Below are 235,421 nucleotides of genomic sequence, written 5' to 3'. Positions count from 1 at the left end.
AGAGTGTGCTGGCCTGCATGGAATACTTCAGGTTTTTTAAAGATCTTCCCAAAATTCATAATGTAGTTACTATATAAATCTACTTCACAGGAGAAAAAAATGAGGCTCTGAGGCAAAAATGACAACCAACAAAGAGTTGGTGGACACAGCCAGAAAAAGTATAAGCCCTGTGCTGCCACCCTTCCCTGTGCTCTCAGGAGTTCAAGGCAGTAATATCTAATTGATGCTTTTTTAAAATTGTGGGTTTCGCCGGGCGGTGGTGGCGCACGCCTTTAATCCCAGCACTCGGGAGGCAGAGCCAGGTGGATCTCTGTGAGTTCGAGGCCAGCCTGGGCTACCAAGTGAGTCCCAGGAAAGGCGCAAAGCTACACAGAGAAACCCTGTCTCGAAAAATCAAAAAAAAATAAAAAATAAAAAAAAATAAAAAAAAAATAAAATTGTGGGTTTCATTCATATGGGGTCCTGTGACTCAATGTGGGGGTTACCAAAAAGCTGGCAATAGTAATAATAGGTTTCTGAATATTCAGTGACCAAAATTAATTCAAAATCAAAGGCAGTGACCCAAGGTGTCTCAGGCCACACTTGGCCATGTTGAGCTAAGCTACCATTGTAGCATTGGTTCTTTGCTTGCTTTTGATTTTTGGCAGGGTCTCAATTTGTGTGTGTGCGTGTGTGAATGCAGGCACTTGCATACCATACCACACATGTGGAGGACAGTGGACAACTTTTAGGACTCAATTAACTCCTTCCACCCTGAGGTATAATTTAGTTCCTCAGGCTTTTGAAACAATACTTCTGCCCACCATGCCATCTTACCAGCCCTAGCCTTGGTTCTGAACACAAAATATGGATACTGCTAAATAAACACTGCCTAAGCTGGGCGGTGGTGGTACTTGCCTTTAGTCCCAGAACTTGGAAAGCAGAGGCAGGCAGTTCTCTGTGAGTTTGAGGCCAGCCTGGTCTCAGAGTGAGTTCCAAGAAAGACAAGGCTACACTGAGAGACCTTGTCTTGAAAAACCAAAACCAAAATAAATAAATAAATTAATTAATTAAAAAAAATACTTGCCAGGCTGTGGTGGCACACGCCTTTGATTCCAGCACTCTGGGATGCAGAGGCAGGTGGATCTCTGTGAGTTTGAGGCCGGCCTGGTCTACAGAGTAAGTTCCAGGACAGGCTCTGAAGCTACACAGAGAAACCCTGTCTCAAAAAACCAAAAAACCAAAAAAAAAAAAAAGCAAGCAAAAAAGAAAGAAATACAAAACTTTCTCAAGTTTGAGACTATACTGTATGTTGTGTTTTCATTATGTGTACAAAGTTTTCTGCTTTGGTAGAAACACCAATGTCTTGGCATGTTAAACAGAGGCCTTTAAAAGTTTAAAAATTTTTAATTTTTATTATTTCAAATTATTTTTAGGTATGTGTGTCTGCATGTGCATGAGAGTGCAGGTGCCCAAGGAGGCCAGAGGCATGGGATTCCTGGAGCTCCAGTTACAGTTGGTTATGGGTCCCTTTTCTGCACTGTGAATATGTATTACACTCATTGGTTAATAAAAAAGCTGATTGGCCTATAGCAAGGCAGGATAAAGTTAGGCGAGACAATCCAATTGAGGACTCAGATAAAGAAAGGCAGAGTCAGAGAGACGTGAGCCAGCCAACCAAGAAACAAGATCCTAGAGGACAAGTAAAGCCATGAGCCACGTGGCAGTAAATAGATGAATAGAAATGGGTTAATTTAAATGTAAGAGCTAGCCGGGCGGTGGTGGCGCACGCCTTTAATCCCAGCACTCGGGAGGCAGAGCCAGGCGGATCTCTGTGAGTTCGAGGCCAGCCTGGGCTACCAAGTGAGTCCCAGGAAAGGCGCAAAGCTACACAGAGAAACCCTGTCTCGAAAAACCAAAAAAAAAAAAAAAAAATGTAAGAGCTAGTTAATAATAAGCTTGAGCTATTGGCAGAGACAATTGACAACTTTGAACCTTTTTATATCATTCTCCAGTGCATAGCAAATTAGTGTACCTTTGGTTATAATTGTGTTAGAAGTCTTGATTTTAAAAATTGCTCTTTGGGGGATGGATACATGGGTGAGAGAGTAAGATCACTGCCTGCTCTTCCAGAGGGCCCAGGTTCAGTTCCCAGCACCCACATGGTGGCTCACAACCACCTGTAACTCCAGTTCCTGGGGATCTGGTGCCCTCAGAGGTCAGAAGAAAGTACTGAATCCTATATATCCAGGGATATATAATTAGACCCTGTGCTCAGAGATGGAGTACATACTGACTGCTTTACAAGAGCTCTGAGAAACCTCTTCATTCACAATTACTTAGCATATAGCATCCACAAAGCTGTCAAAACCTCTTCATTTACGATTACCTAACATATAGTATTCACAATGCTGTCAAAGCCTTAGACAATCACCATGCCCATTTTTGTGTACTTACATCCAACCATGATGAAGGCCCTTTGTGCTGAGCACAAAATGAAACTAAATTAAGGTTGATGACAACAAGAAAGTAGGTAAAAGGGTAAGCCTCTGTGTAGCAGGCTTTCTTGGACCACCAGCCCCAAAATCATGATGCAGAGACTTATTATTAATTATGAAAGCTTGGCCTTAGCTAAGGCTTGTTTCTAATTATCTCATAATTTAAATTAACCCATTTCTCTTAATCTACGTGCTGCCATGTGGCTTGTGGCTTTTACCTCTCCTCCTGTATGTCCTGCTTCCTCTTGTCTCCTCTGGCGTCTCCCCTGTGCCTAGATTCAGCTCTTCTTCTCTCTGCCTGGAGTCCTGCCTACCTCTTCCTGCCTAGCTAGTGGCCATTCAGTTCTTCATTAAAGCAATTAGAAGGCGCCTTTGCAAGAAGACACTTCTTCACAGTGAACCAAAAGTTTATTACACTACACCTCTGGAGCAGGCTTTCTTGAAACACCAGCCCCCAAATCATGAAATGGAGACATTAATTATGAAAGCTCAGTCTTGTCTTATCCTTGCCCCACTAGCTCTTATAACTTAATTTAACCTGTTTCTCTTCATCTACGTTTTGCCTCAGGACTTTTTACCTTTCTTTCCTTCTGTATGTCCTACTTTCCTGCTTCCTCTGTGTCTGTCTGTCTGTCTGTCGGCTGCCTGGCTAGCTGGCCCCAGGCATCTTCCTCTTTTTCTCCCTTGTCCCTCAAATCTATATTCCTCTTCCTATTTACTCTCTCTGCCCACCAGCCCTGCCTATCCCTACTCTGCCTAGCTACTGGCTATTACTATGTAATATAATATTAGCTATTCAGCTTTTATTAGACCAATCAGGTGCTTAGGCAGGCAAGGTAAAACAGCAACATATCTTTACCTAGTTAAACAAATACAGCATAAACAAAAGTAACACATCTTTACATAGTTAAACATTCTATTCCACAACATTTCCCCCTTTTTCTCTAAAAGGAAAGGTTTTAACTTTAACATAGTAAAACTATATACAATGAGAACAATTATCAAGTAAGAATTGTATTCGGGCTGGAGAGATGGCTCAGCGGTTAAAAGCACTGGCTGTTCTTCCGGAGGTCCTGAGTTCAATTCCCAGCAACCACATGGTGGCTCACAACCATCTGTAATGAGATCTGGCGCCCTCTTCTGGCCTGCAGGCATACATGCAGGCAGAACATTGTATACATAATAAATAAATAAATCCTTAAAAAAATAAAAAAAAAAAAAAAAAAAGAATTGTATTCACAATATCCAGTCCATTTGCATTTGACAAGTTCAGAGAAAATACTCCCTTATCTAGCCTATCTTGGTGAGTCCAAAGTTTTGTACCTAATTTACCTTCTATCATTACTAAGGAAAATTATAACTATAACTATATATTATAATATAATATAGTATAATATTACCTTAGTAAACAGGAGTTTTGTACCTAATTTACCTTCTATCATAACTAAGGAGAATTATAACTCTAACTGTCTACTCTTCAACTCTATCAAAGCCCTCAGAAGGGTATAATATTACCTGAGTAAACAGGAGTTTTGTACCTAATTTACCTTCTATCATAACTAAGGAGAATTATAACTCTAACTGTCTACTCTTCAACTCTATCAAAGCCCTCAGAAGGGTATAATATTACCTGAGTAAACAGGAGGTGCAGCACGCGCAAGCCACTTCCAAAACTGTAGAAACGACAGAGACATCTGGCTGCCTGGACAGTCACCCAAGATTTCTCTGCAACGTTGGGGCGTCCATCTTCAGCCTAGAGGCCTGGACTATCTGGCGGGCTGTCCCACCTTGCCTTGACAAAGTCTAGCAGTCACTTTCCTTTGTGTTCTGCATGTCCGGTTTAGACAGTAACTGTCAACAGTTGGGGCAAGGACAGTTTCTTTTCTTTTTCTTTTTTTCTTTCTTTTTTTTTTTTTTTTTTTTTTGGAGACAGGGTTTCTCCGTGTAGTTTTTGGTGCCTGTCCTGGATCTCGCTCTGTAGACCAGACTGGCCTCGAACTCACAGAGATCTGCTTGGCTCTGCTTCCTGAGTGCTGGGATTAAAGGTGTGCACCACCACCACTGCCCGGCAAGGACAGTTTCTTACCCATATAGCTAGCTTTGCAACACTGAAAGCAAACTCCATGTGGAGGTTCTTCGATCCTCATCATCATTTTGTGAAGTAGATTGATGCTTCTAGGAGCAGACATGTCTCACTGTCATGACAAGCCTTAGGTTATTAAACATCTTAAATGCCATAATCTGTAGATCTCTGAAGTGTTTGAAGATCACCTATCTATCTAAAATATATCTAATTAACCTTGAAAACATAACTATAATGATTATTATATATGGCTAACTACTAACCTGTATTTTGTTTGTTTGTTTTCTTTTTGTTTTTCAAGACAGGGTTTCTCCATGTTGTTTTGGTTCCTGTCCTGGAATTCATTCTGTAGACCAGGCTGGCCTTGAACTCCCAGAGATCCATCTAGCTCTGCCTCCCAAGTGCGCCGCCACCGCCTCATCTGTATTTCTTAATTATACATTTTTTTTTTCTGAGATAGGGTTTCTCTGTGTAGCTTTGTTAATTATACATTTTTAAATGAACTGCATAAGGACAATACCCCAAACAAGAGTAGAAACACATACAGTATAACAAAAATAACTTTAAATTTGTATCAATGTAGGCAGATTATATACCACAATTCATACCAATGTAAAATATTTGAGGTTAAAAGTTGTCTTTTTATCCTATATTCCTATATCCCCTCTAAATGATGACAAACATCCATAACCCACTGAATGACCAAAAAACCACCCCACTTCTTGGGAATGTGGGCGTTGTATTCTCTAGACTGCTTCCTATTGTTTGTTGGTGACAGTATCTCCAGGAGACCCTGAGAAAATTGAGACAATGGTCAAGTCCTGGGAAAACTAATTGTAACATTTATTGTCCAGTCTCAGAACTGTTCCCATGCAGAGGGATCAGTATATACATCACCGTCTTGTAGTTTTTCCTTAGTTTATTTCTTTATGTCTGTAGTCAAGATATTCAGGGGGTCTCCCCAGATCAAACCTGATCTCTATTAACCTTGAAGGAATCCATGGCCTTTTGTTTCCTGTGAAAACAAAAGCATAACCTCTCCCAAGTGCTGGGAATAAAAGCATATGCCACCACCACCCAGCTGGTATCAATAATTTAGGTGTGGATCATGCCTTGGACTTTTTTCCTAGTGTAGGAATAGAACCCAGAACCTCATGCTTTTTAGGCAAGAACTCTGTCACTATAGGACATCCCCAGTTCTAAGACACTCTGATAAGTAATGTTCATCAACATTGTCTGAGCCTGTTACACATCATTTTTAGTCCTCCCCAATTCCAACCCTATAGCCAAATCCCGTATTCAAGATTCATTAGTTTAGGCCCCCTTTCTCCTCAGTTCAAAATAACTTCTTTCCCCCTAAGGCTTATGTTAGTTTTTTTCTTCTGTGACAGGGTCTCACTATGTAACCCTGGCTGACCTAGATCACTCTATGTGGACCACCAGACTGGATTGGAATCCACAGAGATCCACTAGAGCCCTTGCCATCCCAGGGCTGGGATCAAAAGTCTGCTACCATACCTGATTTTTCTTTAAAAAGTGTTAGTATAGTTTCTGTGTACTAGAGCACATGAGTGGAGGTCAGAGGACAACTTTAAGGACTTGGTTCTTGCCTTCCACCTTACCTGAGGCAGGCTCTTTTTTGCTGCTAGGTTGCATGCTAGCTGGTCTAGAGCTTCTGGGTAATCCTCCTGTCTCTGCTTTCCATCCTGCTGTAGTAGTGCTGGGTTTAGATGTACATTACCACATTCAACTTTTTAAAAACTTTTCATTTCATTTTATTTGTATAGGTGTTTTTTTCTGCATGTGTGTCTCTGTACCATTTGCATGCTTCGTGACCACAGAATAGGGCTTCAGATCCCCTGGAACTGGAGTTACAGATGGTTGTGAGGCTTCATATGGTGCTGGGAATGTGGGTGGGGTCATTTAGAAGAGCTTAACCACTAAGCCATCTCTCGAGCCCCCCAGATCCAGTTTCTTTTGTGGTTTCTAGGATTGAATGTGGGTCCTTAAACTTTCCTGGTTAGCACTTTTTTTTTTTTTTTTTTTTTTTTGAGACAGGGTTTCTCTGTGTAGTTTTGGTGCCTGTCCTGGATCTCACTCTGTAGACCAGGCTGGCCTCGAACTCACAGTGATCCGCCTACCTCTGCCTCCAGAGTGCTGGGATTAAAGGCATGAGCCACCACTGCCCGGCTGCTGGTTAGCACTCTTATTTACTGCACCATATCCCTGGTTCCTATTTTACTTCTTTTTAAGTAAAATATATAAAATATAAAAATATTTTGTTTGTTTCACTGTGTAGCCCTGGCTGGCCTGGAACTCACTGTGTAGATTAGGCAGGCCTCAAACTCATAAAGATCTATCTGCCTCTGTCTCCTGAAATACTTTTTTTCCCATGTGTGCACAAGTGTGCAAGTCTACAGAGACCAGAAGAGGCCCTGGATCCACTGGAGCTGAGGTTGTGCACCACCTGACATGGTTGCTGAGAACTGAACTTGGGAATCTCTGGAAAGCAGCAAGTGCTCCTCCACTTCCTTTCTAGTCCTTTATTTTACTGTGCTGAGGCCCAGTCTCCTGTATCCAAAGCTGACCTGATCCAAAGCTCACTAAGTAGCTGAGAACGGCTTTGAACTTTTGACCCCTTTTTGATCCCTGCTTCAACCTCTTGAGTGCTAGGACAATAGGCATACCCATTATATTTTGTTTATGCAGTGCTGAGGAGGAACCCCAGGGCTTCACATATGTAAGCAAGCACTCTACCAATTGAGATACATCCCCAGCCCTACTTAATTTTTATTTTTTCTATGTGTGCATGCATGTAGAAGCCAGAGGTTGACCTCAGGTGTTGTTCCTCAGATGCTGTCTTTGTTTTTGAGATAGAGTTTCACTTTGTAGCTCTGGCTGGTCTGGAACTCAAGATTCTCCTTGGTCAGCCTCCTAAATGCTGGAATTATAAATGTGCATTTGGGCTAGGTGGTGGTGGCACATGCTTTTAATCCCAGCACTAAGGAGGGAGAGGTGGGTGGAACTCTATGAGTTCGAGGTCAGCCTGGTCTACAGAGCTAGTTCTAGGACAGCCAGGGCTACACAGAGAAACCCTGTTTCAAAAGGAAAAATGTGCATTTGAGGGTGGTATGGGCTACACAGTGAGACTCTGTCAAAACTTCCAGAAGAAGGATGTATCTCAACCCCTAGAGGGCATGCACAAATCCCTGAGTTCCATTCCAAGCAACAAGTGTGTTAACCATAAAGCAGGAGGCATCAAGCGTATGAGTCAGTGGCACAGGACAGGAGGGAGAGTCGATCACAGATCTGTCAAGATCACTCTGAACTTCGGTATCCTCTAGAGGGACCTACACCAGCAATACTTAGTTTTGTACACTGCCTGGGGGATGGGGTGGAGCCCCAACTTCTTGACCTCAAGTGTCCCTCACTTCTGAATTTCTCTCACGGAGAAGGAAGCACTCCATTTTTGTAAGGATTCCCTGGGCCCAGTCATAAACCGTCCCAGCGTTCCCATTTCCTCAGTTTAGAAACACCTCCCATCCCCCACTCCCCACAGGTGCGGTCCTTCCTCCTACAGCAGGCAGGGATCTGGCCATGGCCACATGACTTGAGCCAGAGAACTCAAGATCCAAGGGTCCTGCTTATCAGCCTAGGACTCTTATCACCATAGCCATCTGTGTCCTTTTTTCCTCCTCAAACGGCACCCCTTGCCTCCGCCCGTAGCCGTTTAATTGCAAAAGCCAAGTCGTTTGTGGGAGACCACAAAGAAGTGACCCCTCTCATTTCCCAGCTCAGAGTGAAAAAAGATAACCCGGCACCTCTCACCCGAGGAAACACGCTTACGGCCACACCTCTGAGACCTCTGTGTTTCCTGCCCTTAAACCGTGGATAGCCCTAAAAGGTTTAAAAGCATTTCTGCCAGATAGCTCAGGGTCACCCCTCTTGGCCTGTTATTTCAGAGAGGCAAAGCGACTTGCATCATGTCACACAGTAGTAGTCTGACAGGCTGCTGCGGGACCGAAGGAGGAGAAAGCTGGCCTTTTCTACTGGCCTGAACAGCTGTGACACTCACTCGAATGCAGTGAAACCCCAGGCACTTGCCCTTATCCTCCACAGGAAAAGCGCTCCATCGGGTGGGCGTTCCCTAAGTGCAGGACAGACAGAAAGTGGGGAGGAGACCTTGCTTCGTCCCTCTGTCCAGAGAGGGTGGAAAATGGGCGACGCTGAGCCCGGGGCTTGGTCCCTCACGGTTAACACCTGGGCTGGCTCGCGCGGATTCTTTAAACGACACGAAGGAAAGCCAGGGACTCGCACCAGCAAGGGCGGGGTTGGGCTGAAGCCCGGTCACGTGACTGCGCCCGAGGGGGCTGGCGGCCCCCACCCCACCAGGGGGCGTCCCCCACAACGCGTGGTCGACCCTCATTGGTCCGTGGTGGGACCAATAGAAATCGGCCATCTGGGATCCCAGCGATCCGAGCCACAGCCTAACCTGCTGAGCCGCCGGGGATGCAATGAGAAGGGACAGCCGTGGGTCTCAGCCAGTCAAAAGGGCCGAGGGGCGGGCTCAGCGGTCGTGTCAGGTTGGTGTGAGAGGTGAGTGCATATAAATCGGGGCCGCGGCGGCCGCGTCCGTCAGTACCGCAGAGCCGCTGCCTGACGATCGTTTTAAAGGGCCCGTGCGCCGCCGCCCCCTCGGCCCGCCATGCTCCTTTCGGTGCCGCTCCTGCTCGGCCTCCTCGGCCTGGCCGCCGCAGAGCCTGCCGTCTATTTCAAAGAGCAGTTCTTGGACGGAGGTAAGGTCTGGGCCCGCCTCGAGGCCGCCTCAGCCTCGACGGCCGGGCCCCGAGCCCGGGGCTGCCTCGTCGCGTGTCAATGCAATTACGGTTCAGAGGGCCAACACTGTGGCCCCGGGGGACTAGAGCCGCGGGCGGTTCCTGATGTGCGTCCTTGGGGGACGCGGAAGGCACAGCGGCTTCCCGCGCCCGGAGTTAGGGTTCGTCCAAGGACCTGAAGCCGCTCGAGGTGTCAAGTTCGAGGTTGGGATGGGAATCCCCCTCCCCGCCCCCACCTGCTTGAGATTCCTGACAGACGTTGGGTATGGGGGCGGGGGTCAGCCGGCCAGCTGATCTGACTGTGCCGCCCCCCCACCAGATGACTGGACCAACCGCTGGGTCGAATCTAAACACAAGTCCGATTTTGGCAAATTTATCCTCAGTTCTGGCAAATTCTACGGGGACCAGGAGAAGGATAAAGGTAAGAGGCAGGGAGTGGGTGTTCAGATCAGGACGATTTCCTGGAGGAAGCTGTAGTCAGCATTCAGAGCTTGGGCTTTTCCCAGGAACCCGGGAGCCAAGGATAGGTGGGGGAAGGAAGGGGAGGTCATCGGAGCCCTTCGAGGGCTAGGGTCCTCGGGTCCCCCTGACGGCACACTCCCATCCCATCACAGGGCTGCAGACAAGTCAAGATGCCCGGTTTTACGCGCTGTCCGCTAGATTCGAACCCTTCAGCAACAAGGGCCAGACACTGGTGGTACAGTTCACGGTGAAGCATGAGCAGAATATCGACTGTGGGGGCGGTTATGTGAAGCTGTTTCCGGGTAGTTTGGACCAGAAGGACATGCACGGAGACTCGGAATACAACATCATGTTTGGTGAGGGGGGACCCCAGCCAGTGCTGACCTCTGCCCGTTGGATAGTGGGCACAGACTGAACTCTTTATATTCAGAAAGCTGATCCTCACAACCATAGAAAGCACTGGAATGATGGAGATTTTTGTCCTGAAGGGACAAAACCTTAAGGGTTTTACTATATTGGTTTACTGTTAGTTGGTTTACTGTGTTAGTTGTCAGTTTATATTGTTCATTTGTATGATCATTTCTAGATGTTTCCTAATTTTAGAAATGAAGCCAATGACCGAATCTAAGTCACTGGAAAACCTTTTGAGTGCGTGCATATGTATGTATGTATATATGTATGTATGTGTGAGCTTGCTAGTGTGAAGGTCAGAGGACAACTTCAGAAATCTGTTTTGTCATCTGGATTCTGGGATTGAATTTGGGTTGTCAGGCTTGGTGGAAAGCACCTGATTTAACTCTGAGCCACTTGCTGGCCCCAGAATGGTAATCTTTTCAGATTTGTCCTGAGTTTAAAATCAGGTCTTTGAGCCTGACATGGTAGCACATGCCTTTAATCCTAGTGCTGGGTGCAGTGAAAGCAGGTGCATCTTTGTGGGTTCCAGGACAGTCAGAGATTACATATATGAGAACCTGTCTCAAAAAAAAAAAAAAAAAAAAATCAGGTCTTTATTCCTGGCTAGGTATAGTGGTGCACACATGTAATTCCAGCATTTAGACCACTGAAGACTGACGTAGATTATAGTTTAAGGCCAGCCTCAGTTATATATATCAGTGTCCGTCCTCTGCCAGAAACAAAGTAGGGGCTGGAGAGATGATTCAGTGGTTCCAGAGAACACAGGTTCAGCTCCCAGCACGCAGATGGTAGGTAGCATCAGAATCCTTTATCTTGTTGGGTGGCATAAGATCCAGTGCCCACTTCTGACCTCTGCAGGCTCCTCTACATGCATGGTACAGATACACATGAAAGTTGAAGTTAGGTCTTTCATGAAGAGGGATAGAGCCTGCCTTAGTAGACAGCCTGGATATGCTTCTTACATAGGTCCGGACATCTGCGGTCCTGGCACCAAGAAGGTTCATGTCATCTTTAACTACAAGGGCAAGAATGTGCTGATCAACAAGGATATCCGGTGTAAGGTGTGCCTGGGGTAGTCATTTAAGTGGCTGTCATGGGAGGCCCAGGCAGTAGCCTGGTGGAGGGGCTGCTCACCACCTTCCCTCTTCAGGATGATGAATTCACACACCTGTACACGCTGATTGTGCGGCCAGACAACACCTATGAGGTGAAAATTGACAACAGCCAGGTGGAGTCAGGCTCCTTGGAGGATGATTGGGACTTTCTGCCACCCAAGAAGATAAAGGATCCTAATGCTGCCAAGCCGGAAGACTGGGATGAACGAGCCAAGATTGATGACCCCACAGATTCTAAACCTGAGGTTGGTGCTTGGACGGTGGCTCCACCGCCATCACAGAGTGGAGGACACCTGAGTTCACTCTGATCTCCATGTGTACTCCTAGGACTGGGACAAGCCTGAGCACATCCCTGACCCTGATGCTAAGAAGCCTGAGGACTGGGATGAAGAGATGGATGGGGAGTGGGAACCACCAGTCATTCAGAATCCTGAGTACAAGGTAAGCCGAGTGGTGGGGCGTGGCTCACTGGAGGGATGCTTGCCTGTGGCTGTCCTTAAAATTGCATTGCAGAAACAAAAACAAGATGGGCTTTGGGGGTCTAGGCAGGGTTGTTGTTGGTACTGAGGAATATGTCCACCTCTGCTCATCTGGTTCTCTTCTGCAGGGCGAGTGGAAGCCACGTCAGATTGACAACCCAGATTACAAGGGTACCTGGATACACCCAGAAATTGACAACCCTGAGTACTCCCCGGATGCCAACATCTATGCCTATGATAATTTTGCTGTACTAGGTCTAGATCTCTGGCAGGTGAGGCACAGGAAAGACAAGGATCCCTGGGAAACCTCAAGTTGGAGGATCATACTGGTAGATCTGGAGGGAAGAACAGGCACAGGCAGCAACCTCAAGGGGTCCAGACTCCAAAACAGTACATTTTAGGAGGCATTTCCTGTTTTATCTCCTTTTTCTTCACAGCAGAAGAGAAAGTTAGGGGTGTTTGGAGGTAGGGGTTGGGTTTCGAGACAGGGTTTCTCTGTGTAGCCCTGGCTGTCCTGGAACTCACTCTGTAGACCAAGGCTTGGCTTCAAACTCAGATCTGCCTGCCCCTGCCTCCCGAGTGCTGTGATTGAAGGTGTGCACCACCACCTGGTGAGAAAGTTGGTTTTATTCTTAATACATTGTTACTTATTTTGCATTTATGTGACTACACATACAGAGGTCATGAAAACTAAGAGAAGTTGGTTCTCTTCATCATGTGTGTCCTAGGTATCAACTCTGGCAGCAAGTGCCTTTATTTGGCCCCACTGAGCACCTTTCTGCAGGGCTACTTTGTTGAAGTACGTGTGCAAAATCTGCTCAAATCGCCCCAGTTAGAACTCTGACCACCCTGGCCACATAATGAAACAAGACTAAAAAAAGAAAAACCCCACTGGTACTGAATTTTTGTCACTGGTATGTTTTCTGTGCCCAGGACTATTCTTGGCATGTGTTAAAGTTAAGTTGGTACCTGAAAAAGTAAGTCCCCAGTGTGCCTGTTTTTACAGAGGAAGGAGTTGTGTGAAAAGTGAAGTCAATAGCACAGGTCACTAGGACAGAGGTTTCAGTCCTGAAAGCATAGCTTTTGAACTGCAGTATCCCCAGTGTCATACTCTTTTTTTTTTTTTAAGATTTATTTATTTATTATGTATACAGTACTCTATCTGCATGTACACCTGCAGACCAGAAGAGGGCATCATTACAGATGGTTGTGAGCCACCATGTGGGTGCTGGGAATTGAACTCAGGACCTCTGGAAGAACAAGCAGTGCTCTTAATCGCTGAGCCATCCCTCCAGCCCCGTCATACCATTATTATTATTATTATTATTATTATTATTATTAAAGATTTTTGTGGCAGGCTGGTCTTCATATATATCCTCAGCTGTCTTGGAATTCACCTTGTAGCCCAATCTGGCCTGGAATTCTTTCCTCCTTGCCTTCCCACTGCACAACCTCCCCCCCCTTTTTGGGGGTGGGGGAAATGACAAGGTTTCACTATGTAAACTGGCTGGCTTAGAACTCTATAAGTAGTCTGGCCTCTGCCTCCTTAGTGCTAGGATTAAAGGCATGTCCTACTACATACACCTGCTACCCCACAGGGTGGAAATAGAGCCCTTTTCAGAGCCAAGGCTGTCAGAAGTCACTGCTGACCATCTGTCTTTCCATTCTTCCCCAGGTCAAGTCCGGCACAATCTTTGACAACTTTCTCATCACTAACGATGAGGCCTATGCAGAGGAGTTTGGCAATGAGACATGGGGTGTCACCAAGGTGAGCCAGGGTTCTTGTCTTCCTAGGGGTCAGCTGGAGGGGACTGACAATCAGGTGAGAGCCAGGTACTAAACCGGTGTGGTCCGTCCCCACAGGCTTCTGAAAAGCAGATGAAGGACAAGCAGGATGAGGAGCAGAGGCTGAAGGAAGAAGAAGAAGACAAGAAGCGTAAAGAGGAGGAAGAGGCTGAGGACAAAGAGGATGAAGATGACAGAGATGAAGATGAAGATGATGAGGATGAGAAGGAGGAAGATGAGGATGCCACTGGCCAGGCCAAGGATGAGCTGTAGAGGCCATACCACCTGCCTCCAGGGCTGGACTGAGGCCTGAACACCCCGCTGCAGAGCTGGCTGCTCCCAATAATGTCTCTATGAGACTCAGGAACTTTTCATTTTTTTCCAGGCAGGTTCAGATCTGGGGTGGATTCTGATTCTGTTCCCCCCTCCCCCCATTTTTTTTTTTACTGGTGTTTGTCTTAATTCTCCTTCAGCCCTCACCTCCTGGCTTCTCATTTGAATCAACATCTTTTCCTTGTGTCCCTTTATCTCTCAACCCGTGGTCACTACCCTCCAACTCCACGAACAGGGGTGTGGAGGAAAAGTCCTAGGCTTGATATTTCAATCTGCTCTCCTTCCTGGATCTCAGAGGAGGGCAGGAGAAAGGGGTGGTGTCCCCCCCACCCCCAGCACTGAGGAAGAATGGGGGTCTTCTCATCCCCTTTCTCCCTTGCCCCCAGGACTGGGCCACTTGTGGGGCAGCCAGTTCTGCATAGCTCACACTGAGAGTGTAAGAACTACCAACAAAATTTCTATTAAATTAAGTTTTGTGTCTTCCCTACCGTGTCTCCTTCTCTGGGAGGATGTACGTCAGGGAATCAAAAGTGGCCTTTCGGGGTGCTTGTGGCTCATGTTTGAGCTATTAGAGTTGGCAGAGTCCCACAAAATGACATGGGTGTGTGTGTGTGTGTATCCTGTAATTTCAAGCGGGAGAGCAGCTGTCAGGTTTTGATGCCCGAACTCCCTATAGTAAGTAATTCCCTTGTCCTGGCAACAGACGTGATTGACAGGCTGGCTGCTGGCTAGAGCTTAGTGACTACTGGGGCAAATATATGAAATGAGCCTTAATCCTAACAGTATTGTTACAGTGGGGTGGATCTCTTGGTCTGCTTTCTGAGACTACTGCATAGGATAGTTGTGCAATTTCAAACCTCACATTAGTGGGGTGAATGCTGGTAGCTCATTTTACAGTCAAGGAAGTAAATTCAGAGTGACTGGCTTAACCCAAGGGCCCATGTTTCTAGGACTGAGCTGATAGAAAAGGGATTGGTCCAAGGACTGGGTTATGTTCAGTTGGAGAGGGCTTACCTAGCATGCCCTGGCTTCTAGCCATACCACGAGAAAGAAATGGGTTTCAGGGGACTGTGCTTCACTGTTGAGTCACAAGGTTGTCATTTAAACTCCAGTTGGAAAGTAGGCAGAAGGCCTGTGTTCTTAGAAGGAAATTGATCTAGCCCTTTGCCAGAACCTTGCCAATTCTGAAGAAGTCTAGGCTGCTCTGGTGACCCGAGGGAGGCAGGTCTTTGGTGACTGACTGTTCACTGGTGTGGCTAGAAACATTCAGCAAAGCAAGCTGTAAAGTAGTGAGTTGTTAAGTGGTCCGTTTGGCATAAGAGGATGTTGATGCTTTTCACGTACTGTTTACTGAGCGCTTAAGCATAGCTTCACTTTAGCCCCTAAATCACCCTGGATGAGCTGCCACAGCCTTCCAAGTCTGACGTTTTCATTACCTTTTAGTATGTGATGGTGGCCTAAGGCTTCTTAAAATAGCCTTTATCTTCTGGAAAAATGAGGGTGCAAGCAAGGGAAATCTATGGAGGGAAGAATTGTTGTAAGGAGCCTTGAAAATGTTAAATATTTTTAAGGTGTTTAATGAACGGTCAGTCATTGGAGATTACGAAGAGGTAGGGGACCCATGAACTAGAAGTGAGTCTATCCCAAAAGTTAATAAGGTAGTCCTTGAAAATGGAGTCACATAAGTTACCCTGTTTCTACCTTTGAGATTTATGGTAACTTCCCTTGTTTCTAGGCTTGAGGGAGTAATTTAGCAGTGCTCTGCGGGGTTCCTTTGGTCAGATCCGAATTAGGTCACTATGTATATAACCAATACCATAAAAACTTGGAGCTGGGGGGGGGGCGCTAGGGGCCATACTGCGGGCAGATGACATCACTATTGACAGGCATGACGTCATCCAGACGACGTGATGTCTGTCCACTGCAAAGCTCAAAGCTGAATTGTTTGCGCATGTCTAAGGTAAGGAAGTGCTACCGCGCATGCTCTAGAGGTCAGGGAGTGGTTACAGGCGGGTCACACAAGCTGACGATATACGCGCGCTTCCCACTTGCCCCGGAAGTGCTTGGAGCACAGCGCAGCTGGGCGCTAAGATGGCCGCGGCGTGAGTTGCATGTTGTACGAGGATCCCGGGCTGCCGCATTGCTCCGGCCCCGCCATGGCTGTCACCATCACACTTAAAACGTTGCAGCAGCAGACCTTCAAGATACGCATGGAGCCTGAGGAGACGGTGCGGGCCGGAGCCCAGGGGCGGGAGCAACCGGGTGCCAGAGTGGGTGGGGGCAGGGAGGCCCGGATCCAACGGGAGGGGCGGGGAGGACGTGCGGCCGGACCCTGCTCCCCTTCCCCAGCTGCCCGACCTCCTCGGATCCCCCCGATCGAGTCTGCCCTGCCCCGGCGACTCGGGCACCATTCCCGGGCTGGCCCCAGGGCGAGTCCCCAGGCCCGCTCTGGTGTCAGCCGCCGGCTCCGCGTTCCCAGCCTGCAAGCTGCTCGGATGGCCCAGGTTGGCATCAGTGGCTAAGAGGTGCCAACTGGTGACAACAGTGTTGATGATAATAAATGGTCTTAATAGTTTTGGTAGTCCGTGTTTGTTGGCCGTTTATTCTTTACCGGTGTCATCTTGCTGAATCTGCAAAATAGTGTTGTCCTTTGGGGACTCCTGACGTTCCCCGTTTGACAACCTCAGAGTTAAGGAACTTTACCATGGTCACAGCAAGTATTGGCAGAGATAGGGTTAAAATTCTTTCAGTTTCATCTAACAGACAGCAGCCTAAACATGCTGGGTGAACTTTTGTTTGCTTTTGCTTTTTGAGCGTGGGGTCTTGTTATCCAATGTGGCTTTGAACTTCTGGGCTCAAGTGATCTGTATTGCCTTAGCCTCCCAAGTAGGTGGTAGTACTGACTTGGGCCGTCTCCCCTGAATCTTCTATAATATGAAGCCACTTGTATACCTCCAGTGAAGGCTAGGCATGATGGTCATGTATATAAACCCTGAACACTGAGGCTAAGACAGGGGGATTGTTTTTAGTTCCAGGCCAGCCTGAGCTACAGAATAAGACCCTATTACAAAAAACGGAGTGAAAAAGGATGTCCTCAATAAGTACAGAACAGTTGGAGGCCAGCGGTGGGTAGACCCTTCATTTCCTTACTGCGCTTTCCCTTCTCAACCACATGGCATCTGAAATACAAGTTTGCTTTTCTTCTCCAGGAGAACAGTGGCTGACTTGAGTTCTGTTCTGCTCCACAAGCTGTTGTAAAAGAGGGTTTGGGGATGGAGCTCTTGTAGAACACTTAGTATATACAGGCCCTGGGTCCATCCCTAAACCGCCGCCACCACCACCACGCACATGCACGCACACACACACAACGTGAGCAGCTTCAGTGTCTGGCCTGTAATCGATTGCTGTCAGCTGGCCAGATTGAATAGGAATCTCATGATGAGAGCAAAGCTTTTTCCCTAAAGTAAAAGGGTCGGGAAAGGAGTCTTTATTTTATTTGAGACAGTTTCACTGTCTATCCCTGGCTAGCCTGGAACTCAAAGTGATCCACTTGTCTCTCCCAAGTGCTGGGATTAAGTGTGTGCACAACCTTTCCTAGACTTCACTGAGGGTATCTTAGAGTGCTATTTGTGCTATTTGTGAACACACACCGCACACTATTAAAGTCTTGTTTTAATGCCTGTATTCCTTATTCCAGGTGAGGGCACTGAAGGAGAAGATAGAAGCTGAGAAGGGCAGAGACGCTTTCCCTGTGGCTGGACAGAAACTCATCTATGCTGGCAAGATCTTGAGTGATGATGTCCCCATCAAGGAATACCATATAGATGAGAAGAACTTTGTGGTTGTCATGGTGACCAAGGTGGGTAGATTAGCTGGGATGCTGGCAGAGACCTTGTGTGCCTAGGAGAGATTAGCCATAGGCAGGGTGGGGCTGTGGTGGGGCAGGATGTTGAGGCTTGATAGGGATGCTGCTGCCTGACCCCTTTTTCTTGCTGTCACAGGCCAAGGCTGGCCAAGGTACTCCAGCACCCCCAGAGGTCTCACCCACTGCTGCCCCGGAGTCCTCTACACCCTTCCCTCCAGCTCCGGCATCAGGCATGTCCCATCCTCCACCTACCAGCAGAGAGGACAAGAGCCCATCAGAGGATTCAGCCACCCCAACATCTCCAGAGTCCATTTCTGGGTAAGGAAGAACAGTAGCCTTACCTGTGCCCTCTTCTGTTCCTTCCAGTGTGGTCCCATGCACTTGCGGGGAGGGCAAGCCACCAGAAGCCAGGGTCCGATTTCTCTCTCTTGAATTTGCAGCTCTGTTCCCTCTTCAGGTAGCAGCGGGCGAGAGGAAGACGCAGCTTCCACATTAGGTGGGTGGGTGGTCCTCAGGGCAGAGGTGACTGGGAGCCCCAGCTATCAGCCTTTGACAGTCTTGTCTGGGTATGGGAGGGTCTGGGAGCTGCCCTTCTGTGCTCCTGGTGACCCAGGCCCTGCTGCTCCCTCCACAGTGACTGGCTCTGAGTATGAGACGATGCTGACTGAGATCATGTCCATGGGCTACGAGCGGGAGCGGGTTGTGGCCGCATTGAGGGCCAGCTACAACAACCCCCACAGAGCTGTGGAGTACTTGCTCACGGTGAGGGGGTCTCCAGGTTGTGGTGCCTCAACAGGCAGTGGAGGTAGATCCTACCCCATAGGATCTTGGGTATCGTGTGTTGCCACTAAAGGCTTCCAAAAGAGCCTGGACAGAGAGCATGGAGAGCAGAGATGAGGCCTTCCAGTCTCCTGTCAGGCTGGTCACTTGGGAGGGGGAAGTGGGTCTGTTGGAGAGAATTAAAAAGCAGGATCCTTGACAGGGAATTCCCGGAAGCCCCGAACTAGAACATGGTTCTGTCCAGGAGAGCCAGGTACCCGAACAGCCGGCCACAGAAGCAGGTGAGCAGGATGGGTGATGTACATGTGGGCATCTACAGTCTAGACTCAGGAGCCCCTGCAGGGGTCTCACCACACCTTCCTGTCACTAGCAGGGGAAAACCCCCTGGAGTTCCTGCGGGACCAGCCCCAGTTCCAGAACATGCGGCAAGTGATTCAGCAGAACCCAGCGCTGCTCCCTGCACTCCTCCAGCAGCTGGGCCAGGAGAACCCTCAGCTCTTACAGGTGCGGCCCAGGGTGAGGGAACTGAGACAGACGCCTTTTCTAGTTCCTTAGGGGGTCACCCAGGGACTAGCTCTGCTCTAAGAAAGCAGAACTAGCACAGACCCAGTCCCTTGCTCCCTGAAGACCTACGGGGTTATATGTAATCGGACTCCCACAAGGTGTGGGTGCTGTTGACATCCCCTTGCTGAAGAGGTCAGGCCCAGAGCAGGCTGCCATATGTCTGGGTCCTGGACTCTAACCATAGCGCTCTCCTGAGTTCTTGCTGTACCTGTAGATCCTCTTCCTGCTTCTCATTCCTGGCCTTCTTCCTGATCTGACCGTCACCTTGACCCTCTGTGTGCTGACTCGAACCTGTGTCATCACACCAGAAGCCTTGGAACACTCATCTGAGCTATGAGAGGACTTCCTGGACCTCTTGGGTTTTCAGGCCCACTTGTTTCTGCCCTGAGCCTCTGGCAGCCTCCTGGGAACTGTCTCTGCTTCTACCCCATTGGCAGCACGTCTCCCACCTAGTGTCTTGGCATCCCCCTCTCATGTCTCCTCATTCTACACAGTGCCCCTGTGAACTGTCCAAGAGGCCAGATTGCTGGAAAGGTCATTTTTAATGTGAAAATAGTCAGATGTGTGCAGAAGCAGAGGGCTGCATCAGAACCTCTAGGTTTCTAAGTAGAGTATTTCATAGGTTTCAGGGCTGAGTGTGTAGTGCAAACCTGTAAGGCCAGCACTAGGAGGCTGAGGTAGGAGGATCACTGACCTTGAAGCCAGCTCATTCTGTTAGTGAGATCATCTCAAAAAAGGAAGAAAGAAGATAAAGGTTGCACAGGATAAGACTGTGGCTCAGTAGTGGAGTGCTTGTGCTTAGGTTGAGGCCTGGGTTCACTTGCACCACCACAAAGAGAAGTAGGTACTGTCTGTCTGCCACTGTGGCTTCCCACTGCCCCAGGAGAAAGGTCTCCCCAGGCCTTCCGTGCTGTTGGTGCTACAGAGCTCTTCTGAGCCTTGCCCAGGAGATCCACCCCAGGGCACTTCCACTTGGTGCTGGTTTTAGCCAGAGGCAAGCTCCCCTCTTCCTGCAAGACGTTGGTCCCTCCCACAAAGCCTCAGTGACTTAACTAGCGTATCTGCAGTTACTTGATTTGAACTTTTTTCTTTAGTCTCACTATATAGGTTAGACCGGCTTCAAACTCATGGTGATCCTCCTGCTTCAGCTTCCCAAGTGTTGAGATTACCGGTATGAACCACCATGCCTAGCTTTGGTACATTTATTTACTTTTTTGTTTGTCTTATTGAAACATGTAATTGAGACAAAACATAGCCCTGGCTAGCTTGAAACTCCTCTGTAGACCAGGCTGGCCTCAAACTTATATCCACCTGCCTCTGCCTCCCCAGTGCTGGGATTAAAGGCGTGCACCATCATGCCCATCTCCCCAGCTTAGCCATGGCTACATGGCTGTTTGGCCAGAGCAGGTACCTTCAGTGTTAGCCAGTGTTTAAGCAAGGGCTGTAATGGGATCTAGGCATCCATGTCAATGACTGTGGGTTGTCATCCTTCTCCTTTTTCTCACAGCAAATTAGCCGTCACCAGGAGCAGTTCATCCAGATGTTGAATGAGCCCCCTGGAGAGCTGGCGGACATCTCTGATGTAGAGGGGGAGGTTGGTGCCATAGGTGAGGAGGCCCCACAGATGAACTATATCCAGGTGACACCACAGGAAAAGGAAGCTATAGAAAGGGTAAGAGGCCTGGCTGAAGGGCCACTCATGGTGGGTAGCCCCGTGCCTCCCTCCTCCTTACCCCTGCCCATCTTCCCACAGCTGAAGGCGCTGGGCTTTCCAGAGAGCCTGGTGATCCAGGCCTACTTCGCGTGTGAAAAAAATGAGAACTTGGCTGCCAACTTCCTCCTGAGTCAGAACTTTGATGATGAGTGATGCTGGGAGGCTAGAATGCCCCCACCCCACTCCACAAAAGTTTTATAAAAGAAGAAAGTGTGTGTGTATGTGTGTATATATATATATACATATATATATATATACACACATACACACACATACATATATATATATATTCATGTTTATTTAAGAGGAAGAAAAAAATCAAAAACAATTTAAAAAAAAAAAAAAAGAGAAGAAAAAACACCTAGCCCAGATTCCTACCTTCCTGAAGTGGCCCCTATTCCCATCTCAGTCCGACAAGACCTGGGCCAGACAGCTGCCCCATCCTCTTAACAGAGCCCAGCCTGCTCAAAGTTGCTGGCAAGACCAGGAGGCGACAGATGGGCCCCTTTTGGCCTCTGTCCCAGCTCCCTGCAGCCAGATGGAGAGGCGTCTGCCTGCTTCCCCATCCCCTGAAGCATCCCTAAGGACAACCCACCTCCCTCCTCCATGATGAGGGGAAGCTGGAGCCCTAAACTTTATCCTCCATTGGAGTGGCCCAAATCTTTCCATCTGGAGTGAGTTCATTAGAAGCCCAAGGCCTTCTAGCCTGGCCTTCAGCCTGGAGAGAGGAGGTAACATCAGTTCTGAAGGCCAAGGCCACCCCTACCCCAGGACAGAACCACATCTCTGATAAAGGTTTTGAAGTGAATAAAGTTTTAAAAATGAGCCCTAATAATGGTGCATGCCTGCTGGAGCTTCTCACACCAGCTTCACTTCTGTGAGCTGCTGGGGCACAGGTGACATGGCCGTGCTGAGAAGTGGGACGAGGCCTTTGAGCCTCCCATGAGGGCCCCAGCATCTCCGCCCTCTGGAACCTTGGGCCCCGCCCCAGCTCAGCCCTAGCCGGGCTGCCGCTCCCTCTATCATACAGGCTGGCCGGCTGTACTCCCCCTTGGTAACTGGCTAATTACTGGAGATTAATGTTGGTAAACAGAAGCCTTCCTCTCCACTGCCATCTGCTCCTTCATTATTTGCTCATCCAGTCCCTCTGCTCTATCCCTGAAGCCCAAGTTCATGGCATGGTCTAGTGTCCAGGTGTGAACACAGCCCAGGTGTTGGGGAACGAGCCAGGGGACCCAGGAAAGTCACAACCTGAGGGAGAATGTAGAATAGGGGTTGTCAGCAGCAGGCTTTATTGGGAAAGGGGCTTTCAGGAGCTGGGTTCCCCAGACACTGCTGGGTCCTGGGCTTCAGCAGAAGCCATGGCAGCAGCCTGTGCCTCCTTCTTCTGCCGCTGTCTCTCCTCCTTGAGGCGCTTGCGCTGCTGCTTGTCTAGGTCCTGTACTAGTTCCTGGAAGCGGGCACTCCTTGGGTCCACGTGGTAACCCAGGCGCTCCTGGGCCTCAGCCTGTAGCCGGGCCCTGCGCTCCTTGTCAGCCTGAGCTTTCTCCCAGCGTTCCCGCTTCTGCAGTCGCCAGTCTTCAATCATCTGTGGCATCTTGGCCATGCACTCTGCAATGTGCTGCTCCCTGCGGAGGAAAGCGGACAGTGAGGGGCAGACCAAGGCATCCCTGTTCACCCAGCTGTCTACTAAACCATCCTCATGCCTGTGTCGTGGCTGCCCTCCCTGACTGCACATGCTGTGTCTGCCAGGTCCACATGTAGGCACAGAGACAACGGGATATTTTCTTCCAGTCCTGAGAATTAGTAGGTCCACTCATCTCAGTCTTGAGACAGGAAAACTGAAGGAATCAAGCCTTATAGCAGGACAGGGCCATCCAGCTGGGGTGGGACAGATGGGGGACCAGCTCCATTCTTCACTGCCAGCATGACTCTGGACAGCCGACGTGGCTTCTCCAGGCCTCAGTTTAATCTGTGAAAAGGGTGATCTTGTCCTTTCAGAGTTGTTGAGAGGGCAAGGTTAAATACCAGGAGCACATTTCACCTGCCCTGCACCCTGCACCGTCAGGGCATCGTCCAAACGTCTGTGTGGCTTGCCTTCTTCGTTCACAGGTTCCTCCTTCACAGATGTCTGCCCTGGACTTCAGAACTCAGCACTACTGGCATCAGCCACACTGGCCTAGTGCTTCAGGGCACACTCCTACATAGTTTTTAAAATCAACTTTCTTTAAGACAGGCTTTCTCTGTGTAGTCCCGGCTGCCCTGGAACTCTGTAAAGGCTGGCCTTGATCTCACTCACAGAGAACGGCCACCAGGGTGCTGGGTGCACCATCACCAATTGCCTGACCTTTTTTTAAAGACAGAGTCTTACTCAGTGATCCACCTGCCTCTGGCTCCAGATGGCTAGGATTAAAGGTGTACGCCCATCATGACTAGTTTACTTAGGATAAAAGGTCTCACTGAATAGCTGTGAGGATCGTCCTCAAACTCAGATGCCCCTTTGCCTCTGAGCCATGTCTTCTCCAAAGTTACAGGCATGTGCCACTAGGCTTGGCTCAACCTCAGTAAATGCACCACCTGTACCCGCTACTGGGAACTCTTTCCTTGAGATTTTTCCAGTAAATATAACTGGTTATATGAGGCTTTGCTTAAACATCATAAGGAGGGGCAAACTGATGTGTCCTCCTGCGTGGGCTCCCTGCCCCCTTTTTTTGTGTTTGAGACAGGGTCTCTCTGTATCCAGGAAATGGCTCGGCAGACCAGGCTGGCCTCGAACTCACAGAGATCCGCCTTCCCCTGCCTCCTGAGTGCTGGATTAAAGGCGCGTACCACCACCGCCCGGCCCCAGCATGCACTCTTAACCGTGTTTTGTCTTCCCAAGGGTCCCTTGTCATCTTGAAATTCCTGCACAGAATATTCAGTAAAGATAAAACAGTTGAGACTGGGCCTGGTACAGGCCTGTAATCTCAGATAATTGGAAGGTAAAGACAGATGGATTCTAGATTCAAGGCCAGCCTGGGCAACATGAATTATGGTTAATAGTGAGACCTTGTTAATACAGCTCAGTGGTAAGGGAAGAGGAAAAGTAAAAAACACAAAAACTGCAATTGAGTGACTACAAGAATTTACCTAGAAGTTTGTTTTTCAGCCAAGTGACCCTGTATGTCACCCCACGCCACGAGGCCTCCGCACGCCTCTTCTGGAGGGTTCGTGGTTTCGGGGCCGTGGGTTACCTGCCCCTATACACGCACCTGGCACGACGCCTTGCCTCCTCGGCCTGCTGCTTCGCGCGCAGCGACTCTTGCATGGTCGCTAAGCTCGGGTACCATTCCCGCTCCTCCGCCTCCACCTCGCGCAGCTGCTCCGGGGACGGCCACAGGGAGGCGGGGGTCACCCCCGAGGCGGCGCCGTGCCGCGCGAACTGCTTGGCCGCATAGCGCGGCCCTAGCTGCCATCGCGGGGTCAGCAGGTTCTCCGGGTCTGGCCACTGGGGTCCGGGGCGGCGGCGCGGGGGTGGCGGCGCATGGTAGTTGGAGGACCTGGGACCCAGAGCCGCCGAGAGCCGCAGGAGGCCGCGCGTCGGCGTCGCGGCTGCCGCCATCTTGGCTGTGGGTCCTCGCGGCGGCGGGCTGGCTAGGGCGCTGCCTGCGCGGCGGCAACGTCGGGGTGGGGGCTGGGGAGCTCAGGTCCCGGAGCCGAGGAGCCGAGGAGCTCGACCATAGTCGATGCAGCGTGGGTGAACATTTAATGCAGGGAGCGGCAGTTTGTTAAAATAATGTATGGCCAGGCGTGGTGGCGCCGTCTGTAATCTCAACGGTCGGGAGGCAGAGGCAGGCAGATCTCGGTGAGTTCAAGGCCAGCCTGGTCTACAGAGTGAGATCCAGGACAGCCAGGGCTACACAGAGAAACCCTGTCTCGAAAAATGATAGATAGATAGATAGATAGATAGATAGATAGATAGATAGATAGATAGATAGATAGATAGACAGAGAGATACACATACATACATACATACATACATACATACATACATACATACATGTATTGGAGGAGGGGCGTGTGGGTGATTAAGTGGAGGTCAGAGGACGACTTGGGGAAGTCGGTCCTTTCCTTCCACCATGCAGGTTATGGAGATAGAACTGCCCTCGCCCCACCTGGTGGCACATGCACCGAGTCTCCTCACGGGTTCTCATTTGGGGATTTTTGGAATAAGATACCACTCTGTAGTCGGGTCAACCTGGAACTTCTTGCAGGACTCAGGATGGCACCGAGGTTGTGGCAGCCCTCGTAGGGCAGGCAGCCTGGCCAGTGCTGGAATGACCGGGAAGGGGCCCGTTTAAAATAAAACTTAAAACTGGCTTGCTAGTAATATTTAAATTCATATATGTAACATTTTAATTTTTAGTTTTGAAATCTTGATGTTTTAAATATTTCCATTTTATTTATATTTTATATCCTCCACCTATTAATGCCTTTTAATCTCTCTAATATATTAAATATTTCCATTTTAGTATCTAGCCTCATGTTGCGTTGCCTTTTAAATCTTTTTTTTTTTTTTTTTTTTTTTTTTTGGTTTTTCGAGACAGAGTTTCTCTGTGTAGCTGTGGCTATGCTGAAACTCGGTCTACATGTAGACCAGGTTGGCTTCGAACTCGGAGATCCCCCTGCCTCTGCCTCCTGAGTGCTGGGACTAAAGCCATGAGCCACCACTGCCCAGGCGCCTTTTAAATCTTTTTCTAAAAGACTTTTTCGTTTTCCATTTGTGTGTGTGTGTGTGTGTGTGTGTGTGTGTGTGTGTGTGCATGTGCATGCCACGTGTGTGGGTACCAGTGGAGGCCAAATTAATTCTCTGGAGCTGGGCTTACCGCTGTTGTCAAAGGGCATGGGTACCGAACCGAACTCAGGACCTCTGGAAGAGCAGGAAGTGCTTTTAACCCTTGAGCCATCCTCCAGCTCCTTGCATTCCATCCGGTTTTTTTTTTTTTTTTTTTTTTTTTTTTTAAGTCTTACTAAGTGGTGCTGACTGGCCTGGAACTCACTGTGGACTAGCCTGGCCTCCAACCCACCGGATTCTGTCTGCCTCTGCCTCTGCAGTTCTGAAATTAAAGACCTGAGACCCCCATGTCCATTTTTGCCTTGTATCTTTTAAACATTTCAGATCTACTTTATGGGATTTGGTTATATGACTCAGTTGATAATGTGCTTGTCTGACAAGCACACAGCCCTGAGTTTTATCCTTGCTGGATAAGCTAAGCATGGTGGTGCATGCCTGTTAATCCTGACACTGGAGAGAGATGGAGTCAAGAGGATCAGAAATTTAACATCGGGGCTGGAGGGATGGCTCAGAGGTTAAGCTAGGGCTGCTCTTCCAGAGGTGCTGAGTTTAATTCCCAGCAACCACATGGTGGCTCACAACCATCTACAGCGAGCTCTGGTGCCCCCTTCTGGCTTGCAGCCATACATGCAGGCAGAACTGTATACATAATAAATACATCTTAAAAAAAAAAAAAAATTTTAAGCCGGGCGGTATTGGCGCTCACCTTTGATCCCAGCACTCGAGAGGCAGAGGCAGGCAGATCTCTGTGAGTTTGAAGCCAGCCTGGTCTACAGAGCAAGATCCAGGAAAGCCAGGGCTACACAGAGAAACCCTGTCTCGGAAAAAAAAAAAACCAATTATTTATATATCTATATCTATATCATCTCTATATCTATATCTATATCTATATCATATCTATTTCTATATCTATATATATTTAAGGTCATCCTGGGCTACATAGGTTTGTATTTTCCATTCTTCCCCTTACATTTTACTAAGCTAGCTCAGCCTAGGCTTGAATTCCTAGCTTCCTGCTTCTATCTTTCAAGTGCTAGGATTACAGGCATGCTTCACTACATCTAGCAAGATCTACTTTAGGACTAGGATTCTTTGTTCTGTTGCTTTTTGGAATTTTGAGACAGAGGCTCGTGTATCCCAGGTTGACTTCAAGTTTACTGTCTATCTGAGGCTGGTCTGAAACTCTGGCCCTCTTGCTTGTCCCTTTCAAGTTCTGAGAGTAGAAGCATGTAACACCATGCCCACTTTAATCTTACTTTAAACACTTTGAATGGGTCTACTCTTTTAAATTTGGTTTTAAAATAAATATTTTTAAATGTTTTAAAAATAAAAATATATAAATATAAACATATATTATAAATATACAATATATAATATGTATATATGGAACTGGAGTTATAGGAAGCTGTGACCTGCCTGCCATTGCTGGGAACTGAACTCAGGTCTTCTGGAAGAGCAGTGAGCACTCTTTTTTTTTTTTTTTTTTTTTTTTCAAAAGATTTATTTATTATATATAGAGTGTTCTGCTTGCATGTATGCCTGCATGCCAGAAGAGGGCACCAGATCTCATTATAGATAGTTGTGAGCCATCATGTAGTTGCTGGGAATTGAACTCTGGACCTCTGGAAGAGCAGCCTGTGCTCTTAACCTCTGAGCCATCTCTCCAGCCCGCAGTGAGCACTCTTAACCTCTGTCTACACATGGGATTGAGTTAATTATTACAAGGAAACGCCTAAATAACCTGTTCCGTGTCAGACTTTTTTTGGTTTTTTGAGACAGGGTTTCTCTGTGTAGCTTTGCGCCTCTCCTGGATCACTTGGTAGCCCAGGCTGGCCTCGAACTCACAGAGATCCGCCTGGCTCTGCCTCCCGAGTGCTGGGATTAAAGGCGTGCGCCGCCGCCGCCGCCGCCGCCGCCGCCACCACCACCACCACCACCACCACCCGGCCCCGTGTCAGACTCTTGGAGTGTGAACCAGCACACGCTGCTGAGTCCCGTTGGACTGGAATTACTTCGTGCTTCGCTGGGGTTGTTACTCTGTTGGCCCTAGTGTGTGCAGAGACCCCCACATGTATGCATGAGCCTGTCTGTTTGAATGTGTATGGCTTCCCTCAGAGGCCAGAAGAGGGCATCAGATCCCTGGAGCTGGAGTTTCAGAATCACCAGCACCACAGAAACTGGACATAATGACTCGGACCTGTAATCCCAGCGTTCAGGAGGTGGATGGGGATAGGAAGTAAAGGTCATCCTGAGCTACATAGTGTTTAAAGCCAGCCTGGAGTATGTGAGATTCTATCTCAAAAAAAAAAAAAAAAAAAAAAAAAAGGTTTCAAGGTGGGTGTATTGGTGCACAACTTTAATCCCAGCAGTAGGGAGGCAGAGGCAGGCAGAGCTCTTAAATTCAAAGCTAGCCAAAGCTAGCTAGTGAAAACCTGTCTTGTCAAAACCAACAAAAATAGGGTTTCAAGTAGCCCATGCTGACTAAGTAGCCAAAATTGACCTTGAATGTCTGGTCTTGCTCCACCTCCCAGCTGCTTGGATTTGTGTCACCAAACAGCTCTTCTTTTGCTTTACTTCTGTGTTGGGACAGAATGGGGACACGTGCTAGGCAAGTCTTCTACCGTTGTTCTAGATCGTCAGACCTACAACGTGTATGTATGTGTGTACGTGTGCTGTGGACTTGTCTGTATGCATATATGTTCACACCTGAGCATGTGGAAGTCATACCTCAGGCACCATCCACCTCAGTTTTGGAGATGGGGGTCTCTAATTGACCTGGGACTGACTAAGTGGGTTCGGCTGGCTGGCTGGTGGGCCCCAGGAATCTGCCTGTCTCAGCTCCCCAGTGACAGGATTACAAGTGCGAACTATCATACCTGCCTTCTTTTTTTTTTTTTTTAATAATTTTAAGGATTTTTAAAAAAATTTGCGTGTATGTGTGTTTGCTTGCGTGAGTGTTTGTATTCCAAGTTCATTCAGGAGCCCACAGAGGCCAGAAAAGGACATCAGATCCCCTGGAACTGGAATTCCAGGTGTTTGTGAACAGCCATATGGGGAGCTGAACTTAGGTTCTCTGCAATAGCTATGACTGTTCTTAACTTCTGGCCAATCTCCCATGTATATCCACATCGATAGATAGATAGATAGATAGATAGATAGATAGATAGATAGATAGTCAGTCTTAACCTCTGGGCAACTCATATATATATATATATATATATATATATATATATATAAGATAGATAGATAGATAGATAGATAGATAGATAGATAGATAGATAGTCAGTCTTAACCTCTGGGCAACTCCTATATATATATATATAGATAGATAGATAGATAATTGATAGATAGATAGATAGATAGATAGATAGTCTTAACCTCAGATAGATGATTGATAGATGATATAGATAGATGATTGATAGATAGATAGATAGATAGATAGATGATATTTTTCTGTCAGCTTATCAGCTGCACATGAATCTGTGAATCTACTGATACTTTAATTTTCGTCTGTGGCCCCATGGACCTATCGGTCACTCAGGCCTTGGCCTGGAGGGCCTTCAAGTCCTGCAGCCCCAACATGTAGGTTTAAACTAAGTCTCTATTGTTCTATTTACCAACAAAGACTTGGAAGTCAGATGTGGGAGTGAAAACCTGCTAGATCAGAGAAGCCGAGAAGCAACCAGCTGACTTTACTTTGTGGCTGGAGACCCAGCAAGAGACATGTCTCTTCATCATCCCAAAACCAAAAAGAAGTGCCAAACTCAAGTCCCCGCCCCTTCCTTCCTGTGCATCTTCTCTATTCAAATCGCTGGCTTCTCTATGGCCAATTCTGGCTAGCTAGTCACTAGTTCTGTCCTCTGATTCAAGGTAAACTTTATTTAACAGTCTAGGGAGTGTCACAGTGTGATCAAAATTCCCACAACAGGTAGAGGGTAGCCCTGACTGGCCTCAAACTCACTATGAAACTGAGGCTGGCCTTGAATTCCTGACCATCCTGCTTCCACCCATTGGGATGACAGGTATTTGCCACCCATTTGGCAAAAATTTTAAATTATATCCCTCCACCCATCTATCTATAGACAGGACTCACTATGTAACCCTGGGTGGCATGGAGCTTGCTTGTCAGACTGGCTTTAAACACACAGATCCTCCTGCTTCTGCCTCCCAAGTGCTGGGATTAAAGGCCTGCGCCCCCATGCCTGATTTACAAAATTTTTATTTAGGGGACTGGAGAGATGACTCAGCTGTTAAGAGATTGTATTGTGCTTTGAGAACATATGAATTAAATTTCCACCACTCATGTTGGGCAGCTGAGCTGTCCATAACTACAGCTCCAGGGGATCAGTCTGATGTTTCTGGATCTTATGGGCACCCACACATGGCACACATGCACACAGACACACAGATACACAAATAGACATGAATAAAATGAAATTAAAATTTAGCCAGGCGGTGGTGGCGCACACCTTTAATCCCAGCCCTCAGGAGGCAGAGGCAGGCGGATCTCTGTGAGTTTGAGGCTAGCCTGGTCTACAAAGCAAGTTCCAGGAAAGGCGCAAAGCTACACAGAGAAACCCTGTCTCGAAAAAACAAAAAAAAACAAACAAAAAAAAACAAAAAAAAAAAAATTTAAATAAAAACTAAAAAAAAAAAGGGGGGGCGGGGCTGGAGAGATGGCTCAGAGGTTAAGAGCACCGGCTGCTCTTCCAGAGGTTCTTCCAGAGGTCCTGAGTTCAATTCCCCGCAACCACATGGTGGCTCACAACATCTATAATGAGATCTGGCGCCCTCTTCTGGCCTGCAGACATACATGCAGACAGAACACTGTATATATAATAAATAAATAAAATTTAAAAAAAAAAAAAAAAAGCGCCAAGTGGTGGAGGTGGCACAGGCCTTTAATCCCAGCGCTTGGGAGGCAGAGCCAGGCAGATCTCTGAGTTCGAGGCCAGCCTGATCTACAGAGTGAGTTCCAGGACAACCAGGGCAACACAGAGAAACCCTGTCTCAAACAAACAAACAAATTCTGGGCCTGGGGAGATGGCTCATCAATTGAGAGCACTGACTGCTCTTCCGGAGGACGCTGATTGGTTCCCAGCACCCATAGGGCAGCTCACACCTGTTTGTTACTCCAGTCTCTTCTGGTCTCTGCTGGTACTGTACACACATGGTGCACAAACTACCCATATACATAAAAAAATGAATAAATTTTAAAATACTTTGGGAAAGATGAGATGGCTGTATTAAGTCACTTTCTGCCAAGCCTGAGTTCAGTCCCTAGGGCACATGTTGGGAGGAGAGAAAAAGTCCTGCATGTTGACATCTGACCTCCACACATGCACCTCAGAACAACAACATGCCCATACACACACGTAATAAACAATAAATAAATAAATTTAATTCCTTTGAGTGAAACCCCTATTTATATTTATTTGTTTTTATTTATATTTTACTTTAATAATTTTTTATGTGGGGCTGGAGAGATGGCTTAACAATTAAAAGCAAGGGCTGCTCTTCTAGAGGTCCCTGAGTTCAATTCCCAGCAACCACATAGTGGCTCACAACCATCCGAAATGAGCTCTGGTGCCCTCTTCTGGCATGCAGGCATACATGCAGACAGAACACTATACATAATCTTTAAAATGTTCTTTTTTATACATAATAAATAAATCCTTTTTTAAAATTCTTTTTTTTTTAAAAAAAGATTTATTTATTTTGTATGCAGTGATCTGCCTGCATGTATGCCTGCAGGCCAGAAGAGGGCACCAGATCTCATTACAAATGGTTGTGAGCTACATGTGGTTGCTGGGAATTGAACTCAGGACTATTTGGAAGAGCAGCCAGTGCTCTTAACCTATGAGCCCTCTCTCCAGCCCTCCCCCTCCCCTCAAAAAGAATTTTTTGTGTGTATGAGTATTTTGTCAGCATGTATGTGTGCGTAGCATATTGCACCTGGTGCCTGCAGGTGACATTGTACACCTGAAAGTGGAGTCATAGACAGTTGTGACCCCCATGTGGACATGGGAATTGAACCTAGGACATCTAGAAGAGTAGTGTGAGTGCCCTTAACCACTGAGTCATCTCTCCAGCCTTATGTGTGTATGGATGTGTGTGTGTGTGTGTGTCGTGCAGTTTTTTATGAGGTTGTGTGTGTGCATGTATGTGCAGGTGAATGTAAAGGTCAAGGTTTTGTTTTTTTGTTTTGGTTTTTTTTTTTTTTTTTTTTTTTGAGACAGAGTTTCTCTGTGTGTAGCCTGGCTGTCTTGGAACTTACTCTGTAGACCATGCTGGCCTTGAACTCACCTGCCTCTGCTTCTGAGTGCTGGGATTAAAAGTGTGCGCCACTACTCGGCTTACATTGTTATTTTTTAGACTTACTTATTTTATGTGTATGAGTGCTTTGCCTGCATGTATGTATGTATGTATATGTATGTGCATAGTGTGTGTACCTGGTGCCTGAAAAGGCCAGAAGAGGGCATAGGATTCCCTTGCACTGGAGTTAGGGATGGTTTGAAGCCACCATGTGGATGCAGGGAACTGAACCCTGGTTCTCTGCAAGACCAACAAATGCTCTTAACTTTTGAGTCATCTGTCTAGCCCCCTCTGCATTATTATTATTATTATTATTATTATTATTATTATTATTATTTATTTATTTTGAGACAGGATCGCTCTATGTAGCTCTGGCTGTCATGGAGCTTGATATGTAGACCAGGCAGCCTGCCTCTGCCTCCTGAGTGCACCACCACCCCTGGCTTCCTCTGACTTATTTTTGAGGTTGGGTCTCTCATTGAACCTAGAGCTCCCAAATCGTCTAAATTGACTGACATGCAGCTCCAGACTTGTGACTGAAACACTTTACCTACTGAGCCATCTCCCCAGCACTGCGTGTGTGTGCCTCAGCCACTAGAGTGTTTCGATTACAGACCTGTACCACAGTATCTAGCAAAAATACTTGAGATTTTCCTTCTCTCTCTCTCTCTCTCTCTCTCTCTCTCTCTCTCTCTCTCTCTCTCCTCCCCTCCCTCCCTTCCTCCTTTTCTTCCTTCCTTCCTTTCTTTCGACAGAATCTCACTATATAGCTCTAGCTGGCCTGGAACTTGATATATAGACCAGGCTGGCCTCAAACTCAAGAGATTGACCAGGCTTTGCCTCCTGAGTGCCAGAACTAAAGGTGTCTGCAACCATGCCCAGCAAATATATGTTGTTGTTGTTGTTGTTGTTGTTGTTGTTGTTTTCCAAGACAGGATTTCTCTGTGTAGTTTTGGTGCCTGTCCTGGATCTCGCCCTGTAGACCAGGGTGGCCTCAAACTCACAGAGATCTGCCTGGCTCTGCCTCCCGAGTGCTGGGATTAAAGGCATGCGCCACCACTGCCCAGCTCAAATACATGATTTTTAAATGAAAAAGAAAAGAAAAAGCTCCTGTGAACCCCCCTTTCCATAGTAGTATAGCAGAAAATAAACTTAGAATAGATGAAACTCAGCTCATTGATTTCTTGAATAGTAATCCTTCCAGTGATTCCCAGTGAGGGAGATACACAAGACAAAAATCAACAAGGATGGGCTGCAGAGACAGCTCATTGGTTAAGAATGTGGTGTGTTTCCAGAGCTCAGTCTCCAGCAACCACGTAAAGTCTCGGGACACATAACTCCAGCTCCAGGGGTCCAGTGACCTTCTCTGGTCTTCTGGCCTTTGAGGGTGACTGCATACATGTGGCAGGCATGTGCTAATAAATAAAAATAAATCTTCAAAGGTTGTTTTAACCTCGATCTTTTGTTGTTGTTGTTGGAGGTCTGTGCTTGAGTAGTGGGCATATTTAAGGCTACAACTGTTTTGTTTATGTGAATGAATGTCTCATACCGCAGAACACTGAAAGCTTCAGATTCATGTCTAGAAACATGCTTTTTTTAAAACTCAGATATAGGAGCCATGTCTATGATTCAAAAGTGATAGCATGTTGGTTAATTACAGCATTTTGGTTTAACCCGCTGTAAAACATGTGAGTGTACACTTTCTAAGCAGAACTGTGACCATTTTGAAATATAAGAGCAATGCTTTGAGAGTTTGATCTTTGACCCCAGCCAATGAGGAAAAGACACAGTTACCACCTGAGCGAGAATAAAAACTAAGTGCACTTCCTATCTCTCTGTTTGCTCTTCTGAATGCACCCTCTTGGAAGAGAGTAAGTTTTGCCTTGTCCCAGACACTTCCAAAAAAGAAAAGAAAAAAAAAAAAAAGGAGTTTGATCTTGGGCCCACTGTGGTGGTACACACCTTAAATCTCAGCCCTAAGGGAGTCAGAAGTCTTGAGGCAAACCTGGTCTACATATCAAGTTCCATGCCAGCCAGGGATTCAAAGTGAGACCATGTCAAAATGAATAAATCCATTAAAATCAAAATGGGAAAAATATGTACAATATGAAAGTCTCCCCCCCCCCCCCTTTAGACAGGGTTTCTCTGTGTAGCCCTGGCTGTCCTGGAACTCACTTTGTAGACTAAGCTCACCTCGAACTCACAGAGACCCACCTGCCTCTGCCTCCCAAGTGCTAGAATTAAAGGGAACACCACCACCATCTTAAAAACTATTACATTTATTTCTTGTGTGTCCACAACCCTCAGTGCAGATGTGGCAATCAGGAGGGGATTTGGGGGACTCCGTTCTCTCTTCTCACCATGTGTGTATTGGGTATTGAACTCGGGTCGTCAGGCTTAGTGGCAAGTGTTTTGACCCTCTGGGCCATCTCAGGGGCCTTCCCCAGGGTGACAATGTGTCTGGGATGGTTTTGCAATTTGTCTTCACTTAGCTGAATGCTTATAATAGTTCACGTAAAAATCAAGGGGCAGGGCCAGCAACATGGCTCAGCAGAGTCTGACAGCTGGAGTTTGATCCCCAGAATCCACATGGTGGAAGGAGAGAATGGACTCCCACAAGTTGTCCTCAGATGCTCTGTAGCTCTGGTTCCAGGGGAGATAGTGACTCTGCCCCTTAGGGCACCAGGTATGTACACAGTGCACAAACCTAAACAAAGGCAGAACATTCACACACATTAAAGTAACATTTTTAAAAATTGAAAAATTCATTAGGTATGTGTCTGTGTGTGCATGTGTGTGTATGTGGGTGTGCATGCCACACACATCTGTAAGAGGACAATTTTGTGGGGTCAGTGCATTACTTCCAGGGGTGTAACTCAGGTTGCCAGGCTCGAATGGCAAGCACACCTACCCACTGAGACATCTTGACCTGGGATTTGTTCTTAAAAGCAAGGATTCTTGAGGGTTTGAGTGCAGGTGAGTGGTAGAACATTTGCTTAAAATGTTCTACATCTAGAATGTGTACATCTATGTGTGGTTATGTGCATGAGTGCGGTTCCCCTGGAGGCTCAAAGGGTGTGGGATCCCATGGAGCTGTAGTTACTTGGTGCTGGGAACTGAACTGAAGTCCTCTGCAAGAGTTCTTAACTGCTCAGGCTTCTCTCTAGGACTCCCAGTCTTACTCTAGTCCTCTACTGTGCGGCGTGGCTTCCTGGTGCCTTGTGGATTCCAAAGTGCTAGGTCAGTGGTTCTCAACCTTCCTAACGCTTCGACCCTTTAATACAGTTCCTCATGTTGATCTGATATGCAGGATATCTGATATGTGACCTCCCCTCCAAAGGGGTCTTGATCCACAGTTTGAGAATAGCTGCCCTAGGTGCTCAAGCCTCTTATAAAGTCCAGAGTGAAAGTGCAAGCTTTTAATCCCAGCATGCAGAAGGCAGAAGTGAGAAGTGGGACGGAGACGGCAGAGAGAGGGTCAAGGCCGCCCTGACATTTGGCGCTTCGGTCTCTGGCAGGATGGAACTGGCCTTGGCTGGAGGACAGCAGAAAGGATGGGTTGGGGTAAGAGTCCGCGTGGAGGCGGGTGTCGGGGCACGGCGACCACGCAGTCCCGGGGGCTGCCGCCAGATGGCGAGCGGGCCCCGGGAAAGACCCAGGCCGCAGCTTCTCACGCTCCTGCGGCCTGGCCTTGCCCCTCTTCACCTGGGTGTGAGATGCATGCCTTTGAGGTGCTAGGGCTGGACCCCCCAGGCGCCTCGAGGCCCCCAGAGCCTGGGGCACAATCTCACATCCTTTGTGTACTTCCCACCACTCTGTTCCCATGCCTGCATCAGCATCTCAGCTCTCTGCAAAAGTGTCACCTTCTCCGGGGGTCTTCCCTGACTGCCCTGGGATCAGAAACCCATACCCTGACCCCTGTAAAGCTCGTTCCATTCATTTTTTTCCCTTTGAAACAGAATCACTCTTTAGCCCAGGCTGCCCTTAAACTTCTGATCCCCCTGCCTCAGCCTCTCATGTGCTGGGATGACAGATATGAAAGTTGTGGCCCATACCTCTAATCTCTGCACTCAAGAGAATGAGGCGGAAGAAGCCCAAGGTTATAGCCAGTCTGGGCTGGGAAGTCCTGTCTCGACCCTCTCACCCAAAAAGACAATAATAGCAGTCATGTTAACTCATTATTGTTTGGGCGCAGGGGTGTCTCAGAGAGCTCCCAGCTTATCATTCCTAAGGGTTCCCTCCTCAGAACAGGAAGAAAAAAACATAATGGGCTTATGCGACCAGTGTGTGTCAACACCTGGTCTTTCAGGTCTTTCTGAGTCCTCTCTCCAGTCTCTGAGGGAGAGATGTTACCAGCATCATACTCCAGAAGAGGGAGCTGAAGCCCAGAGTGGTTAATGGCCTTGCATGAGGGTGCACAGCCAAGAAACTGCAGGGCAGAGCATAGAACCTCCAAGTCACTGAAGGGTGTGATGTCACTAAGTGGATAAATGGGGGTCTCAGGATTCAAAAGACTCCTAAGCCTCTGTCCCCTAGACCTGCCTTCCTTGATTCTCATGGTCCCCATGGAGCAGGCTCAGCCCCCACTGAGACTCGCAGCAGGCTGGGAGGAGCTGTGGGATTGGACAGGTCAGCTTGCCTTCCTTCCCTGCTGGGAGCTCCCAGAACCACCTCTGGGCTGCCGGGAGGAGACAGTGGTGAAAAGCAGACCTCTGAGGACCCAGACTCACACTCTGGACAGCAGGGTCCATTGCCCAGGACCCTGAGCCCACTCCAAGACTGACTGACAACCGCACAGCTAAGTGATGCTCCGTGGCCAGTTAACCACGCTGCTGGGTTTGTTCAGTGGGGCGTGGCTACCCACAGGCTCAGGGAGGCCTAGGGTTCCATCTACCCCTACTCAGGCCTGGGCTGCTGCCAATCAGAGCTGGACTCTGGATCCTCTGGTACCAGCCTCTGCCCTGGGTAGCTGGAAGGCCTTCTTGAGCCTACAAGACAAACAGCAAGGAGCAGGTGGGCTGCAGGGAGGGCAGAGAGAGGCTGCTGGTGTGTCTTTGCCCTTGGTCCCCCAGGAAGTGCTCCAGGAGACATGTAAAGCTGTGGCCTTTATTCAGGTGAGGTGGTGGTGGTGGTGGTGGTGGTGGTGGTGGTGGTGGTGGTGGTGGTGGAGGACACCCTCTGCCTCGTACAGAGCACAGGTTATCAGGTTATGTGGCCTCAGGAAGATCTGCAGTCAAGTCTCAAGTCCTGAATCTTCCGTTTAAATACCTATGAACTTCAGGTTACTCCATCTTCATCAAATCTATTTCCTTTTCCCCTCTCCATTTGTTGTTGTTGAGACATTGGCTCCTGTAACCCAGGCTGACCTCTGTGTAGCTAAAATGAGCTTGAGGCTGGGTTTATGTAGCCCAGGCTGACTTCTGTGTAGCCAAATGATCTGAAGACCCCACTTCTGACTTCACCTCACGTGTGCTGGTTTGCAGGCATATGCAACCACATCTAGGTTCAGGAACCAGGGCCTCATGCATGGGAGGCCAACTGCACCACCTGAGCCACGTCTGCAACTGCTGAATTCATTTTCCTACTTAGCAGCCAGGAAGAGGCTGTTGACAAATATATGTCCCTTGTTCCCCTCCAAACCCTCATGGCTCTCTCCTTTCTCTGAACAAAAGCCCAGGTTCTCAGAGCTCACAAGGTTCTACATTCTTTGACTTCCCTGACTTTGGCTACTCCATTCTCCTCACTCCGCTCCTGACCCATGATACACACTCTGTGTGTGTGTGTGTGTGTGTGTGTGTGTGTGTGTGTGTGTGTGTGTAAGTAGGGTTTTGCTAAGTATTGCAGACTGCCCTGTAGCTCAGTGATCCTTCTGCTAGGATCATAGGTGTGAGTGACCACATCCATCTCAGAGCAGACAGAGGCTTTGTTGTTTTAGCCCAAGTCTTATGTAGCTTGGGGCTAGCTGTAAACGTCTATCCTCCTGCCTCTGCCTCCTGTATGCTGGGATTACAGGTGTGCACCACAGCCCAGTTTGTGTGGTGCTGGAGGTGGAACCCAGTACCTCAAAAATGCTAGGTAAGTACTCTACCTGTTTGTTTGTTTGTTTGTTGTTTGGTTTTTCGAGACAGGGTTTCTCTGTGTAGCTTTGGAGCCTGTCCTGGAATTCTCTCTGTAGACCAGGCTGGCCTCGAACTCACAGAGGTCTGCCTGCCTCTGCCTCCCCAGTGCTGGGATTAAAGACATGTGCCACCACCGCCCGGCAGTACTCTACCTATTGAGCTACATCCCCCAACTCAGGGCAGAGGTTATTTGATTTTGTTCTTTTCAATATACCTGTCCTCATGCCCTACAACAGGGCCAGGCAAACAGTGGACACTCGATGTTTGTTGAATGAATGAATGAATGAATGACTAGTAGCACATGCCTTTCTGGGCTGTGGAGCAGCTGAACAAGAAACAATCTCATATCTGCATTCAGTTGGTGTTCCAGAAGGGCTTTAGGATTTCTCATTCTTTCTTTCTTTCTTTTTTTTTTTTTAAGATTTATTTATTATGTATACAGGTGCCTGCAGGCCAGAAGAGGGCACCAGATCTCGTTACAGATGGTTGTGAGCTACCATGTGGTTGCTGGGAATTGAACTCAGGACCTCTGGAAGAGCAGTCAGTGCTCTTAACCTCTGAGCCATCTCTCTAGTCCCTGGGGATTTCTCATTCTATGCCGAGTTCAAATCCTGCTTCACTGTTGGTGTCTGTAGCTTGCCTTCTCCCTTTCGCACTCCCATTTAACAGAGGCAATGACCTCAGGTGTAGAGTTCCGCTGGCTATGCTCGGTAGGGAACCACTTCCCCAAACCCCCTGGCTTGGTATTTGCCTATTGAACCTTGGAATTCAGAAGACCTCGATTAATCTGTTTTGCCCCAAATCTATTTTTTCCTTTCAAGATAGGTCTCACCAAATAGTCCAGGCTGGCCTGGAACTTGTGACCCCATGTTTCTGAGTCCTGGGGTTACACACATCACCATGCCCACTCCACATTCTGCATCTGCTGCCTACCAGCCAATGGCTGCACCTCTGCTGAGCCCAGAGGGGCACCTGCCCCCGATGGCACAGGACACTTAGGTTGGCAGCCTTCCCTGCGGCTGTGTGGTCTCGGACAGCTCCGAGCCTGAGTTTCCCCATTTGGAAATAGGGACGTATCATCATTGGTCTCAGCGTCAAGTCTGGGTTTAGTGGGGGCCAGCAAGGGGGTGGGCAAGGATTATCTCTTCTTTTTCTTCCAGTGCTGGGAGTGGAACCCAGGGCCTTGGGCATGTATTAGTGGAACACTTGGGAGGCTGAGGCAAAAGGTTAAGAAGTTCAAGGCCAACCTCCACTAAATAGTGAGTTTGAGGCCAGCCTGGGGTACATGAGACCTATCTCAAAAACAAACAATAAACAAAATTTTAAAAAGGTTTCAAGTAGTTTCTTCTTTTCCTTTTTAAAATTTTCTGAGCATGGTGTTGTATGCCTTTAATCCCAGCCCTTGGGAAGCAGAAGCAGGTGGTTCTCTGGGAATTCCAGGCCAGCCTGGTCTATGCAGCAAGTTCCTAGCTAGCTAGGGTAATGTAGTGAGCTCCTGTCTCAAAAAATGTAATTATACTTATTTTGTGGGTACACATATGTGTATGTGTGCATGGGTGTTCCATGACCCAAGTGTAGAGGGCAGAGGACAACTTGTGGGAACTGGTTCCCTTCATTGTGTGGGTCACAGGAATTGAATTCAGGTTATCAGATTTGCAGTGGCCTTGCCCATTGAGCCATCTTGCTGACCGCTATGGTGTGTGTGTGTGTGTGTGTGTGTGTGTGTGTGTGTGTGTGTGTTTAGTATCTCAGAGGGTAGAGAAATGGTCCAGCAGGTAAGGGCACTGTCAGCAAACCTGACTATCTGAATTTGATTCCTGGGACCCATACGATGGAAGAAAGGAACTGATTCCTACAATCTGTCCTTGACTTCCACATGGGCACCATGGCACGTGAACCCTACCACCCTTCACCCTGACAAAATAAATTTAATTTTAAGCAATAAAAAAGACAGGGTTTCACACTGCAGCCCAGGCTGGCACAGAACTCACTGAGCAGCCAGGGTTGGTCTCAAACTCATGGCAGCATTCCTTCAGCCTCCCAAGTTCTTGGATTACAGGGATGAGTCACCGAACCCAGCTTGATTTAAAAAAAAAAAAAAAAAAAAAGATTTGATGTGTATATTTTACCTCCTATCAGTATGTACACCATGGGTGTGCCTCACGCCTATAGAAGCCTGACAGTGATGTCAGACCCCCCAGAACTGGAGTTACGGGTGACTGTGAGCCACAGTGTGGGAAGAGAGTCACCAGTGCTCTGATGGGTCATCTCTAGCCGCGCCCCACCTTGACTTTTCTTTTTCTGTGGTACTGGGGATGGAACCCAAGTCTTGTTCATGTTAGCTAAGTGCTCTACACCTGAGCTACGCCCCAGTTTTGTTTTTCTATTTATTTTGACACAGGGTCTCAGTAAGTTTCCCAAATGGGCCTTGATCTTGAGATCCCCAGTCTTGGCCCCCACAAAGTCTGTGATGTGCGTGTCTGCACCACCAGGCCCAGCTTTCCAGTTTAATTTGGATGGCTTTCGTATGGGAGTGTGTGTGAGGGCACACATGTGTGCAAAGGACAGGGGTTGATGTCAGGGTCCTTAACTGCTTTGTTCCTTAAAAAAAATTTTAATTTTAATTTTATGAGTGTTTTGCCTGCACATATATCTGTGTGCTATCAGCATGCTTGGTGCCCAGAAGAGGGTGTTACACCCCTGGAGAAGTTGTGAGTTGCCATATGGGTGCTGGGAATTGAACCTAGGTCTTGTAGAAGAGTAGTCAGTGCTCTTAACCACTGAGCCGCCTCTCCAGCTCCCTCATGCCTTATCTGACAAGCACTCTCATTGACCCAGGAGCTCACCAATTCGGCTAGGCTGGGCTGGCCAGCAAGCCCAGGGCTGTCTTCCTTTCCTAGTGCTGAGATTCCAGCCTGAGTCCTAGTTTATGTGGGTGCTGGGGATCTGAACTCGGGTCCTCGTGCTTGCACCACATCATTTTACTGACTCTCCCCAGGCCTTGATTCGAATGATTTTATCCAAGAAAGAGGCTTGGAACGGTTGAATAACTTCCTGCAGGCCACGCAGCCAGAAGGAAGATTCAGAATTTAAATCCAGGCCATCTGCCTTCAGCACCCACACCTTTCTGTCGGGGTAGAAGTGGATGGTAATTATTTTCATCCCTCTGGCCATAGACTGCACAGTGCTGACTGTCCCCCTGTCTCTGCTTGCAGGTGCTCTCCAGGCCTGGTTGCACAGCCGCCAGGGTCCTTAATCATCTGTGTTTCGGACATTGTTCCTCCTTCTACATTCCCAGCTCGGATCCCACCCCGGTCGTCCTCTGCAACAGCTGTGTGCCAGCTCAAAAGCGCTGGACATCGGTGGTGCTGTGGTGTGGGGCTGGCCATGCAGCCTCCCCTCGGCGAGTGAGGATGACTGTCACCCTAGTGCAGAAGTGCCAGTGTGGTCCGAAGCTGTGAGCTGAGTGTCGTGGAGGATCGGAAAGAAACAGGAGATGCCATAGAAAGACGTGACCTGAATTATGTACATCAGGTCAAGAGAGCAGGGTTAGAAGGACAGACAGACAGGTCCACAAGGTCCTCATCTTGCTCCAGGAACATGAGACACGGTTCCCCAGTCATGGGTTTAGACCACTAATAGTCATAGCATGTGGGGCTGGGGTGTAACTCAGCGGGAAAGGGCTTGCCTACCATATATGAAGGCCTGGGTTCCATTCTTAGCACGGGGATATGTGGAGGGAAAAAGTAAAAATTAGCTGTAGTGTGTGATTCACAGGGCCCTGTGAGGGAGGGACTATTCCTTCCCCAAGCACTAACTCACATATCCTCAAGAGTCAATCGTCAGCAGTCCTGCAGGGTAGGACTTCAGCACAGGTCATTTTGCAGATGAGGAAACCGAAGCAGCCCTTGAGGCACTGTCACTGTTTTGGGGGTGGGGGTCGAGACACAGGCCTTGCACACGCAACACAGCTCCCCGCTGAGCCCCTCCCCAGCCTGCGGTTCCGCTGCTGACCACGAGGTGGCACTGCGTCTCTCTGTCCGAGCCAGACACTCCTAACTCCTAGGATGACAGCATCACCCAAACACGGACACTCAGCAAAGATGACCCCGTTCTAGGGACACCAGAAAAACAGCAGCAGCAGCAGCAGCAGCAGCAACAACAACAACAAAAAACCATGGCAGGCAAGCGGGAAGCAGCTGCTTGGAAAACCTGGCCCCAGCCAGAGGCGACCCCGAGTGTGCGCAGCAGCCTCTCTCATTGACAGAGGCTGGGGTTTCCCTTATTGCCCCACCCGAGTCCCCGCAGCAGCCCAGCCCCAGCTTGGCATTCCACGGGAATCATAAAGGTTGGCCAAGTCCAGCTGTGCGTGCGTCCCTCTGACTGGGTTTCCTGGGTAGGGGGCTCCCTCCTCAGCTAGGGGGCAGGGTGTGCGGCAGCCAGGCGGCCTAGCTTTGGGCGGCTGGAACCAGGGCTCTGGCAGATGGGGCCGTTTGGCAGAGACTCAGAGACATGTGGCAGCGTCGCCTCCAAATGCCCCCACCCCCAGTGCAGGGTGGAGGGAGCTGGTCAAGCGCCCCCCCTCCCGCCCTTCTTCCTGCCTCAGGAAGGAAGGCTCCAGGTGAGGGGAACAGGAGGGCCCCCCACAAGGAAACAGATGGGACAGCACAGCGTGGGAGCTGCGACCCTTGACCTCACAGGCCTGAACAGAGGGGTGGGAACCTGCCTGACTGCCAGCTCCCAAGAGCGTCCTAGAGGGAGGGTCATGGAGCCCTGGGGGTGGGGGGCGCCCTCCTGCCTGTCCCTAGAGCTTGGTGGCCAACCTCATGCAGTGTCTGAGCTGGCAGTTCAGCCCTGGCACCCCTTTTCTGGCGGGCACAAGATGCCTGCATCCCTCCACCTCAGCTGTGCCCACCTCCTGCCAGCCTGGAGAGCCAGCTGGGAACCTTGGTGCCAGGGGGGCCCAGAGTCACTGCGCCCTCCCAGGCAGTGCCAGTCGGCCCCCGCTGCTGCCCCCCAGGCCCAGTAATGGGTGGGTAATGAGTGCTGGGGGAGCGGGGGGAGGGGCGGGGAGGCAGGTGCCACAGGCTCTGGCACCGAGGGCCGCTAATCAGGTTTGCCAACGCCATCTGTCATCGTGCGAGCATCTGGGGCTCAAGGTGACCCTGTCACCCTCAGTTACAATTATGAGTTTGGCATCTGTATTAAAGCCCGCCAGCCGGCCAGGCAGGGGAGGGCTGGGGTGGGTAAGGGGGTGCACGGTGAGCCCCATCCCTGGGGTCTGGTTCCCAGGGGTTGTCTAGCTGCCAAGGCGTGAAGCTTCTCTGCACTCTGTGTGTGTGCTCACACAATATGAGTACACACACACCCATCCTAGCCTCCTTAGCTGTTCTCCCCTAGTGTGTCTGGCACAGGACTGGGGATCTCAGGGTTTGTTCTGAGTGGTGGCTGTGTGTCTGAGGGTTTGGTAGGGTGGGAGGAGGGGAATGGCTATGACACTGTGCCGGTGCCTAGGTAAGCAGGAATGTGGGTGTGCTAAAAGAGAAGTGGTGGAGACTTAATCTGCCTTTGGATGATGGTGTGTGTTAGGGTGTAAGTGCTTGGAGTGTGTGTGATTGTGGGTGTGCTCTTACAGTTACAGACTGTGTGGTGGGGGTATGGATTTTTGTGTGAGATCCTTTCAGAGTGATGTGTGTGTGCGTGAGTGCGCGTGCCTGCGTGTGTGTGTGTGTGTGTGTGTGTGTGTGTGTGTAAGAAGCGGCAGCAGCTGGCAGAGGCTGTGGACATTCACCCCAGATTCTCTTCTGCCCCTCAGTCTGTTCCTGCCCTCGACAGTCGGTCTCTGATCCAGAGAGTTCTGACAAAGACCCAGGGCTCTGGATAGTGCGGGCCTGGTTGTGGTTTCTCTGTTCTTGGAACTGTGTTCTCAGTTCAAGATTCCAGTTCTAAACAATGGGGATCTAGACTTTTTTCCCTTCAAGACAGGGCTTCTCTGTGTAATAGCCGTGGCTGTCCTGGAACTCACTCTGTAGACCAGGCTGGCCTCGAACTCACAGAGATCCACCTGCCTCTGCCTCCTGAGTGCTGGGATTAAAGGTGTGTACCACCACTGTCTGACAGATCTAGAATTTTGGATTCTGGATTCTAGAACGTGAATCTGGTTTTAGATCGTTGGTCCTACATTTTGGATCTGCTTTCCTACATCTCAGAATTATTGGGGTCTAGAGTCTCTTCTTTCGGATTCTGGAGATACCTGCACATACTTGTCCCCAGAATCTCATTGGAGGATTCTAAGCAGGTGCTTTACTGCTCAGCCACACCCCTGACCCCCGTAACCTAGACCGTGATTATGAATTCTAGGACATGGATTACCTAGGCTGAGTTCTGGGTCTGGACTCTTATCTCTGTGTGCTCATCCTGGACTTCCTTGTCTCTCTGCCTGGGGTTCTATAATTAAGCCTTCAATCACAGCCCCTAAAGATCAGTGTAGAGACAACATTTGACCACCAGGGGCCGCCCTTGGTCTAGATTTGGGCTAGACTGACCTAGCTGTGGGGCCACAAGGACCGGCATGACCCAATTTTTTGAGGGAGACTGGGAGTGACTTCCTTATTCTCCCCTTCCACCTCAAATCTCATGTGAGGACTCATGCCTTTCAGCTCCCACCACTCAAATCTGAATAGTTTGCCCAGTGCCCCCTCAGTCCTACAAAAGTGTTTCTTGGACAGGTTGTGGGCTGTTGAAGAACATCTGAGGAGGAGATGGTGGCCCCTTGTGACAGCAGTACCGTTAACCTGTAAAGGGGTGGTTTTTTTTTTCTTGAGACAGAGTCTCCTCTATTCTGTGTGTAGGCCTAGCTGTCTTTGAACTCACTCTGTAGACCAGGCTGGCCTTGAACTCACGGAGATCTACCTGTTTCTGCCTCCAGAGTCCTGGGATTAAAGATATGTGTCGCCATGCCTTGGCTCCAAGGTGTGTGATGTTAGCTGATCACAGGATGATTGCAATGAAGTCTGGTGTGTTCTGTGTCTCTGAGGTGTGGTAGGAGTCCCTGTCACATGCCACATGTCTATGATTATGTCAAGTGGTTGCTATGGGTGTGCCTGTACGCACTGTAAGGACTACAGTGTGTCCCTGGGGGAAGGTATTCCGGAGTGTCAGGAGCAGTATCCGGAAGGCTGTGTCTCTGTGTGAATGATGCCTTATTAGCAGGATGAGGTGGACATTCTGGGAGTGTCCAGTTGTGCCAGTGAGTGGGGAAGGGCATCAGAGATGAATCTCTAGGCCTCCTCGGGACATTCGCTGTGTCTGGACACATCTGGTCCTTCCTCTGTCAACCCATGAGCAGACCCACCAGTCTCTCTGAACGCAGACTCCTCTCACTTGGGGTCCCATCCCTGCCTGGTCCTATTGCGAGGCACACCAAGAGGTGCAGTGAAGCTCCTGAGTCTCGTGCCCTCCTGCTCAAATCTGTTCTCTTCCATCTTGCTCGCTGGCTCGGCTTCTGCTTGTCCTTCTCCCTCTGTTCTTCCCCGTTTCCCTCTCTCCAGAAGTCACCCTCATCTCCCCAGCTCTTCCTCTTGGATTTTAAACGTTACTTTTTCCTTGTCTCTCTCCCACCTGCCCCTTTCTCTAACATACACATGTGCTTGTGTGTGTGTGTGTGTGTGTGTGTGTGTGTGTGTGTGCGCGTGTGCACCGCGTACACACACACGCCTATGGAGGCCAGAGGATGACCTTAATTGTGTTCCTCAAGTTTCCTCACTCTTTTCCTTCTCAGACCGGGTGTCACTATGTAGCCTTGTCTGGCCTGAAACTCACCATATTGACGGCGCTGGCCTGGAATTCACAGAACTCTGCCTGCCTGTGCTGGGACTGAAGGTACTCACCACCACACCCGCTTTCCATCTCAATTTTTTCGACGCAGGGTCTTTTGCTGAATCTGGAAGGCTAGATGGCCAGCGTCCCCTGGAATCCACCTGCCTCTGCCTTCCCAGGCTTACAGGCCTGTGCTCCCATCCTGCCTGGTTTTTTCACATGAGTGATGGGGAGCCGAACTCAGGTTCTCGTGATCGCTCTTTGCCAACCGAGCCATCTCCTCAGCTGCTCCTCGCTGCCTCACCACCCACCCCCTCCCAGCACAAGAGACATTGGCCTGGAACCCATGAGCCTCGACTGCCCCCGTAGGATTTACACTTGTGTGTCACTGTGTTGGTCTGTCCCCTTTCTCCTCCTTATAAGACCTATTTCTCTCACTCCGCCCTCTCTTTCCGTGTCTCCAAGCCCTGAATCTTGTTGCGCTCTGTCCACCTCTTCCTTCCTATCTTCTCCGCATTTCTCCCTATCACTGTCTCTCCATATTCGTTGCACTCCATCTCTGCCAGCCCGGGTGGGTCCGGGTGGGTCCGGGACAGCCCAACCGGGGCGCCGCGGTGAACAATGCGGCATTCAGGAGGCCGGCCGGCGCCATGGCAACGCGCCCGCCCCGCCCTCCCCGCGCGGGCCGCGCGTGCCAAGAGGGTGCCATGGTTACATCGGGCGCGTGCCCACCCCGCGCGCCGCCGCGGCCCCGCACGCCCTTGCAGGGCCGGGCCAGAAGGGGGCGCCCGGTCTTAGCCTCTGCCTGGGGTCCGGAGGCGCTTCCATCTTCAAACTCCCTTCAGCCCTCAGTGCCCTGGTTTTCCCATCTATGAAGTTCAAGTTCGGGGTGGGGGAGGGGGGAGAGGCGTGGGAGGAGGAAGGAGAGTGGGGCAGAGGGAGGCAAGGAGGGAGGGGAAGAGTGTAGGGCACTGGAGGACAGTTCTGTATCTGTGCTTTTGTGTTTGATGGTCGGTGGACCTGTATGTATATACTTGTGCAAATTTGTGCCCCAATGTTTGGACGCCTGTGTGTTTTACAAGATGTCGTTGGGAGGACACTAGGTGAAGAAGAACCCACTTCCACGAGTTGTCCTCTGATCTCCACAGGCTTGTGACCACAAGCAAATGCCTACACACATGCATACGCAGAAATAACAAATAAGTGCAACAAAATATAAAAAGAAGTTGAGTGGGGGTGTGGTCAACGTACAGCGCTTGCTTAGTGTGCTTGAGGTTCCGTCTCGGCACCACACTGTTGGTGGTTACTGTCAGGTCACTGGTTTGTAAGTTTGGAAATGTGTATGTGTGTTGCATTTCTGCCTGTGATGGCGAGTGTTGGAGACATTGTAATGCTGTGTCTGTGTGTTTGTGGTCATGTGACTGGGTGCCCATGTGGCATGGCTGTATATGTGGTAGGTGTCTGTAGTAGGGGTGTTGTTGTGAGTTCACATTGCCTATTGCTAGGCTTGGTGTGTACTGATGGATAGCTGTGTGTTAAATCGGGTGTGATTTGGAGTTTGTATGTCGGGGGTCTGTGTTCTCAAACCCTTATCTCATATATACTTAGGTGTGGAAATGGGTGTGGGTTCCAAGGACTACAGAGTTCTGGCAGAGCCCCCCTCACCTGAGGGCCTCCTGGCACAGAAGGGGGTACCCAGCTGCCTGGGACCTTGGACTCCCTACAGGTTCAGGAGAGCCCCAGCTGATGAATATTCATGAGGGGGGGCTGGCACCTACCGACAACAGCTGCGCCTCTATTAGTCGCTCCCTACTCAGCTTGCTCCCAGTAGAAGGGAGAGGATTTCAGCCTGTCTGTCCCAGGCTCCAAGACTCAGGTCTGGGGAGTCCTGAGGACAATCACGGCTGGCCATGTCAGCATGTTAACAAACATCTCAACAGCTTCTTGGGATGGCTAAGAGGCTGTCTAAATGTTGTGACAGGCTATGGGAAGGGCGATTGTTGTATGACAGGATGTCCTTGTAGCTGTGGTGTGACATTACCCTGTTTCATTGTAGCTCTGTCCAGACTGTGGGCATGGAGTGATGCTGTGAGTGAAATGGGCAACTGCCACTTGCAACAGGACTGACCAGTGTGGCCTGGAACTCCCTGGCTGCCAGCGCCAGGACGCTGTGACTGCAAGGCCACCTTGTGTCATCAGGGCCACCTTGATCTGAGGACAGCTGTGTGCCTCGCCCTGGGAGTGCAGGGACTGGACCCACTCCTCTTGACTAGGACTGATGGGGCAGTGACTGTGTGGCCACATGGTTAGGACAGCTGCGGGGACATGCAGACTGAGCATGTGAGAGTGACATTGATACAGTGTGGGGTCAGACTGTCAGGGCAACCGAGAGGATGAGCGAGATCGTGGGGCTGATCACACATCCCTGGAGTCGCTGGGTGCAGTGGCATTTCCGTGTGTGATCGTGTGGCTGAGGGTGACAGGCAGGGTGGCTGTGCAGGTGACGACACTGTGGTGACTATAGCTATGAGGAGCTGAAAGTATGACAGTGATTGTACTTGAAAACATGAAACGGGAGGGTACGGCTGCCCAGATCCTGCCTTCAGCCTGCACAAGGAACCAAGGAGGTTCCTTTCACGGGGCAAACTGGGGATTCACGCTGACGTTTCCTGAGATGTGGACATAGGCTGGGGGCATAGGATTCCTTTGTCTCCTCTTCCCCGGCTGGTTTGGGGAGAAGCTTCTAGAAGCAACAGAGGTGAAGTAGGATTCCAGCTGCAGTTTTGGCCCCAGAGGCCTCAGATCCAACATATGTGACTCAGTCAGTGTGGCCTTACCTCCTCTGACTTCTCACACTCTGGCCCAATCGAGAGCTGCTGCTGGCTGCCCCAAGGCAGCACAGAGGCTCTATTCAGGACCAGGGACCAGGTTACCAGGGTGGGCGGGTCTCCGACCAGCTGTAAATGAAACATTTCCCTAACCCTACATGAGCAGTGGTTCCAGGAGGCGCTGGCCAGGCTGCACCGTAGACAAGTATGGATGTGTCTGTTGCATCCTGGGAAGCTGTGGTGGTAGGGTGTGGGTCTCCTTCTGTGATTCAGGGATGTCTGTGTCTGTGTATGTGACCAGAAGTGATGTTCCTGCAGGTTTTTTTTTTTTTTTTTTTTGTATGTGTGGGTATGTGCCCATGTGGTGTACTGTGTGCCCCCCTATGGGGGTCAGAGGTCAACTTTGTCCCTCAGGTCTCGTTCACTTGGTTTTGTTTTTTATAGTTATGTATTGTGTGTGCGTGTATATATGCAGCTGGGCACATGTGCCATAGCATGTGTGTGGGAGTCAGAAGACAACTTGGAAGGAGGTGGCTTTCTCTTTCCGTCCTGTGGTTCCAAGGATTGGATTCAGGTTGTCAAGTACCTTTACCCACTGAGCCATCTTGCTGGCCCTCTCTTTTAAATAATCATACCTACTTATTTTGTGTGGGGAGGACACATGTATGACATAGCACACACGTGGAGGTGGTGCCTAGTGCCCTTAAATAATGAGCCATCCTGCCCCTCTTCCTTCCTTCCTTCCCTCCTTCCTTCAAGGATTTACTTATTTTATGTGTATGAGTATTTTGCTTGTATGTATCTATGTACACCATGTACGTGCCTGGTGCCTTCAGAGGTCGGAAGAGGCACCAGATCCCCGGGAACTAGAGTTATGGATGGCTGTGAGCTGCCATGTGGGTGCTGGGAAACAAGCCCAGGTCCTCTGCAGAGCAGCCAGTGCTCCGGACATTGAGCCATCTCCCTAGTCCCCTTTGGTCTTCTGAGACCTGGAGTTGGTCAAGTAGACCAGGCTGGCCTGGCCAGTGAGCCTCAGGGACCTGTCTGTCTTGTCTCCCTGGTGCTGGGATTACAAGTGTGCACCACCATGTCCAGCTTTTCTTTCTTATTTTTTTTGATGTGGATTCTGGGGGTTCAACTCAGTTCCTTAAGCTTGAAGAGAAGGTTTTACCCAATGACATTTTGGCAGAGATCCCTTCCTCCACTTTTTGTTTGTTTGTTTTTCCGAGACAGGGTTTCTCTGTGCGGCCCTGGCTGTCCTGGAATTCTCTCTGTAGACCAGGCTGGCCTTGAACTCACAGAGATCCGCCTGTCTCTGCCTCCCAAGTGCTGGGATTAAAGGCATGCACCACCATCACTTAGCGCCCACTCTCTAAAGATGTGTTCTCCCTAGGTTATCCGGTCTGGCCTCAAAGTCCTCCCTTCTGCTTCACTTCTGTGTGTTGTGATTACAGACATGTGCCTCTATGACTGATGACCATCACGGTGTGAGTGTGTAATTTTTTTAAAACTTTTTTTTTAGACAGTGTCTTGCCATGCTGCCTAAATTTAACTTAAAGATCCTTAGGCCAGGTGTGGTAATGCACACCTTTCGTTCCATCATTTGGGAGGCGGAGGCAGACAGATCTCAGTGAGATCAAGACCAGGGTGATCTATATAGCAAATTCCAGGACAGCTAAAGCTATATAGTGAGACCTTGTCTCAAACAGAACAACACAGACTGGAACTCACGATCCTCCTGGTGAGTGCTAGGATTACAGATGTGTGTCACTATGCCTGATTCTTGTGTGGTTCTAGTCTATCCTGCTTCATGAGACAGTTTGCTGCAGCCAAGTCTGGCTTCACATCTGCAATGTAGCCAAGAATGATCTTGAATTTCTGCTCCTCCTGCATTATACAAGGGCCTTCACATCCAATTTATGAAGTGCTTGGGAGTGAACCTAGGGCTTCCACCTGTCTTACATGCCCTGTCTTGTCCCCCGCCCCCCACTTTTGACATTTAAAATGTTTTTTTTTAAATGTGTGTGTGTCTGTATTATGTAGTCTTGTGTGTGCAGTACTCACAGAGGCCAGAAGAGGGCATGGGATCCATCGGAACTGGTGGTAAGGGTGGTTGTAAACTTCATGATGTGGGGGCTAGGAACTCAGGTCCTTCAGAAGAGCAGCGGCCCTCTTAACCGCTGAGCCATCTCCAGGCCCTGTTCTGTTTTTGTTTTCAATTTTATTTATTCATGTGTATATATGTGTGCTTGCATGTGTGGAGGTAAGATGAGAACCTGCTGGAGTCAGTTCTCTCTTCCCAACACGTGAGTCTCAGGGATGTAACTCAGGTCATTGGGTTTGATGGCAAGCAATTTTACCCACTGGACCATCCTGCTGGCCTCTGATACAGGGTCTCAAGTAGCCCAAGGAGGGCTCAAGTTCATTATGTAGTGGAGGATGACCTTGAATTCCTGATCCTCCAACTTCCACTTCCATGGTGCTGAGTTGATAAAATAAGCTCCACGCCTGTTTCATGTGGTGCTGAGAATGGAACCCAGGGCTTCATGTACGCTAGCCAAGCCCTTTATCAACTGAGCTATGTCCCATGTCCATCTGTATTTTTACGTTTGGCTATGCCTGTGTGTTTCTATGGTCCTATGTGAGTGTGACGGTGAGACTCCAGACAGGTCAACAACATGTTCTGCTGACAGGTCTTCAGCTATGTCTCAAAAGTGGGGAATTCATGATTCCTCACACTCAGCCACAACTCAGGGACCGGAGGTGGCCCTGCCTGCCAGGCTGGCCATAGGATTAGATTGGGAAGAGGGGACCCCTGTCTTTCCAGAAGGAACTAGAGCACCCCTTTCTCTTTCCTGGCAGCACCCACAGTTGAGATCTTGGCTTATCTTCTTGCTGGGTGTGTACTTACTTTCCCAAGAGGCCCACCCAGCTGCCAAGCAGCTCTGGAGCCCAGTGTTGCCCAGCCCCACCTTCCGTGGCCCAGGATGTGGCTGATGAAGCCCAGATGTTTAAGCCTGCCCTCCCCCACTGCTGCCAGCATCCTGGCAGGCAGTGCCATGAGCTTGCTTCTCGCTCTCCAACACCTGCATGGGAAGAACACACCTGCTGCCAGCTGTAGCCAGGTAGGCAGCTGGGAAGGAGGAATGTGGGGGATTCCAGCTGTGACACCCCAGCTGTGCCCAGCCCCCTGGTAGTGCTCCCTCCTTCTCAATTTCTTCAGGGCCAGGTGTGCCCTCAGATCTGGGCTCTGGGAGACAGGAGGGCTGGGTTACTCTGCTGCCCTGTGAGAAACACCTCCTCCAGCTGGCAGCTGTGAAGACTCAGAACATGGCAACTCTGTATCTGTGTGTGCTGGGGGGGTGCACTCGGTATCAAAGATGGGGTCTGAGTGTGGGGTAGGATGAGTGCAAATATGTGTGAATGTAAGGGCAAGAGCTTGGGTTCTGTGGGTGTAGATGGACATAGTGAATGTGTGAACCTAAGGAAAAGTATGTATATGTGAACACAGGGAGGTGTTACAGTGTGAGTGTCAGTGTACGGATGGAAATAGGGATGTTGTGTATGTGTAAATGTAAGGATGGACCGTGTGTGCATGAAGATGGGAGAGAGAGAGAGAGAGAGAGAGAGAGAGAGAGAGGAGAGAGACAGAACAATGAATGTCATGTGTCTAGACGAAAAGGTGTATGTTACGGGTGTGTGTGTGTGTAAGGTTTTATGTGCATAATGGAGTGGTCTGTGTGTATGTGACAGAGGGAGAGTGGATCGATGGATGTTGTGGAGGGGGTGTATGAGACTGCAGAATGGCTGTGTGTGAATACAGCATTGGTGTGTGAGTGGAAGCTGGGAACTATGTGAGTACAAAATGGGTGTTGTGTGCAAATGAGGACTAGTGTGTGTGTGTAAATGAACAAAAAGGCTGTTATGTGCAAATGGTGACTAGAGTGTGTGTGTGCAAATGAAAAGATGTATGAATGAAGGGTTAACGTGTGGTGTCTGTATGGGGGTTGTTGTGTGGGGTGTAGGTGTAAAAGGATATTGTGGATTGTGTGTGAAGAGTTCATGTTATATACAGTGTGTGTGTGTGTGTGTGTGTGTGTATGTGTGTGTAGGGTTGATATTATCTGGTGTATATGCAGGATGGATGATGTGTCATATGTGTCTGAATGGTCGATGTGCATGTATGTTTGTGTGACATGTTGTCCAGTGTATGTGTTTGCAGAGTTGATATTGATTAGTATGTGTGTGTAAAGGGCTGATGTTGTCTGCTGTGTGTGTGTGTATGTGTGTGTGAGGGGTTGATATTGTCGTGTGTATTTGTGTGCAGGGTTGATATTGTGCAGCATATATGTGTAAAGAGTTGATATTGTCCTCTGTGTGTGTGTGTGTGAGTTGATATTGTCTTGTGTGTTGTGTATGTGTGTGTGTGAAGGGTTGATGTCTTGTGTGTATATGTGTGTGTGAAGGGTCGATATTGTCTTGTGTGTGTGTGTGTGTGTGAAGGGTTGGTGTTGTTTAGTAAGTGAGGAAAGTGTTAATGTTGTGTGGCGTGTGTGTAGGGCTCATGTTATTATTTATTGTGTGCTTGTGAAAGGTTGATATTGTGTAATGTGTGTGTGAATAGTTGACACTGTGTTGTATTGTGTGTAGAATTGTTGTCTTCTGTGTGTGAAGGAGGAGTTGACCCCACACACACCAAAAAAAGCCTTACATCTCTGTCTCTTCTCCCAGTCATCCAGGTCCTGGATCTCCTCATCCTGGCCCAGCCTGGGTCCATCTGTCTGTCAGCACAGCCTCTCTGGATTCCCCTTTCTGGAGCTATCCTTCTCTCCCAGTCTCTTTAGTCCCCAAACCCCCTCTTCCTCCAGCAGTCCCTCCCAGCCCCCAGTCCTCACTGCACCCCCCGCCCCACATAGCCCCCTCACTTTCAGCCCCCTCTTGCCTTGGAGGCCCTCCCCCTCCCCTGTGGCAGCCCTGAAACTTTAACCGGGTGTTAAAAGTTTCTGTTTACGAGAAGCCCTTGAATTTTTAAGGACATATCAATTCCCTCCCTCTGCCAGGGCCTTGCGTCCTCGCCTCACAGGCAGCCACTGGAGTACAGGGGCAGGCCTGGATCAACAGAGAGGATCCCAGGGGCCATGGCCCTCGGCAGGAATGACAGGCGCACTACATCCCCAGACAGCTTCAGGCACAGAGACCCTGCTTCCTGACACACAGGCACACATGTCCACCTAGTAACACAGATGACTACGGCTGATGTTTTTAGGCAAGCATATCCACCACACACAGATAGCCCTTCCCTTGTGAGTGCATGTGCATATGTATATATGTACACCATTTTGGCTTTTGAGATAGGGTCTTATGTAGCCCAGGCTGGCCTCCAACTGGCTGTGTAGACAAGAATGACCTTGAACTTCCAATCCTGCTGCCTTTGTCTCCAGAGTGTTGGGATGATAAGTGTATGCCATCATGACTGGCTTATGTAGACCTGGGGACTGAAGCCAGGGCTCCATGCTAGGAAGGCACTTTATCAACCACATCCCAGTCCTACACATCTTTCGCATGCATGCACACAAGCACAAGTATGTCCTCCCTGGTACACACACACACACACACACACACACACACACACACACCACAGTGCCACACACTGACAGTGACCACACACATTGCTATGGGCTGTGTAGACAGGATGACCTTGAGCTCGAACACATGGATATATTCATACTGACATGGGCTAACACATACGCACATGCCTGACAAAGACATCCAATGCCTGGTGCACACATAGATACACTCAGATCCAGTCCGGCATGTTAGCATGAAACACACACTGATGTGGTCTTACACACACTTACTGGCACAGGCTGACCCACTCTGGTACATCAGGAGGGAAACATGCACAGAACATCTGCTCACAAGCAGTCCCTCTGGGACACTTGGACACTCACACTCTGGGACATATATGGAAACAATGTGACAGATATCCAAGGTGGCCACACTGACATGTTTGATCAGTGCTGACACACTCACCCAGGTGTCCTGTGGCCTCGCCTCCTGTTACACTAAGATTTCCATCAATGTCCGGTGCTCCCTGTCCCGCTATGTCCCAGTGCTTGGCATAGAGAGTGGAAGGCACCTTTGCTGACTCACAGACACCTCCGTGAGTACAGCCACACCCATGTCACTACTCAGAATACACTGAGCACAAAAAAATTGGCCTTGCTCGAACCCACACCAGACATCCCAGGCACATCTCCTCCGTGCTATCTCAGAGGTTTTGGGACAAGGGGCACAGCGTTCAGGGACATTTATATGTACACATCCTCATGCCTGCTAGCCCCTACACACCCACCCACGCACACCTGGGCACCTATACCACCCCCAGCAGACAATGCATTGCTGAGAATTGCCACAGCTTCTTGGCCCAGGAGGCTGACAAAGTGCTGGTTGCACCTGGAGGTAGGAAGGAGTTCTGCCTTGACAGGAGCTGCCTGGGGACTGCAGGCAGAGCCTCCCCACCCAGCCTGGGGTCACCCAAGGGTTCTTGGTGCCCCACTCCAGGGTTTCCAGTACCTACTTACCCCTCTTGCCTCCTTCTCCCTTCCCTCTCTCCCTGTGAAGGTTTCTTTCTCCCTCTGTGGTTTGCTTGTTTGGTTTTTGAAACAGGGTCTCTCACTAGACAGGCCAAGCCAGCCTCGAACTATGTAGCCCAGGGGTTGGTCTACAGTTCACTCATGATCTTTCTGTTGTGGCTTCTGAGTGCAGGGATTACAGACATGTGCCAACCTACCCACCTCATACCCATCTGCAGTGGAAGGGGGAGTCCCCGGGCCCGCAACAGGGGCAGCTTCTTCACAATACAGCTAATGCCCCTCAGTCCCAGGACATGTGCAAAGGTATGGGAGACGTGTGTGTGTGTGTGTGTGTGTGTGTGTGTGTGTGTGTGTGAGAGAGAGAGAGAGAGAGAGAGAGAGAGAGAGAGAGAGAGGGACTTGGAAGAGTCTCTAAGGTTTGGCTATCAGGATTGTAGATCAGCGTGTCCTAGGCCTGGGGTATATCTGGGCAACACAATGTGTGATGTGTGTGTCCCTGTACAGTGACACTTTGTGTCCTTTGTATGGGGTTCCAATGTGTCAGTGCATCCTTTCCATCAGTATCACCCTGTGTCTGGGTGGATTGCCACAGCTGCCTGCCAAGATATTTTGGCTTGGCTGTGTGTTGGTGTGTCACTGTGTGTCGAGTGTGACAAGGTATGGTTGTGTGATCGTACATGTATCAGTCTGCAGGAACATGTGTGGCACGTGTATGTACGTTAGTGTGGCTCTCAGCGTTGTTCTGCATTGGGACGACATGTGACAGTAGGTGGTGTGTGGATCTTGGTTGTGTCTGTGCCCGGTGTGCACCACCGTCTGGTGTGACTCCATGAGGAATAGGCCCTACGTTCCTCCGTGACATTCGTGCCCGTCCAAGCCCTGCTGCGTGTCAGCGTGTGTCGGCGCCCGAACGCCGGCCAGCACGTGTCAGGGCGGCCGCGTCGGTGTGCGTCCCCGCGTGTGTGTGTGTGTGTGTGTGTGTGTGTGTGTGGTGTGTGCGCGCGTGTGTGCATGTGTGTGCGCGCCGGCCGCGCTCACCCGCCCCGCCCGCCCCTCCCCGCGCCCCTCCTCCCGCCCGCGCCGCCCGCCCGCTCCCTCTCCCCGGAGTGCGCCGCTTCCAAACTTTGTCTAAACTTTCACTTTCACAGCGCGGCGGCTGCGGCGGCGGCGGCGGTGGCGGGCGAGGGCGACCGGCCGAGCGGCGGCGGCATGGAGTAGACGCGCGGCGGCGGCGGCGGCGGACGCGAGAGGCAGCGGCGAGCGCGGCGGCGGCCCGGAGCCCGCGGGGCCGAGCCTGTGAGCGCGGAGCGGCGGTGGGCCGAGCGGGGCCGCGGGCCGGGCGGGCGCCGCGCGGCGGAGGCCGGAGCAGCGGAGCCGGAGCCCGAGTGCCAGCCAGCGCGACGCCGCCTGCCGGGCCTGCCCTCGCCGCGGCCGGCCTCCGCGCTCGCGCCCGGGCGCCCAGCGATGTACTCCCCGTACTGCCTCACCCAGGTACCGGCCGCCGCCCCCGCGCCCCGGCAGGGCCGGGCCGGGGTCCCGCAGGCGCGCGGGCTGCGGGCGGGGCGCGGGGCGCTGCCCTGGGGCGCGCGGCGGGAGTGCGTGGAGAGTGGGCGAGGGGGGCGAGTGCGCGCGGCGGGGCGCGGCGGACAGCGGACCCCTGCTGCTGCGCGGCGGTGCGGCGTGGTGGCAGGCGCGGGCGGGCAGGGTGACACGGCGGCAGGAGGCAGAGTGGCCCCGGGGCGCCGGGGAGCGCGGGCGGGCGGGCGGGCGGCGTTCCCTGAGCGCGGCGCGGCGCGGCGGCTCCCGGGGTGGCAGTGGCGGGCGTGCGGGCGGCCGCTCTGCGCGCGGCTGGGGTGCCCCGAGCGGCCCGGGCGTCTCCCCAAAGTCTTTGTTCAGGCCTCGCATGGGAGCGGGGCTGAGAAAATGGCGGGGCTCCCAAATTTCGGAGGGGCAGGGGAGGGGAGGGAGGGACGGGCGTGCTGCCAGCCCGGGCCGCGCCTCTCTGCGGATCCTGGACGTTTGCAGACGCGGCTCCCCGGCCCCAAACTTTCCTCCGTGCAAACTTTCTGGTCTCGGAGACCTGGACCGCCGCGGTGTGGACCTGGAAGCGCCCCAGGGAATCCCGGCCCGCCACCCGCAGGCGGGAAGGGCGGGAGCAGCGGTGGACACCGCAGGCCGACCCCGTTGGGATCAGCCGTCGGGTCAGCCTCTGGCACAGCAGCGCCGACCTTGGCGTGCTGCGGGAGCGCGAGCGCGAGAACGCGTCCCGCCTCCAGCGAAGTTCCCTGCGCAGTGTGTAGCGGAGGCCGAGGCCTGGAGCATGCCTAGTCTGCCACCCCACTCTTTTCCAGCCATGACTCCAAGCCCTGAGAGGGTACATGCTAGCCCAGCCCAGACCTAGAGGGATCCTCAGCGCTACCTGCAGGACCAGGCCAGGGCAGGTGACGGATTCGGCAAGCAGAGGGGATTTGTGGAGGTTGATTAGCCTTGCCTGCCGGCAAGGCCTGTCTTTGGAAGCTCTCTAGGCCAGCCCTGAATCTCTAACGGCCCACTCTGCTAAGCCAGAGCCCTATCAGACAAGTGCTAAATGTGCCCTACCTTAGAGTGGGAGCACATGCCCATGGTGCGTATATATGGCCAGGTATGTGGGGAGCATGCCAGGATGTTTGGAAGGGCAAAGAAGTAAATGCAGGTCCGTTGCAGTTCCGCCGACCCAGCACTCTGGTGTTCCCAGGCACTAGTGTGTGTTTGTGAGTCTTATGTGTGGCCCCTGTGGGTCAGTGGTGGCCAGGCTGCGTGGCACAAACACAGATGACCCGGAGAGATGGCCTGTCTTCCAGTACAAGTCACATGCAAGCGTGTGTCAGCGGAGGAGCCCATGCATGCCTGCCCCACACATGCGGGTGTCAACAGGCAGTTTGATGGACACCGTGTGGGTCCGTACCTCCAAGTTGTCAACTACCTTATGTTTGGGTCCCCCACAGGAGAACCTTGTCAGGTATCTAGATCTGAGCCGTGGCTACCTTCAGATGTGCTGGTCTTTGTGGCTGGTGTTTGAGGCCTAGTGGGACAAAAACCCTGTACTCCAGCTGCCACCTTGTCTACCGGGCTGCTAGCCGGCCTCCAAGACAGGCTTGCCAGACATCTGGGCTTGCCCCCTCCCCACCCCGTGGGTCAAGCGAAGAACCCACTCCTGGAGAGGAAATGCCAGCTGATATGGTGGCAAGGCTACGAAGGGACTGGGATGGCCCCCAGAATTGGGGTGATGGCCTTGGCTTGGTTCTGTGGCACTCCAGAAGGGAATATGGGCTCCAATCTGTGCGAGTTACATCTTGCACGCGCCAGGCTGCCTGGGAGGGGAGTGGGCACAGTCTCATCAGTCTGCCAGCCCTGCGTGGTGGGCAGGGAAACCCCTTTGCTTAGGGTCCTTGGCAGCCTTCGGTCAGCAGGGTCTGGCTGTCCCTGCCTTTCAGCCACATCCCTTTCCACAGACCTTCCTACTGCCATAGTGCGCCTCCCATCCTTGCTTTTCCAGCAGCCTCTTTCGCTGGCTGCCTTTTTTTTTTTTTTTTTTTTTTTTTTGTATGTTTCTCCATCTCTGCTCTTTGTCTGTTCCTTGCCGTCTCTGTCCTTCTGATCATCTAGCTGTCCCTCTGGCTCTGGCTCTGGTGTCTCTGTCCTCCACCTCTGCCTTCCCAACTTCACTCTCAGCCTCTCTCTCTCTTCCCCCCCTCCCCCCTTTTTTTTTCAAATCAGAATTGGCTTCAATTTTAAAGTCAATAAATGATTGAGTAGTTGGAGCAGCAGGGCCCTTGGGAGGCAAGGGGAAGGGTAGGGGGAGTCTCCTTCTAGAAAAGAGAAACGCTGATCCATCAGTTGGTGAGGCAGTTGCCGGAGCTGCTGAGGGCCTTTATAGCCGCTTTATAGTCTCAGGTGGATATCGGAAATGGGATGGACTCAGTGGACCCCTCAACAAACGAAGACACATACAAGTACTATCATCACCAAGGGGAGGTCATAAACATTGTATTCACATTGACATCCAGACACACAACTCTTAACATACACCTCAACACGCAAGTGCCCCTAGAGATGGGATATGTGTATCCATGTTCAATCAGACATGGGAACTTCCCGGTCACATAGCCATCAAGGCCAAACCACGTGCCTGTATTCATGACCACCAACACCTACACACACACATCACCCCCAAGACAGGCTGTGTGTGGACATGTCACAGAAACAGTGGTCGCTCCCAGAGTCATGGATCCTTCAGCGCAAACTGGGCCACAGCAGATATAAATGTGCACACAAAGCCAAGGACAGGTGAGCCGTGGACATCCATCTTTACACAGAGACATAATGTCCTTGGTTTTCAAGTTGTGGGCAGAGGCTCTGTAATATCTGTATAGATACACACCCATGTCTTCCCACTCCTGGCCACAAGAACACATATGCTAACATGCAGATAATTGTGAACACACACAAAGGCACACATGGATGTACACAGATAGGCTCACCCTCGGACAGGCACGCTCCGTTGTGGTCACAGAACCTTGGGTCTTGCACAGACACACACACACTTGAAGGCGAGCCAGAGCTGCATCGTGTCTCCCACCTCTGTGGCTTTCCCTGGCTCCCTGCGGCCACTCTTCTGTCCCTATAAACTGTGGACTGCTCTTTGTTCTTGAATGAACTGGTACTCACATTCTGTTTTTTCATTTGTTTCTTGAGGTGGATGCCTTGCCATGTAGCCCAGGCTGGCCTTGAACTTGCAGCGGTCATTTTTCTTCCGCCCAGTGCTGGGACGACAGGGTTGAACCACTATGTCCTATCTTGGTAGTCTCGCTTTTTTTTTTTTTTTTTTTTATTATTATTTGATTGTTTGAGACAGGATGTCATGTAGCCCAGGCTGCCTTGAAGTAGCTTTGTAGCAGAGGATAACCTTAAACTCCTGATCCTCCTGTCTCCACCTCCCAAGAGCCGGGACCACAGTCGTGAACCGCCATGCTGGGACGTGCTGGCTTGTCTCTCCGGCTCTGGCTCCACACACCTTCTACCCCTAAGAGAACAATGAAACAAGCACAAGTCAGGTGATTTGGGGGCCACACTGGGGTCCTGGGAGATGCTCCAGTGGTGGACCTGGCTGGGCTCAGAGCCACGGCTCCGCTGGGTTAATGCATCCCCAGAAGGAGCCTGGGTTCTTGACCTAGACATGAATGTCTCCTGTAGTTTCCATGGCTCCCAGATGGAGGCTGTGAGGACAGAGGTCGGCAGTGGGTTTGAGCTCCCTCTGCATCTCTCAGTCCTGGAACTCGAAGTCCTGGGCTTTCCTGGTCTGCGAAGTGCATATCTGTCTTTTGGCTCTGTGATGTAACCCACCGCCATGCTGGGCCAATGACACGAGCTTGAGAAGTGCCCCGTTATTATATTGATTGTCACCATCCGGGCCCTCACAGTGTAGAGGAGGAGGATGTGAAGGCAGGAACACAGAGTGGAGACCCTTGCCACCATGGCAATCTCAGTTTACGGCCTCGAGGAGGAAGGACAAGGCTCAGCTCTTTTCCTATTATTGGGGTCCTGTAGGCAGACTTCACAGTAGTGTGAGGAGACTGCATGAGATGAGGAAATGACCTTCCCTGTCCAGTGGAAGCCGGTGTCTCTTAGTAGAGTCTGTGGGCGCACGTGGGTCTGTGTGGGAGTGGGACAAAGCATAGAGACGTGGCTCATCCTGGTAGTGACTTAGAGATGTCCCCACTGCTCCAGAGCCACGTCTCAGTCTGCATATGGGCATTGGTTGAGATGGGGACTCTCTGTAGAGCAGGACCCTATGTGAGGACTTGACTGAAACAAGCAGGCTTTGTGGGTGGATGCGAGGCTGTGGGAAAATCCTGAGGTGAGCCTGGTCGGACTGCAGACCTCCGCTGTTTTGAACTGCTTGTATTCTCTGTCCCCAAGGAATGGGGCTGGGATTTGGGGTGTTGTGGTAGTCTCCCTCCAGTTGCATCAAGGCAGGCAGAGGAGACCCCCCATCTGCTTTCTCTTACTTGGTACTGGCGATGCAGCTTCTGTCCCTGGAAGCTGGTCCCACAGGAGGGGTGTCTCCACTGTCCTGTTTCCAAAGCCCTGGATGTGGAATCCGGAGGTTGAAGGGATGTCTATGATAGGCTGCCGGGTTCTCAAGATTCCAGTGTCTTGATCGGCATGCCGGGTGGTTTTACAGCCACCATGTCCTCATGGACATGGATGACCATGTGTGCTCCTCTCCACTTGTTTCTGAGGGTCTGTTGATGGGTAAGGACTGTCACTCATTCTCTCTCTTAGGTATTTAGTGACAGTGTCACTGGGGTGTGCATTACCACTCATGCTCATGCCTCTGTGGCATGGCCTTGTCCAGCTCTTGGATAGCACTGTACCTGCTACTGTCGCTAACAACTCTTTGGGCTGTGCTTCAGAGGGGAGTGACTGTGTCATTGTGACATATAGATGCCACCTGTGACAATGAATTGGCCTGTGTTTTTCTGGAAGGACAGCGGTCACAGCTAAGTGTGTATTCATAGCTCACACACGTGTTAGCATATATGTGTCAACTCGCACTCACTCACATATATGCCAGCATGTGTCTGTCTGTGTGTGCCAGCCTCCAACCCCATGTCATTGTGCATCCCGGGCTTGTCCCTGTGACTGTGTGTTACCACATGGCCCTTCTCTCAGGCATCCCTTGGCTTCTAGGCATCATGCATGATGTCCATGATGTCCCCCGGCTGAGCAGCTGGAAGCAGGCTGGGCTCTTGTCCCTTCCCATGAGGTTGTGTGGCCATGGTTGCCCCGCTGAGCCTCTGCCTGTTGTGGACAGGAGCTCATTGTGCGGGCAAGGTGCGGTGTGCTGGAGCAGCCATAGACCTCCCTCGGTCTGCTCAGTGCACATTGATTTTGGCTTCTGCCTGTGGCTGCCCTGGCCTGGCCAGCTGGGTGTACGACTGTGTCTGTGGGCCTGAGCCCGCTGTCCCCGTAGTCCTCAGCATCCCCATTGCCAGGCTTGCCCTGAGGTCCATACCCCAGAGCCAATCGATATCCCTGGGAGGCCTCTGAGGGTTCGGATTTGGAAACTGAGGTCCCCTTTCCTCCCCCCTTTCTGTAGCTCTTTCCTCTCTCCCTCCTCCTCCTCCCCCTCCCGCTCCCTCTCTCCCTCTCTCTCCTGCCAAACGCGTCTTGGCTCTCTCTGAATATCTCTCCTCCTCGATTTTTGGCTCCAGCTCTGGGCTCACTCACTAAAGGAAGAAGGGCTAGCTCCCCACCCCCACCCCTTCCTCAACACCTCCCCCTCCTCAGGAGCCCCTCTGAGGGCGGGAGCAGCCTCTAGCAGGGGCCTGGGCCCCAGAGTAGGCTTGGCCAAGGGGGGCCCAGGCCCAGAGGGTGAAGGGATGAGGGGGATTGGGCCTGGCAGCCTTAGGGGACAGTGGGCAGGGTGACTATGCTGCCAGGCTGAGCAGGCGGGCAGGGAGGGGTCGGGGGCACAGAGCTGGGGTGTCTGGCTTCTGGTGGGGCTGGCAGGCCTCTGTGAGGCGCAGCTGTGCCCAGAACTCAGAGTTGCATTTGCCACCACTACCGATGTGGCTGCGCCAGCCAGAGAGGGGAGGTGGGTACCGGGCACTGCGGCTCTACACAGCCAATCAGAAGCTGGGTTGCACTGGGGAGCTTTCTACCCACTAAACCCCACCCTGAGGGAGGCTGAGGGGGTAGTGGCCAGCAGTGGGCAGGGGTCAGTGCCCACCTCCGTTGCCGGGACCCAGCTCCGTCTGCTGAGGTGGATGCCAGCATTCCTAGCATGGGTCGGACTAGAGCGGGGTGTGTGTGTGTGTGTGTGTGTGTGTGTGTGTGTGTGTGTGTGTCTATCAGTCCCCACCTGAATCTGTAAGCCAAGCTGGAGGAAAGGAACAGTTCTGAGGTGCATTCAGCGACATGCCTTGAGAGGTGACTTTCAGTCTGAAGAGCAGGGCAGAGGGGCACAGATCATCCAGGTGGGTCCAGGGAACTATCAGTCTCGATGCAGTCATCTGGTGGGGGAGTTTATTCTGGGTCCCTCTCACACAAAGTCATACACTCGCTGGCACAGGCGGGCACAGAGAATCACATTGGCAATCCAAACCTCCCTCCATCAGGCATAAACATGTGTGCACACGCACACACAAGACGTGTACATACAAAGAGACTCCCCCCCTCAGACACCTACAGATACCCAGCCGCACCCCAGCATATCAATGCGCATGACAGGCAGGGAGCCACGTGTGGGTGGAGATGCACAGGGACTCACAGTCACACAACCACATGCCATGAATCACAGTCCAGACCACTGCCACCCAACACACAGGAACACATGGAACCCACAAACACACGCACACAGCGACACTGAACACATGAGAACACCCCCCGCCCCCTGCACCAAACACAGGAACATGCAATAGCATAGCCTTGGACACACGGGCACGGATATATCTCTCCGCCCAGTACATCCAGAGTGATTTTTACCCACCAGGAGATGTCTGGAAACATACTCGATTGGCACACACGAAGGGGCGTCACAGGCAATGAGTGGGTGGAAGCCAGGGATACTGCACAGGTCACCCCACTACAAAGAACAACCCAGTCCCAGCAGTGCTAAGGTCTGAAACACCACCTTGCGAGTACAGTCAGTAACAAACTACATGGGCATGGCTAACGCCTGGCATCCACCGTACACCTGTACATACGCATGTAAGACAAAAGGCTGGCTAGCACAGGGTCACACACAGATCTGGACATTGTCCCATGTGCTGCCAACACACGTGAACCCAGGCAGAGTGACATCGTATATTAGTTAGTACTCAGCCACAGCTGGGCCAGGTTGGAACTAAGAATGCCCTTACTGGAGCTGACTGAGTCACTTGGGTAACCCTGTCCTGTCCTGACAGAATTTGGAGCCCTGGTTCTCCGGCCTGGCTTGTGGGATATGTCTCTCTGTGCCCAGGACTCTGCTGGTTTTCTGGACCCAGCAGCTGAGGTCCCTCCCCTCACCGCCCAGCAACTATAGAGAACAGGAAAGGAGACAAAGCTAAATTCTGAGACCTTGTCTTTGTGGGGCTATAACCTTTGGCCTTTATTCCTTTGCAGTGCGGGACTAGAACCCGGGCCTCACGAATGCTCCTGCTGAGCACTTTGGCTCTGGGTTCTTCACCTTTGACCCTGGGAAGAAAGAAGAGCCATAAGTGGCTGAATAGTAGTGAGAGGGAGCCTTTTGTAGAGCGGCATGGAAATGAGTATTTGTCCTAAAAAATCATAGTTGACGTTTGATGTGTAGAGGACTCACTATGCTGGGTCGTGAGCTGGGTGCCCCTGGCGCATCTCCTCGTGTTAGCAGAGAGCTGTAGAGCCCGCTCTCTAGGTTTGAATCCCGGCTCGGCTCGGCTCTCACTAGCTAAGTGACCTCAGACAGATCACTCAGACTTTCTGGGCTTTATTCAGAAAACAGGGTTGTGGCCAGCATGGGTGAACCCCCTGCCTTGTAAAAATATTTATTTTATTTTATGTATATGAGTGTTTCGCCTGCATGTACGCTTGTGTACCACATGTGTACCTGATGCCTGAAGAGGTCGTAGGTTAGAAGGTGTTGGTTCGCCTGGCACTGGAATTGGGCGTGGATGTAAACCACCATGTGGGTGCTGGGAGCTGAACCTGGGTTTTCTGCCAGAGCAGTCATTAAGCCAACTCTCCAGCCCATGGAGGTGAACCCCTTTAATCCTAGTACTTGGGAGGCTGAGGCAGAAGGATCAAGAGTTCCGGACCAGCTTCGTTTAAATAGCCCAGCCCTGTCTCAAGAATAATTTTTTTTTTAACTGAGCATGGTAGCGTGCCTTTAATCCCAGCACTTCAGAGGCAGAGGCAGGAAGATCTCAGCCCGATCATCTTAGGATAGTGTGTACATGGGGATTTCCAGGCTAGTCAAGGTTACATAATGAGCTTTTGTCTCAAAAACCTGTAGTAATAATAATAAAACAGAAAAAAAATTGAAAAAGAAAAGGAAAAGCAGAGCTGTTGCAGAAAATGCTCTAAAATTGTACGGGAATGTGGACATGTGCACTTGATTTTATATACAACAAAACAAGATCCAGAGAAGCCTTATGTAGTACCAGGGTCAAGGGCAGGAGGCCATGTGGTCTCTGCTGGGTTCCTGATCACTACTCCCTTGAGTCCTGGGGATGAGGCAGCATGGTAACCATTTCCTTGGCCGTTCCCTAATTCCTGCAGTCACAGCATGATTTAAAGTGTGCCTCAGTCTCAGTCCTGGTTGTACCCTCCTCTTTATTCTGACGTTTAAGATCTTCTGTTTAGTGCTCATAATAAGGGTGGTCTTCTAAGCTTGCACCCCACTCATCAGGCCCCTCAGCATAGCAGGCCCACTGCCCTCTCCCACACCTTGCTGGGCACCCAGCCGGAGCCTGTGTGTTAGGGGTGCAGCCGGGGGGCCTTTGCATTCCTTGACAAATATTTACCAGGCACCTCCTGGGTGCCAGGCCCTGTTCTAAGCCCTGGGGGCTCGGCATGGTGCAAAGCCAGCAAAGATGCCAGCCCCAGTGGGAAGGCAGACAGCGAGTCCGATAAACAAGGGTGTGTCCTGTCCTTGGGACTGTGCTAGGTGCTGTGGGAAAGAGCTCAGCAGGGCCCTCAGAGTGTAGGCAGCTGCAGGATTAGCAGAGGGGGCCTGGGTACCCATTTCCACTACCCTCGGTCACCCCTGCTTTCTCAAACTGGAAGCCTGGAGGGAAAGGGTGTGGGGCTCAGTGTGGGGCCCAACATCTGTCCAGAACCCAAGCCCGACTGTCTCTCCGTCTGTAGGCATTCTCTCTGCATCTGTGTGGTACAGCATAGGGTGTCCACCTAAGACCTGGGAATATAATGACTGGGTCCTCTCTGTACAGACTCTGAGCCTGGACAGGCATTGAAATTCTTGACTGTGGCACTCTGAGCCAGGGGGCAGGGTGGGGGCAACTGGTAGCCCAGAGACGCACTTCCACCTGGAGCCCTAGATTTAGCTCCTGGGGGTGGGCCTGGTTTATTTTTACCTCGGCCTGTCACCCTGGCAGCACCAGGCTACACCATCTTTGCAGAGTCTTGGGGTCCTGCCATACTTTTTGGGGGGACCTGGCTTTGCATGCTTGGCCTCCAACTCTTACTGGGCCACCAGACCCCCTGTATCCATAAAGTTCCTGAATCAAGGACTCTAGGCTGGGGGCCTAGGACAGGATCAGTGCTACAGGCTGGCAACTACCAGCCTGGTGGCATTTGGTTTGGCCCCCTGCCTGCCCCCACCCCCACCCTGTGCCTGGGCAGAGCCGAGCGGCTGCTAGTGCCAGTCTCCATTTCGGAGTTTGCAGTGGGGGGGGGGGGCACCTCCAGTCCCTGGCCTGTCCCGTGCAGCCTGAGGCCGGCTCCCCCCATGCCTGCCCCCCATGCCTACCCCCCCATGCCTACTCCTTGGAAGGGCTTGGGGCTGCTTTGCCGCTGCCCCTTTGCAGCCTGGAGCTTGGCGAGGGTGCCCGCCTGGCTTCCATCTTTCCCTAGTGCTCCTTCTCGCTCTCCATCCTTCTCCGCCTGCCATGGCTCACCATTCCTGGCACCACGTCCCTTCCCCCTCCCGTAGGCGCCAACCTCACTTCCAACCCTGCCATTGTTGGCTCTCCCAGCCTTCTCTGCCGCCTAGGGCTGGGACCAAAAATGGGGGGTTGGGAGGTGTGGGCCTGTGGGCATCAGGGGCTTGCTGGTTGCTTATCTGCATGTCTGGAATGGGCATGTTCTCTAAGCCAGTTGGCTGACCTGCCTCTTCATTTAGCCTCAAGGTGGGCAGAGCTAGGCTTCAGCAGAAGCAGGGATCCTTCCATTTCTGAAAGCCCCCTAGGCTTGTGCTGGCCTCTGGACATCCGGGAGACCAGAGTGGCTGTTATCTGCATGCCAGGTGTCCAGGCGAAAGCGAGTCTTCATGGATGGGGTATCCACACACTTCCCCTCAAATTCCTCCCGGAAGTACTGGGTTCCTGCTGCTCTTCTTCAGAGCTGCTATGGGGCTGACCAAACCTAGTACTGGGTGCTTGTGCCCCCAGAGGGACAGGGGACTTTGGAGGAACCGGTTTACTGCCCCCCCTCCCCCAAGCCTGCCGCCTGAGTCTCTCTGCACTAAACAAAGTTTGCTAAGTAACTTCAAATGTTATTTGAGGACGGCCTGGCCTCAGCCCAAGGCGGCCCTGTGGAAACTTGTTTTTCGCTGCCGCCGAGGCTGCAAGTATCAAAGACACACTTTCGGATGAGGGGGGTGTGCTTCCATGCCTCTCCCCCTCTGTAGCAGGGGCTGGCCCTGAGTGGACACTCAGAACAGACACACTCGGGACACACATATCTTCCTGGGTCATGCACACCAGAGACAGCAACAAGCCAGCCATAACATGCAACACACACACTGATGGAGGCCTGGAACGTGTGTCTTGTATGTGACACAGGGTAGCGCCACTAGCCCGTGTCCCCAGAATCCTTCCAGCGGGTGAGGTTTTGCTCCTTTGTGCTTGTCACACAGTTCAGATGCTCAGAGTAATTTTTTGTTTGGGGTTCCTGGGCGTACTTGGATAAGCCCCCAGCCTCAGTTTCCCTACCAGTAGAGGGGAGCTGGATAGTGGGAGAAGCCGAGTCCCACACTGATTAGAATCCCTGGGTTGTAGCTAGAGTTCCTTGGCCTGGCTGCTTTCTGGCTGTGGTTGGCTGCCTGGTCTCTCCTGAAGGGTTGAGTCCCGAGCTCAGCTCTGAGCATGGGGCCTGTTCTATGAGTGCCCGCTTATAGGAAGTGCTGGCATAAATACCGTCCTGAAGGTGTGACTGACTGACTGTGTGACATGGTGCATACCTGGAGGCTCTAAGGCCACGGTAGACCCATGCCTTCCATGTCCCCCCTGGAGTGACCTGCATCCACCCTGCTGACTTGATCCCTCTGGACTTCCCTTCTCTTTGGCTTTCTTTCTTTTTTCCCTTTCTCTTTCTTCCCATTTTTTTCCAGTGCTGGAGGATTTAATCCAGGGCCTTGAGCAGGCTGGACGAGTGCTGCACCAGCTCTTCTTCATTCTGTCCCAGTCTGTCCCCTTTCCTCAAACCCCCTTTCTTTCTTCTCCAGGTCTCCATGCCTTCTGCTGGGAGTCAGAGAGAAATGGTTACAGGGCACTTACCCCTCACTGAAGCCAGCCAGGCCTCAGGTCCTCCATCCCCTGAGGTCTCCAGTCACTGTCCTGGGGCTACGCTCACCCAAATCCCAACAAGGACTGAGCTCTTGAGCTGACACAGTGGGGAGGCTTTGTCACATGATCTCTGTTGTGTCTCTGAGGGTTGCAAACCATGGACCCCTGGAACATGACGGAAAAGCCACAATTTGACGGGACAATGGGATGCCACCTCCCACCACGAGCGCTCCCCACCCCCACTGTCAAGTATATCCTCACTGAGGTGGGTTTGTAGGGTATCCCAGCCCCAGCCCCACACACTGCTCATCTCCACTCACAGTCAATGCCCGCAACACCCGCCACCCGCAGTCTGTCGCGGTGACAGCCTGTCACAGGCACTGCCGCACACCGGCACAATCTGTCGTCCACGCATAGTCTCACACACAACCTGTCACACACACACACACACACACACACACACACAGCGGCACAGTCACACAGCAAGCCTCATGCGATCACACCAAGCGTCACAGCTTGTCACAGACATAGATTCCTCACAATCAAAATAACAGCTACAGACCCATCTCCAGAGCAGTTACACAGGGTGGGTAGGCAGAGGCACCTGTGACCTGCCACCTTCCTGACACGGGGCAGCTATGAATAACCTGTTTACAGAAGAGAAAATAGAGGCCAACAGGCCAGGTACCCCATGGGGTGAGCTGGGTCACCTCACCTGTCTGCCCCCCCCCCCCCCCCCCCCGCATCTATCCCCCAGATTCAACTCCTAGGAATTTCAGGTGGGGAGAAAATGAGCTTCCCGAAGCCCAGCTATGAAGCCTGGCCCGTGGCTCTTGCTTAAGGGTCATCAAAACCATCCATAGCTGGGCAAATTAAAGTGCACCTCTGCCCCAGATGCTCTCTGGTTCCAGATGGTGCTCTGGTGGGCACTGGAACCCTATGGGGTTCTGCACAGGGTGGTGTGTGCCTGTGATCCCAACACTCAGGAGGCAGAGGCTGAGGCAGAAGGATTGCCACAAGTTTGAGGCCAGCCTGGTATCCACAGTTCCAGACCAGGCTGAACTAGAGTGAGACCCTGTCTGAAAAAACCAAAACCAAAATCCAAACCAAGAAACCCAACCAATCACCCCCAACTGAGAAAAAAAAAAACAAACAAAACATAGCAACACAAAAAGCCACGGGGCAATATGGGGCTATCGGAGGCTGCTGTGTGACCATGGGCACTGAGTTGAGGGTCTGATGTGTGTATGCATAACGGTAAGGCTGGGGTGGACATGTGGTCTGCAGTGGTGGAAGTCTGTGGTCTTGTGGGGATCCGCTGGTAGACTCAGGTCTGGCAGCAAGAAGTCTGTGCCTGCCCTGTACACGTGGCTGGAGTGCACTGTAGCGTCTAGGTCTTACCACCGTGCCAGGCCAGGCCCCAGCATCTCCAGGCATCTGCACCTCCACCCCTGGGGCCCTCTGCGTTCCGGGGCTCCATCTCCTTTCAGCCGCCTCCCTAGGTTCCCTGCTTTGTTCCACCCCCGCCGGCTCTCGGGGCTTCCCCGTTGGAGTTGCCTCGGCCAAAACCAACACTGCTCCAACGACAGCCCTCCGAAGCCTGCAGGGTGAGGGCCCTGCCCCTTGGCCCACTCGGAGCCCAGATCCCAGCTCCTCTGGGTCGCAACAGCAACCGGGGTACACGTGGCCGCGGCTAAGGAGTAGGCCGTCCGGGGGAGCCGCCTGCAAACCAGGCTCGGGAATACCTCAGTACGGCTTTGGGGAAGTGCACACACCTAAACCGGCTCCAGCTGTGACGCTCCCAGCGGAGTCCCCAGTCACCTTGGGTCAGGATCTGCGCACATCTAGGCCCACCACCCCAGAAAGGCTGCCGGGGCGCACATACTCCCAAGGAAAGGCCTTTGGGCCTGGAGCCCCGACACTCTCAATCCCTCCCCTAAGCGCAGAGATGAGGGAATCCGAGCACGTGTACTACAGTGCGCCGCCGTTCATGGAGGTTCCTGACTCAGGTGGTCTGTGTGCTTGCAAGATCCTCTAGTGCCCACGCTTATGGCTCCAAGCGCACTGGCACGCATATCCTCAGCCTGCACACGCGTGTGTTTCACGTGAACCACACACCTGCCAGACCGCCCAGGGCACCTGGCTCCAAATCCTTATTCCGGCTGTTGGGGGTAGGGGCCAGTAGGGGAGGCCTAATTCCACCCTCTCCCTTTCTTTTAGAACATCCGCTCCGTCACACGCCCCTGGGGGCACAGGTGAGATGCCTCAACGGCTGCTGCCCAGTGGCGCTTCTGCCTGTGCAGTATTTATATTTCAATTTTATATATTAAATATATATTATATATATTTCTGTAAGAACTGCTCCCCTCGCCCTTCTCGCTCCCTTTGTGCTGGGACTTTCCACTCCCACTAGGCTCTGAACCAAACCTCCAAACCTGCAAAACCTTTTTTTTTTTTTTTTTCCTGCCTGGCAGGGACGTTAAAGCGGGATGAACTCCCCTCTCTATTAAGGACGCCCCACGTTTTTAAAGGCCGAGGACCTTTTTAAAAGACCGAGGTCGGATTGGGCTGCACGGTTGGATCCTTCAGCCCTTTCCAAACATAATCCCTGTAGTAGGTGCTGGAGGCCAGAGGAAGGGTGTTCTCTCTCTCTCTCTCTCTCTCTCTCTCTCTCTCTCTCTCTCTCTCTCTCTCTCTCCACAAAGAGGCCATTTAATGTCCCCAACACCCACCCTAGGCTAAATTGCCACTAGCAAGCAGAGTCCAGTGTGGCCGCTGGGGCTGCGTGCTTCCAAAGGCTGCGGTTGAGTCAGGCCGGCCGGGAGTGCTCAGCCTGCAGCCGGACTGCTGAGACCCTGCGGGAGTGGCTCCGACCGAGGCAGTGAGGACTCCCCAGAGAGCCCCGACGCCGGGTCACTGCTGCCTTTTGTGATCTTAAGTCCGCTCTCCAGTCCGATGGACACCATCACGTGCCTGCACGCAGCCCCAGCTCTGTGCTTCCCATGGGTGCCCGCCACCCGCCCACGGGTGCCTTCCGTAGTAGCCCCCGGGTGTTCTCTTGCATGGCAGTGTGTGGCATTCCCTCGGACCCGCTGCTACTACTGGCTCAAGACCCAGCAGGGGACAAGTGTGGGTGGGGATGGTGATGAGGTCTCCCGAGGACCCAGGCAGGAGGTGGAACAGCAGCGCTAACTGACTGTCGCCCCTTGCACCGTCCTAATTGCACCGCGGATCTGCTGGAGGGACGGCGGGGTCGCGCGGGCCGCAGCGAGCGCTGCGCACCGAGGCAAAAAGGCGGGAGTGGGCGTCGAGGCCCCGTAGAGCAGCGCGCCTGTGGCACTGAGGCCGCGGGGGACTGGAGTGGGTCTTGCCGACACCCATCTCGCGGGCGGCGAAGGGGACTAGTGTGAAAGGGACCACGGGCACCCAGACCGGACCGTTTACACCCGCTGAGCCCTCGCTGGGGTTGGCGCAGCGAGCCTTCCGTGGAGCCTCGGGTGCGCAGGCGTGTCCCGGCTCCCGACTCAGGAACTACCCACGCGACCCCATGTCGGGTGCCTGGAGGGTCCCTTCCAGGGTGCGGGGTGCTGTCCAGGGCTGCTTTGCCTCAGTTTCTCCGCTCGCGTTGAGCCTAGGGAGCCGGGTTGCGGCTGAGGCGCCCTGGACCAGCGCGGCGCCTGCCGCTGGGGTGTTTTTCCTAAGAGGTTCAAAAGCCCAAGTCCTGGGGGCCACCGCGACATCAGTCCCGCCCACAGTCCTGCGGGCCCCGAAGCCGGGCGACCCTCCCGAAGCCGCCGCTTTGTAGGGAGCCTTGGAGGGGAATTATCCGGGGAGATTTTTGTTCCGAGGCTTGGCTGGGGTTGGGGCGTTTGGCCTGCGAGGAGCGAGGAGCGAGGGGAAGAAATGTGATCAAGTGGCAGAAAATGCGCTTCCACCTCTCCTTTGCTTTCGGGCTGCAGGGATCGAGTTCCCTTGTCCAGCCTGGCTTCTGTTGTTCTTTGTTTTGTTTAAAGAAAAAAAATTAACAAAAATCACCCTAATTTTACATTTTTATTTTGTCCCTATGATCAACATGGTTTTGTCTCTTGGGGCTGACTTCTTAAATTTGGGGCGCCAAAGCCTACCCTACCTATTGCTACCAGTTCTGTCGGAGGGACTTCCACGTCAGGACCGGAAGAGGGAAAAGTGGGGAAAAGGTGGGAAAAGAACCTGTACGCTGAACCTGTTGGAGAAGGTAGCTGGTGTAAGCTGACATCCATCAGCCAGAGAGACCCCCCCAGGTGTTCCACGAAATTCAGTCGCCTGCGGAACTCCTGGTCGCCTCTGGAGCAGTCCTCTGAAATGCTTAAATGCGCCTTAATGGTGGGTTCATTTCGGTCCCCAGTTGAATGGGACTCAACTCGCTCCCAGTTGCTCACTGGGGAGGTGACCCTGGGCAGTGACTAACACCTAGACTTGCACCATGGACTCTGGACCCCAAGACGACTCATCTGAGTTGCAAACGTCCCTCCCACTCCGCTTGAAGCACCCCAACCACACTTAGCGCCTTATTATTGCTCAGGTTCCCTCCCACCGCACTTAAATTTTTTCCATTTAAAGTTTTATTACTACTTTTTTAAAGTGTGCAAGACTGAGGCTGAATGGTAGAAACAGAAAGAAAGGAAGGAAGCAAAGGAAAAATACATGAAAAATGCGGGTGACACTTGACTTTGGGGCTGGAGACTATCAACCACCCTACAGGGACACTTTCAGTGGCTGATCTCCCTGGTAGAGCCGAGCATGAGGCACCTGGGATGCCCTCCGCTGAAAAGGCGCTATAGAAATGCAAGGCATTATTTTGATTTTAATAAAAAACTGTGTCTCATTCAGGAGTGCACTTTTGTGCTGCCCTGTAGACAGAGCCCGGGTTTGCCACGGCGGAGTCTGTAATCAGAGAAAAATACCAGCTTTGTTGGGGGTTAGAATATATCATTGGCTAATGTAGTGGTTTTAAAAAAAATAATGCTAAGCATTGGAATAATTAAAGAGCGAGGAATAACTCATGTCTTCTCTCTCCTCTCCATTCGGCATTGTCTTATTTAAAGACCAAAAGAGCACTTTTCGGCAACCTGGTTAGTTTTAATTCCCGCTTTTTCCCTCCTTCCCCTTAACTCTATCTATTCTGATTTGAAAACTCCCAGACTGGGAAAGTTGCTGCCGGAGGCAGTTCTCCCGGAGCTGGAGACGACTTTCCCCGCCCCTGGGCCCTGACTGCTGCCTGCAGTAAGTGGAGCAATTTTAAAAAGAAAGGAAGAAAGGAGCAGGGCTCTGGTACCCCATGCCAATGAGGGCACCTTTCCCAGGCTGCTGGCCGGCTTAGGGAGAGGCAACCCGGGTGTAGGGAAGTAGCTTCAGCTGTGTTTTGTTTTGTTTTGATTGAGACAGGGTCTCACCATGTGGCTCTGGCTGGCCTGGAACTCACTATATAGACCAGGCTGGCCTCGAACACTCAGAGATGTGCCCACCTCTGCCTACACTGTTTATCCAGCAGCCCTCACCCCCAAAAGGATGTTTTAAATTACCCTAGGGGAAGGCTTATTTCAAGTTAAGCTACACAGTTCTTCAGCAGCCCATGTGCAATAAGGAAAGTGTGGTTATGGAGAGCTGCCTCGGCAGTCCTGTGCCCTTGGAGGTCCGGTGACCCGGGTAGGGGAGGTATCTGTCTGCTTGGGCTGGACCTGGCATCTTGTCTTTGGGCGGCACAAATGCTGTTACCCGCAGGCCTGGATTCCAGAGGAAGAATGGGCAGGGGCTAGGCACTGCCTGAGAGATGTGGGAATTGGGGATGGGGTAGTAAATGGGGCTGTGGAGGTTTGCCTTGGGCCTTAGGCCTTCCCCCAGGGGTGTGGAGGGCCACTGAGAAGGAAAGGGCCCTCAGTGTACTGGGGAGGACATGGTTCCCTGTGAGAAAGGAAGGAAAGTGGGCAGGAAGAGATGACGGGGACCCATCCCACAGAGTGCCTGCGAGCAGCAGTGGAGTTATTTATTATTTACTTATTTGCTTCAGGTGTCGTTAATTAAATGTGTTTCTCTCGTTTTCCTGGTTATTTGCTGCTCAGACTTTTCAGTGATCCCTTGCATCCATCTTTTTACATAAGCAGAAACTTTTTTTTTCCTCCTTGGAGAGATATCGTGGGAGGTATTTTGCCTTCAGTTCTTTCTCTTTCCTGGTTTTTTTTTTAAATTTTAATTTTAAAATTATAAAGTAAATTTAGTGCTAGTGAAAGTAGAGGGGGAGCCAGCTGGGGCTAGTGAAGGGGTAAGCAGACATCCAGAGTTCAGCCTTCCTCATCAGGGGCAGCCTAGTCCCAGAACCCCACGTTAGCCTGCAGCTGCCGGTTCCTCCTCCGGCCTCTTCTCTTGCCCTGGCCCCTTCATCTCCTGGCAGGGATCTGGTGGGCAGCGATGGGCACTGATTGCCCAGAGAGTGTTCATTCACACCTAGGAGCTTCCTGACCTACATACAGAAGCTCCCCAGTCCCTGCCTGTGCTGGCAGGCAGGGTAAGAGGAGGGGCCTGTGCTCCCATGTCACTAAGGATGTTGGCTTTTGGCTCCGTGGGTCCTGTCCTGTCCTCATCCCCCCACCCCTGTCCTGCTAGTTTGCTGAACTGCTGCACAGTCGGATGCCCTGTTGATGGGATCAGTGTTGGACAGGCACAGAGGAAGACTCTCTCCCCTGCATCATTGAGGAGAGGGGCTTCTATTGACCATACATTTCTGTCATCACAGGAGTACACACTTGTCTCTGGTCTCCAAGGTGTGTGCACACACAAATGTTCACAATTGAGGCCTTTGGTATTTGCAGAACTATTCTTAAGGATTCCTAAATTATGGAAACTCTATAGCTTAAATTTTTAGGGCTTGTTTAGTAATACTGAAAATGTTTCTTAATCTGGGTGGAGTTGCTTGGGTGTGTTCTCTTTGTGGAAATATATGGAGTACTGTACTCACAATGTGAGCATTCTTTATATACAACTGCTTCTACTAAAAAGTTTGTTTTTAAAAAAGAAAGAAAAGAAAAAAAAAAGGAAAGAAATCCTGGGCCCCAAAGGTAAAGGAAAGGCTGCCCATTACAAATTTAAATTTAAATAAAAAATGTATTCCAGCTTGCTTTACTCAGTTTTTCCTGCTAGGAATGGTGGGAAGACTTGTAAAAATTAGTGGGCTGATAAAACAGAAAACAAAAAACACCCAAAACCAAAACTCATGTGGTCAGAACAGCTTCCTGACCCATCCACACTGAGGAGGGCCTGCTGGTTGCCTGAAGACTTAGGTGTAGAAGTGGGATTTAGTCTCAGAACCAGAGGGTGAAAAGTAGTACAGAGTACCTTCCTTGCCAATTACATTTTGCTGTCAACATCTGGAAAGCAAAATTACAGCTGTTCTCCCTGCCCCCTCCATTACCACTTCTTTTTTCCCTGTACTGAAATTTTTGCATGCCTGCCATGAATCTATACTTCAGTGTTCTGTAGTGTAAAAACATTTTCACGGCTGTGTTCAAATTGAATTTTTAGATTTGGACTTTTTAAAAACGTGCATCTTTTAGTCTGACAGTATAATTTTTGGAGCAGTGTGTTTGAACAGGCCAATGACAGTCGCTGCCGTCCTTTGCATCCTCTCTCTGCTGTCAGCTCTGGCCGTCCTCCTGGCGGAGGACGCCTAGCAGCCCTGGACCAGCTCCCTCTTTTGGCCTCTATGCTTCTTGGGCAGGTAGCGGCTGCGTCGCCCTCCACCCCCCACAGCCCTTCTGCGGTGTTTTTGTTTTCTCTTTGCCCCCCAAAAATATTTGAACCAAAAAGCCTCTCTTTTTTTTCCTCCACCCACAGCAAACTGAAAGGACTAGTGAACCGTGATTCAACAGAGCGAGAGCGCCTCTTTTCTTCCTTAGCATTAATTAACTCAAGTTCGTTAGGACGTTGGGTCTGTCGCCCACAGTTTTCTCTTGTGTGTGCTGAATCGGGTCATAGAGGGAGACTTCCCGTGCAAACAGTTTGTGTTGGAGCTGGAGGACGCAGAGGGGGAGAGAGGGTGAGAAAGAAAGGGAGCCCGGGAGGGAATGAGCGGCGGCAGAGGGTGGGCACCGTCCGAAGTCCTCCAGGCCCTGGTGCCAGCCTTTCTCTGCAGGGGCTAGGCACCAGGGAAATGAGGGATCTAGGGTTTCCTTGGCAGTGATCCTGGTCATAAAATAATTGGGGAGCAGTATATTTTGAGGAATTGGAAAATATCTGAAACTGAACGTTTGGGGTAAGCTGTTTGCCCAGGCAGGGCCGGCCCAGCTTTCCCAGAACCCTTGAGCAGTGAAAACCCCAGAGCTCCAGCTCTGTCTGTTGCTGCAGCAACAGGAGAAAGGCTCCCTTAGGCCCAGGGTGCCACGCTGCAGGCTGGCTGGGCACAGGGATCTGGAGAAGCCTGGCCTCTGCAGAGAAGAGACACGGGGTGGGGGTGGATCCTGACAGAGCTCTTGGGGGCCAGGGGGTCAGATTGTGTCCTTGAACTTAGGAGGGGACTTGCTGTGCAGCACCTCCAGGCAGTTCCAGCGGCTGCCCTTGCCCTCAGCCTCCCTTACACTGCAGATGTTTTCTTGTTCTGGACGCAGGGACCTCACCTAGGACAGCCCTTTTTTCCTTCACTCACCCCGTTTGCCAGTCTTTCTATTCTTTAGGGAAAGTTGTGAAGCTGGTCTGTGTGGTTCCTCCCTCTTCCTGGGCCCTGGGCCACTGTGGAGTGAGGCTTTCAAAGCCAACCAGGAGGGTAAGGCACCCACTGCTTTGCCCCCTGAAGCCTTTGGCCGCCACCTGCCCTGCGGTTCTTTGAAGGGCCCCATCCCCACTCAGCCCATTGACTAGAGGAGAGCGTTTTGGCCTTCCCAGCATTGACTTGTATTTGGTGACATGGAAGTTTCAAGCTAAATAATGAATTAAAGACTAGGGTTTTTGTCTCCTGTTTCCCACAGAAGACAAGATGAAAGTAAACAATTTCCAGAGGCGCTGCGGAGAATAGATCATCTCCTCTAACACCCCCATCCCTACCCTAGCGTACTCTGTGCCAAGAGGGTGAGGGGAGATGTGCCTGGAGCAGGGGAGCGTTTCCAGCCAGGAGCGAGGCTGCTTGTTGGCCCGGTCCCAGGCCACAGCTCGGGATTTGTAGAAAGGAGCAGAAGAGGCAGTGCGTGGGGGTGCCCGGGTGCCCAGGGGCATTTTACAGGAGTGTTATGTGGCCTGGTTCTGAGACAGACCCCAAGAGAAACCCAGCTCGGGTGTGGGCAAATCCATCCTCTAGCCCAAGGATGTTTTTTCATACAAGCCCGGCGGCTGCTGTTCCTGAACAGAGGCCCAGATCAGCCAAAACCCGCTTTGTCCAAATTACCGGGAGCCTCCTCGGAAAGTGCTTTTTCCCCGGCTTCCGTCCCTAGCATTTCCAGACTCTAGGATAGTTTCACTGAGTGGCGGAGCCTCTTCTTGCCTCCCCCAGAGAGGGAGGCCCCACCCACCCCTAGGACAAGCAGCCGGTCTCTTCCTTTGCTGTGGCCAGAGCCCTGTTCAGTGTCTGCCCATGGCCTCTCCTAGCCTTCTGAGGGAGGAGTACAGATCTGACAAGATGGGAGGTGTGTGTGTGTGTGTGTGTGTGTGTGTGTGTGTGTGTGTGTGGTGGTGGTGGTGATTATGTGTAAAGCTGTCTTCTTTCAGTCCAGACCCAGGCAGAATTATAATGCCAGGAATTAGGCAAACTCATGGGGCTCTATTTGTGGCCTAATTTCCTATGTCTTTCCTTATGTACTCTACAGATCCTGGAATATTTGGTGCTTTCTACTTAGAGCACAGCCATGTGCTTAAACTGTGGGTGCTTATCCAAATCAGTATGGGCCATGGTGCCCAGGATCTGAAAGAATATATCTAGGCCCAGAAGCCAGCGGCTTGGGGACAAATACGATTTTGTTTTTAAAGATAAAGAGACCTACCCTTGGCTGGTGTTTAAAACAAGGCCTCCCGTGCTTCTTAGCTGTCTGTCTCTCTATCGGGAGGCAAAGGCCAGGTACAAAATCTATATCAGTTTTGGGAAATTATTTTGTTTCCTGGAAGAATTTTTAATATTGTACATGTAAGTGAAGGACTGGGTGTGTTCTCTATTTTCCTCAAATAATCCACAAGGCCTCAGTTCACAGGACTGCTTTGAAAGCACATGGTTTTCACCATTGGAAGTCGCCATTTTTCTTAGCTTCTTTTCTTTTCCTTTTCTCCTTCTTGTCTTGAAGTCCTTTTCTCTTTTCCTCTCCTGCTTTCTTTGTCTTCATCTCTGTCTTTTTTGCAGCTTGTGTTCCGGGCTTGCCCTCTGCCTCTCTTTCTTCCCCAGTCTGCATTTCTGTTTCTGTGGCCTGCTTAATCTTTGGGGATAGGGACATATCCCTCTGTGATGGCTGACCCGTATCAGAGTCTATCCAAGCAGCATTTCAGTAGAAACACTTGCTGTTTTCACTAAATTCTATCTTCTCAAAAATAAGAGAGGCCTTTCTTTCATGAAGTTAAAAATTCCTCTTCCAAAAACTAAAAATCCGTGTCAATTTCAAAAGTATTATTTCTGGCTTCTTGACTGTCCTTGCAAATGGAGAAAGCACTTTTCAGACTTTGTCTTCTCTGCCCTTCCCTGTTGACTTTCCATTTCTCCTGTTGCCCTAAGCATACCCATCCTCCTTTCCCTTTGGTTGATTTTTTTTCCTTTCATTTTCTCCCTCTTCCTTTCTTCTCTTCCTCAGCAATCTGTAGGTTCCCACATTTGCTCTTTCCAACCCCCCCACAACCATCATTTCTGTTTGAACTCAGACCTGGAAGCATCTTGAATCATCAACAATTTTCCAGTCTTGGTTTGGGTCTGAGTGCATCAGGATACAGGAGTGTGACCTCCAGAAGGCAGATGGGACAGGAAAGGAAGGAGTTGGGGACAGGGACGGGTAAGCTTCCAAAGGGTGCCCAGATTGTCATCTCAAAAAAAAAAGGAGATAGTTCTCTTTTGTTTGGGGGTCTAGACACACACACACACACACACACACACACACACACACACACACACTCACACATTCACAAAAAGAGCTGTTTTCTCTATTGGGGAGGCCTGCTTATATGAAGTCAGTAGGTTCTGCTGGCTAAGGCACACCAAGGCACGCAGGAGACATGCCCAACGACCTTCTGCTTGTCTTCAAGGCTATAGTCCCCAGCTAAGAGGACAGTTGACAATTGTTCTCCCTTCCAGATTCATGAGGAAGGGCCTTTTGCTGTCCTGCCAGTCTCCGAGGCTTCCTGCACATACTCCCGGGTCCCCCACTTCTCTGATCAGCTGACTCCCCGGGGACCTTTGACTCTTACCTTCCACAGTTCTCGGGGACTGCCTCTCATGCTGTCCCTAACTTCCGTGGATTCCCTCCTACTCATGGAACTGTCGCTCCCCAAGCCAGACCTTCAACTGGGTTGTTCTACCACACTGTATTCATGAAAAGGAACAAGCCAGGATTTGCCATGGAGCAATATTGGCCATTTTCTCTTTAATGTTTAAAGCATAATCAGAATAGCAACAGCATCCCCACCACCCTCCGGACTGCCAAATACAAACCCACTTGCAGCTTTTATGACCTCACCTTGACTTCAGAAAGTGAAATTGCTTCCTCAAGGTGGAGAAGGCCTTGTTCATTCGGTACCTTATGTCACTAGGCACTAAGCTAGCATCCTTGGCTGGTTGGACCAAAGCCTGCTATTCACAGGACGTAAATTATTGAACACCACCCTAAGAGGCCTGTCAGTGATGGCACCTGCCTCCCGCACTGTTCCCTCTAACTGTGTTTCTCAGTCAGCCATGAGCTCACTCCACTGGAGTTGGCCATTTAGGGTATGGGGTCCCAGGTGCTGGTGGCACCTCCCATTGTCAGGGGGTGGATCAGAGGGTGGATCTTTTGTTTTGGCACACTCCAGGAGCCTCTTTGCCATTGAACAGAAAGGCCACAGAGCACAGGGTTTCAGCTGGTGAGGACAGGGGCAGGAGTGAGCAGTGACCTTTTTTCCTTTGCCAGCTTAGGGTTCAGCCTACAGAGAGGGTGGCTGTGGGGACTGTGAGCACTGGTCACTGGGCACAGTCTGTTGATGTCCTACCCCCTGCTCTTCCTCTCATTTCCTGTCTTCCTGCTGCCTTCCTGGAGGCCTAAGGCAGCTTCTCTGAGGAGAGTCCTCCTGGAGGTGAGGCTCCCCTGAGGAAGTGCCTAGCTAGGGACCTGGAGAAGGGACTTCTGTGGCGGCACCTCTCATGTCTCTGGCTCCTGAAGGCCCTTGGCTTTCTTTTTAGCCCTGTCTTTTCTCAAGTCTCCTCTTCATCCAGGCTTCTCGCTTTATGCTTTTGCCCTTTGCATTTTAGTCTGATTTGAGGGACAGGTAAGAAACCCAGGGTGAGTAGCCAGGGCAGATCTGGAGGAGGAATTGCACAGAGTGGGAGGTGGTGGTGGTGAGGGGAAGTAGTGTCGGGCTCTCAGCCTCTGTCCCTTCTCCCAGAGGCTGGCTGCTGTTTGTAGCTGCGTGTAGTGCTTGCCAGAGGAGCCTGTGACAGGAGGCTATTTTAATAAACTTGCAGTTTCACGAGCTGAGCTGCATTGCGTTGGCATCTCTCGTCACCACTAATGGAGTGTGCATGGCTGGGTGTGGGCCGAGGAAGGCTGTGAGCCTACTGGGGGCTGAGGAGAAGGCAAGGAGGTGCAGGGTTCGGGGCCCCTTGTTTGGGAGTGCTCCGGAGTCCTGCAGGCAGCAGGGGCTGAGGGGCCAAGAGGTGGCTACCCACGGAGTCAGCATTCTGGGCCCTGACAGTGCTGTGCTGCTGGCGTGGACACTTTCTGCTATTCATAGTTCGTAGGCTGGTGCACAGAGTGGAGAAGAAAATGTCCACTCACCCCACTGTGCTCAAAAAAAAAAAAAAAATCTAGAACCAGAGAGTGTGCAGGCCTGAGAGAAAGACTGAAAAGCAGAACACAGAGAGAAGGCGCAGCTGCTTCCCCAAGGCCTTCTGGGGCTCCCGCCCAGCCGCCAGCCCGCCAGGAGTCAGGCCTTTATTTATTTATTTTCTGGCTTAAAAAAAAAAGTCCACGTCTTCCTCAATGCTAGTGTTCCCACCCCCCAAGTTTGCTGGGTGACTGCTGCCTAACAGACCCAAGTGGACGCCTGGGATGAAAAATTCATAACTGCTGGACTTTGCTTTTGCTCGTTCATTAGACGTGAACTTGTCGATTGGGCAAATTGTTTTGGTCTCCAACTGCCGGGGGTGGGGGCTCTCCCCACCCTCTCAGCTAGCCCAGCTCCCTCCTCCCCTTGGACTCAGCCATTGGCTGCGTGAGGATGCCTCTCTGCCAAATAGGTGGATCCCCCCCCTTGCTCTCTCTCTCTCTCTCTCTCTCTCTCTCTCTCCCTCCCTCCCTCTCTCACTGTCTCTCTCTCTAGCTCTCTCTCTCTGTCTCTCTCTGTCTCTCTCTCTAGCTCTCTCACTTGCTCGTGCCCCCTTTCTCTCTCGCTCATGCCCCCCCTTTCTCTCTCCCTCTCCCTCTTTCTCTCTCCTTTCCTCTGGCTCTCTCCCTCTCCCTCTTTTACTGACTTGGCACACACAAATGGATGGGGATTGAGCATGAACGGGGAGGGGGAGTTGGAGAGAAAAAGAAGCCACTACCGCCCCCCCACCCTAGCGGTGCTGGTGCACACACACCCTCTCCCGCGCACACATTCACATGCGCACCATCGCACACCCCATCCCATCCCCGTCTTCCTGAGATCCTCGCTCTCTCCCTCCCCCTCTTCCTTCCCTCCCTCCCTGGCTCCCTCTCTCCCTTTTGCTGCGTCTGCCAGCAACGGTCTGCAGCCGGTCAGAACTCGTCCTCTTCCCCGAGAATCTGCGAGCTCCCCCTCTTCCTCTGGTCGGGTGGAGGGAGCTGCTCGAAGTTTACACCCTTGTGCCGCTGCCAAAGACGAAAGCCTTTTCTTCAGCTGCTGCTTTTCCCCTCCTGGTTTTTGTTTTTGTTTTTCGGGGGTGGGGGGTGGGGTAGGGTACGTTGTTGTGGGTGAACGTGGGGTGGTGGTAGGGGGCTGGTTTTGATCTTTAATTTTGCATAATTTTTTTGCTCTTTTATTTTAAACGGCAAGAGGATGCACAGGGGAAGAAATTGAAACAATTTGTTGGCTTTTGTTTACCTGGTGTGTGTAAGAAGCCACCTCGCTCCCTCTCTGCTCGCCATCTCTGACCTTTCTTTTTACTCCTTAAAAAAATTAATTTCCCCCTCTGTGCAATGGAGCGTGGGGGGTGGAGGGGGAAGGGTTTGAGAATCCACCCAAGCCCGGCCCCTATTCCCCAGAACACCAATAATAACCCCCTTTAAAACATTTACCTTCCTCCCTGCTCCTCCTCCTCCCCTCGTCCCACCGCCCCTAACTCATAACTCTGTTGAGTCCAGAATCTCAGAATCAGGCGTTGGCTTTGCCGGGTGCTTCAGATCAATGGTAATTATTTGATTTTTTCCAGCTTTATTTTTGTAAAAAGAAATCAATTATTATTTAAACTTCAAACAAGCAAACAAGCAAAAAAACAAAAACAAAAACAAAACAAAAGGAAAAAAAACCTGAGACAGCCCAGCCCTCTGTCACCTGATTGAGGGTGAAGGGGTTGTGGGGGATTGGGGAAGGGGCCGCAAGTCGACCCTTGTAGCTTTTAACCCTAATGTGGCTGAGAAAACCACCTTATTTGGGCTAACAAGAAGTGTTTTGTTCATTATTACTGTGATTAACATTAGTATCGGTGCCGATAACAAAGCTGAAACCACATATTTAGGATTTAGATCTGATTTAAAAAAAAAATGCTGGGGTGGATGTTCCAACTGGATCTGGAGAAAAGAAAATGAAAACAGCCTGGGTGAGAGGGGACCCAGAGCCGCTTCCTCCATCTCAGATGGCATTCTCTGTCTTCTCAGGAGGGGCAGCCAAACATTGGCCAGTCCGGACAGGACAGAAGGCGGCAAGGCAGCTCTTGCTTGCCCTTCCCTGCACCCTCAGGCAGCGGGACACTGCTGGGACCAGCTGACCCTAGTTCACAGCTGCCGTAGAACATGGAGATGTCATGGGTGCGACAGAACCTTGGGGGGGGGGGTGTACCAGCAAGCCCGTAGTGTGTGTAGCAACATTGTCTGTGTGCGTGCACGTGTGTGTGTATGTGTGTGTGTGTGTGTGTGTGTGTGTGTGTGTGTGTGTGAGAGAGAGAGAGAGAGAGAGAGAGAGAGAGAGAGAGAGAGAGAGAGAGAGAGAGAATAGGTGTATGGACAGGCTCCTGTGCCTCTGTTTGGTTGCTGAGGCTGAGATGGGAGCAAGTGGCTGGCGAAGCTGTTGGTGGCTTCAAACCACACTTCAGTAGAACAATCTCCAGAGAAAATTGTTGGGGGGAGGGAGAAGGAGGAGAAGGCGGTTTTCCTAGTGCCCCCTTCTAACGCTGCGTTTCTCCTTCTCTCTTTCCCCCTCCTCCCGTCCTCCCTCGCCCCGCATGCTCCCGGCTTGCCGCCTGCAGGATGAGTTCCACCCGTTCATCGAGGCGCTGCTGCCTCACGTCCGAGCCTTCTCCTACACCTGGTTCAACCTGCAGGCGCGGAAGCGCAAGTACTTCAAGAAGCACGAGAAGCGGATGTCGAAGGACGAGGAGCGCGCGGTGAAGGACGAGCTGCTGGGCGAGAAGCCTGAGATCAAGCAGAAGTGGGCATCCCGGCTGTTGGCCAAGCTGCGCAAAGACATCCGGCCCGAGTTCCGAGAGGACTTTGTCCTGACCATCACGGGCAAGAAGCCCCCCTGCTGTGTGCTCTCCAACCCCGACCAGAAGGGCAAGATCCGGCGGATTGACTGCCTGCGCCAGGCTGACAAGGTGTGGCGGCTGGACCTGGTCATGGTGATTTTGTTTAAGGGGATCCCCTTGGAAAGTACTGATGGGGAGCGGCTCTACAAGTCACCCCAGTGCTCGAACCCCGGCTTGTGCGTCCAGCCACATCACATTGGAGTCACAATCAAAGAACTGGACCTTTATCTGGCTTACTTTGTCCACACTCCGGGTAGGTTGTTTTCAACACTCCCTCCCCAATTTTATTTCGCTTGCTGGTGTTTGTTCTTCCTGTTTCTGAACAGTACTGCTTACAGGCCTCACTGGTGGCTTGTCCTGCTGACCTCCCTCTGCTTCACGTGTGGAGCCCTCTCACTTGTGCATCTTCTTCCTGTCTGCCCCACCCCTTTGCTCTCTCTCCTCTCTTGCTATGACAGTTTGGGCATCTCCTTCTTTCCTGTAGTGAAGATGCTGTCAGTTTTAGGACAGGGCCAGGATGTCTCATAGTTACCCACAATGGTAAGAGTTTGAGACAGACAACATCAACACTAACCGCTGCTGATGTAGAAGATGAGACAGAAGTGCTGGGGACTAGGGAGAAGGTGCAGGCTTCATTCCAGGAAAAGCTGGGTTTGGTAGAAGGGGGGGGGGCTGTCAGCAAGCCCAGGAGAGAGGGGCGTGTGCACCTGGCGTATGGGACCGAATGACCTGGGAAGAGGCGAGCCGCGGTGGGATGGTTCTGGGGTCGGAGCTGCTGTGGCTGGGATTTGTTTTTTAGAGAGAGTACACAGTGAGATTCCTTGAGCTCCCTGCTCCAGGACGCATACACACTGTGGTGCCAGTGGCCCTGGGTCCCTCTGGAGCAGAGGGGCTTTGTGGGGAGCAGGCCTTCCAGGAAACAGCTTGCTATAGAGGAAGTCTTAAAGAAAACCTGTGAAAACCTTCCCCCTTTGTGCCCTAAGTGTTCCCTAGTCTCCTCTGCTCTTCTGGTGCTGCCCTGTGTCGGGCCTGGGCTAGTTTAGCACTGTGGCCTTGTCTCCCCCCCCACACCCCCATTTCTCTTTTTCTTTTCATAATTTCTTTCCACTTTTGTTTTCTTACAAATTGAAACAGAGATGGCTGGTTAATTTTTAGCCTCCACTCAGCTACGCCCAATTTACCGCCGCCTTTGAAACCTAAACGGGCCGGTACTCTGTGATTAAGCAAGGCAGAAGTGTGTTTACATTGTACCCAACCAACTTGTAATGAGAGGCTACCAAACCTTGTGTGTGTGTGTGTGTGTGTGTGTGTGTTTTCCTCTCCACTGTTTCAGCATTTTCCCATTTCCCTTCCTCCTCTTCTTTGTGCGAGTGTGAGAGAATGTGGCTTTACTTAAGCTCTGGAAAATTGAAAACCTGTCCTTCCTGAGACAGTGCCTCTGTGTCTTCCTTTGTATTCATTCATAAAAAAGAAAGGCAGCTCATGCCACCGTGGTCAGCCCCTTGCCTGTTGGAAAGTTGGGAGGAAGAGGTGTGAGTGGATCCAGGCTCACAGCTGGGAGATGCTTCCAGGAGGCCGTCTTTCTCACAGAGAACAAGTGTTGAGTGTATGTTGGAGTGAGCCGAAGTGAATTCAAGGTCCCTCTTCTTGCCCATTCCCTCGCCATCTGGTTGGAGGCTGTGGGCACTGCCGTGGACCCTCCTACTCCATAGACCTTTCCAGGCCTGCATGTGGCCTTAAGTGACCCTCGTTTAGAAAGGTCAGTTTCCTGTCCTTCCCTCTCTCCCTGCACCTTGGATTTTCTCTTATCTTTTTTAATTTTTTTTTATTTTATTATTTTGGGGAAAGAAGCTGAAAGAGAAAAAGTTATCCCTCATTCTCTGTCTGAACAGGAAACCAGGTTATGGAGGGTGAGAGCCTGTCAGTGTTGGGGATGCTGGGGACTGCTTGGAGCAGGACCCTGTTAATACATCTATTCCAGAGCTCCTTCACTCAGGCAGTCTGAATCTTCCACTCCTAGAGCTTGGAACCCAAGATTATCTGTAAGGAAAATTAACATCCGTCTTCCTCCTAGACTCCCTCCTTCTTCTCCTCTTCCCCTCTTCTGCTGCGTAGACCCTGGTAGTTGCATTGTTTCCCTGGCCTTTTATTATTTTATATTTGTCAAGGTCTTACTATGTAACTCTGACTGGCCTCGAACTTGGTACATAGACCAGGCTGGCCTTGAACTCATTAGAGATCCACCTGCCTTTGCATCTGAGTGCTGGAATTAAAGACGGGACCAACCAGCCCTAGGCCACATTCTTGACTACTACCAGTGTGGGGCTGAGATGGGATGGTGTGTAAAGGAAGGAAGCCATTTCCCAGCCAGCCTCCTGGCTTCTGCACTGATCTGGCAGGTGGAAGGGGTAAGGGGAAGGAACAGGGCTTCCTATCCCCAGCTAATGAGATCATTCGCCCAGGAATATGAGTGAATTCATAGTACATTGCATGTTGCCAAGGCCATTTCTGGCCAGGCTAACGCTGAGTCTCCGTAGCGGATACATGATACATAACTGAGAACATATTTGCAATTCAGGCACAGACTTTAGACAGTAACTATGAATGTTCAGGATTTCTTGTTGAAATGGCTAGAATTTCAGGGTACCTTTCTGGAGGAAATTTGGGTATTGGTAAGGCCAGGACCACTCAGGGCCTCGGTGCTTGTTCCTTCCTGAGCCGTTCTGGTGTGATTGAAAATGTCCTGTGACAGGTGTTGATTCTGTGACATTACCTTCTCCATTTTCTTCCCTCCCAACATACCCAATGAGCCACAGTATAAGAAACCAGGCCTGGGGTTGGGGGCTGGAGAGATGGTCCCATGGTTAAGAATACTTGTTCTTCCAGAGGACCTGGGTTCTGTTTCTAGCACCCACAACACATTACAACCATTTTTAACTCCAGTTCCAGAGAATCTGACCACCTCTTCTGACCACTGCAGGCACAGACATGTAGGCAAGACACTCATACACATAAAAATAAATGAATCTCTAAGAATAAAAGCTGGGTTGAAGAGCTGGGTCGGGCTGACCTGGCGGTGCCAGCTTTTGTGACCACACTCCAGCTAGCAGGAGGCTTTGCATCTAGGTACCACTGTCACCGCGGCCGACACGGTGGTGAGGGATAGAGGATACGTATGGGTGACGCTAGAGTTTGGGTCTGGAAGGCTGCCACAAAGCCACCTAACTGCTGTGAAGGAATGTCACCACATGTCTGTCAGCATTCAGCCGGGGAAACTGAGGCAGGGCTGAAGCAGAAAGCCCTGTCATGGACAGGAGGATGTTCATTTCCTTGGGATGTCCAGAAAGGGTGTCCCAGAGCAGGTGATGTGGCAGAGACAGCAGGAATGGGGGGTAGGAGAGCTCTGCGGTGTGGAGTGTGAGCTGCCAAGTAGGCCTAGCAGCCTTGCCGACTATCTGCAAAACCCAGGAGCGCTCTGGAGTGAGAGGCTACCATGGTTAAGTCCTCAAACCTTGGTTTCAGTCCTAGCAAAGAAAACAGAATTCAAAACTATAAAGAATTCTTTACCTGTTGATAGGCACCCACCTCCTGCCCCCATCACAGGACCCACAGTTCTTGACTCGGGCTAGGCTTGAATCATGTATTGACCCATTGCCCACCAGTACTGAATATCACAGCCTGCCCTCGTGAACATTCTGTGTCATCTCTTGAAAAGCTGAGCCAGATGCTATTGTTATTACCCCGGAGATTTCAAAAAGTCGGCCATCTTTTTTTTTTTTTTTTGGAGACAGGGTCTCACTATGTATCTCTGACTATTCTGGAACTTGCTCTGTAGACCAAGCTAGCCTTGAACTCACAGAGATCCACCTGCCTCTGCCTCCCTAGTGCTGGGATTAAATGCATACTCTCTTGCATGTGGCTCAGCTGTCCTTTGTACCGTGAGATACCTAGCTGATATCCCCATTTCCCTAATTATCAACTTGTTTTTGTTTATCGTTCATCTAAATCAGAACCCAAATGAGACTGTTCACACACCACTATGGTTGATCCATCTCTGTTTAGTAGTGGTGGTCCCTGCCATGACATCCCTGTCCTCCTCCTCCTGGTCTTCACGACTTTTCTGTCAGTTTTTATTGAGGGAAGTGGGCCGTTCCTCCTGTGTGGTTTCCCATGGGACCTCTCCAGGCCTCACACTGTGGTTCAGTGTGCCACTAGGCCCTGGAGTAGGCAGGCTCAGCCTTATTTGTCATAGGAGATTAGCTAGTAACCGAGGCTTCACCTAAAGAACTTTTTCAAGCCTGAGACATTCTTCTGGTTGACCCTGCTCTTCACAGGACTTGGAGTTGGCAGTTCGAGCTGGCTTTGAGGCCTGAGCAAGGACTTACTGTGTTCTTCGCTGGTGTGACTATCTGTTCCTGTCTGCCTAGTGCCAGAGAAGACCCCTAAACCTTTTCTGGGCTCCCACCCCTTCTGGCGAGTCTGGTATATGTGGGAAAGCCTGCCAGAGCACAGCTCCCTTCGAGATCCACCCTGAACATGGGCCGTGTGTCACCCACTTGTCTGTGTCTTTGAGGCAGCACCATCTGGTATCAGGGTTGGCAGAGACCACAGGGTCTAGGAACACAATTAGTGGCATTAGCAAGATCTGTGGGTTATTTTGTGATGCAATGTCTTAGAAGCAGGGCCGCCATTGCTTCGGTGATCATGTCTCATTTCCTCTGGCTCACAGGCTAGAACCAACTTACGCACAGGTGCACACATCCACGATGGCCACTGCCAGTGACCATTAGGGTTTGCCGAGCCCAGCATGGCTCCCTGCCTCCTTCACCTGTTGTCCTGGGATTGTCCAGGGTTTAGAAGCAGGTTGTGCTGTTCTATGACAGTTCCCACCTGAATAAAGCCTCCAAACTTCCCTTCCTCCCTCTTTCCAAAGTGACCTTGGAAAGTCTCCAGCCCTGCCAGAGCCCCAGTGTGCTTGCCGTCTTCGTCTTCAGGGCGTCCTGTCCAGCTACTGAATAGGAAGGTCCCGGAGCAAACTCCAGCAGTGTGCGGCTCCTGTCCACAGTTACTAGGAACTGTAACATTGTAACAGCAGCAGAGGCATTGAACCGGGAGCCAGGCCAGCAGCACCATGTACTTGTGAAGCCAGCCCATGGGCTCCAGATCTTCCACTGTTGAGCCTTGGGGTCCCTGGCTGTGGACAGATGACTCTGACCCTTCCTCAGGCACGGGGTTGTTTACGGAGCCCCTTGACCACCTGCTCCTGTCCTTTTTGTCCACAGGGCTGCCTACCCAGCCAGGCAGGAACCCCACACCTTGTGGTTCGCAGGGGTCTTGGTAGTATTCGCTATGCTGACCAAACTGGAGCTGTGACATGAAGGAGAAAATGAAACATCCTTGTCTGAGCTGATGCTACAGAGGTCGGACCTTGGGGAGCCAAGTTGGCTGGATGGTCCAGTCCGTAGTTATGGGCAAGGTGACCAACTGTACTCCATCATCGGGCCAGAGGGAACCGGCCTTCTGCAGCAGGATTGCTGGGGGCTAGCCACCAGAAGGCCTTCCCGAGGAATTGTTTTACTTTCTGGCACTGCCAACAAGGGTGGAAGAATGTCCTTCATGAAGTGCACACTTAGCCTATGGCCAGGAAGGCCCTGATTTTGGGACTCCCAAGCCTCTGAGAAGGAGATCCTTTATGTGCCTAGCAGGCAAAGGCCTTATGATGGCTTCTAGCAAGCTCCATCCAGAATGCCCAGTAGGCATGAACCTGAAGTAATTTTTGCTGGAGAGAGGCAACGCCCTCAGGGCTTCCTTGGGGCCAGCTCAGTTCATGGTGGCCTGGGAGAGGAGTCAGGGTCCTTCTTGCAGAGATGGGGTACAGACAGGCAGTGAGACCCATGTTCCACTTTTTTTCTGGAGAAGGTGGCTGCCTCCCCAGCCCTTTCTGTTCCCCTCCCCAAGGAGCTGCCCTGCCACGCTTAGGTTATTTTATCCTTCACTGTCCGATCAGACGTCTTTTCAAAGGCCCGGGGCGGGCCGTGTCAGCGCAGGGCTCGCTAGCACAAAAGGCCTCTTTGATTTCTTGTTTGTTTTCATTTGCCTGAGGAGGGGGAGGGGGCAGGAGAGAAGGAGCTTCTGGGTTTTGAAATTTTTATTTGGGTTGTTTCGTTCTCGGAGCTGGCTCTCCGGATCTCTTGTCTGAGTTGGGGGCTTGGTGGCTGGGCAGAGGGTGCCCAAAGCCGTGGGAGAAGGTGTGGGGCCCAGGATGTTCATCATTCGGGACAAGGCTGATCGGCTGTTCTTGGGGGTGAGGCCCAAGGGTGGGAAGGCTCACGGTGAAGCCTGTGTCTTGAGCGGGGAAGGGCCCCAAGTGCCCGACAGCAAGTGACTTGCCCTGTTCCTTGTGCCCTGAGGACTCGAGTGGCTGTTAAATCTTGACTTTACCATTTTCTCTTCTTGACTCCCAGACTCCTCCGCTTGCTTCTTGGTTCCTTGGACCGAGAGTGGGAGCCTAGCCTAAGATCAGAGCTTCTCGCTTAGGGATTTTGATGTGCCCCACGCCAGAGAATGGAGTGAGGGATGTCCGTCCTAGGAATAGTACCTACAGGCCAGGCATGCCACTTGTCTGGGGGCAGAGTGGCACTGACAAGGCCCATATTCGTGGAGCTGAGGCCGAAAGGAAATGGAAGGGTCATCTTGGTCCACAGATGCCGACAAGGGACCCTCAGGCCAGCCCCTGCCAAGTGCGTGTCTGAACCTCATGTGAGAGTACCCCTCTCACAGCGGGAAGAACGGTGTTACGTACTGTGAGGGCCCTGAGAGGGAGTGGTGGAGACTTAGGCTTGGGCAGGTGGTCACAGTCATCAGCAACAGGGACATGTGCCCACTGGGTGAGGGGGGGGGGGCGCTGCGCAGGGCCTGCTTGGCAGACGGGAGGAGGAGGCTGGGGGGCTGAGAGATAGATAAATATAGCTGATGGCATTTCTGATGATAGGTTTTTCTTGGCACTGAGGGCACCGTGGAAAACAGCCCGACAAACGCCCGGCCCTACGGGCCGTCGTCGTCGCCATTTTAAGTGTGTTTGAGCCGAAGGACTGTTGGCATTAGAGCTGGGTCCCAGAAGGTGGAGGGGCTGGAGTGCAGTGATTTGGCTGGATCAGGCTTTCCTCTCCCCTCTGCAAGGGTGCCTGAGTCCCTTATTTTATCTCTATAGATACTAACACCTGGCTCCTCTGGTGAGTTGAAAAGTACATATGTTTGGAGGTCGTCCTTTGCATACCTGTTTCCCAGGTGATTGCCGACCCTCACCAGGTGCCGTGCCAGGCAGTAGGAGATATCTGGTCGTCTTCTCATTTTTGATATCTTATTGATGACACAGCATGCCACTGCCACGTAAGCCTCTATTTGTTGGTATTTGGGGATACCCAGTAACTTAAGGGTACTTATCCACCCAGGCTCTCGGAAACTTTTGTCCTCTATTGATAGAGGAAGGGGATCGTCCCCTCTTTTAATTCCAGTTTTCCACTGAAGATCCAGAGTGGCGTCAACACAGGGCTGAGCGCTCTACATGATTTCTCCCAGATTCTCCCAGCAACCTGCTTTTAAATCCATGCTCCTGGCTGGGTGTGTGTTTGCTGCTCTGGTAACGGGGAGAGAGGAATCTTAAGGAGAGAGGCCAGACCTAGACTCAGGGACCAGGGAGGGATGACCTCCCACCTCCCGGCTCCACACACTTGAAAGGCAGGGAGGGTTTAGTTCACTCTGTCAGCTGACTGAGAGAGCCTTCTCAACCTGCTTTTGGAGGCTTGACTTCCTGCTTTCAAAGGTAGACTGACAGAGGCAGGCGGGTGTCATTCTATTCACTCTGTAGAGGAGGAAACTGGAAGAGATGTCAAAGGACTCAGGTCACACTATGAATTTCTGGCAGAAGAGGTTCCGGGTCACCTTGGCCTGAGGGCCTCTAAGCTCCTCGAACTTCACCAAGATTATTGGCCTTGTGGAGTCTCAGAGGAGAAAGTCTCATGAGTCCCCATGGGAGTCAGTCCATCCCTCTGGTCCTTGCTGCAGCCTAGAAGGGCCAGAGCCCTGCCTGCAGCTCAGCTCAAGGGCTCCCCCAGCTGCTAAGCCTGTGGGGAAGAAGCAGCGACCCCTCATCCTGTTCTCTGCCTTGCCCACCTTTTCTCTCTCTTTCCATCCTTTCTGGAATAGCTCCCTGCTCCCTGCTTCTGATGTACACAGACAGGAGCTAGCCTGGGCTATGTGGACTCTCCCTTCTGCAGCAGCCAGGGACAGCTCTTATCACACCTCCTTGGGACTCAGGAGAGGTTACTTGCTGGACCTGGTCTGGGGAGTGTGCAGGAGATCCTGATACAGGGCCAGGCAGGCAGGATCTGGGATTCACAGTCCTTGCCCAACCACACCCTTTCCCTGGGAGTCTGCTTGGGGTCATAGTTTGGAAAAAAAAATGTAATTATCTTAATTAACCAGATGATTACTGGAAGTTTTATAATAGTCAACAATTCCTTACCGTTTATGATCCTTTTCAGTGTTTCTCAACCTGTGGGTCGTGACCCATTTGGAGCTGAGTATCAGATATTTACATTACGATTCATAACAATAGCACAATTAGTTATGAAGTAGCAATGAAAATAATTTTATGGTTAGGGGTCACACAACAGGAGCTGTATTAAAGGGTCACAGTGTTAGGAAAGTCGGGAGCCACTGAATGACATGAACGCACCTTTTATTTGTTTTTTCTTATTCTGTTTGTATGGTGCTGGGGCTGAAGCCTAGGGCTCTGCCCACTGTTAGGCGTGTGCTTTACCATTGGCCCATTCCTTACCCCTTACCACTTTCTTAACATTTGAAAAGTCTGGGGCTGTGTATATAAAATCTCTCTTAATATGCCAAGGGCTAGGCTACGAGAGGCTGGCATGTGGCTCAAAATTCCCCTCTGCTTCTGAGGCTAAGACAGGGCCCGACCCCTCACCACTTTCCCAGACACACCAGTTAACGTTCTAGTTAGACCATTCTATGCCACGGGAACTATGCCGGTCACCATCAGGGACCTAGCAGCATCTCTGGCCTCGGACTCCACCCCCATCAGTTGCTTGTTAGGACAGGCTCCCTCATCCAGGTGTGACAACCAACATGTGTCCAGATATTGTCTAGTGCTTTCTGAGGACAGGCTCACCCCTAGCCGAGAACCTCCGTCCTGGAAGAAACGGGGTTCAGCCAGAACACCACCTGCACTTACTTCTTGCCTCTCGAGTTTGGGGCCCCTTTACCTTTGCTCCATGGAAACTGAACCTCTGAACCCCGACTCTTCCCCGTGCTCTCCCCAGATGTTTGAGCAGCAGGACCCTCAGGTTGAAGAGGGGCACAAGGTCTCCCTGTGTTCCGTTCCCATGGGGATCACAAGCCGACCTCTGGTTCTTGCCTTAGGATGCCATCTTGATTTCTTGTGTTTAGTCTCTCTGTGTGCTGTGGCTGCTGATCTGGTGAGTCCCAGGCCTATGCTGAGAGCCAGTGACCCTCCCACGGCCATCCGTGATCCTGCAGTGTGGAATTCAGACCAGAATGGTCATGGCATAGTCTCGTTAAATTGAGTATTTGATTTTCTTTATTACAGAGTAAAATTTAGATAATGGAGAAGCTTAGAAGATGCTTTCTCAGTCCACCATCTCATGCCTGCAGGAGGCTCACAGATCCATGGTTCTGTGTGTGTGTGTGTGTGTGTGTGTGTGTGTGTGTGTGTGTTTTAAATCAATTCATATATCAAGTAACCTTTAAATGTAGAGATAACTGTCTTGAGAACAGATGGTGTATTTGAGTAAGTGAGGTGGCTTTATCGGTGCCACTGTGACCTGAACTCTTCCCACTCTTCACCTCTCTGTTCCTGTGCCCCCTTGACAGCCAGTGTTCCTGACCCTCCCCCCTTCCTCAGGTGACAGTTTCATCTTGTTGGTCTAAGTGGCCCACGTCCTCTGAGTGTTTGTGGGGAGGGTGTTCCTAAGCCAGTGTAGCTCCAGTCATATACAAGGCATGAAGGCATCCTCATATTTGGGCTCTTCCACCTACCTGAAGGGACCGAGGAAGCAGAAAAGACCTGACCAGACCCAGACAGCCACATCTGGTTTCACAAGCCTTTCTTAGAGGATGAGGATACTCTAGTGTGGAGTAGAACTCCCACCAACTGGCCTGGCTTCTCTGAGGCTTTCTAACTTAAAAGGGTTGAAAGCCATGGAGATGTCGGTCAGTCGCCTCTAAAGTTTATTCCATTATATTGTTTTTTCAAGCTTAGAGGAAGGGGGGGGGGAGAGAGAGAGAGAGAGAGAGAGAGAGAGTGAGTCTCAAGGCAGGAGTAGGGATGGGAGCATTAGACACCAAAAGACTTCAGAAGGAATCCAGAGAGGGTTTTGTAGCAAGCTCTGCCAATCTAGGGAGGAAGGCCCCTGTTGAGAGACTGAGAGACAGGCAGTATGGTGACACCTGATGACTCTCCTGGACTGGGTGGAGCCTCAGGAAGAGATCAGGAGATTCCCCAGAGGCAACTTGCAGGAGGCAGGCTGGCCCAGTGCGGCCCTTAGGGAGTGTGTCCTTATTATGCCTGCAGATTATATCCCCATTAGTGCATAATTATTATATAATGGGCATTATTGCATAATGGCAGTTATATAACAGGTGGCCCAGAATACAGACATGGGGTATAATAAGTGTGTATCCTTTGGCTATAAATAGCCACCAGCCCCACACTGAATATGTGGTCACACCAGAGCCATATTATAAATACCCGCTCTGGGCTATAAATTTCTGAGCAGTGACGTCAGCGGCCATGGTACCTAGTTAGGGGGTGGTAGGAGGGACCTGATCCCCACTAGCCACATGACATCATTGTTTCCTTAGTAACAAGACCGCTCCCCAGGGGACCAAGTGAGGAGAGGCAGCAGATGGGTAGAATGCTTAGGTGGGGGTGAGGGCTGAGCCTGTGACTGACCAGGGTAGGGTTCCCTGGGTGGATGTTCCACCCATCTGCTGACAGGGCAGCAGGCAGGTCGGCCTTAGGGGCTCCTTCTGTGCGGGCAACATGCAGGTCAGCTTTAGTCTCATTTCAGAGAGAAAAGAGGAGCCGCGTGGTTTCTTCTATCTCTGTGCCTCTCCATGGTTTGGGGGACACTTGCTGAAGGGGAGTTGATTATGGACATACCCGAGCTCTGTGCCATTTCCCTAGATGAGGCTTTAGGTTAGCAGCAGCCTGTGTGACAGAAGAAACATGTGACACTTGACAGGCCCCAGAGCGTTGTTGGAGTGGTGGGAAGAGGCAGACAATGTCCTGACCCCAGGAGAAGCTGGGAGACGGAGTATAGGAGACATAGTTCCTTATAGAATGACGATGGGCCAGTTCTGTGTCCTGCGGGTGTGTACATGGAAACTTGTGCCCTTTGCCAGGAGTCCCCTGGTTTCCGTACTGCCCTGGGAAACTCCTCAGTCCCTGGCAACCAGTGGCTTGAGCACCGAGTTTTAACCAGTAGTTATTTTGCCCTTTAGAGATATCTGGTAATCGTTGTAGATCTCCCACCCCCCTTTTTTTTTGAGACAATGTCTCACTGTGTAGCCCAGGATGTCCTAGAACTTGCTATGTACATCATGCTGGCCTTGAATTTACAGACATTTGTCTGACTCTGACTCTGCCTCCCAAGTGCTGGGATTAAAGATGTACACCACCACTCCCAGCTAGTAGATACTTTAAAAATATTATTATTTTGTGTGAATGTGATGTGTAGTTTGTGCATGTATACCACCATGAGTGTGGAGGTGAGCGTGTATGCCACAGCGAGTGTGGAGGTGAGCGTGTATGCCACCGCGAGTGTGGAGGTGAGCGTGTATGCCACCGCGAGTGTGGAGGTGAGCGTGTATGCCACCGCGAGTGTGGAGGTGAGCGTGTATGCCACCGCGAGTGTGGAGGTGAGCGTGTATGCCACCGCGAGTGTGGAGGTGAGCGTGTATGCCACTGCGAGTGTGGAGGTTAGGTTCTGGGGATCAACACAGACCGTCAGACTTCTACAACAACTACTCACTCATCTCGCCAGCCGTGTGCATATTTTTGTTTGTCCTGTATTGGGTAAAGTCTAGTGCACAGGACAGTCCTCAAGAACAAAGAATCAGAGGCCACATGCATCACCAATTCAGAGACTGAGCCACGCTGCCTTAGCGATGGAGGAGGGGCTTTTGCAGGCCTTGCCGTGCCTTCTTCAGGACGTCCCTTGTCTCTGCTAGTGACAGAGCTACTCAAGTTGCCTGTGAATTTCTTAAAGTTGTTCCCAGTGCTTTGATTACTTGTAGGGAGCCCATGAGCCCCACCCCCAGCATACAAATCCCAGGATAAGGAGGATTCATTTCTGTGAAAGCCAGTTTCGAAGACCCCTTGACTAAGACCGGACAGTGCCCCCAAAGAGGCTTCAGCTGATGTAACAGATGAACTGACAGATAGGGAGCCTGGTCCCGCTGTGGCCTGCGAGTTTACAGAAACCTGGTTCTAAGCTGTGCGGTGGTGTCATTTGTAGTGCATCCACAAGGGCCCTGCGAACACTTTCTTCTTTACCTGTGTCTAGTGTCTGTCACTCACTACCTGGCTGCAGTCGACTTGGCGCCCTCTGCCTCTGACCACATGCGTAGCATAGCCAACTGGATCGTGGTTTCCACAGGCCTTAGCTGGAACCCACAGATAATGGCCAGGATGGTGGCGGGACATTGGTCTAGTCCTCAGAGTGGGAGACCTGCTGGGTGACAAGCTGAACCCTGTGTGTGTGAAACCTGACTTTTGAGTTTGGATCTGGGGTGGAGATGGCTGATGAGCATTCCTGGGGAGGCAGGGTGCAGGGTCTGAGTGATGGGCCCTGCCTGCAGGGCCAAAGGGAACTCTGGGGAGCTGTGCAGGCTTCTAACACAAAAGCTCATGCTCCTCAGGGCAGTAGTCCTCAGTATATGGCCAGCCAGAGGGATGGGGCCAAGGGAGCTGCCCCTGCCCTGAGGATGGGCTGGATTCCTTTCACTTATTTATGGTATCGTGGCGTATAAAGTAGGCCTCGCACAGATCTCTGGGCATAGTTTCAAATACATGAATTTCTTTTAAATTAAACACCACACACACATTTGCTGCTCCCTCTGCTTGCATGTGTTCACACACACTCGGTCTGTTCAAGCCATGCGCTGCCCAGAAGTGTTTGTAGCCATGTGGGACAGTAACTGAGGGCGATCGTACCAAAGCCACGAGCTAATATTAGATTTTATAACTCAGAGATTCATTAATATAATTACTCACATGCCAGCCTGGCTTGGCAAGGATTCTTGAATTGTGTTCCTTTCCAGCAAAGTGCTCTGGCTGCAGGGATGCCCTGGTGGGTCTGAGCCTGCTTGTGTGTAGGCAGAAGACATGCCTCCTTAGCACACTTTTCCTGGGAGAGGCCAGGTACTTCCATGGTGGCCAGGCCTGACTTTCTGTGTCCTGCCAGGAGACAGGCCCCTGTGGAGCATCTGCGGCAGGTCCACTGGGAAAGACCCAACTCTGCAAGTTGGACTGGGGCTTGAGTGGGTGATTTTCCTCTCAAGTGACCCTTTGCACATAATAGCACAGGCTTCTCTTCCTAGGTTTCCATCTTGGAGCTGGGACTATGTTTTCTTATATTCTCTGCCTTCGTGTATAGTTTTTAACAGCTGACAAAGCCCATTTTGGATTTTTTAATTTATTTTTATTTTATGTGCATTGGTGTTTTGCCTGCCTGTATGTCTGCATGAGGGTGTTGGAACCAACCCCTGGAACTGGACTTACAGATAGTCTTGAGCCACCATGTGAGTGCTGGGAATTGAACCTGGGTTCTCTAGAAGAATAACCAGTGCTCTTAACCTCTGAGCCGTTTCTCTAGCCCAAACAAGCCCATTTTGAATACTGACTCACCTTCCAGTGGGGACAGCTGACACCCTGACCTTGAGACAACACAAAGGCCTTCAAGTGGCATAAAAGTCAGGAGGAAGGCTGAGGGACCAGGGCAGTAAAGTAGGAGGAAGAGCAGGCTTGAAAATAGGTACCACAAGGAGAATCCATCAGCACCTTCTGAAACACTAAGAGCAGCCTGCTGTGGACTGAGAAGCTGGGGGTTTACGGGTTGAAAGGGAGCTGGTCTCTCAAAGTACATCTCTTCTGTTCGTATGAATGAGATGTCAGAAAAACGGAGGGAAGTGGCCGTGCTCCTGGCCCCTTCTTATTGGTCATCTTGTTGCAGGTGCCATTGCTCAGTGTGCACTGGCTGTGGATCAGCTGGCTCCACCCTCACCCAGGCCATCCCATCACCGCAAGACATTTGTTTTTGCAGGTAGAGCCCTTCTAGGCATAGAACAGACATAGTCTCCAGTCTCCATCTTCTCTAGTCAGCCCTTGGGACCTCCCTTGGTGGCCTCACTCCCTTGCCAGACCTGCTCGCCATTCTCGCTGGGCGCCGCACTAGCCTGGTACCCCGTGGCTCGGGTTAACAAGGAGTAACCCTGGGCCCAGTAAAATGCTTGCCTCCTGGCCCTTCTGAGAAGCTCTGTCCTTCAGGCTCCTCCTGCAGCAGGCTGGGGGCCTGCCTTCCCGTCCTTTCTCCTAGGAACCGCTCTAAGCCAGGGCCTCCTGGCCAAAGATGACTGCCATCCTCTAGCTGGGACATGTGCTCCAGATCTGGAGGCTGGGTTTGGTTATTAACGATGAATTATGGAAGGAATGTGAGCAGGAAGGGAGATTTGCTCCTCAGCTTGGTACACACATACACAGTCACTTCTCCAGGCCAGTCCTATGGCTGACCATGCTACCACTGTGGCCCCTCACTTGCCCAGACCTTAAGATTCCCCATTTTGGCTTTAAGAGTCTCCAGGGGTACTTCTTCCCTTTTTGCCTGGTCCTCAACTGCCTTCCTCAGCCCCACGTGCCCATCCTCGACTTTAGAAACCTGTTTTTCTTTGCAAAGTACCCCTTGTTCGGTGGAAGGGCAGAGGTTAGACCTCGGGCTGCTGCAGCGTGGCTGTGATTTCAGGATGCTTCTCTCTAGCCACTTTGTTTGTTGGTTTGTTTGTTTGTTTTTGGAGACAGGGTTTCTCTGTGTATCCCTGGCTGCCCTGGAACTCACTCTGTAGACCAGGCTGGCTTTTAATTCACAGAGATCTGCCTCTGCCTCCTGAGTGCTGGGATTAAAGGTGTGCGCCACCCTCTAACCTACGCACCCCCCTCAGGCTTCTCCAGTTGCTTTTTGTCATTTGGGATGGAGTTTCTTAGAGAACAGAAAAAAGTTCCATGGGCTAAACCTGCCTAAGGCGAACTTGGCTGACTGTGCAGGGTTGAGGGTTTGCCTGTGTTCTGTGACTCCTGAAGAGTGCCACGTGCTTGCAGCTTCTCATTTGCTTACCCACTCCATCCATCCATCCATCCATCCATCCATCCATCCATCCACCCACCCACCCACCCACCCACCCACCCATCCATCCATCCATCCATCCACCCATCCATCCACCCACCCACCCATCCATCCATCCATCCACCCACCCACCCACCCATCCACCCACCCACCCACCCACCCATCCATCCATCCATCCATCCACCCACCCACCCACCCATCCATCCATCCACTCCATCCATCCATCCACCCACCCACCCACCCATCCACCCACCCACCCACCCACCCATCCATCCATCCATCCATCCACCCACCCACCCATCCATCCATCCATCCACTCCATCCATCCATCCACCCACCCACCCACCCACCCATCCACCCACCCACCCATCCATCCATCCATCCATCCATCCACCCATCCATCCACCCACCCGTCCGTCCGTCCATCCATCCATCCATCCATCCACCCACCCGTCCGTCCATCCACCCACCCATCCATCCACCCATCCATCCATCCTCTTTCCTTTTATTTCTTAAAACTTAACAACTTTTACATTTATTTGTTTTATTTTGTATGTACTAGTATTCTACCTGCCTGTGTGTTTGTGCACCATGTGCGTTGTACCTGGTACCCACGGAGGATAGGTGAAGGTGTCAGCTCTCCCTGGAACTCGAGTTACAGACAGTTATGAGCTGTCATGTGGGTGCTAGGAACTGAACCTGGATCCTATGCAATTACCGGTGCTCTGAGCCCTGGGCCCTCCAGCCCCCTCTTTCTTAAAACTTTTTTTGAGGGGGGAGGGAGCTTGAGATGGGATCTTACTTGATAGCCAAGACTGACTTTGAACTTGTGGCAATTCCCTTGCCTCAGTCTCCGGAGTGCTGGGACTGTAGACATATGTCTGTTTTAAAAGCTAATTTTTTTTTTTAAGCCAGGTGGTGGTGGTGGGGTACATGCCTTTAATTCCAGCCCTAGGGAGGCAGAGGCAGAAGGATCTCTGAGTTCAAGGCCAGCCTGGTCTACAGAGAGAGTTCCAGGACAGCCAGCTACAGAGTGAGACTCTTTCTCAAGTAAACAAACAAAAAATGAAAGAAAAAAATATTTACATGCATACATTTACAAAATATGTAAAATAAGCATGAAGTTTAGAAGAGAAAAAGAGAATTTTTTTTTAATCTTTTTTTTTTTTTTAAAAAAGATTTATTATGTACACAGTGTGCTGCTTGAATGCCAGAAGAGGGCGCCAGATTTCATTACAGATGGTTGTGAGCCACCATGTGGTGCTGGGAATTGAACTCAGGACCTCTGGAAGAGCAGCCAGTGCTCTTAACCTCTGAGCCATCTCGCCAGCCTGAAAAAGAGAATTGTTACAAGTCTCCATTTAACAGCTAATCTTTTCTAGAGTTATTCATATATATGTTTAAATTTTATTTAAAATTAGAGTTTGGGATGATGCTTTCATTTGGAGTGTTTTGTTTGTTTTTATTTTGTTTTGTCTGGAGTCAGGGTCTCACTATGTTGCCTCATCCTTACAAGGCTCCAGGGATCCACCTAACTAGGGAGGTGAGGAATGAAGAACACACACACACACACACACACACACACACACACACCAACAACAACAACAACCAGACACAGAGACACAGACACGTGAATACACAGAAAAGCTGGGATCGGGTGGGCTGTGCTCTCTGATGGAAAAACCACAGCCCCACTCTAAGCTCAGTGCATAGTATTTATTTGTTTGTTTGTTTATTTATTTAGTGGTTTTTTTGAGACAAGGTTTCTCTGTGTAACAGCCCTGGCTGTCTTGGAACTCGCTCCGTAGACCAGGCTGGGCTCGAACTCACAGAGAGCCACGTCTGCCTTCTCGGGTGCTGGGATTAAAGGCGTGTGCCACCATGTGGGGCTGTCAGTATATTTATTATGTTCAGTTGAACTGAGAGGCAGATTTGTTGCATACAGTTGAACAGGGAGGCAGGTTTAGCTGATCTCTGTAGGAGCGGACTCTGTAGGGAAGAAGTCTTCAGGCTGTCAATATTTGGGGGAGAAAGCTATGGTGGACATTTTCTGCACACACTGTCAGCCTTCTCCCCCAGACCTGAGGGTGGCTTTGCCATCTCTTTTATTCTCACTTGGGGAAGACTTTGCCGTTCCCATGGGGCTGAATTGTTGGAGTCCTTGACATGGTCATGATCCTGGCAACAGCACACCTTCCCTAGAGACTTCATTCACTCAGCTTCCTCTGCTCTCCACACCGGAGCCCCGAACTCACAGAGATCCATGCCTCTGCCTCCCAGTGCTGGGATTAAAGGTGTGCGCTGTCGTGGCCAGCTCTGATGCTGCTTTTGGACTTTAGCATTTTTGTACCCCTTACACCACTGCTTGGACGATCTGGCACCTTTTCTTACTAGTGACACTGCCCTTGATTCTGAACATGTCTAATGACATCTGTTCTCTTTTCCTCTTTGGGATGAGAAATTTCCTTTTCATGTAAGTGTTATAGGTACTCATTAAAAATAACAACAACAACAAAAAAATGGGGCGCTGAAGAGCTGGCTTACCAGTTAAGAGCACTGGTTGCCTTTCCAGAGGACCCTGGTTCAATTCCCAGCACCCACATGACTGCTCACAACGCTCTGTAGCTCCAGTCTGAGGGGATCTGGCATCCTTTTGAGGCACTCATGTGGTGCACAGACATGTATGCTGGTAAAACATCCATATGCATTAATAAAAATTAGATAAATGTTACTATAAAGCTAAATTAAATAATACTCACTATAAAGTTAAGGATGACCCCTGATCCTCTGGCCCTCACCTCCCAAGTGTTGGGATTATGAATATGTGCTACCATGTTTGACTTGCTTATTTTATATTTTTATTTTATAAAGAATTAATATAATAACAAAATTTTTAAAAATGCAGCTTGTGTGGGAGAGCACATCTATAATCTCAGCACTTGGAAGGCTGTAGCATGAAAATTTTAAGTTCAAGGCCAGCCTGGTGTGTGTGTGTGTGTGTGTGTGTGTGTGTGTGTGTGTGTGTGTGTGTATCTCCCAAGACCCTTGTTTACTAAAAATAAAAGGTAAAACATGTGCTTTTTAGGGCTGGTGATGTGGTTCAGTTGGTAGATTATTTGTCTAGCGTGCATGAATCCCTGGGTTCTACCCCCAGCGCCACATAGTTCCTAGTGCACTCTCAAGGAGGAGGCAGGAGCAAGGTCATGAGTACGTGACAAGCTCTAGGCCAGCTTGAACTACATAAGGCCCTGTCTCAAATACAAGCAAGCAAACAGGCACACAGGTGAGGGCTGGTGAGAGCGCAGAGGGTAAGAGGGCCTGCTCTGCAAACCTGATGGCCGGAGTTCAGCCCCAGATCCCATGGTGAAAGGGACGAACTTCTCAAAGTTGTCACATCTCCACACAGTAGCGGTATCATAAATAAAATTTTAAAAATTGTAAATGTCAGATATATTTTTAAAAAGTCTGCTTTTTACACGGTAGCATGAAATTTCATGGTGTACAAACGGATGCAACCTCATCCCAATTGTAAATTTGACCAGGATCACCTCGTGGTTACAGCTATTTACCGACGCTTCCTAGGGGCTGAGTTTCCAGTTGAGTTGTTTGGACCCTTCTGAAGATTTTTCTCGTCCTTCAGGACTTCTGTTGCTGCCTGTAATCAGACACTAAAAACCAGCAGACCCACGTCAACTCCCTCCATTCTGGCTGTCCCCTGCTTATATTGCTTTGAGCCCTAGAAGAAGGATGCTGCTACCATCCCCTGTCCTGTGGGTACCACCTCAGGACGCTCTCCTCAGCTCCCACTCCTGCTAATGGACATGCTCCGTCAGCCCACCCCTCACATTCTCCAGCTGGGCTTTTACGGGAGTCTGCGGCACCTTCTGAGAGGCCTCTGGAGCAACAGCCGTCTTTGGTCAGTCCTACAAGGGGACGACTCTGGACAGTCCCGGCTTCTGGCCAGGAACTTCAAAGTGGCTCTTAACACTGCCTGGTGGTGAGCAGCTGCTGGCCATGGAGTCTCAGTGGCAGCACACCTCTAGTGCTACTGCTGAGGTATATACAGCATGTGCTTTAGACCTCTGAGGAAATAGGCCATCTCTGGCCTACTGGTACAGCCCATGTGGCCCAGAGGTAGAGTAAGGAGGAGGGAAGCCTTAGTTCTGGAGTTCAGATGGGTCTCTCTGTCTCTCTCTCTCCAGGATTTTGCTTTGTTTCCGTGTTTGGACTAGAACTCAGTATGTGGACCAGGCTGGCCTAAAACTTGTGGTCATCCTCCTGCTCCTGCCTGCTGCTAGGGTCACAGACATATGGTTCTTGCTATGATATCCCAAGCTGGCCCCAAATCTGCTTGAGTGGCAGGATTCTAAGCCTGCGACATCACCTCACACTCAACTTGGACTCAGGACTTTGACAAACCCACAGACAACCTCACTCTCACTCCATACCCAGGACAGCATTCCCTGGGTATCACTTCCTACCTCTTGTTTGGCCAGTGGGAGCTGAAATGTCTTGAGGGTACCTGTTGTACACACACACACACACACACACACACACACACACACACACACACACTTGTGTGATGTTCCATCTTGTCTCAGGCCCTGCAGGGTAGGAGCCCCAGGGCCTGGCAGGAAGGTTGTGCATTGCGGCACTGAGGGGCCAGTTGGGTGGGACAGACGGGGTCAGATGCCCTCACCCCTTCTCTCACGTGGCCATGAAGCACCATCCGCCCCTCGTGCCTGTACCGTGGTGGTCAGACGAGTGTGTTTCTGAAGCTTGGCCTGTTCTTTCTACCGGTGTTCAGTACTAACTTGTGGGTGTCTGCTTACATGTGTGTAAGAAGTAGGTGTCTGTGTCAGTGTGGATCAGAGAATGGTGTGCGTGTGAGTGTGCATGCGTGCATGTGTCCGTGTGTGTGTCCGTGTGTGTGTGTGTGTGTGTGTGTGTGTGTGTGTGTGAATGTCAGTGAAATCATACTCTAACACATTTCTCAGGTTAGGGAGTTTAAATGGTTTTGAATCTGTGGTGTCTTGGAAACCCAAAGAGAGTGTAGTGATTTTTGTCATTCCCAGTGATCACAGACACAGCTGGTGTGTGCCCCCCCACCCCCACCCCCCCTTCAGCTGCCTGTCTGATACCCTATGGCCGCAGCTTCTGAGTCGGGATGTGTGTTTGCTGAGAAGTGTCAGGGCTCTTCCCACCCGCTCAGCAGCTGAGCAGTTCCCTTTTGGGCTCTTTGTGAACCTGCCTCGCTATTAATCTACCTGTTAGTAAAAGAGATTACAATTGCTGTAATTACAGGGCGCTATATCTCCAAGTCAGGAGCAGGGCTGAGTGAGTGGTGCAGGGTGGGGGTGGCAGAGCCAGCCCCACAGGAAGCTGCTATGAAAAGATTGTGTTTGGAGTGTTACAAGGACAGCAGCCTTTCTGTAGGGCTGAGACCTACAGGCCTGGGACGGGGAGCCGTGGGGCCTGTGCACTTCATGTCTGAGAGCGTAGGCAGCAGGCGAGGCTCCCAGATGGCAGACACACCTCTGAGCAGCAGAGGCTCCATGCTGTAGGCTGCCTCTGTTACTGGAGGGGCCTCTCGGGCATAGACACCACCACTCTGAGGTATTCCTCGTGTCTGAGGTGTGGGTGGGGGATTCTGATGGGGCCCCTTAGCAACCACTACTGCTTATTTGAATGAACACACAGAAGGGGCTGTTCTGTGCTCAGCCTGGGTCTCAGAGCCGTGTGACCGAGGTGCTTCTGAGGGGAAGGCTGTAGAGCCATCTCTATAGTGTAGGCCTTTTTGGTGGCAGCTTTTCTGCCCCCAGGGGCACGTGGCTGTGTCTAGAAACACTGTTCTGTGGGGGATGCTGCTGGTGCCCAACAGATGGAGGACACACTCTTCAGGACAACCTCCACAGCAGATGTTCCCTGACCCTGGTGTCTGAAGTGTCAAAGTTGAGGAATCCTGAGCAGAGCAGGAAAGAGTGAGAGCAGGTCAAGCTGAGGAGCCCCCGGGGGCTTCCCTAGTGGAGGCTGGGGGTGCTCCTGCTACTTCCAAGTGCGGGGCCAGGGAGTTGGGAAGAGCAGTGGTAGCTGCTCCAAGGTGACCACTCCCTTGTGTCAGGGCCATGGCTGTGTCATGGGGCCCCAGGCCAAGGACTGACTCTTCTTGTGCTGTCAGACTCTTCCTCCTGCAATGGCAAAGGCTGGGCCTGAGGTTGGGAGTCCATCTATCTCGCCGTCTGGTTTGGTAATGTCTGTTTTTGAGACAGGGCCATACTGTGTAGCATGGACTAGGCTAGAGCTTGCACCCCTTCCTCAGCCTTCCTTCCCTTCCGTAAGTGCTGGGGCTGCGGGCTTGTACCTGGTCAGTGTGTCCTTACTGCGCACTGAGGCACTTGGATTGAGGGGTTTAGGGCCGTATAGATCCTTCTGCGTGGGAAGGGCTGACACCTTCCGCTGCCCATCCTGAACGGACCCTGACCACACTTGGCCTCTCCCTTCTGTGTCTTCTGTAACTGGATGGGCCTCAGTGGAGCCCGGTGCAGTGGAGGCTGGCCACTGTCCATTGTGCTGCCTCCTGAGGGGCCCTGAGGCTCCCCCTCACTACTCTGTCTTGATTACACAGCCGCCCCAATGGGCATTATTCCTCCCACTACCATTTGTTTCCACCATCACCCCTGGGAGAGGACCCAGGACATGGGTTAGGATGGTGTGTCGGGGTGGGGAGGCAGCCTGCAGCGAAGTAGGTGTCAGCATCTGGCCCTGTATTTTAGGATGTGTGCATTGCCTGCTTGCCGTGTGTGGGGGGCTCCTGTGCCCGCCCTACCTTGGGCCGTGATGTCTCCTGATTTCTGCAGACAAAGCGCTGGATTTTCGGCTGTTGTGAGCACTGCGTTCCACAGCCAGTCCCTAATAGTGGCGTTGCCTTGCGTTCCCCACCTCGTTTTCCTCTTGACAGCTCCAACCTTATAATTTCACCTTTTCTTACCGCACATACGCTCCTTTTCTTCCCCTTCCCCTTCCTGGGGTTTTTGCTGCTCATCACTGGGAACCCCCTTTAGGAGGGATCGCTGCTGACAAGAGAGGAGGGGCCCCCTGTCAAACACGGGGAGTTAATATTTTGTTTGGTGAAATGTCTGTAAATAGGCTGTGAGATGGTGGTTCCAACAGGGCCCTGTGCACACAGGATCTGTGCATTGGCTCCATACACGTGTCAGGAGCAGAGAGACAGGGTGTGATAGGGACGGGAGGAAAGCAGAGGGTGTATTTTCTGGGGGCAGGAGCATAATCTGGGATGCAACCTGGACGTGAGTTGCAGCCCCTGATCAGGAAAAGGGTTTGGCAGGCTGTTCTCGAGCTCTGAGAAGGGACAGTGGGGCTGTAAGAACAGCTGGCACCTGACTTCGACATCCTGACTCTCTAAGTCTTGAAGGTCAGTGTTGAAAACAGCTCCTCTTGCCCAGTCCTGAGTGACTGGGCCTAAGACTGTGGGAGCCCATTTCTCCCTGTGGCTGGCCTCTGCACGGCTCTGTCCTGCCCTTGTTTTAAAAGTAGGATGTCTGTTGCCTTCTATGGGCCCCTTTCTAAGCTTCAGGCAGCTTACCTTTCCTGGGGTTGGCTTTCAGCGTTCTCTATGGAACTCCCAGCCGATTTGATTTTATAAGCTCGGCCACATCCGTTTTCCCCACCATTAGCTTTCCAGACCGCGGAATGCTATGCCTGGGAGCTGTTCCACAGCAGACACCCTCCCTGAATCCATTTTGAATCGCTCCTCTCCGGCCCCATTAGAAAATGTCGGCTCCGACTACACTGCGCGCATGAACAAAGGTGCAGAACGGTTTTGGCTGCTTTGTCCAGGAAATAAATTCCTCTCTGGTGCCAAAGACCATTGAGTGGTGCCATGTGCTGAGCCACAGGGCCCAGCGCCCTATGCAAGGTTGCTTACTGCACAGCACGGGTAGCGTGGAAGCTGGGGGTAGGAGCCCATGGGAAGAGACCTTTGTATGTCTTGTGTCAGGATGGTTCCCCAGGCTGGGGGAAGACTGAGCCCCGTCTCAGTTAAGCCTGTGGTAAACTGTGTTTTGCCTGGAAGCTGAGTGTCTGAGGCCTGTATACAAGATGACCTGCTGGCCAGCAACAGCCCCAGAGCCTGTCCCCACGCAGCCAGCCATTGACCACTGAGCATTCCCAATATCTGATTACTCCTAACTCTACTTTCCGCTTACAGACAGACATCGATATGTCCACCCCCACCAGTGATCTCTCTGGCCACCTAGCTTCCCTTTCTCTCTGGTTCCATGTCTTGTGAGGGCACCGCCACCCAGCCTAGCATATGAAGCTCTCTCCCTCCTGACCCCCACTACTGTCTTCTGAATTTTACCTCTCACTTCCAGATTGTACTGTAACTCACGTTACAGAATCCACTACCAGTGATCTCAGGCTTACAGTGATTTGCTTGACTTAGGAATTTTTGACTTTGTGATGGTTGGAAAGCATACTCATATAGCCATTCTTTATTATTGTTACATTTATTTATCTGGGGGAGAGGAGCGCACACGCACCATGGCACTCACCGGGAGGTTGAGGGTCAGCTTTCTAGAGTTCTCTCTCGCTGTGTGGATCCTAGGGATCAAACTTAGGTCGCCAAGCTTGGCAGCAGTACCGTACCTGTTCCGCCCTTAACGGCCCTCATGCAGTTACTGTTTTTTACTTCAGTGCCTTATTGAAGAATTTACACAAAGTAGCCAGTGCTTTGTTATGAAATTGGCTCTGTCAGAGATTCACCCTGCTGCAGGTAGAATGTGATCACCCTGAGCACTTTTTTTTTTATTTAGTTAGATAGGATTTCACAGAGCCTAGGCTGACCTTGAACTCCTGATCCTCTTGCCTCACTTCCCAAACTCGTCCCCATTCCTGGCACATGTACATTTAATGCAGGTTAGGCTAAGTACTGATGTTTGGTACGTTGAATACATTCTCAACTAATAATATTTTCAATTTATGATGTGTTTGTTAGCAGACCAACCCATTGTAAGCTAAGAAGCAATTGTAGTTTATCTTAAAAACCTTTTATTATTATTGTCTGTGAGAGTGCATGGGGTGTGTGTGTGTGTGTGTGTGTGTGTGGTGTGTGTGGTGTGCGTGTGGTGTGTGTGTATGGTGTGTGGTGTCTGGTGTGTGTGGTGTGTGGTGTGTGTGTGGTGTGCGTGTGGTGTGTGGTGTTTGTGGTGTGTGTGTGGTATGCGTGTGGTGTGTGGTGTGTGTGTGTGGTGTGCGTGTGGTGTGTGGTGTCTGGTGTGTGTGTGCGTGTGGTGTGTGTGTGTGGTGTGCGTGTGGTGTGTGTGTGTGGTGTGCGTGTGGTGTGTGGTGTCTGGTGTGTGTGTGCGTGTGGTGTGTGTGTGTGGTGTGCGTGTGGTGTGTGTGTGTGGTGTGCGTGTGGTGTGTGTGTGTGGTGTGTGTGTGGTGTGCGTGTGGTGTCTGGTGTCTGGTGTGTGGTGTGCGTGTGTGGTGTGTGTGTGTGTGGTGTGCGTGTGGTGTGTGTATGTGGTGTGTGTGTGGTGTGCGTGTGGTGTGTGGTGTGTGTGTGTGTGGTGTGCGTGTGGTGTGTGTATATGTGTGGTGTGTGTGTGTGGTGTGTGTATATGTGTGTGGTGTGTGTATATGTGTGGTGTGTGTGTGTGGTGTGTGTATGTGTGTGTGGTGTGTGTATGTGTGTGTCTTTAGGTCTGAGGACAACTTTGTGGAGTTGGTCCTGTCCTTCCATCTTTATGTGTGGGTTCCAGGGAGTCACCTCAACTCTTTAAGCGTACGCAGCAAGCACCTGGCTCACTAAGCCGTCTCTCTGGCCTGCAACTATATTTTAATGTTAAAATTCTATGACAGTTAGTAGATTCACAATGCTGCTCAGTCATTGCCACTATCTAATTCCAGAACAATTCCATCTTCCAAGAAGAAACCCTACATCTGTGAGTAGTTAGTCTCTTTCTCCCTCCCTCCCAGCCCCTGGTAGTCTGTTCTCTTCTCTATGGTTCTGCCCATTCTGGACATGTCATATAAATGGAAACATACAATATGTAGTCTTGGTGAGTGGAGCGTAATTATTTTCAAGTTTCGTCCATGTTGCATGATGTGGCCTATATTAATAATTTATTCTTCTGAAGGATGAATAATATTTCATGTTAAGTACATGTCATGTTTTGATGAACCATTCATCTGTTGACAGACACTTGGGGTCCCCCTGCCCCCGTTTTTTGAGACAGGCTCTCACTATGTCACCCTGGCTAGCCTGGGACTTGCTGTATAGCCTTGATTTCGCAGGGATCCATCCTGGGAGTGCTGGAATCAAAGGTGTGTGCTGCCATGCTTGGCATGTTTCCCCTTTTTGGTAGTTGTAGACAATTCTGTAGTAGCATTTATGTCCACATGTCCACGTGGATATAAATTTCCATTCTCTAGATATCTGGGAAGGGTATGACCACCTCCTAGAGATGTACGACTACATCTCACTGGCAGCTGGTCCCACATTCTTCTCCATCTATGTTCTTGGACCAGAATAGTTGCTACCTGCTTAGGCAGGAGTTGTTCGTGGTTGGGTCCCCGCTGCCCTCGCCCCTTGCCCATGACATATGTGCTAGCATTAGCAGCTGTCTGCAAGCCGCAGGCTCTAAGTGCCGGCCAGCTCTGCCTCTGAACTTGACTCACATTTCCCTCTGCCTGGCCTTTCTTTTTCTCCTGTGTTTGAGTACCTCTTGTGCCCTAGCCCAGCCGTCACCCCACCACACTTCCCATCCTCCATCTCCATGGTGTACCCAGCTTCCAGGGGCCTTTGTCTAGGCCAGTCTACAAGCACACATGAATTTGTAGGATGGTACACATGATTTTCTGAGTGTGTGTGCCACTGGGCAGCTGTGACCCACGGCTGTGACCCACGGGCATGCTTGTGCCCCACAGACTTGCAAATGAATACAAGATTTCGGTGTGCCTTGGGATACACCCTGGACCGCTGGGTGTCAGTTCCTCTGTGGCCCCATGGAGCAGTTAAAGGTGATGACTATGTCAGGCCCTTCGGAGCTCCAGAGTGATGCTGAGTTCCAAATAGGTGATCTGTTCTTATAGGCTCTAGCTCTCTCTGTTCCCTCCTCCCATAAGGGAGGAGCTGAGCAGCCTGAGGACAGATGGGGCTAGGAGGTGGCCCTGGGCAGAGAGCAAGCAAGCCCTGAAGCGCCTGCCTTGGGGCTACCTGGTGATAACTGGGGAGAGGTGGGGGTTCCCTTCTTTCCACACCTTGAGGGCATAGAAGCAGCTACCCTGCTGCTTGAGTGTTGTGTTGTGGTCCTGGAGCCTGTGGTGGGCTGAAACTATCCCATGGGGTTGAGGACACTGTCCTGCCCTGCACTAGCTCCCTTTAGAGGCAGCTGGTCACAAATGAATCACTTAGCTCAGCCTCTGCCAGATGGCCTGAGGTGGGTGAGTGCTGAGGTGGGCACAATGCCACCTACTGCAGACCCAGGGAGGGCCAGGAGTGTGTCTAGGGCCCACGGAGCGGGGACAGAAGAGGGAGTGCTCTCTGACCCAGAAGAGTATGTTTAGTCAGGGTGGGAGTCTCTCCTCCTTTTCCCAGGGATCTTCCCTGGCTTTGCCTAACTGGGAGTCTAGCTCGGGTCAGTCAGTCACACACAGACACACACAGAGACACCAACACAGAGACACAGAGACACACACAAACACACACACACACACACACACACACACACCGCACGCACGCACACACAAAACGCATGCACGCACACTTCTTTTCCCCAAACCCCAAGCCCAGTAAGTTCAGGGAGCAGACACACAGCAGCTCAGGAGGGTTGCTGAGAGGCCCTCCTCCTCCTCCTCCTCCTCCGCCCTCCTCCGCCCTCCTCCGCCCCCCTCTGCCCTCCTTGCTCTGTTCTGCCTGGGCCTCTTCCCCACGTGGCTCATTACAACTCCAGTTGTTCAGGTCTTGACCTCAAGAGCCTTCCCTATTGACCCCTGACCAGCGATACTAATCTGTGTCAACAGGCCCCAGGGGTTAAAGAAACACAACCCAGTTGCTGCGGCCTTAGCAGGTGCCTGGAGGGGGCGGGGCGGCTCTGGGAGCCGCTGGACACAGAGGGACAAGCTTAGCGCCCTCCCCACGCAGCATCCTGGGTCTACCCTCCCAGCTCCTTCCTCTCCAGGACAGTCCCCTCCCCAGGCCTCATCTCTGGCTCTCCATCAGCAGGCCACCACTTCCTTTCTGTCTCTCTGTCCTTCGGTCTCCACTCTGCTGGCAGAATTTGAGACACAGTGCCTGTTGGCATCCAGGTAGTGTCCAGGTTGGTACAAAGTTGAGTGCTGGTTACCCTTGCACTGCCCATTGGCACGGATTTCTCCTCTCCACACTCTTCCCTTCTACTTAAATTGTGGTTGGGAGCTTCTCCCAGAATCCTGGCAAGGGGTGAAACACAGACCCCCACCCCACCCCAGTAGCTGCGTGAGGTCCTTCGGGCCAGCCTAGGCTGCTCCTGCTCTGAGGCTAAGCTGGCAGCCTTCTGTCCACACTCACCAGAGGAAGACCTGCGGACCATCCCCTGTGCCTCTCCTGCAGCGAGGGCATCACATTCCCTCACAGGAAGTGGAGAGCCACTGTGTTACCCTGCCTCGTCCTGACCTTAGCCTCTAATCCTTAAGATGGCCTTTCCTTCCACGGCAAAGAGCACAGGTGCTGTTGTGTGGCAGGGCAGGTGTGGAGCATGGTGCCGTGGGAGCTGGGTGGGCCCAGTATACTGGGTGAGCTTGTGTTGGGGTCTTTCTGATTCTCTCAAGACACTCAAATGAGAGCCAGGCTAGCTGTGGGGCACCATGGGGGGTCCCCACTCCTTTCCCAGGTCTGTCTCTCTTCCCATCTGGTTTTCTGTCCCTACTCCCCTGCCTCCACCCCACCCCACTTCCCTCTTCCTTCTTCCTGGCTCTGGCTCCCTGGCAGGCTAGAAAGCAATAGACAAACTCTCCAAAAGTTTTTAAATTTCCCAAACTTTTCAGGATGCCAAGAAGGGGCCAGAGAAAGCCTGCAATTGCAGGGCAGGGGAGGGGGGAAACTGCCCCCCCCCGGTCCCTCCCCTACCGGGAGCAGCATGACAATCCACCTTGGAGGTCAGACAGCTACCAGCCCAGGGAAATGGGGAGGTGAGAAGTGGGGAGCCTGGCCCCAAGGGCGCCCTAAATTGGACAAGAACCTGCCGCTGCTGGGCCTGATGTGCGTGTGTCTGGGAACCAGAAGAGGAAGTGTGGGCACAGTGTAGGGACTGATCCCTCTGTGCTCCCCCAAAAGGGTGCTGCCCCCACTCTGCTGCTCTGTCCATCCACTCCCTGGACACCTCCTAAACAAAAGCCTCTTTGTGGTCCTGGCCCACTGGCCCGCTGCCAACCGCATTCTTTGCGTGTTTCCTGAGCAAGGATCCTGGCTCAGTGGTCGGCTCCTCCCCCACCCAGCCTGAGGCCCCCCCCTCTTGACTCTTGGTGGTTTCTCTAAGTCTCCTTTCTCCTCCCACAGTTACCATCTTCCCTATGGGTGGACCCACCCGCCCTGGGAAGGGAGACCCCCTAGGAAGGAACCAGCCAAAGGGTTCAGTAAGTCCCACGGAGCTGGGACGGTTTCTCGGTAGAAACTAAGCACTCCCATCTGTACAGCTAGGGACAGCAAGGCCCCCGCTGGCCAGGCAGTGGCAGCATGTGCAGTTTTGGGAGCGCCTCACTCTGGCTGCCCTTTGGTTGGGCTGTGGACGGAGAAGCTGGGCAGGGCCTCCAGAGCCTTGGGTGGTATGTTTCCCTGCAGTTCTGAGGCCTGTTTCTGTTGCTGAGGCTGGCACCCCGGGGAGTTCTTTCCCTCAGGGTTAGGGCTGCATCCTTAGCCTGCCCCACCTCAGATCTGTTCCTACACATGTGCTCCCCCCCTGGCACCTATCCTGCTCTTAACAGCAGGGGCAGCCTCGTTGGGTAGGCACTGGGGGTGGGGGTGGGGACAGCCTGACTTTGGAAGTAGAACACATTGGAGCATAGACAGATCCACTCCTCAGTCACTGTGGCACATGGTTGCAGATGCTTACTGTCCTAATGAAGTCCTAGAGATCTCTGCTCTGGGTTCCCTCCTCCCTTGTTAAAAAATGTTCGTAATTTGGAAAGAAAAGGAACTTTTTACAAGCTGGCGGATCTAGAGAACTTTCCATCAGTTTTTTTCTGGCCTCGTGATGGGTGGGGCCCATTTTTCCTTCCCTGCTCTTATAATCTCCCCTTCGCTGCTCCAACACACACACACACACACACACAAACACACACACACACACACACCCCTACCTTAAGGAGACCTCTAACACCCACCATTCCAGAAAAGCTAGAGGGGGTTGAGGACCTGTCTCTGCCTTCCTGGGCTGGATCCAGGCTTCCCACCCCTCCCCTAGCAGACAGCCCCACTCCAGGTTTAGAATCTCCAGCGTGCCACAAGAGGCTGTGTCAAGCCAGACCCAGGCCCAAAGCCTGCTCACCCTCCCCTGAGAGCCCGCTGCACACTCCTGCTGGGCGGGGGTCCCCTGGGTCCAACCCTGCCGGGGAGGGAGGGAGCCGGTGCTGAGCTCACTGCCTCGGCATCCGCCCCCCCTCTGGTGCGAGGGCCAGCGTACTCCCGACAGCGCCTCGCTCCCTAATAGCTTTTTAAGTCCAACCACATGTGTCTGAGGAGCCGCGCAGAGCCGCCCCTCCTGCCTCCGCTCTCCCCCTGCCTCGGTGAGACCACCCTACACTTACAGCACCTGGGGCTGGGAAAAGGCTCTGCCTCCCGATCTGCTTGCCCCAGACCCATGTAAGCGAGACAGGCTGGTGACCGGCCGGCCGGAGCGGAACTCAGGAGGGTCATGTGAGGGCAGTACTCGGTTCTGGTCCTGGGGTCCCATTCTCCCTGAGCTGCTTGAGCCAAGTTAAGACTCCTTGTTTATGCGTGTGCCTCAGTGCTGGGGTCTGTGCCAGCGCTGCTCTCCTTGAACCCAGCCCCATTGGAGTGACCCTACAGTCGCCTCTCTGACTCAGTACACGTGCGGTTCCCTGTGCGTGTGAGTGGTCTATCGGGAGGCCTGTGGGGTGCGGTTTCGCAGGAGGGGAGTAAGGGCTGGGAACAGACCAGCAAGCAGGCCTGGGGTCCTAATGAGAAAATTGCTTCCAGCTAGCGAGCCCTGCTCTGCGGCTGAAATTGCATCCAGCCCCAGCCAGCTTGAGCTAAAGAAGACCCCGCCCTTTGGCAAGAGTTTGGAGCAGCCTGTCTACGAATCCTTCTGCCTGCCCCCTCCCCTGCCCCAGGCACCTAAGTTGAGGCAACTCAGCCCTCAGCCCTCAGCCCTCAGCCCCTGGGCCGTGGCAGGATTCTGGATCCAGCCACCCCATCCTCAGGAGGTAGAGGAGGAGGAAGAGCTGAAGGGATCCCCTCTTTTCCCTGCTACACAGGTCTGCTGCAGTTACCCACTGTGTCCGCAGGCTCAGAGAGGTGGGCTAAGGTGGGTAAGCAAGGCCACCTGCCAAGTGGCATTTGACTTACAGGGAGAGGGATCTCCAGCAGCCCAGGTACACATCTGCCCGTGTGGAGTCCCATCTTCCAGGCTGCCTCATTTGGAATTCACTCCTCAGATGCTCAAAGCTGGGCTCCTCTGTACCTCCAGAGCTCAGAACCCTACCCCCAGGCAGGACAACCCGGAGGGTGAAAGGCCGACCTAGCTTGCCTTTCCTCTCTTCCTCACCCGTTTTTGGTCTCTGAACAGAATTAGCTACGGAATTTGTGGGGCCCAACATGAAGTGGAAACGCTGGGCCCCTTGTTCGAAAGTTAAAAGTTTCAAGACAGTGACATCAGGAACCAAGGCCGCAAAGGCAGCTGAAGGCAGCGCAGTCTCTGAGGAGAGTTCCTACTGCATATATACTGTTGGCTCGGGACACTGGCTCTTCCTGATTGGACCAGAAGGTCCCTTACTGGTGATGATGAGCTGTGAGGGAGACCTGTGGACACTGGGGTGTTGTGGGTGGAAATCCTGACTTCAGGCTTTGTTCTCTGCTGATGAAACACACCCCACCCCAACTTTTGGTCACCCTGTTTGGGTGATTTTAGAAGTGGTTAGAGATGGGGGAATAGAGAACCGGTTACATCTTCAGTGCGGCCAGAGCAAGACTGCCCTGGTCACCCCTGGAGCAACAGAGATAACGGAATCACAGCCCTGGGCCTAGGTAGCCCTGAGTGGAACCTGCGGCTTCCTGGGCCCAGGAGGTTTCAGGTTGTTCAGGACCTGACTGTCCCCCTGGGTGGAACCCTCCTGCAGTCACAAATTCCGAAGACTGTGTGGAGAAGCAGGAGCTAGCAGGGTGCTCAGGGAAGAAGGCTGGAGGAAGGAAACAACCCCATTGTCATCCCTAAATTACTGGCTGGGATGGCAGGGGAGGAGGCGGAAGCCGACATTGTTTACTTAATTAAAAGTAAACAACAATTTGCCGCTGCCAGCCTCCCATTAGCTGTGTGTGGAGCCCTAGAGCAAAATGGAGTCTGACTTTAGGCTTCCCTCTCCGCCAAGCTGACTGCTGATGCCACACCCCCGGCCTTGGAAGGCCTTCCTACCCTAGGTCCCCTCCACTCAGGCCCAGGAGGGAGTGGAGCCAAAACCACTCCAGGAGTACCTTGCGCCCTTTGGGTCGGAATATGTGCACTGAAATGCTGTTTCAGGACATGATGGGGACCCTGCTGTGTGACACAGCCAGCCCAGGTAGTGGCAGCCGGGGTAGAGCAGAGGCTACTCCCAGCCAGATGCTGTTCTCTGAGGAAAGGCCAGGCCTCCGTGACCTAGAGGCCCAGTCCACACTACCTGGAGGCCAGGCCCCTCTGCCCACCCCCACTTTTCCCTTGTTCATCGTTTATGAACATCCTTCTCCCCTCTTTCCCTCTCTACTCCCAGAAGGGTTGCTGTTCAGGGCTCGGAGGACTGAGGAGAAAATCAAGCTCTGTAGGGGTGGTGGGAGAGGGCTGCTGGAATCCAGGTAGCTTTCCTTCAGGCCAGGATGGCTAACCTGCAGGTAACCATGGACTGGGGGACTCCCCTAAATAGGGATAGTGAGTGTGAAAGGTTGTGGGGAGCTTCTGCTGGCCTCTGGGGCCTAGGAAGAACATCTTTCCAAGGCCTGTCCCCGCCTTTCCTGTGGGGCCTGTCACCATGATGTAGAATGCAGGTTTCAGCCTGGATCTTGCTCAGGCATGACCTCAGAGGCTGGTCACCTGCTGAAACGCACCCAGGGCCTTGTCCTTTGCAGACTGCTCTCAAACCTTGTGGGATCAAGTGGCCAGGTGGGGGATGTGGCTCAGAAAAAGAGGCTGGCCAAGAACCCACAAGCCAAGACTGCAGCCCAAGGGGCAGACATGAGAAAGGCCTTTTAGTGCATACAAAGAGCCACGAGATTCAAGTGCTGCCCTGAGCGGCTAGTCTCAGAACCAGCCCTGTCCCCTAGGAACCTTTGTAATTGTGGAGACGTTTTGGTTGGGGCTTGCAGGAGGCTTAACACCAGTGAGTGAAGGCCTGGTGTACTGCCTGACCTACAGAGCATGGACAGCCCCCGGGCTGCACCTCAGACAGTGTGCTTGTCTCTGTGTCTAGGGTGTGAGGGTTAAGAAGCCTAGTTCGAGATTTGTCCTTCCAAGAAGATTTGTTTCCGCCTCCCACAGCCCCGCTATTCTTTCTACCTTTCTTTTCCCGTTCTGTTTGCCTCTCCTCATCTTCTCCCATGGTCAGAAAATGTACATGCATGCGCGCGCGCACACACACACAAACACACACACACACACACACACACACACACACACACACACACACACATAGATCCCAGGATTCACACATATTAGGACATTCAAAGGCACTGGCACGCAGAACAATCTGGGAAGTCGGTCCTGTGCACTTAATTGAATTAAGGGGCTGGGTTTGGCAGGACATCGTGTATCTGAGCTACAGTTTCTTACATGAGGCAGGAGGCAGCCACTCAGGCTCCCTGTGCAAGCTCTTCCTCCAGCCTTTTCCCTCCAGGCCCCCCACCCCCATGTCACAGATCATGCATAGGGACACAGGGACATCCCCTCTCGGTCATTTGCTTGCTTTCTCCACGTGTTATCTCCTAATGTTCAGCTGGTGCCTGTTGAAGGTGAGGACCTCCTGAAAAGGTGCTCCCAGCTTGAGGCTGGGGCACTGTCATGGATAAAGGGCCCAGGTCAGTGTCTCCTCCTGGTGTTAATCCTGTACTTGCATGGAAGCTGCAAGGTGCTGCTGGTTAGAAGAGAAGAGTCTGCCCAATTTATTTTATTTTATTTATTTATTTATTTATTTTTTGGTTTTTCGAGACAGGGTTTCTCTTGTGTAGCTTTGCGCCTTTCCTGGAACTCGCTTTGGAGACCAGGCTGGCCTCGAACTCACAGAGATCCACCTGGTTCTGCCTCCCGAGTGCTGGGATTAAAGGCGTGTGCCACCACCGCCGGGCTGAGTCTGCCCAATTTAAACCCCCAACATTAACGGAGAGGTGGGAATGGTTTGCTCTCAGTACTCCACGCACCCGTAAGCATGGCCCGTAGTTGTGAGGATGGATGAAGAACATGCCTGTGGAGGCTCAGGGTGCTGGGGACTGAAGCCCTTTCCCACCTTAACCCAGGGGGTAGGATGTTGCAGAGCTTTGAATTCGTAAGAGTTTTCTCTTGGGCTGGAGAGATGGCTCAGGGGTGAAGAGTGCTGACCTGAGTTTAGTTCCCAGCACCCACATGGCAGCTCACAGTTTCAGGGGACCCCGACACCCATGGCAAAAACACAAATGCACATAAAAATTAAATATATTTTCTAAAAAAAAAAAAAAAAGTTCTCTCTCCTCTGGCCTCCATGTACCTCCACTTCAGCCTCTGCTTTGGCCAGTCTAGACTGTCTTAACTCAGCCCTTCTTTATGGAGACAGATTACCACAGTGAGGGTGACCCTAGTCTAGAGCCAAAGCCCTTTCTGAGAAATCCTCAGGAGAGCCTAGCTTTGGTCACTGGGAAAGGCTCATCGGGAATAAGGCTAGAAGACCATCAGGCCAGCCTCTCCTGAGCCGTTTCCCAGCATAGCACGTGCTGGGTCCTGCCCCTGCTCTGCCCCAAATCCACAGCTTAGGAGAAGCCTGAGCAAGCTATTAACAGCTGGCAGTGAAGGCATCCAGAGAGCCACTGGAGGAATCCCAGCCCTGTCTGAGCCCGGTGGGTAGGGGCTGCCTCCCTTGACTATGAGGACTGGCCAGTGGTGGAGGGAAGCGGCCAGTCCCAGCTAGACCCTTCGAAGCAATCTGCACTGCCCAGGGTCAGGGGGGCTGCAGGGCGGGCCTCACCTCGGCTAACCTCTGGGCAGAACAAAGGGGCCTTTCTCCGCCTGCAGCCTGGGAGGGTGTGCCCGCCGGCTTCTGCCGCCATTGCAGACGTTGGTGTGCGGAGGTTTTGTTTTTGTTTGTTTGTTTGGGTTCTTTTTTCCCACTCTCTCTAACTTACCCATTTCTCTCCCTGTCTGAGGTTCCTGATCTGGCTTTCAGTCTCCATTTTTTTTTTCACTCCCGCAAGGTGGGTGGTAGAGGGATTTATTTTCCTTTCCAAGAGTTATCAAGTGCAGAGGCAAGTTAGCGTCACCAAGAGGTGAGGGTGTCCAGGGCATGTTGGGAGCACTCTTGGGGTCAACAGCTGAAAACTCTCAAATGGAGCGCAGCTTACTGGGACTGGGGTGAGCCCACGGAACACACCCCTGTGGGCCAAATACCTGGTAGCCTCAGCTTTCCCTTCCTCTCACCCCTTATTGGAGGCCTCCTTGCGTCAGTCCCCTACTGCAAGCTGTTCCTAGTCAGTGTGCATGGGGCACTCGGCCCCGATCATACCCCGGGATGTGCTTGGCAGGGGCAGCCACAGGAGCCGCTGCCTCAGGCAGCTCTGTTCTTAGGACAGACAGGGTTTGGTGGCCGTGCTGGATTCTTGCCCTTCCTGCTGGGCCCTGTGAGTGTTCAAAGTGAAGCCTGTCCATCGGGGGACTTCTAGGCCAACGGCAGCCCATGGGCTCGCCCTGCGGTGGCCGGCAGAGGGCAGCTAGCGTTAACTTGCTGCGCCACCTAGCTGCCTTGTTAGGGAGCGCAACCCGAAGCTCCTTGAGCCCCTGCAGGGTCCTTGAGGACCTTTGGCACCTGCTGGCCAAAGTGGCTAGGTGGCTAGGACATCGTGTTCCCTTATATGTGTCAGCACTTTCTGTAAAACCGCCCTTCTCAGTGAAAGTCGAGTCCCCACTTACATCTCGTCTGCTGAGTAGGTTCAGGCTGTGTCGCACAGAGAGATCAACGAGGGCCTAACAGCAAGGCTGAGACTCAGACCCCAGACTTCTGAGTCTTTCCAGCCCCCAGTGCCACATCTGCCTTGCCCAGGCTCTCCAGGCTCTGACTAAAAAGGTGGAGTTGGCTGGGTATGGTAGCACATGCCTTTAATCCCAGCACTCTAAAGGCAGAGACAGGCGGATCTCTGAGTGTACAGAGCGAGTTCCAGGACAGCCAGGGCCACATACACAGGGAAACCCTGTTTCAAAAAACCAAAACCAAAACAAAGCCGATCAACCAACCAAACAACAGTTGGAGTTGGGGCTGGAGAGATGGCTCAGTGGTTAAGAGCACTGGCTGCTCTTCCAGAAGTCCTGAGTTCAATTCCCAGCACCCACATGACAGCTCACAACTGTCTGTGAATCCAGCTCCAGATCTGACACCCTCACACAGACATAGACGCAGGCAAAACACATAAAATAATAAAAAAGAAAGCAGACAAGCTTTCACACACACACACACACACACACACACACACACACACACACACGAAAAGACCCCAGGTCTCTCATGTCTTGTCTGAATGGCTCTGGATGGTAGCAGGCCAGGGCCAATATTCTCTGTCATTTTCTAGGAGCCCTGGGCTTTGATGTGAGGCTCAGCTGGGTTCACAGGAGGATTAAAGGTGGGAAGATGGTCTGTCTTCAGCAAGGGAGGACGATGCCAGTGGTGCCAGTGCCAGCTAGGTGTGCTTCTGTCCCCGCGTGTGCGGGTGTGTGTGTGTGTGTCAGAGTAGTAGCCACAGTTGCAAGAAAGATCTAGAAGGGGCTCTTCAGAGTCTTCTCAACGCGGTAGTGGAGCAGTAAGCAAAGCCAAGAGGCCTCATCCTCACTGAGCTGAAGTTTTCAGGGCTCCCGGCCCAGGCAGCCCGTCAGGTCAGCCGGGTCCCTGGAAGGCTCATGGCATCCCAGAGCCTTCCTCCATTCCCTGCATTCCCGTCCTCTCCTCCGTGCTGACCCCCTGGAGGCTGCGCGGTAGACAGGATTTGAAGATAGGGCTGCTAGGCCTCTCGGTAGGAACAGAGTCCTGCTGAAACATCTGATTATGGGGTGCATTTGTGTTTGCTCTCCTCCACCGTCCAGAGTTACCTACCCACAGCCAGGGCACTGTCCTGTAGAGGCCCAGGCAGGTGCTTCCGCCCAGCTTGCCCTCTAAGTTGAGTTGAGGCACGTGGGTTCTGCTCGGTTCTCCCCACTAAGCCCTCAGCATTCTTGGATGAGTTCTCTACAGGAGGCAGGGCAGTGGACAGCAGGGGTGCAGGGCAGAGAGATGCAGGGTAGCAGAGGTGCAGGGAGGGCTGGGGGGCTCATGCCTCTTCCCTCCATCTCTGTCCTCCAGGCTCCACTTCCTACGGTGAAGAAGCTGTGGCTTAGGGACCTTCTCTGCCATAGGCTGAAAGGACTCTCTTCTGCTTTCTGCCCACGTTCTCTTCCTCCTCGCTTCCACAGTAATCTTGGGGGTGGGCCATGGGGGCTCCTGATCCTGTGGTTTCCCAGCTCACCCTCCGCCACATGCTCTCTAGAGAGATGCTGGCGGTGAGAAGCAGCTCACTCTGCCGGTTTCTCCCCTACAGCAGCACTCTGCCCCGCCACCTGCCTTCTCTGTCCCCTCCACCTCTGGCTCTTTACGCAGGCCTCTCTCTCTCCACGCTGCTTGGCCTGGCCCTAACTCCCTCCCTAGCTCTTCCCTCTGTCAGCCCCTCTACTCTTACGTTCCTGGACCAGGGCTTACCGCCTCCCCCTCCCTGGTCTGAGGCAGTGACCTATGTGACCTTCAGAGCCTCTGTTGCCCCTCTCCTCCGAGGGCTGGCATTAGGAACTGAGTACTTCTTAATGAATAGTTAGACCAAGGGCAAATGTGTTTGGCTGGGTTAGGGGTGGGGGGTGTTGCCCAGCCCTGGGAAGGGGAAACACTATTAATAGCCCCGGGAGCAGCTGGGGATGGGGTGGATATCTGGCTAGCTTGGCCTGGCCTGGGCAACTCAAAGGTCCAGAAAGGGTAATGCTAGAAATAGAGAGAGGGAGCAGGGTGGGGCTCAGCTTTCCAGGCCCTGGGCTGAGGTGGGCACCCCCCACCACCACTGGCTTTTCCTGGCCATGGTGTATTGAAGGCATGTAGTTTCTATCCGTCACCTTGAGGAGGGACGGGTTCTTAGGCTAGGGGTCACTTGTCTGGACCCCACTGTCATATGATCCCTGGATCCAGGCCCTTGGAAATGCTAGATGCAGCTGCTGGCAAACTGTGGCACCAGCCGACATCTCCAGGAGTGGATTGTCTGTAAAGAAGGCAGAGCCATAGGCAGCAGGAAGTGTGCCTGCCATCCCAGGACCAGGCTTGTGCTTATGGTGACTTTGGTGCTCTGAACTCCAGGATTAAGCAGGGAAGGGCAGAGCAGGTTGTTGGGCTGGGACCCCAGAATCCAGGGGCAGGCACTGTCCCCTTGCTGCTCTGTTGGCCTTGCTCATCTGCTGCTCTCGTTCCCTGTCTCTCCCCACGTGGTGAGCAGCCTCAGGCCATTTACTAATGGCCACTGTTGGGAGGACACACCTGTATCAGGGGTCCATCTGGGTCTGCCTTTTAGTGGCTGAGAAACCCCTCTGCTGCTCTCTGTAGAAGGTAATGATCCAGGCCCTGCTGCTCGCTGCTGGGGCCTCTGGGGCCAGAAACTACAATCTCAGATGCACTTAGTATGTCACCAGTGAGCCGAAGTGGCATCTGAGCAGGGTCTGGCAGGGGCGGGGATGGAGGTGGGGTGGGGTGGGGTGGGGTGGGGTGGTGTAAGCGTTTCAGCCAGTAGAGACAAGAGAAATGGCAACCAGACCTAAGGCTAGGCAGTGTTCAGGGAGCTGCTACTCAGAGCCAGGCTTGGGGCCAGGGTCTGTTGTCCATGTTTCCCACCTGCTCCTCGTCCAGGAACCCAGTGGGCAGGTGTCACCTTTACTTACAGCCGAGGAGCCGGTGTGAACTCCGCTGAGGCCGCTGGGCTGGGAGGTTTTGGAGCGTGGATCTTCCTGGAGCGGCTCCTGCCATTGTCTCCTGCTGTCTTCTGTCTCCCTTCGCCTCCATGTCCCCTCTCTCTCCCCTGTGCTAGGGTAAAGCCAGGCTCTCCAGATTCGTAGAGTACTGCACAGTTCTCCTGAAGTCTAGACCCGTGGTTCCTTCCTGGGTAGCTTTGGACTCGGGAAAGGCTGCAAGCCTGGGCCAGGTGGCTCCCCCCTCTCCTCAACTACCTAAGAGTCTCACCTGCTCCTTCAGCAGCTTCTGTACTGCCGCCTGCCCACATCTCTGATGGGAATTTTGTTCGGGTGGAGTTCCCTGCCTGTGGAGCCTCTGAGGCATCCCGCTGGGACGGGATAGCTGCCTAGCAAGCCCTGAGTCTGCCATTCACTCCTGGTCGCTGAGCTGCTGGGTCCACACGTGGGCCTCCCCATGTTTCCCGTGTTGCTAAGGCTCGGGGGCTTGCAGCCCACTGGATTGGGTGCCTTTGCCTGAGTCCCTCACTGGGGGCTTCTGTTTGTGTCCTCATCTTCCTCTCTGCTGGCCTCAGCCTGCCATCCCCGAGCACCCAGTTCCCCTGCCAGCTTGTCCCGCTGCTCAGTGCCCGTCTCCATCTCCAGTTCTCGCTCGATCTCCTGGCAGTTGGCAGACACCTGGCAGAGCACATCTGGCAGCTCCTGCCGGGAGACGACCTCCCTAGAAGGCCAGACTGTTAGGGAGGTCGAGGGAGAGAGAAGCCCCATTCTTGTCTCCTAGGAGAAAAGCGTGCGTTTAGGAACACCGTTCTCCTAATGTGAAGGTGGGGAGCCTTGGTGGCTGTGGGGTTTCTGATTAGGGTTCCATTTCCACAGCATGGGGGTGGTAATCAAGAGCTGCAGGAGACAGCATTCTCCTCCAGTAGGACATGAGGCTCTTAGACAGAGCCTGACCATGGTATACCGGTGGCCTTCCTGCTGCCGTCTCCGCTCCAGTATGCTACCTGTGAGGCAGGGAGAGAAAGAAGTGTGGAAGGTAAAATGTCCCTTTCCCACGCTAGCCGTGGCTCACCAGGTCCCTATTGTCCAGCCTTTCTGGGCATCCACATCTTTCCCTGTGCCTCAGCCCACAGGTAGACATATGTCCCTGTGGTTATGTGTTAGTTCCCTCTGGTGCGCCCCCTACTCTCCTGGCAGGTGACTCGAGCCAAAGCATGAGCCCTTTTAGGTCTGTGAGCTGAGGTAATAATGAGGAGAGGCTCTCGAGGTCGGTAGAGACATAGCATGCCCTTCTTACCCACCCACAGCTCCAGGTGTGGTTCCCAGTCGGGCTCCTGTGTCTAGACTGTGACAGTCTGGACGTGACAAGAGGGAGTCCCAGCTCCTGGACAGTGGTGGGTTGTGTGCTCATGCTAGCTTGGGGACAGGTAGGGAGTATCGGGAAGGAGAGGGGGACCTGAGAAGCCCCTTGTCTGCCCAGCCCCGCCTCCCTCTGCCCTCTGGCTGCCCTGCACTCTCAAGGACTTCCTCAGTCCAGGTCCCCAGTGTCCTGTTTGCTGAGACAGGGAGAACCCCTTCGTGACCCTTTCCCCAGCCCCCATCCATTGCGGCCCCCTCCTCAGGGTGTCTCAGATTCTCTGACTTGGGTTTCAGGAGGCACAATAGTCACATTCTGCAGCTCTGATTGCTGCAGGCTGGGCCTCTGGCTCTCCTTGAGATTGGGTTTCCTGTGCCCTGGACACTCCGGAATCACAGAGCGGGGGGAGGCAGATGAGACGCAGCACTGGAATCACACCCCTGCCTGCTTCTGGACCCACACTCTGCGTAGTTGAGGTGTTCCTTTCTGTGGCTCTGGGTGTTCCATCTTATTCCACCTTTTCTTGACACTAAGAAGGGGCTGCTGGCATGTGCAGGTGACATGTGTGGCTGAGAGTATAACAAGCGTGCTCATCTGAGTGTGTCCACACGCCTAGGTACGCTCTTGGCGTATAGCTGAGGCCGGTCTGTACACCCCTCCTGGCCCCTAAAGAATATGTTGGGTGAAGTCCATGGAGGCAGCTGGCCAGCGAGCTACACGCAGCTGCCCCCTTGCAGAATGAGCTTGTTTCGCGTGGGAGCCATGGAGTGTTGGCTATAGTGAGCAGGAATTCCTCCCTCACTTGCTAGGAGCCATAAATACATCCTTGTCTGTGGTTGGGGATATATATATACACACATATACATCAGGGTTCTGGGCAATGAGAGCTGGGTTCTAGCTATGAGAGCCTGCCCTCCAGAGCTCTGCTTAAGAGGCAGTCTTCTCAAACACACACATGCACGTGTGTGCGAGCAGGCAGAAGTGAGGAAGAAAGGGACCTGCAAGGAAGTACAGGGGCAGAGAGAGTGACAGAGGGTGGGGACCAAAGAAAGCTCAGAGATGGAGTTCAGAAAGAAAAGCCAGAAACACAGTCAAGGCTCAGGGCCTGAGAGGGCGGAGCTAACGTGAGGTTACAAGGGCAGCTTTACAGGACGCTTTTTGTCTATCCCAGAGACATTAAGGAGCATGTGGAAAGGGAGGGGCCCATGCTGCCCACTGCCAGTTACATGTTGTCCAACACCTACAGTCTCTAAGCTGTTACGGCAGGGGATGACCTATGGTGTAGGACTAGAGAGCAGGTAAGAATTTGCCGTCGAGGTCCGTCTGTGGAACCCACTTGGGCCCATGCCCAGTCAGTCCAAATTTGTCACCTCACCTGCCCCTTCACAGCCCTGCCTTCCAGAAACCCTGCAGAGTAGCTAGGACTAGCAGGAGCTGTGTCTGCCTCAGAGACATGCCTTGTCTGAGCAGCCTCAGAAAAGGATGAGGGCCGTGCACCCGTATGTCACCAGTGGCCTGACCCAAACCACCCAACAGTGCTGAGAATGAACCGTGGGCTCTGAGATCTCTCTCCAAACCTGGCCCAGGTGGGCAGGGCCCGAGCTACCTGCCCATCCAGGGCATCCATCAAACATGGGCAGGGCCCAAGCTACCTGCCCATCCAGGGCATCCATCAAACATGGGCAGGGCTTGGTTTTCAGGTATTTGCATTCGGAGGGCAGAGTGGGAGACACGTTAGAGCCTGGAGGAAAGTTTTGTTCTTCAACTCCAAGACTTAGAAGACTATTGAATTGTCTTGGGTCGGGTCCAGGGAAGGTGGTGGCGAACCCTTTGTCCTGGTTCCTTTTCTGAAGGAAGTGGTAGCAGCCCCAGGCTCTGTAAAGTGGGTGCAGGGAGGAGCTTTTTTTTTTCTTTTCCCAGCCTGGGCCAGACTGCCCTGACACTGGGGTGGGAGCTGTCGTCCTCGCTTCCACGGCAGGCAGGATGAGGGGATGAAGCAAGAAAAGCCCCCAGGGGATGTGGCCGTAGCAAACTGGGGAACCGGTGACAGGGTCCAGTGTGGGCTGGGCAGGACGGGATAAGAGATGAAGCGGCACCTGCCTGCCTTGTATGAGCCAGTACCATCCCTGTCCCTCTGCTGTTCCACAGGCCACCAGCTGGCCCATTGTCCCCAGCGAGAAAGCAGACACTGGAGGGGGTTCTGTGTGGGCAGGAGCTCACTAATGTCTACCCACTGGTGATGGGCCAGGGAAAGGAGGGAGAAGGGAGGTGGCTGAGGGAAAAGGTGGACAAGGCAAGGCCAGAGTCGGAGAGGCCACCTCCACCTCCAGAGCAGAGAACTCAGCCCCCACTGCACCGCCTCAGGTCCCCTCCTGTGCTTTTGGCAGTGGTGGGCAGTGTGCAAGGCCTGTGAACAGGAGATAAAGAGTTCAGGCTGAGTATTTTTTCTCACTAACCGTGGATTTGTGTGTTTGTTCAGCTGGTGGCTCTGATAAGCCCCATTCTGCCAGATAAAAGCCAAGCAGCTATGAGGCGGGGCCAGGGGAGGGGTTGTCGTAAAGGGGCCTTCCTCCTCTCCTTCTGAATCCCGGGTTATAACCTCCCCCAGGGGTCCCAAGCAGAGGAGGGTCGAGGTGCCTGGACACTGTGGCATGCTGCCCTGGGCCCAGCTGCTGGTCCCTAGGGGTGTCCAGAACAGGCACAGACCTTGTTTCAGGGCATCCCAGAGAGGCCACCACATGGGAAGGCTGGCCTCTGGTTCCCATCTCTGGATGGGAGGATGTCCTTTGGCTGGCCCCAGAGTCTGACCACTGAGGACCCAGTGACCTGTTGGATTCCCTGCCAACCCCCATCTCGTTTCTGCTCAGGATGTGTTCTGAGCTGACAGGGTATTAACATCCCTTACTTTCGAAATACTCTTAGCCCTGTTGGGCAGGGGTCCATTCTCACTGAAGCGTTAGGAGCTTGGGCCTAGACATGGTAGTTCAGGGCATCCGCTGCCTTTCAGCAAAGCTACAGTGTTGCCAGGGTACCAGCCTCATCCTCCCTGCCCTTTGGCTGAGGTTGGTACAGATGTACCGGACCCTTGCTGCAGCTGCTGCCCTCGACATAGGACTGGCTCCTCTGCCTGTGAGCCTAGGTCCAGACTTCAGTGTTTCTGCCTTTTGTCCTGGAGCTGGGCTGAGCTTGTTGGGGGCTGGTGGTGGCGGCATTGTGGCAATGCTGGCTAGGGCCGCCAGCCATAAGATGGCTGCCAAGGTCTAAGATGGCTGCCAGCAGCGCCCAGAGCCACGCCTGGTGGCGCGTGGCAGCCGGCCTCCTCCTCCCCAGCCTCTCCTGCTTGCCCCTTTAATATGAACTAATGGTAATAGCAGCAGCACCCTTTGGGGAAGCGTCCTGGTTTAAAAGGATTTCCTGTCTACCGCGCTCTCCCGGAGCCCCATCGTCTCTGCCGAAGTCACTGGCGCACCTCCATCTCTTTGTCACGTTCTCTGCTCGTTCTGTCCCTTGGCTGGGTCTGTGCACACCCACACGCGTGCGCACGTGCGAACACACACACACACACACACACACACACACACACACACACACACGGGCACGCAGAGCTCTCCCTCTCTACCTGGCCTTTTGCAGTGGGCCAGTTGCACTCCTGTGAGGTGGACGCTGAGCCCCTTCACACTGACCCAGGCCTGGAGGTCTTCGGGGCTGTGCTGGTCCCAGGATGGGTGGGCTCCACAGCACTCAACAGGGCAGCAGAGCATGCGCCATGTGTCCTGTGATGGACTCTGCATGCCAGTCTTGAGGCTGTGCCCTTCTTCAGCTGCATATTGAGGCAGCCTCACAGTGGGGTTTCAGGAAGGCCCTAGCATAGGTCACCTGCCACCGAGACCCCTTGGCTTCTGCTTGGACTGGATTGAACTTGAATCAAACCCAGGGATCCAGACAGTGAGAGGGAAATCTATATTGTGTGATACCAGGGCGACATCTCAAGATACAGTCAGTGGTTGGAGGAGTCCCTAGGCCCCCTCCATAGCAGGGAATGCCAAGAAAAGAGGTGACCCACCGTGGCATGGAGAAGGGTACACCTCAGATCGGAGAGGGAGGTTTGCAAGCATGACCTCCACTCTCTTAATTCATAGCAAGATTTACTATTACTCTTTGGAATTAGAAACTATTGAAGGACTGGGGCTGTAACTCAGTGGCAGAGCTCTGTCCTTGCATGCACGAGGCCCTAAGTTCGATCCATAGTACTGCCGAGAGAGAGAGAGAGAGAGAGAGAGAGAGAGAGAGAGAGAGAGAGAGAGAGAGAAAGAGAGAACTGAACACGATGAAAAAAAAAAAAAAAGGATAGCAGGCCCCCAAATGTGACAGCCTCCTACCCGTCATACCGTGAAGGAGCCCAGGAGTCTGGCCGGTGCTCCCAGCCACAGATGTACAGGGCCTTGGCTCTTAGAGCAAGGCCCATCAAATCCTCCTGGGAGACAGCAGGAGACACATTGAGCTGTGGGTGAATTTGGGGTGGCTGGGTCACTATGAAGAGCCCAGCAAAGCCTTGGCCAGAACCAGGGCACAGTGTCAGACGCCACCTCTGTGGTCCTTGTGAATAGCCGAGTCTTCACCAAGCACCCTGCAACCTACCCCAGCACCCCACCCTCTCACCAGCTGTCGTGCCTAGGCAGGCATTCTGGAGGTCCCCATCTTGCCCCTGGCACACACAAAGCTTTGGAGGACCTGGGGGGTGAGACTGGGGGGCTTTCTCAGGCTCTGCAAAATATTCACACACACACACTCCACCCTGCCCCAGCCCTCTGTGAGCTTCCACCACACAATAGGCCCTTGTCTCAGGGCTCCCTCTGAGCAGCTGTGGCAATGGGGTATGAGACAACCCAGACAGGCTGGCACAGAATGGGTGGCAGCAGGACACACCTCCCCCTCTGGGTTGCCAGGCATTGCTTGTAAGCATAAAGGTGAGATGGAGGGGGCATGCCCACAGGAGCAGCATTCATTAATGAACTTAGGGATGGGAATACCCCTCTGGGAGAGGGAGGGCCCTGGGGGTCTGCCTTGTTATGGACAATACCCATCACTGGCTTCTTCCCTTGCTGCCCTCCTGACTTCTGATTCTTGATCAGGACTGCCTAACCATGGCCACTCTGTCCCTCAGGGCTCATTGAACAGTTTCTGGAGGTAGTTTGGGTTGTCACAACTAAGATGCTATTGGCATCTTGTGGGTAGAGGCCAGAGATGCCACACCGTACACCCTGACCAGGATGCCCCTCCCCCGCCTCAGTGACCAATCCAGCCCAAATGTTGGGAGCAAAGTACACACTGTCTTCCCCCTCTCCTATTTCCCTGGGCTAGCCTTGGAGCCTGGGTGAAGGGGTCTGTTGCCTGGGATGGGTGCCCAAGGCTGGAGGGTGGGTACTTGGCTAGCGGTTGTATGAAACTTTGTTCCTGATTCTTTCTCCTTTTGTTTCTCCTGCAGAATCCGGACAATCAGATAGTTCAAACCAGCAAGGAGATGCGGACATCAAACCACTGCCCAACGGTCAGTGCCCCACCCCGCTCTCCTTCATCCAAGGAGGGCGGTGTCCCCTGGTGTATGCCCCTTTTGGGGCTGATGGAAAAACCCTTGAGGGGTGGAGCCAAGCAGGGAAGAACTTTGGGGAAATGGATAGGCACCCCGTCCTGATCTGGCTCCACTCACCAGCCACTTTCTTTCTTTAGGGCACTTAAGTTTCCAGGACTGCTTTGTGACTTCCGGGGTCTGGAACGTGACAGAGCTGGTGAGAGTATCACAGAGTAAGTTGTGTCCTGTCAGGGCCAGGGACCAGGACTGGGGTGCAGAGGTGGTTTTCAGATTTCACAGGGTTATATTGATGATATCGCAGGGACTCTTTGCCCATTTGGCCCTGAGCTGGGAAGAGCAGTTGTCCAGAGAATCCTGTCTTTAACCCCTGCTGTGGGGGCAGGAACCCACAACCAATGGCTCTTCCCTTACAGCCCACCTAGGAAATCCCACCCAGGAACGGGTTCTTCCCAGCAGCCTAGACATCACAGTGAGCTCTTCCTGGGCTTCTGGGAAGCGGTTCATGGCAACAGAGCTGGCCCTGGGGTCTACAACAGCATCTTCCAACCTCACCGACCTCTCTCTCTTCCCAGCTCCTGTTGCAACTGCCTCAGGGCCCAACTTCTCACTGGCAGACCTGGAGAGCCCCAGTTACTACAACATAAACCAAGTGACCCTGGGACGGCGGTCCATCACCTCCCCTCCTTCCACCAGGTAAGCCAGGACAGTGGCCTCCTCACCTTCCCAACCACCTCCCACGGCTTCAGCAGCTCTGCTTCCTGGGCTACAGTCCTTCAGGGTGTCGCCATGCTCAGGCACCCATGGAGCCTCCTGCTTTATGCTGTCGTGAAGCCCTTGATCGTGGGACATAACCCACAAGGCATGGCTGTGCCTGGGAGTGAGGCTGAGAGAAGTCCTGTCTTGTGGGGATGGCATTTGAGCCCAGACAGAGCTGGGGGGGGGGTCCACCTGGACACTCTGGGCAGCTTCCCTCTCAGTGGGACTTGGACAGGTTGTCAGGATTATCCCCACCGAGGACTTTAGAGATTAGAAGACTTTTGGGCTCTTTAAGGGGGTTGGGGACCACTGGAGGGCGTGTGAGGCAGAGTGGACAGCTGTGAGACCACTGGATGGAACAAAGGAATGTCTGGACAGATAGGGCAGTTTGCAGAAAGAGAGATCTGCCTGGGAAAAAGAAATCCCAAGGTCTGAGCCAGAGTTCAGCAAGGGAAGGTTGAGTTTTTTTCTTTTTTTTCTTTTTTTTTTTTTTTCTTTTTTTTTTTTTGGTTTTTCAAGACAGGGTTTCTCTGTGTAGCTTTGCGCCTTTCCTGGAACTCACTTGGTAGCCCAGGCTGGCCTCGAACTCACAGAGATCCACCTGGCTCTGCCTCCCGAGTGCTGGGATTAAAGGCGTGCGCCACCACTGCCCGGCATTTTTTTTTCTTTTTTAACTGGAACATTTTTGTTTACCATGTAGCTTTCTCTTTTGAATTTTTTAAGTTGTTTGGTTAGTTGGTTTTTTGAGACAGGGTTTCTCTGTGTAGCCCTGGTTGTCCTGGAACTCACTCTGTAGACCAGGCTGGCTCACCTGCCTCTGCCTCCTGAGCGCTGGGACTAAAGGCGTGCACGACCGTGCCTGGTATGAGTATGTGGCCAAAGGCTCTGGAGCTGGAGTTACAGCTCCCTGACATGAATGCCAGCCCTCAAACTCGGTTCTCTGAAAGAGCAATAAATACATGCTCGTGACCACCGAGCCCACGCTCCAGCTGTGGTGTCCGTTTGTTTTTAATCTCGCATTAGAATATTTGTTATTTATTTATTTATTTATTTATTTATTTATTTATTTATTTATTGAGACAAGTTCAACCAGCTGGTCTGGAATTCACTGAAATCCTCCTGTGTCAGCCTTCTGAGTACTAGGTTGGCAGATGGGAGCCACCACTGTTGGCTTACAATTTAATGATTAAGTTTCACGGCACAACTGAGAGCTGATGGGAAATCGTGGCTGGGACATAGCAGGCAGACGAAGGTTTTGTCTGTTCTTAGATGGGCTCTCAGTGATCTCCTGGTAACCTGAGGGAGCGCGGGTCTGGAGATGCTGCCCTCCAGGAACTGGAGTGCTTCTGTAGGCTGGCACAGCGAACAATACCCGGGCCTCAGCACCTGGCGGCTGCTTGGAACTTTGGCCCACCTGACTCTGTTCTTCCTCAGCACCACCAAGCGCCCCAAGTCCATCGATGACAGCGAGATGGAGAGCCCAGTTGATGATGTGTTCTACCCTGGGACAGGCCGCTCCCCAGCAGCTGGTAGCAGCCAGTCTAGTGGATGGCCCAATGACGTGGATGCAGGTATGGAGATGGCAGTCACAGCGTGGCAGCCTGTGCTACAATGTGGCCTCTTCTGTCAGGTGGCAGACCATGCTGAAGGAGGAGAGTGGGGTGAGGAGCTGAGCCTCCCAAGTTGGTAGCTAGCTTGTGGGCATGGTCGGTAGAGCAGATGGCTACCAAGCCTATAATGCCATTTATTAAAGGCATGGCCTCATTTTCATAGACCTCTTGCCTCTAGAGACCCACCCAGCCTTGAGGTTCCCAGCTGGGCCCACGGTTGCATTTGAGGCCCCCTGGCTTTCTGAGGCGGGGGTTGCCCTTGTGTTAGAAGGTGTTCAGCAGTATTCCTGGGTCCACCACTAGATGCCAGTAGCAAACATCTACCCCTTCTTTAGGCGGTTGTTTTTGTTTTGAGGCAGGGCCTAGCTGTATAACAGCCAGGCTGGCCTCAAACTCTGAGCACCCTTACCCACCTCCTGCGTGTTGGGGCTGCATGCTGCGTCGCTGCATCCGGCCACCCTGTTTGGACGACTATAAATGTCCCCAGACATTGCCAGATGCCCTCAGGAAGACAGATTTGAGGTGGCAAACCCTGGCCTTGGGGCCCAGCTTTACAAAGAAGCTCAGAACTGAGGGTGGAAGGCCAGAACTGTCTTGGGAAGCTAGCAAAGAGCAGAGATTCTGAAGGGCCCCGAGGAAGCCACCCAGACCTTCCCAGTCCTCGCCGAGCTGGCTTCCTGTGGAGTCCAGCCATGGGCCGCTCCAATGCAGGCTGATGGTGTGGGAGCCCAGCAGCCCAGAAGGAAGGCTGTGCACACCAGAGGCTGTGGTGCCCTTGAGGCCTTGGCAAGCGCAGACCTGCTTTTGCACAGTGTGCGTAGAACGTGCCTGCTCGAGATTGAGCTGAGGACACTGGATGGGGCTGGGCCTGGGATTCATTGTTTGAGCCACAGTCTGATCTGATGGCTACTTGTCTGGTGGAGACCCTGCTGAGGGACCCTGGCTTTGACTCTGGTTCCTGTGCAAAGACAGCAGAGCTTACCTCCTGGGCTTGGGCTGAAGGAATGGACTTGGCACTCTCTAGAGCACCAGAGGAGACTGTGCTTTGTGGAAAGGCACCCAGCATGACTTGGAGGTCCTGCTCAGGGCTTCCCTGTGGCAGACAGGACCTGGGCCAGTGTGACCTACACACTCTCCTAGGGGACTCTCTGAAGGTGGATAGAGAGGGAGTTGGGAGGCTGGACATTGCTATATCCCAGATCCTGGCCTTGGGCAGGTGACATCTTCTGCAGGGACTGCTGCTAGGGTGCCTTGATGACCTGCTGACAGCCAGTGACTGTCCGTGTCCCCAAGAGCCTCCTCGCCAGGCTTCTGCAGTCTTTCCCCTCTGTCTGCTCCACGGCCTGCCGTCTCTGTTGCTTCTGGCGGTCCTGCCATGCACGGTGCCCCCAGGATCCCTTACCCCAACTCGTCGTTCGTTCCCTGGGCTGCGACAAATCGCCAATTAAGCAGCCCAGCTGCAGGATGGGAACAGCTGGGTAGGCGCTGTGCAGCAGCGGGGACAGCTGTGCACAGCTGGTGGAGCACTCCCCCCTCCTCACCATGCCAGCTATCAGGTGGCACACAGCTGCTGCCAGATAACACCTCTGCTGGTCGCTGGGAGCTCGCCCCACCCCCACCCCCGCCACTTCTCTGTGGTTGAAACTCTGGTTTTCTGTTCTGCGGCTCCCCGTTCCCATCAAAACCAACAAGATTTATCCCTCAAAGATGGCAGCTCAACATTTACCTCACCTCCACCTTGCCTGGTCAGCCTGGGCATGGCCTCGAAACTCAGCCCAGGACAAGAGATACCAAAAGAATGTGTCCCTGGGAACCCTGCCTGTCAGCCTGTTACTGGATGCTGTGCACACTGGGCAGGGATGGCATTGGCTTGCAATCTCTGACTCTCAGACGCAAAGCCCAAACACGGTCTTTTTGTGCCCCTGTGTCTGGCTGGATGCCACCCTTGCCTTTGGCACCAGGGCAGAGAAGAACCCCACTCTCTGAGCCCTGTGGTCTGGGCAGTCCTTGCCCTCTGGCTCGGCTCCTGTCTTTGTTCTCTTGTTGGATGTTGTACCCTCCGGAGGGCCCCTAACTATGCGTTCCCTTTTCCTTCTCTCCAGAAAGGCAGAGCTGACTTCTGCAGGCTAGAGTATCCTAGGGCTCACATCACCTCGTCCCAGGTCCCAGCCTGTGCCTCCCACCCTGTCCCTCTGGCCCCTCTCATTGTCTACCACTCCTGGCTCACCACCTGGCTCCTGGGGGCGCCTCACGCATCCCTTCCCAGATGCTAGCCCTGCACCCCATTTTATTCCTTTATCAGCTGTCGGGGAGCAGGATGCCTTCCTTGCCACCCTTGCCCAGCATACTCTCCCGTGTTACCAGGGGCCTCATTTTCCTCTTTCAGAAGCGACCGCAGCCAGACTGCACCCCTGAGGTCAGGCCACAGAAGGAGCAGGGCAGGGCCCGAGGTGGAGGAAGGACTGCGGGGCTCTGGGGAGAGAGAGAAGGAGCGGGCTGCTTTGCTGGCTTCCCACCCCAGCCAGCTAAACCTGCGTGTTGCTGCTTCCTCCCCCCAGGCCCTGCTTCTCTAAAGAAGTCAGGAAAACTGGACTTCTGCAGCGCCCTCTCCTCTCAGGGCAGTTCCCCACGCATGGCTTTCACCCACCACCCGCTGCCTGTGCTTGCTGGAGTCAGACCAGGTGAGAGATGGAGGCGGGCTTAAGGGGACACCCTGGGAGGCAGCCACAGCAAGGGGCAGCCGGCCAGGTACAGCAGGGGCCAGGGCTCACTCTAAGTGACAGATCTGGGCTCCCTGAGTGAGGTCATGGCACAACAGTGGGGCGGCAGGGGACGGGCAACGGGCCTCTGAGAACCAGGCTTGCGCACTGGGTTCCTAGATTCCCTCGCACACGCTAACTCTGGCTGCATAAGTCTGTGTTGGGTGCATGTTTTGCACATGCTCACTGGGAGCTGCATGCAGCCTCCACCTCCCCCCACCAGCAAGTAGTTGAGCCAAATTGCTCTCCTGTGGATTGGAAAGAGCACTTCTCAGCAGTCCAAGTTCCTGGTGTCTGTCCTAGGGCAAACTGTCACCTACTCTGGGCTTCCCTGCCTTTCCCAGAAGTAAAGGGGTGGGCCAAAAGAACAAGGGCTTGCCATGGGAAGGACTGTCGTGCTGTTTTGAGGGTAGTCTCTTCAGGCCCTGAGAAGGTGCTGATCTTCCCGCGGGTGGGCCAGGTGGGAGTACCGGGAAACTGGCCCTCCCCGGCTTGCTGCGGTCCTCCCTCAGCACCCATCTGGCAGCAGAGGCTTTTGTTTGCGCACGGCCCTGTGTCTGCCGTTCCTCTCTTCTCTTCTGTAGGACACGACGGGGAGGTTTACCTCCCAGCTTCCTCCTTGGGGCCTCCTGGCTTAGAGCCCAGAGACAGCCCAGCACTGGAGTAGGGTGTGGTGGCCACGTGGTGGGGGCAGGGAGCCCGGGCCTTGTGCCGGCCGGCCCGCAGGAGGGAGGCAGGCTCCACTCTGCTGCACTCCATTTTTATGAACTCCAGTGAGAAGCCAAGTTTCCTCAGCCCCCTAATGAAACTGAGAGCAAGAGAGCTGATTGGAAACAGACGGGAGGGGAATGTGGGAAGAGCAGCAGAGGCCTGGACAGGGCGACTGAGCGCACAGTGTTGGGGCCAACACACAAAGGAGGCCTGCGGATCCCACTTACACTTGTGGAGTCGTGTGTGTGCTCGATGCCATCCTGCACAGGCAGGGCCGTTCATGCAGAGCCCCTGGAGTCATGGTATCCTGTTGTCTGCCCTTCAGGCAGGCTCACATCTAGGGCAAGTGAGGTGTTTGCCAAGGGTGCAAGAAGAAAAATGTCAGGGATGCCAAAAACTCAGTCCTCAAGATAAGTAATATATTAATGTATTATTTCTAAAAAAGGAAAACAGTTGCAAAACATAGGATGAGGCCAGCACCTGAAATCCCAGCAAATGGGAGGCTGAGGCAGGAGGATCAAGAATTTGAGGCTGTGTGACTCTGTCTCAAAAAACAAAAAAGAGCAAAGCTTATGACAAGCAGATATGGCAGAAAGCTTGACGGGCGTGTGGACCCCTAGTTCAGACCTCAGCATTGACGGAAACCGAAGGAAACCAACCAACCAAAACAAACAGCACAGACAGCAGATGAACACTCGCAGTCCAAGAGACAAGATGAGCAGGAGGGGCTCAGGGTCATAAAGTTCAGCCTGGGCTGCAAGAAACCCCATCTCCACGAACAAACAAACCAGACAAGTACCTTCCTAGCAATTTTGAACAGATAACATCCAGCCCTACACTTGTAGCATACTGCTCACCTGCCTCAACTACGTCCGCCCCCAGCTCCAGTCAAATGTTATTTATAGAAGCAAGCAGCTGGCCTTCAGGTAGTAGTCTGCCAGTTTATTTTTTTATTGCATTTCAATGGTTTTTCATTTAGATGACTGAGGGGTTTTGTGCCTGGCACAGTGCTTCTGCCCCATTCTGCCTCTTCCCCGGGATCCGCAGCCTGTCCGCTGCGGCATCTTTCTTTCCTCCGTGGTTACCCTGACAACCTTTCCTGTCTCCTGCCTCTGTGCACACAGGGAGCCCCCGGGCCACAGCGTCAGCCCTGCACTTCCCCTCCACGTCCATCATCCAGCAGTCGAGCCCGTATTTTACACACCCAACCATCCGCTACCACCACCACCACGGGCAGGACTCGTTGAAGGAGTTTGTGCAGTTTGTGTGCTCTGACGGCTCGGGTCAGGCCACTGGACAGGTGAGTCCAGAGGGCACAGGAGGCCTCATAGCCTCATAGATTTGTCTGTCCGTCTGTCCGTCTGATTGTCCTTCTGTCTGTCTAAGGGCTCATGAAGAAAGGGCCAAAAGTCAGGAGCGTACATGGAGTCGATGTAGCCCATAGACTCTACCTTGTGAACAATTTTAGTGGGTTTGGGGCCAGGGTCTGAGTACTAGGGACTGGAGAGGTAGGGCAGCTGCCCAACCCTTCCTTCAGGGGCTCCTTGCCCTTCCTGTTGACCCTTGGTTCCCAGCAGGAATGAGCCTGTAATTTGTCCAATCAGGCCTTGGACCTCCACCTTTCTAAAATCTAGGGGGTCAAGGATTTGGCAGATTGTGGACCTGAGTTTGTCTGGCTCATTACTGTTGACATTTGGGCTGTTTATTATCTGTGGTGTGAGGCTGCCCTGGACTCCACAGGAGGCATCCTCGGCCCTCACCTAACAGATGCCAGGGGGTACCTTCTCCTTCTTAGTCATGGGCATCAAATCTGTCTCCCACTCTCAGTGGGCCCCACGTGATGCTTGTGTGAAGATTCCTATGCCAGGATTCGTACCAAAGGCTCCTGCACTGTTATGGTTCTAGAGCAAAGCCCTGTGGATCAGAAGGGTTCCCTGTGGATTCCTTTTCCATGAGCCAGCCCCAGGGCCTGGTCCAAACTCAAGGTGCTCAGCAAAGGAATTATCCAGGAAGATAACTTGCCAGAGATGCTAGCAGGACATGCTCAGTCTCTAGGGGTCCCTTGAGATGGAATATGGTTGTCCAGACCTCTGGAGAGTTCTGCAGCCCAGCAGCGTGAGTGCAGGTAGCCTGGCTGTGAGAAGCCAATGGGAGGGTGTTCAAAGAGGTTAGAAAGCAAGTTGGGAGAGGTGTTCTGGAAGTCCACACCAGAGGCGGTTCAGGGGGAGCAGCAGCGGCCCTCTGTTGTTCAGCGGGTAGGGTGCCTCGATGTGCTCTGGGAAGAATGGGCGTTTGCTGGTTCTGGAGTACATGGGCTGGGCTCTCTGTCCGTCCTGGGTCTGGTCCTCTTTGCTCTGGCTTGCTCCCACCCCGCCCATCTGCTGTCCTCATCCTCCTACTTTATCCCACAAGGGCTTCTCTTGCGATTCTCCAGTTCCTTAGCACACTGGTGACCTTCCCGCCTCTGAATAAACGCTGCCTATCTTAGGGGAATGGAAGGGTAGAACTGACCCTGATTGCCACTTCAGAGATAGAGCAGACTCCAGAGGGATGCTGCCTAGTCTGCCTTTTCACCTCAGAGGCAGCCAGGCTTGGAGACATCTCTCACCACAGGACCCTGAAGAAAGAATCAGTTGGCCTCTGCCTCCTGCGGGCTGGGTTCCGAGCCTCACCTGTGACCTAACGTGTAACATGGAACATTCACTTGGCCTAGAGTTATTTTCTCAAGACAGGTACTTATTCCCTGAGACTGCAGACAGATGTAAGTAGACACTTCGCTGAGTGTAACTAACCACGGGGAGTAGGGAATCCTCTTAAGGTTTCCTGTGTGAGCTGCAACTGAGAGAAAGGCTGTGCTGCAGGGGCCCACGGGGCTTCTGAAGAGAGACCACTCATGCTGGAGAAGAGGCTGTGCTGGGCCCCCCTGGCCACCGTAGAGCGGCAGACCCCAGACTTAGTGTATATAAAGAGTCACTCAGAGGCCTCAGCCTTCGGCTTGTTCCAGCAAAGGTGGAGCCTAAGAACCCAAGTGTCTACCAAGATCCTGCTCCTGGACTGCGGCCAGAGCACCCACTTTAAGAACCACCGACCTGGAGTCTGGAGGAACACCCCACTAAGCACCTCAAGAATCCCAGATTACAGACCAGCTTTTCAGCCATAGAGGGGAAATTACAGATATTACAGATATTACAGAGGGCTCCCAGGCACCCTCATATTTCATCCTTCTACCCCAGTCTAGGGCACTTGTTTTGAGGGTCACAGGGAGAGAGCACTTAGGGGGGCACAAAGGGCAGGAGGAAGGGTTCTGACCAGCAGTGTCTCCGAGCTAGAGAAGGGACAGCCAAAGGGGCGTGGTGAAGCTGTGGGCCCGCTGGGGATAATGACTCAGGGAGGCAGTGATATGCTGGGCCAGTTCATAGACTCCTTTTGGTCCCGCCTCAGCTCCTAAGGTAATGCAGAGCCACAGACTTTGATATTTTAATACCTTGACTTGTATCCCAGCCAAAGCTCTGATGCCCCAGGCCTGATGAAAGCTGTGACTGGCCCCATCAGGTGGGGTTCCTTTTAGACACTCTTGCAGGAGACAGGCCGTGGAGGAGGCAGAGGCCTCCATGCTGTGTCGTAGCTGCCCAGAACTCAGAGGGAAGCCATGAGGCTGTGGTCTGTGGGACTGCTCCATTTCCTGTCTGAGGGAAACATGGGATGGGAGCCAGACAGACCATAGACATGAGGAGAGAGGCTCTCACTGACATCCCTGCAGAGCTGGAAAACTTGCTCTTTGGTCCTAATGCTGCCTAGAACCAAAGAGTCACTCTCTAAAAGGGTACCTAGCACAGAAGACTCCAGTCCGGGTCACAGATAGGGATGCTGGGCAGCCGTGGGTTTCTTTAGCCAGATGCTTCTGAACTATCGTCCTGAGGGTGTGCAGGGTGGTAGAAGAAGCCATGTAGGGAATAGTGTGTCAGATCTGATAGGTCATTAGGGATAAAGGCTGGTGAGCTCTGGGTCAGGTGTGGCCGGAGTGGAGGTAGGCATGGCAGTGCACACCTGTAATCCCATCATTGGGGAGGTGGAGGCAGGAGGATCAGATGTTGTAAAGTACTTACCACACAAGTTTGATGACCTAAGTTTGACCCCTGGAACCCACATGACGACAGAAGGAGTCGAACTGCAGGACAGTGCGGTCCTGCTTAGGCTGGAGGACTTGAGTGCTCCATGAGTCTGCTGACATGCTGGAGCTGGGGGACAGCTGCTCCCATGACTCTGACGAAGGGCCAAGGGTGTCCAAGAAGTATAGGACAGTGAGAGACTAGTATGATTCAGAGTCTGGCTGGTACCTGTGTGTGTAATGCCTTCAGAGCAGGCCTCGAGGGGCACAGGAAGGAGCTTCAGGCCGGGCACTCTGTGGTGAGCAAGTCTACACTCTTACCTTGCCCTCAGCCTCAGTTTGAAAGTCCAAGGAGCTCAGAATGGGAACTACCCAGCAGAAAAGAAGGGATGTGGGGGTACAGGGGCCTTGAGTGCCCCCTGGGAAGAGTGCATCTTCTAAAACAGTGGGACATTTGCCAGAGATCTGAGCTAACTTGCACTTGGGGAAGAAGGCCCATGAGCCTGCCAAAGGTTCTTGGGTCAGACAGGTAGGGATCTGCCTCCAGGCATGGCCAGTGTAGCAGGTAACTGTGGATAAACCACTTCCCTGCACGGAACCACGGGATTCAGCTGTTGGATGGGTAGAATAAAGCTTCCTTTACCTCAGTTTCCCAGAGACAGTAAGTACTGTTAGCTGAGTGGAGGCTGAGAGCTTTCTTCCTGTGAGCTATAGGATATGGATTTGTCACTACCCACTTAATGCCAATGGCATCTTCTAGGCCTCAAAAATGTCTCTAGATGTTGCGGTGCCTTCTAGGATGGGAAGCAGAACTGTCGTTCCCTTGTGAGTAGTCGGAAGGTCAGACCCAGCATGAATACAATGTCTAGGCTATTGCCGGACACCCAGAGCACTGAGCTGAGCCACTCACTGTCAGAGCAGAGAGGCGACCCCACCCCCCACCCCTGTAGCCTCCTTATGTCGGCCAAATGAGATGAGTAAGGACAGATGGATGGCTGGAGACATCAGGTGGGTGGGCTTACCGGGTTTGTCCTCTCATAGAAGGAGGAGCACTAGCCAGGTGTAGCGGAGCATGCTTATAATTCCAGGACTCAGGATGTCGAGGCAGGAGGATTGCCAGTTTAAGGGCAGCCTGAGAGAGAAAGACCTCCCTAGGACTTGTGCCTAGTTGGCCAGAAGGGCTGAAGTTTGCTCCCTAGGAAAAGAAGAGCTGGGGCCAGACCTCCCTGCACCTGAGCTGCAGGTGGGCATTGAGGGCTTCCTCCCAAGCAGCAGGAGGCATGTTCCAGGTCTCTCCGGGGATACTGCGCCTTCCTGTGGCCGGGGAGCCTGTGGTGCGTACTTTCTCTGAATCCTTGAAGCTGACCCAGGCATGATCAGGCATGAGGCCTGGAGGAGAATGCAAGTTTGAGGCACAAAGGACAAGGAATGAACCTTGTGGCAGAATGTCCTTGGCTCCTGAGGGCGTGCGTGTGTTATCCAGGGAATCACTCTTGAAGAACCGCACAGAAGCTGGAGCCACCAATGGCGTGTTTTCCTCGCTGGCTGATCTTTATAGAAAAGGCCAGCGCCCCACTGTTCGCAGGCTCAGAACAGGATCTGCTGGAGTTAGAATGGAGGGTGAGCATCTCGGTGCTGATGGCCTCCTGGGCCAGGCTGCCCATGGGGTAGATGTTGGCAGGCCTGTGGGTCCTGGCTAGTCAGCCAGCCCAGCCAGGCCCGTGGAGGGAATGTGCCACTGGGACCTTGGAGGTGAGCTGGCTTCTCTTTCCTGCCATGAGGACAGGTCTTCCAGGAGCATGACTGTTCTAAGTGCAGTGGTGTGCATTGCTAGGTGGTTCATTTCTGTACCTAGAACATCTTGCTTAAGAATTGACGAATTAGCCGGGTATGGTTGCTCACACCTTTAAACCTAGCCCTTGGGAGGCAGAGGCAGGTGGCTCTCTGTGCTTTTGAGGCTAGTCTGGTCTACATGGTGAGTTTGAAGCCAGCCAGAGCTACACATTAAGACCCCGTCTCAAAAAAAAAAAAAAAAAAAGAAAAAGAAAGAAAGAAATGATGAACCACCCGTCGGACAAACCCCTTCTTCCCTCCCACTACTTCATAAGAGAGAGGAAAAAAAGAAAGAGACAGAAACGCCCAACAGATCAAATAGAGGCCTTACACCTCCTCCATCCTGTGCCTAGAGGAAAGGACCCTCCCTCCCACTCCTGCATCTTCCACGGGAGCGCCCGCTCTCAGGAGCAAGTGGCCGGCCGCGCAGGGGAGCGTGTGTCTGTGTGTGATGTGCCTTCATGCGTCACTCTATTTATGTTGTTCGCAGCCCAACGGTAGCGGCCAGGGCAAAGTCCCGGGGTCATTTTTGCTACCGCCGCCGCCTCCAGTGGCCAGACCTGTGCCCCTTCCTATGCCTGATTCCAAAACCACCAGCACGGCCCCAGACGGCGCCGCCTTGACTCCTCCATCACCTTGTAAGTGGACGATGAAACCGAAACCACAGCGCCCAGCATCCCTGGCCCATCTACACAGTCTCCACTGCAAAAAGAGGAGCGCCCCTCCCAACAAAGCCCCTACCCAGAGCGCCTCAGAGCCTCCCACCGGATGAGCAGGGTTGAGCCCCGGCCACGGCCTTCTGGGCCTCAGTTACGCCAGCCAGCACCCCATGAGCCCTGCCCACTGCTCCCAGCCAGGCCCAGGCCCAGGCCCCCCTGGGGGGACGGGAGGGAGAGTGCAGTGGGGCACTGGGCCGGGGGTGCTGGCGCGGGTGGGGGGGCGGGAGGCACAGCCATGCCATCTTCATGCCTGATTGCTGCTTTTGTTTTTGTTTTTTGTTGTTGTTGGTTTTTTGTTTTTTTTTTTTTTTTGATTTTTTGGTTTTGTTTTTCAATTTTTTGTTGTTTCGTTGTTCCCTTACACACACCGAAAAAAGCTAAATGTGACCACAAGGTGATGCCACTACCATCCTCTTTTTGCCTTGTGCCCCCACCTCCACCTGGCCCTTGGGCCTCTGAAGATGCAGGAGGCTGCTTTTCCAACCCTTCTTCCTCAGTTTCCCATTTGGTTTCTCGTTCTTCCTCCCCCCCCCTCTTCCCATCCTCCCTTCCCTTCTCTCCCCTCAATTCCTTTCCCAGGTTGTAAGTTCCAAGGAGAAGGGAGGGCACTGGGCCCCGGCTTACTTCATTTCTCTTTTTTCTCTCCTCCCTCTCTCTTCCTGTCTTTCCCCCTTTAAATCCAATGACAAATGTTGCCAAAGGGAAGACAAGAAAAATCTAAGTGGAGAGGTCCCAGCTAGATCCGACGTGAAGGACAGGAGAGGCGGAAGGCGGGCGGCGCGCTGTCTTGGGCTGGCACAGGGTGGGCAGGAGTCTGAGCTGGAACTGGACAGCAGTGGGTGGGAGGGTGGCCCATGTCAACGCTCCTGTCCGTTCGCGCTCTCTGTCTCTCCTTCTCGCCCCCCCACCCCCTCCATGTCATCTCCTCATTTGCATATGCCATTAGACATGATCACAGTCACTGGAGGTGGGCAGAGTGGGGGAGGGAGCCAGGCTGGAGAAGAATCTGGTGAGCGTGGCCTGGATGTGTCTGGTGTACAGCAGGAGTGAGCTGCCCAGGTGAACTGTGACACTCCATTTTCCTCTGGGGACTGCTTCCCAACTGTTAGGTTCAGCTGAATGCTCCACAAGAGCTCAGGGGTGTTGGGTTCGTTTGTCCCCTGGGGCACTGGACAGCTGCCCTCCCCCAGGTGGCTGAGCTTTGGGGCTCTGTCTGTGGCCTCTTTCTCTGTCACCTGGCCTGATGCACTGGTGGGCAGAGAGCAGCATGGCCCTCAGCCTTTCTGCCACAGCACACACCAGGCAGCCAGGCCTCGGGTTCTTTTGTGATCCCTGCTAACTCAGTCCTCCGCTGGACCCCTGTGAGTTCCTGAGCCCAAGGTGGTAAGTGGTGCAGCCCCCAGTGAGGCTGCGGGGCTGGAGAGGTGACCTGGATGAGTGGGGCCATGCCCAGACAGGCTGGTCCAGACTGCCCAGCTCCCACCTGTGCCCTCTGCAAGTAGAAAAGCCAGGGTCTCTACTGGTGAACTCAGTGTTAACCATCGTCTCAGTAGGGGGCAGAAGTAGGCCCAAGGGACTTCAGCTGCAGCCTCAAGGGCCCTTCCTCACCCCAGCCTTGATCCAGGCTGAAGCAGGAGGGTATGTGTGTGCTCCTGGTCAGTGAGCGGAAAGGCTTGCAGCCTGGCCTCCCAAACTGTAGCCCCTCACTCGTCCTTCCTGCTGCCAGCCTACCCTGCGGCACGTCTCACCTAGTCTTTCTCAGCCCCCTAGAGGGCGGTGCCCAGGAGGGCCTCATAGTCTGACCTGGTCTTCCCTCTCTCCTCACCCCCTGCTCCCACAGCATTCGCAACGACAGGCGCCTCCTCTGCCAACCGGTTTGTCAGCATCGGACCCCGGGACGGCAACTTTCTGAACATCCCACAGCAGTCTCAGGTAGGAGATGCCCCATGCAGGCAGAGCACATCTGGGGATGAGCAAAGAAGCCAGGGTCCTGGGGAGGGCTGTTCCTTGTGAGTTGCATGCCCAGGCTTCTGCCCAGCTGAGCAGCCTCCCTAGGCAGCCTCAGGCTCCCTTGCTAATCAGCTAATTGGATAATTAGCTCTGACAGCCCCAGACCTGGGAAAGGCAACCCAAGGCTAGAGACCTCTGGGCCATCCTGGTAGAGTAAAGAGGGAAGTCTGAGGCACTGACTAGGAAGGCAGTCCTGTCTCCTGGATCTCCTCCTACCCTTCCAGCCCGGGGAAGGAAGCTCAAGGAAGCCTTGGCCTTCCCTGTCTCCCTGGCACTGGGTGGGCTGGACGAAGGTGGGGGAGGGGCAAAGTACGTCTGGTGGGCTGCATGCCCAGAGACTGGCATCAAGGGCAGGGCTGGCTGCCATCCTGGAGGCCCCTCCCCTAAGTCTCCACAAGTCCCATTAGGAGGAAAGTCAGGCTGCTAGAGCCCCTGGTCTCCACTGACACCACCCCCACTCCCCCAGAAGGAGACAAGCTAAACTTGCCCTCCAGCATGAGGCCCCAGACTGCCTTGAGAATGCACGTGCACATGTACATATATAGATGTCTCTCTTGTGCCTTTATCTAGAGAGGGTGAGACTAGCAGGTAGAACCCAGGGCCCTTGGAACATAGGGAGGGCCCACCTCAGGAACAGGCCAGGGGCGGCTTTAGGGGCCAGGGCTTTCAGAAAAAGCACACAAATACTCTTCTTTTTGTACATTTTATAAAAACACTTCCTTGCCGGCTTCCTCAGCCCTGGGAAATCCACCCCTGCTCAGAGCCTCAGGGCCACCTCTGTGGGCTCCTGCCCCGCCTCTGCTGAGGCCCCAGTCCAGAGAAAGTTGGTGGATGGAAGTTTTGTGTGTGTGTGTGTGTGTGTGTGTGTGTGTGTGTGTGTGTGTTTTAAGGGTCTTTTCTTTCTTTTCCTTTAACACACACACACATTCACATACACACACACACACACACACACACACACACACACACACACAACTTAGCCAAACTTCAAACTTCAGAGCTCCCTAGTGGTGAGGAGGGGAGGAGAAGAGAACTTCAACCCCCTCCAGCCTCCCACCCCCTTCCCCCAGAGTCACGTCTGACCCGTCTGGTTTCCAGGAGCAACCAGACATGATGTAACACCCAGATGAACTTGAACTTGGGGGTGTTGAGAAGAAAAACAATGGTTCTGAGCAGGGTCTGGAGCCAGCCCCCTCTGCTCTGTGCCAGGGAGGCCGAGAAAGCCCTGCTGGCAGAAGGTGGGAGGGGGTGCCAGAGGAAGGGACAGCAGGCAGGCCTCCCCTCCCAGCTCTGGGCTGGCACGGAGCGGGGCTCCAATGCTCCCTCCCTCTCCCTGCCACCCCTGCTCTGCAGCAGCGCTGTGGCCTGCTCGCCTGCCGCTGCCGAGAAGCGCCCTCCCCTCTCCCCGTTCGCCTTCTTCACTTTCTCTGCTCACTTTACTTGGATGTTTTGAGGCCAAGTCAGAGTTTGAGGCAAGTTTGGGAAACAAATTGTCTCTCTCTTCCTCACTGCCTTATGATGCAGGTGGGGAAAGGAATCCCAGCCTGATCCAGGGCCCTTGACCAGGCAGGTGTGTCTGGGGATCATGGGGAAAAGGAAGTTAAACACCCCGGAGCAGAAGCCCTTGGGCCTGGGGGCAGGCAGGCGGCTGTAGGGGACAATCGGGAGTGGTTTCCACAGTAACCAGTGACTTTAGCTGATCCTTGGAGCACCAGATGGAGACAGAACAATAGAATGAGGAAAGAAAAGAAAATTTTAGCAATTTTATCATTCCCTAAACAGTGCTTTTTACTTAGTTTTAATCAGTTTTGGGCCTGGCTTGGGAAGCAGGGAGTGGGTAAGCAGAAAAGGCAGCCTGGCTTGACAGCAGAGCCCTGCTCCTACGACCTGTGGAGGCCCTACTAAGTGCATTCCAGGGCTGAAACCGGAGGGAGGCTTTACCCCTTGAGGAGCCCCCTCTCCTGAGACTGTAAAGCTATGTAGGACAGGAAACTTCAAGGGGCCAGTTTGGGCCTTGGTGTGGGGGCCCCGTGTCCCATGTGTCCTCCACCCCCCACACCGTGTCTGTTAGGGAAGCAGAGGAGGGTGGCTTCCCTGGCCTGGAGCAGTGGTGTAGGAGCTCATGGTAGCCATCCCTTGGGTCCCAGAGAACACCAGAGCTAGAGCTCGACTGACTGACTTCTCTCTGGGAGGACGGCCCCCCTGGTTTCCACCTCAGCTTCCCAGGCAGGCCCTTTGCCTGGCTTTTAGTCAGTGGACAAGTGAGACTTAGGGCAGCTGCTTGAGAACCCAGAGAGGGAGGCAGCTCTCCTGTGCACACCCTGCCTGACACCCACAAGCAGTCCGCATCACTGGTGGGCAGCACCTTTTACTGTGGCACTCTGAGTACCCACATGTCCAGATGTCCATCCTTTGCGCCCTCTGTTGTCCTGACCACTGGCCACATGCAGCGTTGTACATTGAAATTAACTGGAGAAAATCTTAGGGCTGGAGAGAGAGCTCTGTGGAGGAGCACTCACCTAACATTCATGATGGCCTAGGTTCAGTCTCCACACCGTATTCCACAGTGACATTTCAAGCGTCCATGCTCATAAACCATGCTGTCCGTGACTTCATTGGTCAGCACATCTAGGACTCCTTTGCCAAAGAAAATTCTAGAGGATCTTTGAAGCTCAAGCTTTATTTTTATTTGTGTGTGTGTGTGTGTGTGTGTATGTGTGTGTACACACACGAGTGTGTATAATATGCATATATGGGCTTCATTCAGTCAGTTCTCGCCTTCCACTTCTATGTAGGTTAGGGGTTGAATTCTGGTCACATGACTTGCATGCTGGGACTAAAGGAGCAAGACACTATGCTTCTCTGACTCTGTTGCTAAGTCTTGTATTTAGCACCCCCATTTCACAGGGGTGCTTATTGCAGTTCCAAACCAGAGCCCGAGGGACAGGGTCTGGCACAAGCTGATCAATATTGAAATATTAATGGTTTTGTTTTTTAGAGAGAGTTGGAACCCAGAGCCTCAAACATGCTAGGCATGGCCACACCCCCAACCCAATAATGGTGGGCTTTCTATTTCTGTTTTGTTTTTGAACCAGGACCTTTCTATGTAGTAGGCTGGCCTCAAACTTGATCCCCTTGCCACAGCCTCCTGGCTGTTGGAATTACCAGCAAGTTTCATCACACCTGGATCCAATAGTATTTTTTGTGTGTCTGATTTTTTTTTAATTTATTTATTTATTATGTATACAGTGCTCTGCTTGCATGTATCCCTGCAGGCCAGAAGAGGGCACCAGATCTCATTACAGGTGGTTGTGAGCCACCATGTGGTTGCTGGGAATTGAACTCAGGACCTCTGGAAGAGCAGTCAGTGCTCTTAACCTCTGAGCCATCTCTCCAGCCCCCGTGTCTGATTTTTGAGACAGGGTCTCGTTCTGTAGCCCAGGCTGTCCTGGAACTCACTGTGAAGGCCTGAGTGTCCTCAAATTCCCAACAATTCTCCTGCCTCAGTCTCCCAAGGGCTGAGATCACAAGAATAAGCCACCAATCTGGCTTCCAATAGTCTGTTTGTTTGTTTGTTTGTTTGTTTGTTCTTGAGATGGGTGTCTTTAATGTAACTGTAGTTGTCCTGGAACTCACTATGTAGACCAGGCTGGCCTCCAGCTGACAGATCCACCTCCTGGGATTAAAGTCATGCACCACCATGCCTGGCTCTAGTACTATTTTAAATATTGGAAATTTTCACATGAAATTCTGCCTGGATTTCTGGCTTCTTTTGAAGTTAGCCACTCCAGCTACCTGGTGCCTTCACCCCAACTTAGCAGGCTGGACTCCACCTAGGCAGAGCACAGGCATTCCCATTCAGCCCCGCCTCCCTATGACTGCTGCACATGCAGGAGGAGAGAGGAACACGGCTCTTAACCACTTCCCGCATTAGAGTTCCTTTGCGGCATCTGAGGGCTCTGACCTCAAGCAGGTCAAGGTTACCCATCCCAAGTGTACCTGGCATCAGTGTGGGCTTGGGACAAGGATGGAATGAGGCAGTATCTGGCATGTATATTCTGTAGTTGGCACTGCCTGGTCCTGTAGACACAAGTCTGTGACACGTAGCTCCAAGATGACATCGGGGACCCTCATTTTGTTGTGAAGGTACTGCCAGGTATACCCAAGCAAGGGAGTAGGTCTGGAGAAAAGTCCTCCACTCTCCCTTGGGCAGGAAACCAGAGTGGAGCCTTTGATGGAGGGCGTTGCCAAGCAGCCAACCACAGGGGTCCACCCTGTGTGTGCAGAGTGTTCACCGCCAGGAGGGCCCTATACACGGGAAGGCAGCGCCCCCTGCTGGCGTCCTAGGGAAGCAATGGGCGCTTCAGGCTCATTCTCCAGTTTGGTGCCCTGAAGGCCCCAAATCGTGCTGGGTGGGTGGGCTCTCGCCCCCTCCCCCAGGTCTGGCCCCTGTAGGAACTGAAGCCATGTGGTTCCCTGCCCCCAGCCTTTTAGACTGAGGGACAGAACGTTGGCTGAGATGTACAGACGTGAATTTCTGCTTTTAATCCAAAGAGACAGAAAACTCAGCAAGAACTCAAGCTGGGCCACCCCCACCCAACTCCCCCAACCCCTGTGGGTACAAAAGCCCCAGCCTGGCATCCTCCCCACCTTCTAGGTCCCACACAAAACCTAAACAATTGCAAACATGGCCAGATCCCAGGTCTTTGCCAGTGCCAGCCATGGGGGTCCCACCCGCTGGGCACAGTGCCCACGGGAAGGCCAGCTGGACTCTTGCACTGGGGATTGGGTCTGGGGGGGATTCCCTCAGAGGGTGGGGAGAATGAGCTGGCTTCCTCCATTGGGGTCAGCTGCCCAGCACCCTGGCTCCTCTTGAGCTCCCTGTAGAGGTTGGGGATCATAGGGCCAGGTGGGGGTGAGATAGGAGCTGGGACCTGCCCCAGCTGTTCTCATTGTCGCTTTTTTTTTTTTTTTCTGGTCCCGTTTCAGTCCTGGTTCCTCTGATTAAGATCAACAAAGAAACAACAAATAAAAAAAGAGGTTCCTCAAAAGGGGGGAGAAGAAATTTTGAGACATGGAAATATCCCCCAGCCCAGCCCCACCGAAAAGCAAAACTTAGACGTCGTCAGCCACTCAGCCCTTCCCTCCTCCAGCCCGGGTACCCCTGCGGTCCAAAGCAGCCCAGTCCTGGGAGCCCCCGGAAGGGGTCTCAGCGGAGCTTACACCAGCAGCCAAGCAGAAAGAAGCATGCTGAACGGACTCTGCTAAACAGAGGACAAACAGAAAGGATGCAACAAGGCTGCCTTCCTCCTACCCAGCCCGGCCTTCCGGGGAAGGAGCAGCCAGCTCGCTGTTCCTGGGGACCCCACCCTCCGCTGGACCTAAGCTTCCCTAGGAGCCCAGAGGAACAGCTCGTAAGGATGATGGGAGTAGACATTCGAGCTCACCTCCGGACTTCGCCCCTCCCTCCCCTCCCTCTCACCCTTCCTGGGAGCCTCTGCTCAGGCTTCTGTCCCCAGCTGCTCTGGACCAGGCGAGGATGGCCCCGGGGTGGGCAGGGGAATGTTCCTTGGAGCTAGCTGAATTCGGCGTTGAGTCCAGAATGGAGGGTGTTCTGCCACCCCACTCTAAACCGCACGGGCAGTTCTCGGGCTGGACCCCCTCTGTACAGCACACAGGAAAAAGTCAGAATGCTCTGGACTGGACGCTCAGCCCGGCACAGGCACCCTCTTCCAACCCCGCAGGCGGCGAGGGCTGCCCTCTGCCACGCCCCTAGGGAAGGGAGTCGGCCCCAGGTCGCCCCGCACCCCAGCCCTGCATGCAGGTGCCCTCGCTCCGCCCCTCTGCCCTGTCCCTGCCCTTGCCGCACACCGCCCTCCAGGGGCCGGCCGAGAGTGGAGCAGAAAGGGCCCCGGAGCCGAGCGAGGAGGACCGGGCAGCCTCCACCTGCGCTAGGTAGGCGTCCTGCTCTCAGTTCCTGTGGAGGGTGGGGGGTGTCATCCTTTTAAAAGAGTGTTCTGGAGCTTTCTGGTCCCCTTCCCTTCCCACCACACCCCGTGGCCACTTCTCCCTCGATTTTAGCTGTAATGTCTTTCCTCTTGATTTAGGGGTGGGGCAGTCATTGTTTGGGTTTTTCACTGTTGCAGTTGGGAACTCCTCCTCTGTTTGAGCAACTTGGGAACAATTTCGTAACACACCACAGGAAGCAGCTCTCCTCCCAGCCCCCTCCTCCTGCAAGGGATGGTGGAGGCTTGTCCAGAGGGTCTTGAGAAGCCCCCTGGGAGGGAGGGGAACGCGAGCACGCCAGCCCCCCTCCAGGGTGACTGGGCCCCTCTGGCTTGTCTTTCTGTGCCTTAGTCCTCCTTCCCTGCATCTCCCCTCCCAGGCCCATTCTCAAGGCCTTGCGCCTCTCCGGTAGGAAAACACAAAGCACAGGTCAGGATCCTCCGAAAGTCGGTCCAACATTGCACCACGTGGGGGTGGGTTGTGGGCTTTATTTATTGAGAATCTAGTTGGTGAGGCTGCGGCCCTGAGCAGGCGAATGGCCGCGTGCAGGGAGCTCGGGGCTGGGAGGCGGCTGTGCGGGGCGCTGTGTGGAAGCTGAGCGAAGCCCTCCCCTGTGGCGTCGAGGGCCCGGGTGGGGATCCCGCGGGGGGCCTCCCTGTGCGAGGGGAGGGAGCCCCAGGGTGGGGGGCCGGGCGGGCCGGGCGTGACGCGCGGTCAAAGTGCAATGATTTTTCAGTTCGGTTGGCTAAACAGGGTCAGAGCTAAGAGCTAGCGAGAGAGGGTCCCTGCCCGGCCGCGTGCGCCTCTTCGGTCGGTCGAAGACAGTCGGGCTGCGGGCGCTGTGGGTTTGCGGGGCACACGCCCCGGGCGAGGTCAGAAGCTGCAGGCCAGCTGGGCCGGGGCCCAAGGTGCCCGGCGAGGTACCCCTGGGAGGACCGGGGCGGGGTGGGGGTGGCGCTCCTTTCCCAAGTGGTGTTGTGAGGGGCAGGCGAGGGACGATGAGGGCGACAGATGTGGGGACGTATTAGGAGAGGAAACAACCCACAAAAAAAAATATATAGGGGAAATTAACCTTTTTTTTTTTTTTCATTGAACCAAGTGCAATGCATCAGAGAGTTTTCCTATCTTTGTATGTTAAGAGATTAAGAAAAAAATTCTATTTTTGTTGTACTGTCCTCGCGGCTCTGGGGACGCTAAAAGAACTGGGCCTGCCCTGCCCTTAGCGGGGATGAAAGCTGAGTGTTTTTCCTTTTTTTTTTCTTTTCTTTTCCTTTTTTGATAGTTCTCTGGGTTTTTTCTTTTTTGTTTGTTTGTTTGGTTGGTTGGTTGGTTTTTTTTGCCGTTTTCCTGCGTTGACGAGGATAATCTGGGGTTTTAATTTGTTTCGTCGTTCGGTTTCGGTGGGAGGGCTGAAGAAAACGTTCACATTTTATATTTTAAAAAACACCTCGACATTAAAAAAAAAACCAACACAAGATCAAAAGGAAAAGGACGAGAGAAAATTATTTTTAAGATAATTAAACATAAAAAACCCTGGTGCTTATTACATTATAAAGTACGTTTTTAAAAAACCCACAAACTATTATACATACGTTTATGAATCAATTAAATATTCTGCACTTGTTAGGAACACGCATATCCCTTCTTTGTTGAGTTTAACGGAACGGGACAGCGGCATGCGCCCCGCGGCTGGGCTGCTCTGGCCGCGGGTCTCCCTGGGCGCCCCCTCCCCCTCCCTCGCCCCCTCCCCCTCCGGGCACTGGGGCGCGGCGGGGGTCCCCGGCCCCCTCCCCCGCAGAGGTCAATGCCAACGAACAAACGTCCCTTTTCCCTTCCTCCCCACTCCGAGCGCCCTTCTTTGAGCCAGACGCCAACTTGACCCTCACCAGCATTAATCAGGAGCGCGCTCAGCAAGTTGGTAGTTTCCTCCCCGACCCCTTCCCACGGAACACTACTCTTCCCCTCCCTCCGGGAGGTTCGATGCTCCAGGACAGGTCCAGCCACGCTGACAGGTCGATTTGCCCAGGCCCGCGCCCGCACGCACGCACGCACACAGCCCGGCACACATCCCCACCCCACCCCGCAACCAGCCCTGTCGACTGCCTTACACACCCGCCCCCGCGCTGGCCGGCCGACCTAGTGCCTTGTTCTCACCCCCGTGCTGGCGGAGCGGACGCCGCGCTCTGGGTCCCAGAGGGGCCGGGTGGCTCAGACGACCCACCGTTTCCCCACCCCGACCGTGCTGAACGGACCCCCCCACGAGAGAAAAATAAAGGAGCAATAAAGTTATGAGAACTTTTGTCCCCCAATCGAGAGCCCTAGGGGCACCCCAGCCCCACCTCTGCTCCCCCACCCCATCCACCCAAGGGGCGCCCCCCCCCCGCAAGCCAGCCGGGGCCAGCCCCCGCTTTGGCCCCTCTTGGGAGATCCGTGCGCCCCACCAGCACCAGCATCGCGGACCGCAAAGGCCGCCCGTCCCGTCAAACAAGTTTCTTCTTAGGCTAAGAAACGCAGTATATACGAGTATCTCTATATATAGTACTAATGGATTTGGTGTGCTTCCCCCTTAGCGTCCCCTTCCCTCTGCTCCTCTTTCAGCCTGGTCTCCCTTCTCTGCCCTCCACCCCCCGTCTCTGCACTGAGATACATAAGAAACAAGGGTAGTTTACTGTCTGTTTTGTTTTCTGGGTTTTCAGTGTCCTAGCGGAATGCAAGTAGGCAGCCAGCCCGTCTGTCCCCTCTCCGCCCGCCCCGCCCCACCCCCGTCACTGCGCTTCTGTTATACCATCTTTGCCTGACTCTCTCCGGCTTCTCCATTGAATGGCTAATGTGTATGTGAAATAAAGAAATAAAGAAAAACAAATTCAAGAGTGTCTGAGTCTTCGTTAACGCGCTTAACAGGATCATGGATCAAGCGCAACCAGATGGGCTCGCTGGGCTGGGTCCTCCTCCCACACGCTGTCCTGGGCTTCCCGCCTCCAGCAGGGGGCGCCGCTGCGAAGGCTTCCAGACCCTTCCCTACCTCTCCAAGCACCCCTAAGGATCCCATAGTCACTTTGCTTTGTTGAGTCTCTGGCCTTGGCCCAGGGAAGAGGACACTGGCCAGGCCACCTCAAGTAGCCTGTGGGAAATTTTTCTTAAAAGTCTGCGGGGCTCCTGAGTCGCCGGTCACCCTTCCAGAGCTACAGGGCGTTTCCTCCTCTGGGCGACCTCAGTCCCCTTTACAAGGAGTTCACTGCGCAGCAGGTGAGGGGCCACTGCCTTGGGTCACCGCACTTCAGGACTCAGGGCCGTCTGCTCCATCTTGATGGTTCGCACCGACCCGTTGGGGTCGCCGTCGCAGTCCCCAGGAAGCACGGGCTGCGAGCGCGCAGCCTCCACCCTGTGTCGGGCCCCGCAGCGCGCACCGCCCTCCACTCCCCGGTGCGCCGGCGCCTTGCGGGGCCCGGGAGCGCTGGGGCCAGAGGCCAGCACGGCTGCCTGGTCTCGCAGCAGCCGCACCAGGAAGCCAATGTACTTCATGGCCAGGCGCAGCACCTCGTTCTTGCTCAGCTTCCGGTCGGGCGGGTGGGTGGGCAGCAGCTTCCTGAGCTCCGCGAAGGCGCCGTTAACGTGCTGCTGCCTCCAGCGCTCCCGGCTGTTGGTGAACACGCGGCGAGCCACCTTCTGGGGTTGGTGCCCTGAGGACCCGAGGCATAGCGTCAGCATAGAGGCCAGAGGGCACTCACTGCTGTCCTCGATGAACACCACCAGCTTGGGTTTGAACCCAGACTGTGGGCTGTAAGGCACCAGAGACGCTGAGCCTGATCATGCCTTGATGACAACGAGGTGATCCCTTAAGAAGTCTATCCTGTGGCCTCATTCTGAGCCAGCGTGTTCCTGGGTTTGCAGAGGTTCTCTTGCCTGCCGTGGGCCTGTGGGTGACTGGTGGCCTATCTGATGGCTGTGGTTGTGTGAGATCATGCCATGTGGTTGTGGGTGTTGTGTGTGTGGCCGGGGTTCTGAGGATGACTGTGGTCTCATCGCTCTGTGTGATCCTAGTCCAGGGTTGTCTCTTTCACCACTACGTTTTCGGCTTGGGGAGCGTCATCTGGTGGCTGCAGTGTCTTACTGTGGCCATGACTAGCTATAACGCTTGGTTTGTTGGGACTCATTATGTAGCCCAGGCTGGCCTCTGGACTGATTCTCTTGCCTCGGTCTGGATGACTGGCAAACCACCGCCGAGCTAGGCTCAGTACTGCGGCGGCGCATCGGCTATGACTTGTGTGAGCTGTTCCGTGTTGGTGGTGTGTGTGTGCATTCCACAAAACACCTCTCCCTGTGGCAGAGTACAGGCCAGTCAGACCTGGGCTGCAAACACCCACAAGTACACACGCATGGATACACACTCACCCTCAGCCAAGTTCAGCTCACCGTGGCTCGGTCTTCGCTTCAGCCGGCTGTTAGGGAAGATGCTGAAGGGTCCTGCTGGCCCAATGTAGACGCTGTAAGGGGTTGTGCGTCATGAACGCCTTGTAGGCAAAGACCCTGACCACCAACCCTCAGCCCTGCCCACAGTCCCAGCTCCTCACTGACCTGTTGAGGAAAGGGTGGGGATGATAGTGCAGGGCCAGGGTGGGCGGAGCGGTTCCCAAGGCAGCTAGCTGCAGCAGGGAGGGGCGGAAAGCACTCAGCTCTGTGGTGGGCATGGCTGCCCCTGTGGTTCTGGTATGACCCAGGTTTATCACGGGCACACCTGGAGGCAACCAGGGCGTGCGTGTGTTTCGGTGGTCCACCTCTGCAGGAAGGGGCCCAGGTGAGGCCAGATTAGGGAGAGGAGCGGGCGCTGGGCTGGAGGCACACACCAGCTCAGCTTTCTCAGCCATGGCGGAACCCACCTCTGCCTGGGCCTGGGGTGGGCACATGGACCCAAGGATGGAATGCTAACCTGTGGGAGGGAGCACAGTTACTGGGAAGGCCAGAGACCATCTTTCTCCCACATGTTTGACCTAACTGAGCCCTTCAGTGTGAGAGCACCTTGAGGAGAGGAAGGTGCTCTCTCCTCAGTAGTCAAAGGCAGTTGAGTAGACTGCAGGGACATGAAGGGAGGCTTCCTCCACAAGAGGGGTGTCTCCTAGTGCTAGGCAGCATTGGCCCTCTGAGTGCCTGCCCAGGGTTCTTTGTCAAGGGCTTCTTGCCTCTGAGCCAATTCCCCGCCTTTCAGAATCTCTCCTACCTGCAGCTGGGGTACGGTAAGGATCCCCTAACTAACTCTGAGACCCCTTGAAACTCCAAGATTCACCCTATGCCACCTCTCCACGGTTGGTCCAGGAGCCCCTACCCTTGCTGAAAGTTCCTCTCAGTAACCCTAACCCCATCAGCATCCAGATTTTTGCACCCTACATAACACGTTTGCTGGACTCCAGGGTCTCGTGTATCCTGAAAGGGTGTGACCCCCTATCTCTCTGCCCTGTCCTCCCCAGCTGGAGAAGATCCCCTGGCTCCTCAGTTAAGGGTCCCCAGCTGATGAATGAATAAAGGAACGCAGAATGCAGGAGCAGACTCTCCCTCCTAACTTTCAAAGCGTCTTTCTTACCCTGTATCAATTCTCACAGCCTGGAGTGCTGTATGGTCAGGGCTGTCAATCCAGGTTAGGAGGCGGTTTCCACCGTCCAGTCCGGGTCAGTGTGCCCCAGGTGGTCCCGTTGGGCCTCAGAGCTGGGCTGCGCCACCTCCCGGGCTCCGGAGGGCCTGAGCAGTCCCAGAGTGGCGGCGGCGTGGTGGGTAACCCCGAGAGAAAGTGAGCGGCTCCTGGACCGACCCGCCTTTTCCCCGCCCCCGACAGCCTGGCTTCCTCCCTCTTACCCCCTGGCGCAGAGGCCAGAGGATGCTGGGCCTGTACAGATAAGGGTCTGGCTGCCTGGCCGCGCCTGATAAGGAGCTGTGCCGACCCCGGAGGAAACCAGCAGGCAGGGATCACGGAGTGCGCACCTCCTGGCCCGTCCTGGCCAGAGCGGGCAGTCACCCTTCAGGGCTTGCTGCTCCCCTTGGCACTGGGAGACCCTAGCCCTCAGGAGACCCTGGAACCGAATTCACACAAAGAGGAAACAAGGCAAGGGCTGCCTCTGGTGTCCTCTGCGGTTATTCTGGCTTTGAACCCCACCCTTGCCCAGTGTCGGTGCTGATGGGGGTGGAAGGGGCCCCTTTCCGGTCCTCTGACGCCCCATGACCCAAGGGCCCCAGCCTCCAGCCTAGTTCCTCTTTTTTACAGATCCCCTGTGGGCTTCCCCCCACCCCCCACACACCCAGGAACAGGGCTCCAGCAGACAGTTCTGGCAATTTTGCTTTGCTGTGTCCTGACGGTTTGTGCAGGTGTCCTGAGCCCTGTGGCACTTCCAGGTATTTCCAAGCCCAGGGGAGTAGGATCAAGAGTGTCAGAGCTGTGTTTCCCAGAAGCTGCTCCAAGGCTCCCCAAGACACCAGGCCACTAGGCCACGCCACAACTGGGTGGTGTCCCTTGCTGGCAGGTATTCTGGAGTGACATTCTGAATTCTGGAAACCTGGAGGCTGGAGAGATGGCTCAGTGGTTTAGAACACTTGTTGCTCTTGCAGAGGACTCAGGTTCTGTTACCAGGATCCACATGTTGCTCACAATCACCCCTAGCTCCAATTCTAGGGGATCTGACACCCTCTTAACTCTGAGGGTCCCAGGGAAGCACATACATTCATACATGCAGGAAAGTCATTTGCATAAGAATAAATAAACCTTTTACAAATCCTGGAAACCCTGCTGAAAGCTCCCAAGAGGGCCAGGCATGTTGGCGCACGCCTTTAATCCCAGCACTTGGGAGGCAGAGTCAGGCAGATCTCAGAGTTCAAGGCCAACCTGGTCAGTCTACAGACCGAGTTCCAGGACAGCCAGGGCTATGCAGAGAAACCGTTTCTGGGGTTTAAAAAAAAAAAAAAAAAAAAAAAAAAAGGCTTCCAAGAGGAGCTGAACTGTAGGTAGTACAATATGCCTGTCCCATGTCCCATGTAATGTATCTGGTTAATTGTAGGCACACTCAGGGAGGTGCTCAGTGGCCATCCAGCCTGATTAAAGTGCTGAAGTCACTACCCCACTGACTTCCTCTAAAGGAACTGTTGTAGTGGGCCTCACTTTATAGCTGGTGATGAAGGGTGCATATACCCCCAGAACTCCCTCTTAGCATTACTAACCCTCTACTCTAGGGGAGGGGGCGAGTCTCTTCATTGGATGTCTGGGCCGCTGCCTGCTCTGCCTGTGTTCTCGGCAATTGTACCCCATGGAGGAGCAGGCAGGGCAGGAAGCACCTGGTCTGGGGCGGATGCACAGAGTGCCTGCTTCCGGTTTGGCTTCCGCCACAACACCAACTGGAGAGAGCTGGGCCCAAGAAACCAGGCAATAAGAGACTGCAGGGGGACTTGTGGGGTGCTGGGGAGGTCGGGGGAAATGCCTGCATAGTCAGAGGGGAGGCAGCAGGGTGACAGGCGAGCATGCTTGAGGCTGCCGCCCTGTGGCCACCTGATGAACTACTCTCCTGAACTGCCAGACGCGTTTCCATGTCAGACAGACATAAAGCTGCAGTCAGGCAGGAACAACAACCCGTCCGCCCCACCCCCAAACACAGGCAGAGTCCCTCAGGCAGACAACCTTCCCACTCAAAATGACAACCAGCAGAAAATGGTTTCTCTTTATTGTCTCAGTCCACACCTGGCGCAGCAGTGCCCCCCCCAGCAGCAGCATCTGGTCCGGGGAGGATCTTGGGGGTGGTCTCTGGACAGTCCGTGAGGGGAGGATCCGCAGAGGCCACAGGTGGTGTAGGACTGTGTGAATAACAGCACTGGTCCCCTCGCTGACAGGTGCCCTGGTAGGAAAATGGAGGGTGTGAAGTCCAGGCTGTGAGCACGGAGCTGGGCTTCATTCCTTAGTCCCTAGCCCCTGCTGTGCCAGTCAGCCTGGCCCTTGGCTCTGTGGCAGGAAGGTTGGAAAAGAGACTCACCTCCTTGAATCGTTTGCAAGGAAATGTCTTGAGGCGAGCTGCCCTCTGGGCCGGGTCCTCCGCAGGCTCCTTCCGCTTACTCTGTAGCAGCCTCCGCCTCCCCTCCAGATCTTTACTTGCTGCCTTGCCCCTGAGCAGAGACAGGGCTGGTACCCTATGTCGCCTCTGCGCAACCCAGCCCTAGCCAAGCCCAACCTCTGCAACAGTACCACTTACCCTGGCCGGGCACGGGGCCGGGGACCCCAGTTGGCTTCTGGATTGGCCTGGAAGCGCTTGAGTCCTTGCTGGCGGGAGCTGGGGTTGGCATCTTCCCGGATGTTGAAGTTGGCCTTCAGCCTGGACAAAGAGTGGGGGCTGGAGGCAGCAGCCATGCAGGGTGACCACAGACAGCCCTAGAAGCTGCCCACCGTGAGGCAGCACCGTAGGTCTACCAGGCTCAGAGTTCTTCCATTTGTTGAGTGACACCCGGATTTCCTAGTGAATTTCTGACAAAGTGGCCTGGATCTGTCTCAATGGAGCTGGATTTGCAGCATCAGAGACAGACAAGCAACAAGACAAATCAGAAGTAACCAGGGCTAGGGGTATGGTCCAGGTAGAGCGCTTGCCCAGCATGCACAAGGCTCTAGGTTCCATCCCCAGCACCACAAAGAAATAAAAAATCATGTCATACTGTGTCAGGACATGCCACTCAATAACTATTTTGGTAAAAGACCTAAGTCAGGATGCAATGCTTGGCAGGGTGGTCCAGTCCAGAAGGGTTCTCTGAAGTGAGAGAGAAGGGATAACCCGACTGTGTGCTGGGTTCAGACTGCTATGAGGAAAAGAGCCAGCCAGCCATGGAAGGGTCTGTGCTTTGTCCTGACCCAGACACTCACGGGTCTGTAGGGCTGAAGGAGACAGTGCAGGAGAGTGGGAAGGATCCGGGGCAAGGACAGAAGGGGAGGAGCAGTTCTGGATCTCCCTCCAACAGCGTCGGTCTGGCCTGCTGTGCCTGTGAGGTAGCTTGTCCCTCCCTGCATGTCTGTCCATACCTGGGCTCCACAGCCAGAATTCGGAACGCCGGGCTTGTTTCCGACAGCCGCTCCCGTTTCACGGGACACTCCTTCTCCTGGGGAGAGAGGTCAAGGAGATGCTAGGCCTGAGGTGCACCCAAGTCACCATCCCTTCCTTGCCCTCCTGCCTCGAATCATGGAGTCATCTGCCCTCACCCAGCAACGCATGATGTCCCAGACAGCTAGCGGGGGAGCATCTGTCTTCACTGCATTCTTACAAGCATGGGAGAGAGAGACTCGGAAGCCAGCGTGGAGGAGAGCTGACCTGGGTGCACAGAGACCACAAGGGAAGGCTAGACCCCAAAGCAGGTTGCGTGGAATAGCATGTCTGTTTCTTCACAGGAAAGACATGTCACTGAGTGTGACACCAAACCACCTGCTGGGGGCTAGGGAGATGACTCAGTGGTTAAGAGCACTTGCTGCTCTTGCAGAGGACCCTGGGCTTGGAACCCAGTATCCATATCACAGCGCACAATCCTCTGTAACTGCAGTCCTGGGAAAGCTGACACCTGGCCTCCTTAGGCACTGTATACACATGGTGTACATACACATGTGTAGGCAACACATACATACATAAAAATTTAAAAAACAGCACCTGGAGGGCTCAAGGCCTCTCAGCTCTGCCCTGGGCACACACTAGACTCTGATGGTCCAAGCTGCCCCCAAAGGCCCTCACCGAAGCTGCAGAAGGCGGGGTGTGTTGCAGTGGATGGTGCTGCTCAGTTGGTCCAGTGTGTAGTAGAGAGGGACATCGGGAAGTTCCTGAGAGGCAAGGATGGAGTAGCATCGAGTGCTGGCAGGGAGATGGGTCCCCTCCCTGTCAGAGTTCCCTCCCTATGTATGTCCATTTCATACCTCAGTAACAACACTCAAGACACCTTGGATCCGCTTGGAGGTGTGGAAGCGGCCAGGATTAGTGGTCACTGCCTCAAGAACTCGGCCCACAAAGTCCAGGTCATGGATGGGGTCTGCCCACATGGGGCCTCCAAGCTGCGGACACACAGGGTACAGATGAGCAAGGGGCATGAATACATAGGTACTGGGACCCTGGGCCCACTGCCTCTCTGACCTGGGCCCACCTGGTGTCGCTGTCCACAGTGTTCACACTCAGGGGTCACTGGAGGACCACAGGCAGCAGAGAACTTGACCCTGCAAGGAGAGGCAGTTTGAGGAGAGGCTCTGGAGGAGTGGGAACCTAGGACGTCCTTCCAACCCAAAATACCCTGTTCACCTGCCAGCAGGGTCTCCCGACGCTTTGCCAAGGCGTTGCAGGTAGAAGGCTCCACAACCCACACACTGGTACACCAGGGCCTGCTTGCTGTAGAAGCCCAGGAGAGGCCGTGAGTCCCTGTTGTGCTCACGACACCTCAACTCTTCTCTCAGACCAACTCAGTCCCTTTTCAGACACCAAGGGCCCTTGGGCAAGACTTAGCTCCCCCATCAATTCATCAGGTTCCTGCCGCTGGGCTTACCTGGCTGAGGACTTAACCTTGGCCTGGCCTGTGAAAACGCGCACAAAAACCCGGACATAGAAGTCGGCACTGATGCTGAGCAGCGGCACCACGAAGCGCTGGTAGCAGTTGGCATGCAGGTCCAGGCTATGCAGCACAATTCTCAGGGCCTGGCGGCAGGGTGAGCATTAGTGCTGGAAGAACAAGCTTGGGAATGCAACTTGGGTTTAGAGCCCATATTTCCTGGCTGTGTGACACTGGCAAACAGTGTTTTCTGTTCCTCAGTTTACCCATCTGCAAAGCCATGCCATTCCGTTTCTGTGGCTGGTAGCAGGCACAACATGACTGTAGCCTGCACAGGTGACTTGAACCCACCCTGAGCTGAGAGTGTGCCTTCACTATAGACAACGGGAGTGGTATCAGGAGCACTTCGAGCCTGACATGAAAAGATGGTGGCACTGTCCAGGCTACAACAGACAGCAAGGGATCTTATGGAACAGGACAGGATGCCACCTTTGCCTCCCCCACCACTTTACCTTCCCATCGCAACCACACAGGGTAGGCGCCATGACCACACCTGTCCTGTAGATGCAACACTAAGGCCCAGAAAGGCGAGGTCAGCAGAGTCAGCAACTAAGCCAAGATAGAACTCAGACCTTGGAAAAAATCACTCCAAGATTTCTTCTTTGTCCCAGCATTTGGGAGGTGGAGGTAGGAGGATGTGGAGTTTGAGGTTATCTTCAGGTACAAAGCAAGTTCAAGGCCAGCTTAGGCTACACGAGAGCCTATCTCAAACCCTCCACACCACAACTTCTGTGGTGGGGATATGGCTCAGTGGTAGAACACCGTGCATGCACAAGGTCCATTCCCAGGCACAACATGAAAACCTAGTTTCATTCCGAGAGCTGTGCCTATAATCCAGCACCTGAGAGGTAGCTGCAGGAGACCCCTGCTTGGGGTACTCAGTACCCTCAATTCAGGATGGCAAGATGGCTTAGTAGGTAAAGGCACCTGCCACCAAGACTGATATAGGACCTAAATGGTGAAAGGCAAGAATGGACTCTAGGAAGCTGTCCTGACTTCCATATGTTCACCATGGGCACATATGACCCATAACACACAAAAAGTGTGCACACAAAAAATACACACCAGACTGGTCTCATAAGAGATCCATCTGCCTCTGCCTCCCAAGTGCTGGAATACACCAACACACCTAACAAAAATATTTATTTTTAAGGTTATACTATCAAATGCTAGGGGAAAAAAAAAATGATTGCCTAACCACACCTGCCCATTGACGAAGGATGACAATGATCTGCTTGCCAGTCACGTCACAGCTTGGGATGGACCAGTCCTGGCCATCCGAGGACGCGTGCTGGGAGGACCAGGATAGGAGTGCTCACAGCCGGTCCCCGCCCCCAGGACAGCTCAGGGACTCTCACCATCTCATGGCAGGCCCGGCTCTTGAGGGCCATGGCTCCATACTTGCTGTAGCATGTCTCCCCGCTGTTCCCTGCCAATACTGCCATGTCCGTGCAGGTGACACACAGCAGTCCTGTGGGGTAGGGCGGCAGTGATGACCCTCGAAGCGCTGGCCCTGCACCTGCTCGGGCGTTCGGGATGCTCCGGCCCAGCCTCACCTCCGTCACTCACAGCCTGTACTGCTGCGTCCAGGAAGGGGGCAGGGCTGCCATAAGGGTCCAGGTCAATGACATCAAAACGCTCAGATGCCTTTTGGTGTTGGTACATCAGCATCCTAGATGTGAGGAGTCCAAGTTCTCAGCCTCTTAAACCAAGTCCCTGCCCTGTCCCCTATGGCACAGTGATTTTGGCCTTGAATTTGAGGCCAGCTTAGCCATTTATATTTTTTAGCCATAGGGATGGAACCCAGAGTCTCGTGCATGCTAGGCAAGTGTTCTAATGCTGAGCTAAACTCCAGCCTCTTTTATCATTTTTTTTGTTTGGTTGGTTTTGTTTTATTTGAGACAGGGTCTCACTATGTAGCTCTAGCTGTCCTAGAACTCACTCTGTAGACCAGGCTGGCCTCAAACAGATCCGCCTGCCTCTGCCTCCTGAGTGCTGGGATTAAGGCGTGTATTACTACACCTGGCTTCCTTTGATATTTGTTAGCCAAAAGATTTTTCTGTTTTACACAGGTCTCAGCCCCCACCTATAACCCTGACAAATAAAAGCCAATAGGAAGGACAGTTCCTTGACTCCTGTAGCCATAAAGAAACCACACTGCGGGGGCTGGTGATGTGGCTCAGTGACTAAGAGAGAAAGCTGCTTGTACATAAGACCCAAGTTTGTTCTCAGCACCCATGCTGAGAAGACTCAGCATGACTACCATGGACACCCTGTTCTGACTTCTTCAGGTGCTCACAGGTCTCACTCACACACACACACACACACACACACACACACACACACAAATAATAGATAAACAAGCAAACAAATAAATAAATGGGGAGCAAGAAACTGGGTCTGTGCCAGGCCTGGTAGTGCAGACCTAGCTAACTGTGAGGCTGAGGCAGGAAGACTGCAAGCTCAGACCGGCCCAGAAAACTGAGATCATGCCTAATGCAAACCGACAGCACCAAGAACTCCACTGAGTGGAGCCGGATTCAGCGACACCTACACCTGGACACTCCAGGGAGCTGGACAAACCCCAAGCAAAGGCCAGATCAACCAACAGCATTAGCGTCGCTTACCTGGTGACATTAAAAAGAAGATTCACAGCGGAGCGGTGGTGGCACATGCCTTTAATCCCAGCACTCGGGAGGCAGAGGCAGGCGGATCTCTGTGAGTTCGAGGCCAGCCTGGGCTACCAAGTGAGTTCCAGGAGAGGCGCAAAGCTACACAGAGAAACCCTGTCTCGAAAAACCAAAAAAAAAAAAAGAAAGAAAGAAAGGAGAAAGATCCATTTGTTTAATATGTACAGGTATTTATCTGCAGGAATGCCTGCTTGTGCAACATGTGTGTGTTTGGTGCCCTGAGAGGACAGAGAAGGGAGTCAGATCTCTGGGGTCGCCTTGATATTGCTGGGAACAGAGCGCAGGTCCTCTGGATGAGCAGGCAGTGTTTTTAACTGCTGAGTTCTCTCTCCAGTCCTACCCGTTGACATAGCAATCTTCTCTTGTGTGAGTACACTCTACAATGTTCTCATGACAGAAATCATTACCAGCCCAGCAGGGGGGTGCACACCTGTACTGTTAAGACAGTCTACAGCTATCAGTTCCCATCTGAACCCAAGACTAACACACACTATGCAAGCATCCCACAGGGCTGTAAGCCATGCGGCCGAAGTAAGGGATTCTCATGGATTTTAGACTTCCTCTGCTATGTAGTAAGGCCCTGCCTAAAGAAAAAAAAATAAAAAATAAAAAATAAAGGAGGTGGGGGGAGTAGCAGAGACAGGGATGGGAAGCTGGTTCAGAAAAGTACTTCCTGCTCTTCCAGAGAATCCAAGTTTGGTCCACAGCATATAAGTTGGGCGGCTCATAATTGCCTTTAACTTGTTCTAAGGGATCTGACACCCTCTTCTGGCTTCTGTGGGTATGTGCACAAAGGTGCACACATTCACACAGATACACATGTCCATAAATAAAAAATTTAAAAAATAAACTGAGGGGGTGTAGAGAGAAGACTCAGCAGGTAAAGGCTCTTGCCACCAAAACTGACAACCTGAGTCCCTGGGGCACGCATGGTGGAACAGAACCAACTCTCTTACATTACCCTCTGACCTCCACAGATGAGCTGTGGCAAGTATACCCTTTATAAATAAATAAGTGCAAAAAACTGATTTTTAAAACAAGACACCCAAATCTCAAATTATATCACTGTTCAAACAAATAGCATTATAGTCACAAGTTTTTAAAAAGCCAGGTGTATATCTTTAATCTCAGCCCTTGAGAGGTAGAGGCAGGCAAATCTCTGTCAGTTCTAGGCTATCCTGGTCTACACAGTGACTTTCACACTAGTCAGGGCTTTAGAGTAACAACCTATTCAAAATCAAAACAAAACAAAAAAACAAAACTAATACAGCTGGAGAGATGGCTTAGCGATTAAGGACATTTGTTGTTCATGCATAGGACCCATATTCAGTTCCCAGCACCCATGAGGTGGCTCACAATGACCCATGACTCCAGTTCCAGGAAATCCAATGCCCTCTTCTGACCTCCTCAGACATTCATCTGCTGTACATGTATACATACAAGCAAAACAATCACACACATAAAATATTTAAAACTGAAAAGCAAGATGAAGTGCAGCACTTGGCAAAGGAGGTGTGGCAACAGAGTGGGAACAGGTCCCAGAAAGACAGCCCAAGGCAAGAGAGGTTGGCAGTATTACTACAAGGTGTTAGAAAAGAAAGTGATTTCTGGAGCCTGCTGGTATACATTTATAATCTTAGCTACTTGGAAGACTGAAGAAAAGCCCGAGTTCAAATTGGTCAGACCATGTGTCAAAACTAAGTCCCTATAGAGAGACACAGTTCTCATCATTAAACACCCTTGTATAGAGTTTGGGCAATACACTTCTATTATTTAAGAATCCTACTATGGGCCTGTGTGGTAACTCACACCTTTAATCCCAGCACTGGGAAGGCAAAAGCAACTGGATCTCTATGACTTTCAGGCCATCAAGGGCTACAAAGTGAGACTGTTCCAAAAATAAGTAAACAAACAAACAAACAAACAAACAAACAAGACTCCTGCAATCAAGCCTGTAATCCTAGCCCAAAGGTGGGAGCAGGAGACAGTAGTTCAAGGTCACAACCACAGTTCGTCAGACCACATCTCACCAAAGGGACTTTTTGTGCTGGGGATGTAGTTCCGTTGGCAGAGTGCCTACCTGGCTCTAGGCTCCATTTGATCCCCATCACTGAATAAACCAGGTGTGGTAACTTGCACCTGTAATCCGAGCACTCAGGTAAAGACTCAAGTATCAGAAATTCATAGTCGGAGCTAGGTGTGATAGTAATCCCAGCACTTGGGAGGCAGACCTCAGAGTTTCAGGCCAGCCAGGGCTACATAAGGTCAGAGCTATCTAGTTTTATCCCCAGACCCATAAGTGGAAAGATAGAAATGATCCCTGTAAATTGTACATATACGTAGGTACACGTGTATATGTGTACACATGTACACACACACACACACACACACACACACACAAACACTAAATGAATGAATGAATGAATGTAATTTAAAGTTTTAAAAAGGGCCAGAGAGTTTGCTCACTGGTTAAGAGTGCTTGTTGATCTTGCAGAGGGTCTGAGTTCATTTCCCGGAACCCATATGGCTCAAAACTAACTGTAATTCTCTTTCCAGGGTATCTGACACCTTTCTTCTAACCTTGGAGGGCACACATTCGTAGGCTAAACATTCATACATATAAAATGAAGTACATCTTTTTTTGAATTATAAAAAAATCCAAGGTCATCTTCAGTTACAAAGCTAGTTCTGGGCTATATATTTCAGCACCATGACAGGCTCTGAAGAGACTACCCAGACGGCTGGGTAGGTACCAGCACTTCCAACACAAGCCTGAGGAGCTACTGGTGCTTTCTCAAACACAAATAAAACAAAAGTTAGAAAAATACAATTGTATAGCCCCTGTGAAATTATTATTCTTTTAGAAACAAGGGAATTAGAGTCCAAGAGGCTAACCCACCCAAGGTCATACTTGGAGGCTAAACAGGACTTGGGGTGTCATCAGGTAGCCTTATTCCAGGTGTAAGCTGCAGGCTCTGGGCAGGCCTGACTAGAACCTATTGGGAGCTATTGCTTAGCATGCATGGAGCCCTGGGTTCCATCTCCAGCACCACCCCACCAATGACAACGGCCAATCAACTTACCGGGCATCCGCCTGGTTGGGCTGTACAAGATGTGCTACCCCATTGAGGTGCACGTTTCGGTCAATAAGCTCTACAGCCCGGGCAGAGGCATCATTGGCAACCACAGACTGGAGGCCAGGAACCTCTAGGGCGAATCGGATGGAGCGCAGACCAGATGCTGCCAGGCCTTCTAGCACCCGTAGACCTTCCTGTCAGAAGTAAGCAAAGACGTGTCTGTCTTCTTTTTTAATATCACTTACTATTGAGTCAGTTCTCTCCTTCCACCACGGATTCTGGGGACCAAACTCGGGTCTTAAGGCTTTCTTGGTATGTGCTTTACCAGGGAGCCATCTTGCTGGCTGACGCTCAGGTCTCCATCTTTCTTCTGGGCTCTCGTGACCTCCCACAGCTACCCTCCGTAGTTCCTCAGCTCCTTCCTGTCACCCAGACCCCCAAGCTGCTACCGCTCACTCAGGCCCTACCTCACAGATCTCACCAACTGCAGCTGTCGAAGGCTGGTCTCCTGGGGTCAGGTTTTCATCCTCTTTCTGTTCAGCCTTTTCCTCTTCTTGCTCACACAAGTTCACACACACTTTCTTCAAGTCCTTCTCTCCTGGTACCTTGACTGCAGACACCCAGGCAAAAACCAGAGGCTATCAATGATTCTTTTAAGAAATTCCACCATAATTTTCAAATTGTCAAACTCCTGATGATACATGCCAGAAAAGTCTTTCCCCAAATCCCAGGAGAACGACAGAAGGAGCAGAGAGCCTAGAGTCGTCAGGAGCCCAAAGAGAGCCATGGATAAAGTGGGAAATGCCGGGTGGTGGTGGCAGCAGCGCACACCTTTAATCCCAGCAGTCAGGAGGCAGAGCCAGGCAGATCTCTGTGAGTTCAAGGCCAGCCTGGTCTACAGAGCGAGTGCCAGGACAGGCACCAAAACTACAGAGAGAAATCCCGTCTTGAAAAACCAAAATAAAATAAAGTAGGAAATGAACTTTATGTGACCCTCTACCCCTAGGCCTGAGCCTCCACTTACTCTGGATTCCCTTGGCCCCAAGATGAGTTCGAGCAAACTCAGTGATCACGGCACATCTGGAGGAGGGGACGGCAGGGGACGGTCAGCTTGCAGACTCTTGTACGCCAGCTCCTTAGCTGGGAGCCAGGTCTGAAGTCCTCCCTTCGATATTCTTGAAAGGTTATTGTCCCTCCCTAATCCATAAACTCCTCCCTCTGTTGCACCAAATTCTAAATAAAGAGAAACCCTACCTCAAGGGCTAAGATGTTAACTGTTGCATCTTTAGATCTTTAGACCCAGAAAATCTGATAGTGACCTTTGCAAGGTCGGCCCTCAGTGCTCAATTCAAAGCATGTAAATTGATGTGAAATTCGACTTGCAGAAAAGTAACAAGTCTGTGTAAATACAACTACAGGAACCAGCTCTGGGACGTCCAAGTCCACTACCAAGTTGAAAGAAAAGGGAAAGGGAAAGGGAGACACGCCTTGAATGCCCAAGAACACTAAAAAGCATGTATAACCTTGTCCCTTACAATAAAAACCCCTGGTGCGCGCCTTCATCTTTCAAGATGCCGGCCTTCGATTAAAGCTGACTCCTCCCTACCAACTCATCTCTCCCGAATAGTGCTTCAAGTAGTGCGCGTCCCGAACTGATATTCCCGGAATTTCTTCTACCTCCCTGACCCTTGCTCACGTCAGGTCCCGGTTGAACTCCTGCACTGGGTTGTAGAAAACCTCGTTGGCGTTGGGGAAGACGATCTTGGCGGCGCCCTCGGTGATAGTCGCCTCCGGGGCCGCGGGTGGGCGCTCTTCGCAGGGCTGTGTGCCGTTCTCCATCGCTGGTGGAGAGGGCGGCCCCTGGGCCTTCTGTTCCATGAACTGAGTTCTACAGAGGATGCGGGCCTGACGGAGAGGGCGGCTTAGCCACAGGACCGTCCTCGTGTGGGACATCCACGGGCACCTCAACCCTCCTGCTGTTTTCGAGGGAAGGGGAAGGGCACAGGAGGTCAGAGTGCTGCATTCTGGGTCGGGGGTGGCCTACACATCTATAAAGTAGGAACTAAAAACCCCTGGCCTCGATAAGGCCTGCGTTTCCAAAGGCACTGGACTCAGTAGAGCCTGAGGCTAACGGCGCAGATCCACCCCCAGCCAGCCAGCAACCCCCCCACCCCCCCCCACCCCCACATCCACACCCGGGCACGCTTCACCTCTCTGCTCACAGGACACAAGTCGCGGTGCACGCTTCGCGCATTAGGACCTGGAAGCGGCCATGTTAGCAAAGAGGGCGGGCCCATCACATGACAATAGCTGACCAATTAACGACACGACTCACGGTGGGCGACAAGGATCAATATTCTTCCAGGAAGGGAAGTGCGGAGTTCGCTACATGCGTGGTTTTTAATAGTGCAATTCTTCTACAAAGGAGTTTCATTGCAGTTTAGTTCAGGACAAAAGCCGGAGAAACTTGGCACCTTTAGATGCCCATGTGTGCACTTTACAGGTTAACTCAGGCTCTGGAATAGGATCCACTGGCTTTGAATCTCAGTCCCACATACTCTTTTGAACAAGTTATTTAAAATGTTAGACTCTCATTTCCTACCTGTAAATAAGAATCTTACCTTCCAAGAAAGAGCAAAGATCAAACAACCGAGTGCCTGGGAAGTGTGCAGAGGAGCCACTTAAGACCGTAAGCCCTGGAGTTTTGGCCTAGTGTATGAAGGCAGAGTGCGGCCATCCGTGATGTGAGCTGTCCAGCTCGCCTCGCAAGTTCTCTCTCTCAATGGGATGTAAAAGGTACTCGTAGTCCAGGTTGTTCTGGAGTTCACTATCTAGCCCAGGGCGGTTTCGAACTCCTCAGGAGATTTTCCTGCTTCAGTCTCCCAGATGCTGAGATTACAGACATTAACTACCAGGCCCGGCAGTACTTTGTTTTACATTTATCTTATTCTTAATGTCTGTGTATGTATGTAGGTATGTGCGCTTGTGTGCAAATCCCCGAAGAGCAAAGAGGTGGTGGATCTTCTAACACTGTAAACAATTGTGAGCCACTTGACATGGGTGCTGGGAACTGAATTCTATACTGCAAGGGCAGTATACGCTCTTACTCGCGAGTATTCTCTCCAGTCCGAACTATTTGTACTTGACTCTGCTTCCCCATCTGAAAAGTAGCCAGACCGCTTTAACGTTATGAAACATAATTATCCGAGTTAGTGCAAATGCTAACAACTTGACATCGCGTAAGCACCTTAAGTCTTAGCTTCATTGACCTCTTGAGCCTACGCTTAAACATCTTGGCATTCACCGTCACTTCCCTCTGTGTGATCTTGAGCGAGTTCCCTCAGTTCCATGAAACCTCATTCCCATAACGAGCTTAAAACTGGAACAACAATCTGTCCCGTAGTCACGCAACTAACTAGACAGTCTACAGAACAGAGACCCTGGAGGAAGAAGCCGGTGAGAACTAAAGCGCTCGGAGCGCAGCTAAGTTTGCCTAAGGGGCGGGGCCGACGCCGTTTCCTCCCTGCCGGCTGCGCCGTGCGCTTCCTCGGCGCTCGGCTGGGGCGGCCTGGCCCACAATGAATGGCCGCCGCGGCTACCACTGCTGTTGAGGCGGAGGCCGCGGAGGCCGCAGAGGCGGAGGCCGAGGCCGAGGCGCAGGGGGGCGCGCCCCGGGCCCAGGCCCGGCCCCAGCTGCCGCTGCGGAGCCCGCCGGGAGGCCCCGGAGCGCGGCCACAGCGCAGGTGAGACGGCCCGCCCCAGGCCCAATTCCGGCCTCCTCCCGCCGGGGCGGCCCGAGGACATCCGAGGTTCCGGCCGAGGGCCGAGAGGGGAGGCCCCGGGGCGCCCGGCTAGGAGCGAGAAGCCGCGTCCGCGATGCTGACAGCGGCGGGAGGGCGAGGTTGAGGTGGCCTGGCCTCAGCTGGCGGCCTACAGCGTCCAGCCCCGGGCCAGGCCCGTGGGGCTTGAGGGCGGCCCGAGGGAGGCGGCGGTCGCCGGCTCCTGGAAGTCGCAGGGCCGGAGGGAGTAATTGTAAGGAGGCGGCGGGCGAGGCCGGAGGGGGAGGGGAGGCCCCAGGCTGGCCGGGCGGGGGGGAGGGGGAGAGAGGCTTGGCCGCCCAAGGGATAGGGCCTGGAGGGGACCCGCAGGGCCGGAGCCTGCAGGTAGGGAGCACGGGGGAGGGGGTGGGCGGGTCAGGTTACAGGCCTTGGGGGACAGCAAGGAAAAGCCCGGGAAGGAGGACTTGGTGGGTGTGGGCGGAGCCTGCTCGAGTGGGGGCGGATTGGAGATCCCAGGGATGTTTGCAGGGGGTCATGCGAGGTCAGGGCTCAGAGATGTGAGGGTGAGGGACATCGCGGGGGTGGGGGGGGGGGGCACCAGGTAAGGCTGGGGACTACGACAGAGTGTTGGGAGTTTGGAGGAGGCGCAGGGCCTATGGACTAGGCTGGTGGGGATGTGGGGGCAGGTGAGGAAAACTAGGGTGACCTAAGGAATCTGCTTCCCCTTACCCCCCGTTCCCCAAGTGTTTGCCCAGGGTCAGAACCAGGGGGTTTCCTCTTTCCCACGCCTCTTCTCTGAAGCCTCGGCCAGCTGCTAAGCAGGGACCGGCCGGCGGGTGGGTGGGAGTTTGCGTGGGCTGCACCGGATACCTAGCTCAAACATCGTGTTTTCCGTATGGATGGCCCCCGTTCATCCCCCATCCCACCTCACCCACCCTGCATAGAGACAGCCCAGCAGACTTTACCTGAGTGTTTTAGAGTCCTGTATTCGTTCTCAGCCCTCTGGCGCCGGAACCTGGGGTCCCAAGTCTAGGAGACAAGACCTCACAGCCTGTTTGTGCTCCCTAGCTTTCCAGGCCCAACCTGCTGCTTGGGCCTTAATTCTATGTCCCCTCGGAGGTAAAATATTGGGATGGTGAGTGCCTGAAGCTCTGTTCTATCTTTGAGACCAAACAGGCACCTACACATCCTGACTCTTGCCTTGGGGGCTCCTGATTCCGGGACCCATCCTCCCTCCTTGGTGCTCCTTCTAGGCCAGGTAGTATCCTAATCCGATCGGCAAGTAAGCTCATTGATAGCTCACCACCGATGGGTCTTAGGCTTTCTCTTCAGAGAAAGAAGCTGAGGTTCGGGGCGGGGCTTGTCCCTGGTCATATGACTACACTGTGGCCTATGCCTAGTAAATCGAGTTGGCCCTCCAGGGCACCAGCAGAGAAACTCCTGCTGGTCTGATTCCCTGTTGATGGACTCTTCTTGGACCTGGCCTTTTCTAGGCTGCCTGGAGTGGCTCAATCAATCCCCTTGCAGATGGATCAAGTTTCCCTGGAGCTCAAGGAAAAGTGTGTGGGGCCTGTCAGCTGAGGCCTGCTCATACTTTCTCTTCCATTCCGCATCTGGGAGCCAGGGGCACAGGCTGTAGGAGGTGGTTATAAAAGTGGGTCTTGGTGGTTTGGGAGTGGGATTTTGTTTTGCTTGCCTAGGCTTTGTTTCCCCGCTTCGATTTCTTATCAGACTGCTCCAGCTCTGGACTAATTGCAAGGTTTAACAGTGTATTCCTGGGCAGGGGTGTGTGTGTGTGTGTGTGTGTGTGTGTGTGTGTGTGTGTGTGTGTGTGTGTTGGGGGTTAGGTTTTGTTTTAGTATTTTTTTGTTGGTTTTCGGTTGCTCTTGGGTTGTGGGGGCAGTGACAGTGTTACTCCAGCTCAGGCTGACCTTGAACTTACTGTGTGGCCTAGGCTAGCCTTGAACTATGGCCCTCTTGTCTCAGTATCCCAATGCTACGATTATATAGGCATGATGTCCTGATGGACACAGGATGTCCTGATGGCTTTGATTGGACATCCTCAGCACCAGAGGCAGGAACCACAAACTTCTGGGTGACTGGTACCAGTCAGTCCTGGGTTTGATGATGACTTTTCTCCCTTTGCCCTCATCTCCTTGGAGTTTCCAGACCACGACTACCACCATTTGCCTCTGCCCTGGTCTCTTGGTTCTGTTGGGGCTGGGGACTGGACCAGCAACCTGTGTGAAGAACTTAGTGCTTGCTTGCTGGCATTGTTCCCTCCACTCGGCTGCTGCAGCTCTTCTTAAAGCCCTGTCACTGTTAGTTGGACTAGTATCACCTCAGAACCTTTATAATTGCCTTTATTCCTACCACTGGTTGCTGCTGCACTCTTGTGCTTTGGCTGTTGAGGGACTATTTCCTGCCTGATTGGACCAAGGGAAGCTGCTAGGGCATATACGGGCTGCTCCCAGGCCTCAGCTGGGTGGGTTATTGAGGACAGATGGTGTCAACTAGTCACAACTGGAATGCAGAACTAACTGGTAGGAGTTAGTTGGCCCTGAAGTATGGAGGCAGAAATGGTTAGCCGGCACCTCCACCCGAAACTAGAACAGAAGGTGCACTGGTCATATCTGCTTTTCAGTGAGAACTCAGGCAAGCCCAACAAGCAGACAGGCTGAAGTGGACAGTTTGAGTTCAGTGTTCTGTGCCCGTTCCCTTGCTGGGAACTGAAGAAGCCGCTCTGAGTAACACATTCATCAGGAGTTGGTTCTGGCGATTCCTGTTCAGATGGTGACCAAACTTAGACAAGGAAATGGTCCCCGGAGGTACAGAGAAACTAGGCTGCTCTGTTAAAGACGATGGCATACGAAGGCGAGGAGATGTGGTGTGGGGGCAGAGAGATTTCCATTGGATAGTCAAAGAAGAGCCATGATCTGAATAAGAAGGAAGTTAGGTTGGGGGTGGTGGTGTTCTGGATGAGGACAACACATTCAAAGCTTTTATTGAGTGTGTGCCAGGCTCCTGCTGAGTTACCAAACATTCTGTCTTTGTGGGAGTAGAGTGAGGGATGACCCTGATGTGGGGCAGAGATCCTTCATGCTGTCCACAAGAAAGAAGAACCCAGTCAGAGGATCCCATGGGTCTCCTAAACACCCCCAGGCAAAGTTCAGATCCCTTGACTTATATCCAGACCCCCCCCCCCTTTTTTTTTTCCAAGACAGAGTTTCTCTGTGCAGCTCTGGCTGTCCTGGAATTCACTCTGTAGACCAGGCTGGCCTCAAACTCACAGAGATCCGCCTCTGCCTCCCAAATGCTGGGATTAAAGGCGTGTGCCACCACAGCCCAGCCATTCAGTCTCTTAAAATCTATCCACCACCACCACCCACCTCAGGTTCATGAACTAGGCTTTCTGGAAATCTGTGTTTAGGCTGTACAGGGCCCATTAGAAGGCTGGCCAATGAGCTCTGACCCAGGGGTTCATTGCCAGAGCCAGCGAAACAGCACCTGCCTGGCCCAGCTGCACACCTGAGCAGAGCTTGAGGCAGTGCTGGGTGCCTGTGTCCCCTTCTTGTGAGTTCCTTTCCCTTCCATACTAGGATTCTCCCCCTGGACTACACTGAGCACTCTGTGTTTGAGCTCATTCAGGCCCATGACTAGGCAGCACTACGTATTTTCATCACTATCTGGCACGTGATAAAACGGAAGCAGTCCTTTCTTCATGTAACCTTCTTCTCTGAACCTGCAATAGTGGCCTGTTTGCTAATGGTGTCTTCCCTGAAGTGCATTGACCCTGTCTGTGGGATTGGGAGAGAGAATCAGGCAGGTCAGAACTAACATGTCATAGTTTGTGCCCCAAGGATGCTTGTCATCCTGTCTGCTCTCCTCTGTGCTGCCTCAGCACAGAGGTGCAAAAGTTAGAACTTGTGGGATTTCTGTGCCTGGTGTTTTCTAAGTAGAGCAGAGAAGATGAGGATGAGTGGATATTATGATGGAGCAGAGTCAGATGTCACTTCTGGGCCACTCTACTTAGCCCTGAGACCCTGGCTAGAGGTCTTAGGCCAGGATTACTTACTAGCCTAAGGCAGTTGTGTAGGATAGCGCCCCACCACCAAGAATTGAGCTGGTGGCCAGATATGGTAATACACACCTTTAATCCCAGTACTAGGTGGCAGAGGCAGGTGTATCCAGGCCAGCCGGGGCAACATAGTGAGACTCTGTCAACAACAAAAGAATGACCTGGTGTAAGTGACATTGATTTGGTGCTCCAGTAATACCTGGTGTCTGATTTTGGGGGAGGGGGGGATTATGGGAGATTCCTGTTGTCTGTGTGCTGAACTGGGCTGTGAAAGTACTGAGGAACCCTTCAGGACGACTGCCTGATGGGTAATCCCTGCAACAGTACAGGTTCCAGGAGACAGTGAAAGGCATAAGATGACAGTTCACAGACAGGAAGGTGCACAAGAGACAATGTCAATAATAGCTGGTGGTGTTGATGTCAGCTCAGAACAACTGAGGTGGTTCTCTTGTTAGTCCTAAAACATGTTTGTGGGGGCAGTAATTTGTGGGAGTTGGTTCTTTCCACCTTGTGGGTGTTGGAGATTAAACTCAGGTTGCCAGGCTTAGCAGCAGATATCTTTACCCACTGAGCCATGTCACCAGCCTGTGTTAATCCATTTCATAGACTGATATCAAGCCAGTAGTACTATACATCACCAGTGGCAAACATTGTCAGAGATTTAAGCCTGGTGGAATACAGAAATACGTCTGTTTGCAGGTTCTGCATCTGCATGCTTGACCATAAATTGAAAACTATTCAAAAACAGTGTTGTGTCTACATTGAACATGTATACACTTCACTTGCTTCTTTTTGTGGTTTTTTGGTTTTGGTTTTGGTTTCTCTGTGTAGCTTTGCACCTTCCTTGAACTCACTCTGTAGCCCAGGCTGGCCTCGAACTCACAGAGATCCTCCTGGCTCTGCCTCCCAAGTGCTGGGATTAAAGGCGTGCGCCACCACTGCCAGGCTCTTTTTGTGATTTTGAGAATGGAATCCAGAGCCTGTGCCTGCTGGGCAAGCACTGTACCATTGAGCTGCACCCCCTGCCCTGAACAGACTTGTTTTTTCTCCTTATCCCCTAAACAATACCACTTTGAGACAGGATCTAGCTGCACATACATAGTCCAGACCAATCTTGAACTAAAGATTCTCCTCAGCCTCAGCCTCAGCCTCCCAAATGCTGGGGTTAGTAGGGCATATAACTAGATTCTTTGATTTATGTATTTACTTTTTTTTTTTAATTAAATTTTAATTTATTTATTTGGCAGGGTGTGAAGATCAGAGGACAACTTGGGGAAGTCAGTTCTCTCCTACCGTGTGGGTCCTGGGGATCACTATTCTGGAGGCAGGCTTTACCTAGTGAGCCATCTCGTTGGCCTTGCAACTAGCTGGCTTCTGACATCTCTTATGTAGCATTTTTATTAGATTTGGTACTAGAAGCCATCTAGAGATAATTTAAGGTATAGAAGCACTAGAGGTGTCGCTCAGTAGAAGAGCACTAGCCTGCTATGCAAAGGTCCTAGGTTCTATCCCCAGCACCAAAAAAAAAAAAAAAAACTTCCAGAGGAAGTGTTTACATTCTATGTACTACTATGCCAATCATATAAAGGACTGGAGCGTCTGTGTTTGAAGACATGTGAGTTCTCCAGGCAGGTCTTTGTTCTGTTGTTTACTTTGTTTTACCATAGTCTTGCTATGGAACCTTAAACTCCTAGCTCAAGTGGTCCTCCTGCTTTAGCCTTCCAGGTAGGTAAAACTAAAGTCTCAGTTTTCTTACTTGATGAATGGGGAAAAACAGTCATCATACCTGACCTGTAGGCGCTCTCAGCCAGGGTCCAGAGCTAGACTGGACTACCTACATGTACCAAGACTTGATCGCTAAACAAGTAAGAGTTGATGCGTTGTCTCATTTAACATGTGTCCCTTTGCTGGTACAGTGGTCCTGCAAGGTCTCAAGTGCATCCATCTGCAGTGGAACCATCCTCCCTCAGCTCCACTGCTAATATTAGTTATGCCTGTCACCTCAGAGACTTTGCACTTGATCTTTGTTCCCCTGCTAGGTCTTTTGGGTCTGAAGGCGCTTAGAGTGGACTGTGACTCGGAAGAGTAGACTTAAGATCAGACCTGATGGCATTACCCAGGTCAGGGCTCCATGAAGACAGGCAGAACAGCTGCTGGGCTCTGTAAGGATCTGAAGTGGCTACAGGCAGAAGGTAAAGTGCAGGGACTACTTAGAGCAAGGAGGAAGAGGGAGCAGACAGAGATGCCCATTCCTGGAGATGCTAGTGGAGGAAGAAGATGGAGGGGCATGGGCAGGAGGAGAACCAGACCAGATTGACCTTTGGAGACCCTGTGGTAAGGGCCCCCAGGTAGCCAGCGACTCCTTTTTTGGATGGTGAAGCTTGGCCCATCCAGGGCTCCTGACTGCCTCAGTATTGTCTGTTTCATGGACAGGATTCAGGAACAAAGTTTGCCCCTGTTCTTTGTGTGATTCAGGCCTCTCTTTTTGCTTCTCTGGCTTGTTCTCCTGAATCAGATGTTAGGGGGGCTCATTTCATCTCAGGAAATATCCTGAGAAATGGATGATCTTGTCTGAGCTGTTATCAGGCACTGTGAAAGGGAACTGCTGTTCATCCTGTTCCTGCCATAGGTTTAATGACAGACTTTCAGGGAGGGAAAATGAATTCTGCGTGTGTGTGTGTGTGCACGTGCGCGCGCGCACGTGTGTGCGCGCAACTTGAAAGGCAGAAGCAAGCAGATCTTGGTGAGTTCAAAAGACCACAGAAATGGATGCCAGCTGATTGTGGTGATACAGATACTTGGGAGGCTAGTGTGGGAATTCAGTTTCTTCCTCTGCTATCTACCTATTCAAGGTAGAGTCCAGCCTGGGCAACTTGAGACCCTGTCTCAAAATAACAGCAAAAAGCCAAACTATAGGATCCATACAAGTAGACCACTTTTCTCTTTACTATCAGGATGTTTACTTTTCCTTCATACTGTCTGAATGGGAATATATGTATCCCATTGGTGCTGCTGAGGTTGGAACCAGAGACTTTGCCACTGAACTGCCCCAGCAGAAATTTATTGCTCACACTCTGGAGGCTGGAAGTTCAAGATGAAGGTACTGCAGGCTTAGTCTTCATTGTTTGCTGAGGGCTGGAGAGGGTGGGAGTGGGAGGCAGGGTAGGCAGGCTTCCTTGGTATCTCATGAAGGTGGAACCATCATGAACTAATTACCTCCCAAAGGCCTGCCCCCCTCCCCATTTTTTTGAAACAGGACCTCTTTTGGCCTGCATGTATGTCTGCAGCATGTGCATGCAGTGCCTGCAGAATCCAGAAGAGGGCATCAGATCCCCTAGAACTAGAGTTACAGTTATGAGTTGCCATGTGGGTGCTGGGAATTGAACCAGGGATGACAGTGCTCTTAACTGCTGAGCCATCTTGCCAGCCCCAGCTTCAAACTTATCTTTTGACTCCACTTGCCCAGAGAATAGTTGTGTGCCTCTGTGCCTGCCAAAGTCCTGTTTAACTGTTGCATTAGAAACAGATTTTGACATACAAATTAGTTTTTTTTTTCTTTTTCTTATGGTGATATGATGTATTGTTTTGAGACTGGGTCTCTAAAGCTCACGCCGGCACTGTTGCTCACTTCCTCTACCCACTGCTACGCACCATCATAACGAGCTGGTTTGTTTATTTGCTTGTTTGTTTTTGTAGTGCAGGAGTGGGACCCACTGCCATGTCTATGTGACCTTGGTGGGGCTCAAGTCTATTGTCCAAGGCCCTTCTCCCCGAGAGCCCATGGTCTCTTCCCACGAAACACCCTGTCAGCCCTCTTCCCACAGACAACGAGTCAACAGCAGTATCAAGGTCTGAAACTCAGTGACATCAGTTCCCAAGTTTGATCCTAACTTCTGGCTGTCCTTAGGTCAGCTGTCAGAGAAGGCCAAGATAATGCTTCAGAGCCCCCCACTCTTGTTTTAGACATGGAATTAGATTTGAAGCAATAGGGCTGATGATTGAATCTTTTTAAAAATACTGTTGGTGGGTATTTATATTTTATGTGTATGGGTGTTTTCCCTGCATGTATGTGTACCATGGGCATGCCATGCCCAAGGAGGGCATCTGATTCCCAGGAACCGGGGTTAGAAACAGTTGAGAGATCTGGTTTATATGGCCCAAGCTGATCTTGAACTCCTGTGTTCAGACTGTCCTCTACCTCAGCCTCCTGAGTAGCTGGAACTACATGCAAATACTACCATGTCTGGTCCAGTCCTAGGGTCAAGGGACACAGGTGTGCTGGGTTCTTCATGAAGCAAAGACAAGGCCCAATTTGCTAGATTTTCAGATTTGTTTTGCTGGTGAGATGGCTCAGCAGATAAAAGCACTTTCTGTATGAGCCTGGCATCCTGAGTTCAATCCCTGGAGCCCACATAAAGGTGGAAGGAGAACTGACTCCATAAAGTTGTCTTTGACTGCCATGCATGTGCTGTGGTATGTGTGTGTACATATGCATTAAGGTGTGTGTGTGTGTGTGTGTGTGTGTGTGTGTGTGTGTGTGTGTGTGAAGGAGGGCTCAGCAATTAAGAGTTACTTGTTGCTTTTGCAGAGGACTCGGGTTGGACTCCCAGTATCCCCATGGTTTACAACTATCCATAACTCCATTTCCCTCTTCTGACCTCTAAGGGCACCAAGCACATAGGCAGTGCACAGATACACTTGCGGGCAAAACACAAAATGAATAAATGTAACTTTAAATTAAAAAAAGCCCAGAGTGATGGCACATGCCTTTAATCCCAGCATTTGGGAATAAGAGGCAAGTGTGTTTCTGAGTTTAAGTCCAGTCTGGTCTACATAGTGAGCTCCAGGCCAGCCAGAGCGACATAGTGAGACCTTGCCTTAGCCTACCCTCTGAGTGCTGGGACAACATGGTTGTTCTACTCCAGCTGAGTCATTTTCTTTTTTTTTTTCTTTTTTTTTTTTTTTAAATTATTTATTTATTATGTACACAGTGTTCTGTCTGCATGTATCCCTGCAGGCCAGAAGAGGGCGCCAGATCTCATTACAGGTGGTTGTGAGCCACCATGTGGGTGCTGGGAATTGAACTCAGGACCTCTGGAAGAGCAGCCAGTGCTCTTAACCTCTGAGCCATCTCTCCAGCCCCCTGAGTCATTTTCTTAAAAACCATTTAAGTAAGCCCAGTAAACTTAACCCCAGCACTTGGGAAGTAGAGGCAGGTGGATTATCTGTGTGTCAATTCAAGGCTAGCCTGGGGCTGTATAATGAGATCTTGTCTTCAAAGAAAGAATTGGAAAGAAAGAAAGACAGAATTGGAGCTGGGTGTGGAGGCTCCCCAGCACAGAGAAGGCTGAAGCTAAAGAATCAGTGCAAGCTCAGAGCAAGCCTGGGCTATATAGCAGAAACCTGACCATACACAAAAGCAGTAAGAGATCTTTTTTAATCTTGCAAATGAACAGTATGCCCACAAAGTACAAAATTTAAGATCAGAAAAATGTACTTTGCACAGCTTTCCAGTTCTGTGCAGAGGGAAACGGTTGTGGTCTCCTTTTCTGTTTGTTTGGGGGTAGGGATTTGGCAGGGCAGAACCCTAGCATCATGTAAGGCAAGTGCTGTATCCCAGCCCTATTTGCTGGTTTTTGTTCAACAGTTTTGTTGAGATAAACCATGCACTCCACCACTTTAAACTGTAATAGTTACTTATTTTTACTTATTTTTGAGATTGCCCAGGCTAACCTCTGTATTTAGGCTCAGTGGATCCTCCCCTTCTCTGCCCTTCAGAGTTGCTAGGAGTACCAAACCTGGCTGCATAGTGGTCTTTCATGTATTCAGAGTTGGGAAACAGTCCATCATTGATCAGTTGTTGTTAACTTTTTAAAAAAATTTTATTTTTATGTTCATTGGTGTTTTGTCTGCATCTCTGTCTGTGTGAAGATGTCAGATCTTGGAGTTACAGACAGTTATGAGTTGCCATGTGGGTGTTGGGAATTAAATGGTGGTTCTCTGGAAGAGCAGCCAGTGCTCTCAACTGCTGAGCCATCCAGCCCTGATCATTGTTAACTTTAAGTGATAGTTCATTACACCAAGAATAAGTACACATCCCTTTGCTCTAAGCAAATTTATTTCTTCTTTCCCAGCTCCTTGCAACTATGTTTCACGTGTTAATGGATTTGCCTGTTCTGGACATTTCGTATAAATGGAATCATATGTCCTATGGTCCTTCTGTCTGGCTTTTTCCTATCATATGAAGAACCTTGAGACTTTTTCCAAGTACTTTCCCATATTATATTCTCTCCAGAGTACGTAAGAGTTCAGAGTTCTTACCTTTGGTACTACCTGCCATATTTTACAGTGGATATGGAGGTGGCTGAACTTAGAGCCTTGTTCACACACCCCAGCCTTTTGCCTGCTTTGTTCCTGCTTTCAAGCCAACAGTATGAGGTGATGCCTGTTTTGCATTATGGTTTGAACGTACACTTCCATGGTGACTAGCAGCATGAACAGTGAGTGCCAACAGTCATATTCTGGGCTGCAGACAGTGGTATTGACATGCCAATGGCCATTCTTACATAGAATGTAAGAATGTTGGTGCAGTATACCTGTGTCTTCTTGTGTGCTCTAAAAGACTGATCTTGGCCATCTGCTCTCAGAGTCTGCAGGTCCCGCATCCTCACATTCAGCCAACAATAGATCCACAAAGAGTTCTTCCGATGGTGAAACTCAGTGGTAGAACATGTGCCTAGCTATGTAAAACACTGAGTACCATCCCCAGCACTGCCCAGAACATTGTAAAAGTTTTTTTAGATTCATTTAATTTTTGCTTTATTTTAAGTGTGTAGATGTTTGCCTACATGCATTTATGTACACCATATATGTGCCTGTTGGATCCCCTGGAACTAGGGTTATGGATAGTTGTGAGCCACCATATGGATGCTTGGAATCAAACCCTGGTCCTCTGAAGGAACACAAGTGCTCTTAAGTGCTGAGCCCCTGCCCAGAACATTTTTAAATCCAGGTATTCACACCTATTATCCTGACATTCTGAAGGCTGAGGCAGGAGGAATGCCCTGAGTTCCAGGCCAGCTATAACAGGAAACCTGTCTCCAACAGACAAGAATTTTGAATATGGAAAGTATTTGTATAGCACTTATATGGAACCAGGTATTACAAGTCCTCTAGAGATCATTAAAAATGTATGGAGCCACATGAGTAACCCCAGCACTCTAGAGGTGGAGGCAGGAAGACCAAGACTCTAAGGCCAGCCTGAGTAACATGAAGCCCAGGAGCTTAGTGGTGGAGCACTTGCCTAGTACACTGAAGGCCCCGGGTTCAGTCCCTAGCAACACAAGAAAGCAAGGGGACTTGAGTGGCTGCGGATTCCAATATCTGTAGTGCCCCTGAACCAGTCCCCTGCAGATAACCACGGGATGACTGTTTAAAGGCAGGGCTGTGTGGGGACAGGAAGTGGAAGTGGCACTGCCGTTCTTAGATGTATCACAGATTTCACCATGTGGACGTTGTGGCTCCCACGTGCTCTCCTGCAGGAGGTGAGGTTGCTGAAGCAAGGCAGGGCCTATGTTGGTTTCTGCCACCTGACCTGTCCAGTATCTATCTCCTGTCCTCACGCAGCTGCTGCCATGGCGCAGACCCTGCAGATGGAGATTCCAAACTTTGGCAACAGCATCCTTGAGTGCCTCAATGAGCAGCGGCTGCAGGGACTATACTGTGACGTGTCAGTGGTGGTTAAGGGCCACGCCTTCAAGGCCCACCGTGCTGTGCTGGCCGCCAGCAGCTCCTACTTCCGGGACCTATTCAACAGTAGCCGCAGTGCTGTGGTAGAACTGCCAGCCGCTGTGCAGCCACAGTCATTCCAGCAGATCCTCACATTTTGCTATACAGGCCGGCTGAGCATGAACATGGGGGACCAGTTCCTGCTCATCTACACAGCCGGCTTCCTGCAGATTCAGGAGATCATGGAGAAGGGCACCGAGTTCTTCCTCAAAGTTAGCTCTCCAAGTTGCGACTCCCAGGGCCTGCACCCGGAGGAGGCCCCATCTTCAGAGCCTCAGAGCCCTGTAGCGCAGACACTGGGCTGGCCAGCCTGTAGCACGCCACTGCCTCTTGTGTCACGAGTCAAGACAGAGCAGGAGTTGGACTCCGTGCAGTGCACACCCATGGCCAAGAGGCTGTGGGATAGCAGCCAGAAGGAGGCTGGAAGCAGTGGTGGCAACAATGGCAGCCGCAAGATGGCCAAGTTCTCCACACCAGACCTAGCCTCTAACCGGATGCCCCAGCCAGTCTCAGTGGCCACAGCTACAGCAGCAGTGGCTGTGGTTGCAGTGGGGGGATGTGTGAGTGGACCCAGCATGTCAGAGCGGACCAGCCCAGGTACCTCCAGTGCCTACACCAGTGACAGCCCTGGCTCCTACCACAATGAGGAGGACGAAGAAGAAGATGCAGGTGAAGAGGGTACAGATGAGCAGTACCGTCAGATCTGCAACATGTACACCATGTACAGTATGTTGAACGTTGGTCAGACAGGTGAGTGCCACCCCTTCCGTGGGCGTGTATGCGTGTGTATGTGTGTACGTGTGTGTGTGTGTGTGTGTGTGTGTGTGTGTGTGTGTGTGTGTGTAACATGAGTACACTTGCCACTGTTCCCACAGCTGAGAAGGTAGAGGCCCTCCCTGAGCAGGTGGTCCTCGAGTCTCGAAGTCGAATCCGGGTGCGACAAGACCTGGCATCTCTTCCAGCTGAGCTTATCAACCAGATTGGCAACCGCTGCCACCCAAAGCTCTATGATGAAGGTGACCCCTCCGAGAAGCTGGAGCTCGTGACAGGTGTGCTGGCCAGGCTTTAGTCCCCCCAATCCTTTTGCTCTGCAACCTACGGTCTCATGTCACAGTTATTACAAACTAGCGCCCTATCTGTGTGTCCCAGGGCAGCTGACATCCTCAGTTCTCATTTGGACAGCCTTGGTAGCAGCTGTCCTAACAAGAGAGGTGTTAAATTAGATGATTTGGGGCTGGGGGCTCGTTACTTAGCATACATAAAGCCCTAGATTCCCTACCAAGCACTGCATGATCTAGGCATGGTGGTACACATCTATAATTTCAGCACTGGAGGTAGAGGCAGAAGGGTCAAAAGATTATGGTCCACCCTAGTTAGACAGCAAGTTTGAGGCTAGTCTGGGATATATAAGACCTTGTCTCAAAAAGAAAAAAAAAGTTATTTGAACTTAAGGCTGGGGTATGACTCAATGTAGCATACCAGCATGCTAGAGAGATCCCAAGTTTGTTTGTGGGTTTTTTTATTTTTTTGTTTTTTGGTTTGGTTTTTCGAGACAGAGTTTCTCTGTGTAGCCTTGGCTGTCACTCTAGACCAGGCCGGCCTGGAACTCACAGAGATCCACCTGCCTCTGCCTCCCGAGTGCTGGGATTAAAGGCATGTGCCAGCACTGCTCAGCTAGATTCCAAGTTTTATTTGAAGCACCACAAATGGGAGGTGGGTGGAGAGAATGGTACCAAGCTATCTTCAGGGTGAGATGGAACACATCTAGATTCAGAGTTTGAAGCAAGCCTGGCTACATAGTAAGACCCTGTCTCAACCAAAAAGAAAGGAACAGGAAGAGGGAGGAGACAGAAATTGATTTCTCATCAAAGACCAGTCTGTAGGTTTCTTGAGTCATAGGAGCTAGTGGGGAGGGGGTGTGGCTGGGCCAGAAGATTGGAGCTCACTGCCATAGGGGTCTGGGGGTGCTAGTCTTTCTGGCCTCTGACATCTTGTTTATACCTACCTAGGTGTATTCAGAGTGCCTCTGGCACACTTGGGTGTTCAGACTAGGTGAGTTGAGATTTGGGTCCAGAGCATGTGACTTCTCTTACTAGGCACCAATGTGTACATCACAAGGGCACAGCTCATGAACTGCCACGTCAGTGCAGGCACGAGGCACAAGGTCTTGTTGCGGCGGCTCCTGGCTTCTTTCTTTGACAGGTGAGGTACACCCCAGAGCCCCAGGGTTGGGGAACAGGTTCTCCCCTCCCACCTCTACCAGGAACTCTGATGCCCTCCATTCCTCTGCCCCATCTCCAGGAACACGCTGGCCAATAGCTGTGGCACTGGCATCCGCTCTTCCACCAATGACCCTAGACGCAAGCCGCTGGACAGTCGCGTCCTCCATGCTGTCAAGTGTGAGTGTTCTGCTGGGCTGTGGGGTGGGCTGATGCGTTTTTGTTTTGGTTTGGTTTTGGCTTTGGTGTTTTGTTTTGTTTTGTTTTGTTAGTTTATTTGGTTTTTGTTTGGGGTGTGGGTGTGGGTGGGTGGGTGGTTTTTCGAGACAGGGTTTCTCTGTGTAGCCCTGACTGTCCTGGAACTCACTCTGTAGACCAAGCTGGCCTTGAATTCAGAGATCTGCCTGCCACTGCCTCCCATGTGCTGGGATTCAAGGCTACCACTGCTCAGAGGGCTTTTGTTTTTTCCTTCAATGTTTAATATGACAGATGGGTGGAGTTGGGTTTGGTTGATTTGTTGGTTTTGGTTTTTTTGAGACAGGGTCTTTCTACATAGTCCTTGCTCCCTGGCTGGCCTGAAACTAACTAGATCAGACAGGCCTTGAACTCCCAAGTGCTGGGATTTAAAAGCCTGTGCCAGCATACAGGCTCGGAGTTGAGTTCTGAGAAGGCTTGGTGGATAAAAGTGCTTGCCTCATAAGCATGAGGACCTGGGTTCAGCTCTCTAGTATTCACAACAAAAGCTGCGTATCTAAAATCCTGGACCTGGGGAAGCAAGACAGGAAGATCCCTAGAGCTCACTGGCTGTCCACTCTAACCAATTTAAAAGGCTTCTGTGTCCAGGCATGGTGGCATGCACACAGGAGACAGAGGAAGGTGACTCTGTGAATTTGAGAACAGCCAGGGCTATGTAGAAAGAGAGACCCTGTCTCAAAAAAGGGGGTGGGGTGTCTGGGGCCAGTGAGGTGGTTCAGTAGCTAAACAACCTGAGTTTGATCCCCTGCATCCCTTCTACAAGTTGTTCTCTGACTGCCATATATCCAAATAATGATAAATTTTAAAACTTGAAAAGGGTTCTAGCTGGGCGGAGGTGGTGCACACCTTTAATCCTAGCGCTCGCAGAGGCAGGCAGATCTCTGAGTTTGAGGCCAGCTTGTTCTACAGAGTGAGTTCCAGAGCTACACAGAGAAACCCTGTCTCTAAAAAACAAAATTAAAACAAAATTTTTAAAAAAAAAAAAGCACTCAAGAGTTCAGGGTCAGCCACAGCTACATTAGAAGGGGGGTGGGGGGTGGTTCTGAGGTTCTCTTGTGGCTTATTGGGAAAGAGGCTGCAATTAGGGGTTTCTTCACATTTGGCACATAGTATGGAAGGGACCTGAGTGCCTTTGTCAAGGAGGAGGATCTTTCTTTCTTTCTTTCTTTATTTATTTATTTATTTATTATGTATAAGCAAGTATGACTGCAGGCCAGAAGAGGGCACCAGATCCTGTTACAGATGGTTGTGAGCCACCATGTGGTTGCTGGGAATTGAACTCAGGACCTCTGGAAGAGCGGTCAGTGCTCTTAACCTCTGAGCCATTGCTCCAGCCCAAGGAGGAGGATCTTTGTCCAGGGTAGTCAAGAGAAGATTGAGGTGGCCAGACCTGTCAAAGGGCAAGTCTGTGGCAGTGGCAGCCACTTGTCAGGGAATGCCTGCGTTTGCATTGGCAACCTTCCGGGCTCTGAATCCTACAGCACTGCATGTCCTGAGTGGGAGCCCAGGCGGGCAGCAGTTTTGTATGGATGGTGGGATCCACTAGACACAGAAGCTGGGAGACTTAATGGGAGGAGTCTAGGCCCAAGCTGCCTGCTCTGCCCCGCAGACTACTGCCAGAACTTCGCCCCCAACTTCAAGGAGAGCGAGATGAATGCCATTGCAGCTGACATGTGCACCAACGCCCGCCGAGTGGTACGTAAAAGCTGGCTGCCCAAGACCAAGCCGCTGCACCTGGTGGAGGGCGATAGCTACAGCAGCTTCATCAGCGACACTGGCAAGATAGAGCCGGACATGATGAGCATGGAACACAGCTTCGAGACAGCCAGCCACGATGGCGAGGCCGGCCCTTCAGCTGAGGTTCTCCAGTAACATACGTGTGACACCCCCCTTACAGGATGTCACACTCCCCTTCCTATCACACACCCCCACCTACCACCCGGTCACAATCTACTGTCTGTCCCTCTCCAGGACCTGTGAGGGGTACTCCATGCCCTCTGTCAGGATGCAAGAGCTGGCAGACCAAAGCCAGGCACTGCACCCAGCAGAGGGTAGCACCTACAGCAGCTTTCTCAGAAACCCTGAGGAAGAGCTGAACATGATGGGCATAGAATACAGCTTCAGACAGACAGCCCCTCCTGTCACACACATCCCCTACCACCTTAGTCACGAGCTACTGTCTGTCCCTCCCCAGAACCTGCAGGGGGTGCTGCATGCTCCCAGCCTCTCTGCCTCCCTGTCATCCCACACCTTTTCCCCAAAGCAAGCTGGGCTGGGTCAGGAGAGGACAGGCATCAGGTGGGATCTGTGACCTTCCTCAACACTCAGGGGAGCCCTGGTTCCCCTTCCTCTTAGGCATTTCCCAGCACCAGGCCCGGCTAGGGGATGGGCAGAGCTCCAGAAGAGCCTGCCCCTCACTGTGGCTGCTTGGGACTCCATGGGCCCAGGGGTTCTCAGGACCCCTCCCACCACCACCCCCAGTGCTTCCATGTCTCCAAAAGCGCCTTCCTGTCCCTCTCGTCTGTCCCTGCACCTTGGGGCTGGGGTAGGTGAGGCCAAGAGGGACTGTCCACTTTACAGCTGAGGAAACAAGCCTAAAAGGCTTAGAGAAATTCTAAAACTGACCCTCTGTGGCAGCCTCCATCATACCCCTCTTAATCCCTCCCTGCTCTGCCTCTGTGGGCCCCCTCAGCCCACGAGGCTGGTTCTAAGAGAGCAGTGCTCCTGTGGGCAGGCGAGAGTCTCAGGACAGGTTTCCAGTCTGGCAGAATTTGTGGGTGTGCGTGCGTGCGTGCGTGTGTGCGTGCGTGCCTGTGTAGAGTGTTTGCTTTTAAAAACATGAAGATCAAGAGGCAGCAAGACCGGGGTCGGAACCAGGGAGCAGGCTGGGTGGCTGTTGTCCTTCTCCCATCCGACCCTGGGCAGGGCTCCCAGCCCCCACCCCCTGTACATAACTTTTTGAAACATTTTTTTAGCGAATGAAATATTGAAGTATAAGATTTCCTTTTATTTTTCAAATCAATGGGAATGTGTCTTGAGGTCCCCTGGGTCCCTGGGCTGTGGAAGGCAGGATGCAGGGAAAACTGAATGTGTGTGTGTGTGTGTGGAATGTGGGTGCATGTTTCCACAGGGGCCCAGTCCCAGTGCCCCAGGGCTCTTGTGGATCCAACCAGCTTCCTCTCCCCCAGGACTACAGTTAAAGGGTGTTCACAGGTCCCAGTTGGCTGAGCCCACTCCTGGGGGATGAGGCAGGGCAGGGTCCACATCCATTGTTGGTGGTTTGTGGAGCTTTCTCTGGCCGTTCCTTTCCACTCTAACTCTCCAGGAGCAAGCTCTTGGGTTTCTGAGTTTAATATGTGAGCACAGGGTTTTTGTTACGCCCTCCATTAATGTCATTTCACCATCTCACTGGTTCTGTTCTAGCCCTGACCTCCCTCCCTCTTCCCAACTCTGCATTCTAGCTGCCTCTTCAGAGGCAGGGGGTTGCAGGATTGGAGAAGGTGGGATAGAGCCTTTTGAGTCAGATCTGGAGACCTGCCTCCAGGCCAGCAGCACCCTCTAATCTGCCAGGGTCCCTCTTAACATCTGATGGTGAGGGTGGGGTGTTGGGTCTGACTTGGCCCCCAGTACCTTAGCCCTGGGTGGCCAAGTGGAGGGGAGTTGACACCCCTAGCTAAAGCACAAGCACCTTAGTCATACCCCCTCCCTCCACCCTTGCCCTGGCCTGTTGTCCCACCTCCCCCAGCGAAGATCCCAAAGCACAATCTCCTGGTAACTTGGCAAGCAGCTGAGCCTGGCCATAGTGAGGGCAGGCTGTGCTCCCTGCCCAGAATTAGTAAGGGGGCAGCTCCATGGGACTGAGAGGTCTTGTAGTAGAGTGAGCAGCAGAGCCCATTGGTTCCAAGCACCTCAGGAGGTGGCCCTGACTCCCGGGGCTTGGGGTGGGGGAGGTATAATGCCAGGGGTGCAGGGGAGAAAACTACTCACTAGGAGAGCCAAAGACAGGGTTGTGCCTTACCTCAGGAGCCACCCCTGCGCCCCTCCTCTGGCGGTCAGCTGCTTGCCCTGCCCTCCTGAGAGCTGCATGCTCCCCACCCCAAGTCCCCAGGAGAGTGACAAAGTAACCCACCTAGCAGGAAAGACAACTAGGGGCAAACCCAGTGGCCACCCTCCCACCCATCCATGCCTCTCATGGGGACAGGCCATCACCCACTGGCCCATGTGAAGTGCCAATGCCCTCCCCACCCAGAGCCAAGCTCCCACCCCTCCCAGGCCCACAAGTGAGATTGCACATTAACTACTGTACGGAGAGGAGCGGTGTTGGGAAATGTGAACCCTGAGAGTCAGTGATGCTGATAAGAATAAAGAAGACGCCTTTGTAACAGCCCTGCTGTGCTGTGCTCACTGGAGAGGGATGTGCTGGCCACCCACCAGGAGCTCTGTGGCAGAGGAGCATGCAGAAGGCACTGAGTCCCGGGATCCCAAGAGAGGCCAAAAGAACAAAGAAGCATGGGGAAACCATAGTGGCTCACACCCAGAGGGGTTGAAAGCAAGAGCATTGGGAGTTAGTTACATGGCAAGTCTGAGAGTAGCCTGGGCTACTTAAAAGTCTGTCTAAAGAGGACGTTGGGGGTTTGGTACTCAGGTCTCATCTAGTCACTGGCCTTCACTGTGCCATCAGACTAGCCCAAGCCTACCCCCTCTGTGAGGAGTTTGTCTGTAGAGGTACATTCTTGGGAAGATAATGAAAATTACCAGGAACACCTGGGATTAGAAGGTTGGTTTGGTTTGTGATTTATGAAACAGCTCCCTAACAGTTTAGGTTGGCCTATGACTTACGACCCTTTGCCTTCTTTGCCCCTGCCTTCCAATCCCATGTTTCGCTGAGACCAGGAGCTTATACTGTGGTATAGGAAAAGAAAGCCCATACTCAGCCCTTGGGAAATAGTTTGAGGCAAGTGGGATGGCTCATCACAAAAAGGCACTTGCTACACAAGCCTAGTGACCTGTCTTGGATCCCCAGAGCCATGTAAAGGTAGGAAAGAACTCACTTCACAAAGTTATGTGACCTCCACATATCGCATGGAACATGTGCCTACACACTAACAATAGACTTTTTTTTTTTTTTTTTTTGGTTTTGGTTTTTTGAGACAGGGTTTCTCTGTGTAGCTTTGCGCCTTTCCTGGAACTCACTTGGTAGTCCAGGCTCTGCCTCCCGAGTGCTGGGATTAAAGGCGTGCGCCACCACCGCCCGGCAATAGACTTTTTTTAAAAAAGAGAACAAAATCTTTTCTGTATCAAATATTGGCACTTGAATTCCCAACATACACAGATACCTGAGTCCCTGAGAGCGAGCAGGAAGCTTAGAAAAGCCTTCTAAAAGAGAACATCCAAAGCTTGAATCAACACTATACGGTACATTTTATTTATTTATATATATGTTTTTTTAATTTAATGCTGGATTTTATTTCTATTGGAACGATTAGAAGGCACGGAGGAGGGTAGATTTGGGGCAGTTTGTGCAAGGTCTTCCCAAATCATGACCCTATAAATGCACTTGAATCGGGATCAGTGTCAGAAGCTCAGGGTCCAACCCAGGGCCTAAAGATCCTACTAGTTCTGGAAGAGATCCTTGGGTTGGCCCTCCAGGTTCACTCCCTCTTTCCAGTAGACAGGGACATCCCAAGTCAGAGAAAGGGGAGTAGAATCAGGACCGGAAAAACCACACAAGCACCACAATGGCACACCATTGTCTGAAGACAAAAGGGTCAGAGATCAAGAAGACAAGGCACCACCAGCTACTCCCTCCTACTCACATCCCAGGCTTTAAACCCTACCAAAGAGAACTCACCACTCATCGTGTGGGACACTAGCCATCTTTCTGAGAACCCAATCCATCTGAGACTCTGTGGTCTAGTTCATGAGTAAAGGTATCCAGTATGTCACCAATACCATGGTGGAATCCAAGCCGCTATGCACCAGGAAAGCCAGAGGCATCCCCCCCAAGCCCTGGCCTTACATGCTCTCCTCCCCAACATGACCCAACATGTGTTTCAGAACCTGGATGCTCCCAAACACCATTTCCAGCTGTTGATCCTAGTGGTCCAGGGTCAGCTGCTGAGTGGAGAGCAGCAGCTAGAAAACCTGAGGGTTCCACGGCCTCACCCTGCCACACCTCCCAGCCCCCACAAACATGCTTGGTAGCTTGCTGCTCTAGATATCAAGAGGGCTCTGAGACTTCTGGGCAGCTGGCAGAGTCAGAGCAGGGTACTGACCCAAAGCAGACCACCCAGGGTAGGTTTGTAGCAGATTGTAGATTGGGTGGGCTGTCTCCCCAGACCTGCTACTTACTAACGGGGGGGGGGGGGGGGGGGGGGGGGGCTAAAGTCATGCCACTTGCCATGCCATGCCTTAGTTTCCTCACTGCTGGTTTGTCCTGAGACAGGGTCTCACTATGTGGCTCTGGCTGGCCTGGAACTCAGAGATCTCTGCCTCTGCTTCCCAAAAGCAAGTGCCACGCAGCTTAAGAGAGCTATAGTCCTTATTGCCCAAAATTGAAATAAGGATTATTAAATTAATGTATAAACAATAGCTAAACCCTGGCAGTGGTGGCACAGGCTTCTGATCACTGCACGAGGCAGGGGCTGGTGGATCTCAGAACTACAGAGAAACCCTGTCTTGGAAAAAAAAAGAATGCCTAGAATAGGACTCAACAGGAAATGCTGATACACCTTGTCTACTCTTTGTCTTTGTGACATTTATTTACTGTGTGTGTACATATATATACACTCATGCCAAGCACTTTACTCAGGGCACTGTGGCACCTGCCCTTCTTGTGAATTGTTTTCACTGTAGTCTAGGCAGGCCTTCAACTTAAATCTTTCTGCTTTACCTTAGTCTCCAAGTACCTGGGATTACAGGTGTCTGCAACCTAGCCTACTTTTTGTTTTTAATTCTGTGTGTGTCCCTGTGTACACACACACACACTTTATTTAGGTTTTGAGTTTTTTAAGGCAGTATCTCGTGTGTCCCCAAACTCTTAAGTAGCTGAAGATGACCTTGAACTTCTGATCCTCCTGCCTCCTCCCTGTGAGTGCTAGGATTGCAAGTGTGGGCCACCACACCCTATTTATGAAGTGCTAGGGGTATAGCCTATAGCTTAAAACACACTAAGTAAGCACTCTACCAACTGAACCAGGCATGGTACTAAACAGCATTTGGGAGCCTGAGGCCAGGAGGATTGCTGTGAGTTCAAGGCTAGTCGGGGTTACAGAGTGATTCACAGCCTGGATCAAGACTTAATTCCTGGAGCCTTGGACCCAGATTTGCTGCAGGTCTTTCTGGACTTTCCTGGCCCCTTTGATAGGAAGCTGGAACTCCCCTCAACCCCCCCCCCCCCGCCCCAATATTCCAAGGCCCCTTTGCTTCTCAGGTTAGGAGGTCAGATGGCTAAGCAGTCTTTAGGCTAGGTTGTTGCCATCTCTGCAGACCTTACTGAGTTGTTCTGTTCATTTAGTCAGCAGGGCTGCGGGAGGGTGGGGTGGAGGGTGTTTCATGGAACAACTTCACAGGACAGTCAGTGAGTTGGGGGCGGAGGGCAAGATGTGGAAGGTTTTTTGGGTTTATTTTTCTCCTTTCTTTCTGCCTTTAAGACAGAGTTTCTCTGTGTATCCCTGGCTGTCCTGGAACTCTCTATAGACCAGACTGGCCTTGAACTCAAGAGATCTGCCTGCCTCTGTCTCTTGAGTACTGTGATTAAAGGTATGTTCCACCACCACCCAGCTTGTTTTGTTTTTTTGAGACAGGGTTTCTCTTTGTAGCCCTATCTGTCTTCGAACCTGATCTGTAGCCCAGGCTGGCCCTGAACTCAGAGGAAGGCCTGTGCCATCAGGCCTGGCTCTTTTGCCCCAACCCCCAGACATGTTTAAAAGGACTAAGGAGAAATATGTAGCACGGTGCTGGTAGACACATGCACACAGTGAAAAGGGGGCTTTCTGGTTGGATGTCTTTAATCCCAGTGGTCAAGAATGTCCAAGCAAGCAGATCTCTTGAGTTTGAGGCCAGCCAGGACTACAGAGTTTGACCTACAGAGTAAAACTATTAGAAGAAAAAAAAAGTAAATGGGAAAAAAAAAAGTGAAACCCTGGGGACTAGAAAAATGGCTCATTGATTAAGAGGACTGCTTTCACAGAGGACCTGAGTTCTGTTCCCAGCTCCCATGTCAGGCAGTTTACAAGCTCAGATAACTCCAACTCTAGGGGATCAGATGCCTTATGGCCTCCATGGAAACCCACATGTATGTATACATACACAAGAGACACACACATATGCACATAAGTTAATGTTTTAAAAAAAACAATTTCAAAAAAACAAAAGATTGGGTCTAAGGCTGTGAAGCTGGCTCTGAGAGTAAGGACACTTGACGCCAAGCCTGAAGACTGAGGTGGAAAGAGAAAATCAACTCTGTCTTCCACACATGCATACTCACAATAAATATATAAATAAGTAAATGTAAAAAATTGAGATCTCTTATCTAGGCCTAGAACTGCTGAGTTTCCTACATCAGCCTCCTGAGCGCCTGGATTATAGGCATGAGCCACCTCTCCAAGATTACAATGAATTTACTTTGTTTGAGATGGGGTTTCTCTATGTAGCCCTGGCTGGCCTGGAACTTGATATGTAGAACACAATAGCCTTGAACTCACTGCAATCCTCCTGCCTCAGCCTCCTAGATACTGGAATTCCAGGCATAAACCACCATACCCAGCTCACCATATACTCTCCTTATCTCTAGACAACTCTCGTGTGTTTGAAGGGCACTGAAGACAGCAGGTTGTGCCTGCTAAGTACAGACACATCATTTACTTCCAAACATTTTTATTACTGAGAGCTTAGGTGTAGACATTTATAAAGAGGCCAGTAGATAGCTGGGCGGTGATCGTGCACGCCTTTGATGGAGAGGCAGGGCCAGGCGGATCTCTGTGAGTTTGAGGCCAGCCTGGTCTACAAGGCAAGATCCAGGACAGGCACCAAAACAACACAGAGAAACCCTGTCTCAAAAAGACAAACAAAAAAGGCAGATAACGAAAGAACGCACAGGCTGGACACTGATGCAGAAGGGCAGGTTCCCACATACAGAAGACAGAACACATGGTCAGACTGACAGAAAGTAACACCTGGTGGTACTTGAACTGGATGAATCCATTACCTCTTTATGATTCCTCTCTATGAAGGCCAGGGCTGTTGGGCTAAGTGGTCCTTCATTTCCTGAGGATGAAGATAGCATTAGTCTAGACACCCTAACACAAGCTAAATGTGGTGTTGCATGATTTAATACCAGCACTCATGAAGCAGAGGCAGATGGATCTCTTTTTGCCAAGTTACAGTGAAACCCTGTCTTGAACAAACAACACACACACTAATCTCCCAACACAACCCACTAGAACTTCACCTAACCTATACTGCTTCCTGATCTGCTCTGGGAACGAACACCTTCTTTCCTGCAGGTCAAGGGTCAAGGCTAGAGACATAAACTCCCTCAGGCATACTCCCATACCTGGAGGCTTTAACGCTTCCTAGCTGTTCAGCTTCCTTAAAGGGCTGGCTCCCACCGCCCCCTACTGTGGCCAGACTCCGCCATACCCTGTCTCTAAAGTCCCAGCCTATCGACCATTTCTTCCAGGTTCCCGAGGTCCCACTCAATGCTTTGCAGGCCGTTTCGGCGCTCTTTGGCGGTCCAGTCGAGCTCTTCCTGCCCAGCTACAGCGCTTCCCTGCAGGAGCTCCCCCCAGCGCCGGTACAGCCACGGGCCGTATTCACCGCTTTCTGCACCTCGCTGCAGTACAGTGAGCACGACTTGGGATAGGGGTCCTTACACTCGCCCCCAAACCAACCGAGGCCCAGACACCCCAACCGCCCTCCAAATTTTCTTCGACTCCATCACAGGTAGACACGTGCACCGGGACGGCTCTACCCGAACTGCCTGGCACACAATGGCCTGCACCACGGCACTGGCTAGCCAGGAGACTGCTCCTTTCCACCCCTTTCCAGCCACTGTCACTCACCCTCGGACTACAAAGAGAGGGTCCTGGAAAAAACATATCAAGCCCCTCCCCCCACTGGGCGGGTGCAGGAACTCCTTCACTGCTAGTGAGCGAAACACGCTGCCACCCCCGCCTGGGAGGCCACCATCGAGAGCCCTGCTGCCAAGAGAGAAAGAGCGGCCCTAGAGGGCCAAAACGTGTGGACTTCCGCCTGCACCTCGGCCATCTTGGTTGTGGGCGTGCAGTGCACAAGCCTCACCCTACACGGCCAATGTCCTACAGAATTGGGTCGAGCCTCAGACTGCTGCTGTGGAACCTCAGTTTCCTTTTTAGCCAATATCAATAATCCTAGTTTTCCATAAATCTTAGGGGATCACAGCGGGGTAAGGAGCTCATTCTATCGATGCATTAAATTTAGCTCAGCAGTTAAGAGTACTTACTGTAGCCGGGCGTGGTGGCGCACGACTTTAATCCCAGCACTTGGGAGGCAGAGGCAGGTGGATCTCTGTGAGTTGGAGGCCAGCCTAGTCTATGTATTGAGTTCCAGGACAGCTAGAGCTACATAGTGACCCTGTCTCAAACTTTCCTGGCAAAAAGGGAAAGAAATAGCACAAGTTCGGTTCCCAGCACCTACATGACGGCTCCAGTGTCCAGAGATCTGACGCCCTCTTCTGGCCTCCGCTGCCACTACAAACTCGTGGTGCACAGGCATGCAAGCATATATTAAAAACAAACAAAAACAAAAAAAACGCTCGTGAGACAGAAGCAGTCGGATCTCTATGAGTTCCAGGACAGCTGGAGCTATACAAGACCCTAGTTCAAAATACCAAAAATTAATAAAAGGCCATTGAGATGGTTCCGCGGGTAAAGACACGTGCCACCAACCCGGGAGGTGGGAACAGGCCCAGACATTTGCCTTCTACACCTGCGAGTGCAAGAAGGTTTCGAAGCCGTTTTTCCGTAAACCCCACAAGTTCACTCCACCCGGACTCATTCCTCATGACGGTGCCGCAGCGTGGACATAGCGTAAGAGAAGGAAACCATAACCACTGGTCCAGTGGAGGGACGTCGGGACTCAGAGCAGACCGGCCAGACCACGGCTGTGCCAACCCCACGGGAACTACCCGGGACAGCGCTAGGGCTGGAAGCACCAGAAGTGAGGGGGTGTGGTCTACAATGGAGGCTCCGCCCCGGAAGCCCATAGCTCTGGTTAAGACATTGGGTCCTTGTCCTTATATGGGCTTCCGGAAGTGGCTCGCGGCGCCACCCTACGTCATCACATCCAAATTTAGACAGGGAAGTCGGCCCGCTGCAGTGGCGGGAAGCCTACGCGCTGGTGTGGGGGGGGTTCCTTAAAGGGCCAGCACAGTAAATGAAAGACTATTATAACTTTATCCTTTTGCAACTAGAGTTAGGTTTTTTGCTTGTTTTTTGTTTTCTTTGCGAATAGAGCAAGGTGGAACCGACATCTTTTTTTACTTGTGTATCTCTTTATGTGTGTGGTGTGTGTGTGTGTGTGTGTGGGAATCGAACTCAGGTCGTCAGGCTTGGCAGCCAGTGGCTCTACCCACTGAGCCCTCTCATTGGCCCGGATATCTTTCTTGGGATAACTCAGCTTCCCGGGGTGCGAAGGCAGAACACTGTGCTGTCGGCGGGAGAGGGCGGCAGGCCCTATGTTCATTGGGACTTCTATGGTGCTGGGCTGCAGCAAACTGGGAGACGTTTAATGCTGAGCGTGAGGACAGCAGTCGCGACGTGGACATAGGCGGCTACGGCGTAGCTCCCTCCAGGGTCAGCCAGCGTCGTCCGCTCCCACTTCCCACCCGTGTTCCAGAGGATAGAGACGGAAGGGCCGGAGGCTTCGTGCCTCTTTCGCAGTAGTATAATCACTCGTTTGTTTGGTAAATATTGATCAGGTGATCGCCTCAGGTTTCTCACCTGGAAAAAATAGACCTAACGGTACTTGCTGCGGAGTGGAGGTGAGGAATCAGAGACACTGAATACAGAGAAAGCTCAACAGCCCCGGCGTGTAGTAACTGCTTAATAAGTAGCAGCGTTTTTACTGGTCCGAGAAATTAATGAGCTGGCTGGCAGGCGCGGTGAACAGTGCCCTCGGGGAATGTACCCCGTCCCGGGTCTTCCTCACTGCAGAGGGAAGATTACCACCCCACCACCCGTTGTCTAGTGGGTGGGCCTCATCGGCTAGCCCGCCAGTGAGTCTGAGAACCCAGACCAAGCTGAGGCCTCCAGGCGCAGTGGGGGAAACGCTTCCTTGCCGGGGCTTAAGTCCCTTCTCCTTCGAGGCGTAAATTTATCTCTATTGCTTTAAGGAGTCTCCGGCCACAGTGGAAAGCCCGGATGAGCCCTTCTGATTGGGCGTGGCGTCTCCGTGACGTCATTCTGACTATATTAGAAGGGCTCCGGCACGCTTCCCCCGCCGGAACTTCTAGCCGTGTACCTGCCGGTGTGAGTTAGTTGTCTGGGCAGCACCGCCTGCTTATTTAATCCATTCCCGGCTCTCCGCTACGCTCTCGTCGAGCAAGCATGGACGTGCAGAAAGAAGCGCAGCGCATCATGACCCTGTCGGTGTGGAAGATGTACCACTCGCGCATGCAGCGAGGTGGCTTGCGTCTCCACCGGAGTCTACAGCTCTCCCTCGTCATGCGCAGCGCTCGGGAGCTCTACCTCTCAGCCAAGGTGGAGCCCCACCAGCCCGAGTTCCCGCCATCCGGCCGGACTCTTGACCCTCGCCTGCACCCACCGCGGGAAGCCGCAGCTGCAGTTAGAGCGGCGACCCCCGACGCGGAGCAGTCCCCGGAGCCCATGGACACGCAGGAGGAAGCGCGGCGAGTCCAGGAGACCCCTGCGCTCTGTGACCCGCCCCCCGCCAGAGTCAGCCGCAAGCGCCGGAGCAGCAGCAACCTGAGCGACGGCGGTGAGGTGGGACTAGTGCCCAGCAAGAAGGCCCGTCTAGAAGAGGCGGAGAGGGAGGACACGTCGGAGGTCGCCGATCGCCTGCAGCTTCCTCCCGCACAAACCGAAGGTGCCTTCCCTAATCTCGCCCGCGTCCTCCAAAGGCGCTTCTCCAGTCTCCTGAACTGTGGGCCCGCCGTGCCCCCGCCGACGCCCCCCGCCTGCGAGGCCAAGCCGGCCTGCCGCCCGGCCGACAACATGCTCAGCGTGCTGGTGCGAGCCGTGGTGGCCTTCTGAGGATTCTGAGCGGCGTCACCGGAGCCGAAAACGCACAGCCGAGGCCAGGGCCGGCTGGGGAAAGCCTGCGGGGCCCGTGATGAGGAGCCGCGGCCTGAGCTGCCAGAGGCCCGGGGAAGGACTGAGGAGCTGGGGGCGCGGGCGCCTTTTCCCAGACGTGCGTCCACAGGTGCTGTTAAAGGACTGTCCCCTCCCTGGCTGGGAGAAGGGACACCTGGATCTTGAATCTCAGGGTCGGACTCTCCTGGCCTGGCTGCCCTTTCAAGGCCGTTTCACTAGCACACGCGTTTTGGCCCCTACAAGTGGCACGCTTGTGCAAGCGGTCATAGTTGCGTCATGGGGCAGACGCGGATGCTTCCTGTTGCCTTGCGTGGGTGTGGGGCCTGGGAGGAGGCCAGGGTGTGGACCCGCCCTAGGGACTGGGAAGTGACTTGAGTCACCTCGCCCCCACACGCTGCTATGGTTGAGCCGGCCTTCGGCGGCTGACAGCCTGGACTGGACCGATCAGATCTTTCTGTAAGCAGTGGAGGTCTGGAGACCCTCGGAACTGTCGGCCTAGACCGATCGCCTGGCGTGGACCAGGCGGGAAGGCTGCTCGCGGTTGCTGTCGTAGACCCGGCCTCTTCGGGCAGGAAAGGAATTTTTTGCCATCACGTTTATGAATTCTGTTTACCTTTCCCATGATGGGTTGTATTTAACACCCGTCTACTTGGCGTTTTACAATGTCAGCTAGGAAAATAAAGACCGTCAGAGTAAAGAGCGCTGCTGTCTTGGCTTGCTTCCCTGGAGGGGGAGGGGCGGGGTTAAAGGGTCAGGACTGTCGGCCGCTCCCTAAGCCTCTGGAACTGGTTTGACTGGGTGCCGGGAGGGAGGGAGGGAGGCCGGGTCCCCATTTCTTTGCCTTAAATTTACAAGCTGTTGCTTAAGCTATAACCCTGTGATTTGGGGGTTCCCTAGAAATTAACATACTCTGGGGGCCAGCGAGTGTGGAAAATTTACATTTCGGGGTGCAGTGTTCCGAGAGGAGCTGGGGGATTTTAAAGGATGGCGTTTTTCTCGTGCCCTCCCCTCGAGTAGAACTGTTGTGTGGGGCCCCCACGCGTGGAGTGGCGGTGAACTTTGAACACGTCCTCATGTGATTTCTCTAGTGCAGCTTTGTGAGTGCTAACTTAGAAGTTAACTATGAAACGGGCCTAGGCCGGGCATTGTGGCACATGAGAAGCCAAGGCAGACAGATCTCTTAAGTTCGAAGCCAGCCTGGTCTACAAAGCGAGTTCTAGGACAGCCAAAGGCTGTTACAGGGAAACCCTATCTCGTATTTAGAAAAAAAGAAAACAGAAAGAAAGAAAAGAAATGGGCCTATAAACCGCTTCCCCAGCACGTTTAGGCTTTAACAATACTCACGTTTAATCCAACCGGAAGTTATTGTGTACACCAGTCCAAGAAACACAGTAGTAAGTCCCTAAAATTTTGTGTTTGTGTTAAAGCCACACAGGGTGATGCGCTCCTTTAATCCAAGCACAAGGAAGGCAGAGGCAGACGGATCCCTGAGTTAAAGCCAGCCTAGTTTCCGTAGTTAGTGCCGAGTCCACACAAGCTGTAGTCGGCCTTGATCCATCCCAGCCAGCTGCGGGTTACCCAACCAACGTAGTAAACGAATTCCTCTCGCTTTGGTTTCCGACATGCCTTAGGCGTAGCCTAGGGGGTAGGGGCCCGACTCTAAGGACAAAGGGACCGCAGGTGCGGCAGGCTGGAGGAAACGCGGGCTCTGCCCGCCCCACAGCGGGCCCCACCCCCTCGGGCCCTCTTGACCCCAGGGCGGGAGGAGGGGGATTGCTGTGGGGTGGCGAGCTGACTGCGGAGCTCCCCGGAGCATCCCAGCCCCCTAGCTTCTCCTCCGTCCTGGGAAGCAAGGGTAAAAGCGTTACCTGGAGACCCAGACGAGCCCCTCTCCCAGAACTGAGTCCTACTAAAACCCTGAAGGATCCCTAGCCCTGCCCACTGAGCCTGGACCCTTGAGTCCTCGGTGAGGGAGGGGGCAGATCTTGGGCACACAGGAACATGGCCAGGCCTGAGAAGTCCCTGGTGGCTAGGGAGGGGGCCTCGGTGCACATCCTGTCCCAGGAACCGCAGGGCCCTTCCTTCCCCGGGAAGTGGCTTGCCCGACCCCCACTCGGACCCGGCTTCCGGTGCTGCAGCCACTGTGGGGTGGGGACTAAAACCCAGTTCCCTACACGTGCAAACATTCTCTTTAGTGGGACGAAGGACATGAAAAATTGTCACAATCTCAGCCTGTACTCCCAACACTTAAGAACATGAAGCAGGAGGATTAGTGAGTTCAAGTCTAGCCTGGGCTACACAGAGAGGCTGTCTCATAATAACAGAATTAAACAGGGTGTGTGGTGGCCACAGGAAGTTCAAGGTCCTTCTTACCCTCATAGTTTGGAGCCAACCTAGATTCCATGAGACCTTTTCTAAGATACTCAAAGCTGTGGGATTACTGAGGAAACGCTGGATGGGTATCCCTAGTTGGAGAAAAACAGCCAGCTTAAAGGATTCTGAGAAAGTCACTCTAATCATAAACACCCCTGAGTCTGGAGCCAGCCTTGCTGCTGAGGGAGGTGCTAAAGGTTCCATCCCTAGCACCCCCCCAAAAAAAACCCACCAAGTATACAAGACCGTAGACACAAGGTCTGGGATAAGCCCATCTGTTCAGTACACAGGGCCTTGGTAGTTATTGTAGAGGTGTGTGCGCATATTGTGTTAATTTAAGAGCTACTGTCTCAGGCTGGAGAGATGGCTCAGAGGTTAAGAGCACAGGCTGCTCTTCCAGAGGACCGGGTTCAGTTCCCAGCATCACCTGCCTCCCTCACACGGACATTCCTACAGGCAGTGACGCCAATGCACATAAAATAATAATAAATGAATTTAAAAAGAGAGGGATACCGTCTCTTGTGCCCCAGGCTGTCTTGGAACTCCTGTGTCCACTTTCTGGGTGTTGTGATTAGAGTGCTCCATCCGGGACTAGAACTCAGGTCCTCTGGCGGTCAGGCTTCTTCCTAGCCATCTCATGTCTTCTGGGTTCATCAGTGTTGTAGCACAAAAAAGAACCACTTTCCTCCTTTATGGCTGCATAATATCCCTGTGTATAAGGTCACATTTTTTCACCATCCACCTGCTGGTGGAGATTTAGGTCATCTGTACTTGTGACTGCTGTGCAGAAATATCTGTATGAATGTCTGCTTTTAATTCTTTTTTAAAGATGTATATTTATGAACTCTAAAAGAATTTTTAAGATTTATTTTCTGTGCATGAGTTTATTGCCTGCATGCCTGTACATACACCATCACATGGGTACCTGGTGCCCTCAGAGGCCAGAAGAGGGCATCAGATCCCCTGGAACTGAAGTTATGGACGGTTGTTAGTTCTGGGAATCAAACTCTGGTCCTCTGGAAGAGCAGCCAGTGGTCTTAACTGTTGAGCCGTCTCTCTCTCCAGCTCCTGCTTTTAAGGGTTTTTTTTTTGGGGGGGGGCAGGGGTCCACACAAGGTTTCTCTGTGTAGCCTTGGCTGTCCTGGAACTTGCTCAGTAGACCAAGCTGGTCTTGAACTCAGAGATCTGCCTGCCTCTGCCTCCCAAGAGCTGGGATTAAAGGCCTGCGCCTGGTCCCGGTTTTTAATTTTTAGTTTTTGTTTGTTTGTCTTATAGGGCTAGGAGGATGGCTCATTAGGTAAAGGGATTGCCAGCAAGCCTGAGTAGATTAGTCCCACCCCAGGATCCAGAGTGAAGGAGAGAATCAACTCCTCCAAGATGTCTTCTCATCTCCACATGCCCTCCCACATAAATATACATGCCAATTAATTATGTGGGTGTGGCAGTGCAAGTTGAGGTCAGAGGACAGCTTATGGGATGTTCCCTCCTTCCACTGCATGAGGATGGAGTCCTCTTTGGGGGGGGGGGGTGTTTTGTTTGTTTTGTTTTTCTGGGACAGGGTTTCTCTGTGTAGCCCTGGCTGTCCTGGAACTTGATCTGTAGACCAGGCTGGCCTTGAACTCACAGAAATCCACCTGCCACCGTCTCCTAAGTGCTGGAATTAAAGGCTGTGCCACAAGTGCCGCATTGAACTCCTGTCTTTCTAAGCAAGAAAACCTCCTTAGAGACAGAGCCACCACCTAGCTAGACCCTTTTCCCTTTTTACAACAGAATTTCAGAGCACAGGCCTGAAACTCTGTAGCCAAGAATGACCTTGAAACTTCTGGTCTTCCAGCCTCACAGGGACCCTTCACTGGGAATGATTCTAGGTAGGCAGTCTACCAACCGAGCAACACCCCAGTCCCTGCGCTGTGCTGTGCTGGGATCCGTTTCACCTGGTTACATAAATTGCAAATGCTCAGGAAGTGATTAGGAACAAATTAAACACAATCATTACTAACGATCATAACTGGGGGCTGAAGAGATGGTTCAGCAGTTAAGAGCTTATGCTGCTCTTCCAGAGGACCCAACACCCTGTAAGTTCCTAGCACCCACATCCCTGTAAGGCAGCTCACAATCATCTTTAACTCTTGTTATAGAGGATTTGATGCCTCTGGCCTCTGCACTCACAGGAACACACACACACACACACACACACACACACACACACTTTACAGATAATTAAAAAAATAAATCTTTTTAAAAAATGATCTAGCTGTTCATCTCAAAGTGCAAAGTTGCTTTTGGTGAATTAACGGTCCATATGTAACTTCCTTTGAGATTTGTCCTTTTAATATTTTTCTTGGGTTGTTTTTGTGTTCATTTTTGTGTTTTGTTTTTTTCAGAGTCTCAAGCTATGATGTCACAAAGATCAATATGAACTGCCTTCTGACCCACCATACTTGGTTTGGTATTTTTGTTATGGTGGGGTTTGTTTGTTTGTTTGTAGACAGGGTTTCTCTTTGTAACAGCTCTTTCTGTCCTGGATCTCACTCGGTAGCCCAGGCTGGCCTCACACTCACAGAGATCCGCCTGCCTCTGCCTCCGGAGTGCTGGGGTCCTCACACTCACAGAGATCCGCCTGCCTCTGCCTCCGGAGTGCTGGGGTTAAAGGCGTGCGCCACCGCCTGCTCCTATCTCTCCCAGAACATTGATGTCCTTTTTCTTTTTTTTTTTTTTCCCCCTTCAGATGAGGAAACTCAGAGAAAGCAAGGGAGTAGCCATAGTCCCCGTTCCCCGTTCAATGAACAGATGGCATCGAGGTCAGCCCCTGCAGTCTGGGATCACAGGTCGTTGCTAGTCTGAAGGAGGAAGTGTCCAGACCGGTTTCCAGAGCTCTTGGACTCTGGCGAGACCCACTGGCCTGAGGCGGGGAGACTGCAGACCTGGCCAAGCAGTCCGCAGGGTGGAGCCCGGACTTGACTCCGCGAGGAAACGGGCGGAGTTCCGGAGCCCCGCAGCCCGCCAGTTCTAGGGGGCCGCTGACGTCAACCAGAGACAGGCTGGGACGTGCAGAGTTCGCCTTGCGGGCAGAGACCTGCGCCTTCTGGGAACTCCTGGCCCCTCTGGCCGAGCTGCTCCGTCGGTGGCCCGGGGACCCCCCACTCCTCAGCGCGCCACAAGGTCGCCAGCTTGGGCTCTTGCAGCGCGGGAAGAAGGGTCTGGAGGCCCAGGGCGGCCCAAGGGGGAGCCGACAGGCTTGCAAGAGCATGAAGCTCAGATGCCCCATGTTGCCTTGAGGGCTGCTAACGCTCCTGCCTGTGTCTGGAGAAACCCAGAATATCACACCTGTGCTCTGGGAAGGCTGCGCCAACACTCCCCTGCGAGAGTCGCCTGTTAAGCTGAGCTTGGGACTCCTCAAAATCGTGTCCAGGGAAGCTAAGGCCTATCCGTCCTGCTTTCTGTCTGACCGGTTCAGGCGCCTACCTCTCTCAGTTCACGGCCCCTCCCTGCGCCTCTTGTTTTCCGACAGCTTTCAGTTTCCTGGCCTGTGGGCCCCAAGGCCACCCCTCCTCCCAGCTAAGAATCTGGGCACTCGGCGACCCCTCCCCCAGGGCCCTGCCTTTCCAGCCCGCCGCCGCCACTCAACTGGCACCAATTAATTTCCTCCCCAGCCGGTCCACTCACATCTGGCCTCCAGCTGCTCGCCCTAGCCCTGCAGGTCTCTGGGGGTTCCCAGAGACGCTCGCAATTTTTTGCTTGAGCCCACCCACGAGCCCAGGCCACCCCACCGGGCCAGCGGATCCAAAAAGGCTTCCAGATCTCTGAAGTAGAGATCTGAAGTCGGACCGAAGAGGAGGTGCAAAGCTTTCGGACCCACAGATGCATGGTGGGGGAAGGGAGAAGGCAGGTTCTCCCGGGTACCTGAAAGCCACAGACCACAGCCTTCTGGCTTCCAGATGGAAACTGGGGGAGGGCTCCTCCAACTCCTCAGCTCCCCGGGACCAAGCAGTGACAGCCGTGCCCCCACCTCCCCAGCCCGCGCCTGGCTGCTGAGTTTCCTTTTCCTGTTTGCCCTCCCCTAGGGCTGGCCTGGAGAGCGCGCGGGCCGCTTTGAAGGGGCGCCTGGGAGGGTCTTCCAGGAAGAGGGGGAGGGGACAGACAGGAGAACAATAAGGTCTCTGTGGCCGGCCGGTGGAGCCAGTTGCATCCTGTTAACCCTTGCCTCTGAAGGCGGCGTTGGGGAGCCCCTCCAAGGCCTGGCCTCTTTGGGGAGGGGGCTCTTCCACATCTCGTTTGTGAAAGTGGTCAGGACAAAGGTGCCTGCGGTGAGCTGGGTTCCCCTCTGTAGCTTCGGGTGGGAATGCAAGTCACAGGAGTGTCTGCACTGGGCTGGAGTTTTAGCCAAAAGTCCGGACCTTGCAACCCCAAGTGGCCACGCTCAGCCACCTGTCTCAACATGCCAATTAAAGTAATACAGGGGCTGTGGAAAGGGCCCAGCGGTCTTAGTGTGCAAGCTTACGGACCTGAGTTCAAATCCCAGCACAATGTAAAAAAAAATAAAAATAAAAACCAGCAGTATTGCTGGGCAATAAAAAGCTGGAAATCAAGCCCGATGGTGGTGGCACACGCCTTTAATCCCAGCACTCAGGAGGCAGAAGCAGGAGGAGCTCTGTGAGTTCTAGGCCAGCCTGGTCTGCAGAGCGAGATCCAGGACAAGGCTCCAAAAGCTACACAGAGAAACCCTGTCTCTGTAGTAAAGAACCGCTTGTTTGTGACTGAATGAAGCTATGTGGACAGTGTTCATGCATTTTGGTAATGCATTTATTTATGGCCCCCAAATCACTTCACCTTTTCCCGCCTTTATGATTTATCTCTAAAGGCAAATAAAGTGGAATTTTGACCCTAAAAAAAAAAGAGAAACCCTGTCTCAAACGACACTCCCTCCCCAATAAATATAAATAAATAAATAAATAAATAAATAAATAAATAAATAAATAAATAAATAAATAAATAAAAGCTGGAAATCTGCAGCACTGTGAGGAAGGAATAGAGGGGAGATCCCTGGGGCTGACTGGTTGCCAGCCTGGCTGCAGGTTCTTGAGAAACTGTTTCAAGAAAATAAGCAGAGTGTAGATCCTCTGGTCTATGCATTGTTTGCATATAGACCACACATGGAGAAGGGATTCAATGACTTCACTGAACAGAGCAAACGAAGGGTCCAGGAACCCTAAATTCTTCTGAGATTCAAGACATGTGGCACCAGGCCCAGCAAATTTCAGGGGTTTTTTTTGTTTGTTTTTTTTTTTTTTTTTCGAGACAGGGTTTCTCTGTGTAGCTTTGCGCCTTTCCTGGAACTCACTTGGTAGCCCAGGCTGGCCTCGAACTCACAGAGATCCGCCTGGCTCTGCCTCCCGAGTGCTGGGATTAAAGGCGTGCGCCACCACCGCCCGGCTAAATTTCAGGTTTAATTACAAGAAAAATTGGGGCAGGGGGCAAGAGGTCTGCACGATGAAGTGGTTCTGGTCAAGGCATGGCCTCCCTGTTCTTGTCTCGGTTCTGGTGCTCATCACTTCAGCAAGGAGTGGCGCTAAGTCCATCCTGCGTGGCAGGCCACACGCAGGGGGAGGGGGGACATCTAGGTTCTTGGGTCCCAGGACCAAGTCCACAGGTTAGAAAGGGAAGACAGACAGACAGTTAACAGCTCAGCAAGGGACCCCGCTGCTCTTACAGAGGACCTGAGATCGGGTGACAGTACTCACATGGCCACTGTCTGTAACGGGGATCTGCCTGTTGCCCTTTTGTGGGCCTGAAGGGCAACTACACACGCTGCAGAAACCTACACACAGACACACATATACACACAAATTGAAAATCCACCCCCTCCTAAAAAAAAGAAAATCCCAGCACAGCAGATCTCTATGAATTTGAGGCCAGCCAGGTCAACACATCATGTTCCAGGATAGCCAGATTTACATAATAGAGAGACCTTGTTTCAGACAAAGGAAGGAAGGAAGGAAGGAAGGAAGGAAGGAAGGAAGGAAGGAAGGAAGGAAGGAAGAAAGAAAGAAAGATCCTCTGGGCTAGGCATGGTTGTGTCACCTTTAATTCCAGCATTCAGGAGACAGAGGCAGGTGGGTCTCTGAGTTTTAGGTCAGCCTGGTCTATATAGCCAGTTCCAAGCCAACCAAGTCTACATCGTGAGACTCTGTCTTAAAAACCTTTAAAAACAGTTTGGTCTCCAGATTGCTGTCCATTTCTCCTATGTCCAGCTAGCACAGCCCCTGTAATTTTCTGACTCAATCCTGAGAGAGTAGCTGCCGGCTGGAGGAGAGAGGGTCCTAATGCCGCCTGCTTATCCGTAACTCCAGAGAACTCTAATCCTGCCTCACAGTGAAAAGGGACTGTAATAATGTTTCTTACAGCTACAGGATGAGATCCTGTCAACAACTTATCTCTCAGAGAAGGCTGTTCTTTTCTTCTCTTCCCCAGTACTAGGGAAGAGTCTTTCTCTACCACTCTACACATGACGCAGAGTGCTTTAATGCCAGTCTTCGGGAGGCAGAGGCAAGCAGGCAAGGCCAACCTGGTCTGCAGAGCAAGTTCCAGGCTAGCCAGGGCTACAGAGTGAAACCTGTGAAAAACAAGCCCCCAGGGCCTGGAGAGATGGCTCAGTGGTTTAGAGTATTTGTTGTTCTTGCAGGGGAGGGTTCAATTCCCAGCACCTGCTTGGTGGCTCACAATCATTCATTACTCCAGTTCCAGGAGAATCCAATGCCCTCTTCTGACTCTGAGGACACTAGTCATGCCTATGGCACACATACATGCATGCAGGAAAAGCATTTATACACATGCAATAAAATGAATCAAAAAAAGTAAAAACAAAACAAAAAAACACTATCCCCCCCCAAACAAACAAACAAACAAACAAACAAACAAACAAAAACAACCACAGCATGCCTCTATCACTAAATATAAAAACATTTTCTCCTGTTTTTTGAGACAGGGTCTCACACTGTAGCCCAGGCCTAGAATTCCAGCATTGCATTAACCTTAGCCTCCCAAGGGCTATGATTACAGTCTGGAGCCCCCATCACACTTAACCCCATTTTACAGGCACCGCACGTGAGGAGTAAGCACCAGTTTAGCAAAACCTATTCTTCATCCTCTTAGATTCAGTTGCAGTGAGTCCCTGCGGTGCTTGGTTCCGATCAGTGCACTTGCTTCTGCAGTCTCCTGGTTCCGACCAGGGCGCTGGCTTCTGCAGCCCCCTTTGCAAGCTGGTGTGGCTCTCACTAGGGCTCGTCAGCCTCACTTCCGGTTTTCAGGTCAGGAAAGCGCCCTTGCAGTGCAGGATGCCTCCACTTTCTCTCACTCTCCCGTTTCTTGCTTAGATCCTTCCCCTGGGTGCCTTAGTTTCCAGAGAGTAAAAACCTCCCACGAGGCCAATTTGTGCACACAGCCCACAGGCCCAAAGAGGACAAAAATATTTGTTTGTGGTGTGATTACGATTTGAGTAAAACCAAACTGACATTGCTGAGCACAAAGAGACAAAATTAATGAAAGAAAAGAAAATGAAGGTTGTAACCTGTATTCCCAGCACTGCAGAGACACAGCATACAGGAATTTCTCCACTTCAAGGCCAGCCTGGGCTACATAGACTTGACGGGTCCAGGAATATAGAAATATAAAATAATAAGCTTAAGAGATGAAAGCTGACAGTCATCACTCTAAAGGTTAACTTTTAACAGTGGCTCTCAACTTTACAGCAGCTCCTCCGTCAACAGCCAGGGGTTAACTTTTAACCCCCTTGCCCCTTATAGCCAACAACTGCCTGGACCAAAGTTAACTTTTAATAGTTGTTACTACATGACTTCTAGCATGCACCCAGTGCCTAATGCTTTCTCCCTTACTATAAAAAGGGGGCCAGAACCTGCCTCCGAACCTGTCTCAGAAACCCCAAACACTGGCTGTGGTCTCAGCTAGCCGATAAGCTTCTGTGCCCCGTGGTGATTTTTTTTTTTTTTTCTGGAATAAAGTCTACTTCTGATTTAATAGACTTTGGTGGTCTGTCCCCCATTATTGTGTAATCCTGGACCCAACAGACTCTCTTTGAAATGAAGCAAACCAGGGCTGGGAATATAGCTTTGCTAGCATCTGTGAGGTCCAAAGGTCAATTCCCAGCACTGCACACCTTTAAGAAACCAAACAAGCATGGTGTGTAAGCGGCAGGTATGGTGCATATGGTAGCTCAGAGATGCTGCACTCAGGGAGCCAAGGCAGAATTGCTAGAAGTTCCAGAACAGTCTGGGCTAAATATTGAGATACTGTCTCAAAAAAAAAAAAAAAAGAAAAAAAAAAAGAAAGAAAGATAAGAAAAAAGAAAAAGAGAAGGGGAAAATGAAAGAGCTAGAGAGATAGCTTAGTAGTGAAGGTTAAGAGCACTGACTTTGAGCTCAGTGGTGGCGCATGCCTTAAATTCCAGCACTAGGGAGGCAGAGGCAGGTGGATCTCTGCAAGTTCAAGGCCATCCTTATTTATAGTGAGTTCCGGGACAGTCAGTGTTGTTACACAGAGAAACCCTGTCCTAAAAAACCAAAAAGAAAAGAAAGAAAGAAAGAAAGAAAGAAAGAAAGAAAGAAAGAAAGGAAGGAAGGAAGGAAGGAAGGAAGGAAGAAAGAAAGAAAGAAAGAAAGAAAGAAAGAAAGAAAGAAAGAAAGAAAGAAAGAAAGAAAGAAAAAGCCAGAACGCTTGTATGGCTAGGAAAGCCTGTACCCTCAGTCCTTGGGAAGCGTAGGCAGGAGGTTCAAGTCTTCAAGATCATTCTCTGCTACATAATGAATTCTAGGTCAGCCAGGGCCACGTGAGACCCAGCCGCAAAAAAACAAAAGACTAGAGAGAGGGGCTACCGCAGCATCTCTCATTCCTGGTTGGTATCCAGGGAGCACCCTGACCCTGGCCTGCTGTACAGGAATCCGAATTCATTTGTTTGGCCCCATTATACCTGAGAGACTAGACTGCCACGTACACATCAGGGCTTGGTGAGGTCTGCTCCCTCCTGACCTCAGGTCACCTGAGGGCCCTTGGCCACTGTTCCCTCATGAACCTTGCCTCTTGGTACCCAGAAATTGCTGTGAGCTTGCAGTTGCAGTGAGTCCCTGGGGAGCTGCAGCTCTCTAGGGTGGGGCGAGGTGGGGGTACAGGGACTCTTACCTCCAGGGCCATGTGCTGGGAGGGACATCAGTCCCCAGGTACAGGCTTTCCTGAAGACTGGCTTTACAGACAGCTTCTCGAATTTTCTTTCCCTTTCTCTCTCTCTCTCTCTCTTTCTTTTTTCTTTTTTCTTTTTTTTTTTTTTGGTTTTTTGAGACGGAGTTTCCTTGTGTAGTTTTGGTGCCTGTCCTGGAACTCACTCTGTAGACCAGGCTGGCCTCGAACTCACAAAGATCCGCCTGGCTCTGCCTCCCGGGTGCTGGGATTAAAGGCGTGCGCCACCACCGCCGCCGCCGCCGCCGCCACCACCACCACCCAGCTCTCTCTCTCTTTCTCTCTCTCTCTCTCTCTCTCTCTCTCTCTCTCTCTCTCTCTCTCTTCTTTTTCTTCTTTATTGTACTTACTTTTTTTTTCTTCCCAAGAGGAATCACAGTTTATTTAGTACACTGCATGGGACAGTGACTAACAGTAACAGGAGTACGATGATACTACCAGAAGAATCCTGATCTCCTTTCTTTAAGTTTTTAGATTTTATTTTTATTTTATTTTAGAGATAGGGTAGCCCTGGCCCATCTGGAACTCCCTGTATAGTGCTTAGTTGTTTTTGTTTTATGGAGACAGGTTTCTTTGTGTAGTCCTGGCTGTTCTGGAACTCTCTCTGTAGACCAGTCTGGCTTCGAACTCACAGAGATTCACCTGCTTGTGCCTCAAGTGCTGGGATTAAAGGCGTGTGCCACCACCGCCTGGCTTGTTTGTTTTTAATTGTAATTTCATTCTGTGTGTATGGATGTTTTGTTGGATGTATGTCTGTGTATCACTTGCATTGCCTGGTGTCCTCAGAAGCAAGAAAAGGGTGTCAGATTCCCGGAACTGGAGTTATAGATGCAGATGGCTGTGAACTGCTGTGTAGGTGTTGGGAACCAAATCCTGTCCTTCAGGAGGGCAACCAGTGTCCTTAACCACTGAGCCATCTCTCCAGTCCCATTTGTTTGATTTTTGAGCTAGGATCTCATTTAGCTCTGGTAGTCTCTATGTCAAGAATGACCTTGAGGGCTGGAGAGATGGCTCAGAGGTTAAGAGCATGACTGCTCTTTCAGAGGTCTTGAGTTCAATTCCCAGTAACCACATGTTGGCTCACAACCATCTGTAATGAGATCTGGTGCCCTCTTCTGGTGAGTAGGCATACATGCAGGAAGAACACTATATAAATAAATCTTTTTTAAAAAACATTTAAAACTATAACTTATTTATTATTTTATATGCATTGTTGTTTTGCCTATATGTATGTCTGTGTAAGGGTGTCAGATCTTGGAGTTACAGACAGTTGCTAACTGCCATATGGGTGCTGGGAATTGAACCCAGGTCCTCTGGAAGAACAGCCATCTCTCCAACCTCGTAAGTAAATAAATCTCAGAAAAAAAAAAAAAAATGACATGGAGCATCCTCCTGCCACAACCTAATTGCAGGGATTACAGGAGTAGACCAGCATGCCTCTCTCCTTGCACTATGTAATGCAGTCTGGCTTTAACTCATGGTGATCCTCCTGCCTCAGATCCACAAGTTCTGAGATTACAGGTGGGCACCACCAGTTCCAGCCATCTATTGGAACTTTTCAAGTGTTGTCATGTGGCATCAGACATGAGATGGATGGGAAACCAGGTCCTGAAGACACGCGGAGGGAGGAAGGAACACTCTGAGGCACCCCAGAACCCGGTGCCTGGCCCATGCTACCGCTGAGCACGTCTTTCAGTTTCACTTTCGATGGCTGTTAGCTGTTGGAGTGAAACACTTTGTGGAAGTGCCTAAGGGGAGGCATGAGGAACAAGGCCATTGTTTCCACACTTCCTCCATTTTCAAAGGCAGCATAAGACTTCATTAAAACAAATTATTGCCAGGTGTGGTGGCACACCTTCAATCCCAGCACACAGGAGGCAGGAGTAAGTGGAGCACTGTGAGTTCAAGGCCAGCCTGGTCTACACAGAGAGTTCTAGGATAGCCAGAAATACATAGTGAGATTCTTTCTTAAAAAAAAAAAAGGGGGGGGGTTGGGGATTTAGCTCAGTGATAGAGTGCTTGCTTAGCAAGCGCAAGGCCCTGGGTTCGGTCCTCAGCCCTGAAAAAAAAAAAAAATTAAAAAAAAAAAGTGGGGGCTGGAGAGATGGCTCAGTGGTTAAGAGCACTGATTGTTCTTCCAGAGGTCCTGAGTTCAATTCCCAGCAACCACGTGGTGGCTCACAACCATCTGTAATGAGATCTGGTGCCCTCTTCTGGCCTGCAGGGACACAGGAATACTATATACATAATAAATTTTTTTTAAAAAAGTTATTGGGAGTGGGGGCCTGAGGGAGGTGTGCACATGCTGTGGTGTGCACCTGTGGAGGTCAGAAGACAACTTTGTGGAGTCAGTTCTCTCCTTTGTACACACACACACGCACGCACGCACACCAAAACATACACACACACACACACACACACACACACACACACACACACAAATACACACAAAAAAAACCCCCACCACAATTCTTGTGGGGTCTCCATGCCTTTAATCCTAGTACTTCAGGGGAATCTCTGATTCTAGGCCAGCCTGGTCTACAGAGCGAGTTCCAGGACAGCCAGGGCTACACAGAGAAAGTCTGTCTCGAAAAACCAAGAAAAACAACAACAACAACAACAACAAAACATCGAGGAAACATTGATGGGCAGACACAGTAGGTGGAGAAATCTCGGCTATAGGCCTGAGATGCTGCCCGGTAGCGTTGTGGTCCCTTGATTGGCGGAGAACGTCTGTTAGTTGTTAGTTCTACATTCTAAAGGATTTTATGGTTTGTCAGGTGTCACGTCTGACACAGAGGCGGGTAAGGAATGGCTGTTTGGGAGGCTAAAGACCACCCAAGAGAAACTGTAATTAGGCTCCCTCAGTGTTCCAGACCGAATAGACAAAGACGTTGCTATCATTTGAGTACCTATCAGACACTTCTTTACAGGAACTCTCTCATACCCTTCCACCTTTAATGTGAGTTCCAGAGACTGAACTTCGGTCTTTGGGCTTTTGCAGGAAGTGCTTCTATTCACTGGGTCTTGGTGGCCCTGACACCTTGTTTTTCCACTTGTATGGGGGACTTAATATGACCCACCCAGAGTGTTAGTGTTCTGAATTGCCCCTTGGGGACCTGCCCCCTGGGGACCTGCCCAGCGTCCTGACATCCTATGTAAAGTCCCTTTTAAGAAAAAACTCCCCCCTTCACGCTCTCTCTCCTCCACTCTCACCAGAGGTAGCCCATACCCTCCTCTCCCCCCCCCCCTTAAATAATAAACTTTCCACCTGGACATGTGTCAACATGTGTCAGCACAGCCTGAGTGACTTTCCACAGCTCCACGCTGCAGCCCACCACTGCGTCTGCATGGCGCGTCTCCCTCACCCACTGGGGCACCCAACCTGCCAAGGCCTCCCACTTGCTGTAGCATAACACCAAGTATAACACCCTTGGCACTTAGAGCTCTTTGTACTGAAGGGCATTGAGAGGGCTTAAAACTAAGCTTTATCTGATTTTAATAGGCCAATCATTTTCACCCAAGCTAGTCAAAGAAACCTAAATTATTCTTCCTCAAGTAGGACCTATAAGAAACATTAAATATAAGTCTTTCCTTTTCTGTCAAATACTATAAAACTACCCACCACCCCCACCACCCCCACCCCCACCCCCACCACCACCACCACCACCACCACCAGGATAGGGCTTCTCTGTGTAGCCCTGGCTGTCCTGAAACACTGTTTGTAGATCAGGCTGGCCTTGAATTTAGAGATCTTCCTGCCTCTGCCTTCCAGAATGCAGTGATTAAAGACATGAGCCACCACCTCCAGCAAAAACTTTTTTTTTTTTCGAGACAGGGTTTCTCTGTGTACTTTTGGTGCCTTTCCTGGATCTTGCTCTGTAGACCAGGCTGACCTTGAATTCATAGATATCCTCCTGCCTCTGCCTCCCGAGTGCTGGGATTAAAGGCATGTGCCACCACCGCCCCAGCTTCCAGCAAAACTTTTTTTTTGGTTTTTCGAGACAGGGTTTCTCTGTGTAGCTTTGCACCTTTCCTGGAACTCACTTGGTAGCCCAGCCCAGCCTCGAACTCACGGAGATCCGCCTGGCTCTGCCTCCCGAGTGCTGGGATTAAAGGCGTGCGCCACCACCGCCCGGCCAGCAAAACTTTTAAAATAAAGAGTTCAAATGTTTTTATCTTGTCACTTGTAAAACCTTCATACAAATATTTTAATCTCGCCACTAGTAAAGCTTTTGTTTACCAAAGGTCTGGTCCTCAGAGCTTAAGTGATTGACATGCCTACTCCTAGATTTCCTTTAGCTTATCTTTTAAAGCTGGCCAATCATGAGAGACTGTGTGTTTGGACTTCAGCCAATGGGAAAACGACACAGTCACTGTAAGTAAGGGTGCAAAGAGAACCATCAACATGGCTGCTCCTTGACTCAGGGAAGGTTTTTACTGGGGATAAGAGACTGCCCCTAAAATACATAAAATAAAATGAGACTGCCCCTGCTTGAAGCCCCATTCCTGTCTCTCTCTCTAAACTCCTCCTGCTCAGAGAGTCTCCCAGCAAAGAATAGGTGCCCAAGAGCCCGGTTCCACATCGTCGGGGTTCACTGCGGTTTCCTCCCCTGAAGTTTCCAGCCGCTCAAGTCCCTTCCTTCTAAACGCTCAGCTTTTGATCATACTTGGGCACAAACCCTGCTTGTGTTATCATCCCTTGCTTACAACCTATAAACTCTCCCTGCTTTAGTTTGGAGGTGTGACTTCTCTGGCCTTGATCCCTGGGTCTGGAGAACCCACTGGGAGTTGCTTTGCTCATTGTACCTGTCCTGCAGTTTGGATTGATCTGGCTTACTGCGTGGGTGGAGAAACTTATTACAGAGAACACCCAGAACAGAGAGAAAAGGAAGCAGACTGGACATGGCCAGTGCTAGGGAAGCAGGGCATGGAAAAATCATGTGGGTTGTAGGGAGGATGAGTAGCCACGGGGAGGAAAACCTGTGAAGTAGAGCAGCCTGGGAGTTTAGGGTAGAGGAGGAGGTGAGAAGGGCCAGGATTCGAGTAGGGACTGAAGGAGTCTGGAGGCTAGCACTGGCTTTGGCATGCACCATAGGCACATGTCAACAGGGAGCCGGATGCCTCATTTGCCAGAGGAAGGGAATATAGGGAAGTGGCTCTGGCTGGCAGATAAACTTCCTAGGTCCCTGAGGAGTGCTGAGAATACCCAACAGCAACCCTATAGTTCAGCGTGAACTGAGCCTCGGCTGTCATTTTGGACCAAGTCAATGATCTTCCCTTTTGGGGTGCTTGGGGCTTTCCTTCAGCCCTGATAGTCACCACTGGCACTAGAATGAAACCAAGTGCTCTTGCTGCCCACATGGCTTGTTCTTTGTCTTTGCGCCCTTCTGATCAGAAGCAAGGTTTACCTCCTCCAGACACCGACTGGAGTGACAGCCTCTTTCTTTGGGACCTGGAATGTCTTTCTGACAGACCTCGAAAGTAGAGTCCCTCCCCCTAATGGCAACAAGAAAGCCTAGAATGATGGGGGGGGGGGTTAGTTTGTTTTAAGGATTTATCTGTTTTTATACATGTGGGTCTTTTGCCTGCATATGTGTGCACACATGCATTAATACCCTCAGAAGTCAGAAGAAGGAGTGGAATCTCCTGAAACTGGAGTTACAGCCCATTGTCAGCTGTAACGCCCCTATTGGAACTGAACCCAGGTCCTCTGCAAAAGCAACAAGTGCTCTTACCTGCCAAGCCATCTCTCCATCCCTTGTTTTATTCTTATTTGTTTTTGTTTTTTTGAGACAGTGTGGTGGTTTGAATAAAAATGCCCCCCCCCCCCCCCCGTAGGTTCATAGGGAGGGGCACTATTAGGAGGTACGGCCTTGCTGGAGTAGGTGTGGTGTTGTTGGAGGAAGTGTGTCATTGGGGATGGCTTTGAGGTCTCAGGTGCTCAAGCCAGACCCAGTGTGTTATTTTCTTCCTGTTGTCTGCTGATCCAGATGGAGAACTCTCAGCTCCTTCTCCAGCACCATGTCTGCCAGCATGCTGTCATGCTTCTGTGATGACAATGGACTAAACCTCTGAACTGTTGCTGTGGTTAAGGTGTGTCTTCACAACAATAGAAACCCTAAGACAGACAAGTTCTTTCTATGTACCCTGGCTATACTGGACCTTGCTCTGTAAAGCAGGCTGGCCTTGAACTCACCACCTGCCTCTGCCTTCTGAGTGCTGGGATGAAAGGCGTGCATCACCATGCCTGGCTCTTGTTGTTTTTTTGAGATAGGGTCTGGTCATGTAGGTCTGCCTGGTCTTGAATCCACAGTGATGCCCTTGCTTTTACATCCCTGGTGCTTAGAATTACAGGTGAGATACCATGCCTGACTTGCGTTTTGTTTTTGTTTCTTAGGTGGGGGAGTCATGTATTCCTTTCATGTAGCCTGTCTTAGTTAGGGTTTCTATTGCTGTGAAGAGATACCATGACCATGGCAACTCTTATAAAGGAAAAACATTTAATTGAGGTGGCAGCTTGTAGTTTCAGAGGTTTGGTCCATTATCATCATGGCGGGGAGCATGGCAGCCTGCAGGCAGACCTGGTGCTGACTACATCTTGATCAGAAGGTAACAGGAAGTGGAATGAAACACCAGGTGGTATCTTGAGCATGCATGAGACCTCAAGGCTCACCTCCACAGTGACACACTTCCTCAGACAAGACCACACCTCCTAATAGTGCCACTCCCCTTGGGTTTATGGGGACCGATTACACTTAGATTACCACCTAGCCCAAGCTGGCCTTGAACTTATGATGGAGCTGAGAAGCCTTTGATTTTCTGATCCTCTTGCTCCTACTTTCCAGCTTCTGGGGTTGCAGACTTGCGCCACTGTACCCGGTTACTAGGAAAGCTCTCCCTTGTCCCTCCTCTGTCACCTCGCCTTGTCTTGTGAATCCAGCACCATGACAGGACGATGGACTACTCCGAAGCCCACCCTGGGCTATGGTATAAAACCCTGACATCAGGCGGTGTTGGCTGGAGAACGCCTTTGGTCCCAGCACTTGGGAGGTAGTTCAAGGCCATCCTGGTCTACAGAGTGAGTTCCGGGACAATCAGGGAACCCTGTCTCAAAACAAAACCAAACAAAACAACAATAACAAAAACAAAACAAAAGAAAAAGAAGAAAGGAAGAAAGGAAGATGTTGATTTTTCCCCTTGCTAGGGCAAGGTCTAACATTCCCAAGCAAGCGGGCCTTCTCCCTTTCTCTTTCTCGCCAGCTTGTGGACCTCCCTGGGTGGTTATGGGTGCACACACTGCCTGTCTCCTATGGTTCTGACCTAACTAAGCCAGCCCTGCAGCTGGGGCTGGAGAGGCCAGAACCCAGCTCCGCCTTAAATCCCAAGCTCAGACTTGAGTCTCTGGTCAGACCAGGCAGACAGGCTCAACCTCCCACAGCCCCAACATGCCCCAAGACTCCAAGCCTGGGAAAAGTGGACCTCACCCTCAGGCTGCCCCAGAGGGCACAGGTTCCTCTCAGCACACTAGGTTACCTGGCATATGATTCACTCCTCTATTTGTTCTCATTGAGAGAGGGTGGCCTCCCAAGTGCCAGGATGGCAGGCAGGCCCGGGATACTGGCCAGACTTGGTCTGTCTTCTGCTTCCTTCCTTTTTTTCTTCGCCTCCTCCTCTTCCTCGACAGGGTCTTTCTATGTAACCCTGACTGGCCTGATAGTATTCTTGTACCCCAAGGTGACCTCAAACTCAAAAGAGGGTCCAGCTGGCTCTTCCTCTCAGGTGCTGGGATTAACTCAGCCCTTCCTTTCTTTTCTTTTTTTTGGGGGGTGGGGGGGTGAGACAAGGTTTCCCCATGTAGCTCTGGCTGTCTTGATACTCACTCTGTAGACCTGTAGACCAGGCTGGCTTTGAACTCAAAGATCTGCCTGCCTCTGCCTCCTGAGTGCTGGCATTAAAGGTATGTGCCACCGCCACCCAGCTTCTTTCTTTTAAAAAACATTCTAGAGCCCGGTGATGGTGGCACATACCTTTTAATCCCAGCACTCGGGAGGCAGAGCCAAGCAGATCTCTGTGAGTTCAAGGCCAGCCTGGTCTACAAAGCGAGATCCAGGACAGGATCCAAAGCTACACAGAGAAACCCTGTCTCAAAAAACCAAACAGCAACAACAACTATTTTATTAAATCATTTACTTATTTGTAGGGGAAGGGACACAACAGGATGACCTTGTGTTGAGAGCATGTCCCCAGCATGTTCAGGCTTGCATTCCAGTCCCAGTGCTGAAGAAAAGAAACAAAGGCCCCAGGTGATTCAGCAGGACATTTGTCACCAAACCCAGAGACATGCTCTGACTGGAATGAGCTGACTCCACAACCATGTCCTCTGACATCCACATACATGTGTAATACAGGTTTGTGCATGTGAGGGCAGCTACCCACAGAGACCTGAGGTAGGCTGTCCCTCTCAGGGATAGGTGGCAGGCCTCCTAGTGCGGGTGCTGGGAGCTGAACCCCAGTCCTCTGGAAGAGCAGTGTGCACTCTTAACCACTGAGCATCTCTCTTTGCTTTGGTTTTTGTTTTCTTTTTCTTTTCTTTTCTTTTTTTTTTTTTTTTTTTGGTTTTTCGAGAAAGGGTTTCTCTGTGTAGCTTTGCACCTTTCCTGGGACTTACTCTGTACCCCAGGATGGCTTCGAACTCACAGAGATCTGCCTGCCTCTGCCTCTCGAGTGCTGGAATTAAAGGTGTGTGCCACCACCGCCCAGCTGCAATTTGGCTCTCTTATTATTAGCTGTCAAAAATTCTTTAGGGGAAGTTGTTGGGTATAAGTAATAAATTGATGAAAGCGTTCATGATTAGAAAGAAGGAAGGCTGCCATTCTCTCAGCTAAGGCACCAGTGGTGTGTGATGAACGGCTCTGTCTAAGGGCCATCCATATACTGCTCCCCTGGTTTTTAATTCACTGGCAAATGTAGGGGCTATTCACTTAGGAGTTAATATCACTGAAAGAGATTTTAAACTGAGTGGGGTTCTTTTTATAAGAATGGTAAAATATTAGCTTGAGTACGTTTGAGATTGTAACAGGAAAACCAATCAACCATAGCAAACATGTGTGAAAGACTTTTCTTCCCAAACCTCTGAACGTCATGTGTACCCTCGAGTTGGGAGCCATTGATAGTGCTGAGCCTGTGTGCACACCCCCCTCTCCAACACACACACCTGAGATTATCGTGGAAAGGCCTGGGCCCCTTTCCTAACAAGGTCATGACTTTCTGTCCGGCTGGGGCTGAACCTTGTTGGTGGGGCAAGCAGTTGTCCAGAAAGAGCGTGTCATTTGCCAAAATAAGACCGCTTTCAGTTGTTAATGCTAAGACTAACTCGTCGGAAACAGGCATCTGTCATTTGACCTGAGAGGAAGCTCCTGTTCCTGGCTCCAGGGTGGTGCCCTCTAAACAATCACACCCACGGACAGAGCTGTTGTCTTGTATTTCCATCACTGGGCGGCTGGCTGAGCTACTTGCCAGACATGACCACTCCTATGTATGGTTGAGGAGAAGAGTTTTATTGTAGAAATGAGGAGAGAACAGCCAGAGGCATCTGGAAGGGTCCAGACTGAACCCAGCCATGAGAGAGAAAGAGAGAGAGAGAGAGAGAGAGAGAGAGAGAGAGAGAGAGAGAGAGAGAGAGAGAGAGGAGAGGAGCTGAGGACCAAAAGGCTAAGAGTGAGCCAAGAGCCAAGAAAAAGCATGGTGGAAATGCCTGGTTTATTTAGGAAAGAGAAGCTGGGTTGGTGAGGTTTAGGGTAGGGAGTGGAGTTAGAAATGTTGGGAAGAGCCACAGGTACTGAGTGAGCTTTGTCCACGATTTCTTTGGCACCGTTCATTATTATTATCAATATTATTATTAATTACCATTTATTATTACTCTCTCTCTCTCTGAGACTGGGTCTCATCTACTAGCCCAGGCGTTGGCCTCAGACTTGTTAGAAGCCAAATGTGACTCTGAGCTCCGATCTTCCTGCCTTCAGCATCGGATGACAGGAGCATTGGCCTGCACCCTGTCCTTTCGGAGCCGTGAGCTGAAGCTGGTCTTCCCAGGCAATGGCACCACCCCAGGAGCCGCGCTCTCAGCCTGCTTGCCTCTTCTGCTCTTTCACACTCTGACCAGACTCCTTTCCAAGCCTTTCTGTTTCCTCTTTAGAGCCCCACACCCAGTGCTTTTCTCTTCCTCAGCCAATGACCTCATGACTCTGTGACCCTCTGCTCCACCTCTGCGGTAGCTGGGTGGTGTGGGTGAGCGCCCAGCCTTCAGTGGGTGCTAATGCTGCTCTGTGGCGCTGGACAGCAGTGGCCAGTGCAGGGCACAATTGCCCACAGTCCCAGCTCCTGTTGCTCCTGGGTCCCTGCAGCATCCAAGGCCTCCACCGTGCGTGAAATGACATGAAAAGGATGGTTATAACATTTTAATGGAATGCTAAAAGGCAAAAGTCTGGCCGGCACACAGCTCAGCTGCCCAGTAATGAAAATACAAGGCAGGTTGGTCAGACTTTGCAATGCCCTGTTTTGTATCCATACACCCTTGCTTTGTGGTGACTACACTAAATCCATAATTTTAGAATTTATTTTGAGACAGTTTATAACCTAGGCTAGCCTCCATCTTGTAGGGAGTCTCCTGCCTCCGCCTGTGCTGGGATGTTAGATGGTGTGTCAACACACCATTTTTTTCCTTTCTATTTTTTTAATTAAATTATTTTATGTGTATGGATGTTTTGTCTGCTTGTGTCTGTGCACCATGTGGGAGCCTAGTGCCCAAGAAGGCCAGAAGAGGGCATCAGATCCCCTAGAACTGCAGTTACAGACAGGTGTGAGCTGCCTGTGGGTGCTGGGAACTGAACCCATGTCCTCTGAAAGAGCAGCCCATGCACTTAAGTACTGAGCCATCTTCCAGTCCCCATGTGTCTTTATTTATTATGTGTATGTTGTGTGGGCACATTTGGAGGTCAGAGGAAAGGACTCAGTTTCACCTTCCACCATGTGGTCCTGGGCCTGAATTCAGGTTACCAGGCTTGGTGGCCAACTACTATCCCTGCATCTCACCCACCCCATTTCTTCTAGCTTTGAAACAGTTTCACTAAGCGAACTTGGCTGGCTGTGAATTTGAGACCTTCCTATGCTCTGTTCTCCAACGTAGTCTAGGACAGTTTGTTTGCCCAGTATGTGTTGATGGGCACGTAGGCTGTCTTCCCCTCAGCTGGCAAGCTTGGTTTGGGGGTCAGGGGGGGTTGAGACAGGGTCTCTCATGTATCTCTGGCTAGCCTCAAACTGATTGTTTTCCTGTCTCAGCCTCCTAAGTGCTAGCATTACAGGTGTGCGTCATTACAGCAGACCACCAATAAGGTTTTGTTTGTTTATTTAGTTGGTTTTAGTTTTTAGAGACAGGATCTCACTATGTAGCCCTGGCTATCCTGGAACTTGCTTTGTAGACTAGGCTGGCCTCTAACTTGTAACGATCCTCTTGAGTGCTGAGATTAAAGGAATGATGGGCTGCCAGGCAGTGATGGCGCACACCTTTAATCCCAACACTCGGGAGGCAGAAGCGGTGGATCTCTGTGAGATTGAAGCCAACCTGGTCTACAGAGCGAGATCCAGGACAGCCAGGGCTACACAAAGAAACCCTGTCTTGAAAGACAAAACAAAACAAAAAGAGGCATGATGTGCCACTATACCCAGCCTTGCTTTAAAAAACAAACAAACAAACAAAACAAACAAACAAACAAACAAAAAAACAGGGTCTCATGTAGCTCAGGCTGGCCTCAAACTTCCTTGTATGGCCAAGAATGATCTTGAATTCCTCATTCTTCTGCCTTTACTTTCCAAGTGTTGGGATTATAAAAGCATGCTACTACACCTAACCTTAATAGCTTTTTATCACGTTTAAATGATACATCACAGTCTGGTCTGGTGGTGTCTGTAACCCTAACTATTTAGGAGGTGGCAGGGAGCTGACAGTTCAAGGCCAATCTGGACTACTTAGGGATGGAGGTCAGAGATGGAGTACTTCTTAACATGCAGGAGGCTGCTGATCAATCATCAGTAATAATTCCAAGCCTACACAACAAAAATATATCGCATAAAATCGGCATTTTAGGAGCAGGCAGGACGGCTCAGTGAGTAAAGGTACTTGCCGCAAGACTGACAATCTGAATTGGACTCATTGGACCTACTTGCAGGAGAGAACTGACTCCCACAAGTCGTCCTCTGACTTTAGCATGCCTGCATGGGCACATCTACACACACACATCTGCAAATGAACAGATGTAAGAAGATGTGAGCATTTTCATCAGTTAGGCTGGTTCAATGACACTGAGCACGTTCTTGCGAAACTTGTGTCCTGTTCTCATTGAACATCAACTTTTCTGTTTGTCCTCTCCATGCCTCCAGGAACCCTTGTTGCCTTTCTGTCTGTGTTTAGGGCAGTGCGTTTTCACAAATGGATATCTAAGCATGCCAGTTCTCCTGAGCCTTCAATGGCACCTACGGCACCTACTAGCGTCGGGCTAGAACAGAAGAATAGCAGAAATCTTAGACCAGTCACCTGGGAGGCGGGAGAGGCAGCCTCTAGCTCTGGATGTGGGGTACCTCAGGCTTTGGGTTAGGGGGTGCTCTTTGGCTGTGCAGTCCTAGGTGGAGGAGGGAGAATCTCAGAAGCAGGTACCTTGGCTCATGGGGGTGGATTTCTGGGCCAAAGTGCAGCTGTGTGGTCTGGTACAGGTGGGTAAGAGCAGGAGCCAGGGTGACTCAGGGTCACACAAACCTTCATTCTATACAGACATTCGGATCCTGGGGAGGCCAGGCTAGAGCTGGTGCCCTGTTTGAAACTGGCAGCCAAATTACGGTGGTGCTGGTCTGGTATCTCCACAGAGATGTACCTTGCTGAGGCAACTCTGGACTACCTCAGCTGCAGACATGCGAATGCAGTTTGGAGGGCCCAGTTTGGTAAGGCGGTCAACTGTCTGCTGCCCACACCCTCTGGCTTCGGGCTCCATCCTGTGTCTGCCTGGGGCATCCAAAGCATCTGTAGCAACTACATGCACGTTCAGGTCACTGTTCGGGGCAGTAGCAGGATTGCTCAGCAAGAGGATACTGCCACACCCAGAGGTTTCTTTCACAGCTCACATTTCCAGAGCAGCTGCCCGAGTCTTCCAGGAAGAATGAAAGGCAAAGACAGGAAGAGGCAAAGTGGCCACTGGCTTTCTTCCTTTGCTTCTGAGAAGAGGGAGTTCCACTGCAGTCTTTCAGCTCAGATCATATTTATACATATTTCGATTTTTAAAAGTACATTTGAGCACATGGGAGGCAGACACAGGTGGATCACTGTGAGTTTGAGACTGGTTTACATAGAGAGTCAAGGTGACATAGGCCTGTCAAGGTTACAGTCAGATCCTGTCTCAACAACAACAACAAAATACATGTTTATTTGTATGTATGTATGGGGAGCACGCCACTTTGTAGGTATGGGGGTCAGAGGATAGTCTGTAGGACTCAGTTCTCTCCTTCTGTTATGTGGGTCCTTGGGATTGAACTCAGGTCATTAGGCTTGGTGGCAGGCCCCTCTGCCTCCTGAGCCATTCTGAGATGAGATCTTGCTGTGTTTCCCAGGCTCTTCTTGAACTCCTGAGTTTAAAGGATCTTCTTGCTTCAGCTTTCTGAGTAACTAAGATCATGGACGTGTTCCATCAGCGCAGGTTCCTGACCTACATCTACTTCCTCATTTTAAAAGATTTATTTATTACGTGTTTGTGATGCATTTATGTCAATGTATCACAAACGCGTTGTGCCTGCAGAGGCCAGAAGAGGGCATCCCATCCCCAGGGACTGGAGTTACAAAGGCTGAGATGGCCATGTGGGTGCTGGGAATGGAACCTAGGTCCTCTGGAAGAGCAGTCAGTGCTCTGTTGAGCCATCTCAACAGCCCCTCACACTGGCTACTTTTATGAAAAGTTTTATCAGAACACAGAGCTCACAAATTTGTATACCATAAAAAAGAAACACACACACACATACAATCTGTGTATGTGTAATAATAATTCTATTATTTCCATTTTACTAAAGCGAAATAGGGGAACAGAGAAGCTAAGTCGCATGCTAAAAGCTACAAAGCCAGTGAAGTTTTGAGAATATGCCAGGGCTGGGTGGTAATGACTACTCCCCAGTCTATGACTGTTTTAAAAATCGAGATGTGGGAGGCTGGAGACATGGCTCAGCAGTTAAGAGCACTGGCTGCTCTTCCAGAGGACCCAGGTTCAATTCCTAGCACCCACATGGCAGCTCACAACTCTCTGTAAATCCTGTTCCAGGGGATCTGACTCCCTCACACAGACATACATGCAAGCAAGACACCAATGCACATAAAATACAAATAAATAAATTTTAAAAAAGATTTATTAAAGAAAAAAAATTGAGGTGTGATTGGGTGTGGTGACAAATGCCTTTAACCCCAGCACGTGGGAGGCAGAGGCAGGCACAGATCTGTGAGTTCCAGGTCAGCCTGGTCTACACAGGGAGTTCTAGGACAGCCAGGGCTACATAGACTCTGTCTCACAAACAACAAAAGAAAACAAAAGTGGCTAACAATAAACAATAAAAGACAACTCGTGTCAACCTGGGTGGCCTTCACACAATTCATATGCATGCACCCCTGTATGTATGCACATGCACCATACACACCCCAGACACATACAACCAGAAGTTGCCCTATTAGGCCAGATAAATGATCTTGGGGACACCTGACCATTGTGTGAACAGGCGCGGCTTCCTCTTCCCACTCTTACTTCAGTTTCACAGATACAGGCCATATTCTCAGAAGTATTTTCCAAATACGCGGGGAGGGAGGTGAGGGCCTGGGAAGCCGGAGGGCGGGGGTGGGGTGGGGTGGGGTGGGGCTGGGCAGGTGGCTCTTACCCCCAAGGCTGCAGTGCGTATGTAGACCGCATGGGGCATGAGAGTGGGCATCTAGACAGAATGCTGGATGAGGTAGGTGAATGTGGTGAGGGGGTCAGCGTAAGAACCCTGGCGGCCAGAGGGGGGTGGCGGGGCGGGGGCGGGGGCGAGGGCGGGAAGGGCTCTGAAGTTAAGAGCATACATTGCTCTTCCAAAGGACCTGAACTCGGTTCCCAGCACCCGGGCTAGAGGACTCACAGCGGCCTGTAACTCCGGCTGGCTCAGAAGGCACTTTCACGCATGCCCAAATCCACATATCCATACACACTAATGTTTAAAAACAATCCTGGCCCCACTCATTGCTCTGGCGTAATCCTTCCAGACTGTTCACATCTTTGACCTCGCCAGCGTTTCTCCATGGCTGAGGCGGGTTGAGAACTCCTCACGAAATTGGTTCAAGGAGCCAGAGGCCAGGGCAGAACACTTAACACAGAGGTGGGTGGTACCGGAGGCTGGGCACAGCCAGGAGAAGCCTCTGAGGGGACTATCCTCTCAAGGAGTCACAGCTGCCCTTAGCTGGGAGTGAACCCAGGGCCGTCGTTCCTGGTACCTGTGGACTCTGCGCTGTTTCTCTGGGAGCTAACAAACTGCCTCCCTCTTCCATCCACTTCCCAAGAGTAACTTGCATGGCATCTTGGTCAAAGGACAAAGACCACTCCAGTTCAGAAGCCCTTGGATTCAAGTTTTTTCGTTTTTATTATTTTTTTTTTGTTCTTTTTAATGTCATGCAATATTTCACAGTCCCAAGCCCACGTTTTTCAAACAAGATAGGAAAAAAGAAAAAAAAAGTTTTTAAAAAGATAAAGGAAAAAAGAAGCAAGGGAATCGGTGGTGATGGTCAATTTTTCTTTTCTTTTGTTATTTCGAGCAGGACCAAATGTCAGAAAAAAAACCGTTTTTCTCAATCTTTTTTTTTTTTGTCCTTTTAAAAACTGTTAGTGTTATTTCTCGTAGTTGATCTCTGCAGGCAGTAATAAGTTTGGCGTGGCCCGCAAGCACTCCCGTGGGTCTGAGAAGTGTGTGGGGCGTGCAGCCGCCCCTCCGGCTCGCAGCCACCTCGGTTTCGTTCACCGGGAAAACGAAAGATTCAATCGAGATGATAAAACTCATCAATAGAAGCTATTTTTGTTTTTCTCCCCGGTTTTCTTTTTTAAAAACGTTATTGTTTGTCATTCGCCGCGCGCCCGCGCAGTGCGGGCGCCGCGGGGAGGCGGGGCGGCTTAGCACCAGTCGTCCTCGCTCTCGCTGTACGCGTCGTGCGCGCCCCTGCGGGCTGTGCGCGGCCGCGGCGCGCCGTGCCCCGCGTAGTAGCCGTTGGGCAGCCTGCGGCCGTGGCGCGGTGACGCGCAGCCCGCGGCGCGCGGAGTCCTGGGCGACCGCGGCGCGGGCTCGTGCGCGCCCCCTGGCTGCTCGCGCGGGCCGTCGGGCTCGGTGTAGTCGGCGCCGCGCGGCCGCGGGCCCTCAGGCGCATGCGCAGGCCAGCGAGGCGCGCGGCGGCAGCCCCTCGGCGAGCCGCCAGGGGGCGCCGCGGGACCCGCGAGCCTGCGAGCCGGCGGCCGGCGCGGCGCGGGCGAGTAGGATACGAGCGGCCGCGGGGTGCAGGGGGTCTGGGGGAGCTGGCGGCGGCCGCGCCGCGGCGTGCTGGTGCCGGACGTAGAGGGGGCTGGGCTTCCACTGACGGAACTACTGCCCTACACGAAAATCGAAACAAAGGAAATCAAAAGCAAAGATACCACGGACCGACCAGGAGCACACGGGGACACACAGACGGGAGGGCGGGCGGGCGGGCGGCGGGACGGAGAGGCGGGGGTGGAGGGGCAAACCAACACAACAGTGAGGAGAGAAACGAGAAACGAGCTTCGTAAGTTTCCGAAGTCACTCACAGGCGTCCGCAGGACACGAGTCGCAGGGAAGCCGGGCCAAGGGGAAAGCAAGAGCGGCGGGCTACCCGCGCCCTGCCCCGGGCGCCTCCCAGGCTCGCCCCGCCCCTGCCACCCCCCTGCAGCCCCGCCCCCGCCCACCAGGTCTGTAGGTCTGGGCCTGCCCCACGCACCTGTCTGTGTGTCGCGTGCTCCCGACCCTCGCTGGGCGAGCGGGACCAGCGCTGCTCCCGGGCCCGCGCCCGGCCGGTGTCCGACCGCTCCTGTGCGTAGCGCTCCCGGTCGGGGGCCGGAGGGTGGTGGTGGTGGTGGTGGTGGTGATGGTGCGGCCGATGCTTCCGGTCCTTGGGCCGGCCCCGGTCTTGGTCCCGATCTTTGGAGGGCAGGTCACCAGATTGGGTGGTCATGCTCAGATCTGTCCCCAGACCTGAGTGGGAGACGATGGTGAGAGAGGAAGAACGGGCCGCAGAGAAGGGGAGGCAGGCCCGGAGGGTCCCCAGGCTCAGTGCCCCAGCCCCTGGTTTCCTCCCTACTCAGGAACTCCGGTCACTTTTAATTTTTACATTTATTTTCAGCGCGCCCATTCTCCCGCGGTGGCACTCAGGTCTTCAGGCTTGGCAGCAGATGCCCGTACAGGCTAAGCCATCTTGCTTGGCCCCTCCCTTTTCTCAGTGTTGAATATAACCAACTTAGGACCTTGCACATGTTAGCCATACCTACCACCCAGACAACATCCCCCTCAGCTAGGGTGTTGCAGTCATGGGTCAGTGGTTAAGCGTGTCTGCTACTCTTGCATAAGATCTAAGTTCAGTTTCTTGTACCCATGTTCTGCAGCTCACAACTGCCTGTAGCTCTCTAGGTCCAGGGGACCCAACACTCTCTTCTGGCCTCTGGGGCACCTACATTCATGATCACATAGGCACACACACACATTAAAAAAACAAAATGCAGCCAGGCATGGTGGCCCACACCTTTAATGCCAGCACTTTGGAGGCAGGCAGATATATGGGTTCCAGGCTAGCCTGGTTTACAGAGCGTGTTCCAGCACAGCCAGGGCTACACAGAGAAACCCTGTCTCGGGGGAGAAAACAACCAACACAAATCCCAACCAACCAAACAGCCACAGCATGCCTTTAATCTTAGCATTCAGGAGGCAGAGGCAGGAGAAGCTCTGTGAGTTCCAGGCCAACTAGGACTACATAGTGAGATCTTGTCTCAAACCAACTAACTAAATCTTAATTTTTTTGTATGTAAAAAATTGGTTTTGAAAAAAAAAAAAAAAAAAAATAGCCGGGCGGTGGTGGCGCACGCCTTTAATCCCAGCACTCGGGAGGCAGAGCCAGGTGGATCTCTGTGAGTTCGAGGCCAGCCTGGGCTACCAAGTGAGTTCCAGGAGAGGCGCAAAACTACACAGAGAAACCCTGTCTCGAAAAAAAAAAAAAAAAAAAAAAAATTGGTTTTGTGTATGGTGTGTACATGTGTGTAAGTGTGGGTGCAAGTATCACAAAGTGCACGGGGAGGCTGGGGCAATCTTAGATGTTGGCCCTCATCTATCTTGTTTGAGACAGGGTCTCTTGTTATCTGCTGTGTATGTCATGCTAGCTGGTCCAAGAGCTTCTGGGGACTCTCGTTTCCATCTCCCACCTTAGGAGGGCTGGGGTGACAGATGTGCACTGCCCTGTCTGCTGTACAGATGCAGGTCCACACGCCTGCATGGTCGCTGCTTCACCTCTTGGGCCTCTCCAGCTCCACCTTGTGTTTTTCAGAGATGGTGTCTCTCGCTAGCCTGGAGCTTCACTGAGTAGCTTAGGCTGGTTAATTGGAATCACTAGGAATGCACTCCTGCGTGCATTCCCAGCACCAGGGTTACAGATACCCATACCTGGCTTTGTACACGGGTGCTGAGATGTTATGTCAGCTCTTATTTGTGTGCAACATGCACTTTACACACAGAGACATCACCCAGCCCTCTTTCTTTCTTTTCTTTTGAGACAGGTTTTCTGTGTCAGCCTGCTGCCCTGGAACTTGCTCTGCAGACCAGGCTGGCCTCGAACTCAAAGATCTGCCCACCTCTGCCTCCCGAGTGCTGTGATTAGAGGTGTGTGCCACCAAGCCTGACTCATTTCTCTTTTGAACTGGGGTCTTACTATGCATCTTGGCTGGCCTCCAACTCCAACCCTCCTTCCCAGCTTCCCCCATGCAGGCATTAGTGGTGTATGTCCAATCCCCTGTCCCTACTTCTGCCCTTCAGCCTCCTCTTTCCTGACCTTCTGTTTCTTTGTGGAGCCTCTGTCCTGGGTCCTGTGGCAGCCTACCTGTGTCCACATCAGTGTAGCGGCCCAGAGAGCGCTCGGACGTGCGGTGGCCCCGGTCCCGGTCCTGGCCCCGGTCCCGGTCCCGGTCCCGATCCCGATCCCGGTCCCGGCGGCGTTGGTGGTACCGCTGATTCTCCTCAGGTGGTACCCGCTCCAGTGAGTAGTCATCCAGTCTTCGGGCTTTGGGTCCCAGCACAGAGGCTGAGCGCTTCATGGGGCTGGTATCAGAGATGGTCTAGGGGAGGGGGACAGGTGTGGACAGTTAATGGCCAGCACTTTCGTGGCCTGCTCCTTCCAGTCCTGCAGCTGACAGAATCAGGGTATATGTAACCATCCAGGGACTGTGTCCAGGGGTGCAGTGGGGCCTGAGTGTCTGGCTTGCTGGCTGCAAAGGTGGAGCCCTAAGGATTCTGAAGTCTCACTGACAGGGACTTGCTGCTACTTAGGTTGTGTGCTAGACTTGCCCCTCTGGTGTTAAGGCTGGCTGGCAAGAAGCATGCGCTCCACTTGCAGACTGCAAGCCTGGGAGCCTGCTTCTCCTTGGTCCAACTCTCCTGACCTTCATCCCCACTCCCATCTCTGGTTCCTATCTCCCAGGCCCGGCTTGGGCTGCTCCAGCAGTGGAGGTACTGGAGATCATTCTGAATCTGCATTTACTGTCCCACAATCCTTGGTCTTGCTCTGCCATGGACAGTCTTCAGTTCTCAGTAGCAGGCAGAAGAAGGAAGGCCCACTGGACCAGGCCTGGTTCAACTCTGATGTGCAGGGCCCAGCTCCAGGCAGGAGCTAAAGGGACCTGAGGCAGAAGGCCAGTGGTCACTGGAGGAGCTGAAGGAACAGACCCCCAAGAAAGGGGCAGGGTGGACAGGTTGGCCTCTTGGAGGCTCTGAAGATGAAGTGGGGTGCAGTGTGGCCCCTTGCATACATAGGACACAACACATAAGGGAGGGGCTCCATGGGGGAGGGGTGGGATCTGCAACAAAAGGGTCGGGTAAAGGGCAGGGGGAGATGGTGGGTACTGGCACAAACAGGGCAGGGAGGGAGAGGGGGCTGGAGCCGAGCTGGCCGGGCGCGGTACATACACTGAGGTTATTTCCACGTGGCCGGCCCCTTCTCCTCTGTCCCAGCCCCACAGGATGGCGCACACAGAAAAAAAACAGAAAGAAGGAAATAAATATAAAAGGCAAAAGGGATGGTGAGGTCGTGGGTGGTACATGGAGGAGGTGGTGGGTAGAGAGAATTAAAGTTTCCGGTGTTGAGTGAGGGGGTGCCCCAGGACCCGGCTGGCTGTCCCCCACAACGGGCACAGAAGAAACAGGAGACAGACAGACAGATGGCAGAGACATGAGACTGACAGATGGGACAGCAAGGCCACAGGCTCCTGGCCCATTTCATGCGATGCACTGCGGCCCAGCACCCCTCCCCCACCTCGCCCCAGCTTCAGCTCAAAGCTTCCAGGTGGCCGTCAGCCCAGCTTGGCTCATCTCTATTTTGGGGCCAGCAGGCCAGGCCTGACAGAAGGGATGGGGCAGCCACATGCACCCCAAGGTCACAGCAGCCACAGGCCAGGCCCTTGGGCCATGATGACCCAGCCAGGCGCAGCAAATATGCTACATAACACAGGGCAAGCCATCCCAGCCAGACATGCCGGCCACCCTCCTCCTGCCCCCTCCTCCTGCCCTTCCTCCTTGTCCTGGGCTCCTCAGTGGCAGCCTGGGCTTTATCCCCATCTCTCACTGCGCGGTAGCCAGACATGCTTTATTTCCTCTCTCCCCATGGGATCTTGCCTTCCCTACAAGGGGCCGAAGTAGCTAAGTGCAGCAGCCACAGAGACGGCACACATACCAGGTGCACACCCACCCACCCCACCCCTCCCAGACACGGACAGAATATACGTCCCAGCCGTCCCAGGCCCACCCAGACTCTGCCTTCAGAGTCCTCAGACATGCCCATTCCTGAAGGTGGCAGGCCATGGGCATGCACACAGGCAGGCGTGATCCCTACAGATGCCTGCTACACTGGGAGCACAAAGGTGCATGTGCATGTATGTACAGGTGCACATGTGTGTGAAGTACATGGGTAGCAGGGGCATTTTTTTTCTTTTTTTTTGCTGTGGTGGGACCCAGGTCTGCCCATGCTAAGCACAGGGGATACCATGAGCTCCACATCCGCTTTAGAGTTAGGATTCTCTTTTTATGTGGGAATTCAAAAATTAGTTTATTATTTGTGTATGTGTGTGGGAGTTTGTGCACCTGTGTGTAGGTCTGAGGAGGTCAGAAAACGGTATTAGTCCCCCGGAGCTGCAGTTACAGGGCCTGTGAACTGTCATTTAGTGTAGGAGCTGGATCGGGGTTGGGCCTTCTGCAAGAGCACCGAGTCCTCTCACCCGATCGGCCATCTCTCCAACTAGCAGTCAGGATTCTTCTTTTTTCTTATTGTTTTTTATTTTTTGGTTTTTCGAGACAGGGTTTCTCTGTGTAGTTTTGGTGCCTGTCCTGGATCTCGCTCTGTAGCCCAGGCTGGCCTCAAACTCACAGAGATCCACCTGCCTCTGCCTCCCGAGTGCTGGGATTAAAAGCGTGCGCCACCACCGCCCGGCTGCAGTCAGGATTCTTAAATTCTGTTTTGAGACAGGATCTCACATAGTTCAGGCTGGCCTCAAACGAGCTATATGGCAGTGTCTGGCCTTGAACTCCTGATCTCCACCTCCCAAGTGCTGGGATTATGGATGTAAACCATGTTTGTTTTGAGATATGGTCCAGGTCTGTAGCCTAAGCTGGCCTGGACCTCCTCTTCTCAGCCTCTTGAGTGCTTGAGACGCCACATGCTGCTGAAGCTGGATTCCCAGTGGCACCTCTCACCGGAGCTGGACCCACCCCTTCCCAAGCCCATCCCCTGCCCTTCATGTTCTCAACAGGGCAGAAGGAAGCCACTTGGCAGTAACTACTATGCCCTGAAAGGGTACCCCAATCTCTCTCTGGCTTTTGGTAGGAAGTGGTTAGGAGGGCCAGGCCCTTTGGGTGCTCTGAAGGAGCCAGGAAAGGGTAGGGCACCCCCTGCATGAACCTGCAGGAGGTCCCACCTGGTCCAGTGTCTCTAAGGGAGAGGTACAGGGTCCTTAGGAACGTGTGTGGGCGTGGCCCAGAACCCTGCAAGCTCTCACCTGGTTCTCTGCTGGGAGGCGGGGCATGGAGGCGGCCCTGGCCTGGCCTTCCATGGGGAGGTAGTGTTCGCTGTCTGAGTAGCCATCCGTACCCATTTCTCGCATCTCCACAGACTGTCAGGCAGAGGGTGGGTGGGGTTGGGTGAGTCTGGGGCCTGACCATGTGTGTGGGAGACCCTTTCTGCCTGAACCACCCAGCCTGGGAGAGGGGGCAGCAGCACCTGCGAGTTGGGCTGGCTGTTAGGCATATCGCTGGGTGGCCCTCGCTCTGGGCTCCATGTACCAGTCTTCTGGAACATCTCTTGGGCCCGCTGGGTCACCCAGGACGGGCTCTCCTTCATGCCGCTCTCTTGAGCCATCCTGCACCAGGGACAGAGGTCAAGACGGACACATGTGCTCCGGGATTCAGGAACCCAGTGCCTGACACCCATCCACAACTGCCCAGGTGGATACTCACAGGCCTCCTCCTGGGTCCAGCTGAGTGGAGGGAAGGGCGTTCTGGCTGGGCCCTCCCTCCTGTGTTGGTGATGGAGGCTCCATGCGCTGGAACATGAGTGGTGTCCGGTTCTGAGAAGGCAAGAAAGCAGAGAGTGTGTGCAAGGAGGCCTGACTGGAAGCTAAGGCCGGCCCTGTGATGGAGAGGTCAAATCCAGGGCTGTGTGTATCAGGCAAGTACTCCACCGCCAAGCCACTCCCCCACCCCAGACGCCTACCCCACACAGGCAGGTCTGCTCTGTTGTGTCTACCCTCTTCCTCTCCTCCTCTTCTTCTTGTTCTTGTTCTTCTCCTTCCTCCTCCTCCGTCTGCTCTGTTAGCTTACCCATTCCTTCTTCTCCTCCTCTTTTTTTTTTTTTTTTTTCTCGAGACAGGTTTTCTCTGTGTAGTTTTGGTGTCTGTCCTGGATCTTGCTCTGTAGACCAGGCTGGCCTCGAACTCACAGAGATCCTCCTGGCTCTGCCTTCCGAGTGCTGAGATTAAAGGCTTGTGCCTCCGCCGCGCCCCCCCCCCTTTTTTTTAAGGGTGGGTCTTTCTATATGTAGTCCTGGCTGACCTGGAACTCTGCCTGCCTCTGCCTCCCTAGTGCTCTAGTTAACTTTTTTTTTTTGTTTTTTTCGAGACAGGGTTTCTCTGTGTAGCTTTGCGCCTTTCCTGGAACTCACTTGGTAGCCCAGGCTGGCCTCGAACTCACAGAGATCCACCTGGCTCTGCCTCCAGAGTGCTGGGATTAAAGGCGTGCGCCACCACCGCCCGGCATCTAGTTAACTTTTTATCTTTTACTTAAAATTACTTATGTATCTTGTGTATTACGTATAAACAAACAAACAATGTGTTTATCTTTTGGCACATGCACACATGCTACTAAGAATGGAACTCAGGTCCTCTACCCACTGAACTATTTCTTGAGACCCTGTCCAACTTTTGACATTGTGACACAATGTTGTCATCTATAAATTTCATGCTAGAAACCCATGAAATGACGCTATATACATGTCTTCCATCCAAATTCATTCAGAACTAAACCATTTATCAACTACCCTTTACCATGTTCAGCCTCATCCTACACCTCCAATCAGTCCAGAAACCTCTCTGTGCATTTCTCCCATACAGCCACCAGAGGGTGCCAGCGAGAACACAGTGGACCCCTAGACCCCTCTTCTCCTAAGCCACCTGCAATAAAAGTCAGGGTCCACCCTGCAGTCTTGAGGGTTTAGCCCTGCACTCCCCATACCCTCACCCCCTCCCACGTTCTGCCTTGCTCTGTTCTGTCTGTCACTTTGACCTCTTCAATATTTCCCAAACTCATCCTGCAAGGTCCAGCGTCAGGGCCTTGTACAGGCTGTTCTCTGCCTGGAATGCTGGTGTATATAATAGTTTCCTCTGATACTGAAGCATTCCATCTTCAGTGAAATTCTTTAAGGCATGAGGAAAACAACTGAAAATAGCTTAAGGAAATCCCTGAAACTGACCAGACTCACTAGGCCCCTCCCTGTATGAGTAAGCAATAAAGACTGCTAAGAGTCACTCTCAAAGAAGCCAGGCCGCATTAAGGACCCTGAGATAAGAACACCTGCCTAGAAGAAGCAGAAACCAGATGAACTGCCTGGAAGAGGTTTATTTCAACTGAGACACTTGGAAAGGACATTTTCAAGTCCGGTGGTGGTGATCAGGCCTTTAGTCCCAGCACTTAGGAGGAAGAGGCAGGCACATCTCTAGTTCGAGGCCAGCCTGGGCTAGAGATCCAGTTCCAGGATAGCCAGGGCTACACAGACAAAACCTGCCTTAAAAAAAAAAAAAGGCACTTTCCAATCTGCTGAGTTGCCTGCAGGCTGTACAGTGGGCTCCAGGTTCCCAGCTTTGTGAGCTGTCACTCATGCTGGGGTGGGTTTGGTGATACGCTGTCTGAGTCATTTCTGATTTTCAAGTAATCCCAATAAAACTCAAGTTTTATTTATTTCCAACTTGAACTTTGGTCTGTTGTGGGCTCCCTCTCTGGGGTGAGTGTTAGGCTCCCTCTCTGGGGTGAGTGTTAGGCCTCTCCTGGAAAAGCTTTGTCATACAACAAATGTCCCACCTGGGAATAAACCTCTTCCTTCATTTCTTTCTTTCTATATGATTGAGTGTGAACTCACAAGAGCTCTGCTTGCCTCTGCCTCCCTACTGGTGGGATTAAAGGCATGTGCCACCATGCTGACCCCCCTTCATTTATTTTATTTTATTTTTTTTAAAGATATATTTATTTATGTATACAGTATTTTACCTGCATATATGTCTGCACGCCAGAAGAGGGCACCAGATCTAACTACAGAT

The 235,421-nt window shown here is 52.0% G+C and overlaps 11 protein-coding genes and 1 long non-coding RNA gene across 25 annotated transcripts in view; 6 read left to right on the top strand and 6 right to left on the bottom strand.

Moving 5' to 3' along the window:
• Nucleotides 1-5,379: 5,379 nt before the first annotated feature.
• LOC131911970 (uncharacterized) lies at nt 5,380-8,944 on the bottom strand. 2 transcript variants are annotated; one of them, XR_009379488.1, is made up of 3 exons: nt 8,743-8,944; nt 6,183-6,269; nt 5,380-5,575 (listed from the first exon to the last, which is right to left on the bottom strand). It is a non-coding gene; the product is annotated as an uncharacterized LOC131911970 (long non-coding RNA). The 2 variants fall into 2 exon arrangements; XR_009379487.1 differs by having other exon boundaries at nt 6,183-6,266.
• A 242-nt stretch (nt 8,945-9,186) lies between these two features.
• On the top strand, nt 9,187-14,466 carry Calr (calreticulin). The gene is made up of 9 exons (XM_059264429.1): nt 9,187-9,356; nt 9,715-9,816; nt 10,010-10,213; nt 11,238-11,332; nt 11,422-11,631; nt 11,714-11,827; nt 11,994-12,137; nt 13,541-13,633; nt 13,729-14,466. The coding sequence occupies exons 1-9, from the start codon at nt 9,266-9,268 to the stop codon at nt 13,921-13,923; spliced, it is 1,248 nt and encodes a 415-aa protein (XP_059120412.1). The 5' UTR covers nt 9,187-9,265; the 3' UTR covers nt 13,924-14,466.
• Nucleotides 14,467-15,968: 1,502 nt separating this feature from the next.
• Nucleotides 15,969-21,141, top strand: Rad23a (RAD23 homolog A, nucleotide excision repair protein). Of its 3 annotated transcripts, none has more exons than XM_059264428.1 (9): nt 15,969-16,211; nt 17,681-17,842; nt 17,985-18,166; nt 18,289-18,344; nt 18,483-18,610; nt 18,831-18,909; nt 18,999-19,132; nt 20,700-20,799; nt 20,946-21,120. In XM_059264428.1, exons 1-9 carry the CDS (start codon nt 16,095-16,097, stop codon nt 20,999-21,001), a joined length of 1,014 nt encoding a protein of 337 aa, XP_059120411.1. In that variant the 5' UTR covers nt 15,969-16,094; the 3' UTR covers nt 21,002-21,120. The 3 variants fall into 3 exon arrangements, with proteins under 3 accessions (XP_059120411.1, XP_059120410.1, XP_059120409.1); XM_059264427.1 differs by having other exon boundaries at nt 15,971-16,211; nt 19,002-19,144; nt 20,700-20,864; nt 20,946-21,141; XM_059264426.1 differs by having other exon boundaries at nt 15,973-16,211; nt 18,999-19,144; nt 20,700-20,864; nt 20,946-21,141.
• A 1,029-nt stretch (nt 21,142-22,170) lies between these two features.
• On the bottom strand, nt 22,171-24,550 carry Gadd45gip1 (GADD45G interacting protein 1). Its single transcript, XM_059264425.1, has 2 exons — nt 24,158-24,550; nt 22,171-22,534 (listed from the first exon to the last, which is right to left on the bottom strand). The coding sequence occupies exons 1-2, from the start codon at nt 24,505-24,507 to the stop codon at nt 22,216-22,218; spliced, it is 669 nt and encodes a 222-aa protein (XP_059120408.1). The 5' UTR covers nt 24,508-24,550; the 3' UTR covers nt 22,171-22,215.
• A 12,310-nt stretch (nt 24,551-36,860) lies between these two features.
• Dand5 (DAN domain BMP antagonist family member 5) lies at nt 36,861-42,107 on the top strand. The gene is made up of 2 exons (XM_059264424.1): nt 36,861-37,169; nt 41,390-42,107. The coding sequence occupies exons 1-2, from the start codon at nt 36,861-36,863 to the stop codon at nt 41,633-41,635; spliced, it is 555 nt and encodes a 184-aa protein (XP_059120407.1). The 3' UTR covers nt 41,636-42,107.
• Nucleotides 42,108-56,815: 14,708 nt separating this feature from the next.
• On the top strand, nt 56,816-153,716 carry Nfix (nuclear factor I X). 5 transcript variants are annotated; one of them, XM_059264417.1, is made up of 11 exons: nt 56,816-56,907; nt 84,271-84,802; nt 130,237-130,299; nt 130,479-130,553; nt 130,914-131,034; nt 132,532-132,668; nt 135,266-135,388; nt 137,302-137,477; nt 142,609-142,756; nt 144,678-144,769; nt 149,837-153,716. In XM_059264417.1, exons 1-11 carry the CDS (start codon nt 56,881-56,883, stop codon nt 149,849-149,851), a joined length of 1,509 nt encoding a protein of 502 aa, XP_059120400.1. In that variant the 5' UTR covers nt 56,816-56,880; the 3' UTR covers nt 149,852-153,716. The 5 variants fall into 5 exon arrangements, with proteins under 5 accessions (XP_059120400.1, XP_059120402.1, XP_059120403.1 ...); XM_059264418.1 differs by lacking the exon at nt 56,816-56,907 and adding an exon at nt 82,810-83,216; XM_059264419.1 differs by lacking the exon at nt 135,266-135,388.
• Nucleotides 153,717-156,641, bottom strand: Lyl1 (LYL1 basic helix-loop-helix family member). The gene is made up of 4 exons (XM_059264423.1): nt 156,429-156,641; nt 155,429-155,780; nt 155,246-155,337; nt 153,717-154,533 (listed from the first exon to the last, which is right to left on the bottom strand). The coding sequence occupies exons 2-4, from the start codon at nt 155,755-155,757 to the stop codon at nt 154,121-154,123; spliced, it is 834 nt and encodes a 277-aa protein (XP_059120406.1). The 5' UTR covers nt 155,758-155,780; nt 156,429-156,641; the 3' UTR covers nt 153,717-154,120.
• A 1,889-nt stretch (nt 156,642-158,530) lies between these two features.
• On the bottom strand, nt 158,531-170,792 carry Trmt1 (tRNA methyltransferase 1). Of its 6 annotated transcripts, none has more exons than XM_059264411.1 (17): nt 169,418-170,792; nt 168,904-169,180; nt 168,232-168,287; nt 167,675-167,817; nt 167,214-167,401; nt 162,997-163,112; nt 162,799-162,911; nt 161,378-161,526; nt 161,137-161,223; nt 160,985-161,054; nt 160,761-160,895; nt 160,582-160,667; nt 160,062-160,170; nt 159,885-159,961; nt 159,070-159,189; nt 158,854-158,983; nt 158,531-158,718 (listed from the first exon to the last, which is right to left on the bottom strand). In XM_059264411.1, exons 2-17 carry the CDS (start codon nt 169,158-169,160, stop codon nt 158,554-158,556), a joined length of 2,001 nt encoding a protein of 666 aa, XP_059120394.1. In that variant the 5' UTR covers nt 169,161-169,180; nt 169,418-170,792; the 3' UTR covers nt 158,531-158,553. The 6 variants fall into 6 exon arrangements, with proteins under 6 accessions (XP_059120394.1, XP_059120395.1, XP_059120393.1 ...); XM_059264412.1 differs by having other exon boundaries at nt 168,904-169,183; nt 169,829-170,792; XM_059264410.1 differs by having other exon boundaries at nt 168,904-169,183; nt 169,418-170,791.
• Nucleotides 170,793-170,868: 76 nt separating this feature from the next.
• On the top strand, nt 170,869-189,710 carry Nacc1 (nucleus accumbens associated 1). 2 transcript variants are annotated; one of them, XM_059264416.1, is made up of 6 exons: nt 170,869-170,950; nt 182,691-183,602; nt 183,728-183,901; nt 184,949-185,054; nt 185,154-185,251; nt 186,936-189,710. In XM_059264416.1, exons 2-6 carry the CDS (start codon nt 182,699-182,701, stop codon nt 187,196-187,198), a joined length of 1,545 nt encoding a protein of 514 aa, XP_059120399.1. In that variant the 5' UTR covers nt 170,869-170,950; nt 182,691-182,698; the 3' UTR covers nt 187,199-189,710. The 2 variants fall into 2 exon arrangements, with proteins under 2 accessions (XP_059120399.1, XP_059120398.1); XM_059264415.1 differs by lacking the exon at nt 170,869-170,950 and having other exon boundaries at nt 180,900-183,602.
• Nucleotides 189,711-191,173: 1,463 nt separating this feature from the next.
• Stx10 (syntaxin 10) lies at nt 191,174-196,370 on the bottom strand. Its single transcript, XM_059263093.1, is given in 6 exon segments — nt 191,174-191,234; nt 191,236-191,282; nt 191,348-191,461; nt 194,997-195,127; nt 195,130-195,161; nt 196,255-196,370. Coding segments are annotated over 6 exon segments (501 nt in total).
• A 1,423-nt stretch (nt 196,371-197,793) lies between these two features.
• On the top strand, nt 197,794-199,339 carry Ier2 (immediate early response 2). Its single transcript, XM_059262663.1, has one exon. The coding sequence runs from the start codon at nt 197,914-197,916 to the stop codon at nt 198,577-198,579; it is 666 nt and encodes a 221-aa protein (XP_059118646.1). The 5' UTR covers nt 197,794-197,913; the 3' UTR covers nt 198,580-199,339.
• A 26,198-nt stretch (nt 199,340-225,537) lies between these two features.
• Cacna1a (calcium voltage-gated channel subunit alpha1 A) overlaps nt 225,538-235,421 on the bottom strand; it is a 228,042-nt gene continuing 218,158 nt past the window's right edge. Inside the window, exons 41-47 of the mRNA XM_059263091.1 lie at nt 233,071-233,180; nt 232,835-232,973; nt 232,614-232,727; nt 230,533-230,568; nt 229,451-229,685; nt 227,309-227,562; nt 225,538-226,946 (exon numbers count right to left, since the gene is read on the bottom strand). Of these exons, the coding sequence (XP_059119074.1) occupies nt 226,476-226,946; nt 227,309-227,562; nt 229,451-229,685; nt 230,533-230,568; nt 232,614-232,727; nt 232,835-232,973; nt 233,071-233,180 (1,359 nt within the window). The 3' untranslated portion in view covers nt 225,538-226,475. The remainder of the gene's footprint in view (nt 226,947-227,308; nt 227,563-229,450; nt 229,686-230,532; nt 230,569-232,613; nt 232,728-232,834; nt 232,974-233,070; nt 233,181-235,421) is intronic.

This window comes from Peromyscus eremicus, chromosome 5 (assembly GCF_949786415.1).
Source record: "Peromyscus eremicus chromosome 5, PerEre_H2_v1, whole genome shotgun sequence".
Lineage (NCBI taxonomy): Eukaryota > Metazoa > Chordata > Mammalia > Rodentia > Cricetidae > Peromyscus > Peromyscus eremicus.
Note: the sequence above shows the minus strand (reverse complement) of the source record. Positions and strands in the feature narration are given on the sequence as shown.

Coding starts and splice junctions, on each gene's coding strand:
- Calr (XM_059264429.1), top strand. CDS start 9,266: ATGCTCCTTTCGGTGCCGCTCCTGCTCGGCCTCCTCGGCCTGGCCGCC. Junction 9,357..9,714: donor AGAGCAGTTCTTGGACGGAG/GTAAGGTCTGGG, acceptor CCCCCCCACCAG/ATGACTGGACCAACCGCTGG. Junction 9,817..10,009: donor GGACCAGGAGAAGGATAAAG/GTAAGAGGCAGG, acceptor ATCCCATCACAG/GGCTGCAGACAAGTCAAGAT.
- Rad23a (XM_059264426.1), top strand. CDS start 16,095: ATGTTGTACGAGGATCCCGGGCTGCCGCATTGCTCCGGCCCCGCCATG. Junction 18,611..18,830: donor CTGTGGAGTACTTGCTCACG/GTGAGGGGGTCT, acceptor GATCCTTGACAG/GGAATTCCCGGAAGCCCCGA. Junction 18,910..18,998: donor ACAGCCGGCCACAGAAGCAG/GTGAGCAGGATG, acceptor TCCTGTCACTAG/CAGGGGAAAACCCCCTGGAG.
- Gadd45gip1 (XM_059264425.1), bottom strand. CDS start 24,507: ATGGCGGCAGCCGCGACGCCGACGCGCGGCCTCCTGCGGCTCTCGGCG. Junction 22,535..24,157: donor GAGGCAAGGCGTCGTGCCAG/GTGCGTGTATAG, acceptor TTTCCTCCGCAG/GGAGCAGCACATTGCAGAGT.
- Dand5 (XM_059264424.1), top strand. CDS start 36,861: ATGCTCCGTGGCCAGTTAACCACGCTGCTGGGTTTGTTCAGTGGGGCG. Junction 37,170..41,389: donor AAGCTGTGGCCTTTATTCAG/GTGAGGTGGTGG, acceptor CTCTGCTTGCAG/GTGCTCTCCAGGCCTGGTTG.
- Nfix (XM_059264417.1), top strand. CDS start 56,881: ATGTACTCCCCGTACTGCCTCACCCAG. Junction 84,803..130,236: donor TTACTTTGTCCACACTCCGG/GTAGGTTGTTTT, acceptor TTTCTCCTGCAG/AATCCGGACAATCAGATAGT. Junction 135,389..137,301: donor GCTTGCTGGAGTCAGACCAG/GTGAGAGATGGA, acceptor CTGTGCACACAG/GGAGCCCCCGGGCCACAGCG.
- Lyl1 (XM_059264423.1), bottom strand. CDS start 155,757: ATGTGCCCACCCCAGGCCCAGGCAGAGGTGGGTTCCGCCATGGCTGAG. Junction 155,338..155,428: donor CCCCACCCTTTCCTCAACAG/GTCAGTGAGGAG, acceptor AACCCCTTACAG/CGTCTACATTGGGCCAGCAG. Junction 154,534..155,245: donor TGAGCTGAACTTGGCTGAGG/GTGAGTGTGTAT, acceptor TCGGGTCCTCAG/GGCACCAACCCCAGAAGGTG.
- Trmt1 (XM_059264409.1), bottom strand. CDS start 169,504: ATGGGCCCGCCCTCTTTGCTAACATGGCCGCTTCCAGGTCCTAATGCG. Junction 162,912..162,996: donor ACAGGCTGTGAGTGACGGAG/GTGAGGCTGGGC, acceptor CCTACCCCACAG/GACTGCTGTGTGTCACCTGC. Junction 158,719..158,853: donor CTTGCAAACGATTCAAGGAG/GTGAGTCTCTTT, acceptor TTTTCCTACCAG/GGCACCTGTCAGCGAGGGGA.
- Nacc1 (XM_059264415.1), top strand. CDS start 182,570: ATGTGGACGTTGTGGCTCCCACGTGCTCTCCTGCAGGAGGTGAGGTTG. Junction 183,603..183,727: donor GTTGAACGTTGGTCAGACAG/GTGAGTGCCACC, acceptor CTGTTCCCACAG/CTGAGAAGGTAGAGGCCCTC. Junction 185,055..185,153: donor CTGGCTTCTTTCTTTGACAG/GTGAGGTACACC, acceptor CCCCATCTCCAG/GAACACGCTGGCCAATAGCT.
- Ier2 (XM_059262663.1), top strand. CDS start 197,914: ATGGACGTGCAGAAAGAAGCGCAGCGCATCATGACCCTGTCGGTGTGG.